At 37.3% G+C, this 288,358-nt stretch overlaps 1 protein-coding gene, 1 long non-coding RNA gene and 1 pseudogene across 4 annotated transcripts; 2 read left to right on the top strand and 1 right to left on the bottom strand.

The window, feature by feature from the left end:
- Positions 1-71,757: 71,757 nt before the first annotated feature.
- On the bottom strand, positions 71,758-218,530 carry LOC119511112 (GPI ethanolamine phosphate transferase 1). Of its 3 annotated transcripts, XM_037805541.1 has the most exons (28): positions 217,986-218,206; positions 215,416-215,537; positions 214,882-214,980; positions 212,960-213,066; positions 205,443-205,567; positions 204,251-204,381; positions 202,172-202,288; positions 197,745-197,785; positions 194,151-194,210; positions 190,294-190,386; positions 189,509-189,564; positions 147,496-147,574; positions 146,322-146,504; positions 142,757-142,896; positions 140,516-140,615; positions 140,318-140,410; positions 139,089-139,180; positions 137,262-137,370; positions 134,514-134,622; positions 124,923-125,025; positions 118,482-118,584; positions 116,178-116,264; positions 113,322-113,377; positions 112,923-112,998; positions 110,654-110,727; positions 94,548-94,590; positions 92,364-92,416; positions 71,758-72,075 (listed from the first exon to the last, which is right to left on the bottom strand). In XM_037805541.1, the coding sequence occupies exons 1-28, from the start codon at positions 218,204-218,206 to the stop codon at positions 71,952-71,954; spliced, it is 2,796 nt and encodes a 931-aa protein (XP_037661469.1). In that variant the 3' UTR covers positions 71,758-71,951. The 3 variants fall into 3 exon arrangements, with proteins under 3 accessions (XP_037661469.1, XP_037661470.1, XP_037661471.1); XM_037805542.1 differs by lacking the exon at positions 113,322-113,377 and having other exon boundaries at positions 112,923-112,991; positions 217,986-218,530; XM_037805543.1 differs by lacking the exon at positions 146,322-146,504 and having other exon boundaries at positions 71,952-72,075; positions 217,986-218,529.
- Positions 218,531-245,168: 26,638 nt separating this feature from the next.
- Positions 245,169-280,840, top strand: LOC119511116. The gene is made up of 3 exons (XR_005212154.1): positions 245,169-246,210; positions 278,886-279,026; positions 279,394-280,840. It is a non-coding gene; the product is annotated as an uncharacterized LOC119511116 (long non-coding RNA).
- On the top strand, positions 248,578-254,384 carry LOC119511114 (annotated as a pseudogene).
- Positions 280,841-288,358: the final 7,518 nt, after the last annotated feature.

Here is a 288,358-nt window from a genome sequence, read left to right as displayed (position 1 = left end):
AATGGCATTGATAAGAGATTTAAAATAATTACTTACTTCACCTCTATAGCTCATGCCATTTTGGAAATTTAAAAGGGCATTTACAAATGTTCATCCCAGAGTAATCAAAATCAAGTTGATTTTATCGGTGCAGTTTTGAGTTAATTTACTCACTGGGATCAATCTAATTTCCAAAGATTCCCTGGGCCTGCCCAGGGCACTGAACGTAACTGACACTTGTGCAAATAGCAGCAAAAGTGCTGTGACCATGTTTAGTTTGGTGCTGTCTGGATTTCAAAGTCACCCAGAGTTTTGGCGTCAGTCCCAAAAGTAATTTTCCCAAACACAGACCAAGGAACTTCCCCCAAAAGACTGAACTGTAAATGGAGGAATAAATATGGAAAATAAGAAGGAGAAACAAGTGTAGCCCTACCCCCAAAAACATTTATAAAAATCAATGCTAAGTATTCAATGAAAACCCAGCAAAAGAAAATGTTCGGAAAAGATATAGAAGAAAGTTATAAAGATTCTAGAAATTTAGTTAGACACCTGAAAGGGTCTCTGGTAGATATGTTTGCACAACTACTTTGCTAACATTTCTTTCAGATTTTACTAATTAAAATGCATGAAAATTGGAAGTGAGGTGCAGGCAAACTCGTCCTTCTTTGGTGCACGTTTGCGACGTGACAGGTAGGAGTAGGCAGCCCACAGAGCAAGCTGAAGTGTCCTGTGGGAACTGCTGAGAACTCCAAGAAAATCTTCCCTGACTGGCACTCCACAACCGACATTAATTGGACCATCTGACATGGGTAACACCATGTGTTCCTGAGAAGGGGGCTCCCATAGGTACATGGTATTAACAAACAACTTGGAGACGGGATATGTTTCCTTGAAACTGGATAATAATTCGTGCTTCTGAAGTTGCAAAAAGAGGTTGAGCCAACAAATTGAGGGGCCCAAACTGGATTATTTGCAAGCACAGTGTTTAGAAACAGGCCTGGTTTTTTCTGGTGATAGTTTTAGCTCCCCATCATCTTTTGACCTGGATAAGCTGGGAAAATGTGGGTCCATGTTATTATAGGTGGACACCATACTGTGTGAGGAGTAGAATATAGAAATGACTCATAACCCCCCTGAGGGTAAACTGTTTTTGAATTAAAGTGGATGTAATCCAAAGTACACCACTGAGTCAACTGTTCTCTTTGATCCCTTTGGGTGTAGAAACCCAGCATTTGGCCTCTGGGCAAAGCTAAAGCTAGAATCATAACCACTTTTGTGCACTTATAATTTTCTATAATTCTATTTAAAGTCAGTTTACTTGCTGGGCTACTGTGGCTGTATTTCATTATTTCTCTTTGGTACCTAGACTTCAAATACACTTGACAGTGATCGGAGCTGGAGAATTATTCCTACAGTTCCCCAAATGGAGTCCAGATCCTGTGAACACCCAGCAACCCTGATAAAATGTCCATGGCCAGTATCAAAGTGGAGATTCTGCTTCTCTGGGAAGGAGGAAAGGTGACAATGTTAGTTGGGGATACTTACGCAAAGTTCACACTCAGGGAATAAATGATGTTAACTCCTTTTCTAAATACTGGTGTAGACGGAAGAATAAGAAAGGGGGGGAAGGGAGAACTCTCCCTTGCTGCCTAACGGACAGAGGGGAGGGTCCCAGAGAAGGTCAAAGCATATAGAAAGGAGTGGGCTAAGAGCAACTCAGACAAATTTTATTTTGCCTCAAAATCTTGCCAAGTGCAAATTTCAATCTCAATACAGCGGCCTCCAGAGGACATGGCTATCTGTAACTTATATTCAAGGCTCCCTCTGCTGTTTCTCCTGGTTGTGTGGGATGACATCATTGACAAGTCATCTTCAATTATGTCAGGAGTTTCTGGGACATGGAGAGATATCAACAGAATTTAGAAGAGACTAAAAGGTAATGCTCCCTGGGACCCATTCCCAGTTTTATCACTGACTCATAGGATGACTTTATCATTCCCATTGTTATTAGGTCTATTTTACTGAATATTGATACAATACTTAATAAGATTTGGAGGTCAACATAGGACCTTTCCTTAGGGCCTAGTATCTAAATTAAATGCAAAACTTTCTCTGGGATACAATCAAAGAGAAAGGCAGATGTGAAGGTTATAAAATTGAAAAGCAGTGGAGTTGAAAAAATTTTATGAATCCTCCCCCCTCCTGTTTTTTCTAATTAAAAAAAACATTATTGTTGTTCTTTTTTCTAATGTTTAAAACATGTATCGAGGTAAAATTCACATAACATAAAATTAAGCATTTTAGAGTGAACAACTCAGTGGCATAAACTACATCATAATTGTGTGCAGCCACCTCCTCTATCTAGTTCTAAATCATTTCCACCACTCTAAAATCAAACCTTGTATTGTACCCAGTAGCCAGTTACTCCCCATTCTCCCCTTCCCCCACCCCTGGTAACCACCAATCCGCTTTTTGTTTCTTTGGATTTTCCTATTCTGAATAATTAATATAAATGCAATCATGCAATAGTGACTTTTTTGTGTCTGGCTTCTTTCACTTAGCATCATGTTTTCAAGAGTAGCATGGGTTATATTCCATTCCTTTTCATGGCTGAATATACTACTGCATCATACGGACATACCTCATTTTGCTTATCCATTCATCCATTAATGGACATCCGGGGGGCTCCCACTTTTTGGTTATTGTGCTTCCCCCTTTTTAGAGTTCTTTCTCCCACCCCACATACACTCCATACCTTGTCATATATCCTTTCTTTTGGAAGACAAGATTATTGTCAGTTTATCTCCAAGGAGTTTCTGGAGGGGTAAAAACAGAAGAGAGGGTTGTGGGTCAGAAGACAAAGAGAGGGAAGTTTGCAAAAGAAGAACAAGGACAGATGGGATGATAGAGAAGAGCAATTAGCAGGCACGCCTAGGGGGAGCAGAAAGGCAGGAAACAGATTGAAAAGAGGGGTTTTTTGTAAGTAATCACTCCGTCCACAGGGCCCCAGCAGAAGTTTCCACAAGGAGTCTCCGAAGGCTTAGGCTATGTCTTCTGCTCCCTTAAGAGAGTATCACTCAAAAGGTTTGGGTTTTAAACCGGGAGTTCCCCCCCCCCCCGCCCCAAGATTTCTCTATTATTAGTCAAGATAACTTACATGAAAGAACACCAGTTGAAATCCACCTGAATCCTAAGACAGTCTTTTAGGAGAACTAAACATCAGAAAAGGATTTCAATAATAATGAATGGAAGAAAATATTGGTATCTATTTTCTTTGCGGTAATTATTTCCCTATTAAAGAAACTGTCCAGTTAGTTAGACTGATGACAAGGTATTCCTGCCAAAGAAATGATGGCTGTAATTCATCTTCTAAAAAAGGAAACGGAGGAAAATGACTTTAAAAGAGGTAGCCTACTCCCTGGCAACGTGGAATATGACTCCCGGGGAGGAATGTAGACCCGGCATCGTGGGATGGAGAACATCTTCTTGACCAAAAGGGGGATGTGAAAGGAAATGAAATAAGCTTCAGTGGCAGAGAGATTCCAAACCGAGCCGAGAGATCACTCTGGTGAGCACTCTTACGCACACTTTAGACAACCTTTTTTAGGTTCTAAAGAATTGGGGTAGCTGGTGGTGGATACCTGAAACTATTAAACTACAACCCAGAACCCATGAATCTCGAAGACAGTTGTATAAAAATGTAGCTTATGAGGGGTGACAGTGGGATTGGGAATGCCATAAGGACCAAACTCCACTTTGTCTAGTTTATGGATGGATGTGTAGAAAAGTAGGGGAAGCAAACAAACAGACAAAGGTACCCAGTGTTCTTTTTTACTTCAATTGCTCTTTTTCACTCTAATTATTATTCTTGTTATTTTTGTGTGTGTGCTAATGAAGGTGTCAGGGATTGATTTAGGTGATGAATGTACAACTATGTAATGGTACTGTAAACAATCGAAAGTACAATTTGTTTTGTATGACTGTGTGGTATGTGAATATATCTCAATAAAATGATGATTAAAAAAAAAAAAAAAAAAAAAAAAGAGGTAGCCTAAACAATCATCTCATAAAGAAATAAGAGACTTACCTGTGCATGTGATACCCGTGTTTTCTTTAGTTAATAGAGAAAGAGAAGAATTGCAGGGAAAAAAGGGTGTATGTGTGTGCATGCTTTTCTTTCTTTCTACTAGCATATGTACTCCTGAACCCAGTCCTGCCTCTCCAAATGGTTTAAACCTAAATATTTAATAAAAATTAAATACTACTTTGGTGGTATAAGGTCAGGAAATCCAATGCGGTTAAGCAACTCAATTTATCAGGCTATTTGGAAGAGAAGTTTACGTAGGTACCCTTCCTGAAGCCTGTCATTACTTCTCTCATTAAATTTACTCTTTTTCCCTCTAACACCATGAGTGCTTGAAAAGCAAGCAGTGGACTAAGCTGCTCACCAAGTGGAGAAGGACACCAGAAATGGAAGAGTTTAAATAGGTGAACCCATTTGATGGGGCAAAGTCCAAAATACAAGTCAGAACTAAAATCAAAGTAATCAGGGGGCATAACAAGGTAAGGACTGGAAGCCCCCTCTAGCCCCGAGCAGTGTTTTCTATTGTCTGAGTGTGCGCATGCATGTGTGTGTGTATAATTTCTGTATAATTTAAAAAATTACCTTTACACATATCCACATGAGGAGCCCAAATTCTTTACTGCAGATCAGAAAAGAAGATACAGTAGCAATCTTTGAGATTTTCCTTGGTAACTATATCTCAACCATCTGACACAAAAATCCTATGGACGCATTTTCCAACATCCAGTTGGAAGGTGGCAAGTGACAAAAGGGGTCCCTATGGACACTATTAGATCATTCTTCAGCCTAAAATCATCAGTTAAATTCCATAAGGATGAAATAAGAGGGCATAAAATAAGACACCTAAATCACAGCTAAAGTCTATCAAGTGGCTAACTGTCAACAAGATTTGAAACAGTGGTTTTCCTTGTGGTCCCGCTACCAGCTACTTCTGCATAAATCTCACGTGGGAACCTGATAAAGACGCAAATTCTTAGACCCGACCCCAGAACCACTGACTCAGAATTCTGGGGATGGGACCCAGTTAAAACTGGATTTTAAAAAGCCCTCCAGCTGATTCTGATGCACACTAAAGTCTGAGAATCACTGATCTAAAAAATTAGTAGAATGCTTTTGATTTGATACCCTTGTTCTTAAAATCATGATTTGTGTACTTGTTTAACTAAGGGATGCTCTTTTCATAAATAGTTTTTTTTTGGGGGGGGGTGGTAGGAGTTTTATTGAGATATATCCACATACCATATAATCCATCCAAGGTATATAATCAGTGGCTTTCAGTATAATCGCAGAGTTGTATATTCATTATTGGGAGTATTTGAATTTTAAATGTAAGTCTATAGAACCTGGCAAAATGATCAACTGTGTTGACTTTTTTGCTACTAAGATTAAGAGTGTTTTTATAAGGATTTTTGGAAGCTCAAAAGTAATCCACACATAGTGAGAAGAAAAGGAGCCAAAAAATTTAATGGGGCTAGAAAGGGCTTTTCTGCTGGGCCGGCTGCCATTGGAATAGCGGCCCGCAGCAGTTGCGTATTAAATATGGCCACTTTGTCCTCAGACCAGCAGTGGTGGAAGAAGAAAGTATGGAGGGAAAGCTCCTGAGCCAGAAAAAGGAGCTCATTGCTCCTAGCAGAGCAAGTTTTTATAGCAGCACTTTGGCTATAAGCAATTGCTTTCTGCCTAAAACAATAGAGGCAGAATAAATACCCCATTCCAGCCTGTGCAGAACAAACACCAAAGCATAAAACACAACAAATTTTTAAAAAGCCAGAAAAGAACTGAGAAATATGATTCCAAAGGTGGACAGGAAAAATCCAGAGAGTAGCTGTGATGATGTCTCCGATCTGGCGGCCAAGAGGTCAAGGTTGCGTTCCTTAGGGAGCTGTGGGAACCCCGGGCACAGGGCATTCACCAAGGGCCTTGAAGACTGCACAGCAGCTTGTGTGACCTAGGTCAGTTAAGGTTTGACCTACTTTCCCTGAGACACTATTATCTACAGGATAATCTATAATCCTCCCCTCCTCCCTGTTGATTACAATCCCTCCCTATGTTGCATGACCCCAATCCCCCCACCCCCTGCCTGCCCCCCACCTTATGCTCATACCCATTGGAATGTCGAGCCCTTATAACCAGCTTATTCAGCCCCCACAAAGTGCAGACTATTTCCACGTTGAGCTATGGACTCGCCGCCATTCAAAGCAGCTCTTGAATCCATCCAGAGAAGCTCCTGAATTCAGGGCAATGTGACCGACTTCCATTTTTTCCTTGTAAGTAAGCCCTGAATAAAAAGTTCATGCCTCCGAACATGCCAGGTGTCTTCTTTAGCCTCTCGCAGCAAAGGCCCACTTGGGCTGTGACAGGAGCCATAAAGCCTGGGTCTTATCCTTAGGGCACAGTTAGACAATTTAGAGGGGCAGAACTTAAGAACAGTATAATACAGGACCTCAGTTTAAACTCAGCCTAGTGGAATATTAAATAAAGGCAAGCTGAGATACAGGGAAACATGCAATTTAAAAAAAAATTATTTTTCCAGCTGGGCAATGCACAGAGATAGGAGGACAAAAACAAATGAACTAGAAAGCATAAACAGCCATCAGTAGTGGTTCTTAATGGGGGAATGGGGGGTGGGAGGTGGAGGTTGCAGATTTTGTCCTTCCTCCACCCCAGGGCATTTGACAACGTCTGGAGACATTTTCAGTTGTCACAACAGGGGATGGGAGTTGGAGGGTGGGGCAACTGGCACCTGATACTGCTAAAAACCCCACAAAGCACAGGATAGCCCCCCACATCAAAGAATTATCTGGCTCCAAATGACAATAGTGCCAAGGCTGAGAAACCCTCAGTTAAAGTACTGGAAAAATCTTTCCACGTGCAAATATGGTAAAAACCAGGACCCTTTTGTTCATTCTTCAAGAATCCCAGCTCCCAGAGCACCTGGCTCCCACTGTTCTTACAGTGGTTAATACAGTGATTTGTGTGTATTCCTTCCTTTAGTGTTCACACGACTATGAGCTCCCCCAAATTAGGGACCTTGTCTTATTCTTCTTTGTATTCTTTATAATGTTGTAAATGTTTAGTAATTGTGGCTTGAATGACTGAGTAAATGAATGGGTGATGTATAACTGGATACAGATGTTTATCTTGGTAAGTACCTTAATTTAACATCCATCCATGACCAATACCTAATAAGACTGTGTTTAGTTTGTAAGGCAAGCTCTGTGAAGCAGCAAAATCAGAATGAAATGGCCCCGCTCAGTCTAGGATTTTCCATTCTAATCACACCTAAATGGAATTTCTGGACACTTTAACTCCAAGCTTTGGAATCAAAGGAATTAATTTAAAAAGACCAAAAGAACATGATGAGCTAAATACAAATTTGCCAAATTACATATGCAAATAACATCCATCATTTCAACATGCATTTTTAATTAATTACAAAATTTCTCTTCACACAAAATTTCACAGTGGAAGAAATCTCTAGCCACCAGGGAAACAGCAATCTTGAACCTGGTCGTGTTCTGAGTGCGATCACCTTGGTTTCAACGCCTCCTGGGATTCTGTGTTGACAGAACCCCCTATCCACCCTTTTCTGGTGTGGGGTTGCTCTCTTCTGGCAATAATTTCATGGAAGTCATGCAGGGGTTTCTCATACAGCATCCACATTTGTACATCTCCAGGCTCATTTCTTTATGAGTAAAGCTGCTGTGGTCATTTTCTAATCCTTGTGTCCTGTGCACAAGTCGGAGAGTTCTCTGGAAGTGAATCATGGGCTGTGCTCATTTTCAGTTTTACTAGATATTCTCAAATTGTTCTCAAAAGTAGTTGTGACAATTTATGCTCCTACTAGTAACACATGAGAGTTCCTATGCTTCAGAGTCTCACTAATGCTTGGCATTATTAAACTTTTAAATCTTTGTTTCTCTCTGATATGTGTGAAATGATGTCACAACGTTGCTTTCATTTTCCTGGTAGCAGGTTGGGGAAAGCATCTTTACATGTTTGTCAGGCATTCTGATTTCTTTTTTCTATATTGCCAGTTCATAGTCTTTTTTTTTCATTGGATTTGCTTCCTCGTTGATTTTCAGGACTGATCTACAAATTTTAGTTACTAATCCTTTACAAATATCTTCCTCTATTCTGGACTTGTTCTTTAACTTTACGGAATCTTTTATTAAAAACATATTTTAACATTGGAAATCTCATTGATCTTTTCCTTTAAAGTTTGTGCTTTTAATGTGCTTTTAATGTCTCAACAAATTCTCTTCTAGAGTGAGAACAGAAATATACTTCCCTATATTTCCTTTCAGATGTTTTACTTTTCACATTTATGGAATTAATCATACTAGAATTTATTTTTCTGAATGGTGTAGATTGGGATCTGATTTTTATATACAAAGATTTTCTTGCTTTCTTGGGTTTCTTTAAGCATTCTGCTTCCCGACATTTTTCTTTGCCTCTTCTTTTCTTCTTTCCCACTTTTTGTTGGATTTTGTTTGCTCATGTGGAAGGCCATGCCCAGGTCTGCCCATGAAAAGCCTCTAAATTGACAAGCATGAAAATACCTGGATCCTGCCTCATAGGAGCTGATACTGCAGTGTTTATTTAAAAAAAAAAGATTGCATAAGTACAGCTAGGCAAGAATTTTGGTGCCCAGAATCTTTGTATCAAGCCTGAATGATGGGCTTGCTGAAGAGCAGAATTATGTTGATCTAGGCCTACCTGCCAGAGAAAAACAAATAAATAAAACCTGGGATTTACTTTGCCCAAACACTTTCAGGCTTGGTGAATCCCTCACTTCACAGGACTGCAGATCATCACCATCACTCTCAAAGCTTCTCTGCTGGGAAGAAATGGGGACACTGGGGAGCTATGTTCATCAGATGGAGCCTAACTCTATGCTCTCTAACATACATCTCACAAAACTTGGATTTCATCTTTGAACCCAGTCCTAGAGCTCCTGGACCTGGGTCTAAGGCATCTTTATTTTATGAAAGTTGGAGTTTATATTTCAATTTTCAAAAATTCTTAAATATACACATTTAAACACATAATTTTCTAACATAGTGAAAATTTAGTCAATATTTCCATCATTCTCTCAAGTACAATAAGAAACAGCATACTTTTTAGAACACCACTTCATATCATGTAATTGTTTTCTAGATATATAGTTCTACCTATTTTTAAACTTTTTAAAGTTAATTTTTAAGCAATATTTAAATTTTCTGACATTTTAATTTCTGGACCCCCACTATTTATTTTATACTCTGCTTTCCTGGTGAGCTTTCTTTTCTTCTTGATGACTATTTATTTTCATTTTAATCATTATTTTATGGAGGAATTATAGGTAGGAAATTGTCAAAAACTTAAAAAAATTAATATTTATTTTTTAGAAAAGTTTTAGATTTATAGAAAAAAAAGGAACAAAGTTCTCTTATATTCCCTTTGCCCCAGCACAGTTTCCCCTGTTACTAACATCTTGCATTAGTGGCACATTTGTTACAATTGATGAGCCAATATTGATACATTATTATTAACTAAAGTCCGTAGTTTACATTAGGGTTCACTCTATGTGTTGTACAGTACTACGGGTTTTGATGAGTGCATAGTGCCCTGTATCCACCACTCCAATATCACACACAAGGGTTTCACTGCCCTAAAAATGCCCTGGGCTCTACCTATTCCTCCCTCCTTCCCTCCCCCAGAACGCCAGGTAACCAATGATCTTTTACTGTCTCTAAAATTTTGTCTTTTCCAGAATGTAATAAAGTTGAAATTATACAGTATGTAATCTTTTCAGGATGGCTTCTTTCACTTAGCAATATATATTTAAGGTCTTCCATGTCTTTTCATAGCTTGAAAGCTCATTTCTTTTCATTGCTGAATAAAATTTCATTATATGAATGTACCACTGTTTGTTTATTCATTCGTCTATTGTAGGACATCTTTGTTGCTACCAGATTTTGGCAATTATGCATAAAGCTATTGTAAACACTCTTGTGCAGTTTTGTGTGCAGACATAAGTTTTCAATTCATTTGAGTAAATATCTAGGGGTGTGATTGCTGGATTGTATGGTAAGACTATGTTTAGCTTTGTAGGAAACTTCCAAAGTGGCTGTACTATTTTGCATTCCCACCAGCAATAGTTACTGTTGCTCCAATCTGCACATTTGGTGTTGCTAGTGTTCTGGATTTTAGCCATTCTAATAGGCATGTGTACTATCTCATTGTTTTAATTTGTAATTCTTTAATTACATTATCTTGAGCATCTTCTCACATGCTTATTTTCCATCTGCATTTCCTCTTTGGGGAGTGTCTGTTCAGATCTTTCACCCATTGTTTAATTGGGTTGTTTGTTTTCTTATTGTTGAGTTTTAAAGGTTATTTGTATATTTTAGATATTAGTCCTTTAAAGGATACGTGTTGTGTAAAGATATTTTTCCAGTCTGTGACTTGCCTTTTCATTCATTTATGCAGAACAGAAGTTTTTAATTTTAATGAAGTCTAACATATCAATTTTTTCTTTTATGGATTGTGGTTTTAGTGTTGTCAAACCTAAGGTCACCCAGATTTTCTCCTATGCTATCTCCTAGCAGTTGTATGTTTTGTATTTTACATTTAGGTCTATAATCCATTTTGAATTAGCTTTTGTGAAAGGTGTAAGCCTTGCTTGTAAGTAAATTCATTTTTTTTTTTTTTTGCATGTGGATGTCCAGTAATTCCAGCACCATTTTTTTGTAAAGACTATCCTTTCTCCGTTGATTTGCCTTTGCTCCTTTGTCAAAGATCAGTTGACTATACTTGCATGGGTCTAGTTCTGGGCTCTCTATTCTGCTCATTGATCTACTGTCTATTCTTTCAGTAATACCACACTGTCTTGATTATTGTAGCTTTATAATAAGTCTTGAAGTTGGGTAGTGTCAGTCCTCTAACTTTGTTTTGTTTTTCTTTGTCAATATTTTATTGGCTATTGCCTTTCTATATAAACTTTAGGATCCATTTATTCATATCCACAAAATAACTTGCTGGGATCTTGATTAAGATTTTGTTGAAATATAGATCAATTTGGGAAGAACTGACCCCTTAAAATATTGAATCTTTTTATCCATGAACATGGAATGTCTCTTTCATTTAGATCTTTGATGTCTTTCATCAGAATTTTGTAGTTTTCCTCATTTATATTTTGTACATATTTTATTAGTTATATCTAAGTATTTTATTTTTTAGTGCTAAGGCAAATGGTGTTATAGTTATAATTTTAAATTCCAGTTGTTCATTGCTGGTGTAAAGGAAATAAATAGACTTCTGTATATTAACCTGTGTACCCTTCAACCTTGCTATAATCACTTATGAGTTCCAGGAGTGTTTTTGTTGATTCTTTGGGATTTTCTACGTAGACAATCATGTCATCTCTGAACAAAGACCATTTTATATTTTCCTTTCCAATTTGTATCCCTTTTATTTCCTTTATGTGTTTTACTGCTTTAATTAAGGCTTCCAATACATTATTGAGTAGGAGTGGTCAGAGGGTACATCCTTCCCTTGTGTCCAATTTAGGGGTTAAGCATCTATTTTCTCACCACTAAATAGGATGTCATAAACTTTTAATGTTAGAAAATGTCTTTATTTGACCCTTACTCTTTGAAGATAATTTAGCTGGCATAAAATTCCAAGCTGACAACAATTTTTCCTCAACACTTTGCTTTTGGAGTCTATTTGGTTAATGAAAAGTCTGTCATTAGTCTGAAAGTCATTTCTTCTTAGACATTCAGTCTTTTTGCTGATAACTTTTAAGATTTCCCCTAACCCTTGATCCTTCATAGTTTCACTGGATGAACATTTATCATTATTCTTCTGGCTACGTGCAGGAGGGCACTTTTAATTATCCCTATTTTTATTTAGAGTCCTAGTATTATTTGTTCCTTGTCCCCCTAAAAAAAGGTATTCTGTGAACTTATTTGTAAAGACATAGTAGTAAATATTTAGGCTTTGCAGGCCACATATCGTCTCTGTCACATCTTCTTCTTCTTGTTTTATTTTTACAACCTTTTAAAAATGTAAAAACCATTTTAGCTCACAGGTTGTACAAAGAGTTTGCTGACCCCCACCCTAGAATCCCAGTCATAAATTCCCTCTCTTCCAGCATACATTGTTCCTCTCTCAATCTCCTTCCCTGTCAACCCAGCTTCTCGCCCAAGAGCTACAAACACACACAGGGGTGCTTACACCCAGCTAGAAACAATGTCCCACTTACCAGGAGGTCGTTCAAATAGCTTAAATCCCAGGGTATCTGGAGAAATATAATCCTGATACTTAGGGTTGCTATTATGAAAGACTCCTAACAAGGAGACATTTAATTTGGTAGTAATTATCTTGGCCTGTTACAGTGTTTTCCCAACTTTTTTTGAACCAGTCCCGCAATAAGAAATACATTTTGCTTCGTTACCCAGGTCACACTTATGCACATACACACACATCTGAAACAGAAATTCCACAAAACTGCACTTACCTTTACTTCATACAATGCACTCTGCTATTTTTCTCTTCCATTCTATTCTATTTCATTATTTTTAAAACGCTGACACTAAATTGCTTTCATAAACCACTAATCAGTTGTGACCTTCAGTTTGAAAAACACTGTTCTATGACATTCTCTTTAGAACATGGGGAGTTAACGTTTTGTGTGCTGGCCTGAGACTTCAACCATCATTTATAACATTGCCTCATTGGGATATGTATTCTTATTTCCAAACAACTGGATTAGAATCCTATTTGGGGAATTCAATCCGTTTGTAAATTGGTAGCTGCCAAGGTCTAAATCAGGAACATTTTTACATTCAGAGTACATTTAGACCAAAACAAGGAAAAGCTGACAACCAGTCTTCCTAAAGTAATTCCAATGCACTTATCTGCTTGGGAATAGAGTTTATCAGGAAGTAGTCAACCTTAGCATTTATGCATCTTCTTTCCCCTTTGAAAACAGAAAGACTTAATTTGAATTTCCAAAGACAGCACAGAGGCAATTCATTTTCCCTGTAACACATGGATTGGGAGCTACTTTAATATGTTTGTTACAAAATGTAATTCTGCAGTTGCTTGAAGGGTTTTCTAAAATCTATCAGTTTTGTTCCTTTGTGTCTTAGGCAAGGCCTTTCCCATACTAAATCTTGATGGAAAGAAAGCTATGCAGTTTAGGTAAGTTCTCATGTACCCAAGCTCTTCACATTCCCATTCAGGAACTATCAGGATAACAGAAATGACAGAACCTGGCCATAATTTTAGGAGTTTCCAGTCTATTCTACGAAAATTTGAACAGCAGTCTAAACCAGTGAACTTTAAAAATGTATGTATCAGTAGTTATTCTCAGTATTCTTTAAGAGGCCTATAAATTAATCACTAAATGAAATTATTTCAGAAAATATTAGGGTTTTGAAGGCCATGGGTATATACTGCCAATTTCTATCATTTAAAAATGTATTCTACCATCACTTACTCATATCTATCCCTGTCTTAATTTCCTATCTGCTAAAGCAAATAGGTTAGCTTAACAATAGGATTTTATAGGCTCATGGTTTCAGAGGTTAGAAGGCTTGCTTCTTCTCGAGGTCAGTACCTTCTGGCTGGCCAGCAATCTCTGGGGTTTCTTGGCATTTCCATCACATGGTAATGCACATGATGGCATCTTCTGCTTTCTCCTCTGGGTTCTGGCTGCTCCCTGTGGCTTCTCTCTCCATCTGACTTTTGCTCTGCTTAGAAAGGACTCCAGTAATCTGGATTAAAGCCCAGCTTGATTCAGCTAGGCCACAGTTTAATTGAAGTCACATCTTGAAAAGCTCATATTTACCAAAAGCTCATATTTACTCACCAGAATGTGGACCAAGATCAAGAACATGTCCAAACTGGGGTACACAATTCAATCCACCACAACCTCTCAAAGATAAAAGCTAACTATCCCTCCAAAATCACAGACACGAGGACATGTATCTTCTGCTTGGGGTTGCAACACTAAGTAATGCAAGGTTACTGCTTGCCCACGAGCTGATAGATAATGCAGGAAGCTCTATGCAGAACATAAGGCCTGCCCTCAAGGAGTTCAGTTGCCTAAATGTGCACAAAGTATGTTTATTCTATATATTCTTCCCAAAATCACCCTTTTGAGAGAGCAGAAGGTCCCACATGCAACATGGATGGTATGAGGAAAAGGACCCAAGCACCTAAAACTCCCCTCTCATTCCATCATTAGATCTTCAGCCTTTTAGACTATGACCTTGGGTAAATTTCCTAACCTAAATAAGCTTCAGTTTTCTCACATACAAAATGGAAATCAAATCAATATATCCACATACAATGAGGGGACTGACAGGATTCAATTAGCTAGTGTGTGAAAAGTACTTCTTAGAGTTGCCTAGCACGTGGTAAACTGCTCAGTAATTGTTCACTGCTGTCCTCTCCAGTTCCCCCACCCCCTGCATTTCACTTTGTTCCAGATTCTTATTTTAAACTAAAAATTAAAAAAATATATTTGTTGGGGCTTTCAACTCAAAATGGGGGACTGAGCGCTGGCAGTTGCTGCCTCTCTCTGCCACACCTCTGATTACTCCTGATATCCAACTCGGTAGTGCAGGAATAAGTCCACAACAGCAAAGAGAGTGGGAGAGGGGCCCCCACTGGACACTGCACTGGAGGAGATATTATCTCTGACTGACTGAAGTCTTGAGAGGCTCAAGGATCAGAAAGCAGAGAGCTGGGCATAAACAAAGGGTGTTTAAAGGGAAGAGATGGCTAGCAACTTTCTCTTCTGATTGGCAAAACTGTCATGACTTTGGACCTACAAAGAGGAACAATATTAGCACACAGTGTGAAAGCAGACTATTGGTCTTCAAACTTAGAGAATCCACCCATGGAAGTCTTCAATATGGTTTTAGAACAAAATATAATGTTATCAACCTTGGCTTGAGGTTGTGTAGTACATTAACTAATAGCAGGGGCTGTGGAGCTAGACTGCCTGGATTTAAATCCCAGCTCTGTTTCACTGAGATGATTTTTAGGTAAAGACTGGAGAGAATGAGACAAGCATCTCTGGAGGAATAGCATTCCAGGTAGAGGGAACAGTAAATGCAAGGAACTTGAGGCAGGAGCAAGCCTGGTGTGCTTGGAGCTAGACATGTTCCTCAATGGGGGAGAGTAATAATATTTATGGTCAGAAAATGTGCAGTAAAGAATCTAACTTTGCTCCAAGGGAGGTCTGGCCTTTGTCCTTGGCTTTTGAGAGATCATCTCTAAGCCTCTGGACTCTCATGCCTGATATAAGTGTCTCTGCCTGCAGTTCTTGGGTCACTACATAGTTACAATGTGATTTAGGGTAGGGGCTTTGGGTTATACAGTAGAAGCTCAACTAGCTGATGGGCTAGAGACTGACATCAGCCATTTGAGTAGCCAACTGTGCCTATGTGAGGAAGACTCAGAAAAGCTGCTGGACACCAAGGCCCAGGTGAGCTTCCTTGGTTGGTAATATTCTGTGCATATTGTCACACATAGATACAGAGAAAGTAATGTGGTCCTGATTTCCATAAGGAGAAGACAAGGGGAAGCCCTGCATTGGTTCCCCTCCCTTCTGACCTCTGTCTTATGCTTTGGGTGATTATAATCTGTATCATTTCATAACCACTTTCAGTGACTTCTTTACTCCTGGTGAATTATCAAATCTGAGGGGAGAACCCCCTGAACTTTCAACTGGTTTCATAAATGAGGGTGGGCCCGTGTGGACTGTGCTCTGTCATTTTATGGTATAGGTGACAACTCTTGTAGAGAGGTAAAGAGGAATAAGATGTAGGGCCTTGTAAGTGATGGTGAAGATTTTGGCTATATTCTGAATGAGATGGTAAGCTACTAGAGGGATTTGGGAAGAGAAAAGACATGATATGACTTAGATTTTAGCAGGTCTGGCTGCTATATTGAGAATGGATTAAAGAGAATCAAGAACTGAAGCAGGAAGCCATTTAAGTGGCTAATGCAATGACCCCAGGGGAGAAATGATGGTGACCGGGACCCAGAGGTAGAAGTGGTATGCAGCAATCAAATGCTGGATATATTTTGAAGATAGACCCAAGAGGGTATAATGTTAGATAAAGGAGTCTCCAAGGTTTTTTTGCATAAGTAACTGGAAGGATGGTGTAGCCATTATACAAGATGGAGGAGACTGAGGAAGGAGCTGGTTTGAGGGGAATATCAAGTTGGGATGTGTTAAGTTTGAGATACTTATTATACACCCAAGTGGAGATGGCATGTAGGTAACAGAGCAATTGAGTATGGAATTCAGGAGAGAGGACCAGGCTTGATATATTAATTTGGAAGTCATCAGTCCCTAGATGATATTTAATGCCATGGAAATGGAAATCACCTTTGCAGTAAGTATAAATCAAGATGACAAGCGGTTCAAGGACCAAGCCCTCAACATATCAACTTCAGAGGTCATAAAGATGAGAAGAAACCAGCAAGGAAGCTGAGAAGGAGCAGCCAGAAAGACTCCAGGTGAGTGTGGTATCTTGGAATCCAAGGGAAGAAAAGATTTCAAGAGTGATTATTTGTGTCAAATAGTGCTAACAGGTCAAGTCAGGTGAGGACCCAGTTACCTGTCGAATTTTTGAAAGTAGAGGGCATTAATGACTGTATTAGTTAGGATTGGCTAACTGATGCAACAAACAATACCCAGATTTCAGTGGCTTAACAAAATAAAAATTTCTCATAGATGACACAGTCCAAGATGGGTCAGTTGGGGTGGGGGAGACTGCTTCATTAAATAATTCAGGGACCTCTTTCCATCCACTGGATCTTGCCATCTCTTAATGTCTTAGATACTCCTGCTGAGGGATGAGAAAGAATATGAAGGATCATGCAGTGATCTTCTGTAATCCCTTCCCCTTGAGTTTGCACTGGCCTAGTGGCTTGTTTCCAATCAGAATACAGCAAAGGTGTTGGGACATCACTTCTGTGGTTAGATTACAAAAGATTGTGGCTTCCATCTCGTTAGCAGGCCCTCTCTCTTGTTGGCTTTACTGAAGCAAGCTGCCATACAGAAGCCCACAAGACAAGGAACTGCTGTTGGCTTTATGTCAACATCCAGCAAGACACTGACGCTCTTAGTCCAAGAGCCCAAGAGGAACTGAATCCTGCCAACAACCAGTGAGTGAACTTGGAAGCAGATCCTGCCAGGTGAATCCTGTTTGGGGTCTTGTGAGAGACTCTGAGCAGATTCTAAATTAGAGGATCCTGTTAAGTTGTGCCCATATTCCTGACCCACAAAAACTGAGATAAAACAGAGACAATAATATATATTCACCAAACCAAACTTCCACTGGGCAGGGTAGGAAATGGAGTCTAGTTGTGTGTTCAAGAAGTGTGGTTTGGTTACTGCCTGTTTCAAGGTCAGAAAACGTGTAGTAAAGAATCCAACTTTGCTCAAAGAGAGATCTGGCCTTTGTCCTTGGCTTTTGAGAGGTAATCTCTAAACCTTTGGAATCTCATGCCTGAGGAGATACCAGTGGAAGAAAAGTCCAATAGGAGGATGTTCAGTGAATGGGAGAAGAAAAATAAGAGCCGGTGAGTTTAGAAAACTCTGTCAAGGAGTTTTGCTTTAAATAAAAGGAGAGAAAATAGGGAAGTGGCTAGAGGGGCAAACAGGGTAAGGAGAAGGCATTTTTATGATGACAGAACCTGCATCACCTACTCGCTAACGTTTATTTGTAACCTCAAAATCAACACTAGCAGCACTTTCACTGTTATTTGTGGTCATGAACAGAGCAGCAAAAACTTTGAGTTTTCTGAGGTGTGCATTCTCAGCTGAAATTGAACAAGGTGATGCTCTGCCTTCTCGTTTCAGCTTTCATACTGTAAACAAGTGTTCTTTTCACAGTATATTTCTGGCCATATTTTTTTTCTTTGCATTTTTGTGCTTTTCATTGTGATTTTGCTGTTTAAAATGGCCCCTGTCTAGTGTTCCTAAGTGCAAGAAGATTGTACTGTGCCTTAGAGAGGAGATATGTATGTTAGATGAGCTTTCTTCAGGCATGAGTTATTGGGCTGTTGGCTGTGAGTTCATTGTTAATGAATCAACAATGTATATTACAAAGGTGTCTTTAATCAGAAACACACATAAAGCAAGGTTATGTATTGATCACTTGATGAAAATGTGACCAGAGGGTTGCAGGAACCTAACCCTGTATTTCTCATAGGAGCAATGGTTCAGAATTCACTAATTCACAGTATTCAGGCAACCTTATAGAACATAATCAGCACAAACAATGAGAATTGACTGTATGTATGATGATGGGAACGATCCAGTAGAGAGGAAAAGTTGACAATGCAGGAGAGAAAAGGGAAAACTGTAATGTCTTTAAATAGTGGCAAGGGAATGGAATTGAACAGACTTGTGGAAGGACTGACCTTAGCTAGAACAGCTGGTTCATCCAGAAGAGAAGAGCATTGATACACCTGTCGCAGGTAGTTGACCACAAGGCTTTTGGCCTGAGCAACCAGAAGGATGGAGTCGCCATTATCCAAGGCAGGGATGACTGAGGGAAGAGCTGTAGTGGTGGCGAGAGCGTGGCGACATTCTGTGCTGAATGCTTTCATTCTCTCAGGGAAATAGGAAGAAATGCTGCCAGCTAAAAATGAGTATTGGGGAGAAGAGTTGAAATTTGAGGAGAGAGAGTCTCAAACAGTCACAGGTGGTGGTGGTGGTGGGGAGAGTGGGTGTGTGTGAATGGACTGAGAAATAAAGCAGGACTGATGAGCTGCACTAAGGGCCCACCAGAGGTTAGATGTCATGACTTTAGTGAAACCAGCAAGCAGCCCAGTTGTGTGACCTTGGACAACTCTCATGGTATCTCTGTGCTCAGTTTCCTCTCAGCAAAATAGGGACAACAATAATTCCTATTTGGCCCATTTATTATGAGAATCAAATCAGCTAATATATGTAAAGTGCTAATAACAGTGAGTCTCCAGCAAAGTTTAAGATCATCGTATTAGTATTCTATTGCTATATAACAAGTGACCACTAATTTAGCAGCTTAAAGCAACACCCATTTATTAGCACGCAGTTCTGTAGGTCAGAAGTCTGGCAGACTTCACTGGCTTCTATGCCCTGGGTCTCACAAGGCCAAAATCAACATGTTGGCTTAGCTGGGCTCTTTTCTGGAGACTCTGGGAAATAATTCACTTCCGAACTCATTCAGGGTGTTGGCAAAATTCAACCACGTGGTTATAGGACAGAGGTTCTCCTTGGCTTGGCAGCTGCCAACCCAGGGTCACATACTTGTAGCTCTTAGAGGCACCTGCATTACATCTCAAGTGACCCCCTTCATCTTCAAGGCCAGCAACCGCATGTTGAGTCCTTCTCATGCTTTGAATCTCTCTGACTTCTTCTGTCACCAGCAAGGAAAAACACTCCACTTTTAAAGGGCCCATGTGATTAGATTAGGCTCACCTGATAATCTTCGTATCTTCAGGTCAACTGTACCATATAACGTAGCACAATAACAGGAGGGATATTTCATCATATTCAGTCCTGGGGATTGGGGTGGTTATCTCTGGAGGACCATTTTTAGAAATTCTGCCTATCATAATCACCAACAAAGTATAAGTAAAGGAAGACTTCCCACATATGGTAAACAGAGATGGATGGAGGGTAGGAGCACAAATATATTCATCTAACATCGCAGGTGGTTGGGAGACATTGCCTAAAGTAGGATTTGATAAGAAACAAAGATAAAGTATGTTATACAAATTTGTTCTTATAACCATTAAAAAAATAATATCAAAATTGGGTGGGGAGAGGGAAAGAAGACAGTGGCATAGAGAGGAGTGGAAGTTAGTTAGTCCCCCTGGAACAACTAATAAACAGCCAGGAACAACTGGGAAATAATCTGGAATAAATGTGGGGGGACAAACATGACTGTCCACTCATCATACACCAACTTGAATTGGGAGGAATGCCTGAAATCACAGCATAAAGTCTGTAAGTAAAAACTGCAGACTTGACCTGGGAGCCCCCTCCCCACATGGCCCAAACTGCAAAGCCTCGTGGTGCTAGAGAGCAGCACTCTCCCAAACTGCAAAGCCTCACTGTGCTAGAGAGCAGCACTCTACGAGCAAGTGAATATAGCTCAGCTGAGCTCCAAGTGCGGTTTTAATTAGCACAGGCTCAATACAAGCTACGAATCCCCAACAAGTAGACAAAGGCTTGACAACTGACCTTGGAGAGCTGGAGGACCTCTCTGGGAGGGAGGGGGAGCCCAGAGGACCGGGTGCTGTCTCTGGCCAATGGGTGGAACTGAGGGGGGCTGCAGACTAACCCTGAAGGGGGGCTTTCTGTCCCTGTTTCAGTTCAGTGGAGGAAGCCTCAGCCATTTTCAATTCCCAGAGCTATGACCCAGACAAGGGTGGAGATAGCAGAGTCAGAGTCTATTCAAATGCTAATGACTTCTCCCCAGAGGGTATATTTTCCCTAAGAGGAAAGAGGCAGTGCCAAGCTCTACTACCCGCCTTCCATGCAGAACCAGACCCCAGAGCCTGGGGAGAAACAGCCATGGGCCACACTTCCTTACACCAGTCTGGAGTTACAGGTTGACAGGCACCACTTGCTGGTAAGAAAAGCACAGTGACTTGAGGCCTCACAGGCTGCATCAATCTTCTAAGACACCCTCAGGGAGACCTGAAACTATTTCCTCCTTCCAAGACCTGAGCCCATCCTGGTCTGGGAAAACCAGATTGGGATAACCAAGGAGGCCAGATGCCTAGACAACAGAAAACTACAGCCTACACTAGGAGGGTCAAAGTTATGGCCCTGTCAAAGGAAAAAACTTACACTGCAACTGAGATACAGGAATTTAAGCAACTAGTGCTGGATCAATTCAGAAAGTTTAGGGAAGATATGGCGAAAGAGATGAGGCATTTAATGAAAACACTGGGCGTACATAAGGTAGAAATTGAAAGTTCGAAAACCAACTGGCAGAATCTATGGAAATGAAAGGCACAATGCAAGAGGGGAAGGACACAATGGAAACATACAACAGCAGATCTCAAGAGGCAGAAGAAAACACTCAGGAACTGGAGAATGAGGCACCTGAAAGCCTACACACAAAATAACAGATAGAGAAAAGAATGGAAAAATAGGAACAATGTCTCTAGGAACTTAAGGACAAAATGAAATGCAGAATGTATGTGTCTCTGGTGTCCCACAAGGAGAAGAGAAGGGAAAAGGGGCAGAAGCAATAATAGAGGAAATAATCAATAAAAATTTCCCATCTCTTATGAAAGACATAAAATTACGGATCCAAGAAGTTCAGTGTACCACAAACAGAACAGATCTGAATAGGCCTACGCCAAGACACTTAATAATCAGATTATCAAACGTCAAAGATAAAGAGAGAATCCTGAAAGCAGCAAGAGAAAAGTGATCCATCACATACAAAGGCAGCTGGATAACACTGTGTGGATTTCTCAATAGAAACCATGGAGGCAAGAAGGAAATGGGGTGATATATTTAGAATACTGACAGAGAAAAACTTCCAGCCAAGAATCCTATGTTTGGCAAACTGTCCTTCAAATATGAGGGAGAGCTTAAAATATTCTATGACAAACAGACAATGACAGAGTTTGTGAACAAGATACCTGCTCTACCGGAAACACTTAAGAGAGCACTACAGACAGAAAGGAAAAGACAGGAGTGACAGGTTTGGAACACAATTTTGGGAGATAGTAGCACAGCAATGTAAGTACACTTAACAAAGATGACTGTGAGTATGGTTGAAAGAGGAAGGTTAGGAGCATGTGGGACACCAGAAGGAAAGAGGAAAGATGAAGACTGGGACTGTATAACTCAATGAAACCTAGGGTGCTCAACGATTGTGACAAAAGATACAACTATGTTTTTACAAGAGGTAGGACAAATGAATGTCAACACTGCAAGGTGTTAAAAATGGGGTGGGATTGGGGGAAAAATACAATCAATGCAAACTAGAGACTATAATTAACAGAAACATTGTATTATGCTTCCTTTAATATAACATAGCAATACACCAAAGCTAAATGCATATGGGGGGGACATAGGGAAAAGGTATGGGACTCGGCATTGGTGATGCTGTTTGAATTTTTATTCTGCTTTAGTTTAATGCTATCTTTCCTTTTGATGCTTCCTAGCTGTCATGTTTTGTTTTGTTTTTTCTTTCTTTTTTTCTTCTCTTTCTTCTTTTCCTTTTCTCCTCTCTCTCTACCTTCTTTGACTCTTCCTTCTCCTTTGTGGAAGAAATGGAGATGTCCTTATACAGATAGTGGTGATGGTGGTGAATACATAAATACGCGACTATACAGGGAACCATTGATTGTTTACTTAGGACTGAATGTATGGTGCGTGAACAAAACCATCTTAAAAAAAATGGGTTGATGAAGAAATCTTGAGGGCACTACACTGAGTGAAATCAGGCAGATCCATAAGGACAAATATTGCAGGGTCTCACTGATATGAACTAATTATAATATGTAAACTCATAGACATGAAATATAAGTTACCAGGATATAGAATGAGGCTAAAGAATGGGGAGTAGTTGCTTATTATGAGCAGAATGTTCAACCAGGGTGAACTTAAACATTTGGAAATGGACAGAGGTGATGGCAGAACATTGTGACAATGACTAACAGTGCTGAATGATGTGTGAAGGTGGTGGAAAGGGTAAGCTCAGAGTCATGTATGTCACCAGAAGGAAAGTTGCAGGTTAAAATATGGGAATGTATAAAACAGTGAATCTTGTGGTGGACAATGTCCATGATTAACTGTACAAATATTAGAAATATCTCTCATGAGCTGGAACAAATGTATGACACTATAACTAGAAGTTAATAATAGAGGGGCATATAGGAAAAAAATATATACGTATTGCAAACTATATACTATAGTTAGTAGTATTTTAACATCTTTCATCAACTGTAACAAATGTACTATACCAATACTACGAATCAATAATGGGAGGTGGGTGGTTAGGGTTACGGGAGGATTTGAGTTTCCTTTTTTTGTGTGTCTTTATTTCTTTTCTAGAGTAATGAAAATGTTCTAAAAATTGAAAAGAAAAAAAAAAAAACTAACTGTGGTGATGGATGCACAGCTATATGTTGGTACCATGGGCAAGTGATTGTATACTTTGGATTTTTGGATAATTGTATGGTATGTGAACAATCTCAATTTTAAAAAATGGAAAAAAATTGGGTGGGGATGCATGAATCCATGATGTTTTTGATAAATCAAGAAACAGCATATTATTTAAACATGTTCAAATAGACACTGGAACCGTTAAAAGTAGTTGACTCTAGAAAATCAGATCAGAGATGTGAAGGAGGTACCAATGCACTTTATTATGAAATATTCTGCAAAACAAAAAAGAAATCATGTGCATATAATTTTACTTTGATTAAAGTGAAATGAAATTAAAAGCGCTCCAGGTAGAAAAAAACGTATTCATCTGCAATGAAAGTGATCATTACAAAATTTGCATGATTTATATACCCCTGAAGGAATTCAACAGCAAATATGCCCCAAGTGGAATCTTCAACTTTGAGATTCTACAAATCCCTGAAGAAACCTTCCCATGCTTCTGGCGTTCTCTTGGGGAACAGATTATGCAAATTGCTTCACATACCTTTGCTGGTACAACTCCACAATTGCCACATTTTCTCTACTCTCCTGATTCCCAGAAGCCACAGATTCCAGTCTCAGTGCAGCTGACTCAGACATCCAAGCAGAAAAGCGTAAAGAGGTGCAATTTATGAGCAGGAGAAGAATGAAAAGAAGGGGATTCAAAGGTCTCTAGGCTCATAATGCCTGTAGAAAACTGTAAGATGGAAACCACTACATCTGGTTAACTATGAAGCATTATCACACAAACCCAGCAGCATTCAAGAAATCACTATTGCTTCTACATGCTGCTCATCATACAAGGGTCACACTTTTGTAGAATATACATGAAGCAGGTGCATCAATAAGCTAATAATAAACCAGAAAATTGCTTTAGAATTAACTAGAAGCCAAGCTAGATTTTTCCTTTTGATTCAAATCTGAAGACTAAGTTGCCTAATAAGAAAGGGAATGATAAATTCAAAACTCAGAATAGTAGTTAGAGAAAATCAGATATATTCTAGATAGAGTTAGAGAAGGGGAAGAAAATTGATGCAATGATATTGTCATCATTCCATTTCTGAAGTTAAGTGATGTGTTCACATGAGTTTATATTATTTTTATGCTTCATAATTTATATATATTATATAAATATATACGTTTCAGATATTATACAATAAAACATTTTAAGGAAAAATATCAACTTCCCTGAGAAAAAGAAACCTACTATATAATCCTACAATATCATTCCATTTCCTTAATAGCATTAAGCTATTTCTTCCTTTTTTACCCATCTTTCAAATCAGCTTAAGTTCAATATTTGTGGCCTTTAAAATTCTCAAGTCAAGTTTCAGCTGTTAATTTTTATTGCAATAGCTATTTCTTGCCCCTTTTCACTCATTCATATGCATGGACTTGATTGTGTCAAGACTTACTATCTTTCACAGAAAGGCTGCACCATCCTTTGAACTAAAGTTTGGAGAATGGTATGTTCCATGGTCAGAACCGTCTTCACAGAAGCAATAATTTTTTTCCATAGGAAAAAATATATTTCTTTTAGCCAGCTTCAGCCACTTCCACACTGAATCCTAAATCCTGGAACCCAGCATAGCTGCCCCCTGGACCCTCGTCTGAATAGCAGACAAGAAGAGGCTTGGGCTGGCTGACAACCAAAGATATACCTTGAAAGTTCAGAAGACCATCAATGAAAGAAGTCTCATCAAGCCTATATAGTGACCTGTGCTAACAGGTTCTATAATGTAATAAAATATTCATTCAAACTCAGGTAGCCATGGTCCTTGTGGCAGACAAACTCCAAAGATGGACACCAACAATTCCTCTCACCCCTGTGTGCACCTACCATTCCTTCATCAACAGGTGGGGTCTGTTTCCTCCTCTTAAACCTTGCCATGTCATTTGCTTTCACCCACACAGTGTGGCAGAAGTAACCTAGTCATGGCCCTGTACCTAACCCATAAGAGGACTTGCAGCTTCCACTTTCACTTTCTGGGAACCTTGACCCTCCATATAAAGAGGTCCTGCCACTCTGGTGGAGAAAGACGCCCAGTCAAGCTCCAGGTATCCCAGCCATCCCAGCTAGAGCGCTAGACATGTGAATGACACCATTTGGAATATTCCTGTCCCCATTAAGCCTCCAGACAATTGCAGCTGCCTGGGAAACTCTAGGGGAGATGAATAAAACTGTCCAACCAAGATCTACCCAAATTGCAAAACCACAAGCAAATCAATAGTTGTTGTTTTAAGCCACTAAGTTTGGGATGGTGTGTTAGGCAGTACAGATAACCGAAACAGTTCTTTTGAAACATTAGAGAGGTGATTTGATTATTCATCAATTTGAATTACTAATAAAATGGCATGAGAATACTAAGGTTTTTGCAAAAACTATTGTTTAACTTTCATGAGATTCCTACATATAATTTCATTAAATTGTTTTTCTTCACCCAAGGGTTTCTGAGAGGTGATTTCCTGTCTAAAATGAGAAAGAAATAAATGGAGTTTCTATGCCTCAAAATGACCATGCAATGCTGAATAACATGGAGGGAATGCGAAATTCCCTGAACCAGAGGAGAGAATTTTGTTTCTTGTGAAGGACAGTGGATTTTATTATGTTTGATAGTCTGGAAAAGAAAAGGAAGGGAATTGATTGTATTACAACTGATATCCTAGTTTGCAAAGATTTGAAGGTTAACAGACTTAAGAAGTTAAAAGACACACAGAGAGAGAGAGAGAGAGAGAGAGAGAGAGAGAGAGAGAGAGAGAGAGAGAGAGACCTGGCTTTGACCAGGTGTTCAATAATTCAGTCCTCAGCTCATTCAAGGCAGACAAGTCTCCATCTTCTGAAAGCCTTGGCTCAAACTGGATGAAGAAAGTAACATGTTGCCAATTTTCCTTAACAACATCCAAAAGCACACAGGATGCAAAATGGTTAATTTTAGTCTCTCAAGACCTTAGAAGCAACATGGTGCGTAAGAAAATATAAAATGGGGGAAAAATAGTCTCCAAAAAGGGGTAGATCACAACTATCTATCTACTGGAAAAATAATTACAAAACTTCATATAAGGACAAGAACATAGGAGACTCAAGTATAAATCAGAAGATAGGGGTCCTTTCTGCTTACCACCCATAAGCATTGGGTAAGCTATTTGGGGTTTTGGATTCCTCATTTGGAAAAAGGGGGTTAATAATACTTACCCTATGTTACAGATTGAATCATGTCTCCCACAGAGACAAGTTCTAATTCTAAACCTCAGTCCTATGGATTTGAGCGGGATCTTTGAAGATGTTATTAGTTAACATTGAGGCCAAACTGAATCAAGGTGGGTCTTAATCCAGTATGAATGGAGGGATAAAAAGCAGAGGGAATTTGGACACAGGAGCAGTAAGAGAAGAAGGAAACAGGTGGCCAGGTGACAGAGGCAGAAATTGAGTTACAGATTTTCACCAAGCCACAACCAGAACACTAGAGACTTGGAGAAAGCACAGCCTGCTGACACCTTGATTTTGGACTTCTAGCCTCCAACAGTGAGACAATAAATTCCTGTTAAGTCAACCTGTTTCTGATACTTTGTTACAGCAGCACTGGCAAACTAAAATTGTGAAAAACAAATGAAATTTAAAGTGTGGAAGCACTTCAAATATTCCCAAAGTACAACAAAGACATAGCTAAATTATTATCATTCAGCATATACTTAAGCACATTCATCAGAAAAATATTTTTTTTCAGTACCGATTTCAAATGGTTGATTAAAAGGAATTGCTAGAGAAGCTTGCCTGATGGAAGAGGTGATGGCAGCCACAGTCTCATCAACAGGACATTAAGCTATGGTGCTTTTGACCTCCCATTTTCAGCACTGCCCCAGTATTCCAGGAATTTCTTCTGCAAGACACTTCCTCTATCTGCTACCCTCATGCATTTACAACAGTGATAATTATTTGCAATGGGTGAGCTTCCAATTCAAGTCCTCTGGGAAAACCATTCTCTTTGAATCTCCATACCAGATTCAGCTGTCACCTCCTATTTACTGTCAAGTCAAATGCAGACCATTTCCAAGATGAAGCTGATGTCTGGAGCATATGTTTTCTCCTTAGGGTCTTGATTACCAGCCAGTTTGTCATCTTAAGTGATGACAGGAAGAGGGAAGACTGAATTTATTGTCTGTGCTACCATAATGTTTTGACATTTGATTTCCAAGCAAATCTAAAAGAAATTATTTATTAAGTCCTGCTAATTACATATCAGACAACTTGCAAAGATTTTTTAATCTCATCCTTACAAATATCTTCTAATATAGATATTATTATTCCTATTTTACAGAGAAGGAAATTAAAGGTCGAAGATCTTAAGTAACATGCCTAATACCACAGAACTAAAATGCAGTAAAGCCAGAACATGTAGTTAAGTCAGATGGTCTGACTCCAAAATTCAAGCTCTTCCATTGTTTGGAACCCTCATTTAAGTCTTGATGGTGAAGCTCAGATGTTCCTATCAAATTTGATTTGTTGGCAGATACTCCACTTAAGTGAGCATACAAACATTCACATGTCTCTGTTCTTTTGGTGGAAATTCAGTTGACCAATTTTTACTTTTGGCTGTGATATACATAGGTTCTTTTGTTTACCACATTCGTACTATTAACCCTCCTGTATTCAATCTAATGACTTCTTTAGTGGTGGTTACAAAAGCAAGTCCAAATTCCTAAACATGACATTCAAGACTCTCCTTGAGCTGGTTCTCTCATACTTTCCTACCTCATTTCCCTTTATGTTTTCCTCATTTGTACAAAGCACATAGCAAACCATACTAAGAATCACAACCATACTAAAAATCACAATCCTTATGGTACACTGTCCAGGTAGAATGATGGGTCCCACCTTGGGTTAATTATTATCAATATTTCAAAAATTCTAATAGAAATGAAACAGTTCTCTGGAATAATAACTTCATTGACTAACTAAAATATTATGTTTCTCAGCTTTGGGCCAAAAATACTAATTCAGTATGGGAAAACCAGTGACACCATCTGATTAGAAACTCTGATTAACAGCAATGTGTGACTTTTGCAATCAAATTGGAAGTAAAGGTCCTATTAATAAATGCAAAATTATTCATAATGATGAAATCTTTTAAAAACCAACAACATGGGATGGAGGAGAGTATAGGTAATAAAAGTGTTCCTTGGTGATAGAAATTTTAGAAATTTAGCCTGGAGTGGTCATATTCTAGTATCACCCTTTCTTGTTGAAATACTTCTTGGTTTTGGCATCTAATATAAATCCTTTTTACATAGTCTGTTCCAGTCTTTTGCTTATACCTATAGATCACTTCAGTCTATAAATTAAACAATAAGAAAAAACAAGTCATTTTAACAGACTTTCTACATATTAGTTAGAAATGAACTTGTAAAAACATTATTTGTTATATTTATGTTGGGCCTTTTATTCAGTAACTCAGAGTGCTGTATAAATAATTTCATGTTTACAACTCTTGAACAATTCACTTTTGAAAATTGGATCAAACAGGGAAGAGTATAGAATGGGGAAGAAAGAAGAGGAGGAAAAGTCAATTCAAAACTGAAGTCTCTTGTCTTTGTCCCTGGAAGGTATCATAGACTTAGTGAACCAATGGAAGGTTGATTGGCTGCATGGGTGGATGACTGGGTGGATGATATATCCATCAACCATTACTGTAATAATGCTGCACAGTGTCACACAACAGTGCACATATATTGAGTTCATGTGGTTTGGCTGCATGCTTTGCTGATATTGTCTGGACTTACCCATGTATCTGTAGGTCAGCTGGGAGTCAGCTGCCCTAACCTGGACTCACATGCCTCTCATCCTCTCCTGGGACCAGAGGCTTAGCATGCACATGTTCTTCTCATGGCACTTGGCAGAGCACATGAAAGCAAACAGAAACATACCAGAACTCTTTAAGGCCTAGGCTCAGAACTGCACATTCTCACTCTTGCCACATTCTATTGGCCAAAGCAAGTAACGTAGCTAAACTAAAGTCAAAAGATTGACAAACACACGCTCCCATGTTAGAAGATTTTCAAAGTCATATGACAAAGGACGTAGTTATAGGAAGGAGGGAAGAATTGGGGTCACTGATGCAAATCTATTATGTATGGAAATAACAGCATCCTATACATAAATATTGATTTATAGTTTACGAAGTACATTCACACGTATTTAATACCTACAACTCAATGGGAAGGGCAGAGTAGATACAATTGTTCCTATTCTATTAAGGAAAAAAAGAAAAATTTGGAGATCTTAAGTAACTTGTCCAAGAACATATACTATTAAATGATTGATATGGCATGCAAATCCATAATACAATTGTTCTCTTCAGATAACCGCATATAGTTCCACCATAGGCATAGGGTTGGTGTGTTTTCAGTAAAGGGCTAGGTCAATACAGTAGAAAAACTTCTAATATTGTGTTTTATCTTTGGGAACAAGCAACCACACCCAGTGTTCCTGGGAAGTCTGCTTTGGCTGGTTTCTAAGCTACATATATAAACAAGAGTTGCTGCTTGTTTTCAGATAAACACATTAATTTGTGGAGAGATTGGGCTGGGAGAACAAAAAATGAAAATTCAAATTGGTGGCAGCATTGAAATGCAAATAGCATCACACACTGATAAACTGTATATGGATTTTTTGTCTTCAACTGATTGAAAAAAAAAACTAGTTTGAGGAGAAGAACTGTAACATGTTGAAAATAATTGGTTTAGTAAGAAAAAGGGTGTTAATTCAGAAATATCAATACTACTACCTTCCTGGTGGATTAACATATAGACAGAAAAATAGGAGCATTCCAGTGATCCTAAAATTTATTGTATCATTTACCACCACATATGCCTGATGGACACAGCACTCAGAACAAGTGGGTTCTGCATTTCTGCCAGAAACACTGGCACCTTGCTGCCAGTCACTGCCATTTGTATAAAGAGAGAGAAAGCATGAAAGTCAAGGTCACCTAAGAAATAAGCATTAGGGGTAGAAAATAGAAGGCTCAATTGAAGTACCTAGTAACTTCCTAATATTTATACCAATACTCCCAGTTAACCTATGGACTCAGTGGAAACCTCCTCTGAAGCTCCCCCACCACTCTCACCCAAGGTTAGGACCCCTGCTATATGATCTCAGAGCATCCTACACTGTTCTTTTGTAGTGTTATGTCAGTTGCAGTTATGATTTATTTGTGCGACTAGCTCTATAAATACGTATTGCATCCTAGACCATAATCTTTATGGGGGGAGATCAATAAGTTTCTGATTCATCTTAGTATCTCAGCACATAGATCAGTGCTTGTCCCATAGTAGGCACTCTAAACATTTGTCAAATGGAAGAATGATTCAAAGTAGCAATTCTTACCAGTTCTACCTCCCTACAGCCCAGAACGGAGGGTTGCAGTAGAAAGCACAGGAGCTCTTGATTTAGCCGCCCCACTCCCCTTAACTGTGGCTTCTCATGGCCATTAAGGGAAACCCAAGATCCTTAAAAACTTTACAAGGCCTTGCATGGTCATGTCCTGTCCTGCCTCTTTTTCCTGTCTCTTGATACTCGACCTCATGTTCTATACTCCAGAGACGCTGCCCTTCTTTCAGTTCCTTCAGCACACTGTGAGCCCCCTACCCCAGGGCAGCCGTTGCATGCATCATCCTCTGCCCTGAACACTTTCTATGGCCCCCCTTTTCCCCGCTCATCTCCCAGCTGCAAGCCAGTCATCACCTCAGAGAAGCCTCCCCCGACTCCCCAGACTAGGTCAGGTTTCCCAGCATAGTCTCCCGTGTAATCATCTACTGCTCTCCTTGTTGCACAAACCATAGTTGTTATTTTTCATTTGTTTGTATGAACATTTGATTAATGACTATTTCTCCAGGAGGCGGTAAGCTCCATGAAGACAGGAACTGTGACTATTTTTGCTCATCATCTAATATCCAGAGCTTAGCACTATGTATGGAATTTGGCTGGAACTCAATACATATTAATTGGGTGAATGAACAAATCAATGAAATACACACACATATTTCTTCTACTCTTCCCTTAGAGATGAGTAGAGTCAATAGATCATTCTGCAAATAACTTTCTGTTGATATACCAAAACATTTAAATTCAAATCACCTAAGTTTTAACCAAGAAATAATTCCCAACCGTCCCTGGTTTCTTTACCTAATAAATGGCAAGAATTTTAACTTACCACAGGCTACTCCTTAGGGATCTTTTGATTAAAAAAAAAAAAAAAAAAAAAAAAAAAAAGATAGAAATACTTCACTTCCTTAGAGAGAGACTACATTCAAGGTATTCTTACTATCAAACTAGTCATTAGTGAGTTTTCTCTTATTACTAGGCATTTATTGCAGCTTATCACTTGCATTTAAAAAAAAAAAACTTCTACACCCACCCTGCCACACATGGTCACAGCTTGTTTGCAAAGACTGCTGACCAAGCTTTCAAACAAAACTGTTCCCATAGGCTCAAGATTAATTTTTCTCTTTCTGCATTTGCTCCATTTGCTTTAGAGTTGGAGTTTAATTTTGAATCCATTGCTCTGACACGAAGTGACTGGGGAGAGGAAGAAGTGCAAGAGAAGGACCACAGAACTAAGGGGGATGAATGTACTGGTCGGTTGTTTATTAAACCCACAAACAGAATCAAAGACTATTAGATAGGAAAAGCCCTTTAAAGGAATGCCAAAGTACCACTTGGCCCATTCCTTCAGTTCAAAGTCGGGAATGGGGAAAGCACAGAAATGAAGATAAGGCTTCCTGTTTCTGGAATGTCTGATAGTCCCATTCTCTGCATTACAACTGAACCCAATATACAGCTCTTCTGCAGGCCAGAGTGACATTTTGAAAAGTTGAAGCACATTATCTCCAGATAATATTAACAAAATAAAGGAATGAGTTGGGCTGTATTTTCTGCTGCTTATTACAGCTCAGTGCATGACCTTTAAAGTAGAGCAAAATATTTGCAATATAAAACTAACTTGGTATTCTTGGATAATTTATTTATTCAACAAATATTATTCAGCATCTATTATATGCCAAAGCCCCTTCTAGACATCGGGGATACAATAGTGAAAATCACAGACAAATATCCCTGCCCTCATGGAGCCTACATTCTAAAGGGGGAGGATAGACAATTAAACAACTGAGCAAGAATATGTGTGTCAGAATTCAATTATGTATCCCAGAATCTCTTTCCTTGTAAGATCCAGAGTAGTGTTGGCCAAAAAAGAAATGTGCATGATATTGCAGAAGTAAAGCAGCAGCCATTACTCTTGGAATGGTTTCTGAATTGATGCCCATGAGAGATGCAGAGATTCTGGTGGATAACAGCTTGTAACTCACTCTTCTCCACTCTCCACCTAGCTCTCCTTCCCAACTGCTGCCCTGTTGACCAACAGCAGGTCCAGGTCCACCTCCAGACTCAGAGGCAACAGCCTTTCATAGACCTCTCCCCCATCTCTCCCAATGATCCTATTTCAACAGCTGAATGTGCCTTCCCGAGCTTCAACATGTCCACCCACATCAGGGCCTCAGGATGGTTGGTGAGTGACTTCTCTGATCTCTTCAACTCACCTCTTCAGACCCTTTCTTCCCCAGCTTCCTCCACAACGAATCCCACATCTTCCTGTTTCTTAGCATGGCTTGTAATTTTTTGCTGATGTCTAGGTATCTCATTATCTTGATGAGGTAACATCGCGAAGAGGTCAGTTTCTCCCTCCTGTCTAGGGTTTTATTGCTGATTCGCTCTGTGTTAAGGCTCTTCTTTTTATACTTGGTCCAACTTATTCTGGACCTTTAGAATAGCCCAAATATAACTGATCAGATTTTTTCAGCCCTTCATCATCTGATTCTTGCCCTAGATATGTGATATAATTTTTAAGATTGGAATTTTTGTGTAATCGTTTCATTTCCAGGAGAAATCTTCCTTTCCTTTGTTCTTTCTCTGGGAATCTTGGATCTGTTTGCTTTTGTGCAGAATTTTCTCCCTAGATCCTAGATTTGTTTAAATTCTCTCCCGCACTCAATATGCTGATTTCCTTACATTTTTTTCTTTACACTTCCGGGACCCTCCTGTCTTACAGCAGCTCAGTTTAAACCCCCACCCATTTTTTTGTTTTGTTTTGTTTTGTTTTCTTCTGTGAAGCTTTTCTGCCTCTGGTTTCTTCCAGTAGGGTATCCTGTCCCGGGGGCCAGCTGGGGTCAATCCAGAAAGATGGGTCATTCCAGAAATGTCCATTTTGTGTTTAGGTGGTCCAGCCCATAGTAACTGGATTGGGTGAGTGCACCACTTGGCAGCCACCATTCTGTCATGGTCTTTCTCTCACTTCCTTGTCCCCACCCTGGAGGTCCTTTTGTAACACAGCACTCCTCAGTGGCTTGTGTTTCACCCTTGGTCTCTGTGGACTTGGGTGCCTGTGCCTGGATATGCATGGGGCTCTAACTCACTGCTATAAGCGGTTTTATAGTCTGCCTCACTGGTGGGAGGAAGGGATCTTGATCGCTGTCTCTGAGCAACTCCCAAGCTGCATGGGACCAAGTGGGGTGGGGAGAGGAATGGCGGGTGGGGATGGAAGTTTACTACCTGATACTTTTCTCTTTTTTTGGTTCAGCATTTGTGGAGTCCTTCTCCAGTCTCTACCATCCTCCAGATTCTAGGCAAGTAGGATTTGTCCTTTTAGTCACTGAATTGCTGAGGTTTTCTCAAGGGATGTCTTACATCGCCATGTTGATGATATCACTCTCCTGTATTGTTTTGAAGCAAATCCTAGATATCATATCACTTATCTACAAATATTTCAGTATGCATTTCTAAAATACAAGGCTTCTTAAAAAACAATAATCCATTTTCATACTTCAGAACAAGTCACAATAATTCCTTAATATCATCAGATATTTGGTGTTCAAATTTCTAATTATCTCATACAATCTCAAATTTCTTTTTATAGTTTGAATTAGAATTCAAATAAGGTTGTGATTAATCGCTACAACTTAAGTTTTTTAATATACAGATTTTCTATCTTTTTTCCTTTATAATTTGTTTGTTTAAGAAATAAAGTTATTTGTCCCTTAGTATCCCACAATCTGTATTTTTCTAATCACAGCTCTGTGGTGTCATATGTTTATCATGTTCTCCTGTCCTCTATATTTCCTCTGAATTTGTAGTGGGATATAGAAGCTTAGCAAGATTCAGGTTTGACATTTTTGGCACAAATACTTCATCAGTAGTGTTGGGGGCACTTTTGGTGATGTTAGCAGCTGCTGCTGATCAATGTTGTCTTAGACTGGAGTCACCAAAATAGATCCTGAGAAAAGGATCACCATGCGTGTGACTGTTTTGTAACTTGGAAGACTGGCAAGATTGTGCAGGAAGCAGAACAGGAAGAGGACTGAGCTAAGCAAGAGTGATCTCGGGCACAATGCCACAGAAGATGGTTTCTGCCTGATCCCACAGGAAAACTCAGGAGTGTAGGTCACACTTCAGAACTGCACTGACTTCAGGCAAGTGATCTGGGTTCCTATATACACCTATACTTTTCAGTGCTTGGTCAAGAGTTTCCAGCACAAGTAGGCACTACCCAGGCACTACCAGCTCTGTGTATGTCTAGAGAGGGCACACAAAAACAGTAAAAAGAGATCAGAGAGGACCAGGGTGGAGCATCAACATTGTCTGCTATATGAAGGGACATTTGATAAGGGGAAAGAGGAAGCACTCTTGCCAAGTTACAGTTAAAATATCTTACTTTGTAAATATTAACAATATATGACCATGTAAAACATTGCTATCGTCCCTTCCAAAGTCTTAAAAATGTCCCATACCAATGAGGAGCCACTGCTTTAGCTTCAAGGTAAATCTACTTCTGCCATGAGGAAGAAAGAAAACAAGGAGAGTATGGTGTCCTGGAATATAAGAAAAGAAACTCTCTGAATAAGAGTGATAAGCTGGGCTAAATGATGTTGATGGATCAACTAACATGAAGACCACTGGATTTAGCTACTTGGAGATCACTGGAGACCTCGACAAAAGCAGAAAATGGGGAGTACTAGGATCAAACACCTATCAGAGATTAAGGGAGGAAAGAAGTTAAGCATACTCTTTCAGGGAGTTTTGCTGTAGTGGATAGTAGAGCAATGAGGTGATTGCTAGACAGATTGTAGCATGAAAGGTTTTGCTTTGCTTTGTTTTTAAGATAGGAGAAAGAACAACATATTTGTATGCTGAAGGGAATGATTCCTTAGAAAGGGATACAGAGGGGAGAACTGGTAAACATATGTCCCTGACTAAATGACAACAGACAGGACCTATCAGACACGTGGAAAGGTTGACCCTAGCTAAGAACATATATGGTTTATCCCCTACAACAGAATGGACGTCAGGTGGAGGGACAGAGGTAGAAGGTTCTGGAACTGAAGCAAAAGGAAATTAAGTGATGTCTTCAACTGAAGGTGAAGAGGGGAAGGATACGTGGGAGACACGAGGAAAGAGAAGGTATAAAGCAGTTGTCTAGAAGAGTAAATCCATAGTGAATTGACCAAGGAAATGTAGTACGATTGCCAGGCAACTCTAAGGGCCCACTTGGGCTTCTTGGTCATGAATTTAGAGTGGAACCAATCAGCATGGTTGGCTGTTGCTTTACAGCCTTGATTGGCTGTGAGGTTGTAGGAGTGACTAGGTGTGAAGGTGGAGTTAAACAAAGATGAGGTTTATTGTGATAAATATTTTGAATGGAGACAGAGACAAAGAAGTTGAGAGTTTATACAAAGAAACGCTTATAATTCTGGGTCACGGAATCTAAGCTGGATAATGAGGGTTGTGAAGACATGAAGTAGGTAAAGGTCAATATGACCAAAAGATCTGGATGTCACAGGATTATTGAGTTTTCAGAGACAGTGTGCTGGAAGGTAGTCAGCAGTTAATACACTCATAATTGAGATTGTGCAGAGGGTGATGGTAATGGTGATGACAAGTCATGACCATGAGAGTGAGTGACTGAAGGAGGATGGGGAAGAGATCACTGGAGAAAAGAAGTGAAGAAGCTGAAAGGCCATGGTATTAGAAGGATCATCTATATGGCTATTTTAATCAAAAAGATTTCAATATTCTATGGCCTTGTACAAACATCAAGTGGCAACTGTTTTGCAGTAGTTTCAGTCAAAACAGGACTTCTAGGATGTTGCCATCCCCTATGAACAGAGTTTTCACAATCAACTTAAATAGCACCAAGTAGTAGGACACCAAGGCCCAGCACCAACACCTTGAGTTTTCTACTTCATCCATCTTAGAAATGAATGCTGGACTCTGAAAGGGGGAAAATATACTGACTCTCCAAATCAAGTCATACAAATCTTAGTTTTGCCATTTATCTCCTTAAATATTATCATCTGGAATATTGAGGACATCTCACTTTTTTTTGGTAAAAGAAATTCATCCGACTGGTGCCAAACTTTTCTCTATGTGGGCCAAAACTCTTGTAGTTATCTACCTGCATTTCTGCCCATCCACTGGAGCTTCTCTCCTCTAACTATGGATGAATCCTATGTACTCCCAACCAAGGTCAGAACTCAGTAAGAAGTGAAACCAGGTTGACTACATGGAGCTAACAAGGGCCCCAGAGGACTCACCTTCTCACAGGGAAACCTCAGATCATTTTCAATTCACTTTTCTTTTACCAAAGTCCTGGCTATTGCCAGATCCGATTTTCTCTTCACAGTTCTCAACTCTGCCCAATGTCTTCCCTTTCCTTTTTCAAAGCTAGAGTTATTACAAGCAAATGCAAATCAGGATTGAAACAAATATCCAGACAGACTTGAAGAAGAATAAGCACAGTCTCAAAGTGACCAGAGACTAGAAGGGGAGGAGATGGGGGAGAACAGAAAACAGGGTGAGTCTTGCCTTGGATTGGTAGTAGCAGGTGCTAAGGATGGGAAGAGTTTTGAGCTGATGGATGGATGCGTGCAACCTCATTGTTTTTTTCCCTTCCTTCTTACTTCTTCTCTTCCATCCTCCTTCCCTCTTTCCTCTCCTTGTGCATCAGGGCATCTCACTGCCAACATCACACTGGCAAGGGAAGGGAATATCTCCGGCACCTATGATTCCCTGTGCTGTCTACAACCACAGTTCACATCACAACACTTAGGACTACTGCAACCTTCTTTCTGGCCCCTGTAACTGGCTATCAGTTGCAGCTGAGTTAGTTTGAAATGTTGCAGCCAAGATAGCCTCTTAACCCATTCCCTGCCAGACTCTGCTTTAGAGTGGGTTTCTTTGGGGATAGGAACAGGAGCCTGATCATGCCCTTTCAGTTCCTTTATAGAGTATCCTGACATAAACTTGCTTCCCTTTAGTCTATCTAAACTCTTTCCCTTCCCTCAGAAAATTAGCTCTCCAGCATCACTCTACCATCTCGGAACATTTCTCTAAATTCCACCTTCTTGACAAGAACTGGCTGCCCACTTCAACCCCCCCCCCAACATGTCTCCTGTCATCAGTCTTAAACCCTAAATTAAAACAGGAAGTCATTTGCCCACTTATTGAAGAATGGCACTGATTTCCATTTCTCTCTGTCAGTCCTACCTGCCACCTAAGGAAAATGCTTACCTCTTTCTTTGGTGTGACCATTTCCATCTTGGCCTTTGTCTTCCCTAAAGGGTAACAAAGAGAAATGGTTTTGCTATTTCACCTTCTAGCAGATGAAGGATCAGATCTATGAAGTCTGTCCCAACATGAAGCTAAGGTTAAATAGGGAGATGACCCTGACATTCAAAAACAGAACTTTTACCCAAAAGCTTGTCTTTGAGGGACAGCTGAGTCAGTGAATGGGTCACAAAGACTCAGGAGGACTGAAGACAGCTGTCATTTTTGCTGTCTACCTAAACTGCAATATTCAATCAGCATTTGGAAATTATGGCAATGTACAATTTTTCTCTTAATATTTTTCTTATAATATTAACATTTATTGTTGAAAAATTGAAAAATATAGAAAAGTTTATAAAAAAATGAAACCACTTGTAATCCCTCCAAATGGAAATAACTACTATTATTATTTCAATGTATTGCCTGCCAATTTTTTTACTCATATGTTAATTTATATGCATATAAATTAATGTAATATAAATTACATTGTTAGTTAATTTATGGTGCAAACTAGAAATAAACAGAGGAAAGAATAGTGAAAAGCGTAAATATTTGGATAAATATTCAATTTTGGTAGGTATTTCTACTTTGACAGTTATTTTCTTTCAGAGTTTTAAAGATACCTTTCTATGTTGTCTGACTTAGATAGTTTCAAGCTTATTGTTGTTCACTTGAAGGTACTATGCTTTGTTTCCCTGGCTCCTTTTAATATTTCATTTTGTTTTTTCAACACTTTTACTATGCTGTACCAAGTACCAAGGAATAAGCTGGTTTTTTTTTTTTTTTTTTTTTTTTTTTTTTTTTTTTTTTCAGTTTTCCTAATTGGTGTTCACAGTGATTCTTGAATCTGTGGCTTAATGTGAATTTAAGGAAAGAATTATTCCCTTAAATCCATCTGTCAAATCCTTATTTTTCAGTAATTGTACTTTCCAGTTCTGGTGTTTTATTTGATTCTTATCATTTCAAGTACTCTGCTTTAATTTCCATATATTCATTTCATTTAATTAATATACTAATCATAGTTATTTTGAAGTGTGGGTCTGGAATAGCTCCAATAAGTGAGTATATTTTTATTGTCTGTTTTTCCTCTATTTTAAGAAAATAAATGGTCTTTTTGTATGTCATTTTTGATTGAGAACTGGATATTACATATGGAATTGTAATTTGAGGCTTTGGATGTTCTCTTCCTGCAGCGAGGATTTACTTTTGTGCTGACAGGATCTCTTCAATCCAATTATAATTTAAGCTGATGCAACACTGGACTTCAGTCTTTGTTGTGATTTGATCTATTTCTGGTTCACATTTACTCATAGGGTGTAGCTCTTCAGGTACCCACCTGTGCTGATTTGAATGTATTATGTCACCCAGAAAAAGCCATATTCTTTGATGCAATCTTGTGGGGCAGATATATTAGTGGGGATTAAGTTGGAACGTTTGGATTAGGTTGTATGCATGGAAATGCACCACAACCAACTGTAGGTGATAACTCTGATGAGATAATTTCCATGGAGGCATGGCCCCACCCATTCAGGGGGGGCCTTGATCAGTGGAGCCATATAAACGAGCTGACAAACAGAAGGAATGCAGTGCAGCTGTAAGTGACGTTTTGAAGAGGAGCTACAGCCAAGAGGGACACTTTGAAGAAAGCACAGGAGCTGCAGATGAGAGACAGTCTGAAGATGGCTGTTGAAAGCAGACTCTTGCTCCGGAGAAGCTAAGAGAGAATAAACATCCCAAGAGCAACTAAGAGTGACATTTTTGAGGAACTGCAGCCTAGAGGGGAATGTCCTGGGAGAAAGCTATTTTGAATCCAGAATTTTGGAGCAGACACCAGCCATGTGCCTTCCCAGCTAACAGAGGTTTTCCAGACACCTTTGGCCATCCTCCAGTGAATGTACTGGATTGCTGATGTGTTACCTTGGACACTTTATGGCCTTAAGACTGTAACTGTGTAACCAAATAAACCCCCTTTTATAAAAGCCAACCCATCTCTGGTGTTTTGCATTCCAGCAACATTAGCAAACTAGAACAGATTTTGGTACCAGGAGTGGGTGCTTTTGCTGCTAAGTTTGCAAATACCAAACATGTTGGAGCAGCTTTTTAAATGGATAAGGGGAAGATTCTGGAAGAAATTGTGAGGAGTTGATAGAAAAGGCCTAAACTGCTTTGAAGAGACTGTTTGTGGAACTATGGACTCTAAAGATACTTCTGACGAGGCCTCGAACAGAAATGATGAATGTGTTGTTGTGAACTGGAAGAAAGGCAATCTTTGTTTTAAAGTGGCAGAGAATTTGGCAAAATTGAGTCCTGGTGTGAGATGGAAGGAAGAATTTGAAAGCGACAACCTGGAATACTTAGCTAAGGAGATCTCCAGACTGCATGTGGAGGATATACCCTGGCTTCTCCTTGCAGCTTATAGTACAACGTGAGCGGAGAGAGATAAACTTAAAACTGAACTCTTGGGTTCAAAGAAACCAGAAGCTGATGGCTTGGAAAATTCCAGGCTCCCAGGGGGTGGAATCCCAGAAGCTACAGCCCAATGCGAGGATGTAACCAAACATGGAACCCAGTCACCATTTCAGTACAAGCCAAGACTGGAAAAGGAGTTAAGCAGAAAGGATTTGTGGAAAGTCCTATTGTCTGATGGCTTTGACTTGTGTGCTTCATGTGAAGCCAACAGGATTTTTGCAAGATCTTTATAGCCAGAGCTGAAACTGTGGGATTCCTATGCCTCACTTTGCCAGCCAAAATCTGGCTCGATGTGGGGTGCTACCTTTGGCAGAGGATTCCCTCAGCTGAGCCAGTACTCCAGCTGTCCCCCTGGCATGGAAAAAGCTGCCAACGGCTGCTTCCCTCAAGGATGGGGGAAGAGCTTTCTCACCCAGGGCTGGAAACACAGTCTCTGTCCATGTTTTCTCAGTCTCTTTGTCCATCAATGACTTGGGCCTTGAAGTCACCTCCCCTGTCCCCCAGGTCTTCAAATGGTAGGGGTATGTCTCACCACTCTGAGAGATTCTGTAGTCCATGCCCCTGGTGGGAGGGGTCCCTCTGATGATTCTGTGCCTTTCCCACACTGAGACTGAGTGAGGGAGAGGGGAGAGGACTGGCTGGTTCAGGATGAAAGATTCCTACCTGATATTTCTTTTCTTTCTTCAATTTGGCATTTGCAGTCTATATCCTTCTCCGGAGTTTCAAACAATGCAGAATTATCATTTTTTCTCACTGAATCTCTGGAAAGAAGTTTTCAGCCACTGTTTACAACACCATGTTGATGGCATCATTCCAAATAGTACAATTTTAATAGTCTTTCATCAGTTGTAAAAAGATACTACACTAATGCAAACTGTCAATAACCAGGGATATATTGGAATGTTGTAATTTTTATATGATTTTTCTATAAACCTATGACTTCTCTAATTTAAAAAATTGAATAAAAAATGCACCTGAAAATAAAAAAGAAGAAACTAAGATAAGTAAGTGTTCAATGTGCCATGTCTAATTAAAGTCCCACAAGGGTAGCCATGAAACAATCCATGTTTTAACTAAGGTGCACTTGACACACTGGATGAAAATTCTGTTGTGTTTCCTAAATGATGTATTTTTATAAGTTTTTTTCATCTTTATATATTTGAAAAATGTGGGAAACAAATTTGTCATACACATAGAATTGTATCTTCTTTAAGTGATAAAATCATTTTATTTTACAGTAAATAAGTTTTTATTTTACAGTAAAAGGAATTTTCTTTTACAGTAATTGGAATTTCACTTTGAGATCACCCATCACAAGCAACCTTATCTCAAATTATTTTCTTTTATAAATGAATATTTTGCTTTTCTGCTGGAGACAGAAAAAATATGTTTTAATTCCATTCCTTGAAAAATAACTCTGGGGAGTTGCAAAGGTAATCATAAAAGATTTTATCCACTAATTCATGACAGCTAGAAAGAAAATACCTTGACTTTTGTTTAACAAATTTTCCCATTCATTCTTTCTCCATATGAATGAACATTTAACAATCACCTTGGTTTAATTTTTTTTTTTATTTTGAGAAAATACATTTACTTAACTCTACTATTTACTATCATCATTCAATTGAAACTCCAGTGTCGAAAATTACAGTGCCTAAGTATTTGTGGACTCTGATTGAAAGTTCATGAGATCATGAACAAAAGGCAGATTTCATTACCTAATGAATAATGTTATGTTTTAGTTAAAGAACAGAATTATCATCATAGAGACCTCCTAAGCAGTGCAATGATTTTGCGAGTCCCACAAATATGAGTGCCAAAACACATTTCTACTATCATCTGAAATTCCGCCATTCATTCTTTCGTTTATGCTCTGCCCTCAAAAACTTGCAATTTGATAGAAAAAGTATAAGAGATCAATAACTTGAACTATCATGAGTCATCTCTCACTTGGCCTGAACAGAAGACAGCTGAATCTTGGAGAATGACTGGGGATTATAATTTAGTAATCCAGTCACGGCTATTCTCACTATGGATTTCCTTACTGGAGCAAGCCAACATGTTGCTATTGATCTGGTGAATTTTTTTCTCTGTATCTGTTAGTAAAGACTGCAAGAAGTAGTTTGATATGAGTTGGCGTATCTCAGGGTTACATAAGTTTTCCTAATGGACACACAGTGTGAGGAAATTTGTGTTCCATGTAAATGCTCACCAAAGAGCAACCTCAGCAAAACAGATTTTAATAATCAGGAGGACAAGATGACCTGTTTTGTGGATGACAGTCATTTTCTTTCCTAAGCCACTCTTCTCCTTGCCAAAAGGCTCATGAATAAAATGGCCATGATAGCAAGAATGTGAGTTATGCATGAGCTCAGCAATGTGGACTTCCATTCACCACAGCCAACCTGGCAATAGCCACTGCTGAGTTCCCAAATTGGCAACAAAAGCAATCAATACCCATTAATATGGCTTCCTTCCCCAGGGGGATCCACCAGCCACCTAGTGGCAGTTTGATTACAAAAACTGGAACACATCCATCATGGAAGTGACAATGCTTTGTTCTCACAGGAATAGACACTTTATTCTGGATATGGATTTGCTTTCTCTGCCTGCAATCCCTCTGCCAAAACCACCACCATCCTTGGACTTAGAAACTTTCTTCATATCATAATATTCTACCCAGTGTTGCTTCTGATTAGCGAACTCACATCATGGTAAATGAAGTACGGCAAGGGACTTATGTTCAAGGAATTCACCAATCTTACCATCTTTTCCATTACAATGCAATTGCCTTTTGAAGACTTGGTTACAATGCCAGCTGGGGAGAAATATTTTGCAGAGCTGGAGTAAGGTCCACCACAGTGCAGTATATGCCTGAAATCAGTAACCAATATACGGTGCTGTTTCTCCCATAACCAGGATTCATGCGCCCAGGAACCAAGGGGTGAGTAATGGGAGTGTTTTCTCTCCTTTAATGTTCCACTAGTGAAATGTTTGTTCCTGTCCCCACAACTTTGGCTTCTGTTGGTTTAGAGATCTTAGTTCCCAATGGACAAATGTGTCACCATGGGCAAACAATGATTAAACTGGAAGCTGTGACTGTCCACCTGGTCACTTTGGTCACCTCATGATGTTGTACTAACATGAAGAAGGGGATTATTTTATTGGCTGAGGAAACTGGATTGCTGCTACACAATGGGCAAGAAGGAATAAGACTGGAACACAGCAGAATCTCTGGGTTGCTTCTTACTACCGTCATGTCTTGTAGTAAATATTAATGGAAAACTACAGCAATCCAGCACAGGCAGAACTGGCAGTGGTACAAGCACTTCAAAACTAAAGGTGGGGTCACCCACCAGGCAAGGATATAGCTGAGGTGATGCTGAGGGTGAAGGGAATAAAGAATGGATGGGGAACCATGTCAGCTAAGATCACATGACCAATTGCACAACCAACGACACTCTTAGTTGTAAATCACTCACAATTCAGTCTCACAATTTAGCATCAAGGCACATTAGCCCATAATCCATTCCCAATCCTTTGTCCTGGGTTGGACAAAGATAATTCTGCTTCTGTTTTGATAAACTGTTCAGTACTGCTTCTCCCTATGACTGGGACCTTAACTTACTTTGGTTAGGATTCTCCTCCCTTCCCCCATCACATGAGGGAGGAGAATTCTAGCCTTGCCCTAGCTTGCCAGCCGAATCCTCCATCTTGCCTACAGGCTTCCTTGATTCCCAGTTTCTATCAGCTAACCTCCATATAACACTTGTTCCTGGAGTCCCCCTGCTTGGGAATCCTTCGGAAACCAATTATTCCATGTTTTGCCTAGCTTTCTGATAGGGTTATAGCAAGAAGTAAAAGCAAGAACTCTAGGGCCAGACTGCCTGGGTTTGAATGCTGGCTCTAATCACTTACTAGCTATGAGGCTTTAGTAAAGGTTGGAACCTCAGTTTCCTCATCTGTAAAGTGGGAGTAATACCCACTTGTTTCCCACATGGTTGTTAAGAATGAGATAATATATGTGAAGAGATACCTGCCATGTAATAAGTGCTCTAAGTTTCAGCTGCTGCTATTTTTATATGATCAGCCATTCATTTGTCATCTGCTGCCATCTTCTTCACACACCTTTCAAAGGGCCCGTGGGTGGGCATAGTTCAGTTCCAACCCTGCCTAACCCAGTCATCCTCTCCTGTTGTAGCTAGTTATGTTATCAACTTACAAACAGTTGAATACTAATACTAGACTTTTCTCACATTTGTATCGTGCTTTGTAGTTTACCACAAGTTTTATCTTTCGTGATTGAACTTACATATATTTCTTAAATACTTATTTTTCACTAGGAACATTTCCAGGCACTTTACACATATTGTTAAGTTTATTTCTCACAGTCACCCTATAAGGGAGACATTATCCTCCTACTCACTGGGGAGGTAACTGAACATCGGAGCTGTAAGTTGTTCGAGGTCACAACCTGAGTAAGCAGTTGATCCAGGATTCAACACGGTTTTGTTCGATTCAAAACCCCAGATATTTTCTCTTACCCATTCACTCACTTATTTTTTAATTTAGAATACCTGTGGAAACAGTGGACAAGAAAGGTGCCTCCTTCAATACAGACATGGCTGCCTGGCATATAGCAGGCACCTAACATTTATGGAATAATTGATAAGGGAATGCATTGTGCTCAGAAGCAGGAATGAGAATCCAAGTATTTCACAACCCAGTATGGCACAGCCACCAACCAGTCACACCACCACAGCCTAGATACTAATAAATCAGAACGGGCACAGGGCCCTGCCTAATTGATGCGGTCTTATGTACGCATCCCAGGACAAGAACCTTGCCTTCCCTCAAGCATTATTGCTGCTACCAAGGAATGGGTGGAGAGAGGTGAAATCAGCCCTCCCTTTCCCCAGCCTGCCTCAGCTAATCCTGATCAAAGCAGGCAGGAATTAGTAATGCCATTATTGTCAAAAGGTGGCAAATGGAACTGTTCTTGCCAATCAACTATTGCATATACTTGGGCATAATAAGCCTTGAGCTCCCATGTGCACTTTAGCCCCTAGTAATCTATATAATCAGTATTATGCCTTTGTATTCTTTTCAACATTTTAGTTCTTCCTACACCTTTCAGTAAATTAAATGATATATTATGGTACCATTGCAATATATACACTTTTTAAGGACCCAAAGAAATTTTACAATATACCATTCTAAAAACCCACATTAGTTTCCATAGAATCACAGACTGCTCAAGCTGGTAGGTATCTTGGGGTCATTTAACACTTTGCTACTCAAAGTGTGGTCAAGGATCAGCAGTCGGACCATTACTTGGAAGCTTGTTAGAAATGAAGGATCTCAGGCTCTGCCTCAGTCCTACTGAACAGAACCTTTTATCAAAGTCCCCAGATGATTTGCATGTGCCTTAAAGTGATTAAAATCAACTTAATTAAGAACTGATTAAGAGCAACTCGTTCATTTTAGAGATGACGATAAGAGACCCAGAGAGATTAAGTCCAGTGTACTTTTCATTATTGCAGGCTCCCACATTAGTTTAGAGTTGGGAGGAGTCAAATAAGCCAAGTTCAACACCTTTCCTAATCTAGCAATCCCCTTAAACATCCCTGCATAAAGACCATCTAACCATTACTTAAATACGACCCATACTGGTAGATTTATCCCTCATCCCCTGGACAGAAATAAACACTTATCTTTATTTCACACTTAAAGTAGCATCAGTTAGGTTTGCATTATACTGCAAATAACAGAAAAACCAACAAATAGTGGCTTACATAAAGCAAAGGTTTCACTATTTTCAAATAATAAGGCATCCAGAGTTGGTATGGCTCATCTAGGGCTAGCTTGGCAGTTCCATGTTGCCATCAGGAACTCACCCTACTTCTAGCCCTCTGCTCCATTCTTAGACTGCAGCTTTCAGTCCCACGTTCATATGAGGCTCCTGCACCACCAGGAAGTGCTTCCTCATTCCAGGCAAATGAAGGGAGAAAGAACAAAAAGCATGGCCCAATCATCTGCCCTTTAAAAAGAGCTTTCCCCAACCCCCACCCAGCAACTTCCTCTTACATCTCATTGGCCAGACTATCTCACTTGGCCAAGACTAGCCACAAGGGTGAAAGTCAAATGGTTTATCGGGTACACTGTCACTTGAACAAAATTGATGTTCTGTTAATACAAAAGACAAAGACCATGGATATTAGGTTGGCAATCAATAGTGCACACCATAATGGTTTACTCTGTTTTCCCATATTTATTCCTTCCCACATTGACAGTGCTGTCAGAGTCTTTGGCAATAGTTCAAAGTACCAATTCTGAACTGTCTATGAACTAAAGGGCACAGGGGATGAAGTCAAGGACAGGAATCACAGAGAACATATAAGAACATATGTTCCTTTCTTGGAAAAGAAGCTTTACAAAAGAATTCAGGAGGCTCTCCTGCTGGTTCAGTAGAGCTGGGGAGGCTGGGAATGGGACAGATTAAGATGAAGACCTAAAAAAGAGACAGCTGTTGGCCGCCTCTGCCAGCCCTGAGGGTATCACTTTTGCAGTTTGTGTGGAACAATTTCATTTGATCCATACACAAATAAAAGTCATTTGCCTACTGTAGTTTTTAAGTGCTTGGAATTATCTTTTTCCTATTTAAGATTTACATATTAAAGATTTCCTACTTAAGATTTGGACAACCCATGCTTATCAGTCTGAACTTGTAGAATCACCACACTCAGTACAGGCAAGGCATCTAAAGCTAACTTACCACCCACTGCTCTAGGCGTTTCACTTCTATAGCTTACCACATGCTTTTGTCTTCTACCAGGCCCTGGGATGAGTACATTATTATTTTTTTAATCCTCCTAATAACCTTAATATTATTCCAGTTTTAAAGATGGAAACCAAGGGCTCCAGAGGGAGCAATACTTTTTCCAAGGTCTCACAGGTTATGGGTGGCAGAGCCAAGGTTCAAATCTAGGTCTGCCTGACTAATTCTGAAACCATTTGCAAGTAGCAAAAGCCCTTTTCTTATTATGTTGAAGCTAAAAAGGAGCTAGTCTAACTTCCTCCTCATTTACAGATGAAAACACGCATGCACGTGCAGGTACACACATGCACAACCCACAGATATCAAGGAGATCTGCCCAACGTTCAAAGTTGTAAAAAGCATGGCAAAGATTTGAACACTGTCTCCAAAATTCCTTTATCTCACTTCTTTGACATAAATGTAGAGCCTAAGTAACTGAGGCATTTAATGCTTTGGAGGACCTAAGTTTCACATTTTGCCAGAGATAGACATTATTTGCCAAATCAAATGTTCCTTCAAGGCACTTTATTAACCATATTATGCGTTTTACTTTTTAAACTAACAAAACAAATAGCTTTAAAAAAAATAAATAAACATCTTGAATGTGTGATTAATTTGTAAAGAATTGGGGGAAATAACCAGGAATGAGATCTAGACATATTTTAGTTTTGCTAGTTTGTTTAAAACCAAAACCAAGACAAATTGTCTTTAAATCCATCCCAATAACTTTTTCCTCCATCTCAGAGAACTTGTCAGGAGATGAAAAGTGGTCATTTTAGGAGGCCAGTTGACCCACTTCTCCTCACTACTTTTCATCCCAATCATCATCAGGGCTCAGGGAGCCTTCTCTGAGCTACTTTCTAAATGAAATTCCCAAATAATAGCATATTTAGAATTCTGCTCTGGTCAGGACAGATTAACTGGTACTGGATTAGCACTCCTGCAGTAAACAGTGTAACATGGGATAAAATACATGAAATTAGTTTTCAGATTTGGACAATAGGCAGCACAGGACTATGATCCTTATGAAACAAATCCCATGACACCTCTTCTGACTGGAGGCATTTCCCTGATTGTGACACAGACAAGAAGCCAAACTTGGCATTAAGGCATTAAGAAATAAATGGCCTACAGGTTGGAACATGTAAAGTAAAACTGCTTTTATTTGCATGCAACATGATTATGTATATAGAAAATCTTAAGGAATCTACAAGAAAACTCTTATATAGTACATTTAGGAACAAACAATTTCAAAATAAAATAAAGTTACAAAATAATACCATTTATAATATCATCAAAACACAATATGCTTAGGATAAATTTAACAAAATATTTACAAGATCTTTTCACTGAAAATTATGAAATGTTGTCAAGAGAAATTAAAGAAATTTAAATAAATAGAGAGGACTGGTCAAGTTCATGGATTGAAAAATTCAATATTGATAAGATGATAATACTACCAATAAGGATCTTTAGATTCAGTACAAACTGAATCAAAATCCCATCAGACTTTCTGTAGAAATCAACAAGCTGATTCAAAAATGCCTATGGAAATGCAAAGGACTTAGAACAATCAAAGCAATTTTGAAAAACAAAGTCAGAGGACATAAACTATATGATTTCAAGATTTATTATAAAGCTACAGTAATTAACACTGTATGGTATCGGCATAAAATAGTCACAGAGATTTATGGACCAGATTAGAGTCCAGAAGTAGACTCATACTTTTACAGTCAGTTGATTTCCAGTCAAGGCTCTGAATGAATTCACTGGGGAGAGGAAAATCAACAAATGGTGCTGAAAAACCTGGGCATCTATATGCAAACAACAACAACAACAACAACAAAAACCCTTAACCCAACCTAACATCCTATACCAAAATGAAATCAATATGGATCATGGAACTAAACAAAAAACTATATTCCTGTACCTTTTAGAAGACAACATTTGGAGAAAAATCTCTGCAACCTTGGAGTAGACAGTAAAAGGAAAGTAGACTTTTTAGACAAGACCCAGAAAGCACTAATCACAAGAGAAATATTGATTAATTGTCCTTTATCAAAAATTTAAAACTTCTATTCATCTGTTATTTAGTATTGATTTTTGGACTGAAGAGTTAGCAGTGAAGTTTGTACTTTATACCACTACAATTAATATAGCATGATCACTGAAATTTGAACCATGATGTTGGGGGATTGGTGTTATTTAACTAAAGAGTGGTAATCGAAATTTGTGCATATCAGAAACTGCAAAGTGAGGACTGCCTATATGCTTCCAGATCACAGATGGCAGTGAAAAGTAGTTTTTTTCTAAGAAATTAGCATACAAAGGTTCAGCATCTAGGCAGCCCGAAATCACTTTAATAGGCTTATGCATGTTCATTAATTCCTTCTTTTTCACTTGTGCCCAGCATTAGTTCACATGAAGGACACATTGGATTTTTAAAACCCTTCAAACAGGTACATCAAACCTAAAAGCACTTACAGCCACCATGGAAGTACTCAGGGAAAGAAGGAGGTTGAACAAACAAACAACAAAATTTCCCTCACAAAGGAGAAAACCTCTGGGCTTCTGTACCTGCTAAGAGACATGGCAAAGAAACGTGGTTCTATGTCATGGTTCCCAGTCAAGCTTCTCTCCTAGCCACTTCACTGTGCTCACTCGAGGCTCCAATGATTTCCTGATGCAGTGGAAACTCCAGTCCACATATTCCTTGGCCTTTCTAAGACATCTGTTACTCTTTAATATACTCTTGTTGAACTTCTCTGCCCCCAGACTCTTGGGGCCACATTTCTTCTGGTTTTCTTCCTTCCTCTATAGCACATTTCAGTTTCTTCCGCTACTTTCTTGTCTTCTTGTCCTCCAGCCTTAACCCCCCAAATTTTGGTACTTGTCAGGGCTCCTTGTTTCTTACCGGCTTCATATGCATTCCTTAGAAGAATTCTTCAACTCCCATGGTTTCAACCATCATCACCCTTAAGCTCATCATCCAATACTGATTATGATCTGACTACATGCCAGCCCCTGGGTAAGTGTTGAAAACATCACAATTAATAAGACATAGTCCTTTAATTTTAAAGATGCCATGGGAGCACTGAGGAGGGGAACTCAACCACTCTTGTGGGTACAAGTGGGAGAAGCCTTTCCAGAGGAAGAAACATTGACCTGAGACTATGATGGATGAGTAGGAGGGAGATTGGGAATGGATGCTGGGATGACTTGGAGTCATGTACCCCAGAAAAATAATGTTCGATATCTTAATCCATTTACAATTGTAATACATTGTAAATAGGACATTTTCTAAAGTTAACTCACCTAACGAATCAGGATGGGTCTTAATCTTATTATTGGAGGCCATTTAAAGAAGACCACAGGGAGAGAAGCCAAAGGATAAACAATAAGCTGGAAGTTAACAGAACCTAGAAGAGAAAGGAGAAGATATCACATGTGCATTGCCATGTGTCTAGAAAAAAAGCAAGGAACGCCGAAGATTGCCAGTCTGGCAAAAGATACCAACCCTGTGAAGAAGCAAGCTTTCTAGCCTCTGAAACCATTAGCCAACAAATTCTTGTTGTTAAACCAACCCTTTGTATGGTACTTGTTTTAGCAGCCAAGAAACTAAAACAGTTACTACCAAAATTGCCCAATATTTCTGAGGAAAAATGTTATATCTCCATTTAAGGGCATAAAAATAGGCTTAAATAAATGGAAAGATACATCATATTTATGATGAGAAAGTACATTGTAAAGTTGTCAGTCCTTTTACTATATATGGCACATGATATAAAATGGTAGTATGCTTTAAATATCATAAAAATGGTAGTATGCTGTATGTATCTGGTTTCATTTAATTGTTTTCAGTGAACATTAGGTTTTTGTGGCTTATTCATGTTGATAAATGAGATCAAATCCACTCATTTTAACTATTAAATGGTATTCCACTATAAGAATAAACCAGAGTAAGTATTTATGTCCATATGGAGGGACAGTTAATTTGTTACCTTTTGTTTTTATTTCCAGTTACAGAGATAAGATGTTTCAGGTACAATGAAAGATATATGAAGGTAAAACTGCATGTAGCTGATTAAGTTGATTAAATATACTGAGAGAGATGAGTAGCAAGGAATAAAGCTGGAAACAGTCAGGAACTATTTCACAAAAGTTCTTAAAGGTAAGATGCTTAGGATATCATGCTTAGGACAACTCCCATATGTACCTATTCAGCCCTCTGCTGGACAATCCCCCAAGATTTGGACACCTCACATTCAGCATGTCCAGAATAAAATTCATTATCTTGCCCTTGAATGACCTCCCCCTCTTGGGTTTCTTACCTCAACCAAGATACCCCAAAGTTCAATCTCCAAGCAGATACATCCGCTATCTTTGACTCTTCCATCCCAGGTAGCCTCTACATCCAGTCAATTCGACAAGCCTGCAAAATATTTCACCGACACCTCCTGCTACTACCCCATCTTAATTCCGGTTCAATTAGTCTTTTACCTAGACAATTGCCATAGCCTCCTAAGTGGTCTCTATGTGTCCAGTCTTAAATCTCTCTAAGTTGATTAGTATCCTAACAAGGCCTACCTCAAATATCACATCTGGGAATTCTCTCTCTCCCATCCCTCTGCCTTGTTAGAAGTTCTCAGTTTCCTTACTGGGCTCCCAAAACACTTGTGCCATATATCTGTTATATTCCTTACCTCACGATAGCCCAAATGTCTGTTTACATATCGCTTTCATTCATTGGAATGTGAGTGGCACAAGTAGGAACTCAGAAAATCTTTGTTAAAGGAACCAACAAAAGAATTACACAAGGGGGCTACTTAGATAATAAGGAAGTATTCTAGGTTCCAGAAAAGTGAATACTGAAAGACAAGTGACAGTATAAAGTTAATGCTATTTATATCCCTTTTCATTAGATAATTTTAAAGTAGGTGGCAGGGGGTGGGGGGCTGTGGGTAGCCTGAGCAGACAATTGAACAAGAGGTTGGATCATAAATTCTAAAGAATTTCTTGAATTTCAAAAGCAGATGATATGTTTCATTAGGTCTGATTTCTCTGGACTCTATAACCCCAAGAATAACCAATGACAAATTATACTGATACTGGCACAAGAGCAAAGAAAAATCACAGCCTACGCCCTCTTAAAAAGCCAAATCTTTCAAGTTGGAGAGCAATTTAAAAATGTCTTGAGTAACAGTTATATAAAGTTTGATGTCTGTCATAACTTCAAAATGTAACAAGTATACTTTCCTCACATAGAGAATACCAACAGCCTTCACAGCTCTGGGTCTGCAACTGCTGTCCTGTCAAATGGCATTGTAATTAATCAGCTGTGGGATTTGACAGGCGTATCAGAAGTTGCCAGAGAAGTGGGAAGGAGTTGACACTTTTGTCATCACAGAACAATACAGGACCATAACTATTGCAAATGTACAAATCAGTGTGGCCTGAGAAGGATTTTCCCCCTATGGGATAAGATTTTTAAAAGACAGTAAGATGATAAATACTTATCTCTTTTCCAGTGTACCTTTTTCCATCGGCACATATTACATTTCAATATCATCACAAACTGCTCTCCTGCAGCAAGGTGTTGCTAGCAGTGGATTCCACAATCTACAGAGATATCCTACAGAATGGTTGGTAAATTCACCTCCAACTCATCCCCTGTGCTCCCAATAATAAGGATGGGAATGACAAGAATGTCTGAGAGTTGTAAGGTGCTTTATGCCTTTACATACCTGATCCTGGGGCAGTCACTCTTTGCCAGTTGTGACAACAGAAATCTGAGACAGCATTCGATAGCACAGGGATTCCACTGACTTTACTCAGTTGACCCATTCAGATGTTCACTCTGCCAATATGTCAGCTCCTCAAACCATCTTGGGATACGCTCAGGCCTTTTAGAGCATTTGCTCTAAAAAGAAATAGAAGAAATTAAACCAGGAAGGCCTTAAAATATTTTTGGTTGAGGAAATACCATTATTTGAGGACAATAACAGGCAAAATCACTCTATTTGACAAAGCTTCAGGAATATTCTGTTTAAAAATTTTAGAAGGCTATAATGCAAGTTTCTATGCCTTCTTGACCATATTATGATTTTAATTATTTAAACAAAAAGCAGCATTGTGCAGTTAAGGATAATAATTCTGAAGAAAGTGACAATTTGAAAGCAAAATGTAGATCAAAATCCCATGAGTTTTCCAAGTAAGAGAGTCACTCTTCTTTTTATTGAGACTGCCCGATTCTGTTTTCTTAGAGCCTTAGAATATGGAGATAACGAGTCCAAAGTTTAGGTTTTGTTTACCAGGTAAGAAAGTTACCATCAGGGGGACAAAGAAAAAAGTCTTCATTGATAGAGATAAGCAACACCACTGCAATTCCTAAAAAAGCAATTCAATGCACGTGGCTTTTGGATCAGTGCATTAGCAACATTATCTCTCCATATGAAAAATGGCACAGACATTGTACAGTTATAAAATGGTCTCCAGAGTCAAAAGCCATGGAGAGATCAAGTAAGACACAGCCAGGGGCAGGTCACTGGACTGGGTAACATGGAAGCTACTGCAGACTCCAGTGAACCACTTCCACCAGCCTACTACCTCTTTGTTCTCTCCCCAAGGTGTTCATTTGTGTGGTAATGAAATTTTAACTGAGGACAGGAAAGGGTTGGAGTAAGAAAATGTTGCAACAAGGGAAAGGACTATTCCTTCCTTCTGGTGGCTTTATACCACTTTGAGCTTTTTGTGCCCCTTTAGGGTAAATAAACAGATCCAAGGACTCCTCTAGATCATGCCTTCTCTTTTTCTCTTACTCCTTCTAGCCTTTCTCTCCACCTGCTTAGCCCAAAGAGAATGTGACTGTAGGGTCAGAGTTTGGGTCCCTAACCATTTCAAGTCCTTTATCCACCCAGAGCTGACACACAGGGTTCTAGTAAACTTTGAAGAGAAACAGGGAGATAGAGAAGAATGAAGAATGGCTGGGGAGATGGGTGTATGAAAGGAAGGGAAACACCTTTTCTTTGTTGGAGGAAAACACATTTGCTTTGTTGACAGCCAGCAGAACTGACTTACTGTGAAAGTTAAATTTAATGAATAGGAGAATGGGGTGTTTAAAGCAGGGGTGACTGTCACACCCAGGATATATATTCAGGAACAAGGCCAGAACGTCACACTGCCAGTCAATATAGCAACAATAAAAGCAGGATGAGATGGGGACTAGGAAGGGATGGCAGAGAGGAGAGCAGAGTCCTTAGCAGAAGGGAACCTTCTATTAAGCTTCATCTCATGCAGCAGCAGGAGTCACATGTATCTGCAGTTCACATCAAAGCATTGACTGCACTGGGTCATACTTCATCAAGTCAGATCTGGGACTTATTGACTCTGTTCTGAAAGTCAGTGCCTGCAGGAGGGGCAGGCCTACCAGATGTAATAAGAGGACTGGTGAACCTCTAGCCACACAGCCTCTGAAATGCAAAGAAATCCAAGGACAGGATCACAGGTCCTCACCTCATTATTCTCCTGTCCCATACTCGGTTGAGTTCAGCCAGCCCCAGAGGCCCTGGAAGCATTAAGAATAGCAGCTCCAGCCATCAGACTGACATGTGATAAGATCTTATAAACTGAAATGTCAGTTAACATTACACAAGACTTGTTCATGGTTCAACAAATGAAAAGCCACTTGGAGGCTTCACTCTTAGATTCAGGGATTGTTTCTGTGAAGGTGCCAGGGCCCATCACAGCGGCCGTGGCAGAATGTCTAATTTGTGCAGAATCTGGATCTCAACTAAGAGGACTCAGTGTAGCGCTCTCATGGGAAAATTCTCTCTTACATCTTGGATTAGGTCACGGATGCCAAGGCATCACTGAGGCTGAGGCACTTCCAAGTAAGCCCCCAATGGCGATGGTTTATAGGAGAACCAGGTTTATCACAAGTTTTTAACTTTCAGGTTCCAATTGGATCCAGACACAAAGGGAAAAGGAAAGTCTCACAATTTTTTTAGCAGTTCCAGAAAAATACTGCAGGAGTGTTCCCAAAAAGCTAAATCATCAGCAACCTTGACATTAAAGGGTAATTAACTCCACCTTCAGGTTTATGTGCTGATATTTTTATAGTCACAGTTCAGGGTGGCCTATACAATTCAAATTCTCAGTTCAATGAATGGCATGAGTTAGCCACTCAAATGCTATGATTCATTTTTTTCTTTGTTTGGTTCTGCATGTGCATTTGGAGATTTCTAAGAACTAACTATGTACTAAGTTAACGTGACTAACAAGAGTGGACACATGTTTATATATACCTCACTAGCCGGGACTGGGGAAACTTCATGGGACAAATTTGTTTGAAAATATTAATGGAAGCACTGGAATAGAAAGCAGGGATGCACCTCTGAGTTCACTGAAACACATTTCAGTGTTTTCTTTGAAAGGAATTGAAAAATTGAGTGATGCTTGGCTCAAGGAAGAAGTCTGGTTTTCCTAAAAGTCAGCAATTACTATCTTCCCTAGAGAACAAGGATATCTTCCCCCAAACCCACATTTTACCTCAAAATGAAGAGCAACAGAAATAGGGGAAATATAATTTCTCCTCCACTGTTTTATTTTTGTTTTCTTTCTACCAGTCACCTGCTTTGGTAAGGGCCTGAGTGATATGTGTCAAAGTACCAAGCAGTCAGAGGATTGGCTGATGATTCTGTAAAAATCACCTCCCCAGATGTCTTAGTTTCCTGTGGTCGCTGTAACAAAGTACCACAAACTTAGCAGCTCAAAACAACAGAAATGTATTCTCTCACAGAGCTGCAGGCCAGGAGTCCAAAATCAGGTGTCAGCCGGGCCATACTCCTTCTAAAGGCTCTGGGGAGAATCCATCCCAACCTCTTGCAGCTTCTGGTGGCCCCAGGTGTTCCTTGGCTTTTTGCTGTATCACTCCAACATCTGCCTCTGTCTTCACTTGCCCTTCTCCTCTTTTCTGTGCCTTCTCTTCTGTTTCTTTTAAGGACACTTGTCATTGGATTTAGGGCTACCTCAATAATCCAGGATGATCTGATCTCAAGATTCCTTAATGTAATTATTTCTGTAAAGACTCTTTTACCAAATAAGGTCATATTCACAGGTTCTGGGGGTTAGGATATAGAGATATGTTTTTTTTTTGGGGGGGGGGCACAATTCAACCCACTATACCAAGCATATTCTGGACTTCCTTCAATTGCTTGAAAATAGAAAAACAATATTTACTTCCATCGTTTAGTGATAATAGAAAAGCTAGGAAAACTCTTCACTTGTTTTTCTTGCTTCACATACTATTTGGAACACAATTGAGATATGCTTCAAAGACTACTCTTAAGAATTTGGTATAAGCCCACGCCAAGCAATCTGCACACATGTAAGCAACTTCAAAGGCATTTACTCTTGATTATGCATACACAGTTGAGAAAGTGTGGTTTCACACCACCTGGTTAGCTATAGTGACTGTATTTTCGGGGGTGAAAATTGGGAAATGGTATTTGGGGAAAATATCCATTTAAAATATTTATTAAAAAGTCTCATCATTTATTAGTTGTGGGACCTTGGACAAATTTATTTATAACCATGATGTGTTTCAGTTTCCCTATTTGTATAATGATATAATAATAACATTTACCTCCTGGGATTACTAAAAGGATTAAATAGGCTACTGTCTTAGTTTGCCAGTCTGCTATGACAAATACCACACAAATGGTTGGTTTACACTACGGAAATTTATTGTCTTCTGGTTTTGGAGGCTAGAAGACTAGCTTTCTCTTGGAGTAGATAGTGTTCTCGTGCTGGCTGTGGACGTTTAGTAATCCAGATTAAGACCCACTGTCATTCAACTGGACCATATCTTAACTAAAAATAGCATCTTCAAGAGATCCTATTTACAATAGCTTCACACCCACAGGGACCTGGATGAAGATCAAGAACATGTGTTGTTTGGTTACATAAGTCAAACTACCACAGCGACTATTTGTATGGCATTTAAAACAATGCCTGGCACATGGTAAAAACTATATAGGTGTTCAATAAATTTTTGTTTTAAAAGAGCCATAATTGGAAACTGCCCTAAACACTGAGGAGATACAGTTACAAAATCATTCCAAGTATGCATATCAGTTAAAGTTCTTGGTTGCAAGTAACAGAGATGAAGAAAAATTGTTTAGGGATCTTGAATGGCTCATAAAATTACTGGGAAGGCATAAGAAACAATTGGGAACCAAGGGAAGCTGGGTAGCAGGGGATCTAGTCAAAGGACCTTCAAAGCACATTAGCCCCCCACTTCCCTGCACTCTCTACTACCCCCTACACTTCCCACCCCTACCCACCACTCTCTGAATGCCTCAGAGGGTAATGCAGGGGACATCTAGTCCCCTTCATTTTCTGTCATCAGAGGCATAGCACTGCATCCTCCCCACCCAGGACTCCCATAATGGGGATCTGCCAAATAAGCAGGGGGTTTAAATGTACAACCGCATGACATCTTACAGTATGGCTTGTGTGCATAACATCACTTAATTTCTGAAGAGATGAATTGAGAGGTCAAAGAAGTGATTAAAAAGGCTGTCTCATATGGACTTAATGTTTAAAGTCAAAGGCTCCACCACTCCTTGGCTGTTTGAACTTGGTCCTGTTAACCCAAGTCTCAGTTTCCTCTTCTGCTAAATGTATCTAACAGTAAGTCCTGCTTTTTGGGCTGTTTTCAGGATTATGTCAGCTAATTCTTCTCAAGTGCTTAGCACATAGAAGAGCTCATTAAGCATGAACTCTTATAAATATTTGATGAGTGTAATTAAATCTTGTATTTCTGAATGTAAGTTGAGCCCCACAAATCCATTAGATGGTTTTCTGTGTTTTTCTCATTAGTCTGCAAGAATTCCATTGCAGGACTATGCTTATTTGAACTCTTTCCTCAAGGCCTCCCTCAATTGCCCTACTTCTCAGCATACCAGTTCTGAGTTTTCTCTCTATGGATTTCTAAGCTTTTATTGCATGTATCATTCATAGAGCAGATATATGCTGCCTTTATTCAACAATTACAATCTATGCACAACCTTGAAGTATGTGAAGCATGAAGGAGCTAATGTTCTTATTGGGTGGTAAAGCCTATACACACATAACTTCATCAATTTAATGATTCAATCTATATAATCTATATAATTTCAGTGAGACAACAACAAAAATGTCTCATGCAGCAGGCAGTATTATCATTGCTTTATAAATGAATCAATTGAGACTCAAAGGATAAGTGACTTGCCTGAAGTCAGACAACTAGGAAGAGGCAGAGCCCAGATATAGGCTGTGTGATTCTAGAGCACATGCTCTTAACCAATAACATATGAGCTCTGTCTCCCAATTTGGACTATAAGTCTCTTGCGGGCAAGAATCAGGCCTAATATCTCTTACGTTTCTCTCAGCAGACGGTAACATCTCAAGGAAGCAGGTTTGGGGACCAATGGGTGAAATGGCAAACATTTTAAAACTGTACAACCCATTAGTGAGTGGCTGGAAAGTTATGGAAATACAAAGTTGTTTTTTTTCCCTGAGTCTAATAATTTTTTGCCCCCATGAACATAAATGTCTAGTTTGGAAGTTGATCTATATTTAAAATGTGGTCAACTATTTGTATTAACTGGCCAGTCAGTTCACTAAAGAAAATAGTCAATACAGTATAGAAAAAAATCAATACTAAGTTACTTGCTTTTCCAATAAAGACAAGCAATGTCATTAACAGGTTTATATATTTTGTTATATTTTATGTATAAATATATCTGAAAATAAAACATGCCACCAAAATAAACAATTAGCAATTTCATCAGTTGATTTTGTAAAGTTCAACTAAAAATTTGAACCAACGCCTTGGCTATGGCCATCACTAAGCAGATTAATGTGGCTTAATGTCATAACATTTAAATTTCAGCATCCATGGATTTACCTTGGCAAACCAGGCTGTTCAATCATATATTTTCATGAGGTAACTCAAGCAATTGATGCAGATGGTCTTATTTAAGAAACCTAATTTATTGTTTGTAAATTAAGTACATATACTTCTAATTTCAACAAGTATGTCAGGAACTTAAGGATCACCCAATGTACAGTGCTCAAGAGGCTTTACTTTTCTCATGTATTACAAAGGTGGATGTGGTCTCTCTTGGGCTGGTGCAGTGAGTGGCCAAGTGATTCTATCATGGACCTGGCTTCCTTCCATCTTTCAATTAAGCTTTCCTTTCCATGAAGCTTTCATCTTCAGAAGTTATCCCAAAGTTGAAAAATAACTGCTGCACCACTAGCATCACTTCTACATTTCAGTCAGGAAAAAGGAGCAGGGAAAAGGATAAAAAGGAGCACATCAGCTAATTTAAGAGCTTCCCAGAAGCCCCATCCAGAGACTTCTGCTTACATCTCGTTGGCCAGAGCTGCTGTCACACTGGTGTCCCTCATTGCAAGGGAGGTTGGGGATACTTTTTAAAGCTGGGCACACTGCTGCTGTAAACAGTATCAGGGTTCTGACTGTAAAAAAGAAGAGGAGAATGGGTGTTGGGTAGGTGTTCTAGTTTGCTAATGCTGCTAGAAAGCAAAACACCAGAGAAGGATTGGCTTTTATAAAAGGGGGTTTATTTGGCTACACAGTTACAGTCTTAAGGCCATAAAGTGCCCATCAGTAATCGGGTACCTTCACTGCAGGATGGCCAATGGCATCCGGAAAACCTCTGTTAGCCGGGAAGGCACGTGGCTGGCATCTGCTCCAAAGTTCTGGTTTCAAAATGGCTTTCTCCCAGGATGTTCCTCTCTAGCAGGCTCACTCCTCTTCAAAACATCACTCACAGCTGCACTGAGTTCCTTCTCTTTGAGTCAGCCCATTTATATGGCTCCACTGATCAAGGCCTCCCCTGAATGGGTGGGGCCATATCTCCATGGAAATATCCCATCAGTTATCATCTACAGTTGGGTGGGGCACATCTCCATGCAAACAACCTAATCCAAACGTTCCAACTTAATCCCCACTATTACGTCTGCCCCACAAGATTGCATCAAAGAATATGGCTTTTTCTGGGGGACATAATACATTCAAACCGGCACATTCCACCCCCTGGACCCCAGAAAAACATATTCTTTCCAAATACAAAATACATTCATCCCACAATACCACAGAAACTTAAATCATTTCAGTAACAATAGTTAAGTACAAGATCCCATCAAAATCAAATATAGGCGTGGTCAGTCCTAAGGCATACTTTTCCTTTAGCTTTGGATCTGTGGACTTAGAACAAGTTATATGCTTCCAATATACAAAGGAGGGACATTCATAGGATAAACATTCCCATTGTCATAAGGAGAAAGAGTAAGGAAAACAGGGTTAACAGGACCAAAACAGTTTCTAAAACCCACAGGACAAACTCCATTAGATTTCAAAGTCTGAGAGTCATTTACAGAATGACGTTGCATCCTTGGGGCTTGAGAGAGCAGGAGTCTAACCCTTCCTAAGGGCCTTTATGGCAGCCCTTTCCTCTCCAAATGCTTACGTGAGTGCTCCAACATATCCACACATTGGGGAGACCACCTTCTCGGCCCCACCCTCCTCAAACATCGGGGCAGCTCCCGGATTCCCTTCCATCTCCGGGGCACATGCTCAACCCCTTCAGAACAGTATGGTGGCAGCCAGGCTCTCCCCAATTCCCTGGAAATGTGTTCCACCCTCTTTGGGGCTTGTGGTGGCAGGACATTTCCTGAGCATCGAGGCGGAAGGCCCGACCTCAACCTCCAGGGCAAACTCACCCTTTCCATGCATGTGGGCCACTCCACTCTCCCAGCCCGAGACCTCTTGACTCCAGACCTCAACCTCCATGGCTCTGTCTTTGAAGAAATTTTTCCTTCAGTTTGTTCCTTGTCTGTCTTCTCCAGTCCAGACTGGCAATGGCTCTGTCTGTAAAGATCTCGCAAAAATTCTGTCGGCTTCACATGAAGCATGCAGGGGTCAAAGCCACCAGACAATAGGACTTTCCACAAATCCTTTCTGGATAATTCCATCTCCAATCTTGGCTTGTACTGAAATGGCAGCTGGGTTCCATGTTTGCTTACATCCTCATTGTGCCGGTTTGAATGTATTGTGTCCCCCAAATGCCATTATCTTTGTGGTCTTGTGTGGGGCAGAAGTTTTTGTGCTGGTTGGATTTGCTTGGAATGTGCCCCACCCAGCTGTAGGTAATAATTCTGATGAGATGTTCCCATGGAGGCATGGCCCCGCCCATTCGGGGTGGGCCTTGATCAGTGGAGCTATATAAATGAGCTGACTCGGGGGGGAGGAAAACGGAGTGCAGCTGTGAGTGACGTTTTGAAGAGGAGCAAGCTTGCTAGAGAGGAACGTCCTGGGAGAAAGCCATTTTGAAACCAGAACTTTGGAGCAGACACCAGCCACATGCCTTCCCATTGGTTTTCTGGACGTCATTGGCCATCCTCCAGTGAAGGTACCCGATTGCTGATGTGTTACCTTGGACATTTTATAGCCTTAAGACTGTAACTGTGTAGTGAAATAAACCCCCATTTTATAAAAGCCTACCCATCTCTGGTGTTTTGCATTCCGCAGCATTAGCAAACTAGAACACTCATGTTGGGCTGTAGCTTCTGGGATTCCACCCCCTGGAAACTTGTAATTTTCCAAGCCATCAGCTTCTGGTTTCTTTGAACCCAAGAGTTCAGTTCTAAGTTTATCTCTCTCCACTCGCATTTTACTATAAGCTGCAAGAAGAAGCCAGGGTACCTCCTCCACCTGTAGTCTGGAGATCTCCTCAGCTAAGTATTCCAGGTTGTCACTTTCAAATTCTTCCTTCCATCTGACACCAAGACTCAATTTTGCCAAATTCTCTGCCACTTTAAAACAAGGATCACCTTTCTTCCAGTTTGCAACAACACATTCATCATTTCTGTTCAAGTCCTCATCAGAAGTATCTTTAGAGTCCATATTTCCATAAACAGTCTCTTCAAAGCGGTTTTGGCCTTTTCTATCAAGCTCCTTACAATTCTTCCAGAATCTTCCCTTTATCCATTTGAAAAGCCGTTCCAACATGTTTGGTATTTGCAGACTCAGCAGCAAAAGCACCCCACTTCCCTGGTACCAAAATCTGTTCTAGTTTACTAATACTGCAGAATGCAAAACACCAGAGAAGGATTGGCTTTTATAAAAGGGGGTTTATTTGGCTACACAGTTAAGTCCATAAAGCGTCCAAGGTAACACATCAGTAATTGGGTACCTTCACTGGAGGATGGCCAATGGCATCCAGAAAACCTCTGTTAGCCGGGAAGGCACGTGGCTGGCATCTGCTCCAAAGTTCTGGTTTCAAAATGGCTTTCTCCCAGGACGTTCCTCTCTAGCAAGCTCACTCCTCTTCAAAACATCACTCACAGCTGCACTGAGTTCCTTCTCTTTGAGTCAGCTCATTTATATGGCTCCACTGATCAAGGCCCACCCTGAATGGGTGGGGCCACGCCTCCATGGAAATATCCTATCAGTTATCATCTACAGTTGGGTGGGGTGCATCTCCATGCAAACAACCTAATCCAAACGTTCCAACTTAATCCCCACTATTATGTCTGCCCCACAAGATTGCATCAAAGAATATGGCATTTTCTGGGGGACATAATACATTCAAACCAGCACAGTAGGTAAACCAGCGATGCTTGCCACAACCAAGTTACAAGTGTAAAGTTGAATAATGGATAAATTGTTCTTCCTTCCTCTGGACATTTCAGTGCTTGATCTTCTTACATAACATATGGCTATGGGGGTGAGAAACAGTATTGAGATCTAAATGAAGGGCCACAAAGCTGGCCACAGAAGGTCCAGTTTCATTCTAATTCTCAATGACCATATTGTGTCTTTCTCCTACTTCACCTGCTAGTTATGAAACTGGCATTTCAGGTGACGCATATTGTTGCCACATACCCTTAAAGAATCCCAATCTTAGCTGATGTTAATTGGTATGTTAATACTTTACTGACAGTGCTTTTTGTCTGTTTTCTAATGACTTAGTATTAAACTGCCCATATCTTACTTATATTGCTAGTCTACTTTGAGGTGGAACAGGTAAAGGAGTTGAGAACAAGAAGCTGGAGCAGAGAAACACTAAGTAATTGTTATTGGCCTGTATAATGCGCATTATTATTGTCTCCTAAACTATAACACAAGCTCTGCAAGGGCAGGCTGAAGTCTTATACTTTGTATCCCTACTCTGCCTATCAAAGAGGCAATATTGGATATTTGCTGGTTAATGCAATGACATTTTAACTCATGCCACTGACCTAGAGTAAGACCCCTAACATCATCTATTTAATTCCATTCATCTTACCTGGGTGAAGGATGAATGTATTTAGAGTGTCAAATTGCCATCCTCTGTGTAGACTATTTTTTCTCCCATCTCCAAGGAAGCAGACTGCATAGCCCTAATGGAGTCAGCAGGTGTTAACAGTTAAACATCTGGGCTTTCAACTCCGCAGGTAAATTCACCGCCCTTCCCCCTACGTGAGACATGACTCCTGAGGATGAGCCTGGCCCTGGCAAGGTGGGATTGAGAAAGGCTTTTTGGACAAAAAGGGGGAAGAGAAATGAAACAAAGTTTCAGTGGCTGAGAGATTTCAAATGTAGTCGAGAGGTCATTCTGGAGTTATTCTTATGCATTATATAAATATCCCTTTTTAGTTTTTGGTTTATTAGAATAGTTAGAAGGAGATACCTGAAACTCTTGAACTGTAATCCATAGCTTTGATTCTTGAAGATGATTGTATAACTATGTAGCTTTAATGGTGTGACTATGCAATTATGAAAACCTTCGACTGACAATCCCTTTATCCACTGCATGGACAGATGAGTAAGAAAATAAGGTCAAAAAATAAATGAATAATACGGAGGATAAGGGGTATGGGATGTTTTGGGTGTTCTTTTTTACTTTTTTTTTTGAGTAATGAAAATATTCCAAAATTGATTGTGGTGATGAAAGCATAACTATATGATGACATCATGAAACACTGATTGTACACTTTGGATGTTTATCTGGTATGTGAATCTATCTCAATAAAATTGCATTAAAAAAAAAGTCTGGGTTTTAGGGTTGAACTGAAATAGGTTCAGGTCCTAGCTCTATCACTTGCTAATTGGGAGGCTCTGGGAAGTTAACTTGATCTCTTTGAATTTTAGTTTCCTTATCTGGCAAATAAGGCTAATGTCTACCTTGCCAGATATTGTATGGGCCGTGGCCAGAAAGCCCCTGAATGAATGTCAGTGGAACAGTCTTGGGCCCTTCAGTGCATGCACAAATGAATGGAGCATACCTTGTGTAGGACCAGCAGAACGTAAAGGCCTGGGTAAGCTGGCCTTCTTGAGTGGTGCAATGAATGTTGCTCGTGGTAATATAAGCTGTGTTTGAATGCTGCGTGGCTGGGAGTAGAGAAGGAAGTGAGCCTGAGTTCTGAGCTCTTCTGCCTTCACTCTGCTTGGGCTTCAAGAGCCCAATCTTTAGGGAAGTCAAGGCGAACTAAGGGACATCACAGAGGGGCTAAAACACCCATACATTTTTTTCTTGCTATTATATTTCCACTGCTTATTTGTTGCTTTTTATTTAAGTAAAGCGAACTTGAGCAGAATCTAAGATGTTCTTCTTGCCAACCTAGAACCTAGACCAGGTTCTCTGAGATGTGGCCTAGCACAAGTGGTTGCAATGACTCACTTAAATGAGAAAATGAATGTAAAACATCTAACAGAGGGCTTGGTGTCACCACAAATAAGTGATTATTGGTGGTATTTTTTTTCTCCAGTAGCATCAATGAGGAATTTTTGTTTTGTTATGGAGGGATGAATACGTAAGAACTCTGCATTTCTTGGTGATGGATGCTACATAAAGCTAAGGTTTTAAATTATTCTTTCACTACATAACACCAAAATAGGGCACTTAAACATTTTGTAATATTAGGCATGAAAGTATTGCTATGATTCAGGGTTATGAAGTCTGAACTAGCTTTCATTGAAACATTCTACCTCATCAAGTCCAATTTAGAGAGCTTAAGGCAAATAAAACATATACTAAAATAAACATTTTAGGTGGAACTTTGGACTTGTCTACTAAAGGTCTCAGAAATTCCAGTAAAATCAATTCCTCTTTTTATTGGATTGGGTAAGTATGTGATAAGTATGGTCTCTGTTACTCTAGTAAGGAACACACATCTGACATGCATATCAATGGTCTTGGAGGGCTTATGCTCCCACTAACATGCACACATTCCCTGAAATGTGATTTAAGAACACTTCAGTAGAAGAGTGTTCTGGTTTGCTAATGCTGCTGGGAATGCAAAACACCATAAACGGATTGGCTTTTATAACGGGGGTTTATTTGGTTACACAGTTACAGTCTTAAGGCCATAAAGTGTCCATCAACAAAGGGTACCTTCACTAGAGGATGGCCAATGGCGTCCGGAAACCCTCTGTTATCTAGGAAGGCACATGGCTGGTGTCTGCTTGCTCCCAGGTTGTATTTCAAAATGGCATTCTCCAAAATGTCTGCGTCAGCTTCCAATGGCTGTCTTCAAAAATGTCTGTCTCAGCTACAGCTCCTGTGCCTTCTTCAAAGTGTTCCTTTTGGCTGAAGTAAGCTCACTCCTTCTGTCTGAGCTTATATAGTAAACTAATCTAGTAAACTAATCAAGGCCCACACTGAATGGGCAGGGCCACACCTCCATAGAAATTATTCAATCAGAGTTATCATCCACAGTTGGGTGGGGTGCATCTCCATGGAAGCAACCTAATCCAAAGGTTCCAACTCAATCAACACTGATAAGTCTGCCCCCACAAGACTGCACCAAAGAACATGGCTTTTTCTGGGGGACATAATACATTCAAATCAGTACAAAGAGTATCTCAAACTCAGACATAAAAATCTGCCTTCCTCTTCATTCCTTGCCTTCCCTACTCCCCCTGTCTAGAAGACACACTTCACAACACTGGAAATTATGAAGACCAAGAAATTTCCCAGGGGGTAAATAAGCCCATGTGCATTTTCTATTACCAAGAACTTTGGTTGTAAGTGATAGAAACCCAACATGAACTAGCTTATGAAAAAGAGGAATTATTGAAAGTTTACTGGTATATCTCACTTAACTAAAGGAAAAAATAAACAACCAAACTATAGGAAAGTCACAGGAACAAGTGAAGCCAGGGACTCCAGGCCCACCAGGAGCCATCTCTGCTTTCTCTGCATACTGGCTTCTCTCTCTCTGGCCTTGCTTCCTGCACATGACAGAGAACGTGGGCACCAACAGCTCCTGAATCTTGCATCTTAGAAATTTTCTCTCCATTTTAGCTTTAAAATTTTGCTAAGAATTCAGATTGCCCTGGCCTGAGTCAGATGCACTCTTAAGTTGGTCAACTGTGTTGAGAAAAGAGTCATAAAAAACATGCTAGCTCCTGCTGGAGACACAAGATTGGAATGGAGGCAGTTACCTCAGAAGAGAGAAGTGCTAAGTGGACAATGGCACAGCTGACCACCACATGGTCACATTATATTTACATGGAACACAACAATTTATGGAAATTAATTCATGAAGAAAAATACATTAATATACATACTGGATTGCTGACATGGCTGAGAGAGGGGAGTGATGTGAGCAAACAAAGAAAAGTGAGAGAGAGAAGTAAAATAGAAAAACCAAGGAATGTATGAACCACCTCCTCAATCCCCCAACTGATCTGATATAATACCACTTATGAATTTATATAAAATATTTGTGTATATAGCATAAATTTTAAAAATATAAAATTATAATTTTGATTAATTTTTTAAAACTCTTTTATTTTTAGAATGGCTGTAGATTTATAGAAAAATTGTGAAGACGGTATAGAAGAGAGTTCCTATATATCCCTATATATCAGATTTCCTTAATTTTTACCTAATGAATTTTTCTGTTTCATGGTCCCATCCGGGATACCACATTACATTTATTTGTCATGTCTCCTTAGGTTTCTCTTGGTTGTAACAGTTTCTCAGACTTTTCTTATTTTTGATGACCTTGACAGCTTTGAGGAGTACTCATTTGGTATTCTGAAGAACATCCCTCAATTGGGATGTGCCGATGTTTATCTTATGATTAGTTTGGGGGAGGAAGACTACAGAGATAAAGTGCCATTTTCATCACGGCATATATCAACGGTGCATACTATCAATATAACATCTCTGATCACTTGGCTGGGGTAATGCAATTAATTTTTTATAAATGTAAAACCTATCACAATAACCTGTGAGATAGGACAAGGCAAATAAAGGTATACTGAGCACACTGGGCTATGAATGAATGGTTTTTAACTTTAAGGAAATTAGTGCTCATCAGCAAGTAAGGCAGTAGGGACTTTTAAAACACTATTCCTAAATGTTCTAGGAATATCTAGATATTCTAGTTAAAAGTTAATGTCTGTAAGATTGACAATTATTTTAGTTGGTTCCTCTGGCAATCAAACCCACTGAATACTACTACTATTATTTTAAGTAAAAATATTTAAAAATTCATGTAACAGTTGATATTTGATACAAGTATTATTTGATATGAGACAAGATAATTAAATTAAGTGGGTTGAAGATAGTTTATCTTTTCATGAATGTACCCAAGAATAGAAGTAATTCTGGATATTAGCCCTTTGAGGTCAATTTAAGGAAACCTTAAAAACTGATATATTCCATTCAAATTCCTTTGTAACAAACATCATTTAAAAAAATTAAGCTAGTAATCACCATCAATAGGTGGCAAATCACAAGAAAACACAACAATATTATAAATTTGTTTTTCAGGTAAAGGATATAAAATAAATGGTATTTAGACTTACTCTAAACTCTGACAGGGCTGTACAATGAATTGTGAAGAACAGGATGTCCACCTGGTGGTATGAAGGTTCCTACACAAAAGACTAAATGAGAAAAGACATAATTGATACAGAAGCAGGTAAAAGTGCTAGTATATTTTAACGTTTTCCCACATTAAGGATTAAACTGAAAATGATTCTCCACTTCTCAGGAAAACAAAAAATTCAATTAAAAACACAACACCCTATTTTCAAAATAGTGTGATAAATTGAGGTGCTAATGCAAAAGTATATGGGGACATTTCTAAATTATGTTTGCCAATCTGGAATGAGCCCCTAAGACAGGGTCTGTAGTCAAGCAAGTGGGAATTTTTTACATACTGTTATCTCCTTCCCTCCACAATGCACATATCAAATTGAATTCTCTAAATACTAAAATAAGTACACCTATTTAACTTTGTGTAACCAAGTGTTTCTCAAATATATTTCATTATGGAACCCTTTTTTATTACAGCATCTATCTGCATCCTAAGGAACCAACGTTCTAAGGAGCACACTTTGAAAATAGCTGCTATGTGGCAAATAATGACTATCACCCCAAGGGTGGTGGGTAGAGAGTAACAACTGTGTTCCATTTTAATGTATCTAAGGAAATTAATAAGTGATACATTACTTCTCAAATGGTCTTTTTATAATTCTCTGTGGAACAAATATTAAGTGCAGAAATCCATGTGCCCTCCCTCCCTTTTAATGAACCGCACTGATACAGAAATGGGAAAATGCTAAAAAGGTACCACCGTAAGTACTGAAAGACAGACCATAACAATCCCACTTGAAAGCATTTTCAGAAAGGATGAGGGGAATGCCAACATAAAATGAACATCTCTGAAAAGGTGAGAAATTATTAGTTATTTCTGGTCTCTTAAAGGAATTCTCAGAATTAGCTGAAGGAAGCCCTCTCCAAATGATGAACTGATTTAGCTTCGTTCTCTCCTGACCAGATGTGTCTAATGTAAACACAGGAGCTCATCTGGTTCCCCAAGGACAGACGGAACATCAACCTATCAGAAACTGCAGTAGCTACTACCCATCTCTAGAGACAATACCCATGCAAAATCCTCATTCCCTCTAGGTCAGCTCCATCAGAAATATACCAAAAGTTAGGGGGCAAAGGAGCCCCCAGTCTACTAAAAACAGTGTTAAAGGTGGGGGTGAGGAGCTGACATATATGTTCCTAATGTTTGAGGTAGCTGAAACTTGGAATGAGTTTCCCATGAGAAATAATATCAAAGATATTGAATAGATTTCCTAGGTATGTAGTTCAGGCTCCATCACTGATAATTATTTTGCGGTGATTACTGTGAAAATATAACTATCATTTACAAGGTTATTTCCCTAAAAACATAAAAAAGTATTTTGTGTTCAAAATATTGCACATAAAATATAACAATACAGAGTGTCAACACATTGGTAAATTATGAACAGGCTGCAGTTAGTCTCCTGCTGCTCTAAGATTTATTCATTTGACATAATGTTGCCAATATATATTTTTTGTTGTTTGATATTTTCTCAACTTTATATGCACACTTTTATTCCTACAGAAATTCCTAATATAAACAACGTTAATCAGCAAATGTCTTAAGTACTAATTTGGAAATCTAGTATGGCACAGTTAGAATGAAAAATATATATGCCTTAAATAGAAATACATTTTACTTAAATATGACTTATTTTTCTCTATTTATTATTCAATATAAAAAATATATATTTACAAACATTTTAAGATAACTAATAAACCATTCAATAGAAAAGGTCCATCTAGGAAACTGTTTTCAGGTGCGTTAGAGAGGTAGGGTTATGGTGTAGTAATGCAAGCCTGTAGCTGCAGGTACTTTCCACATTTGTAAACCACTTTGACTCTAAATAATAATACTAAGAAAAAGACACTCTTTGAAGAGCAAAGTAAAAATAAAGCACTGAGTACCTTTTACAATGTTGTAATAAAATATTCATTACTTCTTCTGTGTGAAAATCTCACAAAAGATGAAAGGCAACACTAGATATAAAAGGAGTTAAACAAGTGTTTATAAAATCAGTCCCTGGTTGTAGTAGGAACAAGTTCACTGAAATGTTGCTATATTATGTAACTTTCTTGGGGTAAAGTAGGAACATGTTGGAAGTTAAGCAGTTATCTTAGGTTAGTTGTCTTTTTCTTACTCCCTTGCTATGGTCTCTTTGAAATGCTCTTTTATTGTATGTTTGTTTTCTTTTTAACTTTTTTTTTCATACAGGTGATTTGAAAAAAGAAGGGAAAGTTAAAAAAAAAAAAAAAAAAAAAAAAACAGTCCCTAACTTGTGAAAAAATTAAAAAAAAACCTTGCAGGCAATATAAAAGCTCATGGATTCTCTATCTGCAAATGTCACTGCTTGGTACAGTAGCTTCTTAATTGTCCTCCTAGATTTATAGTACAGTCTGATGCATAAGATCTTACATTAACATCAATACTTCTTCTGTGTGTGCTACAATGCTTTTGTTGCTGTACCATGAAGTATTATCCAAATAATTTATAACTAAACCTCAGCATAAGTAGAAATTAAGAAAGCACATTTTACCAAAATGATCGAGTCTTCTAAATTATATATGTTCACTCACCCATCATTTGAAAAATCTAGTAATTTGTAGGGGGCTTCCTAGTCATTAATGTGAATTAGTAATGCTATAATTTAATTCAAAAGCAATTGTATTTTTAAAATGATGCTAAGCCAGTGAAGCTTAGCATCAGCCAAAAGCTATTAGCACATCATATGAGTAGTACCAAAAACTAAAAATAAAATAAATGTCCAGAGTAACAGGTCATGTCTGCAGTGGTATGTAAAGGTTACTTTATGGAAAATCCAAATAAAAATTGCTCTCACTATATTTTTTCCATTAGAATTGGTTTACAAATGGAATCTCAATTTAGTGAGAGGCTTTGTACTGGAATCTCATAATCAGAAGGAACAGCAATTTTAATACAAGTTCTTATGATATTGTAGGAATCTTTAACCATTGATTTAAAGAATCCTGTTGAAACAATGCATGAAAAAAGCTATAGGTAACAGATATTGAGTCAACAATTAAAAACTACTCCTTTTCAATTTTTTTCCCAGGGGCAAGATACAAATACCAAGCATCTTCTACTTTTTATCATCAGAAATTCCAAGAAAAGCCAGAAATGAAAAAAGAAATTTGAAGGTCAAACCTGCATTTAGCTGGTTGAATACAGAAGCCCTATCAACTTAAACAGCACTAAGAAGCATACGATAGTATTACTGGATACTGAATAAAAATGACAACACTTGCACTTTTTCTACTGAAGCTTTACTAAATGTGAGATACTACATCCTGGTTGTCTTTCTAGTGATACCGTTTAGTAGTTACAACTACTTGGACAACCAGTGCTAAGAGCTGATAAATATTTATGGTGCCACCTGTGATTTCCTTCAAGTCATAGCACTGATTTTGGATGCAGTCAGCACTGTGCTCCCTCCCCGCCTCTCCCCGCTCAGGGAGCACATTCTCCTTTGGGTAAAATGGGAAGCTGTTTATGTTTTGGGGCCAAATAGTTGCAGGTGCTATGAAACATCAGTAAGAAGAGCTGCTAGCTAAAGGGAAAAAACGAAAATGGAGAATGCTTTACTATGCTTTTCCACAGGCTTAATCACTCAATCATGCATGCAAAACATAAAAGGAAAAGGAAACTCTTTTATTCCAGATAATCTGTAAATCCAGAAGTCCAAATATAATTTCCTTTACAGGAGTTGAATATGCTATACATCAATATCCATCTTTTTATTGAATTCTTGATGGGATTTAGGGCATGCCAGTGTTTAAAAGAATAAGAAACTGGATCCAGATGCTGAATGGTGGCTTCAGCAATATCACATGAGATGGCTTTTTGGTTTGCCACAGAGTTTGAGCTTCTTTGTCGTGAGCAGCTGTGCCAGGCCACTGAGAAACACCAGAAAGATGGTCATGGACATGACAATCACATAGTGACTGATGCTGCAAAAGGGATAAAAAGAAATGTTACAGTAAGACAGAACACGTATAAGTAAAAGCATAATATAATCATTAATCCATTAACAAAGGATTATATTTGAATAACATCTTTTTAAGTTCTGACAGACAGTATATTAATAACTATGAGAGGCCACATAGAGCAGGGGTTCTTAACCTTTGTTGTGTCATGGAATTTTGGAAGTATGGTGAAATCTATAGATTTCTATAAATAATATTTTAAAATGCATAATATAAAACACACAGGATTACAAAAGCCACCAAAATGTTTAAAAAAGACAAATTTGAGATGTAGTAGTACATGAAAATTACTTAAAATTACTTAATAATGAAAATTACTATTATCCTGAAGTAGCGATGAACATAAACAATATTTTGAGATAACGGCAACAACTATGTTATGAAAATGCCTGTGATTTCTACTGGTATTAGCAGCACCTGTTTCTTTGCCACCAATAGAAACTAAATTTAAAAGGCTAGCTTGTAGAACAATAAAGACAACCCCCTCCCCCATTTTTGCACCCTCTGAATTCTATCCACAGACTAAGAGGACCCCAGATTGTTTTCTGATTCTTTAGAGCACGTCATCCTATGCTTTGAAATAAATTCTATGTACCTAACAAAGCTACCAGACCCAAAGAAAGAAAAATGTTACCTAACCTCAAATTCAGTGAAGTGAAAATTTTATTCAAGGAATGTAAACAAAGGAAAAAGGACACACCCCTTTATTATACAGTCAAAGCTACTGTCTCCCATATTTTGGGAAAAGAGAGAAATAATGAATAGTATTAAAATTACTAAGTCCCAGTTCTTGTTTATCACCAATAGTACATAATCAGGTTTTCTTTTTAAGCATTGCAATTACACTGTCTACAAAGAACATAGCTTGAGGAAAAACTGAAAAGACACTGGAAAGAAATTTAGGATATGGATCTGACAAACATACAATAAAGTCAAGGCTTCATTAGGTGATGCTAGCATAGAATTGCCCAAGAGAAGCTATGGGGCATACTATCAAATTATCGATTTATGATGCCTATTAGTTACATTTAACCATCTAACTTTAGAATAGATTTGTACTTTTTACACACTTCAACAAAGTGGGAGGGGATGTTTTAGCAGGCTTATATGCAGGCTAACTTGATGGGAAGAGGTCATATTTTCTCCCCCTTCCTCTCTTCTTTCCCTAGAAAACAAGAGGGGAGTCACGGTCAGAGAGCCCCTACATAGGAATGGCCCATGGCCAAGCTCCAGGATACAAGGCCTCAGGATGACAAGGAAGGTGACTGTTGCATGCAAGTAGAGAGATGTGGAGACAATGAGGAAAGGTACAAGAGGCCCTGCAGGTACCCTCCCACTGTCCTACATCAACCTGTGGGCTAACTCCTACCCAACAGGTGGGGAGCCCCCAAAATGTCAAATTGCTGACTCTAAGCCAAGCCTCTTGCTTGCTGTTGAGTATTTGCTCATAGGCCAGTCCCCAAAGGGCCAGGAAAAAAGGGCCCTCTATTTTTTTCCTTTTCTCTTTCCCTTTCCCTTCCTTCCTTCCTTCCTTCTTTCTTAAAATAATTTTATAGCATTTAAGTAAGACCCTCTAATTATAAAGAATTTTGGTTTGAAAAGATTTTCTCAGGAAAGGCACTGGTTGGGAAATTCTTATTTGGAACCTGTTTCTATGTTCATCTTACAAAGAAAATGTACAATAGAAAAAGGACAGTTGCCTAATTAAAAAGCAAACTTTAGAACTAGTTATGTTAGAAACTTGGTTCTGATCTAAGATAGGCTCCTGAACTAAAAAGAAAACAATAAAATCAGATCCTTAATGGATAAGTACCAGTACTAAAGTAAGAGTCCTGAAGTTTTCTTTTGTTTTCAATGCAAAAATAATATAATGGGATATTGGATCTGAATTCTTTCCTAGTTATATGTGTGTGTGTGTGTGTGTGTGTGTGTATTGTTTGTTTATCCTGGATGAAAATTATATAGCTTTTACCTACAATTTAAGAATTAAGAGATTAATGGTTACTAGGGGTTAAGGAGGAGTGGAGGTGGGAGGGAAGTGGATGTGGCTATAAAAGGCCAACATGAAGGATCTTTACGGTGATAAAAATATTCTGTATCTTGACAATGTCAACGACATAACTCCTGGTTGTACTATATATTGCACCAGAGTTTTGCAAGAAGTTACCATTAGAGGAAACTGGGTAAAGGGTACACAGGATCCCTCAATATTATTTCTTATTTCATGTGAATCTATAATTATCTTTAAAAGTTCAATTAAAAAATATTCCTAGTTCACAGGCTGTACAAAAACAGGAGGTGGCCTGGATTTGGCCGTAGGTCAGTAGATTGCTGACCTCTGCCTGGAACCGTAAGCTCCATAGAGGTCGGCACCATGACCCACCTCTTTTCCCAGTGCATCTCCAATGTCCAGCACAAGGTCTTGTGGGCATTCGATCAATATTTGTTAAATGAATTACTAAAGAGACTGATATGTAATTCAAAGAAATAATAAAATCTCCTTTTGTTTTATATCATCCTGGAAGATTTCATCTGGACTAAAATCAGACTCCCCTAAAACATAAGTCATAAACCTAAAATCAAAATTAAGAGCTTAAAAAGAACACATAAATTTTTAATGAAACAAAGAGTCTATCAAAACGAAGAAAAACTTCCTACAAGCCATTAAAACAAAAGGTGAGTATAATAATGGCATTAGAATCAATAGTCAGAACAATGGAGAGAACAGATGGCCTTGCTACACAATCTGTACAAGACCCTTGCATAAGATAAAAGAATCATCCCAAAAAACTCATGACTGTTCTGGCTGGAGTCACTTTAAATTTATGACCACAAATGAGATTTGGTTCTCATCAATGCCTCAATCCTGACTGCAAATTTGTGAATTATTTTCTCAATCTTCAAGTCAAACCACTTCATGTCCTCTCTCCTTAAAGCTCTGTCATCTTCCTCCCTTCTCAGCAAATGACGTTGTTTACTTTATTGAGTAAATATTGGTAGATGCAATCGTAAAAGAAGTTCCTCTTTTCTTTTGGCCCCAAACCTATCAACCCACCCACATTTGTATCCATATTTCCATCTGTCCCTGATCCTGTCTAAAACAAACCCTATCACTTCAATTTTGGATCCCATCCCTCCTTTCCTACTAAAGGACTTTACTTTGTAGCTATCCCCTCCCTCTCTTGTATCATCAATTTTTCCCCTTCTACTAGTGTGTATTTATCAGCAAACAGAAGTATAATTTCACTCATTCTAAAAACAAAACAAAAACTCTCTCAAGATCCCATGTATCATCTTTTAAGGCATCTTAAATTTGATGTGTCCAAAACCCAAATTCCCCACCTCCCTTTACCAAACTCACTCTTAGAACCACATCCATCTCAGGAAACAGCTTTACCAGTTACCTTGTTACTCAAGATAAAAAAAAACTCAGGAGTCACCCATGATGTTTATCTTTTCTTCTCACAGCACATCTAATCCATCAACAAATTTTATCAACTGCTCTTTCTAAATATTTTCTAAATCCAGCCTCTTGTCATCATTTTGAATTGTTATTCTTGTCCAAGACGCCATCGTTTTCTAGTCTGGAATACTGTGTGGCCTCTCAACCAAACTTCTTGCTCCCTCTCCTGATCTCTATAATATATTCTCCACACTGTGGCCAGAGTGTTGTTTCAAAAATGTAAAGCAAATTGAATCACTTCTCTACTCAACAGTCTAATGCTTTACCTTATACTTGGAATAAATTTCTAACTTGAAGACAACTGGAAAACACACACACAACAAAATCCCCAAACAAAAACAACTCTCTATATATGTTTGCACAAAAATTAAGGCTGGCTGTGGAGGACAGTTTGGTAGTTCCTCGGGAAGCTAAGCATAGAGTTGTCTTACAACTTGGCAATCCCACTACTCGCGATGTACCCAAAAGATCTGACAGCAGGGACACGAACAGACATTTGCATACCAATGTTCATAATGGTATTATTCACAATTGCCAAAAGATGGAAACAACCCAGGTGTCCCTCAACAGATGAACAGATAAACAAAATGTGGTAAATTGTTATGATGGAATATTATTTGGCAGAAAGAAGGAATGAAGTCCTGAAGTACACAACAACATGGATGAACCTTGAGAACATTATGTTAAGTGAAATAAATCAGACACAAAAGGACAAAAACTGTGTGATCTCACCGACATAGACAATTATAATATGTAAACTCATAGACATAAAATATAGAATACAGGTTACCAAGATGTAGAATGAAGCTAAAGAATGGGAAGCGGTTGCTTAATATGTGCATAAAGTTTTAATGTTGAATTTAAACATCTGGAAATGGATAGAGGTGACAGTAGCATGTTACTGTGAGAATAATTAATAGTGCTGAATGGCGTGTGAATGTGGTAGAAAGGGGAAGTTTAGAATCATGTATGACACCAGAAGAAAAGTTGAAGGTTAAACCATGGAAATGCATAACACAGTAAATCTTGTGGTGGACTATGACTGTGATTAAATGTACAAATATAAAAATATATTTAAAAGTTCTTTCATGAACTAGAACAAATGCATGGCATTACTACAAGGAGTTAATAATAGAGGGGTATATGGGAAAAAATGTACCTACTGCTAACTATGGACTAGAGTTAACAGTAATATTTTAATATTCTTTCATCAACAGTAGCAAATGTACCACACCCATACTACGGGTCAACAATAGGGGGGGATAAAGGGTATAGGAAGATTTGGGTTTTCTTTTTCTTTTTATTTCTTTTCTGGAATAATGCAAATGTTCTAAAATTGATCTTGGGGATGTATTATATACTTTGAATGGTTTGTATAGTGTGTGAATATATCTCAATAAAATTGCAAAAAATAATTAAGACTGAAAGGATATATATCAACATGCTGAACAGTGGTTATCTCTGAATTAAGGATGACTTCTTATTTTTTCTTAATGCTTTCAGTATTTTTTATAAGAAGCTTGTGACACATTTCTATTTATATGATGTTTAAACACGATGCTAGGGTTAGCCAGAGAACTCTAAGGGCTGAATTCACAATTAAAGCAGAAATCTTAACTCAGAAGTGAGATGAGTGAGCACAAACTGCGCAACATAGAGGCCTAAGGATCAAATCTGGGAATGCTCAATCTGACCTCAGTTCCAAGGGGAGACCAAGGCAAGGAGGTCAGGAGCCAGGTAGATGAAAGCAAACCATGATGTCTGTAAAAGAGTACACTATAGAATGATAAACTAATTGTGGTATATCCATACAATGGAATAAGATTGAGCAATGAAAAGAAAGGAAAGAGCTACTGATACATGCTTTAGTATAGATGAATCCTTTAAACATTAACTTTCTGTTAGATTAGTGGTTGAAAGCAGATTAGTGGTTGCCTGGGGCTAAGTATGAAATGGGGACAGACTGTAAGCAAGCATGGGATATTTTTTTGAGTGACAGAAATGTTCAAAAACTAGATTGTGCTGGTGGCTGCACAACTCCATAAATTGCCACAAATCATTGAATTGTACTTTTAAAATGGAAGCATTTTATGCTATGTAAATTACACCTCAACAAAGCTATAAAAAACCAAAAGAGTACATTCTTGTTAAATTTTGCAATCACTTTTAGGACAAATATCACATCTGACTTGATCTCTCAACAAAAAATAAGAGTTGTAAAAACAGTAGGTGACCTATCCACAAATTTAATGAAAAGTCTATTTATATAAGGTATTCCACAGATCACTTATCTTCTTACAATGGCCTGAAATTACTGACTCTTGGCTCATTTAAGCTAATATTATTGGCAGGAAACAACTGCGAAGCTCATCATCTTCAAAAGAGCCATAAGGCATTCAGCTTGCAACATTTTCCATCAATCACGCCTTGGTGTCATCTCAGCATGCCAGAGTTAAAGGACCATCAAATTTCAACCTGAAATGAGTTCAGCTGTTCCTACTCTCTTCCCATGATTATTCTGATATCATTTAAATCAGTGATTCTCAGGGTGTTGCATGTATGATGGTAAAGAGGGGTGGTATGTATGCATGTGAATCACCAGGCAGGCCTTTTCAACGTGTACAAGGAGTGATAAAGGGCAGAACGTACCTCTCCTCAGTTAGGGTAATAGTAGAAGCGGTCATCTCATACGTACCAGGGCAGAAAAAAAGATTAAGAATCATCGATTTTAATGAAGCTTGGTATTCACTGTAAGAGTAGAGATATTTTATGGCCCTTATTAATTACTTTTAGGAGGATATTCAAATTATTGAACAGAATCAGGCATTTTCATTATATCTAAAGAGAAATGCTAAATACTTCTGTTGTCATTTGTATTTTAATAAGGTATAACAACAGTGCATGTAGGAAAAAAGTCCAGATAAGCGCAATCAAATCAAATGAAGCTGCAGCTCAATCAAACTGATGATGCTGACTCTATTCAGCTTGCCACACATGCATTTCGAACATAAATTTAATGAAATACGTGTTTTTATACTTATGAAAATTACCCTAAAGGAATTTTTCTCTAGTTTTAAAATGTACACTTCTTTCAACATGCCGTATTGTAAAGAAGTTAAAGTGTAAAAGATCAAAAGAAGAAAATACTAAAGTAGCTCTGTCAGCCCAGCACAGCTTTCTGGCCTGAGCAGGATATTTTTCATACAGCTGTTACAAGAACACCTGGGGTTCCAGGGTCTCAAGAGAACCAGTGAACTTACACTTTTACAGTTTCAGGTGACTCTACTCATTTCAGTGTTTCCCTTTAAGAGTTTTAATTTAATTTTGGTAAAATCTGCTCAGAAGATGCATTTTAAACATACAGTACTATACTCCTAAAAAGATATACTGTCTCACATCCTAGTAATGCAATTTTTCTTTCTTAAGAAACTGTTATTTATTTATTAACCTGTAATTGATAGCTGAAGAATCTCCTAAAACTATTTTGAAAAACACTGCAATCACCACAAGGACACTATAAATATTACAGAGATATGTTCAGCTACATTCATGAGGTTAGGTAGCTCTCAAATCCTCTCTAAAATTCTAGGATAGACTGTCACCATTTCAGGATTCATAAAGCAATAAAACAGCCAGGACAAAGAGCAATATTCTAGTACTATGTATAAGAATCATGGAATGGCTGAAGTTATTAACTATGTTACTATTACAAAGGAGTTTAAAAATAAAATTCATCACAAAGGGAAACCACTACAGGAGCACAATTCAAATAAACCTGGTTCCCATTAATATTAACACATCACAAGACACATCTTCGCTTTTCAAATATACTTCTATACAGGAATAATTAAAAATCCAAAACTTAAAAGCAACATTCTCACAAACAGAAGGCAGAAAAAATGTATAATAATGAAGTGTTAAAATGTGAAATATATTATTTGGTGTTTAAGCTTTTAATCCTGATGTATCCTGCCCCCTACCCCCTCAATTATCCCAGCCTTAATAGATTAGAGGCTTGTGAAGATGCAGGAACCATTCCTGCTATACAGGACACAAAGAGAAGAATTTAGAATTCTCACTTACCAAGAAGAGTAGCAGCAACAAAAACCTCACATTACAGCATCAATCAGGGGCAACTCCATATTGAAAGCCCAATTGACTAATTCGAATTTCTATTAGTTTCTCCACCCTACTCCCTGGTTTCCTCTCCCCAAACATTTCCCTTTCTTAAAGTGGGCATCTTTCGGATGATACAATACGAAACAAAGAAGAAAAACAGAGCAAGAAGACATTTCAGCAGGAATGACTAGGAGAGTATGTGAGAAATTCAGGTAGGGTAGTCCAAAGCCCTCAGCCTAACAGAACTGAGCTCCATGGGCCCCTATTATATCTGCTTTCTAGGAGTCTCTCTGAGCAAGCACTCCATTTAACCCACAGGAATTAGACCCCTGAAAATGAAGCATTGGAAATGAGATAAACTAAGGTTTAACATAAATTATTAACTGGTTATGCCTTCAACATCTTCCCATCCCCTTTTGATTTTTAATATTATATAGGTGGGGATATGTATTAGTTAGGGTTCTCCTTGGAAACAGAATCAATGAGAGATGTCTCTTATTATCAAATTGTAAAAGTGACTCACGCAACTGCGGGAGCGCACGAGTCCAAATTCTGCAGAGCCGTCAACAAGCTGTCAACTCCAAGGAAGACGTCCGACGAACTCCTCGGGAAACGAACCGACAACTTTGACGAACTCCTCAGGAAACGAACCGGCAACTTTGAAGAACTCCTCAGGAAACGAACCGACAACTTTGACGAACTCCTCAGGAAACGAACTGGCAACTTCGACGAGCTCCCCAGGAAAAGCTTCACTGAGCAGCTGAAGAAGAAGTGAAGGTTCTCTAACCGTCCGGCTTATAAGCCTCCAACTGATCACCCGGACCAAATCCAGCCAATTGCATTCTCTCACTGTGGAAGCACACCCCTTGATGAGTCATCAGTCAGCTGCAGTCAATTGACTGATGATCCGACAAACCAACCAGCCTCAAATAGCCTCACAGGAATCGTCAGGCCAGTGCCCGCTTGACCAGACAGCTAGGCCACCTAACCAAGTTGACACATGAACCCAACCATCACAGTCCACCCCTTGTCAACTTGGCAGTCATACACATCACCTAAAATCATATCTTCAAAATGAACGTTACAGCTTATGCCATATGATAAGGGGATAAGACAGAGAAGAAAGCAAAAATATTTTCTTCACAGACAAATACAAACATAATCATCACAAAACGAGGAGGAAATATTCATATCATCATAGTCCTCGTTTCTGTAACTGGTCACATGGCCGTAGTTCATATTTATCATGACCTTCTTCCACTACCCATTCCATGTTCCCTTTACCCTCAGCAAGCACTTCAGCTGGCCGTGGTTCTTTGCCTGGTGGGGTGACCCAAACCTTCATTCCTGAAGTTTCTTGGCCATTGGTAGTCCTGCCTGGATTGGGTTGTTGCAGTTTTCCATTGACTTGAATCACGGGGCATGGTAGTACTAAGAGACGCCCTAGGGGATCTCCTGTATTCCAGGAAAACTCTTCTTTACTTCCATTGTGTAGTTGCAGTGCTATTTCCCCTTGATAGTCAGGATCAATCACCCCAGCCAGTATAGTAATCCCCTTACTTGCCTGTTGATTCAGAGGCATAAGAAGCCCAAAGTGGCCAGGTGGCAGCCTTAACTTCCAGTTCAATGGGATTATTGTTGTGTTTCCTGGTGGAAGCACTCCTCCTTTTGGAACCAAGACTTGTAGACCAGCAGAGCTTAAACTTGCAGGGACAGGAAGCAAAAATTTCCCTAGTGGATCACTAGGAGTGATAGTGAGTGGTGCTACTCCTGTTTCCACCCCTTGATTCCTGGACCCATGAATCCTGGCTATGGGAGAAACAGCACCATAGAGTGGACGCTGATTCAGAGCATACACAGCCTCCTGGAGAACACTGCCCCAGCCCTGCAAGGTATTGCCACCTAGTTGGCACCGTAATTGAGTCTTCAATAGGCCATTCCACCGTTCTATCAACCCAGCTGCTTCTGGATGATGGGGAACATGGTAAGACCACAGAATTCCATGAGCATGTGCCCATCCCCTCACTTCATTTGCTGTGAAGTGGGTTCCTTGGTCCGAAGCAATGCTATGTGGAATACCATGACGGTGGATGAGGCATTCTGTAAGTCCATGTGTTGTAGTTTTGGCAGAAGCATGTCATGCAGGGAAGGCAAACCCATATCCGGAGTATGTGTCTATTCCAGTAAGAACAAATCGCTGCCCTTTCCATGATGGAAGTGGTCTGATGTAATCAACCTGCCACCAGGTAGCAGGCTGATCACCCCGAGGAATGGTGCCATATCGGGGACTGAGTGTGGGTCTCTGCTGCTGGCAAATTGGACACTCAGCAGTGGCTGTGGCCAGGTCAGCCTTGGTGAGTGGAAGTCCATGTTGCTGAGCCCATGCATAACCTCCATCCCTACCACCATGACCACTTTGTTCATGAGCCCATTGGGCAATGACAGGAGTTGCTGGGGAAAGAGGCTGACTGGTATCCACCAAACGGGTCATTTTATCCACTTGGTTATTAAAACCTTCTTCTGCTGAAGTCACCCTCTGGTGAGCATTCACATGGGACACAAATATCTTCATGTTGTTTGCTCACTCAGAAAGGTCTATCCACATACCCCTTCCCCAGACTTCTTTGTCACTAATCTTCCAATCATGTTCCTTCCAAGTCCCTGACCATCCAGCCAAACCATTAGCAACAGCCCAGGAATCAGTATACAGACGCATCTCTGGCCAGTTCTCCTTCCAAGCAAAGTGAACAACCAGGTGCACTGCTCGAAGTTCTGCCCACTGGGAGGATTTCCCCTCACCACTGTCCTTCAGGGATATCCCAGAAAGGGGCTGCAGTGCTGCAGCTGTCCACTTTCAGGTGGTACCTGCATATCGTGCAGAACCATCTGTAAACCAGGCCTGAGTCTTCTCTTCCTCAGTCAACTGACTGTAAGGAACTCCCCAAGATGCCATAGCTGTGGGCTGGGCAAGAGAAGGTAAGGTGGAAGGAGTGGGGGCCATGGGCATTTGGGCCACTTCCTCATGTAACTTACTTGTACCTTCAGGACCTGCTCGAGCTCTATCTCGTATATACCATTTCCATTTTATGATGGAGTGCTGCTGTGCACACCCAACTTTATGGCTTGGTGGATCAGATAACACCCAGCTCATGATAGGTAACTCAGGTCTCATGGTAACTTGGTGGCCCTTGGTTAAGCGTTCTGTCTCTACTAAGGCCCAGTAGCAGGCCAACAGTTGTTTCTCAAATGGAGAGTAGTTATCTGCAGAAGATGGTAAAGCTTTACTCCAAAATCCTAAGGGCCTGCGTTGTGATTCTCCTATAGGAGCCTGCCAAAGGCTCCAAACAGCATCTCTATTTGCCACTGACACTTCCAGCACCATTGGATCAGCTGGATCATATGGTCCAAGCGGCAGAGCAGCTTGCACAGCAGCCTGGACCTGTTGCAGAGCCTCATCTTGCTCCGGTCCCCACACAAAACTAGAAGCTTTTCTAGTCACTCGGTAAATGGGCCGGAGTAGCACACCTAAATGAGGAATATGTTGTCTCCAAAACCCAAAGAGGCCAACTAAACGTTGTGCCTCTTTTTTGGTTGTAGGAGGGGCCAGATGCAGCAGCTTATCCTTCACCTTAGAAGGAATATCTCGACAGGCCCCACACCACTGAACACCTAGAAATTTTACTGAGGTGGAAGGGCCTTGTATTTTTGTTGGATTTATCTCCCATCCTCTGCCACGCAAATACCTTACCAACAAATCTAGAGTAGTTGCTACTTCTTGCTCACTAGGTCCAATCAACATGATATCATCAATATAATGGACCAGTGTGATGTCTTGTGGGAGGGAGAAATGATCAAGATCCCTGCGGACAATATTATGACATAGGGCTGGAGAGTTGATATAACCCTGAGGTAGCACGGTGAATGTAAACTGCTGGCCTTGCCAGCTAAATGCAAACTGTTTCTGGTGGTCCTTGCTGACAGCAATTGAGAAAAAAGCATTTGCCAGATCAATAGCTGCATACCAGGTACCAGGGGATGTGCTGATTTGCTCAAGCAATGATACCACATCTGGGACAGCAGCTGCAATTGGAGTCACCACCTGGTTAAGCTTACGATAATCCACAGTCATCCTCCAAGACCCATCTGTTTTCTGCACAGGCCAAATAGGAGAGTTGAATGGGGATGTGGTGGGAATCACCACCCCTGCATCCTTCAAGTCCTTAAGAGTGGCATTAATCTCTGCAATCCCTCCAGGAATCCAGTATTGCTTCTGGTTCACTACTTTGCTAGGCAGAGGCAGCTCTAGTGGCTTCCACTTGGCCTTTCCCACCATAACAGCCCTCACTCCAGGAGTCAGGGAACCAATGTGAGGATTCTGCCAGTTGCTGAGTATGTCTATTCCAATTATGCATTCCGGCACTGGGGAAATAACCACAAAATGGGTCCGGGGACCCACTGGACCCACTGTGAGACGGACCTGGGCTAAAACTCCATCAATCATCTGACTCCATAAGCCCCAACTCTGACTGGTGGACCAGAGTGACGTTTCGGGTCTCCGGGAATTAATGTCACTTCTGATCCAGTGTCTAATAATCCACGAAATATCTGATCATTTCCTTTTCCCCAATGCACAGTCACCCCGGTAAAAGGCCGTAGGTCCCCCTGGGGAAGGCTGGGAGGAAGATTAACAGTGTAAATTTTTGGCAGTGTGACAGGGTCCTTCCCCAAGGGTACCCGGCCTTCCCTTCATTCAAGAGGCTCTGGATCTGTAAACTGTCTCAAGTCTGGGAATTGATTAAGGGGCCGTGACTCTCTGTTTTTGTAATTCAAGGGAGATTTTTGTTCACGTGGCCTAGAATTCTTCTGCTTATATAGTTCAAACAAGAATTTAGTTGATTGCCCATCTATTTTACTACTTGGTACTCCATGATCCACTAGCCAACGCCATAAGTCTCTGCGAGTCATATTATTTTGATTGCTGCTTTGAGCCTGTTTTCCATTATGGTAGCCCTGTCCACCTTGTCTGTGGCGTTAACTGCAGCCACTTGGCTTCTGCTGACTCGGGACCCGATTATCCCCATTGTGTTTAAGGATTCCAGTTCAGTGACAGCAGTTCCTACAGTAATATCTGACCTACAGAGAAGGGCGACTACAGAGCTCTTCAGGGATGATGGAGCTAGTTTCACAAATTTATTCCTTACAGTCCTGGTAAAAGGTGTGTCCTCTGGACATTCCAGGGCTGTGTGAGCAGGTTTTCCATGATAAATCCACTCTAACATTCCAATCTCTCTAAGCCTTTGAAACCCCTCCTCCACATTATACCAGGGCAGTTCTGGCATTTCAACTTCTGGTAATGCCGGCCACCTTTTGATCCATGTTTCAGCCAGCCACCCAAACAAACTGTTAACACCCTTTCTAACCCCTCGAGCTACAACATTGAATGCAGAATCTCTGCTTAGTGGGCCCATATCAGTAAATTCAGCCTGATCCAACCTTATATTCCTTCCACCATTATCCCACACTCTCAATATCCATTCCCACACATATTCCCCTGGTTTCTGTCTGTATAAGTTGGAAAACTCATACAGTTCTTTTGGAGTATAGCGTACTTCCTCATGGGTCACACTTTGTACCTCACCCTTTGGGGCTTGTTGGGACTTGAGCCTAGTTATAGGTCTTGAAGCAAAAACTGGTGGTGGGGGTGGGTCATGAAAAGAGTTAGAATTATCTCTCAAGCCATTCACCTCAGGGCACTCTGTTGCATTTTCATCTCTTAAAACAGGATTAGTCTCTCCAGACAAAAGAGTGAGGGCTGCTTCCTCAGGGGAGGTGATTACAAGATTAGCAGGCATTGAAGGGTCAATCTCCTTAGGTGGGAGTTGCGTGGCAGGCTCCTTAGGGCAGACTGGAGGCAGAGAAGCTGTTTCCCCAGGACAGCCCTCTACAGGTAAATCTAACAATGACCCAGCAGAATCCAGGGTTCCAATGTCCTCACTGTCATTATTATCAATCCATATGTCTCCATCCCAAGTTTCTGGGTCCCATTCTTTTCCAATCAATGCCTTTACTTTAACAGCAGACACCCTGAGAGGTTGAGATTTTAGTTTACGCTATAAATGTGCTACTCGCACAATAAGAGACTGCGTCTGATTTTCAGAAACCTCCAGTCTGCGGGCACAGGAAATAAGATTTTCTTTCAGGGCACAGATGGAACTCTTTACATCTGTCATACGGCATTCAAGTTTTGAATTTGAAGCCTTTAGCTCATCCCTTTCTCTTACAACTGTATCCAAAGTATCTAAGAGCAGCCAGCCAACATCATTATACTTCTTAATACTGCAAAACTCTATGAAAGTGTCAAAAACGCTGTCACCCAGAGCCTCGCTTCGTACTAGAGCACAATTAGGAGAATCAAATGGTGCTATTTTGCGTATTTCCTTTGCCAACTCCTGCCATGGACTTTTAGTACCCTCTTGATTATTGGAAATAGAGTCATTAGTGCCTCTGAATCTAATCAGAGTAGAAAACAAGTTGTAAAAGCCCATTTTAAGATTCCGTTTCTCAAGAACCACTCTTGGTACCAAGTTGTATTAGTTAGGGTTCTCCGTGGAAACAGAATCAATGAGAGATGTCTCTTATTATCAAATTGTAAAAGTGACTCACGCAACTGTGGGAGCGCACGAGTCCAAATTCTGCAGAGCCGTCAACAAGCTGTCAACTCCAAGGAAGACGTCCGACGAACTCCTCGGGAAACGAACCGACAACTTTGACGAACTCCTCAGGAAACGAACCGGCAACTTTGAAGAACTCCTCAGGAAACGAACCGACAACTTTGACGAACTCCTCAGGAAACGAACTGGCAACTTCGACGAGCTCCCCAGGAAAAGCTTCACTGAGCAGCTGAAGAAGAAGTGAAGGTTCTCTAACCGTCCGGCTTATAAGCCTCCAACTGATCACCCGGACCAAATCCAGCCAATTGCATTCTCTCACTGTGGAAGCACACCCCTTGATGAGTCATCAGTCAGCTGTAGTCAATTGACTGATGATCCGACAAACCAACCAGCCTCAAATAGCCTCACAGGAATCGTCAGGCCAGTGCCCGCTTGACCAGACAGCTAGGCCACCTAACCAAGTTGACACATGAACCCAACCATCACAGGATATAATGATTACACCTGGACAACAGGCATAGACTGGGACAAACATCATCAGGAAATATGTTACCAACATATAAACAAGGACATATGTTACCAAATATATAGGGCAGCTCCCATTATTTAAAAACAAAACAAAACAAAAAACCAACTATTATCACAACATATTTCTATAGCATACTTTATTTACCCCATATAATGCGAATGATTATATAATATTTTAATAAGTATACATAAATCAATTATAGACAGGGCAATGGAGTTAACATACATTTCTCATGGCTAGTAGCTAGTACTGCAGACTGGGGGTTATCAAAGCATTTTTAGCAGAGTGCTAAGGCACCATTCTGTTTCCCCTGGTTTGAATGATGTTCACTAATATATTTGTTTTATGCCTTGTTAGCCTATCATTTTACTATTATTTTGTGCTGTGATGAGCAATTTATTCCTACGGTGGCTGTGTAAAGGCATGCAAGGAGTAGGGCTGTAGATATCACACAAGTGCCAAGAAATATGTCATGCTGAATGTTAAATGTAAGTTTTGCAATGGCTCAAAGCATCTGTTAAAAACCGTCAAAGAAAGAGGGTAAAGCTGGCAATTTAGGTTTGGTGCAAAGTCCTATGGCATTGTGAAGAGCACTTTCAACCTCACACAGCCTGGGAGGACTGATCTTGAAAGAGGCAAGAAAAAACTGTGGCTAGAGGCACATAATGACTTCAATGAATCAAAAAAGAATTGAAAACTGATTGCCAAGGTATGATGCCAGGAACATATAAAGGCAATGCTGTAATGACCCTGACAGTGCTGATTCAGTTAGTGCTTCCATTTCCAGCCATACATCCCACTTGCCTTCTCACTCTGTGGAATAAATTTGTATTAAAAAGGCAATCAAGATTCCTAAATTCTTGGCAATGATCACATACAGAAGTAACATTCACTATACTAAAGATCAAGTAGAAGCAAAGATTATGCCTCCTCAATCACATGCCAGTAGAATACACACTGTAACTTTGTATTTGAGGTCCTCCAAGTTAAGGTTCCCAAAACACTACTTTCCAGAAATTTCTCTATCCAAAACCCATGGTTTCTGAAACCCAAGTTATTTATCACATTCTATCTATGTATGCATATGGCCTTCTCATCTCTTTAGCTTTCCTTGTGTCCAGTCCCTCTGCCTGAAATACCCTCGCCAAACCACTAAGTCCCCTATCTGAAATTATACCCTTCATTCAAGGCTGTGTAATCATCACCATAATCAAGATATAAAATATTTCTATTACTCCCAAATTTCTGATGTGCCCTTTTGCAATCAATCCTATTTTAATCCTCAAGAAATGCCTGTTCAGTTTTCTGTAACTATAAATTAGCTTTGTTCTAAAATTGTTTTCCAAATGAGATAATCTTATATTATATGAACTTTTTTTACCTGGTTTCTTTCGCTGAGTATATAGTTTTTGACATACATGTAGATGAGTTCATAAATTGTTCATTTCTTTTTATTGGTAGGTAGCATTCCATTGTATAATACACCACAATTTAGGGTAAATACCTAGGAATAGGTCAACATTTAGATGTATAATTATTATAAGAATTCTCTTCTCTGTTTAGGTCTCACCCACAAAGGAGTCGGCTTCCTAGAAGCTCCATGTATGTGTTAGGGCTTGCCACCTCTACGTTTCAGGGTAAGCAGGATGGACTCCTGCCCCTGCCCCTTAGTCCAGGGGTGGAGGGAGGCTACAAATGTTAGACTGAAGGGTGGCTTTATTCTGAGGTGGAAGCACATACCATAACAGTGAGATTCTCCCCGGATACTTTTCCTGTCTCTTAGAGGTATTCTCTTGTTTTCCCCTGGTTGTAAAATGCCTGCAGCCCTTTCTGCAGAGGGATGAAAGGAGGAAGAGAGAGGCTGTGGAGAGCCTCCATTCAGTTAATTCCATCTGGCTCCCCCTTCTTCACTCCTGCCCTCCATGGTACTGTCTGATTGGCTTTGACATGCTACTGTCTGTCTGGTATTCTGCTTGTCATATCAGTTTTCCCTTTCCCTTTGGCAGTATCTGCTCATAGATTTTGGGCTCTGCTTTCTCTCTCTGATGCTGATGGTCCCACTTCCATTCTCTTCACTTCCATTGGGTTTGTTTATTTTACTGGAGTCTTGGGAAAGGGGAGACAAACGATTATCTTGGGTCTCCAGTCCTGACCTGGAAAGCAGTGCAGCAATCTAGTACTGGATCCTACCATGCAACTGAAACTTCCCTAGCCCAGCTCATCAATGGCCACTGGTGCTTAATCCAATGGACACTTTAACATCTTTTATTAATCTCTGTGTAAAAACTGATACTGTATGACCTCCCTCCTTCCTGAGATGTTCATTTGATTTCCACAATACTGCTCTCTTTTGGTCTTCCCCTGCCTTTCAATGGCCATTTCTTTCAGTCTCACTTCCACACTGCTTATCCTCTGTCTTAAATGTTAGTGGTTCCTAAGGTTCCATCTCAGATCTTCCTTTCTCACTCGACACGTTCTCCTTAAGTTTTGAGACCCAACACATTCTTCTAAACCTCAAACCTGCAGTGTTAGATGCCCCCTCCCCTGAGAAGCCTTCTCTTAACCTGCAAGGCTGAGGTAGGTGTCCCAAGGGCTCCCATAGCACCTAAGAGGCTACTGCAGAACTTGCAACACTGTACCATATTTCCTGCTCAAGTATCTGTCTCTTCCTCCAGCCTTAGACTCCCTGAGGGTCCAGGAGTGTGTCTTTCATCTCCAGCAACTTCCCTGGCATACAGATGGTGCTCAATAAATATCTGCTGGATTGAATTGAGGTCATGGATATGAAAAGATATTTTGTGTTTAATACATGTTATTACTGGTAATTACAATAAAAATTTGTACTTTGAAGGAAAAATAGGCCATGTAAAGATAAGCCTCAAGCTATCTACAGAAAATATGAAATTCTTAATTAGCACAATATAAACTAATGATGCTGTGTACAAATTAATGATGTACATTTCATATGAACATTATATCCTCTTCATTCCATGCCACCTCTTGAAGGCCAAAACCAAAATAGATTCTCCCATCAAAAAAGTCTCACACACTAAAAGGTTGTATTTTCTCAGACTATATTCCAAAAAAATAAAATTCTGACCTATGCCTAAAATGAAAATAAATTAATCAAATTATGGCAAGAGTAAGGAGAAATATGTCAACTCTAAGAAATGCTAAGTTCTACTTTATAAAAAATAGAACTACAGACTAACAGCAACAAAAATAATAGCTGACATTTATTGGATGTTTTTCAGATGTCAGGCCCCATGCTAAATACTTAACATGGATTAATTCATTCAAAACAACTGCAAGAGAAAGGGGGACTTAGAGTGATTAAGTCACTTGCCCGTGATCTCACAGCTAAAAAGTGGGAGAACTGGGATTCAAACACAGGTGATCTAGTCTAAAGCCGACACCCTGACCCATATCTCCCTGGACACTTTTGCAATGGGAGGGCTGGTAAGAAGATGTCAAAACTTTCTCTGAGCCTTCAAACTTAAGAGACTAAAGAAAATAAAAGCTATCATCTACAGACTACCTTTTGTGTATCTAGAAGGTAGGAGATTCAAACTAGATCCCAAGTCTCAAGGAACTCGTGGTGTCTTGGGGAGGAAGATTACGCATAAATAACAAGGCAGTACAAGCTATGCGCTGCCTAAGACATATGACAACAGGAGCATGTCTAACTCAAAAAGCCTCACCCAATCTAATACCATTCATGGCAACAGAAAGTGCTGAACAAATATTGACCAAACGAAATTAATACTGGTCTATAAAAATGCATCCTGTCTCAGAATATATTTGAAAAACTCTACCTGCTTTCTCCTCCTCAAAGAAAAGAAACTTAACAGATTATGACATTCACATCACAATTGTGCTGGTATGAATATACTATGTCCCCCAGAAAAAGCCATATTCTTTGATGCAACCTTGTGGGGCAGACATATTAGTGGGGATTAAGTTGGAATGTTTGGATTAGGTTGTTTATATGGAAATAAGCCCCACCCAACTGTGGGTGATGACTCTAATTGGATAACTTCCATGGAAGCATTACCCCATCCATTCAGGGTGGGTCTAAATTAAATCACTGGAGCCATATAAATGAGCTGACAAACAGAAGGAACTAAGTGCAGCTGAGAGTGACATTTTGAAGAGGAGCTACAGCCAAGAGGGACACTGAAGAATGCACAGAAGACGAAAGAGTAGCTGCAGATGAAAGACATTTTGAAGATGGCTGTTGAAAGCAGACTCTTGCTCTGGAGAAGCTAAGAGAGGCAAATACTCCAAGTGCAACTAAGAGTGACATTTTTGAGGAACTGCAGCCTAGAGAGGAACATCCTGGGAGAAAGCCATTTTGAAACCAGAACTTTGGAGCAGACGCCAGCCACGTGCCTTCCCACCTAACGGGTTTTCTGGACACCATTGGCCATCCTCCAGTGAAGGTACCTGATTGCTGATGTGTTACCTTGGACACCTAGTGGCCTTAAGACTGTAACATTGCAACCAAATACACCCCTTTTATAAAAGCCAATCCATCTCTGGTGTTTTGCATTCTGGCAGCAGATGTCAAAACTTTCTCTGAGCCTTCAAACTTAAGAGACTAAAGAAAATAAAAGCAATCACCTATAGACTACCTTTTATGTATCTAGAAGGTAGGAGATTCAAACTAGATCCCAAGTCTCAAGGAACTCGTGGTGTCTTGGGGAGGAAGATTACGCATAAATAAGGCAGTACAAGCTACGCGCTGCCTAAGACATATGACAACAGGAGCATGTCTAACTCAAAAAGCCTCGCCCAATCTAATACCATTCATGGCAACAGAAAGTGCTGAATAAATATTGACCAAATGAAATAATACTGGTCTATAAAAATGCATCCTGTCTCAGAACATATTTGAAAAACTCTACCTGCTTTCTCCTCCTCAAAGAAAAGAAACTTAACAGATTATGACATTCGCATCACAATAAAGAGGAAACCAACTGTTTTCAGATCACACTTTGAAATAACAATTTTACAGGTATCACAGTTAAAATGTTCCACGTTAAAGATTCTAAGAGGTAGATAATGATAATGAGTACATGAAATTTAAGCCACCACATAAATTTCACATTGCAACTTCATTAATCTCACCTTTTTAGACAGCAACAGTGAAACAGAGACCGAGAGATTGAGAAGAGAACACATAAGGACACTGGAGTGAGCTACTCTGAAACCCCAGATTCAAGCATTCCTCTTGGACCCACCTTCCCAGTCTCCTCTGGTTCTCTATAGACTTAACATCCATCCTCCTCTCCACATCATCCCAAGAAAACATTCGCTAATGTGTTAATGCCAAGAAGAATCGGAGAGATGTGTCTCACTTTCAGACTACTGGATAACTGCTTACCTCAAAATCAGACTGGCACCTTCTATACCAAGTTACTTTATTTCACTGCTTTCTTAGGAACTTCCGTGTAAGTATATACTATACCTTGTTCCAATATCAAGCCAGCTGCCATAATCCTTGACCAAGAAGAAAAAATGCTGTAAAAAAAAAAACAAACATTAAAAACAAAGTTATTTTAAGATTATGTATTTCAGATTTCTGATCCTTTAAAACCACTATCTGCCTGGACTCAGTAAGAATATGTGCTTTACCGAAATTTCTGCCTGACTAAAATGAGCAATGGTCTAAAAGTCAGAAATAGCATTACCATTCAATCAAACAAACGCAAAAGTTAAATTTGTGAATAACCAGAAATAAAGAAGAGTCAGCTAACTTTAACAAAAGACACTAAACAATACCAAAGAATCAGTGAAAAAGAATCTGTATCATCCATTCAACAAATATTTACTGACTGTGTAACATATGCTAATACTGTGTTAGTTCCTGAAGAGAAACCCGCTTTCATGAGGCATATAGTCTAGTGAATGATTCATTCAAATTATCAGGCAATTATATACGTGGTGTGATGAGGGTTATTAATGGAAAACACAGGAAATTATGGAAGCACAGAGGAAGGGGGGTATGTACTTCTGTTTTATTAGGGAAGGCTGCTCATGGGAAGTGGCCCCTAAACTGAGATTTAAATGAAAAGCAGGAATCAAGTGAAAGGGGAGGCTAGGGAGATAGAAGGAGAAACATCTTTCTGACAGAGGGAGTAGCCTGTATAAATACTTAGTCCAGACAGACTTGATAGGTTCCAGGTGAGGCTGCTGTAGGCAATGCAGGGAGGGAAGAGTTGAGACATGAGGCCAGCCAAGTAAACAGAAGCCAGAGCATAAGTAGCTTTGTAAGTTAAATTAAGCAATCTAACTCTTTATATAAAATTAACCACTGAAGATTTTAATTCTCTTCTATCACTATGTCTCACCTATTTGCCATTTAGTGAGGAACACTCATAGCTGATATGCTCTAACATTAAGTATGGTCAATTTCAGAAATACAAAAATATATTAGATATACATTACAATACAACACAAAAATGCTCACATCTAAATCAAGTGACTGGGATCTAATTTGAGAAATCACCCTAATCAGTGTCTCTAATCACTTCTAGCATAGGATGCTATGCGACCCAAAGAAAGGTCTGGGCTTTTGCCCTGAAGTATGGGGGTGCAATCCCTAGGCCCTTGAAATATCATGCCTGATAGGAGTGTTTTTGCCTGGGACCCTGGCTACGGGACAGTCTAACAAAGTTATTTATGATGGGGCCTGGGGCCATGTGGTATCAGCTCTACCGCTGGAGGAGCTGGAGACTAAAGGTCAGTATGTGATTGAGCCCCAGTAAAACCTCTGGACACCAAAGTTCAGGTGAGCTTCCCTGGCTGGCAAAACTGTGTGTGTACTATCACACACAGATACAGAGACAGCAGTGCTGTCCTGATGCCAGAGGGAAAGGGCAATTGGAAGTTGCACATTTGGTACCCTCGTAGACACTGCCCTCTGTGCTTCTTCCTTTGGCTGTATCTTTTAGCTGTAATAAACTGTAACCATAAATATAACAACTTTCAGTGAGTTTTGTAAGTCCTTCTAGTGAATTATCATCAAACCTGAGGGTGGTTTTGGGAAACCCTCGAAAATGCATATGTAAAATAGGTTCCTTCTTTTGATAATGCACTGCATACAAGAGGCCTACCTACATGCTTCTCACTCAGAACCCATTTATTATAGCTAGTATCTTGATAGCATCTTCCCATTTGAAAAGCTGTACTTCTTTTCTTCCTTCCTTTCCTTCCTCCTTTCTTTTTCTTTCTCCCTCTCTCCCTTCCTTCTTTCCTTTTTGTTTTTTAATCTGAAAGAAGAGTTAATAATCAGCACTTCAAGTTAGAAAATGAATGTATTACCTAAATGTAATTTTTTCTACTGATTTCCAATGGAAGCTTCATTTTAGATATAATGCAACATGGAATATGGGTATAAAATCACAAATTACAGTAAATTAAGTAATAAGACTTTTGAGATGTTAAGAAGAACATCTATTGTATAAGTGACATAAAAGGGAAGTATTTTATGTGTAAATTATGACAACACATAACTCAATAATTAAAGATTTCATGTATAGAAATGCATTCATATTTCTCTTGATTAAATTAACCAAGCACTTAGTTTAATTTATTATGTTATATATTTAATTTAGCACTTAGTTATAGTAAATATCAAATAATGCCTTACCAGAGCCATTATATCCGATATGACGAGAACAATGAGAAAAAGGCTGAAAACAAAATAAAATAAAAATTAGACATAATACAACAGGCACATTATTCAAGCACGTTAAAATCCAAGTGAGAGGGAGGCGGGGCAAGATGGCAGAGTGGTGAGGAGCAGAATTTCGTCTCTCCCCTAGAGCAGCTGGCAGTTACCCAAGAACTATATGAAACAGCGTTTTCGGGGTCTCCAGTAACCAGTCACACATTGGACTCAAGTTTGGAATTGGAGGAAAAGCTGAGATCACAGCGAACATTGTAAGTTCCCCGGACCAGGGGTCTGGCGCCCCTCCCCACCCAGACCTCACAGACTGTCTTGCTGCCGGCTTCCTGAAAGGGGTGGGGGGGGGGAAGAACCAAAAAACAGCAATCTGCTGAGGGCAAGAAGGGAGGCTCAACCCAGCCTCAACTGCAGAATTAATTAACAAATTAATTAACTAACTTTGGGAGCTGGGGTGCTAAAGAAGGGCTGGGCTCCAAGAAGTGGGGGCACGTAAAAGCGGGCACCCATTCCCAGACTCCAAAAAAGCCATTTTTTTTTCCCTTACATTTTGTCCCTTCTGGCTTCTCACTGATCCCTTATCTCTTTGCATTTCAATAGCCCCTGGCAGGGGTGGAACTGAAGTGGTTGGAGAGTAATTATCAGACAATAGCCCAAAGCGTATCTTTAAATGCTCTATTCTGACACTGACAAAACTTCCAGGCTGGGGAAAGACATTTAAAAGAGACTCTTTTTTTTTTTCCCTTTTTTCTTTTTCTTGATTTCTTTTCTACTTTTTTTTTTTTTTTTTTTATCTAAAAGTAATATATGTGGTTATTTTCTATCGGAAAGCCCAGGTTGAGGGACTAGGCTGGGCTTGAGGGGAGACAAGAGTACCCACAGTGTCTTTGAATTCCGTATTCACTACTGAAGGCCTCCAGCCCCATCTTTAATTGGTAACTCAGGCTGACCAAGGAATCTACCTTGAGAGGCCCCAAAGAGGAGAGAGGAGAAGGGAATAGTGTCCCTGAGAGACAACTGGAGGTCTGAGGATTGGGAGAGTGGAGGGAGGCCCAGCTCAACTGGCAGTCCTCCTTCTGGGAATTCAGACCCCAGGGGCTGGAATTCAGATTCCAGCTTCAGTCAGCCACGCCCCTGACAGGCTCAGAGTCACCAGGAGAACTAAAGGCTCCATACCTCCTTACACTGGTGGGGGAGCTGCGGGCTGTCCAGCGCCACCTGCTGGACAGGAGAGGAAAAGCACCAATTCTAAAGGCCTCATAGGAGGGTCTCATTCTCAGGAAAACTCCATACCCTCCCAATGAGACCTGGGCCTCACTAGACTGGGAAAATCTGACTAGGGTCGACCATAACCAAGGAGACCCACTCACAAAAAGGTTACATAGAGGCAGAGCAAGAAACAGAAAAAACAAGAGGGGAAAAATTGTGATCAACTAAATAGAACCTAAGTTAGAGGTCTAGAATAAGTTGAACTGAATAACAGAGGCCAGAGAACAAAGCCAACCAACAAGAAAACCACTAGGTAAAAGACAGAAAACAAGCTCCAAAATAAACTAATCAAGAGAATCAGATGCCTAGACAACTTAAGATAACAAGCCATACCAGGAAACACGAAAACATGGACCAGCCAAAGGAACAAACTAATAGCTCAGCTGAGACACAGGAGTGGAGGCAACTAATGCTAAATAAATTTGATGAAATGAAGGAAGATATAGCAAAAGAGCTGAAGGATATAAAGAAGACACTGGCTGACCATAAAGAAGAATTCATAAACTTAAAAAAACAAATGGCAGAACTCATGGGAATGAAGGCCACAATGGAGGAGATGAAAAACACAATGGAGGGACACAACAGTAGATTTGAACAGGCAGAAGAAAGGATCAGTGAACTGGAAGACAGGTCATTCGAATTCATACACACAAAAGAACAGCTGGTGAAAAAAATGGAAAAATATGAGCAGGGTCTTAGGGAGCTGAGGGACAACATGAAACGCACAAATATACGTGTTATGGGTATCCCAGAAGGAGAAGAGAAGGGAAAAGGGGCAGAAAGAGTAATAGAAGATATATTCACTGAAAATTTCCCAACTCTTATAAAAGACAGAAAATTAGAGATTCAAGAAGTACAACGTACCCCAAATAGAATAGATCCCAATAGACCTACTCCAAGACACTTACTGGTCAGATTGTCCAATGTCAAAGACAAAGAGAGGATTCTGAAAGCAGCAAGAGAAAAGCAATCCATCACATACAAGGGAAAGTCAATAAGACTATGTACAGATTTCTCTGCAGAAACCATGGAGGCAAGAAGACAGTGGCATGATATATTTAAGATACTGAAAGAGAAAAACTGCCAACCAAGAATTCTATATCCAGCAAAACTTTCCTTCAAAAATGAGGGAGAGATTAAAACATTTTCAGACAAACAGACACTGACAGAGTTTGTGAATAAGAGACCAGCACTACAAGAAATACTAAAGGGAGTGCTACAGGCTGATAGGAAAAGACAGGAGAGAGAGAGTTGGAGAAGAGTGCAGAAATGAAGATTATCAGGAAAGGTAAAAAGAGAGGAAAAAATAAGATATGACATATAAATTCCAAAAAACAAAATGGTAGTAGAAAGTACTGCCCTTACAGTAATAACACTAAATGTAAATGGATTAAACTCCCCAATAAAAAGACACAGACTGGCAGAATGGATTAAAAAACAGGACCCATCTATATGCTGTCTACAAGAAACTCACTTTAGACACAAGGACAAACATAGACTGAAAGTGAAAGGTTGGAAAAAGATATTTCATGCAAACAACAACCAGAAAAAAGCGGGAGTAGCTATATTAATATCAGACAAGTTAGACTTCAAAAGTGAAACAATTAAAAGAGACAAAGAAGGACACTATATATTAATAAAAGGGTCAATTCATCAAGAAAACATAACAGTCATAAATATTTATGCACCAAACCAGAATGCCCCAAAATTCATGAGGCAAACACTGCGATCACTGAAAGGAGAAATAGATACCTCTACAATAATAGTTGGAGACTTCAATACACCACTCTCATCAATGGATAGAACATCTAGACAGAGGATCACTAAAGAAACAGAGATGTTGAATTGTATGATAAATGAACTAGACTTGACAGACATTTATAGAACACTACACCCAACAACAGCAGGATACACTTTTTTCTCAAGTGCTCATGGAACATTCTCTAGGATAGACCACATGTTGGGTCACAAAGCAAGTCTCAACAAATTTAAAAATATTGATATTATACAAAACACTTTCTCAGACCACAATGGAATGAAGTTGGAAATAAATAAAAGGCAGAAGGTCATAAAATTCACAAACATATGGAGGCTAAACAACACCCTCTTAGAAAACCAGTGGGTAAAGGAAGAAATTACAAGAGAAATTAGTAAATACCTCGAGGCAAATGACAATGAAAACACAACTTATCAAAACTTATGGGATGCAGCAAAGGCAGTGCTGAGAGGGAAATTTATTGCCCTAAATGCCTATATTAAAAGAGAAGAGAGAGCAAAAATTGAAGAGTTAACTGCTCACCTGGAGGAATTAGAGAAAGAACAGCAAACTAACCCCAAAGCAAGCAGAAGGGAAGAAATAACAAAGATTAGAGCAGAAATAAATGCAATTGAGAACAGGAAAACAATAGAGAGAATCAACAAAACCAGAAGTTGGTTCTTTGAGAAAATCAATAAAATCGATGGACCACTGGCTAGGCTAACAAAAAAAAAGAGAGAGCAGATGCAAATAAATGCAATCAGAAATGGTAAAGGAAATATAACTACCGACCCTGCAGAAATTAAGGAGATAATGAGAAGATAAGGAGATAATGAGAAGATACTATGAGCAACTATATGCTAATAAACTAGACAACTTAGATGAAATGGACAACTTCCTAGAAAAGCATAAACAACCAACATTAACTCAAGAAGAAATAGATGACCTCAACAAACCAATCACAAGTAAAGAGATTGAGTCAGTCATCAAAAAGCTCCCAAAAAGGAAAAGCCCAGGACCAGATGGTTTCACATGTGAATTCTACCAAGCATTCAAGAACGAATTAGTACCAATCCTGCTCAATCTCTTCAAAAAAATTGAAGAAGAGGGAAAGCTACCTAACTCTTTCTATGAAGCCAACATCACCCTAATACCAAAACCAGGCAAAGATACTACAAAAAAAGAAAATTATAGACCAATTTCTTTAATGAATATAGATGCAAAAATCCTCAACAAAATACTCGCAAATCGAATCCAGCAGCACATTAAAAGAATTATACACCACGACCAGGTGGGATTTATTCCAGGTATGCAAGGCTGGTTCAACACAAGAAAATCAATTAATGTAATACACCACATCAATAAATCAAAGCAGAAGAACCACATGATCATCTCGATTGATGCAGAAAAGGCATTTGACAAAATTCAACATCCTTTCCTGATGAAAACACTTCAAAGGATAGGAATAGAAGGGAACTTTTTCAACATGATAAAGGCAATATATGAAAAACCCACAGCTGACATCACACTCAATGGGGAGAGACTGAAAGCTTTTCCTCTAAGAACAGGAACAAGACAGGGATGCCCACTATCACCATTGCTATTCAACATTGTGCTGGAAGTTCTAGCTAGAGCAATTAGGCAAGAAAAAGAAATAAAAGGCATCCAAATTGGAGAGGAAGAAGTAAAACTTTCACTATTTGCAGATGACATGATTCTATATGTAGGAAATCCGGAAAAATCTACAGCAAAGCTACTACAACTAGTCAATGAATACAGCAAAGTAGCAGGCTACAAGATCAACACGCAAAAATCTGTAGTGTTCCTATACACAAGTAATGTGCAACAAGAGGAGGAAATCAAGAAAAAAATCCCATTTACAATAGCAACCAAAAGAATCAAGTATTTAGGAATAAACTTAACCAAGGACACAAAAGACCTTTACATCGAAAACTATAAGAAACTGCTAAAAGAAATTGAACAAGACCTGAAAAAATGGAAGAACATACCATGTTCATGGATTGGAAGACTAAATATAGTTAAGATGGCAATTTTATCTAAACTGATTTACAGATTCAATGCAATACCAATTCAAATCCCAACAACTTACTTTAAAGAAATAGAAAAACCAATAACTAAATTTATTTGGAAGGGTAAGGTGCCCCGAATAGCCAAAAATGTCTTGAGAAAGACGAATGAAGTGGGAGGTCTCACACTACCTGACTTTGAAGCATATTACAAAGCTACAGTGCTCAAAACAGCATGGTACTGGCATAAGGACAGATATACTGATCAATGGAATCAAATTGAGTGTTCAGAAGTAGACCCTCACATCTATGGACAACTGATCTTTGATAAGGCAGTGAAGCCAAAGCAACTGGGAAAGAGCAGCCTGTTCAATAAATGGTGTTTGGAGAACTGGATATCCATTTCCAAAAGAATGAAAGAGGATGTCCATCTCACACCTTATTCCAAAATTAACTCAAAGTGGATCAAAGACCTAAACATTAGCACCAAGACCATAAAACTCTTAGAAGAAAACGTAGGACAGTATCTTAGAGATCTTGTGAAAGGAGGTGGTTTCTTAGACCTCACACCCAAGGCACGAGCAACCAAAGAACAAATAGACAAATGGGATCTCCTCAAAATTAAACACTTTTGTACATCAAAGGACTTTGTCAGAAAAGTCAAAAGGCAACCTACACAATGGGAGATGATATTTGGAAACCACATATCAGATAAGGGTTTAATATCCCGAATATATAAAGCAATCCTGCATCTCAATAACAGAAAGACAAACAATCCAATTAAAAAATGGGCAAAAGACATGAACAGACATTTTTCTGAAGAGGAAATACAAATGGCTCAAAAGCATATGAAAAAATGCTCAACTTCACTGGCTATTAAGGAAATGCAAATCAAAACCACAATGAGATATCATCTCACACCTACCAGAATGGCCATTATCCAAAAAACAGAAAATGACAAGTGCTGGAGAGGATGTGGAGAAAGAGGCACACTTATTCATTGTTGGTGGGAATGTAGAATGGTGCAACCACTCTGGAAGACAGTATGGAGGTTCCTCAGGAAGCTAAATATAGATTTGCCATATGACCCAGCTATTCCATTGCTGGGTATATACTCAGAGGAACTGAAACTTAAGACACAGACAGACATTTGTAGACCAATGTTTATTGCAGCATTATTCACAATTGCCAAGAGATGGAAACAGCCCAAATGTCCATCAAAGGACGAGTGGATAAACAAACTGTGGTATATACACATGATGGAATATTATGCAGCTGTAAGACAGAACAAAGACATGGATCATGTAATAATGTGGCTGAACCTTGAGGACATTATGTTGAGTGAAGTTAGCCAGAAACAAAAGGACAGATTCTGTATGGTCTCACTAATATGAACAGATATTAATGAACAAACTTTGGGAGTTAAAAGCTGACAAACAGGCGACCAGGAGATAGAAAGAGGGCAGAGATCAGCCATTTGATGCTGAAGGACTACAGAATGTTTAGGATTGATCGCATAGATCCAGAAATAGATAGCATAATGCTGTGTGATGGTAGCACGGTATTGTAAGTACACTGAACAAAGATGTCTGTGAGTAAAGCTGAAAGAGGTGGGATAGGAGAATGTATGACACCAGAGGTAAAGATAGATGATAAAGACTGGGACTGTATAACGTGGCAAAAACTGGAGTGGCCAATGACTGTTACTAAATATACAAATATAAAAATGTTTTTGCATGTGGGAAAGCAAATGAATGTCAACCATGTAGAAATTTGAAAAAGGGATGGTATTCAGGAAAAAACATAATCAAAGCAAACTGGAGTCTATGGTCAACAGTAACAATGTAATATACCTCCATTAAATGTAACAAAGGCAATATGCCATTGCTAAATGTATATGAGAAAGGGATATAGGGGAGTAATATGGGATTCTTGGTAGTGGTGTTATTTGCTGTCCTTAGTAGTATTGTATTGTATGACATGTTATTTTTCTTTTTAACATTTTTTCTTATTGCTTAAAAAAAAAAAAAACAAAAAACAAAAAAACCAATTTTTCTTGTAGTAATCAATATGTTCAAATGCTGATTGTAGTGATAAATGTACAACTTTATGATGATACCATGAACAACTGATTGTACACTGTGGATAAATGTATGGTATGTGAATATAAGTCTATAAAATTGTAGGAAAATATATATATAGGAGTAAAAGTGTTGGAGAAAACATGGTGAGAGCAATGATGCCTCACCAATATGGACTAACTACAATGTGTAAACTCAGAATTGAATCTTAGAACATAGCCTAACGTGGACACAATAATTGTAATAGTACCTAGATTGTAAGCTCTTACAGCAGTTAACTCTATCCCTGAATTGTAAGGCCTATCTCTAAACTTTGAGATGCTGATCCCCTAGTGTATGTTGTCACAAACATTGAGACTGGTGGTTTGATGTGCTGAGCCCTTGAGCATGGGACCTTGCCCTTATGAAGCTCATTACCACAAAGGAGAGTCTAAAGTTGTATGTAATGGTGCCTAAGAGTCTCCCCCTGAGTACCTCTTTGTTGCTCAGATGTGGCCCTCTCTCTCTCTAACTGAGCCATCTCGACAGGTGAACTCGCTGCCCTCCCCCCTACGTGGGACCCAACTCCCAGGGGTGTAAATCTCCCTGGCAACGCAGAGTATGACTCCCGGGGATGAATGTAGACCCGGCATCGTGGGACTGAGAGTATCTTCTTGACCAAAAGGGGGATGCAAAATGAGACAAAATGGTTTCAGTGGCTGAGAGATTCCAAATGAAGTCGAGAGGTCACTCTGGTGGATATTCTTATGCACTATATAGATAACACCTCTTAGGCTTTAATGTATTGGAATAGCTAGAAGTAAATACCTGACACTACCAAACTCCAACCCAGCAGCCTGGACTCCTGAAGACAATTATATAATAATGTAGATTACAAGGGGTGACAGTGTGATTTTGAAGACCTTGTGGATCACACCCCCTTTATCTAGTGTATGGATGAGTGGAGGAATGGGGATAAAAACTAAAGGACAAATGGGGTGGGATGGGGGGATGATTTGGGTGTTTTTTTTTTCACTTTTATTTTTTATTCTTGTTCTGGTTCTTTCTGATGTAAGGAAAATGTTCAGAGATAGATTGTGGTGATGAACGCATAACTATGTTATCATACTGTGGACAGTGGATTGCATATCATGGATGATTATATGATGTGTGAATGTATTTCAATAAAACTGAATTAAAAAAAAAAAAAATCCAAGTGAGAATAATCAAATAACCCAATATGCTATTAGTATTTTTGTTTCTGAAAATACTACTTTCAAAAGAGTTCTTTTCAGATTATCATGGATGACCATCCCCATAGTTACAGGTTGTACTTCAAAAATGTTAATGAACACTTTGAATATTGATTTCAGTGGCATAAAAGGGGTAAGGATAATTATTTTTTACACAAACATTTTCTTTTGAGATGATTATACATTCACATGCAATTTTAAGGGGGGAAAAAAAACAGAGAGAAATTCTGTGTATCCTTTACCCAGTTTTCTCCAATGGCAACATGTGGCAAAACTACAGCACAACATCACGACCAGGATATTTACATTGATAGAGTAAAGATATAGAACATTTCTATCATCACAAGTATCCCTCAAGACGCCCTTTCATAGCCCCTTCCACCCTACTCCCATCATCCCCTCTCCTAATCCCTAACCTCTGGCAACCACTACTCTGTTCTCCATTTCTACAGTTTTTGTCATTTCAAGAATTTTATGTAGTTTGAATCATATAGTATGTGACCTTTTGCAACTGGCTTTTTCACTCAGCATAATTCTCTCTAGATTCATCCAGGTTGTCATGTATGTCAATAGTTCATCCTTTTTTATTGCTGAGGAGTACTCCATGGTATGAATGTACCATAGTTTATTTAACCATTCAACCACCAAAGGACATCAGGGTTGTTTCCAGTTTGTGGCTACTACAAATAAAGCTACTGTAAACATTCATGTACAGGTGTTTGTGTAAACCTAAGTCTTCATTTCTCTAGGAACAATGCCTAAGAGTAACAACTGCCAGAGCATAAGGCAGTTGCATGTTTAGTTTCAATAAGAAACTGCCAAACTCATGCAAAGTGGTTGTACCACTTTACATTTCCACCATCAGTGTGTGAATGATCCAGTTTCTCTGCTTTTTTTTTTAAATCTTCATTTTATTGAGATATATTCACATACCACGCAGTCATACAAAACAAATCGTACTTTCGATTGTTTACAGTACCATTACATAGTTGTACATTCATCACCTAAATCAATCCCTGACACCTTCATTAGCACACACACAAAAATAACAAGAATAATAATTAAAATGAAAAAGAACAATTAAAGTAAAAAAGAACACTGGGTACCTATGTCTGTTTGTTTGTTTCCTTCCCCTATTTTTCTACTCATCCATCCATAAACTAGACAAAGTGGAGTGTGGTCCTTATGGCTTTCCCAATCCAATTGTCACCCCTCATAAGCTACATTTTTATACAATTGTCTTCAAGATTCATGAGTTCTGGGTTGTAGTTTGATAGTTTCAGGTATCCACCACCAGCTACCCCAATTCTTTAGAACCTAAAAAGGGTTGTCTAAATTGTGCATAAGAGTGCCCACCAGAGTGACCTCTCGGCTCCTTTAGGAATCTCTCTGTCACTGAAGCTTATTTCATTTCCTTTCACATCCCCCCTTTGGTCAAGATGTTCTCCATCCCACGATGCCAGGTCTACATTCCTCCCCGGGAGTCGTATTCCACGTTGCCAGGGAGATTCACTCCCCTGGGTGTCTGATCCCACGTAGGGGGGAGGGCAGTGATTTCACCTTTCAAGTTGGCTTAGCTAGAGAGAGAGGGCCACATCTGAGCAACAAAGAGGCATTTGGGAGGAGGCTCTTAGGCACAAATATAGGGAGGCCTAGCCTTTCCTTTACAGCAACCGTCTTCCCAAGGGTAAAACCTATGGTAGAGGGCTCAACCCATCAAACCACCAGTCCCCTATGTCTGTGGTCATGTTAGCAACCATCGAGGTGGGGTAGGCCAATACCCTTGCATTCTCCACAGGCTCCTCAAGGGGGCACTACATATTTTTTTTCCCTTTTTTTTTTCCCCCTTTTTTTTTTCTTTTTTAAATCAACTGTATGAAAAAAAAAATACAATAAAAGAACATTTCAGAGAATTACCAGCATTTGGTGATGTCTGTTTTGTTTTGTTTAGTTTTTAATCATTACAATTGATGTGCAGTATCTTGTTGTAATTTTAATATGCATTTCCTTAATGGCTAAGGAATCTGATAGTCTTTTCATCAGCTTAATTGTCCTTTTCAGGTCTTTTGTTCATTTTCTAATTGTTTGTTTTTACTGTTGAGTTTTGAAACTTCAAATCTTTATATTATTTGAACTATTTTATAGAAACTGAGGAATACAAGATCAAGTTGTCCAAGGTCACATAGCTAATAAGAGGGCAGACATCTAACGTATCAAGTCTGGGCCCAGAGACTGTGCTGCTAACCATCATTCCCACTCGTTTCCTCAGCTATACTGACTCTCAGGAGGCTTAAGAATCTTCATCACTTTCCTTGAATGTGACCCCTGTTTATTAATATGTTGTGCATATTGTTCAAATGAGGAGATATTAATATAACACACTGTTCAATATAATGGTCTAACACAAAGTAGGATGAGATTATCACTCCCCTTGCTCTGGATACATTTCTATTAAAAGTAGGTTGACTTTATGAAGTAATTTGATCTTTAGGTTGTTTTGAAGCTTCTGAGCCTATGAATTTGCCCAGGAATACTCTTTGATTCAAGAAATAAATGCAGGCTATCAGGTTTTTATCCAATTGATACTGAACACTTCTTACCACCTCTGCTAAGCCACTATGGTGCAATGGTCTCTTAACTGATCTCCCTGCTTTTACTTTTTTTTAAAATTGAGATTGTTTACATACCATACAATTATCCAAAGATCCGAAGTACACAATCAATTGCCCACGGTACCATCATACACCTGTGCATCCATCACCACAATTAATTTTTTTTCAATTTTTAGAACATTTTCATTAATCCAGAATAGAAATAAAGACACAAAAAAAGGAAACTCAAATCCTCCCATACCCCTAACCAACCCCCCTCCATTGCTGACTCATAGTATTGGTATAGTACATTTGTTACTGTTGATGAAAGAATGTAAAAAAAACTACTAACTGTAGCATATAGTTTGTAATAGGTATATTTTTTCCTTATATGCCCCTCTATTATTAACTTCTAGTTATAGCATCATATATTTGTTCTGGTTCATGAAAGAGATTTCTAATATTTGTACAGTTAATCACAGACATTGTCCACCAGAAGGTTCACTGTTTTATACATTACCATATTTTAACCTCCAACTCTCCTGGTGACATACGTGACTTTGAGCTTCCCCTTTCCACCACATTCACACACCATTCAGCACTGTTAGTTATTCTCACAATGTTTTACTGTCACCTCTGTTCATTTCCAAACATTTAAGTTCAACCTAGTTGAACATTCTGCTCATAATAAGCAACCGCTCCCCATTCTTTAGCTTTGTTCTATATCCTGGTAACTTATTTTTCATGTCTATGAGTTTACATATTATGATTAGTTCATATCAGTGAGCCCTGCAATATTTGTCCTTGTGCCAGTCTGAATGTATCATGTCCCCCAAAATGCCATTATCTTTGATGTAATCTCGTGTGGGCAGATGTAGCAGTGTTGATTAGATTGTAATTTTTTGAGTGTTTCCATGGAAATGCGCCCCACTCAACTGTGGGTGATGACTTTGGTTGGATGATTTCCATGGAGGTATTGCCCCACCCATTCAGGGTGGGTCTGAATTAAATTACTGGAGCACTATATAAGCTCAGACAGAAGGAGCAAGCTTGCTACAGCCAAGAGGGACACTTGGAAGAACGCACAGAAGCTACAGATGAGAGACAGTTTGAAAGATGGCCACTGAAAGCAGACTCTTGCTCCAGAGAAGCAAAGAGAGGATAAATGCCCCAAGAGCAACTGAGATTAATATTTTGAAGAAGAGCTGCAGCCTAGAGAGGAATGCCCTGGGAAAAAGCTGTTTTGAAACCAGAACTTGGAGCAGACGCCAGCCATGTGCCTTCCCAGCTAACAGAGGTTTTCCGGACGCCATTGGCCATACTCCCGTGAAGGTACCTGTTTGTTGATGATTTACCTTGGACACTTTATGGCCTTAAGACTGTAACTGTGTAACCAGATAAACCCCCTTTATAAAAGCCGATCCATTTCTGGTGTTTTGCATTCCGGCAGCATTGGCAAACTAGAATGATGTCTGACTTATTTCACTCAATATAGTGCCCTCAAGGTTTCTTCATCTACCCATTTTTTTTAAGACAGTTTTGTTCACACACCATACATTCCCTCTTAAATAAACAACCGATGGTTCCCTGTATAGTCACGTATTTCTGTATTCACCACCATCACCACTATCTATATAAGGATACCTCCACTCCTTCCACAGCCTGCGGAACCAGGACAAAGGTCAAGAAAGAGAACAATCTCTCCAGAGGAAGAAGAATGTAATCACGGATATAAAACAGCACTGCTTGTATCTTAGTAAAACATCAGGTCTTAAGCCCCTTTAATAATTATACTAGAGGCCTAATGTCCTCATACGATACAGAATGTCTTTGTTCTAAAATCATATACATATTGCCCCTTCCCTCCTGCCCCTTTCTGGAGTGCTACCCCTCCAGACGGCTGCCCCGGAGACTCTCTCCTGTTCATAAGTCCTAACAACCAACAAATCCATGTCTACTTCTGTGCCTGGTGTCTTTTTTGGTCTTGTGATAGCACCGGCTCGTGCTCTTCATGAACTTGGTCTGGGCCGAAACAGCTAATATTATACACTGTGAAATTTGTTTTAGACAGAAGACCACCTAAGAACCTCTTCCTTTGGTATCACGGAATATTAAATCTTCTTGACAAGAATCAGATCTGTAATATCTGTCCTAGGTAAAGCAGACCTGGTGGAAATAATAACCATTTTTTTTTAAGTGGCAGGAGCTAAAATCTATAGCCTTTAAGATAGAAGAAAAATAGATAAATGAAAATAATTTCCTTGTAAAAATTAAATAAAGATAATTGACCTCAATAAAAACAATTTTAATAAAGTAAAAATGAAAATGGAAATACTTGGAAATAGTTCAGTTTCACTTCATATAAAATTAATTTAAAAATTAAGCTGGCTTAAGAGGGTTTCCACTGGAAAATGCTCTCTCAATAAAAGTTACTAGATATTAAGGTAATTCTGATTCAAATTTGGATCCTTAAACATAGCTCTATAGATCAAACCATCCATGAGAACAAAATTGTACAAATTCACCTTATATTCACCTCAATTAGTACAGGGCACAAAGAAAACAGTTTTTTTGATTGCTAGATCACATCATGACCTCCCAAGTTTGTTTTTTATTCATTCACTGCTGTTTAGCCATGGCTTTCTGGTATAGCTGAGCATTTAATAAAATATAAAACTGAAAAATCATCCCTTTTAGGTGTCTTTATTTGGTTGGTTGGAGAATACTTTTGGGGTCCTAAAACTTTCTTCTCTTTCTACATTCAACTACTTCCAATAGAGTGTTATGCTTTGTTACATTCTCAAGGTGATCTAGATTTCCATGGACCCATGTCACCTCATGCTATGAAATGGACTGGTCACAAAATATCTTTTCTCAACTGTTTGTTGGCTGTTCCTCCACCCCTCCTCAATCCACAACTTCCTTTTCCCTAGCTGCCTTACAGTTTAGAGTGAATGGGTAACATATAGGGTTCTGGCCAGTAAGACTTAATCAGAAATCTGCTGGATTGGGCAATTGAGAAAGACACTGCTTCCCTGATGAAAAGGGAGAATCTGCTGATGCACCTCTTTGACCCTTTCCCCTTTAGTCCCTTCTTCCTGTTTGGATGGCAGATGTGATGCATGGAAGCCTGAAGAGACAAGCATGGGGATAAAAGCCTAAGAATTGCAGAGCAGACAGAAGTTCTGTTGGCATCAAAACACCTCGGAGGGCCAACCTCTAGACTCCATGTTATGTGAGACACATAAATGATTTCTCTCAGCTAATGCTGATTAGATTTTCATTACTTACAGCCAAAGCCACTTCTAACAGATCAAACATTAGGCAATCTTCATGCCCAGATAACTCCTTTCTAGGGGGTTTCATCCAAAATACACGAGGCTTTGTTGACGAGACACATCATAAAGCGTGAAAAACTATAAATTATTAACATTTAGAAAAGTTAATTTCAAGTCATGCAAAATAAAATAATGTTAATACAGCTTTTCAACTTCACTTTTGTTGAATATATATTTAAGGAATGAATCTGAAGAAGAGCAGTTAAAATCATCTCACTGGTCTGTCAAATTGAACTCATCCTTGGTGTTAGCAGGTCCAACAAGCAAGTCATTAGTATAAACCCCATTCCCAATTTAATCCCTTTCAAGAGCTGTGCTGTAAGAAAATGGTTAGCAACATAAATAATGAAGCCGTAGCAATATGAATAGAAAGGAGAGATGAGATCAGTGATATTTAGCAAGGGGATCCAGCAGTGGGGGATGGATGGACTTAGGTTTGCATGATAGATTAAAGAAAACAGGATGAGAAGCTAATTTTCAATAGAAAGAAAGGAACTCCCTGGGTTCAGTGGGCGACATTAAATGTGAGGAGTCAGTGTGACATCCAGGGGGAAATGTGTGACTTAAAAGGACTTAGAGGTCAGAAGAGAAGCTTTTTTTTTAAAGCTTTAACTTTGCCACCTTGGTACCTCAGTTCTCTCTCTGTTTTTAGTTTTTGCTTGTGTGTGTGTGTGTGTGTGTGTGTGTGTGTGTGTGTTATCACTAGTTTCAGGATAGTATTACAGTTCTTCTTATTTAAACTTTAATTAAAATCCCTTCTAGAAAATATATCCACTAACAGAGATGTGGCAAATTGCATGTCATTCACCAGTTTTTTATTGAACCTAAGTAAGTAAGAGGAAGGAAGATACCTTTCACATGATGTGGACAAGGCCTAAATGCTTTAATGTTAAATTCATGTAAATATTCTGCAAAATACACGAACTTAAACTAGAAATGAGATTTCTACTATTCTTAAACAGTAGAAGGAAAACAATTTTTTATTATGCACATGCATAACAATATGCTGGATCCAGTTCTAGCTTAAACTCATCAAGAAGAATATGCAAATTTATGCTAATATTAGTATTTTCTTTCAGCATTGAATATGCTGGTTTGATTCAAGAAAAACAAAACTGCTAAGAAGCTTCATATTTATCTTAAGTGTCTTTCTGGCAGGCTGATCAGTCCTGTGCTGATGAGGCAATTTCACTGGTTAAAAAAAGCAAGTAGTTGAGTTGACAGCTTCTCTTCCAGAGTCCTGATTATTCTAGAAATTCTTCAAAACTCAGAAAGAATACTTCCAACTCTACTTGTCATATGTGTAGAAACTAAGACTGACATACTATGTTAAATAAACTTTAGAAAAGTAGTTTCAAACCATGTAAAATAGAACAATGTTAGCACATATGTTTAATACATATTTAAGAAATAAGCCAAAAGAAACTAGAATGCTATCCCTTGTTTTTGTAGGCACAGTTATAACTAAATCAAACAAGTCATTAACCATAATGATTTAAAATTTACGTTTGACTGTTTTCTAGGGTAGCTCTCCACTAGCTTGAATAACATTCTAATAACATTTTATTGCTGAGAAAGCAAACTATTCTGCTAGAGGTCCTAATCAGCTAATTTCACCTAATGACAACTGAACTCTAAGAGAGTGAAACATTTTTTCATTTTGTAATAAACAATCTGTTACAATGACTTAATAGCAATCACATGAAATACCTAAAAATATTTACTCCCATTTCATAAAAATGGGCAAATCAGAGGCTTCTTAAACATTCATCTTACCTTTTTGAGGATAACTGGGTAGTTAACTGAACTGCTTCAAAAGCACACATCACAAGAACAAATGGGATTAAAATCTGTTTAAAAGAATGACAGATGATGCCATGGGCAATAGAAGCATTTGAAACACTTTTTGAAACAAATACTATTTCTGCTTATAGAAATACTTTCAATTTCACAAATGACTTTTATATATACTAGTGAAGAGAAAATCCTGAAGTAAAAGCATTATAGCAATGACATACAGAAGAGTGAAGAAACTGATTTAAAAAATCCACACTAACAACATATGCAGGATAAAGGATAGCAAACACACATTCTAAATAAAAGCTGATTACAAATTTTTGTTCTATTTAACTCATTCTAATAATTAATGAAAATGTTCAAATGATTCCAAAAGGGTGTAAAAGGCACAGAATATCCAAATTATGTAGACTGATAATTTGATTCACAAAACCCTGAACCCATCTGGTTATTGATATTGTAACACTATAAACACGATTCAATTGCTTTATTACTGGTTTTTTTTTAAATACTAATTTACTTCTAATTATAAAATTCAAACTCACTAAAAAATTTCAAAAAAATAGAGGAAGGAATAATAAAATTTAAATTGGCTGAAAATCCATAATCCAGAATATTTTAATATTTTGAAGTACTGCTTTCCAATGACCAATTAAAACACACACACACACACACACACACACACACATACTTGATGTTTCAAAAAAGGAGGCAGGGGAGATGTGGAAAAGAATTGATATTCAAGGCTGCATGATAATCTTTTTTCAAGTTAAAGATACATAAATAAAATAAAGTTCTGGGGGACCTTTACTTGCGGACATTTCAGTGAACAAAAGCCATCAAGCACATTATGTCACTAAAGCTCAATGAACTCTGCTGGAGATTAAAGATCTAGTATTCTAATTTTTTTAAAATTTAATAACTTTTAATTGTGGTAACATATATATTTATATACAAATATGAAAATTTTCCATTCAACCATTTTTAAGTGTACAATTCAATGGCACGACTACATCTACGATGTTGTGTGACCATCACCATCATCCATTAACAAAACTTTTTCATCACCCCAAAAAGAAACTCTGTACTCTTTAAACAATAATTCCCCATTCTCCTTCCCCCCAGCCCCTGATAACCTCTAGTCTACTTCCTCTCTCCATTAATTTGCTTCTTGTGGATAGTTCTTATAAGTGGAATCCTACAATATTTGTCCTTTTGTGTCTGGCTCTAGTATTCCAATTAAAGCTTTTGTTTTTCTTTCATTTTTTTTCCCTTCTGGTATTTATATGTCTTTATAGACTGAAATGAACTAATACTACTTAAAACTGTGAATTAAAATTATGGAATCAATAACATGTTTTAAAATAATTCAATAAAGAATGGGACAGGAGAAAATGTTGAACATCTTTTTTAACATTTCTTAAACTTATATTAAATCAGTAACAAAAAGTAGATATAAACCTTATAAGAGAAGATATACTCTAACAATAATTACTTGTGTGATCTGAACAGGTTATCAGATTTTAAGGCAGGAATTAGTTACTTTATTTAACAAATATATACTAACTACATTAAATGTGCCAGGCCTGATGGTGGACCTTATTTCTCTATGGGGTGAAACAGGTGGGAGGAATAAGATCAATGATGACCAGGGAAGAAGGGGAAGAATATGAATTACATTCCACCAAAGTCTGAGCAGGTGGAAAGAAGAGAAAGTGTCATTATCACAGTCGTATCCCCAATACCCAGCAGGGTGCCTGGCATATAACTGAATGCACGCCCTCAATAACATATGCTGAATGAATGAATCTATTCTAGGCAGGTAGATTATGAGAAGAGATGTGAGCTTATCACAGGTTGGCAGCCTGGTGGGTGGGCACCCAGGTTCAGGGAGCCTTAGAATCCTTAGGAGCACTACAGTGTTGACCACAGTTTCCCCACAGGCTTTAAATCACCTTCTATGGGACATTCCAGGATGAACATGAATCCTTACTCTTTTGCACTCAAATGGGCTTAAGAGCAGAGCAAAAGGATTAAGTATATTTTGGAGTAAGAGCTAGAGGGTGCTAACTCCAGTCCAGCAGAGGTATCTATGCCAAGTCTGAGGAGGTATCTTCTTTTCCAATGCTATTTAATTCTGTCACAATGAGTTTATAATCTCAAGTCACATAATGCTACATAATGTTAACATTATGAGTCCATAGTCTTAATCACTCAATAGCTTAATAAAAATAGTAAGAAAACTAACCTTCCACATCATGAGAGCTCCCATCATAAAAGGACTGAACACAGTCAGAAAGCAAGAGACAGAGGTAGGCTCAAAGCTAAGGAATCATAACAAAAAGAAAAAGGATTTAGAATTCACTTTAGCTTTAAAAGAATGTTGTGCTAAAAACGATGTTACACTAATTTTCTGAAATCTAATCTTACTAAAACATAAGCATACATTTTATCAAGGAATATTATGAACCACCAAAAGAATGAAGTAGATCTGTATGTGCCAATACATAATCTCCAAAATATATTTTTCACCGTACAAAACAAGGTACAGAAGAAAAGGTATTGAGATTTAATTTGCATTATTTTTTGGCTATACACACACACACACACACACACACACATACACACTGTTCTCATTTAAAATTACCTGTTAATAGAAGCTATATTTCCAGTTCCAAAAAATGCTGTCACTAAGAAGAAAACCTAAATGGAGTTAAGGAAATGCCAAAATGTGCAAAAATTCATTAATAAATTTCTTTCTCATTTAAAAAAGATATGCCAATTCCACCATGAGGATAATTTGATTTTTTATCTTTACTTTTGATCTTAAATTTGTTTTAAATGAATGTTCCATTGTATCTCCTTGTGGATGCACTTTGAAAGAACCAGCATGAAGAAGCAATGTACTGGAACAATGAGGCATGGGAGGCCAATCCTTATATAGTTAATATTAATCTTGGGAAGGTTACTATTTTTCTCTTCTCTAACTTGGGGGAGTTAGACTACTGTAATAGGAGTGAATCAGACTACTGCAGAGTACAGTTAGAATACTGTAGCTGGCTGCTAGAGATCTTTTCAAAAGGAGAATGTGGCCCTATTGCATGTGATAGTTTTTAGCTGAAAAATAAGTTCAGTTCATATAAGCTTACTCTGTACCCACTACATGTAAACCACGTATTAGGCTCTTTGGAAGGTTCAGAAAGAAATCAGATAGAGAATGAGACATGAGAAAATGAATATTTTTGGACATTTCTTAAACTTACATTTGTGCAGTAACAAAAAGTAGATACTAATCCTATTGGTGTCGAAGAATTTACTGCTAGTAAAGTACTTAAAATAGTGTCCCACCCATTGAAAGGGCTCAATAAATGTTAGCTATTTCATTATTATAGACATGCAAAAGAGTAGAATAGAAACAACAAAGAAGTATGACTCATGAAAACTTTCAGTGAAAAAGTGGCATTTGAGTTGATAGCTGGGTCTTAAATGTATTCGTAGATCCATACATTCAACCAATCCACTAACTAACCAACATTTATTGTCTAGTATATGTCAGAGACAGAAGTCAGCACTAACAACATAAATACAAATAAATGTCTCAAAGTGCTCACATGGTGACAAAGATTATGACATAGAGAAGTAGATGAGAAGCATTTAAACCAAGGATACCAGGAAAAACAAATAATATAGCCAAGGAAGTGTAAATAGGTGTGACTGAAGATCAGGGTTTAGAGAAGTATACAGGGAAAGATAAAGCAAGAAATATAGATTGGTGGCATATTAATAAAAAGCCTCAGACTGTATTGTGCAGACAATGAAGAACTGGCAAACATTTTAGGTGAGTGACATAGTAAGTAAATAGCAGTGAAGGTGTGATATTTGGATCAGGGAGACAAATAATTGGAGGCAGGAAATCTAATTATGAAGCTATTTCAGTCATCCATGTTAAAAGTAAGGGAAGTCTGAACTGGTGCAGTGGGAGTAGAAGTGGAAAATAAGGGGAGACAGGGACTTTAGAACTGGACAAGGATCAGTTAAATATGACAAGTTTGGATGGCCTGGGTGGTTAAGACTATGGTGATACCATTAAATGAGGTGAGGCCTGCTAGAGAAAATAAATTCGGAGGGGGGCGGGAAGTTCTTAGTCAATTTGGGACATACATTTGGTGATGCCCAAAAGAAAATGGACATCTGGCTCTTGAGGTCAGGAGAGGGATCAAGACTGGAGAAGTACATTTCAGAGTTGTCAGCATGGCGGTATCAGTCAAAGCTATAGGAAAGGATGAGATTACCCAGGCCCAAGAAGAGGAGAAGGTTAAGGACAGAGCTTAGAGAAAAACATATGGTTCAAGACTAGGCAAAAGAAGAGGTTTTAGTGAAAGAGAATAGAGGTGATATAAAAGCTATGAAGAGAACCCGTACAGTGCCCCAGAAGTCAAGGGAGAAGCAAGAGGGAAATTAAGAGTCAAATGCTACAAAGCAATCAAGTAAACTGAATAGATTAGACTGTGTTATCAGGAAGCCCCCAGAGACCACTGAGAAAGAAGCTTCATCAGAGACATTCAAATAAATATTCATAGAGCACTACTATGTGCCAAGCATTGTTCTAGGCTTGTGGAGAGAGTAGAAAAACCAGGAAGAAATAGTGGCAGCAACTGTAGACTCTTCTTTCAAGAAGCTTGGTAGTAAACAGAAAGGATGAGATGAAATTACAATTTAGGGGGATGTGGATCCAAACGGAGAAGTGTTTGAGGAGAAGGAGCCTGTAAAGAGAGAAGGAGAATTCAAAATTGAGAGTGGAAGCAGGAGGTTGAGAAGTGAGAATGAGAACATTTATTTTCTAACCTGAAAGGCCCAGACCCCTATATCATGGTAAATTCAAGGAAATGCCTTCCTCTGAGCTTCTTGAAGCCAGTCAGCCAGCCTTCCCAAGGTGAGACTTGATTCTGACATGTTGTTGTTCAAGCTTTTAATAATAAAAATCCTAACAATAGCAACATCAATATCATCCCAAAACTTTGCGAGATAGATATTATATAACATGTGTATAGTATTTAAAAAACAGATAAGAAGATAAAAACTAAACTCATAATAGTGGCTGCTTCGGGGTGGAGGAGAAATTATTTTGAAATTGGGACTGAGAGGAGACTTTAGCTTTAGTTGTAATATTTTAATTTTTAAAATGTATGCATTTGTGATAAAATGTTACTGTTGATATCCTGGATGGTAGGAATACACACACACACACACACACACACACACACACACACACACACACACACATACACATACACACATTTGTTATATCATTCTTTATATTTTTATACAGTTTAAAAATTTTTTTAAAATGTGAATATATAGGAAAACTAGGGTTGATAGAGGTTAAATGACCTCTGAGGTAATGTCACTATTAAGGGACAGGTAGAAAAAACCTTCCACATCTTCTTACTCTATTAAATGGGATGTTACAGCTCCTTAAAACAAAAGTCCAAACAAAGGATACAAAGAAAAAGGCCCTTCGGATGTCATCCAGATAGAGCTGTCGAAATTGTGTTATATCAGAATTACAGGAAAATGTGATACTGGTGAGCTGGAGAAGAAAAGAAAAATATTAACACAAAACAGTTGGCTTACTTCTACATGCAAAGGAAAACTTACAGTTGAAGTTACAATAGCTAGAAACATAGTCCACGCTGACAAATGAATCAACAACAAATCTTTTCCTATGGCTTAACTGCACCTTAATAAAATCAGCAGAAAGGTAAAATACACTGTTAATGATATACTGAATATAGTTGTTGGAGCATTGCCATATGTGAAATAAAAGTGAGAATTGGGCTTTTTCTTTTTCTATATAAAGGCTTCTCTTTTAAACCCCTATATAATTCTTCCCTTTTCAAAGACTATGTTTTCTCAGTGTTGTGATCTTCTCAAAACCAGGTACGGTATGGTATTAAAAGGCATAGTAAAATAAAAAAGCAAAGTAAAATAAAATATTTCTCTGTTTCGCTGTTCTTCTATTAATCCTATTTACAAGAAAATTATTTTCTTGCTACAAAAAAGGAAAATATTTCTGTCTTTGGTAAAATGGAAAGTCACTCAATCCAAACAAGACGGGTGCACTGTTTGCGTAACTCTCCCACCAAAAAAGAGAAAAATCATAGATGAGTTTAAAGGAAGACTTTCCCCATTCCCTACCTCCTAAGTAATTGTCCAGAAAGCTGTTGGGATGCTTCACTGCTTTTTATACCCAAAGTTAGATTTGCTATCAATTAAGATATAGAATTTAAAAAGTAATACAATGAACCTCAGTTAACCTGCTACCTGACCATTTACTTGAATCTGATCAACCCTGCTTTTCACATATTGTTTCAATATTTTAGGGCTCAAAGTTAAAAAAAAAAAAAATACAGTAATTATTCAATACACCTCAATAAAATTTATTGAAATTAAATTTTCTAAATTGTCAATTACTCTGTGAACTCAACTTGAATCAGTTAAGGACAGATCAACTATGACAGTTATTCATGTTATCTCACTTCAGTAAAACTATAAATATTCTATCACCAATTACCTAAAATTATCTAGAGTTAAAAAAAAATGGCAAAAGACATCAATTTAACTTCCTAGCTCAGCATGATGCAGTTATCCTTAAATTTTGGCTGCTTTATAACCAATTCAGAGTACACTGTGTTGAAAAGACAGTCTATAATGTGGTCCAAGGCCACAATCCCTAGAGTGACAGAATAAGCATTTTGGATTAGGATGACTAGAAAGAGAAAAACATCACTGGAAAATTATATGTTACCTTAAGATCAAATTCATAAATTGATTTATGGCAACATGACTATCTTTCTGTCTAAAATAAATGGAAGGAAGGTGTGATGGTTGGGTTCATGTGTCAACTTGGCTAGGTGACCCAGACGTCTGGTCAAGCAGGCACTGGCCTGATGATTGCTGTGAAGATATTTGAGGCTGGTTAATAAACCAACGGGCTGGTTTATTGGATCATCAGTCAATTGACTGCGGCTGACTGATGACTCATCAAGGGGTGTGCCTTCCACAACAAGAGAATGCAATTGGCTGGATTTGGTCCAGGTGATCAATTGAAGGCTTATAAGCTGGAGAGTTAGAGAACTTTCACTTCTTCTTCGGCTGCCCAGTGAAGCATTTCCTGGGGAGCTCGTCGAAGTTGCCGGTTCGTTTCCTGAGGAGTTCATCGAGCACGTTCCTCGAAGATCCCAGTTCATTTCCTGAGGAGTTTGTCGAAGTTGTCGATTCGTTTCCCAAGGAGTTCATCGGACATCTTCCTTGGAGTTGACAGTTTGTTGACGGCTCTGCAGAATTCGGACTCGTGCATACCCACAGTTGCGTGAGTCACTTTTACAATTTGATAATCAGAGACATCTCTCATTGATTCTGTTTCCCAAGAGAACCCTAACTAATACAGAAGGCAAAATTCGATGTGAAAATACAGGAAAATAAGATAAAGAGCAGGCCTTCACTATTCCTTCTCTTATATTGACGAACATTGGCTCTCTCAAGTGATTACTAAGAAAAGCTCAACCTATATATTGCCTATAAAACAATAAAATAGTGCTTTTCTGTTGTAAGTGAAAATTTTCCTTACAAATCAATTTTCTAGCTTAATTTTATCTATATCAAATAAAATTTACTAAAATTCTTTGGACACTATAAAATTTTAAGTAGAAACAATTTCTGATGAAAAAAACATTATAAGTTCCTTACAGAATAGAGAAAATTGTAATATTCTTAAGCAAATGAGAAAATGATTTTGACACACTACCTTCTGTTTAAAGGAAATGTTAGATTGTTGTAGGATTTCTTGTTCCATGTGTATCCAGGCAAACATCAAGCATGACAGTACTAATGGAAAGAGAGCTTCATACCTAAGGAGGGATGGGGGAAAATGAAAAGAAAACAATATTAAATGAATAAAACTGGAAATTTATAGTAAGACATCTTTTTCAAAATTATAATAACCTTGATAACTTATACATCACAATATCACAAAATTTAAATTTTCTTTATGCTTTCCAGAAGAAAAAAGTAGACAAGGAAATTAACATCTAAATTTCAACTTCAATATGATCATTTGAAACTTAATAAATCTTGAGATCATTTCATATTTAAAACAGTAGGACTACAAATCACTCATAAAATAAATGTCATATATGCACAAAGAATAAAGAAAACATTAAAACAAGGTAAAAAAGACAATCCATGAGTTAAAATTGTTAATATAAGTGGAAGAAGAGCAAGGTGAACATCTAAGATTTTAAAAAATTGCTAGAATACAGGAACACAAACCTCTTAAAAGGAAAAAAAAGGTCAATAAACATATGAGAATAAATTTGACCTTATTGATAATTGAGATGGAAATTAAAACAATAGTGAGAGATGCCGTATTCACTTACCATATTTGCCAATACAGAAAAAATACTCGTTGACAAGAATGAGATGAAAAAGACACATTCATACTCTCTATACAAGATTATACACTTTCTGAAAAGCAATCCAATACTATGTATCAAGTATCTTAAAAAATATTCCTATACTATGAAACAATAATGCCATTTCTAGGAATTTACACTGAGAAGATAATCAGACACATGCACTATGATTCTACACTAAGATGTTTATTGCAATATTGTTTACAGAAAGAAGAAACAGGAAACAACCTACATATGTACAGGGAAGTGATTAGATAATGTATGGTAGATATACTTATAGGCTGACTGAAGTTTAATATGGACATAAAAGCAAAGGAGGAATGCTCATGAGGTAACAGTGGCAAGCCTTTTTCTAATCCCTTTCCACATCAGTTTGGGATAAGCGTTCCACCTTTGTAATCTCTAAATACTCCACTACAGTACTTATCACACTATGTTTTAATCATGTTTACTTATGTGCATTCCCCACTAGTTTGTAAAATCTTTGACAATAGTCTGTGTCTGTCTTGTCACTACTGCATGCCCAGATCAAAATAATTATTTGTTGAATGAATTACTAGCTGGAAATTACAAAACAAAACAAACAAAAAGGTACTGCTCTTTTAACTTTATCAACTATTGAACTCTACACCATACGACATGTTTCCTAAACATGAGAACATAAAAGAAACAAAATGCTTTAAACTCTACCTCAGATCATAACACTAAAACAGAAAGCAGAAGGAAACATTTGGTTGAAGAAAGCATACACAAACCATTCTGTAAGATTTAGAATGCCCAAAGATATAGTCAACACATACATGAGAAAATATCATTAGTAAATCAAGCATGGAAAACTGTACAAAGTAGTACCATTTTTGATCTGTTAAAAGAGTATTTGATATTCTTATTTAAAAATGAAATACCATACTGTTAAGGATATGATGAAATAGGACCAATCTGCTAGATACTCTAAATCGGCACTGTTCTTCAGAAAAATAAATGTAAAATAAAATGTTCATACCCTTTAGCCCATTTATACTACATCTGAGAAGTAAACAAAGGAAAAAATCTAAACCATGCAAAAAGCTTATGCATGAAAATACAAATCAAAATACAATTTATGTTATTAAAAAGTGGAAGTAAATTAAATCATCAAATATAGAGGAAGAACTAAGTAAATCAGGGTGCATCCACATCATGAAATATTAAGTATCAATTACAATGATGGTTAAGAGGCCTATAAGCCACCTAGAAAATGCTTCTGAAACTATGTTAAGCAGAAAAAAAGATATAAAATAGTGCATGCACTATGATTAATACTATTTAAAAAAAAAAAAAAAAAAAGCTAAGACTGAGGAAATATACCAGAACATCAACAGGAGGGGTAGATTAATATCTGATTTTTCCCCCTTGTACAACTTTTCAAAATGCATTTCTATTATTTTTACAATGATAAAAAAATTGAAAAATAAAGATTTAGAATGTCTATATCCTCATCATTCTTTAAAACTTTGTTCCAGTTCTATGCATGTCCTTGATGGCACCAAGCCAGCTCCCCTACTCAGTTCTCTACTCATTCTTTATATCATATAATTCACAACTTAATTAACTCACAATAACTAAATTATTCCATTTTGTAATTGTCTAACATTGTAAAATATAATCCTTATTTTACAGCAACTTACAACTCCATTACACATCTGTAGTACTATCTGGATGCCTGCGTGGTGCTTAGGACATTGCAGGTGTTAAAGGAAAAACAATTGTTGATTAATTGAATCAAGAAAGTATACTCTGAGCAAAATGGGATCATGATTTATAAAATATTTGCAATCACAAATGAACTTATCCTAAAAACACAAATTCCATAGCACTACAAATAATGCTATAGATTTATTCCCTTTCAAAAATCTATAAACTGTGGTCACTTTCTTTTGTAAAATGTAGACAAACAGATCTTTGGGACTTTATTTTTTAAGACAATAAATACGTTGTATAAAGTGTGCATATTTGAATTAATAAACTGAAATACAGTCAATTCTCTTTATTAGGAGAAATTATGCTCTAGAATGTCACCACAAACACTGAATTAGCAAATGCTGAACCACTGCTTCTAGGGGAAATACTGGGTTGGGTCCCTGTGAGACTCTGGCCACAACATTTTCATCAACCCATCAATAAATAATCTTGTTTTAGGTGTGTTTTGTTTATAGATACCTCATTTAATATGTATTGTTGATTCATGAACATTGAACTCACAGCTAACAACACTATTACTCAGGCCTGAACAGAGCTTATCTAACAGACTTATTTTCTCTGTAAAGCACATCACAACCTTCTCGAGTTTAGAACACTAGATAGCACTTCAGCACTACACTTAGGGACCATTTAAACAGTAAATCACTATCAAAAAGCAGAAAAATACAAAAAAGTGGCACTAAATATAACATCAATATACCAATTTGTTATGGTAATATAATGGTAATATACCATTTGTTAATAGTATTCCTACTGAAACAAGAAGGCACAGCACAGCTTTGTTTGACCTCAGCTAGGAATGTGCATGTTGAGTGACTCAAATGTTTTTTCTATCAATCTTCACATGTCCACAGATGACTGCAAAAGTGCTACGAGTATTGATTTTGGAGTTACAAATAAATTTCAGCAAGTAGGAGAATTCACAAACATAGAATCTGTCAATATTGAAGATCATCTGTATCAAACAGAATGCCATAATGGGCTCTGAGAACCTTGCTAAATTAGGATCTGCTAATTTGGTCTCTGTGTAAATTGAATAAAGACAAAAAAGTGTTTAGCTTTGTATTAAAGTTTGTTAAGCAAATGGATAATGTAAACAAAATTTCAGAGGAAAATGTCTAACCAACTTAAGAGAACAAACTATTTTCAAGTATTATAATAGCTTCAATTTGCATAAAAATAATTAAGTGCTGCCTAAAAAAACGAATCTTCTTTATTCATTAAATCAAGGATGCATTGATAGAATTTAGGATTATTGTTACTGTATTTCTATAAAATAATAAAACTGCATATTCCCTAATTTACATAGACATCTTTCCAGGTCATCCAACATAGTGATGCTGAACCAAAAGAGGTGGACTATGGTTTGCAAAACTGATATGACACTGAAAGAATATACTAAATGAAATAATTTGACTATGCTATTTAAAGTTACCCTGTTGAATTTTTTTGTGAAGCTAAATATACTTTCTGATGTTGAATAATATACCTCTTAATGCATTCATTAATAAGGTCATATTCAGGATTAATATTCTGACTTTAGGCCTGAATTTTCACCTTGTCAATTTTCTTAATATAAGGTAAAAATGTTTATGGCAATTTGTATTTATATCTCTCATGTATATTAAGTTGATGGATTAAAATATTTTAATACTTATCCCCAGTGAAAGTTACATGATTAACTCCCTCTACATTAGGAAATACTTTTTTTCACTCAAAATTGAACGTTATTTCTCCTTCCTTTCTTCCTTCCTGCCTTCCTCACTCCATCCCTCTGCCCTTCCCTTCCTTTCTTTCTTTCTAATCCAGGGAACCAGATCCATCTCTAGGTTTCTTTATATTTCGAATCTATTACACTTTCATTTGAATCTTTGTATTGCTTCAGTGACTGTATAGAAGTTAGAACATATTTCTGGAACTTCTCAAACACTTATTTCTTTAAGCCATTCTCTGGGTATGATCTCTTAATGAAACTCATGTGTCACCCTGGGTCAGAAGAGAAATGATCTTATCTTCTGCTTTCTTATCTAGACTAAAAACTTTTGCATATTCTAATTCATACATATTTTGATGAATTCTGATATAACGAAATGATTTATCCGAAATTTCATCAACAAAGGGGAAAACAATGAGGTTTTTTAGGATCTCATGATGTTAAGGTCTCTTACTCACTCTTGAGTAAGAACAGCTGGAGGCTCAAAGACTTCAAGTTTTATTTGAAAGTTCAAAATTCTAAATCTCAAAATAAGCTCATCTTAAGATCTTATTAGGTAACTGGTGAAAATTTCCATGCTGTTTATGTCACATTATGCCACTTTGGATGTATTATATCCCCCAAAACACCATGTTCTTTAATGAAATCTTGTGGGGGCAGGCGTATTAGTGCTGATTAGGTTGGAAACTTTGGATTCAGTGTTTCCATGGAGATGTGACTCATTCAACTGTGGGCTAGATCTTTGATTGGATAATTTCCATGGAGATGTAACACCACCCATTCAGGGTGGGTCTTAATTAAATCACTGGAGCCATATAAAAGAGCCGACAAACAGAAGGAACTCAGTGCTACAGCCAAGAGAGACAATTTGGAGACAGCCATTGAAGGCAGATTTTGCTGACACTTTGCTCTGGAGAAGCTAAGAGAGGACAAAATACCCCAAGAGCAACACTTTGAAGAATGCACAGGAGCTGAGAGGGAAATGGAACACAACCCGGGATCAGCAGATGCCAGTCACGTGCCTTTCAAGCTAACAGAGGTTTTCCAGATGCCATTGGCCTTCCTTCAATGAAAGTATACTTGTGTTGATGCCTTAATTTGGACATTTTCATGGACTTCAGACTGTACATTTGTAACCAAATAAACCAAAATCCATTTCTGGCATTTTGCATAACAGCAGCATTAGTAAACTGGAATACACATCTTCACTGGTGTGGCCCAGATCTGGTATGCAAGGAGAAATGGAAAAGTCAGGAGGTATGGGGCACTTTGGTGAAGGAGGGAGGTTTAGTGTTCCTCTGGATCATTTTCTATCTGGGGACTAGAAGCCTGGGTTCTAGGTCACTTAGGATGTTATGGTCTACTATGAGATTTTGAGAATCTCTCTCTAATCTTGAATTAGGACAAAAAGTCAACCTGTCTTGGACCTAAAATTTGCACCTAAAATTTGCTTTACAACATCAGCTGGGAATAATCTGATGACAGCACAATTGTGAATTCCTTAGGTTTAGTCTATTTTGGACCAAGATTCTGTATTTGGGCCAAAATCCTGTCTGCGAGTGGTGTTTGTTCAATTTGTCTGTTCTATTCAGTGTTTGCTATAATGTGCATATTTCTAACCCTTATACAAATTTAAGCAGGGATGAAACAAAACTCAAAAGCAAGTGAATAATTATATTCATCACAGTAAATGGGGGGAGTATATCACCATTTTCACTGAATTCTAGAGAATTCTTCCACATCAGCCCTAAATCAAGTCAATGGTTGTTTTCATTGTTGTTGTTTGTTTTGGTAAGGAAATTTCAATCCAAAATAAAAATGGATTCTTTAACTTCTAAGAAAACATTCTGAAAGTTCCCCAAATCATATAAAAATTTTGATTATGATACATGTAAGAGTAGAAGTAAAAACAAAATATTATAGTAAAAGAAGAATGAACAAGTCAAAGCCATGAATTAGAACTGTGGAAGAAATACAACAAAAACTAAAACTTACCTTCTAAGTCACTTTTTGAGGCTTAAAATTCCTGCATAATCAATCACAATTTTCTAACACTATAGAAGAAAATAGTTTAGCAACTTCAGGAAATAAATGGAAAGACAAAGACAATAAGCAATACCATGAAAATGATAAGAAAACTAAAATTTAGAAGATTATGGACCAAGTTTTATCCAGTTTCTACGAAGCAGAAAATATTTACAATTTATTCCTCAAGATTTACTAAGCATTTTTCATTTCTAGAGGTTAAATACTGAGAGAAAATGTCAACATATCATTAAAACTTGCTACTATAAAATTAAATTTTAAAACAAGTTTATACCCTGTGCTTAGAAGTAGGTAGGTTGACATCAAAGAAAGAAGTATGCTAAACAATCGCTGAAAGAGAATCATGGGACTCAGCAGTGGCACAACGAAGGAAGATGCTGCAATAAAACAGAACAGGTCACATGTCAGTACAACAGACATGACATATGTTCATTTAGAAGCACTAGATAATTTACTAGTATTTATGGCATTTACTCTTTTAAAGTAAAGTGATCTTTTAAAATGAAGCTATATTTGCCCTAATCATTTTTGTACGAAATCTGAAACTTTACATTTTTAATTAAAATCACATTTCATTACTTTAACTATATTTTAGTTTAAATAACTTGGATTTCCTCAATTTATATTCAGCTTGGTTTAATGTAAAATTAACTCCTAAATGAATAATTCACTATTTTCTAATGAAAAAAGATTACTCAAGATTCAGCAACTCTTTTCTTAATTAGGCATTTAAATCTTAGTTCAAAGACAACTTAATACCTAGAAATAGACTTTTCCTAGGTTTCCCCCTGTCCCCCTCCCCACAAAATGTTTTCCCATGCAAAGCATGTGTTGACAGTTGCAGTGTGCCACCTGGAAAATTAGAGGCAGGAAAAAATGAATCACCACACATGAGAGTTGTAGTAAGAATATTTTTATCTTTAACCACAGAATAAGAAAATCAACTTCTTCAGTGAGGGAAGGGGAGATGAAAGGGAGGCAGCAAAACATAAACTCCTCCCATTTCTGTTTTGTAAATGAAATGTGCATAATTTACAAACCCCACTAGTTAGGGTGGCAATGTGTGTAGTGGTTAAGTTCCCCGAGTATGGAGACAGATGATTCTGGATGGAATTCTGGCTCAATCACTTGTTAACCATGTAATTGTAGGGTAAGTCTCTTAACCCACCTAAGAAATTTTCCTGTCAAGTAGAGATAACAATAAAAAGTTGTTGTAAGGTTTAAGTACAATTTCACCTACAAAATGCTTCTTGAATATAATGCATGGTACATAGTAGGTGCTTAATAACAATTAGCTGCTATTATTATTACTAGTCAACATCTAATAACTTAAATGTAAAGACAATCTCATTCAAAGTCCAATCACAGTAAGATGTAAGACTTACGCAAGTTATATTAAGACTAAGTCATCTAAGACTTAGATGAGTAGCTTCTAATTTTTTTTCAGATGTGCAGCTCCAATAATGTTATCACAACCTGATACATATTTAACTGGAAGAAATAATGTTTCAATATTTCTTATTTAAAAAGTCAGTACAAATGAGACCTCTTCTGTAAAACTGTAAAATATTTTCTGTCCTTGTTTTACTTTTGTCTAAAGGATTGATGAGGTACTAACAAGGAAATAAGAATCCCCAATCTGAGCCATGTAAGATAGAACCAGTTTCACAACATTATTCACTTGGTGACCACAGCTTGTTAGCAAAATATGCTTGTTGGAGCTAGACTATGGTGTATCAGTGCCTGGAAGAGATCTCTCGAGATTTTGATGGCCCACCTATGAATCAACTATTTCATGCCTCATACCATTTGCTGGCATCCTTTAGTACACTGTTCTCCCAATCCCAAAAAGAAAATACCTTGTTTAAAATATATGTACCGAGGGATATTTTTGTGTTTAGAGAACAATAGCAGTAGACTGATGCTGAATCTCCTCCTTACTCTTCCAAATAAATGATAGAATCAATGAGGAGAATATAAGATGATATAGAACATTCCAAATAGGGAAAGAAACAGTAAATATAATATTATATACACAGAAACAACATCAGAAGATAAGACAGAATTGAGACCAATCTTAAGAATCATATTAATAAATATGAATGGGCTTAAACTAAAAAAAATAATCAGAAGCCTAAGAATAAGAAAGGGGGAAATAAAGCTATCTGTATTTGTAAATGACTTGATATTTTGTACATGACATGATTATTTTGCAAATGATCTGGAAAATCCTGGAGAGCCAATGATAAAACTAACTTGAAAAGTAATTCAGCAAAGTAGTAGAATATAAAATTAACCTGCAAATCAATAGCAGAATCAAATAATAACCAATTAGAAAACACAATGAATGAGAAAAACCCATTTATGACAGCAACAGAAAAATATACAATATACGGGAATATACTTAACAAGAAATGTTCAAAGTCTATATGGAGAAAACTATAAAACACTATTTTTGGAGGTACAAAGGTAGATCTATAGTGGCAAGATATCTCTTATTCTTAGGATGTCTCAACATGATCAAAATATATTTTCTCTAAGTTAATTTATTAATTTAATGTGATCTCAATAAAAATTCCCATGAGCTTTTTTTTTCCTGCAGTTTGAAAAGCTGAACTTAAAGTTCATATTCCAAAAGGAACACAAAATAATAACAAGGAAAATACTGAAAAGGGAAAGCTCTTATGGGGGAGACTAGACCTACGAAATATTAAAATATACTACAAAGTGGCTATAAACAAAACAGTGCATTGCTGGCACAGATGGACCAATCAATGGAATAGAACAGAAAAGCCCAAAAGTAGACTCAATGCATCTAGTAAATGATAAAAGTGGTATTTCAAATCACTAGGGCAAATACAGTCTTTATGAACAAATAATACTGGTATAATTGGATAATCATTTAGAAAAAAATGAAATTATATCTGTTCTTCAAACCACACATAAGAATAAATTCTAAAGAGCTCATCGATCTATATGCAAAAATTAAAACTATACAAATAGGTAATAGAAGAAAATACTGGTGAAACTCTCTATAACCTAAGGATCAGGAAAGGCTTTCTAACTGACTGAAAATCCAGATACATTTAAAAAACCGATTACATAAAAAACTAAAAATCTTTTGTACCATAAGCATGGTTAAAACACAGATGACAAACTGGGAAAAAAAATGTGAAATATATATCATAAAGGATTAATATTCCCAATTTACAAAGAACTTTTAAAAATGGAGACAAAAGGACCAAAAATTCTATAGAAAAATGGGAAAAGACATGAATAGACAATTCCCCAAAAGACATAATTATGGCCCTTAAGCATATGAAAAGATGTTCAACTTAACTTATAATAAGAAAAATGCAAATTAAAAACACATAAGACATCATTCTTCAAACTTAAGACTGGCATAAATTCAAAAGCTTTTGGTGAGGCAGTGGAGAAACAGGCACTTTGATATTTTGCTGGAAGGAATGAAAAGTGGTAGAACACCTCTGGAGGGGAATCTGGCAATATCTGAGTCAGCAATCTAACTTCAGGAATTTGTCCAGAAAATACACCTCCAACAATACAAATATACATATGCTCAGTGCTATTCACTGCAGCATTATTTGTAATTTCAAAAACTCATGACTTATATAAAGAACAAAGCATTGGTTAAATAGGAGATTGGTTAAATAAGCAACAGAATATACATATAATGGAAACATACAGAGCTGTGTAAAAGAACAAATTGGTGCAGAATGATTACCAGGAGATTTTATTAAGTGAAAGAAGCAAAGAACAAAAAAGGTATAAAATATGCTACTTTTTGTGTATGAAACAAGGAAAAAAAAAGAAAACATACCCTTATCTTTTTATCAGTAAAAAGAGAAAGACATGAAGGATTAATCAGAAAGTAATGAAGTTTATTACCTACAAGGGGTATGTGGTGGAGGAGAAAGCAATGGAAGTAATAGGTGTGATGCTTCTTTGAGTATGCTTTTTTATATAGTTTCTATGTTTGAAAGCATATGAATAGTCTGCATATTAAGAAGTTAGATTCAGGGGAAAAAGGCCCCAGAGAAGCTAAGAGAGACAGAAGCTAAAAAAGAGGACACACAGAAAACAGAGAGGAAGCCACTGAAGCCAGAAGCTGGAAGCAACAAAACCCAGGAGAGAAGGGAGAAACCAGCAGACATCACCATGTGACAGATGAGCTGAGGATCGCTGGTAGCCAGTCTTTTGAGAGGAGGCCTGAACGACATATGTCCTCATTACTAGCTCTTTGGGAAAAGAGTCTTAGAAAGTCAGCCTGTTTCACCAAGCATCACTTCTCCCAATAGACGTGAAATAACTCAATCCAAAAGATAGTGGCACAGGGAGGAGTAGAAGCTAGTTAGTCTCCCGGAACAACTAATAAACAACCAGGAACAACTAGTAAATAATCTGGAATGACTGTGGGGGGGGGAGGGGCAAATGTGACTGCCCACTCATCATACACCAACCTGAATTAGGAGGAATGCCAGACATTGCAGCATAAAATCTAACCAGACCACAGAGCCTTGAGGACAATAGCCACAGGCCATACCTCCTTAAACCAGTCTGGAGCTACACGCTGACAGGAGTCACCTGCTGGTTGACCTGAGGCCTCACAGGATGTGTCAATCTAAGAGACCCTCAGGGAAACCAGATTGCCTCCTTCTAGACTTGAGCCCGTTCTGATCTGGGAAAACCTGATTGGGGTAACCAAGGAAACCAGAAGCCTAGGTAACAGAAAACTACAGCCTACACTAAGAAAAACAGAGTTATGGCCCAGTCAAAGGAAAAACTTACACTTCAACTGAGATACAGGAATTTAAAAAACTAATGATAAATCAATTCAAAAAGTTTAGGGAAGATATGGCAAAAGAGATGAAGTGTATAATGCAAACAGTGGGCGTACATAAGGTAGAAATTGAAAGTTTGAAAAAACAACTGGCAGAATCTATGGAAATGAAAGGCACAACACAAGAGATGAAAGACACAATGGAGACATACAACAACAGATCTCAAGAGGCAGAAGAAAACACTCAGGAACTGGAGAACAAGACACCTGAAAGCCTACACACAAAAGAACAGATAGAGAAAAGAATGGAAAAATATGAGCAACGGCTCCAGGAACTGAATGACTACATGAAATGCAGGAATGTACATGTCATGGATGTCTCAGAAGGAGAAGAGAAGGGAAAAGGGGCAGAAGCAATAAGAGAGGAAATAATCAATGAAAATTTCCCAAATCTTATGAAAGACATAAAATTACAGATCCAAGAAGCACAGCGTACCCCAAACAGAATAGATCTGAATAGGCCTACACCAAGACACTTAATAATCAGATTATCAAACATCAAACATAAAGAGAGAATCCTGAAAGCAGCAAGAGAAAAGCGAACCATCACATACAAAGCAAGCTTGCTAAGACTATATGTGGATTTCTCAGTAGAAACCATGGAGGCAAGAAGGAAGTTGGGTGATATATTTAAGATAATGAAAGAGAAAAATCACCAAGACTCCTATATCTGGAAAAACTGTCCTTCAAATATGAGGGAGAGCTTAACATATTCTCTGACAAACAGACAATGACAGAGTTTGTGAACAAGATATCTGCTCTATAGGAAACACTAAAGGGAGCACTACAGACAGAAAGGAAAAGACAGGAGTGAGAGGTTTGGAAAACAATTTTGGGAGATAGTAGCACAGCAATATGGGTACATTGAACAAAGATGACTGTGAGTATGGTTGAAGGAGGAAGGTTAGGAGCATGTGGGACACCAGAATGAAAGAGGAAAGACAGAGACTGGGACTGTATAACTCAGTGAAACCTAGGGTGCTCAACGATTTTGATAAAAGGTACAAGTATGTTTTTACATGAGGTAGAACAAATGAATGTCAACATTGCAAGGTGTTATAAATAGGGTGGGATGGGGGAAAATACAGTCAATGCAAACTAGAGACTATAATTAACAGAAACATAGTATTATGTTTCCTTTAATATAACAAAGGCAATATACCAAAGCTAAATACATATGGGGTGGGGGGGACATGGGGAAAGGATATGGGACTCTTGGCATTGGTGATGTTGTCTGACTCCTTATTCTACTTTAGTTTAGTGCTATCTTTCCTTTTAGTGCTTTCTAGCTGTTATTTTTTGTTTGTTTGTTTTTCTCTCTTTTTTCTTCCTCTTTTGTCTCTCTACCTTTTTTGACTCTTCCTTCTTTGTGGAAGAAATGGAGATGTCCTTATATAGATAGTGGCGATGGTGCTGAATACATAAATATGTGACTATACAGGGAACCATCGATTGTTTACTTAGGATGGAATGCATGGTATGTGAACAAAACCATCTTAAAAAAAATGGGTTGATGAAGAAACCTTGAGGGCACAATATTGAGTGAAATAAGTCAGACACATAAGGACAAATATTGCAGGGTCTCACTGACATGAGCTAATTATAATAGGTAAACACATAGACATGAAATATAAGTTACCAGGATATAGAACCAGACTAAAGAATGGGGAGTGGATGCTTATTATCAGCAGAATGTTCAACTAGGGTGAAATTAAATATTTGGAAATGAACAGAGGAGATGGTAGTACATTGTGAGAATAACTAACAATGCTGAATGGTGTATGAATGTGGTAGAAAGGTTAAGTTCAGAGTCACATATATCACCAGAAGGAATGTTGGAGATTAAAAGATGGGAATGTATAAAACAGTGAATCTTGTGGTGGACAATGTCCATGATTAACTGTACAAATATCTGAAATCTCTCTCATGAACTAGAACAAATGTATGACACTATAGCTAGAAGCTAATAATAGACGGGCATATAGGGAAAAAAACATACCTGTTGCAAACTATGTACTACAGTTAACAGTATCTTAACATTCTTTCATCAACAGTAACAAATGTACTATGAGTCAATAATGGAGGGGTTAATAACAGAGGGGTATACAGAAAAAATATATATATCTATGGCAAACTAATGGAGGGGGGTGGTTAGAGGTATGGGAGGATTTGAGTTTCCTTTTTTTGTCTTTATTTCTTTTCTGGAGTAATGAAAATGTTCTAAAAATTGAAAAAAAAATTGAATGTGGTGATGGATGCACAACTGTATGATGGTACCATGGGCAACTGATTGTACACTTTGGATCTTTGGATAATTGTATGGTATATGAACAACCTCAATAAAAGAAAAAAAGTTAGATTCAGTGAAAAAGTATGGGAAAGAAAAAAAAACCTAGAAGAGAAATCATATGGAGATAAACAAACCTAGCTGAATATACAAACATATATCCACATATTTCCTAGCTCTGTCTGCTGAAAGGGCCAAAAGCAAAGGTACCACAGATATGGCAAGTACACCTAGTGCCCAGATCTTGGTCTTTAATACCATTTCCCACTTAAAAGAACCATGGCTCCTCAGGGTAGATACAAGGTAAGCCTAGAACGTTGTCTTGATGCCAGAAAGTAAGAAAATGCTCAAAAAAAGAAAAGACAAGAAAAGAAAAATGATGGGGGGGAGATCTGTTACAATGACATGGAAGCCAGCTTTAAGGGGCAGTCATTGGCCAAATCTGGGACAATCTGAGCACCAAATAATTACTTAGAGTAATGAATTATAAACTATTGAAGAAAATAAGAATTTATGAGCCCATACCAATAGTAAATAGATAAGTGAACTAATTAATTAATTAATTGCAAGGAAGTGAAAATTCTTGTTTACAGTAAAATGCCAAGAGCCTCCTGATAAATGCAGAAGGAATGTTGGAGCTGGAAAATCACTTTTTTGAGCCATCATAGTAAGACTGGATCAGGCAAGAATTATGAATCGATGTTCTGATAAGAAGGATATCTGATGGTATTAAAGTGTCTCTCCAGATGACTTATTAACAGCAAGGGAGGGAAAAAAATCTAGTAACTTATACTAGGGAAGTTGGGCAACATCACCAATGAGGGTCAGGTAGGGATTATGCATGTGCCTTCAGATGTGACTCTAAGAAGCACATGACATCACTTTGTAGTAATCTGGCTAATAATACATTAGCTCAATTTAATTACAAGGAAACAGGCAAAAACAAATTGAGCAACTGTCTGTGGAGGGGGGGGGGGGGTAGCTATATTCTTAAAAAATGCCAGTGTCATAAAAGACCAAAGGGGGAGGGAGGCCATAAAGGACCTTAGTAGATCAAATGATAAAATTAGAATAAGGACAGCAGAATAGATAAAAATCTTGAATCAAGTTAGTATGTAAAAATTTTTACTCATACACACACAAACACACATATACACACAAAGAAGGGACAAGCACAAGAAGTGGAGGATGACCTGTAATTCTGGCAATTTTATGTAACAGATATATGTTTTATCAATTTTATACAATATTAACAATTTTTATAAGTTTAAATTGAGACATAATGTTAGATGTACAAATCCTATTTTCTTTGTTTCTCTTTTTCATTGGAGTTTATTTCTAGGTAGATAAGAAAACTAAAGAGTTGAGCCAGCCTACACCATGAAGAAATTAGGTTACATGATGGGCAAGAACTAGGCTGCTACTTATGCACAACTGTGCTGGCGTGTGTTGAATATAATCACATACTTATGAAGTCATGCAGTATAATGGAAAGAGCTCCCTTTAATATTATATTTCTCCTTCATAATTTTTGGTTTTTCTGAAGATCTGAAAACTAACATGTCATATGAGTGATCATTACATGTCCCTGCAGAATACAAACTCCAGGAGGGCAGAGACTAGGTTTATCTTTATTATTCCCGGGGCACAGAACAGTGCCAGAACATAGTACACACAGCTCACACTTTTTTAAAATGAAGGAGTGATCATTAATAATGTTCATGTGGATTGAATATAAATTGTAACATATTTAAAAGAGAAGACGTACAGAACGCCCACAATGAAAATGAAGGTTACAGCATGAAAATGAAGCTATTTATATAATGATAGCAGTTACTGTTCAAGCATAACTTTCAGTTAAACACTGACCACGGTACTTAGAAAATGAGAAAACCAAAATTTTAGGAGACATGTCTGCTTCCTGTTGTTACATTTCTGAGCCTCTGCTTGGCCTTTCAAATCACTCTAAGGAAACACATTGCCTTCTCTGATGCCTCTTTTTAAGGTGAAGTTTCCATTCAAAGATCTTTTTCTCTTTTAATGAACAAAAAAAATTAAAAATACACAAAGGTTAAATTGTATATCAAATCATTCACAAACATTATAAAGTGTCTTTTTAAAATGAAACACTTTGACTTAAAAGTCTGCTCTTGTCTTGCAGTTGGGAAGGGAAAGCCTAGGTCCTTAAATTACATATGTTTGCTTCATACACACATTCCAACATTCTTAGATAATAGTATTATATATAGAAACATATTTGAAACATGTAACAGGTTTTATAAAATCTGTAATGTTTTGGGAGGTGACTAATCAATGTTATTTACAGAAAAATAAATATGCATAAAATTTAACTGTCACCTGGTCCCTGTGTAAGAAGAACTGAGAATTCACGAATTAACACAAAATATAAGAATAAGAACCTCTTCACAAAATCCTCTTCTCTTCTGGAATCACTCAGTTGATTTTTATCAGATGTTAAGTAAGCAATCTATTATCAGGTCATAAATATTTTGTCAAGTAATTCTTATTACCACACACATGTTCACAAGAATTCTACTTTTCTTTGTCAAATTCTAGCAAGAGATAGACATAATAGCTCGTTATTTTTATTTTCTTGCAACAAAATTATTTCTTCCAATAATACAGATATGAATGGATGACTTTAAGACAACTGACTTGATGTAAAGTCATCTCATTTGGTTTGAGAGATCTCTTACCTAGTATTGTCCAGCTAACAATCTGATTCATAAGAGGCAGTCCTTGTTTCCTGAGCAGACTGCGATGGGTGCTATATACAACATACATGGAGAGCACTATGCTCAGCAGCTGAAAACAAATACAAAACAGGCAAATAAAATACAGGATGGTGAGAGAAAATTTTACATACTAGAAAGAATTCTTGGGAAAGTGATGTGAAGAAATAGAACTTGGTCAAAATGCTGTTGAAATTGGACCAGCTCACATTTTTGGGGCCAGAGCGTTAGTACTTCTTTCTGTACCAAATGTCCTCCTTTACAACATGAAATTATGGTGCATTTTACACTTTCAAGAGTATTCTGGCATACATTATCACACTGCTTCTATTTGGAAGTAGTCTTTATTAACATTAAAGGTTTCTTACATCACGGAAACAAAGAAGGTGAAATATATATAGTTTAGTGTATTTGGTTTAGTACCTTCCACCGCTGGCCTTCCTCCACTGAAAAATTCATTTATTCATTCAACATATATATGTGGCCTGAGTTTGTATCTGGCTCTGGGAAATCAAACAATATAAATACTCTTCAGGAAATATTTAAAACTAGTTCAGGAGCTGACAAATTATGGCTTGTATTCTGGTGGCCTTTTTGAAAAAATACTGTTTTCTGGAATGCCATCAGTTCCATTCATTTACATATTGTCCATAGCTCCCTTTGACTACAAGTGTAAAGTAAATTTGCAACAGACACCATATGACTCACAAGCCTAAAATATTTACTATTTGGTTCTTTTGAAAAAAGTTTGCTGAACACTGAACTAGTGAATGTATTTTCATTTTAAAGAAAAGAGTTAAGCTATGGCTGCAAACAAAGAAAGCTCTTAGAGATCAGATTAGGAGTCTCATCATCAAATCCTATAGAGATCTAGTTAATGTACTGTCATTTTCAGTGCCTTAAGAAGGAAAAAAATGCTATTAGTAAAGCTATGACACAATATTAGGACCCTTTCAATTAAAAGACAAATTCTTATTTCAGAGATGTTAAAATGTGAAAAAAAATGAGTATCCTGGAAAAGATGAAATATGGTATGCAGTTTGGTTAGACTATTCTGGAGAACAGTCCAGAGGAAGGAAAAGTTTCCTCATGCAGTATTTGGTAAATAAGGTATGTATGCATTTCAGTAAAAAAAAAAATCTATGCCATTCAGAAAATGGATAAGTTAAAAGATTATAAACAAAAATACCTTTAAAAGTTGAATAGTGTAGTGTCTAGCTACAGCAGTTCATATTTGAATAATTCTGTAGCTTAAAAGCTATGGTTCTGAACATAGTAACCATGCAGTAAATATTTATTGAATGACTACATAATGATAGGATACAAGAATGGATGGGGTTTAAAGTTAGGATAATAGAAAAATATGATAAAAATTCACTGTGGTTGGGCCTAGAGGGGTTAGTGGAAATAACCTTGAATATTACTTTAATATTGTTCAAAGTAACAGAAGTTTTCACCGTGTTGAGAATCATTAACTGTGAAAGTAAATTGCTTAATTTTGGAACATGGAAATCTAAGAACATTTACTGTATTTAGGGTTTTTTGTTTTTTGGAGGAAAAACTAAGACATGAAGAAGCAAAAGATTGTCAATAACAGGAATAAAATGCAAATTAATAAAGTTAATGCAAAAAGGAATTTTTTAACAGATTTACCTTATACTCAAGAGTATTTCTAACAAAGCATGTAAGAATGTTAACATGATATTCTTTGCACCTATAGAGTAAGATTCAGAAATATTCACTCCTGTCAAAGTACTCATTATTATTGGTGAATTCTATTCTAAAGCTTTACAAGTTTTAGTGTAAAGACAGTTCGTATACCATGTATTATGAAATATTTGTTCCAATAGCTTAACAGGATATTTGACAAAATATTTCTTCTCCTTTTATAAGTTCTCTGTTCTTCTCTAAGAACAAATTTAACTTTATATCAACATTTAGATGCTGTATTTTTTTAGAGTGTTATTGGAAACATTTTTGATTATCCCAACTTTGCCCGGAAGTAATTTTTTGAGAAGACACATGTATTTTCTTTCAGTGTTCTAATTGTAATTTTTTGTTTATTTACTGTTTAAAAGAAGAAAATCAAGTTGCCTCCACCTTTATATACCAAAAAAAAAAAGCTATAAATGTAAAGAATATTACATCATATAATCTCTAATTCTCATATCCCTTTCAGATACTGTCTCTGCTTTACAGAGTCAAAAACCACACTGAAGTTAAAATACTGAAAATCACCCAGCTGGTATGCAGCATAGCTGGGAGTGACTCAAATCTGAAACATCAAGTTCAAAGTACTTTTCATCACACCAAAGTCACCAACCAAGCTGCAGTTTGTTTTCTCCTAGGATAGCATCTGAAGTCATAAACTGGCTATTCTTCATGTAAACAAGCCCAGAGGATTCTTTCACTTCAAAGAAGTTTGACTTTTTCCTGACTCATATGAGGACAATATAGGATCTCAGTCCAGAGGACCTCTGGAGCTCAACTCTGGATTTGATACAGATGCCTCTTAGGGCTCCTCAACCTCTACTCTCTAGGCCTCCTTGGGCTTCCTCCTGTTTACCTTTTTTTTGCTATTTCATACCTTTTAGAGAACACTAAACAGAAAACTTACTTCTCAATGTCTTAAGAACAATGTAATAAAATACAACTATAAGATACATTTGGCATATTGTTAGTATAGCATGGTATTGAAAATCTGTAACTGACCTGAAATAGATGTATCAATAGCTCTTCATTCATAAAACTTTCTTTTCTTTTTATGAGAGATTTTATGACAAACAGGGATAGCAGAAGAACCAGCGAGCCTGCTCCCATTCTGTTTTGAAATACAAGTCACAATTTCAAATTTTCTTTAAGATATTTACTGAAAATATACTATATGAAAACAAGGCATCTTACTGTAATGTAGAATCTCTTGGTCATTTGATTGAATCAAGATGAAGTAACCAAATGGATACACAAATGGAAGATATATCTGTCTTTGTAATTTTCTACAAGAGGGAGATGCTGTGAGATATCAAATAGAGAGTAGGAAATTTCTCTATGAATTAGGGATCAAAATAAAGAAGATTCAAGTACAGCTATTAGCAAATCAATAGAAACTTAAATCACTTAGGTATTTAAACTATACATAAAGGGAAACAACATAGTTTTTAAAAATAAAAATTAGATTTCTCATTTTTTAGCAAGTCTGATTATTACATTCATGTTTAGATTGTGCATGTGAAAAATTTGTATAGGGACTGTTTATACTATTTTTTTTTTACCTTTAGGACATGATAAATTCTGCTCAACTATATCAATATTGCTTGAACAGGACTGATAAACACAGAGAATGATGAAAGGAAGGAAAGGGACTTTATACAGACAACAGAAGAACTCACAGAGCAACTGAAGCAAGAAATAAATGAAAATGTTTGAATCCATTTTTTCCACAAAGTATTTATAGTTTATGACAGCAGCAACATGTATTGGATTACTAATACTAATAAAAGTATGGTTTAGAAAGTACAGTTTTAGAAATCAATACAAATATTTTTGGCTCTGCTAATAAAGTAGACTTCATGAAATAAATCCTGATCTATTCAACGCTGGTATTATAGTACAAATGAGATAAAATGTATGGAATCACATAAATTAGTACATACTTCAATAAAAAATTATATACTCTCATTTATTAAAGATTAGGTTGAAATGTTAAAAAAATTTTGTATGGAGTTCTGAAGAAAGTAACAAAGATGATTACATGACTTAAAAATGAGAGGAAATGTTAAATGAAATAGACGTTCGGCTTCCAAACACATACACAAACACACACATACACACACAGGACCAGTAGGTTACCTGATATTAATTTAAAAGCTAAAAGCAAAGAAAGGTAGTCAACTATTTTACAGATTCATTTCTGTCATATTGAGAAGAAAGAAATGTAACAGCCGCATGGGAATTTAAGTCAGTTACGTAGAAAAATTGTGAACAATAACACATGGGAATATTTTCAAGGTAAAAAGAGTTTCCTACCATGTAGATCTTTGGTACATGGTACCACAGAGTGGTATTATTCTCAGATGAGAATAGTAGAAAATTTCATTTTTCTAAGACATTTAAATTATGGACATACTCGAAGGCAAAGGTAGGGACAACATCAACAGCTTTTAGACCTTTGTTTTGGCAACAACAATTTTTCATATGAAACCTTTTACAGATTTCCCAGTATACAAAAGAAATAAAATATTCTAGTTTTTGTGTGGGGTTTTTTTGTGGGTTTTATTTGTTTGTTTGTTTTGCATTTTAAGTTATCACTGTTTGGCACAATTTTATTGTTTGCAAAGGTCTAGAAGCATCTCCAGGGAGCTGTAATACCTCTCTGAGCCTAGGACAAAATCATGATTAAGTGGTTTGATAGTAGTATTTTAACTGCAAGCTGCTATAAGTGATTTTAAACTCACGACCAAGATTAAGTTCATATTTCATAGAGTTGATGGAGAAAAACAATCACAGTAAAAACAAAATAAGTTAAAACATTGTTCATACACTAGAGATATATCTGGCTTTCGTCCTATAACAGGCATCAGTGGGAAAACTGCCAGAAGCAAACAGAAGAAGATCCAACTCACTGAGGTGACCTAAAACAAAGAAAAAAGTTATCTTGAGACAAATATGGTACAGAAAACGTGCTTCAGTAATTCATAGACTACATGCCTGTGAAACTAAAAGGAAAATGTAAAACCTTACAACTCTTTACTTTGAATGTAGTTAAAAGGGGAAATCTGGGGTTGTATATATGTTACTAGAATTAAAAAAAAAAAAAAAAAAAAAAGATGTAACTGTTACTACTTGTGAAGGACCCTGATGTGGTAGGTACTATATTAGGTATAATAGGAGCAAAATGTTATTTAATTCTCACAACAACCTTAACAGGTAGATTTTATTATTCATAATATTTCAGATGAGAAAACTGAATTTAGAGAAGTCAATGTATAGGTACGAGGCCTATGATCAGTAAGTAAAACAGCTAGGGTATAAACTTGGGTCTAATATTCCAAAGCATGGACTCCATTCAATTTATGTGATTCAACATTCTGACTATATCCATCAGAAAACTGGCCTGCAATATTAATAAAATAATTGACCCAGAAGGAAAATAAGTAAAAATACTTATATAATTAGGTTAAGATAAAAAATTATCAATAACACCATTAATTGGAGAACTTTATAAATTCTCATAGGGAGGTACTTCTATTACCAAAAAGCATCGAAGTGAAAATATGATAGTCTTCTTTATGGGAACACAATGTAATTTCCTACCTAGCTGAAGGAACAAATCAAGATTGATATTTTAAAATAATTTATCATGAATATATACTTCTGTAGAAAGACACTGAGTTGTTAAAGGGCTAGTGGAGGTGGCCCAGGGCCAGGAGGGCTGACTCCTCTGCCTCAAGTTCAGAACCTGTAGCTATGTAACTACACTCTTCTGGGCAGTTCTTCAGCTGCTCCTTCATCCACATACTTGAGGTTAAAGGAGTCCTGGAAATGTTCCAGAGAAGGACACAGCTCTGCTACCATTGTATTTCCATCATCACGTAACTGGAATCATTTTACCCTTAAAGAAAGCCTCAGTCCTCCTGTCAAAAGAACCAAGCTCTTTATGTAAAGTGACATTCTACCCTTTTCTTAAAATGTGAATGTTTCAACATGTTAAATACATGTCAAAACAAAGTAGCTACTAATGTGTCCTGTGTCAAAATTAATAATCATACCCTTGCTCGAGTCCACAGCTGAGTGAAAAATGGCCAACCCGCAAATGCAACAAGTCCAGCTGTAAGCATATAGCGGTAGGAAAAACTGAGAACCTAGTAATACATTTCAAAGAAGAAAGGAAAAATGAGGTCATTTAATACTAGTTACGTGTGCATGACAGAAATATGAAAATGTTGTAATTCTGGTAAATTACCTACCAATACTTCAATTCCCAGAGCAAAGACCAACAGGTAGCTAGCAAAATGACTCAGAGGAAAGGTCAACAGTGATGTGACAAGATCTTGAATAACTTGAAATCTGTTTTAAAAGATTATAGACAGACTGTTTGTATTCTATATTGAATAAAAAATTTAGGCTGCATATAGAGAAAATTAAAAACTTTGAACAAAACTAGAAATCAAGGAATTTTCAATTCATAGATCATTCAAAAACGAAGATGAAGTTTAAACCAATTTGTTTTGATGGCTTTACATAACTAAATCTTATTTTGGAAACTTGGAAGAATTTTAGGAAAAATGCAATTTCTGAATTAATTTAATAATGATTAGAAAGGTCTGCGTAGTTTTCATAAACATTATTGACAATAAATTGATCTTAGTTTAAAAATGGTTATATACGATTAAAGATACAATATAGAAAAGAAATACAATGAACCCAGATGTTTACAAATTGAAAAAATAATAATTCACCAAAGTTAATGTTATCTTGAAATTTCAACTGTCTTCAATGAAATAATGGTAGATTTTCCAAATCTGAGTATGGGAAATCTTAATTGCACTTTTTACTGAGCTAAATAACCTTTCCCAAACCCAATCTAAGATGTCATTAATTGCACACTAATTGTAATTAAATGTGAGTTCTTAATCATTAAAAATATATTATATACTTGAGCACTTTCATCATTTCATTACTGGAAAAAAAAACTTTAACATTTATAGGACATGATTAAACAGGTAATTATAAGAGGTATCATTTGGTTTATGATCTTTTTCTGATTGAAGACAATGGTTCTGTTATCAAAACTATTAAGGTGTCACATAGGGAAAAATGTAACACAAAGTCAAAAACAATGTTTCTTTTATTCTCAACAGTGAATAAGCACAGAGGAAAAGATGATCTTGTAAAATCATAGAAGATTATTTTTCTAGAAGAAAAGCTAATTTTTATGTTTTATTTTCTGTATAATCTAGCAAAAGATAAGACAGAACACAGCATACTTTCAAAATTGTGTTTTCCCTTGAGATATATATATATATATGCGCACACAAGCACATACACACACACATGCTATCTTCATAATTAGGACATTTTAAAATTCAAGAGGAGTTCTTTAGAGGCATAGAATTTTCTTTCATTCTAAAAATTTTTAATCAGAGTACTAACATCCAAAAAAAATCTTACTTATATATGTATATCAAGCAGCCTTATTCCTTTTAAATGGAGAAGGAGCAGTATGTTATTTTGTCAGTGTCTTTTTGCTTTATATTTAAAATACTTAATATTATAAACAGTATATATTAAGTTCTATTTTTTACATTTTTAACATTTTAATATTTTTAATACTTAATGTTCTTAAAGGACAAAGGATGTAGCCAAAGCTGGAGTTAACAAAAATCAGAATAAAAAATACACCTAGTGTCATGATGCCCATACTAGCCAACCTGAAAGTACCCTTATTCTGGCCCTTCATTCCCTGGTCTGCTTTAGGGGTCTGTTTTTTTCAGAGGACACTTTGATATTCAAGACTAAGTTTGAATTCTACATTGCAGATGCAAATACAGAAATCAACAAGATCTCCGATAAGACCCTGTTTCCCCTGTGAACATGAACCAGTACCAGGCTTTAATGGTGTCATTTAAAAGTGCTTGATACTTACGTGGGAGCCTCACTTCTGACACTTTCTAAAATGGCAAGAATCTATGTCAGTCCAGCTGGTAAGGAAGCTCTTAAAGGTAGAGTTATACCACATGTGACTAATACCAATTAATCTCTGTATGTACACATTACTATATTAGATACAATCATAAAGGTTTCCTTTCTCTGGGTTTACATGACAACCAAGAAAGCAGGGGCAAAAGTGTATAGAAGGAAAATATGGAAATCTTTCAGTGAAGCACTAAGATAAACTGAAATCTGGGACGATGAGACAAATTTCAAATGTAAATTACTACAGGCATAGTGCAATTGATATTATTTTGTTTATCCCAGAATTTTCTTATAGAAGATACACAAACAAGGGAACAAGGTCACAGCTACCTCAGGGCAATAAAGATGAAATCAAAAGGGAAAAGTAAAACAAACATTTATGCAGCTATAAATGAAGTGAGAGGGCTTGAAGATTTGAGAGTATTACAAACATGTCTTTGATGATCATGCTACAAAGATCAAATATAATTTAAATACAGACTTAAAATGAGGCAGCAAGATGTGTTACTTACTCTCTTAGAACTGCATACCATATTGGCACTGGCAACAAACAATATACATAATAAGTCCAGGGGCAGGCTTGAATCAGCAGGAAAAATGCTACCAAAATGCCAATAGCTACAAAACTACATGGCATGAGATGGCTTGGTTTCTGAAAATCAAACAAAACATTGAAACACTTTCAAATTCAAGCTAATTGACATTTTTAAAAGAGATTATATAAAGGGAAGAAAATGTATTAGCTTCTTCCAATGGCTCTACAATTAGATGATTAAGCAAAGATTCGCATTAGAAAAACTAAAAAATAAATCTAAGTGTCTGTCATTTGAGAGGCATATTAGAGAAGAAGAAACTGGATAGCCCGGAATTTTTGCAATTAAGCAATTCTCAACTTGACAGTGCACTCTGTTTCTAAAGTTTGTTTGCAAGTACTTGTTTGACCCTCTCACTTAACACATTCTCCTCAGAAACAATTTTATAAATGTTGATCAAGTTCTCCAGCTGGCTCACAAAAGCCTAGTTAATCCATACCAAACTGTGAGACCTAATCTTCATTTCAAATAATGTTTCTATCTGTAGGAGCTTTAACTTGACATGCTACCCATCTTATATCTTCTTTGCCCAAACACAGTAAGTTTCAGTCATAGCTACTCTTCCAAAGCACCTGCCAAACAAAGAAGGGAGCTCCTTCGATGTAAGTCACTAGTGATGTGTTCCATAGGCAGGACAGACCCATGAACCTCCTGGGCCAGATATAATAATGCCAGTATTAGGGATAGAAATTCCAATCACTGGGGAAAGGATACACTTATGGTGATGTTGTGATGCTAAGAATATGAGTTCTAGAGTCTGGAATAGAACAGGAGTTAGAAAGGGGTACAAAGTATATTGGGCACTCTGGAAAAGGTAGGCATACTTGGAAAGAGAAACAGGTTAAAAATAGTAGTATAGGGTAACATGCCACACTCTTGGCTCCATCCTTGTTTTCTCTCCATTTGCTCCTTGCTTTGCTAGCCAAAATTAAACAAAATGAGAATTAAGAACTACATCCTGGGATTAGAAGAATTTAGGTAGGAAAAGCAAGAGATTTTTTTTTTTCTTTCTAATTCCTCCTTATTAGCAGAAAATGTCACCAATAAGTAAGAAATGAGGCTAAATTAGAGTAGAGTTGTAACAAGGGGAGTGAAACAACATTATGCCTAAGAGTTTGGAGCTGAACAGATCAGTATTCAAATCCTGGCTCCTCACTTGCTCAGTGTGACCATGAGCAAAGTACATAGCCTTTCTGTGGCTGAGTTTTCCTATCTGTAAAAATGAGAATAATAATTCCATATCTATTTATCAAGGTTGGTAATATTTAAAGGAGATTATGTAAAGACTGAACAAAATGCCTGGAACATTACTACTGCTTAATAAATGACAGCTATTATTACTATTATTTCAATTGTCCCTTCCCCGACTTCTTTGCATTAGTCTCTGCAGTCACTACAAAAACCTACCAACGGATTGCACTGGAAAAGGAGATGTAAGAGACAGCATTGAAGGTCCCATAGCAAGAGGATGAGAGAAGAGGGGGCAGGGCTCAAACTGATGTGACAGATGGAGTCTCTGAAGCTGAAACAGAATACCTGAGGCAATTATTCATTGTAAGGGTTGAGGACCAGTTTTATGTCACTTTGAGAATAGTCAAATCATAAGAAAAGAAGCTTATCAGAGTACCTGGGAAGAGAAACAAAACATATCCAAACTTCAGGGATTTTCTAGAATCAGTAAAATATGGTAAAATTATATAATTCTTTAATATGTATAGTGGTAGACATAGGAATAACATCTACTTGTAGGGAAGTACAGCATAAAGACTAAATTTCATTAGGTTCAGCTGTTCCTAAGTGAGGAAAATGAAGTAAAAATCTGAATAATTTTAAATAAAAACATCTGGAGACATTTTCTACTAAATCCTAAACTGACTTCTCTACTGCTGCCCTCCCAAAACACAATTGAATGTAACCTAACATGCCATATGCATTGTGATTCCTTCTTCACCCAGCAAACAATTATTAAGTCTCATACTCCATGCTACGCTTTGTACTAGGTGCTGGCTTCAAGGTGCTTAAAGCAAACAGGTGTAGACAGAATGACGGAACTTGATTTGAAGGGCTACTATTTTGAGAATTTACTAGGTAATAAGAGAACAAGGGAAAGCAATAGAGAAGAATAAAAGATGAAGAACCACCTGCTATGGAATCTCTTGTTTACATGTCAATCTAAAGACATCACATCCTTTCTCAATAATCTGAACATCAAGATATAGATGAAAAGGTAGTCTTTAGCATAAGACTAATCTGGGTTCAATTCTCAGTTCCCCTACATCCTCCTCACTGTATGATCTTGAGCAAGTTACTTAATCCCCCTTACCTTCAATTTCCTCTTTTGTAAACAGAAATTACAATGCCTACTTCAACCACAGTTGTGAGTAAAGTGGTAAAATATATGTCAAATAATCAGTAGAATATATAGATGTGTGTGTATGTGTTATAATTACATTACTCAAAACATAGTAGTTTCTGTCCCTTCTCCTACATGTAAGAAACAACTCTTGTTATAGTCAATTTCACATATATTCAAATAATTAAAATTACTTGGGGGAAATTATTTAAGATGTGTCAAAACATTATTAAAAAACTGCAGGAAACAATAAAATAAAATTCTTCCCTCCAATATAGTAAAAAATATATAAAATTGGAAAAAAGTTACCACCAGAAATGCTTTCATTCTACTATTATTAACATGCCATCAAGATATATTACTTTTTAGAAGAATTGGATAGAGTAATAATCATCAGAGAGAACAAAGCAAAAGAGGTGGAATTGCTACATTCTCCCTAATATATGGTAGTTAGCAATATATTATAAAAGAGTAAAGTGTTTTAATGTATTAAAACCATTTATGTACTGCTGCTTACATTTTCTCTGTAAGATGAAATACTATTAAAGAGGTTTTTTTTTCTTTTTTCCATTAAAAGTACAGTAAATTAGGGACTAATTCTAAAAATAAGGAAAAATAGAAAGTTCTGGAAATTTGTACATAAGAATTGCAGAAAGTTGAAAGAAGGTGAAAATAATTCCAGCAAAATATATACATTATCTAAAAAAGAAAATTTTGAGCAGGTGATATTATTGCTTTATAGCTCCTAAAGTTTTAAATCAGATAAAGCTAAGTACATTGCTGTGAAGTAGTTTTCTGACCACTTGTACCAGAAAGATACCAGAAAGATATAGAATACCTACATATGCAGTTATAGGAAAGAATAAAAGATTTTAAATTATTTATACAGCTCTCTTTATAGCCTTCTTAAAGGGCAATTATTATTAATACATCTTTTTCTCAAATGAAGAAACAGAGATTACTGATAAAAAAATTAAGCCAATACAACAAAGACAAATGAGAGATAAATAAGAGTCAGTTTGGTACAATGACCACATTGTATGAAACCATTAAAGCTGATTTAAATTTCCTTCCTCAATCCTAGTGATTTTCTACCATCACTTGAGTCTTCATTATGTTCTTTGAACCTACCTTTAGTTCTTTACTAACACCTCTCGTAAGGTGAAAATGAGACTTGATGATCAATAAAGAAGCATAAGATGTCCATCCCACAAAACCAAGAACAACACTGACGCCCAAAAAGAGTCTGTCGTAAGTGTGATAATAGGACAATCCTTTCAATGCAAGGCGAATCAGCTCCTTGCAAATGGAGACCTACGAAGAAAGGAAAATACTACTCGCCACATGGAAAGAATAAGAAAAACTAAATTTTACAGAAAGGAAAAATGTAAAGTTCCTAACAGTCAAACCATTGTATTAAAATTAGAGTGAGTAGTTGTAGACGACAGATCAAGAAGAGATTTTAATTGTTGGAGGGTCTTCTTGCAAAGTACAAAAAAATTTCCTGAATAAAATTAACTAACTTTTTAATGTTGATAAGAAGAGGCATTTCAAATGTATATAACCTATGATATGTGTAAAGTTTTAAAATTATTCACTTTTGTGGAAATAATCTTCAGGTGACACATGAAAGAAATGAAGACTCTCTAATACAGAGATGCCAAAATATATCATTTTCAATTTTCTCTTATCAAATTATCAAAATCAGTTATGAAACATTACTAAATAGCTTAATGTTTTAGGGGGAGAAGAATGGCTTACCATTTAAAAACTGCAACAAAAATAAATATTAGAAATACATGGTATTACTTGGGCAACTTTGAAAACTGAAAATAGAAATCTTTCCTGCTTTAAAATTGTAAGATGATTTAACAAAGAGTAAACAATTCAAGAAACTCATAGTGGGGAAGAGACAGGAAGAGTCAAACTTTCCATGTGAATTGTTAGAATTCTGGTAGTGGGTAGATAATTCCAAATGTACAAAAATGTGTTCTAAAATATTATATATAAGTAGGGTTACAGAAACTTGGAATATATTGGAATATATTTTCTCATTATAAAAATTGGCATAATAGTTGTCCATTTCCAATGCTAAAGTAGAAAAATTTACTCATAGTATTATCTGAAATAAGAGAAGTATATCCAAGGTAATGAAAGCCCTCAGGAAATTCAACCCTTTATTGAAGGCTCAGGAAAGCTCCCTGGCCTCCCCACTTTGCTTTCCATCTTCAGTCCTTGCCCCTCTCCATTTCCAGAACGATGATCATCAATTTATATATGCAAGACCTGTGTACTTTATACTTACTACTTCATCATACTTTCTCTGTTTTACAAAAGATCTTGCTTTCCTTAAAATGTTGAGCTGCTTAGAATCAGTAAGTAACCTACAAAAGAAAACAACAAGATAGTTTAAAATGTTTCCTCATTTTGGTTATATTTTTTGTTTCATTTCTTAAATGAAAAGAAAGGATGGTGAAAATTGAGAAAACAAAAAATAACAAGAGAAATAAACCTCAAACTAAATTTTATTGTTGCTGTTTATCTGAACTCTTCCAAGGAAGAGCTTACAGTTGAATTTGGTTTTCTTGACCCTAAGTTTGAACTGCCAAACTAGACTTATGAAAGTCATATAACACATCATTTTGAAGAAATTTAATACTTTGATTAAAAAAGAAATTCTGATTAAATCAAAGTAACTAATGGAACAACCAACACATGGTATGAGTCCTGCCATCCAGCCCTCCTGTGTCCATGGCAGATATGACAATCATGAAAGACGGGCACTTTTTATTCCTAAGCCTGGACAGGGCCTAAGAATTCTTATCATCAAAGAGCTCCAGGCGAGACTAACCAACAATTGAAGTTACTGTGCAATCTGAACTTACTCACCATTCCTATGCTACACCGTATGCCTTTTTGGCTCCCTTACCTTTCATTTGTTTTTTTCTTCATTTCCCTGTGTTTGTTTTACCACAGCAGAAATCTTAAATACACAAAGGAAATACTCTTGAGAAACACTTCGTAACCTGAAACTATATATATCTAAAGGTGTTAAGTTTACAGATGCTGAAACTGAAGAAATATAACTAAACTCAATTATCTTATTGAAATAAATATGTACATTTAAACACAAACTTGAATATACACTGTTTAATTAAAACCTACATTCCTAAAGTGAATACCTTTACATTTAAAAAGTGTGTATAAAGTCATTTAAGGATATATTAAGCATGGAGCACATGAAATTGACGATTTTGTATGTCAAAAACTACTAAATCAAATGTTGGTAATTTCATGTAGCTCAACTTGATATAAACACCTTTTTCTTCTACTTTGTTCCATCAGTCTCTGAAGCAGTAGACTGAGACTTGAAGAAAGTAAATCTTTAAAGCAATGGTTATTAATTTGGAGGGGGAGGTGTTACAGACATCTTTCAGAATCTGAAACTCTAGAAAATGCATTAACCCCAAAATTTAAATGTAAATTTCAGAAAATTCATGAACCCTAGACATCCTTGCATGGACTCATAGAGTTCTATGGGAGCACCTAATTAAGAACTTGTGCCTACTCTAAGGGCTCCCAGATCTTTCAACCAGGGGAACTCAATTACTGAGTTCTCACAGTTTCGGAATGCAGGAAAGTTCTCCACTATTGGTCTCACTGCTATCTAGAGTAAAAGGGTGCCAGGAGACAGGAACACATGAAAGAAAAACAAGTCACTTCAAAATGTTGCCTTGATCCAGTTTTATGTCCTTTCAGATACCACACATTTTAGAATATTTTCCTAGAAAAAGTCTTGGAAACGAAATATATAGGCCAAAGTGTATGGAGATTTTTTTAAAACTAAAAGACAATATCTAAATTGGGTTTTCTAAATTTCCATAAAAGCCTTCTAGTTGATTTCCCTCCTCTTACTCTGATCCACTGAGTTTTCCAAAATATTGATTGCATCTTCTTACTTACTTGCAGGTCATATGGGTATCTTATTGTCTACTTCATCTATTCTAAACTTCAGGGACTGCTGATGAGTCTGTCTTCCATTCTACTTAATTTGCCTTCATCCCAAATGTATAACCTTAGAAATACAATGGTTAAACTCTTCATTCTTCACCTATCTTGTATTCACATATGAGTTCTTACTGGTAAAGATCTTCCCCTATTCCTATTCCAAAATCAAATCTTCTTCATTCTTTACAGTCCACTGACAATCTGACCTCATATTAACAGCATTTGATTGTGGTCTAATGATCAGTTTATTTCTCTTCTGTTAAATTTTAACCTTCATGTAGGCCAAGATAATGTCTTATATTTCCATTATATCCATAATAATACTTAGCAAGTACTAAGCACATAAGCACATAAAATGAATCAATAAATCTTGACTGATTAAAATGCTATCAAAATATTACAGACCTAAAAAAGGAAGAAAAATAAGAGAATTACACACTTTCATTCTAACAGTACCTAAGTATTTGCCAAATTAAATAAAAAGATGAAAAGAAAGTCTTTCTGGAACTAAATTACTTAATTTACTATGCTATCTAAGGTGAAGTCTTAAGAAGAATGAAAGAAGGAACATTTTTCAGAAGGAATATTTATATTACATTGTACTATACTGTTATACTGTACTATATCATTACTATATTTATTATTTTATATTGTATGATAGCATATAATATTACATTACATATGATGTACTCAGATAATGAAACGGGTCAGGCTATTATAATTTTTCTTAAATAGAATATTTATAAATCTTGGGGTACATCAAAGATGTACAATATGCCTGGAAATCATCAAAATGTTGTGGACAAACCTCACTGTAAGGACCTATGACATTAAAGACTGTAATAAACTTGTCCCTCAATATAAGAATTTTTGTTTTAGTTTTCCATCAAGTTGAGATGGGTACAAAATAAATCTTCTTAGTATCACATGTTTTAAACATAAAGAGGTTTTGTAACATAAAGATGTTTTGTAAACAAAACTAAACAAACAAAAACAACAACAACAAAAAAAACAGGGTTGGCAGGGTAGTAATTAAAGGAATATTGAAGACGGCGGCATAGGCAGGTTTGGAATTCAGTTAGTCTTCTTGAAAAACTAGTATATAGCCAGGAACAACTAGTAAATAGTCTGGAACAACTATTGGGGGACATCTGTGACCAGACAAACATTGTACACCACTCTGGAATGGGTGGAATGGCTGAGATTGCAGCATAAGAACTTGAAACCTGATACTGATTACACCCTCTTCCTGAGAACTGGGCCTGTCTGGTCTGGGAAAAGCTGATTGAGGTAATCAAGGAAACTAGATGCCTAGACAACCAAAAATTATAAACCACACTAGAAAAAAATGAAGACATGGCCCAATCAAAGGAACAGACTTACACTTCAAATGAGATACAAGAGTTGAAACAACTAATTAAAGATCTTCAAAAAATATGCTAAATCAATTCAAAAATCAAATCAAAGAGTTGAGAGAAGATACAACAAAAGAGGTGAAGGTTATAAAGAAGACAGTGGGCAAACGTAAGGAAGAACTTGAAAGTTTGAACAAAACAATTGGCAGAACTTCTGGGAATGAAAGGTACAATAAAAGAGATGAAAACCACAATGGAGACATACAACAGCAGATTTGAAGAGGCAGAAGAAAGGATTCAGGAACTAGAGGACCAGACATCTGAAATACTACACACAAAAGAACAGATAGGGAAAAGAATGGAAAAATATGAGCAGAGTCTCAGGGAATTGAATGACAACATGAAGCGCATAAATATACGTGTCATGGGTGTCCAGAAGTAGAAAGGAAAGGGGGCAGAAAGAATAATGGATGAAATAATAAACTGAAAATTTCCCATCTCTTATGAAAGACTTAAAATTACAGATCCAAGAAGTACAGCATAGCCCAAACAGAACAGATCCAAACAGACCTACTCCAAAACACATAATAACCAGATTACCAAATGTGCTGGTTTGAATGCATTATGTCCCCCAGAAAAAGCCACATTCTTTGATGCACTCTTGTGGGGCAGACATTTTAGTGCTGATTAGATTGGAATCCTTTGAGTGTTTCCGTGGAGATGTGCCCCACCCAACTGTAGGTGATGGCTCTGACTGGATAATTTCCATGGAGGTGTTACCCCACCCATTCAGGGTGTGTCTAAATTAAATCACTGGAGCCATATAAATGAGCTGACAAACAGAAGGAACTCAGTGCAGCTGAGAGTGACATTTCGAAGAGGAGCTACAGCCAAGAGGGACACTTTGAAGAATGCACAGGAGCTGAGAAGAAAGAGTAGCTACAGATGAGAGACAGCTTGAAGACAGCCGTTGAAAGCAGACTTTTGCTCAGGAGAAGCTAAGAGAGAACAAACGCCCCAAGAGCAACTAAGAGTGACATTTTTGAGGAGCTAAAGCCTAGAGAGGAACATCCTGGGAGAAAGCCGTCTTGAAATCAGAACTTGGAGCAGACGCTGGCCACGTGCCTTCCTGGCTAACAGATGTTTTCTGGACACCATTGCCCATCTTCCAGTGAAGGTACCCAATAGTTGATGTGTTACCTTAGACACTTTATGGCCCTAAGACTGTAACTGTGTAATCAAATAAACCCCCTTTTATGAAAGCCAATCCATCTCTGGTATTTTGCATTCCAACAGCATTAGCAAACTAGAACACCAAATGTCAAAGACAAGGAAAGAATCCTGAAAGCAGCAAAAGAAAAGCGATCCATCACATACAAAGGAAGCTTGGCAAGACTGTGTTTGGATTTCTCAGCAGAAACCATGGAGGCAAGAAGGCAGTGGCATGATACGTTCAAGATACTGAGAGAGAAAATCTGCCAACGAAGAATTCAATATCTGGCAAAACTGTCCTTCAAAAATGAGGGAGAGTTTAAAATATTTTCAGACAGACAATGAGAGAGTTTGTGACCAAGAGGTCTGCTCTACAAGAAAAAGTAAAGGGAGCACTACAGGCAGACAGGAAAAGACAGGAGAGAGAGGTTTGAAGAAGAGAATAGAAATGAAGACTATCAGTGAGAGTAAAGAGAGAGAGACAGGGAAAATAAAATAAAATAAAATAAAATAAGGTACGAAATGTAAATTCAAAAGTCAAAATGGTAGACAGTAGACATTACTTTGAGTGAAATTAGCCAGAAACAAAAGGAGTACCTCTATGGACTAATATGAACTAACATTGATGAGCAAAATCTGAGAGTTAAAGTTGAAAACACAGGTTATCAGGAGATAGAAAGAGGTTAGAAATTAAGCATCTGATGCTGGAGTAGTACAGAAGGTTCAATGTGATTGATTGTATAGATCTAGAAATGGATAGCATAATACTGTGTGATGATAGCACAGTATTGTAAATACTCAGAACAAAGATAAGTGTGAGTACGGTTGAAAGAGGAAAGCTAGGGGCATGTATGACACCAGAAGGAAAGACAGAAGATTAAAGACTGGGATTGTATAACTTAGTGAAAACTAGAGTGGTCAATGGTGGTGATTAAATGTACAAATATAAGAATGTTTTTAAAAGAGGGAGAAAAATGAATGTCAACATTGCAAGGTGTTGAAAATTGGATGGTACCAGGGAAAAAATACAATCAATGCAAACTCGAGTCTATAGTTAATTGTAACACTGTAAGGTGCTTTTATTAATTATAATAAAGGCAATCTACCAAAGCTAAATGTCTATAAGAGGGGGTTATAAGTAAGTGATATGGGATTCTTGGTGGTGGTGATATTGTCTGAGCTTTTCATTGTATTTTACTTTATTCGTCTTTTTCTTCCATCTTTTATATTTTTATTCTTCATTTTTTCCTTCCTTTTTCTCTTTCTTTGTGGAAGAAATGGAAACGTCCTCTTATAGGTTGTGGAAGTGAATGCATAACTTTGTGACTGTACCAGGAATCACTGATTATTTACTTAGAATGACTGTATGGTGTATGAATAAAACTGTTTAGAAAATAAACAGAGGGATACAAGTGCTGGAGAAAATGTGGAAAGAGGGATGTACCTATTTACTGTTGGTAGGGAAGTAGGAAAAAAAAGTAATATCATATATAAATTAAAATGAATAAAGGGGATCTGTATGTATCAACATGGCTATAACTTGAAAGTAAGACTGAAGTAAAAAAGAGAATTGCAAAAAACTGAGTAGTGTGATACATTTATACAACATTAAAAACACACAAAAAAATTTTTTAAAAATTAAAAAATAAAAACACAGAAAACAATAATATGTATATTGCTTAAACATGGGCAAGAAGGATAGACACCTACTTTATGAAAGTAGTTATCTGTGAATGATGACAGAGGAGAATACGATAGAGGAAGCGTTATAGGGATTCAATTATATTATGTCATTTTATTTGTTTTTTTAAAAAGAGGATCTAAAGAAATATGGGAAAACATTAACATTTCTTAAACATGCATGGTTGATACAAAGGTTCTGTCACATGTTCTACTCTATTGGCATGTTTGAAATATTTCATAATTAAAAATGTTTTAATGTTAATAGGAAGTATATATTCATACATGTACTTACATATGCACATGATAATATGTAGACACACATATAAGAAACTACTGTGTTTGCCTCTAGGGGAAAAGACCATAAGCCTGGAATACAGGAGAAAAGGTGGCTTTTTATTATTGTTTTTGTAACTTTTATTGTGTGCATTTATTACTTTTTCATTAATATTTTACAAACTAGTTTTTAAAGATAAAACATCAAAAAATTTAATCATTGTTCTGGATATGATGGAGAAGTATTGCACACCAATGTATCCATCAAGAGCAAACAGAAAAATCTGATAAAACAAAAGTTCAAATTGAGGTACTGGAAAGCTGCTGAGACAATCAAGAACTGAAAGGCTAAGATCCTAGAGAAAAGGAAACCACAAAGAATCTAACATTCTGAACACTGTAAACACTAGGGTATTTGCAATTCTTACTCTAGGCACAAGGCAAAGGCTGAAATTTGGGCATTTAGCTGCTGCTAGGAGTAAATAATCCAATAGAGCCTTTGGCAATATAACAACACTGGAGAGATAAAAATTAAAGTTTGGGGCTGCCAATGCAACTAGGACTTGAAGACCTAAAAAGGAAGAAAAATAAGAGAACATTATATATTGTCATTCTGAATTTAAAAAAAGTAAACACACAAAAAGAAGGTTCACCTGGAATTAAATTACTTTAATTTAATACAGATTCTCAAGTGAAGTATTAAAAAGAATGAGAGAAGGAGCTTTAATAAGAAATAAATTTATATTATATTATATAGAGAGTGCTCAAGTAAAGAAAGGGCACAAGTTCTGGGAAGAAGGGATGTGAAGAGAGAAGTAAGCCTGACACTCAGGTGAACTCTTCAGCTGTGTAGGAAAAAGTTCTAGAGCTAAGAAGAAAGTCCTTAAAAGCAGAACAGAGGTTTTGGCAGTATTAAAATGTTTAAGAGACAAAAATTGGCATTCAGGAACCACCAGAGAGAAAGCGCTCTAGGTAACATCCCAAGCTCTAAACTGGGATCCCTGAAAGGCTACACTTTAAGAGCAAAGACAAATCAGACATAGAAAGAGAAAAAACTTCAACATAGCCTCAAGTCAGCTACTGGTGTGTCTGCAGAGAAACTGCCAAACTGTTTTCCAAAGTGGCTGCATCATTTTACATTCTTACCAGCAATGTATGAGAGTTCCAATTTCTCCATATCCTCACTAACACTCGCTATTGTCTGTGGTTTTGATTTGCATTTCCCAAATGCCTACTATGTTGAACATTTTTATGTACTTATTGGCTATTTGCATACATTCTTTGGAGATACGTCTATTCAAATTCTTTGACCATTTTTTTTTAAATTGGGTTGTCTTTTTATTGTTAAGTTGTAAGAATCTGTTATATATTCTGAATACAAGGCCCCTGTCAGATATTTTACTTGGAAATATTTTCTCCTATTTCCACTTTCTTTTTTTTTTTAAGTAATTTTAATGAGATATATTCACATACTATACAATCTATCCAAGTTGTACAATCAATGGCTTTTAGTATAATCACAGAGGTGTACATTCATCAGCACAATTTTAGAACACTTTCATTACTTCAAAAAGAAAAGCCCCATACCCCTTAGCAGTCACCTCTCAATCCCTCTATCCTTCCCCAGCCCTACATAGCCATTTGTTCCAGTTTGCTAATGCTGCCATTATGCAAAAATATCAGAAATGGATTGGCTTTTATGAAGGGGGTTATTTGGTTACAAAGTTACAGTCTTATGGCCATGCAAATGTCCAAACAAAGGCATCAACAGTAGGGCACCTTCACTGAAGGAAAGCCATTGGCATCCGGAAAACCTCTGTTAACTGGAAAGGCATGTGGCTGGCGTCTGCTTGCTCCCAGCTTGCGTTTCACAATGGCGTTCTCCAAAACGTCTGCATCAGCTTCCAACGGCCATCTTCAAAACGTCTGTCTCAGTTGCAGCACTGAGGTCCTTCTATTTGTGAGCTTTTATAAGACACTAGTGAACTAATTAAGACTCACCCTGAATGGGTGAGGTAACACCTCTATGGAAATTATCCAATCAAGAGGTCACGCCCTAATCAAAAAGATTAATCAATCTGCCCCAAAAGACTGCATCAAAGAACATGGCTTTTTCTGGGGGACATAATATATACAAACTGGCACACCATTAATCTAATTCTTTCTCTATAGATTTATTTATATTTAAAGAATATAAAATTTACTGTTAACTATATTTCACAGTTTGCGTTAGTGTATTTTTATGCATCTACCACCCTATTATTAACACTTTGTAATAGAGACATACATTTGTTATACTTCATGAAAGAATATTCTTATATTTGTACCATTCACCAAAGCATTCATTATATTTTATCCTCTAGCCTAGCTTTCCTTCTAGTACATACATGTCCTAAAACTACCCTTTTCATCCACATTTAGCACTGTGAATTATACTCACAGTAATGTGCTACCATCACCTCTTTCTATTTCCAAACATTTACTATCAACCTAAAGAGAAATTCTATACAAATTAAGCATCAGCTCCTCATTCTCTACCCCCATTCCATTTCCTGGTAACCTATATTCTAGATTCTAACTTTATGAGTTTGCTTATTATACTTAGTTCAGATTAGTGAGATCATATTATATTTCCGCTTTCCTGAAAGTATCTGTGGTTTGGATCTGTTATGTACCCCAGAAAAGGCCATGTTTTTTTAATCCATTCTTGTGGGTACAAACTTATTGTGGGTGGGACCCAGCCCAGAGAACTGAGAAAGAAAAGCCCAGAGACATTTGGAGACAGCCACTGCAACCAGAACCAAGGGAGAAGGACAAGCAGATGTCGTCATGTGCCTTCCCATGTGAAGAACAACCCTGGATCCCTGGATACCAGCAACCTTTCCTCAGAGAAGATATCTTCCTCTTGATGCCTTAACTTGGACATTTTCATGGCCTTAGAACTATAAGTTTGTAACCTAATAAAACACCATTGAAAAAGCCAACCCATTTCTGGTATACTGCATTCCAGCAGCTTGAGCAAACTGAAACAGTTTCCCTTGATGCACGGAAGTGTTTTACCTTTTTTTGTCACTTGCACTTTTGGTGTCATGGCTAAGAATGCCTAACCCAATGTCACAAAAATTTACTTAAATGCTTTCTTCTAAGAGTTTCATGGCTTTAGTTCATACTCTCATTCCTATGGTATGAGGTAGGGGTTCAATTTCATTCTTTTGCATATGGATATTTAGTTGTTCCAGCATCATTTCTTGAATAATATCTCTTCTGACAGCCCATTAACTTAGCATTAAGGAATCTCACAAGGATAAGCTCAGTTATGATACTGCACCACACTCAAGGCCATGGATTCCCATCAGGCATTTATAATTTATTCACAGCCCTCCCAGTTCAGAAGCTGTTTATAAATCATGGATCATTTGTACCTTAAGCATATATTCTACTTTTATCAGGTTTCTACAGAACTGGAACTAAATACTGAACCCAAGGTTAATTTCCTGTGTAGAAGGAGAAAGACTTTTGTTTACCTTTTACTCACATTCTGTATCTACTAAAACAACAACAACAACAACAAAAACTGAATTAAAGCCTACAATAAAAACCTTTCCACAAAGAAATCACTAGTCCCAGTTGGCTTTCATTGGAAATTATTCCATACATCTAAGGAAGAAAGAGCACCAATATTAATTACACAAATTCTTCAGAAAACAGAAAAAAAAGGAAGCAATATCCCAACCCTTTTTATGATGTCCACATAACTGTGGTACAAAACCGAATGAGGACATTACAAGAAAGGAAAATGACAGGCCAATACCTCTCATGAACAAAGATGCAAAAATCCAAAACAAAATATTATCAAGTCCAACCTAGTGATATAGAAAAAGGATAATGTATCACAACCAACACTTGGCTTAATTACAGAGGTGTGAGATTGGTTTAAAATTCAAAATATCAATGTGATTTACCACATTAACAAGATATGGGAGCAAACACACATGATTATCTCAATAATTCATTAAAGAACAGTTGATAGATTTAAAACTCAGTCACAATTTAAAAAAATCATTCTCAGCAAAACAGGTATTAAATGGAATTTCTTGCCCTAGAAACAGAGTATCTGAAACAACAAAGAAAATAAATAGTAATCATCATTCTTAACGTGAAATATGGAAAGCATTTCAGTTTGTTAAAGAAACAATAATTCATACTATCACCACATTCAATCAGCCTTATATTAAAGGTCTTAGCCAGTGAGATAAGGCACTAAAAACAAAGTCATAACAATTAGAAATTAAGAAATTAAACTTCATTTTCCAGAAGAGGTGTGATAGTATAATAGAAAACCCAAAAGAATCCACAGAAAAACTATAATAAATAATACCAAGATTGTGGAATACAAGATCAACAAAAAAATTAATGTTATTTATGCCTACCAGAAAAAATCAAAAATATTTTAAATTTTCTAATGTTATTTTCAATAACATTAGGGGAAAAATCATATACCTAAGAATAAACCTAGCAAAGACTACAAGCCCTTTAAACTGAAAATAACAAAATATTGAGAGAAATTAAAGAAGACCTAAATAAAGAGAAGCATAGGCCATATTTATGAATAGGAAAAAACAATATTTTTAAAACATTGGTTCATTAAACTGATATAAAGCTTCAGTGCAATCCCAATCAATATCCCAATAAACGTTTGTATGTCTGTGAGAGAGAGAAAGTAAAAAATAAATCCTAAAATTAAGACGGAAATGTAAAGTGTCATAAAAAGTCAAGACAATTTTAAAGAACAAAAAGTGGAAGACATACAGCTATAAAGACGTCTTATAAAACTATAGTAATTTAGAGAATGTTGTGCTTGCCCAAAGATAGACAAATAGTTTAAAGGAACAGAATAGTGAGTGCAGAAACAGATTCTTAACATACAGTAATTTGATTAACAGCAGAGCACACCGACTACCCTGCAGAGGTGAAAGCAAGGCCTTTTCAAGAAGAGGTGATGGGTTAACTGGACATGTAAACAGAAAAACAACGAATCTTGACGCTGACCTCTACAAAAGTCAATTTCATTGGATTGTAGATCAAAATGTATACGGTAAAACGATAAATTTTCTAGAATAAAACATAGGATAATATCTTTACCTTATTTTGGAAGGCAATAAATTCTTAAACAGAGCACAAAAGCATTAACCATAAAGGAAAAAAAAAATTGGTAATTAGACAACATTAAATTTAGGAACTTCTGTTTCATTAAGAGAGAAAAGGAAGAATCCAATAGTTGAGAGAAAATATTTGCAATGCATATATCCAACAAAGAACCTGTATTCAGAATGTATGAAGAACAAATTATTTAGACACTGACAACCAAACAGAAAAATGGGCATAAGTGAACATATACGTCACACAAATGGGTAGTCAACAAATGAAGTAAACGTGTTTTCAGTGAAATACAAATTAAAACCAGAATGTGATATCTCTCAACACATACCAAAGTAGCTAAAATAATAAAGACAAACAATATCAAGTGTTGGTAATGATGTGGAAGCACTGGAATTCTCATACACCATAGGTAGGAGTGTAAATTGGGTCAGCCACTTGGAAAACTGGCAGTATGTACTCAAGGTGAACATACACATAGTCAGCAAATCCTTGTTATATAACCAACAGAAATGTGTATGTATTTTCACCAAAATACATACATAATAACGTTCATACAGCACTATCCATAATAGTCCCAAACTGGAAAATACTCAAATGTCTATCAACAGTAGAATGGGTATATTCACCTAATTGAATACTACAGAGCTATGAGAATAAACAAACATAGCAACATAGAACAACATGGTTGAATCACATAAACATAATATCAAGCAAAAGAAGCCAGAACAAAAAAGCACTTACTATATAGTAATCCATTTACAGAATATTAAAGCAAGAAAAATAATCTACACGCTTAGAGGTCAGGATAACAGTTACCCTTTTGGCGGAGATGATGAACAGAAAGGGTCAAAAGAAAGCTTTGGGACACTGGTTACACAGATGTGTTTAGTTTTCAAAAATTCGTCAAGCAGTAAGTCTTATTCTTTGACCCCTTTTCTAAATGGATGTCAAAGACTTCATAGCATTTTTAAAAAGCCACAAAGAAATACTACTAAACCACCACCAGAATAGCTAAAGTAAACAATATCAAGTATGGATGAGGATAGGAAGCAACAGGAAGTCAAATATTACTGGTGGGAGCAGATACTGGCATAAGCATTTTCAAAACCATTTGACAGTATCCAATAAAGCTAAACATATACATAAACTATGACCTAACAATATCATTCTTAAGCATATATCCCCCAAAATATGTACATATATATGCACCAAAAGATAAAAGATATGCACAAGAAAGATCACAGCAACTGTGCTGGATTTAATTGTGTAACCCCAGTTTTGGACATGTTCTTGGTTTTGGTCTGCATTCTGCTGGGTGCAGACACATTGTAAACAGGATCTCTTCAAGATGTTACTTCAGTTAAAATATGGCCTAACTGAATCAGGTTGGGCTTTAATCTGGATTTCTGGAGTCCTTTATAAGCAGAATGAAAGTCAGATGGAGAGAGAAGCCATGGGGAGCCCTCAATCTTGAGGCTTGCCCTTACAAAACTTCTCTCTCTAATGATAAAGTTAAGCCTACATATAATTAATGCCTAAGAGTCATCCGCAGAGAACCTCTTTTGTTGCCAAACTCCACAAATAAACTCACTATCTTTACTCCTATGTGGGCTTTCAGGGGTAAAAGTCTCCCTAGCAACATGCGACATGACTCCCAAGGATGAGCCTGGCCCTTGAATTGTAAAATTAACCAAAAAAGGGAAATTTCAGTGGCTCAAATGGAGTTAGGAGGTCGTTCAAGAAGTTATTCTTAGGCAAAATTCAGCCAGATAATTGCAAACTGCTACAATATGCCAAACGACCCAACCAACAGTTTTCCTAAAACCTCTAAAGAATACCCTGAGCTCCATCTTGCTCCTGCTGCTGTTCACCCCATGTATATAATTTCTAACCCAGTTTGTTTCTTCCAGATTAGAAGCCCTTCACAACAAACTTCTCCTCACCAGACGCTACACTCCTGTTCCCCATGCTCAACCAGCCATCCTCAATAGCATAGCCAGAAACTTTTATGATCCCACAGGTAGAGCCTGAGACCCACTGACAGCTTGAAGCAGCTACAGAAGAGGGACCATCCCCCCAAATTCCCTTAAGATTAGGGGAGCTAGAAATTTCTCAGGCGGGAAATTGAGGCAGGGTTAGAATTAGGGCAGTGGCTAGCTGTTGATCAAAGGGCAACTTCCAGAGAGCAGTCAGGCTGCAAAGAGAAAAATATCTCTGAGAAAGACAGCAATAAAAGCACTGGGAGGCAACTGACCCCACCTGAGTGAGTCATCTATGCTAAAGCATCACAAAGAAAGGAGAAAGGTGGAGCCAACTGACCACACCTGAGTGAGTCATCTACGGTCAAGCGTCACCTAAAGAGGAAAAAAGGGAAGAAAATAAAATAGTTAATAAGAATTACAAAAGGAACAAAAATCTATAAAAGCAGATCGCTCCATGCCAGGGCCTCTCACCTCTCTTGTGAGAGTGTCCCCCGCCACCACATGTCCTCTCACACATGTTTTTTTATTTGTTTGTTTTGTATTTTTGAGAAGAAAGAAATTTTTCTTGAGGCAAAATTTTCACTTAACATAAAATTTACTATTTTAACAATTTTAAAGTATATAATTCAGTGACTTCCAGCACATTCTCAATGTTGCGCAACCATCATTATTAGAGAACATTTTTATCACCCCAAAAAGGAACCCCATATCCATGAAGCAGTCACACTGCCCCATTACCCCTTTCCCCAACCCCTGACAACTACTAATCTGCTTTAAGTGACTGGATTTGCCTATTCTGGACAGGTCAGGTAAGTGGAATCCTACAAAGTGTGGACTTTTGTAACTAGTTTTTTTTCACATAATATGTTTCCAAGGTACCAAGTTGTAGCACATATCACACAATATGTTTCCAAGGTACCAAGTTGTAGCATATATCAGTAAATCATTCCTATTTATGGCAGAATAATATCCCTTTGTATGGATATGTCATATTTTGTTTATCCATTCATTAGTTAATGGACATCTTGGTTGTTTCCACTTTCTGGCTATTGTGAAAACTGCTGCTATAAATATTTCTGCATAACTTTGTTTTCAATTCTCCTGGGTATATATTTCAGATTGGAATTACTTGGTCATGGTGTATAATAATCCTTTTAATATGCTGCTGAATTGAGTTTCCTGGCATTTTGATAAGGATTTTTGAATGTGTACTTGTTAGGGACACTGGTCTGTAGTTGTCCTTTCTGGTGTTATTGTTGGTATCAGGGTAACATGGGCCTTACAGAACAAGTTAGGAAGCATATCTTTATTTTTTTAGCAGAGTTTGAGAAAGACTGATATTTTTTATGACAGATTCACCAGGGAAACCATCTGGTCCTGGACCTTTTTGTTGTTGGAAGGATTTGATTATTTATTAAAGACCTTTTCAAATTTTCTAATTCTTCTTGAGTCAGTTTTAGCAGTTTGTTTCCAGGATTTTATTCATTTCATCTAGGTTATGTAATTTGATAGCAGAAATTGCTCATAGTATTCTCTTATATTCCTTCTTTATTCTTGTCAGTGTCAGTAGTAATGTTCCTACATTATTGCTGATTTTAGAAATTTGGGTGTTCTTTTGTTCTTGGTCAGCATAGCTAACAGTTTGCTAATTTTGTTGATCTTTTCAAAGAACCAATTTTTGGTTTCATTGATTCTGTTTCCCTATTTCACTTATCTCCACTGTAAACTTTATTTCCTTCCTTCTGCAGCCTTTGGGTTTGCTCTTCTTTTTCTAGTTCATCAAGGTGGAAGGTCAGGTTATTGATTTGAGATTAGCATGCATTCTTAATAAAACTTTCTAACTGCTTTCTCAAAAAAAAAGTACACTGACTTACTTAAGAATCTTTGATGAGAGAAAAAATTCAAAGAAAGAAGTTTAAACATTGGCATCTAACAGGTTAGACACTGATATAGACTAATTCAAGCTCCCTCTATATTTCTACTTTTACCAGAATAATACAAGTTTCAGATATAAAGTGAAGAATACAGTATAATAATGATAAATTATTCACTGAATCTTTAAAGTCCTTGTAATAATTGCAGCATTAATTCTCTTGTTCTTATAAAAATTAAGACAGCAATAGAATGCACAACACTGATGAATATTGAAGACTATAGCAGAAAAAATTCTTAAAACTTTAATAATTGCTGAAAAGTTACATGAGTGGTTAAATGTGCACTAAAAACAAGCCCAAAAGATGAAAGAAACAGGGATGACAAAAATACATTGTTAGAAAAAGGCATGTTGTGGTATAGATGAGAGAAAACAAGTATGTCTTGGGAGAATAACAAGGCACATTAAGAACTAACTAGATGAAATGTCTATCATGACACTAATATATTGATATGGACTTTCAAAGATTATTACCATCTATTCCATAAATCTTGTGAATTTTCTAAAGTCAGGAGGAAGAAAGCTGAATAATTTAAGAAATTCCTGTTGTACAATGAATGCCCAATTCTATTTCAGTTTTTCATTAAGATAATGAAAGTTTGATAGCAAGAAATGAACAAAGAAACTAACTTATACAAATCTGTTCAATTTTTGAGTTTTAGTTATTTAAGAAGAGAGAATTTGGATAGTGAGAGATACCTAAAACATTTTTTAACTGATTGGTCTCTAACTTAGGTTAACTAGTTGGGACAGTGAGATTCAATAGGAAAGGATACTTGAATTTAGAGTAGGAAACTTGGAAGGAAAGAGAAAAAGGAGGTCTCCTGTTTTTGCTGCATGTTAAAACTCATCACATCTTTTGTGACTATAAAAAGGAAAAAAATAGGACAAAACCATAAAAATGCTTTATAAAAATTCTATTTTTGTGAACAAATTATGAACTCTGACACATGGAATGGTGTAGAGAGGGATTTAAGCATCCAAATAAAAATAAATTCACATAGTTGTTATAACAAAACTTGTTTGCTTACCTAATTGGCAACCCCATATATAGAAATGGAAAACCTTCTAGAGAGTGAAAACTTAGTATGAACTGCCATTAAGATTAGACTTGGAGGAGGGAGATGTCATCAACATGGTGACATAAACAGCCACTGAAAACTCCTCTCCAGAGTTTCAATGAAAAAAAAAGACAATTCTGAATTGTTTGAAACTTTGAAGGACACAGACTGGAGAAAGACCCTGCAGATGCCAAATAGAAGTAAGAGAAGAGATATCAGGAAGGAATTTCCATCCCAGACCAGACAGTCCTCTCTCCTCCCCCTCACTTGGGCTCAGTATGGGAAAGGCACAGAATCAGCAGAAGGCACCCTCCCACCATGGACACTGATTTTAAAATCTCTCACAGCAGTGAGACATACTCCCACTGTTTGAAGACCCAGGGTACAGGGGAGGACAATTCAAGGCTCAGATCATTGAGGGGCAAAGAGAATGAAAAAATCTGGAGAGAGATTGTGTTTCCAGCTCTGGGTCTGAAAGCCTTCCCTTACCCTAGAGGGAAGTAGCAGGTGGCAGCGGTTTCCTTACCTTGAGGGTAGCTGGAGTACTGAGTCAGGCAAGGGAGCACTCTGTCAAGGTGCAGCCCCACAGTGAGACAGGTTTTGGCAGACAAAGTGAGGGCATAGGAAATCTACAGTTTCAGCTCACCTGTGTAGACACAGCCTATGCTCAGAGGCAAATCATCTGAGGATGATTAAGTTACTGAAGAGCACCATCTGCTGGACAGTCAGGAAAGTGCAGTGGAATACAAACACTTTAAAAGATGCTTCAGACCCTTTATTAGGACTACAGGAACTTGTCTACATGCCCTGCGCAGAAACCCAGCCTGGTTTTGGCTGAGAAATTTAGACAACCCAACTGTCAAAGCATGGTTCTAAAACAAACCCAGATCTTGCTGACTGGTAGAAAACAGAGTCCCACTGGAAGCCAGCAGATTTATATTACTATACACAATGAACTTGCTGGAGCACCCAGAGCCTACCTACCATTCCTGTGGCAGGCCATGGTGGGTGCCTGATTTGGGGAGAAGACTGGAGGCAGAGCCCATCTAACAACTGGCCAGCAAGAGAAACAAAGAAATATACAGATCAAAGAAAACTAACAAAAACTCCCAAGCAAAAGAGAGAAAACAACCTCCAAAATAAACAAATCAGGAAAATCAGATGTCTAGACAGCAAAAAATCATGAGCCATACCAGAAACTCAAAGATACGGCCCAGTCAAAGGAAAAAACTAACACCTCATCTGAGATTCAAGAGTTGAAATAACTCATTAAAGATGTTCAAACAAATCTACTAAATCAAATCAGTGAGTTGAAAGAAAATGTGACAAAAGAGATGAAGGATACAAAAAAATCACTGGGTGACCATAAGGAAGAACATGTAAGCTTGAAAAAATAAATAGTAGAACTTATGGGAATGAAAGGCACAACAGAAGAGATGAAAACCATAATGGGGACATACAACAGCAGACTTGGAGAGGCAGAAGAAAGGATTACTGAACTAGAGGACAAGACATCTGAAATCCTACACACAAAAGAAGAGACAGGGAAAAGAATGGAAAAATATGAGCAGGGCCTCAGGGAACTGAAGGACAACATGAAGCACACAAATATACATGCTATAGGGGTCCCAGAAGGAGAAGGGAAAAGGGGCATAAAGAATAATAGAGGAAATAATCAATGAAAATTTCCCAACTCTTATGGAATACACAAAATTACAAGTCCAAGAAGCAAAGCACCCCCAAACAGAATTGATCCAAAGAGACCTACTCCAAGACACTTACTAATCAGATTTCCAATGTCAAAGACAAAGAGAGAATTACGAAAGCAGCAAGAGAAAAGCAATCCATCATATACAAGGAAGCTTGATAAGACTAAATGTGGCTCTCTCAGCAGAAACTATGGAGGCAGGAAGGCAATGGTATAATATATTCAAGATACTGAAAGAGAAAAACTGCCAACCAAGATTCCTACATCCAGCAAAACTGTCCTCCAAAAATGAGGGAGAGTTTAAAATATTTACAGATAAACAGACAGAGAGAGTTCATGAACAGGAGACCTCCTCTGCAAGAAATACAAAAGGGAGTGCTACAGAGAGATAGGAAAAGACAGGAGAGAGAGGTTTGGAGAAGAGTGTAGAAATGAAGACACCAGGAGATAAAAAAGAGGGTAATGGTCAGGCATTTGATGCTAAGGAGTATAGAATGTTCAACAAGATTGATTATACAGATCCAGAAATGGATAGCACAATACTGGGTGATGGTAGTACAATATTTTAAGTACCTTGAACAAACATGACAGAGAGTACAGTTTAAAGAGGAAGGTTAGGGGCATGTATGACACAAGAAGGAAAGATAGAAGATAAAGACTGAGACAGCATAACTTAGTGAAACCTAGAGTGGTCAATGATTGTGATTAAATGTACAAATATAAGAATGTTTTTACATGAGGGAGAACAAAGAATGCCAACTTTGCACAGTGTTAAAAATGGGGTGATATTGGGGAAAAAATACAATCAATGCAAACTAGACCCTAAAGTTAACAGTAACATGGTAATATGCTTCCATTAATTGTGGCAAAGGCAATCTACCAAAGCTAAATGTCTATAAGAGGGGGATATAACAGAGAGGTATTGGATTCTTGTCATTGGTTTTGTTGTCTGACTTTTCTTTGTATTTTATTTTTTCTTTTGTTGTTTTTTAGTGGTCATTTTTTTCCTTTCTTTTTCCTATTTCCTTTTTTCACCTCTTCCTCTTTGTGGAAGAAATAGAAATGTCCTCATATAGATAGTAGTTGTGAATGCATAATTATGTGATTATACAGCGAACTATTGATTGTTTATTTGGGATGGAATGTAAGGTATGTGACTAAAACTGTCTTAAAAATAAACAGAGGGATACAAGTGCTGGAGAAAATTTGGAGACAAGGATGTACCTAATCACCATTGGCAGGGAAGTAGAATGGTGCAGCCCATCTGGAGGGCAGTATGGTGGTTCCACAGGAAGCTAAGCATGGGGTTGCCATATGGTCCTGCAACTGTTATAAGGTATATACTTGGAAGAACTGAAAAGAGGGACATGAATGGACATTTGCCCAGTGAGGCTTATGGTGGCAGCATTCATGATAAACAATGGATGGAGGTGGCCTAAGGGTACATCGACTGATGAATGGAATGGCAAACTCTGGTGCATATATACAATGGAATATTGAGCTGTTACAAGAAGGAATGAAGCTGTGAGGTGAATGGACATTGAGGACAGTATGTTGAGTGAAATAAACCAGGAACGAAAGACAGACATGATAATGTTTCACTAATATAGACTAACTATAATGTGCAGGCTCTGAGAATGAATCTGAGAGCATAGACTATCAAGGGAAGGCTCATTGTAATGGTTCTTAGCTTTAAGGTCTTACAGCAGTTACATCTATTCCAGAGTTTTAACAACCATTTCTAAATTCTGAGATGCTGAGCTCTTTGTGCATAATCTGGTCAGTCCCTGGAATTTTGGGTATCTGTGTGATGTCTGAGACTCAGAGCCAGAGTCCAGCAGCTATGAATGTCAGCATTACCCCACACAGCAAATGTTAAAGAGTCTGAAAAAAGAGATCAGACTTCAATTAGAGATCTGAACAAAATGGACTTGGTTAGGACTAAGGTAAATCAGACTAAAAGGTAAAAGATAATATTGACAGTGTTTTAAAACTTGAACTTCTGTGTGAGACCAAAGGAAGATATGTTTATTAGGTGCAAAATCTGTATTTTTGTAGCACACTATATAATTTAACTTGTATGGTCAGCTTATTCAAACAACATCATTACAAGGAATGTTGAATAGGGAGCGAGACCTGGTTGGTTTGTACAGGTTAGTGTGAAGCCTCAACATATCCCAGAGTAATTTGGGCATAAAATATAAATGCATTTGCAAAGCCCCCTTCAGGGACTGGGGACAATATGGAAATAATAAATTTCCCCACTTGGGGAATTAATGATATTCTCACAAGCATAGGGGGCTACCAATTTTGAAGGCTGAGTCCTCAATCTTGGGACTTGCCCTTATGAAGTTTGTTACTGAAGTTTGTTACTGCAAAGGAGAGGCTAAGCCTACTTATAATTGTGCCTAAGAGTCACCCCAGAGAATCTCTTTAACAAATGTGGCCTCAGATGTGGCCTCTCTCCATAAACCAACTATGCAGGTAAACTCACTGCCCCACCACCCATGTGGACATGATTCCCAGAGGTGCAAATCTCCCTGGCAATGTGGGACATGACTCGTGGCGATGAGCTTGGCCCTGGCATTGTGGGAATGAGAAAGCCTTCTTGGACTGAAAGAGGGAAGAGAAATGAAACAAAATAAAGTTTCAGTGGCTGAGAGATCTCAAATAGATTTGAGGGGTCATTCTGAAGGTTACTCCTATGCATTGTACAGATATCCTTTTTTAGTTTTTAGTGTACTGAAATAACTAGAAGGAAATACTTGGAACTGTTGAACTGCAACCCAGTAGACTTTATTTTTGAAGACAACTGTATAACTAAATAGCTGTGTGACCATGTGATTGTGAAAACTCTGTGGCTCCTACTCCCTTTATCCAGTGTATGGACAGGTAAGTAGAAAAATGAGGACAAAAAGTAAATTAATAGGGAGGAATGGGGGGATATGGGATGTTTGGGGTGTTCTTTTTTACTTTAACTTTTATTCTTATTCTTTCATGTGTGTGGTAATGAAAATGTTCAAAAATTGTGGTGATGAATGCACAACCATATAATGGTACCATGAATGACTGTATACTGTGGATGATTCTATGGCTTGTGAATTTATCTCAATAAAATTGAATTTAAAAAAAAGATTAGACTTGGAGAAAAATGATTAAATAAACCACAGCCACATCAGTGTTTGTGCTAGGTTGGATGTATTATGTCCCCCAAAATGCCATGTTCTTTAATGTAATTTTGTGGGGGCAGACATATTAGTGCTGATTAGATCGGAATCTTTGGATTAGGTTGTTTCCATGGAGATGTGACCCACCCAACTGTGGGCAATATCTTTGATTAGGTTATTCCCATGGAGATGTGGCCCTGCCTATTCAGGGTGGATCATGATTTAACCACTGAAGTCCTATAAAAAAGCTCACAAACAGAAGGACCTCAGAGCAGCTGAGAACAGCATTTTGCAGAGCAGCTAAGAGAAGACAAAATGCCCCAAAAGCAACATTTTGAAGAATGCACAGGAGCTGAGAGAGGAGCTAGAACACAACCTGGGATCAGCAGACACCAGCCACATGCCTTCCTAGCTAAAAGAGCTTTTCCGGATGCCATTGGCCTTCCTTCAGTGAAGGTATACTTGTGTTGATGCCTTAATTTGGACATTTCATGGCCTTCAGACTGTAAACTTGCAACCAAATAAACCCTCTTTATAAAAGCCAATCTATTTCTGTTATTTTGTGAAAAGGCAGCATTAGCAAACTGGAACAGATTTTGGTACCAGGAGTGGGGTGCTGCTGAGTTTGCAAATACCAAACATGTTGGAATGGTTTTTTAAATGGCTAAAGGGAAGATTGTGGAAGGATTGTGAGGAGCTTGAGGGAAAAGGCCTACACTGCTTTGAAGAGAGTGTTGGTAGAAATATGGACTCTAAAGATATTCTGATGAGTCTTTTAGCAGAAATTATGAATGTGTTGTTCAAAACTGGAAGGAAGGTAATCCTTGTTTTAAAGTGGCATAGAATTTGGCAAAATTGTGTCCTGGTGTTGGATGGAGGGCAGAATTTGAAAGCAACAAGCTGGGATACCTAGCTAAGGAGATCTTTAGACTACGTGTGGAGGATGTTGCCTGGCTTCTCCTTGCAGCTTATAATAAAATGCAACAGGACAGAGATAAGCTGAGAACTGAACTCTTGGGTACAAAGAAACCAGAAACCAATGGTCTGGAAACTCTGGGCTTCCAAAAAGTGAGATCCCAGAAGCTACAGCCCCACATGAGGATTTAACCAAACATGGAATCCGACCACTATTTCAGTACAAGCCAGGACTGGAGATGAAGTTATCCAGAAAGGATTTGTGGAAAGTCTTATTGTCTGATGGTTTTGACCCCTGTAAACTGCATGCCAAGTCTACAGAATTTTTATAGAAATGGCCTTTATAAAAGCCAATCTATTTCTGGTATTTTGCATAATGGCAGCATTAGCAAACCGGAAAATGTTAGATTGGCATTTTGAAGATCAAGCAATCCACAAAACTAAAACTATTTTATTTACTTCATTACTGACCTGTATGAGCCCTAGGTCTGCTTAAAAGAATATTTACTAAATTTTTCTAGATTTGTTAACATACAAAAAAATCTGACAGCACTCCCTATAAAAGAAAATAAAGGTATTAAATTACAATGCCTTTGAGGTAGAAAGAGTGATTATAAAGATCAGGAGTCAGAATATCTGGATTCAACTTCTAACTCTATGTCTTGCTAGTAGCAGTGTGGTTGTGGACATGAAGTCTGAGTTTCCTTCTCTATAATATTAAGGAAAAACTATTTCACCTGTTCCAGTTTGCTAAAGCTGCCAGAAATGCAATATACCAGAAATGGATTGGTTTTACAATGTGGGTTTATTAGTTCACAAATTAACAGTTCTAAGGCCATGAAAGTGTCCTAATTAAGGCATCAAGAGGTAGACACCTTTTCTGAGGAAAAGGCCAATGGCATCTGGAACACCTCTGTCAGCTGGGAAGTAATGTGGCTGGTGTCTCCTGGCCCTTGAACCCAGATTGCATTGCTTTCAGCTTCTGATTCCAGTGGCTTTCTCCTTAAGCATCTGTACGTTCTCACTTATCTTCTCTGGGGCAAACTCTGGCCTTCATCTCTTAGCTTAGCATCTCTAAACATCTGGGTCTGTGTTGGCTTGGCTCTGGGCATTTTTTTCTCTAAGTGTCTTTAAGGACTCCAATAAACTAATTAAGACCCGCCTTGAATGGGCTGGGTCACATCTCCATGAAAATAATCTAATCAAAATGTCCCACCCACAGTGGGCCTGCCCCCACAAGAATGGATTAAAAGAACATGGCTTTTTCTGGGGTACATAATAGATTCAAACCAGCACATCACCCAACTTGCAGGTTGCTGTGAATGATATTTGTAAAATGCAAATCTGACCATGCCTTAAAATCCTTTTCTTGCACAAATCCTTAACCTTCCTAGAAAATCAGATCTGACCCCTGACTATTGCTCTGTTTTGATCCTCCTATACTTTTTCAAGTGCCAGAAACCATCATCCTTTCTTAGGATTTTCTTCAATAGTTTTGAAAATTTTGTGGTATTTCCTTTCAGTCTCGTGTCTCATGCACAAGTCTTTGTTCAAAACAGGCACAATTATATTTATTTATTCAATATTTTGTCTATTTTTCATTGCTAATAAACTTTACTTCTCATATATAGGATCTATTTCAGAAAATTATAAACTGCAGAAAAGAGTCTCATCTAAAAGACCTTTTTCTCATTAAAATCCATGTAATTTTAAAAAACTGGTGAATATAGAAAAGTGGAAATAATAAAAAATAAAAATCACAGACTACAAATCTTACTACAGTTAGCACTTTTAGTTAAATTTTCTTTTGATATATATACATATATGAATGCATTTTAATGTAGTTGTAAGTATACAACTTCATAACCTGCATTTTGTTTGTGATATTACAAACATTATTCTAAGACATAATAGTCTCTCTAAACAGGATGTTTAATGGTTATTTTATATATATTATTGTTCATTTACATGATTTTCCATATTTTTTTAGTTATAAATTAACACTGTGATAAGCATCTTGGGGCAAAGACTTTCCCATTTTAGTTTCATGAAGACATATCCTACAATGGAATCGTTTGTTTAAAGACTCAAAACACCTTAGGTTGTCGATAATGTGGAATTTACTCTCCAAAAGGGTTATTATACAAATTCATACTGTCAATAGCAATTCATTCAAGTGTCCATTTAGCTACATTGTTATAAAATTTCATTTTGCTAATTTCAAAAGTGTAAAAGAGCATTTCCAGTTTTAATAAGTTTTTCTTCAATGACTAGTGAAGTTATGAATTTCTTCTGTTGTGAAATACTTTTTCAAGCTCTTTAAAACAGAATGTGTAACAAAGCTTAGAATTAAAATCTCTTAAAACATTTTAAAATAGTATAAATTCATCCTTCTGGGATAGTTTTAAATGTTATAACCTAGATTAATCACGGTATAATGACATATTTGTAAAACTCTACAATGCTGAAATTATTGTTTATAATAAAAACTTATCCTTATCTCCATAAATTGAAGATGATAAAATTTCATCTCTATATAAACATAGTTATAAAACATAATAGTGGACTAGTAGTGCTTAACTATGGTCCCTAGTGAGATATTAATTTGTCTTCTATATACCTGAATAAGTAATGCTTTCATCACATAATATAAAACTTAGAAAGAATCATTTGGAACACCTTAAAAATTCTGAAATATACTGAATTTACAAAACTTTTATGTCTTACCAGTTGGTGATTACTAAAAACCATGAAGGGCTACATTTGATAATAATTTGCAATTAAAATAGTATGAAACAAAAATCTCAAAACAAAAATCTCTCTACAAGCAATATGTCATATACAAGGTAGCCTCAATTAGAGTAAGTGCATATTTCTCATCAGAAACCATGGAGGCAAGAAGGCAAAGGGATGACATATTTAAAGTGCTGAAGGGAAAAAACAGCCAACCAAAAATTCTTTATCCAGCAAAACTATCCTTCAAAAATGAGGGAGGAATTAAGACATTCCAGATAAACAAAAGCTGGGGAAGTTCATCACGAGACCTGTGCTACAAGAAATGCTAAAAGGAGTACTTCAGGTAGACAGGCAATGACACTAGAGAGTAGACTGAAGTCATATGAAGAAATAAAGATCTCCAGGTATACATAAATGTCAGTATTATTGCATTTTTTGTTTGTAACTCCACTTTTTACTTCTTACAGGAACTAAAATGCAAATACATAAAAAGTAATAAATCTATGGTTTCTGAATACAAAATGTATAAAGATGTAATTTGTGACATGAACAACATAAAGAGGGAGGAGAGACTCAAGTATAAAAACATTGTGTCAGCTATTGAAGTTAAGTTATCAAATTAAAACAATATTGTTACAGATTTAGGAATGTTAAATTTAAGCCTCATGGTAACTACAAAGAAAATACATGAAAAATATACACAGAAGGAAATTAGAAGGGATTCTCAGAGGTTCACTATGAAAGGTAAGCTAAATAAAAAAGTAAGCAGTAATGGAAGATTTGAGGGATCAAAAAAATGTGTAATAACAAAATGGCAGAAGTCCCACATTATCAATGGCTACCTTAAATGTAAATGGTAAACTTAAATTCTCCAGTCAAAAAGCAGAGATTGACAGAATGGCTAACAAAGCATGATCCAACTATATACTGTTTACAAGACAGTCACCTTAGATCCAAACACACAAACAGGTTGAATGTGAAAGGATAGGAAAAAATATATTACATACAAATAGCTACTAAAAGAAATCTGGGGACGCTCTACCACTATCAGACAAAATAGACCCGAAATCAAAAAATGATAGGGAAAAAAACTGTTAGGGACAAAGGACAAAGAAAGACATCATATATTGATAAAAGGACCAATTCATCAAGAATATATAACAATTATAAACATATATGCACCTAAAAAGAAAGCCCAAAAATATATGAAATAAACAATGACAGATTTGAGGGGAGAAATGGATGGTGCTACATTAATAGCTGGAGACCTCAATGCAACATTTTCAATAATGGATAGAACATCTAGACATAAAGACCAATAACAAATTAGACAACTTGAAAATATTACAAACCAACTAGACCTAGTATATATATAGAACACTCCACCCAATACAAGAGAATACACATTCTTCCCAAGTGCATGTGGATCTATCTCTAAGGTAGACAATAGATTAAGTCACAAAATAAGTCTCAACATATTTAAAATGATTGAAATATTACAAAGTATATTCTTTGACCACAGTGGAACGAACCTAGAAATCAGTAACAGAGGAAGAATTGGAAAATTCACAATTATATGGAAAATAAACAACATATTTGTAAACTACCAATGGATCAAAGAAGAAATCACAGGGAAACTGGGATATACATATTGAAGCAAATAAAAATGAAAACACAACATTTCAAAACTTATGGGATTTTGCAAAGGTAGTGCTCACAGGGAAATTTATTACTATGAATGCTTACATTTTAAAGAAGAAAGACATCAAATTGGTAATCTAATCTCACACCTGGAGGAACTAGAAAAAGAAGACCAAAAGAAGCAAAAGGAAGTAAATAACAAAAATTAGAGCATATATCAAAGAAATAGAGAATAGGAAAAAAAAAAATAACTCAACAAAACCAAAAGTTGGTTCTTTGAAAAGATCAAGAAAATTAACAAACCTTTAGCTAGACTGACAAAGAAAATAAGAGAAAGAATATAAATGATTAAATTAGAAATGAAAGGAGAGGCATTAACACCTACATGACAAAAACAAAAAGGATTATAAGAAGATACTAAAAACTGTATACCAACAAACTAGATGATCTAGATGAAATGTTCAAATTCCTAAAAACAAACTACCTAAATTGACTCAAGAAATAGAGACCTCAACAGACCAATAACAAATAAAGATTGGATCAGTAATCAAAAATAATCCAACAAAGAAAAGTCCTGAACCATATTTATTCACCAGTGAATTTTACCAAGCATTCCAAGAATTAACATCAATCCTGCTCAAACTCTCAAAAATTGAAAAGTAGTAGACACTTCCCAACCCATTCTATGAGGCCTCAATACCCTAATAGTAAAGCCAGATAAAGAAATCATGAGAAAAGAAAATTAAAGATTATTATCCCTCACAAACATAGATGAAAAATCCTAGACAAAATACTAGCAAACCAATCCAAAAGTGCACTAAGAAGATCATAAACTATGATCAAATGGGATTTATTCCAAGAATATAAGGGTGTTCAACATAAAATCAATTCATGTAATACACTGCATTAATAGAACAAAAGAGAAAAAACACATGATCATCTCAACTGAAATGTCATTTGACAAAATCCAGTACCCCTTCTTGATTAAAACACTCAGAAAACTAGGAATAGAAGGGAACTTCCTCTACACAATAAGGGCATAAATGAAAAGCCCACAGCTAATATCATACTCAATGGTGAAAGACTGAAAAGTTTCCTTCTAAGATCAGGAACAAGACAAGGATGTCTGCTTTCACCATTGCTATTCAACATTGTACTGGAAGTCTAGCCAGAGCAAATAGGCAAGACAGGTAAATGAAAAGCATCCAAACTGGGAAAAAAAAAGAGAGAGAGAGAGAGAAAACTATCTCTGTTAACAGATGACATGATTCCAACTATAGAGAAAATCCCAAAGAATCGACAAGAAAGCTACTAGAGCTAATACGTGAATTTGGCAAAGTGCTAGGGTACAAAATCAACACTCAAAAATCAGTTGGGTTTCTATACACCAGCAGCGAACAATTCAAGAAAAGGAATTCAAGAAAACAATTTCATTCACAATAACAACTAAAACAATTTCATTCAAGGAATTCAAGAAAACAATTTCATTCACAATAATAACTAAATAAAATATTCAGAAATACATTTAATCCAGAATTTAAAGGACTTGTACATGGAAAACTACGAAACATTGTTGAAAGAAATTAAAAAGAACTAAACAAATGGAAAGACATCCTGTCTTCATGCATTGGGGGACTTAATATTGTCAAGATATCAACACTTCTCAAAGCGACTCAATGCAATCCCAATCAAAATTCCAACAGCCTTCTTTGTAGAATGAAAAAAGCCAACCACCACATTCACAAAGGAGAGTAAGGGGCCCCAAATAGTCAAAAACATCTTGAAAAAGAAGAACAAGGTTGGAGGACTCATACCTCCCAATTTCAAAACTTATTACAAAGGTACAGTAATCAAGACAGTGTGGTACTAGCATAAGGACTAATATACAGACTAATGGAGTCAAATTGAGAATTCAGAAATTAATCCACATTTATGGTCAACTGATTTTGACAAGGATGCCAAGTCCACTCAAAGGGAAAAGAACAGTCTCTTCAATAAATGGTGCTGGGAAAACTGAATATCCACGTGAAAAGAAAGAAAGTGAACTCCTACCTTGCACTGAATACAAAAATTAACTCAAAATGGATCAATGAACTAAATCTAGGACCTAAAACTATAAAACTCTTAGAAGAAAACATGGGGCAATATTTTTGTGACCTGGGGTTTGGCAATAGATTCTTAGATTTTTATACCAAAAGCACAAGCAACACAAGAAAAAATATAAATTTTACTTCATGAAGATTAAAAACTTGTGCATCAAAGGACATTTTCAAGAAAGTGAAAAGACAGCCTATAGAATAGGAGAAAATATTTGGAAACCATATAGCTGATAATAGTTTAATATCAAGAATATAAAGAACTCCTACTACTTGACAACAAAAAGATAAACAAACCAATTAAAAAATGGGCAAAGGAGTTGAATAGACATTGTTTTGGTTTGCTAATGCTGCCATTAGGCAAAACACCAGAAATCGATTGGCTTTTATAAAAGGGGTTTATCTGGTTACAAATTTATAGTTCTACAGCCATAAAAGTATCCAAATTAAGGCATCAATATGAGTATACCTTCACCGAAGGAAGACTAATGGCGTCCAGAAAACCTCTGTTAGCTGGGATGACATGTGGCTGGCATCTGTTGATCCCAGGTTGTGTTCCAGCTCCTCTCTCAGCTCCTGTGTGTCTTCAAAATGTTGCTCTTGGGGCATTTGTCCTGTCTTAGCTTCTCTGGAGCGAACACTGGGCTAGCATCTCCAAAGTATCAGCAAAAGTCTGCTTTCAGCAGCCATCTCCAAAAAGTCTCTCAGATTCTCTCCAAAATGCCCCTCAGCTGCTCTTAGCTCCTTCTGTTTGTAAGCTCTTTTATAGGACTCCAATGATTAAATCAAGACCCACACTGAATAGGCGGGGCCACACCTCCATGGAAATAATCTAATCCAAGGTATTACCCACAGTTGGGTGGGTCACATCTCCATGGAAACAACATAATCCAAAGAGTCCAACCTAATCAACACTAATACGTCCGACCCCACAAGACTGCATTAAAGAACATGGCATTTTGAGGGACATAACAAACCCAAACCGACTCAGATATTTCTCCAACGATGATAAACAAATGGCCAATACGTACATGAAAGATGCTCAGCATTATTAGCCAGTAGGGAAATACAAATCAAAACTACAATGAGATGCCACCTCACATCCAATAGGATGGTTATTATTTTTAAAATGGAAAATAAAAAGTGCTAGCAAGGATAAAAAGAAATAGGAACCCTTGTACATTGTTGGTGGGAATGTAAATTGGTACAGCTACTGTGGAACACAGGTTAGCAGTTCCTCAGAAAGTAAAATACAGAATTGCCACATGATCTGGCAATCCCACTTCTAGGTATATATCCAAAAGAATTGAATATATATACAAATTGAATACATATACCAAAAGAATTGAATAGATATTTTTACACCAATGTTCATAGCAGCATTATGCACAATGTCCAAAAGCAACCCAAGTACCACATGAATGGAAGAACAAAATGTGGTATATCCATACAATGAAATATTATTCAGCCATAAAAAGAAGTGATGTGTGCCCCGTTGTTCAGGGAGTGTCACCACCCCAGTAGTGGCAGAGATGTTGACTTCCGCAGAAAGCTCACCCACCATCCCAGTGTTCAGGGAGGGTGAGGTCTGTGCCCCTGCATGCATGGATAGCCTGGCCAGCATCCTGATGCTTAAAGACGGTAGAGCCTCCACCCCAGTTTTGGGTAAAGCGTGGCCACAGTACTCTCGCAGACTCAGAGGACAAAACATCAATCCACAGATGATTCTGAGACCTTGAAATCTAATGAAATTTGCCCTGCTGGGTTTCAGACTTGTTTTGGGATCCTGACCCCTATTTTCCTCCTAATTTCTCCCTTCTGGAAAGGGAATGTCTAGCCTATTCCTGTACTACCGCCATATATTGGAAGCAGATAACTTGTTTTCTAGAGTTCATAGGTCCATTATTCAGAGGAATTCTGCCCCAGGACAGACCACACCCATAAATGATTTTGATGAGACTTTGTACTTAGCATTGTTACTGAAAAGACTTCAGGTTCTGGGGATGTCATGATGGAACCAATGCATTTTGCATATGGGATGCTTTTGGGGGTCCAGCAGGAGGAATGTTGGGGATTGAATCATACCCCCCAGAAAAGATATGTTCAGGTCCCAACCCTGGTTTCCTGTTGGCGTGAACCCATTTGTAAATAGGACTTTTGAATATGTCATTGGTTATTATGAGGTTATAACCCTGAATATGTGAACAAAGTGAATGAGGGTGGCCCTTAATCCAATATGATTGAAGTCCTTATAAGCAAAGGAAATTGAACACACAGAGAGAAATGCCATGGGAGAAACAAGAAGCTTAAGTCAACGGAACCCAGAAGAGAAAGGAGAAGATGTCACCATGTGCACTGCCATGTGATGGAAAAGCCAAGGACCCCGAAGATTGCTGGCCACCCAAAAGATACTGACTCAGGGAGGAAGAAAGCTGTCTAGCCTCTGAAACCAAGAGCCAATAAATTCCCATTAACTAAGCCAACACACTGTACAGTATTTGTTTTAACGGTCAGGAAACTAAGACACTAACTCTAAAGGTTGTTGTGAAGATAACTTCAAAGCATTTCAAAAACAGTTCCCATAAAGTAAGGTTTTAGATATAATCACTAATTGAAGAGCCAATCTAAATTTCCAATCAGAGAATAATCTCACTCTGAGAACCTTATTTTTTTAAATTGTCCATAAGATATGGGAACTGCTTCTTGAATACTGTATTACTATCTAAAGGTTAATCTTTTTCTTTGTCTACTTCCTGCCAGACTGCCCATCATGCAAATATTGCATAACTTTTTGTGTGTCCCACACTCTGTGGCATTTTGCTCACAACACTTGCCCAAGCTGTAACAAATATCACAAGTGAACTTTTGTTTTAATGGTGAAACGAGAAGACAGGAATGGCTGGCAATTTAAAATACACATATAAATACTAATTCTAAAAGCTTCCTTCCCTATGTTGGGCTGTGGTGACCCAACTCACCTCTGTGCTATAAAGCAGATTCTTATTTAGGACAAGAAGTTTTCAGAAAATCTGTTTAGCAATTTAAATCTTTTTAATTACCAAAAAAAAAAAAAAAAAAAAAAAAAAAAGAACAGGAATGCACATGGAAAACATATCAATAAATATGTAAATATCCTTATTTAACTTTCTAACTCTAGGTTTAGAAGATTTCCCTTCTGAAATATTTTAATCAAATTTTTTTAATGTCAAAAACATTTCATATTTCTTTTAAAATAACTCCTATAAGAATTGTCTCTGAATTTTTTTTTAAATCACACATAAAAACCAAAATACCATCCATGACATTTCAGCAAAAGAGTAAAATTTCTGAATTTCAAAATTAAGGGTGGGGAAAATTACCTATATTCTTCCCTTTCTATCAGAAACTTGTCAATATTGTGGCAAATTGAAGACTTTTAGAGAAACTATCTTTGGAGATGATGAGATTTGCTTGTGGCAAAAGAGTATAAACAAAGAAACGGATGGAGGCCAGGCAGGAGGAATGCCAAAGAAACTCCTAAGTGACCAGATCACAGAGCTAGCACATAGTTAAAACCACTGGGCCACAAGAGGTATTTTACATTTAAACAAGGAACTTAGAACAGATGGGGTCCATGAGAGATCAGTAGAGAGAAAAGTACCCTACTCAAAAATCAGGACACAATCCTTAGAGAATACACCTTATTATAGCTCAGGATACAGCTGGAAGATCACATGTGGCAATTGAGACTGAGGAGAAAGAAAAGAAAGGTAGAAGAGTTCATTTAAGCAGATATAGGGGAAAATTTCTCCTTTGTTCTTGCATTACCAAGGTGTATTTCTGAGTCATTAAAATAAAATATTCTAATAAAATGTTTAAAATATTCACTACATTTTCTAAGCCTCATCATTTCTAAAAGGCTATATTTCATTATCACATCTAGACTTACTGTCCCTTTTGCCAGTCCACTTTCTTTAATGTATCTAACATGAAAAAACATAAGGCAAAAAAAAAAACTATTAAATTTCTTATATTTGGCTTATAAATAGGAAGTCATTCATAAAGAAACATTATTAAAACAAAGATCTTTTTCCAAATTCCCTGCAATATTACTCTCAAGGGGCAATCCAAAACCAATATTGAAAAGCATTTCTATTAACTCTCTATCCTATGCATGCTCTCCCTGTATCTCAACTCCTTACATCATTCTGACCCTCCATCAGTAGTGCTCCAAAGCCTACTCAGTGGCTCCCAAGAGCTGATTGTGCAGAAACCTTCCCAATTCCAAGAGGCATCAACTTGTTAGCCTGAAATTGGCCATAGTGAGAGTATTTACACCACAGAAAATGGCAAATGTAACTTATCAGGTCTTTCCCATTCAGCCCCCTCAAAAACCCGAGCCACAGCTAAACACATACCAGCACATCGCACATGCCAGCACATCACTGCCATGCGTTCCTACTTCGTGTCTCACGTTCTTTTCCTACTTCAGGATTCATGAGAGTCCACAGTGTTTTGTTTCAAGTTAAAGAGAGGAGCTACAGTGGCTGTTACTACCTCAGAAGTGTGCTGAGCTTAAAGGCTTCTGGAATCTCTATTTCACAATATTCTCTGAGGCAGCACCAACAAATACAAAATTCTCTTCCCGATGCCCTCTTCACTGGAGCTGTCTTGCTTAACTTCTCCGATTCCTATAAATTTTTCTCTCTCATCAACGGGTTTTGTGCTCCTGCTATATGTTCTCATAAAAATAAACTGCCCCTCATGCCACATTGAACTATCCCTTATCACACACATTGCAATTATTGCTACATCCTCTGTATGTTCCCAACAGTCTTTGAGAACCACAAAGGCAGGCACTATGTCCACTGCATTTTCCAACATCCAGCAGAGGGCCTGGATCACAGTAGGAATACAGTAAACATTGGTTAAGTGAATGACTGAAGCATTGTTGATGATTTCCACACAATGGCTAAAATGACAACAAATGTGAATTGTTATGGGTTGAAATGTGTCCCTCAAAAAGAGATGTTGAGTCGTACTCCCTTGTACCTGTGATATGACCCTTAATAGGGTCTTTGCAGATATAATCAGGTCAAGATGAGGTCATACTGGATTAGGGTGGACCCTAAATCAATGACTGGTGTCCTTATCAGGAGAGGGAGATGTAGAGACAGACACACAGAGACCAAGATCAAGAGATATCAGAGACAGAGACTGGAATGAGGCAGCTACAAGCCAAGGAATGCAAGGGACTGGGCAGCTACCAGAAGCCAGGAAGAAGCAAGGAAGGATTCTTCTCTACAGCCTTCAGAAGGAGCACAGCCTTGACAGCATCTTGATCTCAGACTTCTAGCCTCTAGAACGGGGAGACAATAAATTTCTGTTGTTTCAGGCCACCCAGTTTATAATAATTTGTTATGGCAGCTCTAAGAAACAAATACACCTTCCTATCACCTGCCAAAATTCACTCTGCCCAAAAAGAAGAGTCAAGGTTTTTCCATTATTAGTTTTCCCCTTAATCACTGTGGGGTTACAAATATGAATAAACAAATAGATAACTGATTTGAAAGGCAATACACTTGATACACAACATTTCTATGTATTAGTCTGTGAGAAGAAATGTCCTTTATTGGCTAAATCTCGTATCAAAATCATCAAGTTTCAAAAGAATCTATAATCAACATGTTATGCTTAAACAAAAAGAAAAGGGGAAATGGGCATTGTCCTAGCCGTGCACATTTCTTTGATGTGATTGATATTATTCCATTTTCTTTTGGTTACTTAACATTGTAGAAGAAAGTAAACCTTGTTTTAGGATTATCAAGAATTTTTATCATCAATTCTTCAGGGTGAATTAGTATTTAGAGGACAAGACCTCCTTAAAACACTGCTCTAATGGAAGTCTTGTATCTTACTTATTCTGAGTTTTGTTACAAAGAACATTTCACGTGCATCTACATGTGGCTTACTATTTTAGTGATGATACAAACCTTTTCATATTTAGAATGTCTATTTAGATTAAAGGGAAAAATATTTCAAGGAGCTATAAGACAGAGAAAGCAGGCTAAAAATTATTTCTAGAATAATTTGCATTCCTCTAGCCTGATCAATGATATTGAATCTTACAGGACTATCATCTTTCTTGTCAAGCTGAACAAATGAATGTTATTTTCCTATGTATATAGGTGATCTATAATGTTCTTTTTTAAAAAATGAATTTCAGTATTGAAGCAGAAAATTACATTTCTTGTAAACTATTAGTAAATCGGAGAAGTGGTATAAAGGTTCACATTAAAACTAGTATCAAAACTTGGTCTAAGGTGGATGATTGTATGGTGTGTGAATGTATTTCAATAAAACTGAATTTAATAAAAACAAAAAAACAAAAAAACAAAAAAAAACAAACAAAAAAAAACTTGGTCTAAGGAAGGAACTTTATATCAGCCTAAAAAAGACAAATATATTAAAAGGACTAAAATTATCTTTTGCAATTTTAGTAAAAAAATATATTTGAGAATTTTTTTAATTTCTCTGAGTTTCCTGAGTTTACATAATGATTTTCAAATAAAAGTTTATAACAGATATTTTTACTTAAATTGGCAAGGTTCAGTACCTCCTTCCTGTTACCATTTTTTCTAAAAGAACTCTTAAAAGATCTCTTTTGTTTTTTCTCAATACATGAATTTTTTTTTTCTTCTAAAATTTTTATTATCCCACTTTGGTCTCTATGGTGTACATTTCCCAATACAAAGTGTTTTTTCCTCCTTTTCAAGGTTCTCCAAATATAGTCAAATTTTATGTCTCCTAGTCATGTAGCTCCACCTGCTGGTCATATCTTAGCATATCATCAAGGTCGACCCAATTTTAACTTTTAATTTCTTTTTTGAGCAATTTTAACTATTTGTCAGAATGGGTATTTCATACCTTTTATTCTTTCTTAGAGGTCTTCAAAACATCAAACAAAAACTTTACTTATTTTTTTAAAAATAGGATAGATAAAATAGGATATACAATTACCATAAAAATCCATTGGACCCTTTTACAAATCTGATACATTATAGGATCTTAGAGATCTTATTTTTCCCATATCTTGAAATGTTTGCTATTTCATCATCCATATAAATTATTACATTATTAATGATTATTAGTTATTAATTATATTAAGTATTAATTGTATCATATATTGTATTATATATTATATATAATACATTGTTAACAATTAATAATTATTATATTATTCATTAATTACTCAAACTGTGAGAGAAATAACTAAATAAGGCAATGAAAGAATAACAGAGAATGTATTAACTGAAAATCTAGTGATGATGGTGAAAATGATCATGCAGGTAAAATCTCAGACTATGAATCTTCAGATGTCAGTCTCCTAGATGGATTTTCTCAAACATAGGAAGTGGTATGTTAACAATATAATTCTGAGAACAAAAAGGAAATAGTGTATTCTTATTCAGTTACTCATTCAAGAGGAGAGGATTTCATCGCACAATACTTTGGAACAAAAACCAGACCATTTTGCTAAAAGGATGTGTTGACAGCATCCTTTCAACTTTTATGATATTTATATTACAGAATTTACTTGATGCAGTTTGTAAGTGGACAATGCTAACATTGAATATGTATATAAAAGTAATTAGATAATGTAGAGAAGGAAAAAATTCATTGTGTTGGAGAACTATAAGAGTCATCCATTAAAGCAAATGAAGTAATTATGTTAGAGTTATTAGATATATATATCATATATATATATATATATATAATATATATATACACATAAATTTTTTTCCCTTTTCCTATGTCCCTATCTTACTTCATATATGTCCAGCACCTGTTAGAAATGCTCTAGTAAGTATTTTCTTCCTCACTAGACTTTCAAGTAAATGACGTCAGTTGGGGTGTTTGCTTTATTTCCTCTGTATCTCATCTGCAAAAGTTATCTAACATATAGATATCTTCAATAAACATTTGTTGAATAAATGACAAAAATAAAAATTTTAGTTTTGAATCCTAAAAAAAACAAAAAAAGAGTCATCCATGGTATTCAGATGGTAAATGGTGATAACTGTTTTACCTGGTATACTGAAGATTAAAGAGTTGTAATGCAGAATGAACATTAGTTGATGCTCCCCAAAATATGTCAAAAGAGGAATATCATTGTTTTAGGTAAAAATAAATACCTTTCTAAAAAAACTGAACACAACTTAAGCCACTCATTTTCAATGTAGTATCCCACTTGGCTCTAGCATTCTTTTCCTATTTAATACACAATCAATTAATAAATTCTTATTATAATGCTAGCTAGTATCCTCACCAAAGTTCTCTATCAGTTAGGCACATGGCCCTTCAGACCTCTTCCATGCAGTCACACAGTGCACCAGCAGTAGTATAATGTATTTTTAAGATTATTGATATCACACTGTTTATGCAGTTAGGTGCTTTTTTCATTCAATCCATCTTACAAACTTTCCCATGTAAATATGTATAGATCTACCTAATTCTTCTCAAACTGCCACATGCTAGTTCAAAATAAGGATGTTACCATTGTTAATTTAACAGCTCCCCCTACTGATGGGCTTTTAAGTAGTTTCCAGCTATCTCTTTAATAAACAATACTACACACATAAAAGTATTTTTCCAAGAACAGAATTTAAGGAGTGGATTTCCATAAGCACACAACTCTGGAGCCAGATCACCCGGTTTCGAGTTCTGGCTCTGCTACTTACAGGCTCTAACTGCAGCAAAATTATTTAACTTCTTTGTGCTTTAGTTTCCTTTTCTGAAAATGGGGGTCACAACAGTAGCCACCTCACAGCTCACATAAAACAGTGCCATGCAAACAGTAAAGGCAATAAATGTTAGTTATTATTGTGAGGTAGATCGTCTACTAATAATTTTATGGACCATTTGTTTTTTCTCCTTTGTGAATTTTCAGTTACTATTTGCCTGTTTTCAATAAGGTCATTTATTTTTTTCTTATTGATATATACGATTTTCTATATATTCTATTAAATTACAAAACCTGCTATATATTTTGCATATATTTTTTCCAAATCTGACACATGTTTAACTTTTTTATGGTCCATTTTATAAAATAAAATAATTTAATTTTGATGTAATCATATTATTCATCTTTTCGAAATGAGTTTTGCATTTTTCTGTTTTATTTAAAGGTCTAATACTTTCAAATATTTTCTTTAATCAATGTGGAATTTAGCTTTGTGAATGAAGTGAAGTGGGGGGGGGCTAGTCTTATTTTTTTCCTAATGAATAGCTATTTTTCCCAATACAATTCTTCCCTCCTCTGATTTGAAATACGACCTTTAATCATAACCAAATTCCATAGAGACACTAGTCTCTTTATGTACTCTCTAATCTGTTCCACTAATCTATGTTTATCCTGCACCATGCCACATTGTTCTATTACCTTTGGAATGTGTTTTGCTATCCAGTAAAGCAAATCTCTTATCTTGTTTTTCTTTTTCAATACTAGTTAAGTCATTCTTATGTATTTATTCTTCCATATAAATTTTAGAACATCTTGAAGAATTCTTTTGTGACTATATTGTATTTTTAAGTAATTTGGAAAAGACTGACGTTTTTATAATATTGAGCATTGATACCCATCATTTATTTACTTATATCTTCTGTTATGTCCTAACTTAAGTAAAATTTCATTATTTTCTCCACAATATACACTTTTTATATTTTATTCCTGGGTAATTTATTTCTAGTATGAATAGAATCTTTTTTACCTATTAGTTATTCTACTTGATTCATGCCAATAATCAGAATAGCTATTCATTTTTTGTTTCCTCTTTTTAAATGTTTTAAGTTTTATCAAAGAAATGCATGTATATATTTTTAAAAAAGTCAAATATTACAGAAAGGCATATAATGACAATTAATAAATCCCTGCCCTGTTCTCATTTCTCAGTTCCCCAACTTAGAGACAAAAATCTTTTATACATGTCAGTTTTTAGTTACTGTGGCCGTTACCTCCATTTTCTTAAGTTTTTATTACCATTTCTTGTTTGATAACATAAGGTGATTTTTGTTGACTCCCTTGCTGTCTCTTTGGCTCTCTTTCCCCACGATATGGTTATATCACTATTTTTAACTCCTTTGTTGGCTACCTTGGTCCCTTTAATACTTTGATACCTAATCCTCTGTTTTATTCTCACAACTACAGACAGAATCTCTGCATCCTATTTCATGTGGATAATAGCACCACTACGATTCCATTTACACTTCCTCCCCACTCTGCCCTACAATCTGTTAACTACACTTATATATTGTCAAGTTTGGTAACATTTGCATTCTAATCTGTAATCACTATTAAGTCTTCCCTGCTTTGTTGAGAGATTGACTCTAAAAACTGAAAAAATCAATATTTACATTATTATGACTATTTAAATACTGTTCACTGAAAAGCAAAGCTTTATGCTCTGATTGGATTTTCCTATCTATGTCTTCAAAGCCTTGATCATGTGCCAATTTTAAATGAATTGCCTCTCTCACACTCCCAGTAACTGTTGTTAATCACGCCACATCTGAGGTTGCTTCATACTTGAAAGCACACTTTTCTTGCACAATATGATATGTTTGCTTTTCCTTGAAGCTTCTGATCATCATTGCTTTTTTAGGGGGAAGAAGAAATGTATGCCTCCTACATCTTGTTCTTAATTTTCTCCAACTTCTTAATCCATCTATTGCTTAAAATTCATTTCATTTTACTCTGTATTCTAACTTGGAAGATCTGTCTCTGATTTTAACCATTCTTGTATGATTATCTCCCCATAAGTTTTAGTTGCCCTTCCTTTCCATTTAAAAAAAAAAAAATGCACTGCGTGTCCTTTAACATTTCCTAAAGTCCATTCTGCTTTTTGTTTTACAGACACGTCGTTTCTCAAAAATTTCTGAGGGTTTTGATAGTTTTAAGTTCTTTTCTGTTCCTGAATTATCTATTTCCTCAGGAGTCTATTTTTTTTTTTCACTTAAGCTTTTTCAATCATACTGCAGGCTTTCAGGAAATGGTGATTTTTAGTGAGACAAGTCTGGGAGCAGGGCTGATCCCTTTGCTCAAGGGTGGGTGAGCCAGTGGGTAGGAATCAGCCATCCTGCTGGGCCCCTGGATGACACAAAGTTAGCAGAGGCTCTAGATACATTCCTTCAGGTGGACAAGGAGCATCACAGTAAGGGAAGTTCATGGTCTGCCACCAGGCCAAGTGGAAGAAAGTGGGCAGTGGGAGCATGAGCCCCTTGCTGAAGGTGCCAAAGGAGAACCACACCACCTATCCTGATGGAACTGCTGCAGCGGGCAAGGGCCTAGTGTTCTCCAACCAGTGCCCAGAGCCCAGGGCCGCAGCAGGCCCCAAGGACCTATCGACCAGACGCACAGACCAACAGATGAAAAGTCGCTGGAACAAATTTAGTTTGTAACTATGATCCTTCACATCTTTAACTATAACCAAGAATAATCTTTTCCCCTCATTTTTATGTGGAACTAATACTGCAAAGCTAAATTATCCTGTTTTTAAATTCTTTCATTTCTTCTTTGTTTGTATCGATTGACTGTTCCAACATTTTTTGCTAACACATACCCCTTCCCTCAAAGTGATCTCAACTTATAATAATTAAAATCCCTGCATGATTTGGCTCATGCATATCATGGACCTCAAGTCTCATTACCACCCCTCCCCACATGACTCCAGCCAGTCTGGCCTCATCTCCTTTCAGGTTCTCAAAAACCAAGTCCTTTTCCCACCTTGGAGCTTTGGTACCTGCTGCTCTCTCTTCCTAAAATGTACTACGTTTGTTTTACTCACAGTTGTTTCATTCTCTCGCTTGTTTCTCAACTCAGTGTACCTCCTCAAGGAGTCCCTCCCTAATCAGTTTTTCCAAAGTGGCTAGTCTAAAGTTACTGGTTTTTCTCACTCTCAACATCCTATATATTTTCTGTATACTACATATTGATAATGTATTTTCTGGATTATTTGTTTATAGTCAGTCTACACCACTACAGTATAAAACAACTGCAAAGACTAACTATTCTATTTACTGCTATACCCACAATACACAGAATAGTCAATCAACAAAAATTTCTTGAATAAAGGATGAACACACACTACAAGCAGATGCTGAATCAGAAATATCTAAACATTTTTTGTAAACAGGTTTAATATTCTCAATGGTAGAATGAATACATCCTCAGAACCAGTTCCAATGGCAAATCCCAGGTTTACTAAACTATAAGAAAAGGAAATTATAATTAGTATAACAGCTGTATATGATATAATATCCTAATGATATATTTAGGAAAATTTATTTAGTATGATCATAACTTACAAAGTCCTAGTTTTACTCTCCTACACACACACCTACACTCACACTCACACCCACCAAACACCCAGGTATATAACAATACTGAGAAGGCAATGCACACTTAAGCCTCTCTAGTTTATAATTACCACACTAGTGCTACATAAGATGTCAAAAATAATTACAATGAAATAATTTAGTCACATCCTTAAGATATATATCATCAAGACTCATAGTTCAAACAATTTCTATTCATTCCCGTCAAAAGCAAAATCCTTCCTAACTGAACATGACTAGTATCAAGGAGGTTGTGTAAACCTGCCCAAGGCCACATACAAGGCTTTTAGTGGCAGACAAGTCTATGACTCAAATCTCCCCTTTCCTGATTCAAGGAAAACCCATCTTCCTGGGATCTGGGAAGCGAACACTGCTGCCCACCAAAGTCCACTCTTCTTTTTGCCCATCCGGCAGGTATAAATGCCTCCCAGAATTCTATCTTTGTCCTTCTCTTCTCTATTTCCACATTCCCACTAGAGACCTCCTACTTTACCTAAAGATGTGTTAACACCATCCTTGTGCTAATGGCTCCAAAATCTTCATAACCAACCCACATTTCTATCCTGACATCCAGCCTCTTATTTACAATTAATTAATTGATACCTTAAAATGCAAATTGAACTCAGTAGCTTCATTCTTGCCTCTCAAACCAGCTCTTCTTTCTATAATCCATAATAGTAACAATATATTCCTAATCAGTCAAGACAAGAGCCAGGGAATCATACTCTTTTCCTCTTCCTTACTGCCCCCACACCTTCCAGCCAACCAGTCAAACCCTGCTGAATTTATCTCCCTAATGTTCCTCAAGTCTCTCTCGACCCCTCAATCCCCTTTACCAGCTATTCAGAGGTATCTAATATCTGGCTAATTTTAAACAAAAGTAATAAAAGAGATTTCCAATTTGGAGTATGCACTAAAATACACAAAAAGACTTTCTAAGCAAACCAACCTATCTTATTAACATCAACCTCAATGAAAAATTCTTCAAGTTAAATTTAAAAATGTAGGAGACTTACTTAAAAGGTGTAAACAAAAATGGTAGAGTAACTTCTTTTTTCTGAGCCATTTTCACCTGGGAACCAAATATGAAAACATTCTATTTTATTATAAACAAGAAAAACATTAATCAGTTACATTTTGAAATAGAAACATCAATTAAAATGATTCTTCAGAGATGATTAAGGACTTTGAAAGTAAACAGAATTTTGTTATTATATTATTTCATAACTATTTAAAGAGAACTTTAATATTAAGCTGAGACTTAAGCATGCCAAGCCTGCAAAATAGTATACTGTAATGCAATTAAAACTGTACTAAATATAATTCTTAAAAAAAAAATGTCAACCTGTATTAACAGTGTTAAGAATAACCAAATTTTCAGTTAAAGGCCCATGCCTTTAAGTTCTTAATGTATACGATAATGTAAATGGAATAACAAGAAATATTGCAATCTTTATTTCTACTTCTATGGGACAAATCGCATTCTCATACAGACTTAGCAGCTAGTCTTCATAAGCATATGTGGTGATCTTCAGATTAGGGACATGCCTTAAAGGTAATTCTACACTCTCAAATTGACTTATGGAAACTGCACCTCAGAAATGTGAATCTTTATGACACTAGTCAAATACACAAAACTTAAAGATAATTCATTATAGGAAATCATTTATTAAAAGTAAAATTAAATTATTTCACTTAATATATTTGACTTTTAAATTGCAGTTTTTCTTTACCACAATTAAAAATTCATTAATTATATAAAAAATTGCACTGTTTTCTGCTTTTATGTGTCTTTTTTTACCTTAAACTGTTCAAGAATCTGCCCTGCATTTGCAAACATGCTCTCTGCTTTGAAGAGATCAGTGTTGTTAAGATAATCCACAGGTAGGGTTCCCTGCAATAATAAAGAATGACTTAATATTAGTATCAACAAAGCTCAGGCTATTCATATAAAACAAAAGAGACTCACAAAGGAAGCAATAAAGATAAGACATAAGAATCAATAAATCACTAGAATTAAGAAAAATCTTTTTTAAAACCATAACTGAAAGATGTTCTATGATTTTCTCACAAAGTGCACGTGATACTGACACACAGAAAAGATTAGGTACTTTTCCAGAGGACATAATAATAGCAAATGGTGGAGCTGGGATATAAATACAGGCAGTTTGAATCCAGAACACAAATTAGTACACTGTAATGCTACACTATAAATTTTATTACCATTACCAATCAAAATATAATACTAGAATACAAAAGAAGGGATAATATCAAAACCTCCTTTGTTATTAACATATAAATATACCAAATACATTTTAAAAGCACTTTGAACAAAATAAGGATCGGAGTATGCTAGATATCCTGCTCTAGGGAAAAAAAGGTAACTACGATGATAGCATAATCATTTCTGGAGATAACATAATCATCATGATGAAGGCAGGTAGAAGTTTGCCTCACCTGGCCGAATGCACAATGTAATGACAGTTTTGTTGTTTATTTTAAAATTACTGACTCCTTACAAAAGACCTTTCCTCAACCAGAGTTCAAGTCTCTTGAGGCAGGTGCACATTCTGTAGCACTTGGGCTGCTCTCCCATTTACATAATTTACCACCTTTGTGTGTCTGTTTCTTCTTCCAGAAAATGGAAAGCACAGGGTTGTTGTGAAAATTAAATGAGCTCATATATGTAAGGTGTCTAGCCAAATACTCAAAGATAAATTGTTTCTCTGCCTTTCCCCCTATTATCCCTGTTCTAGTTTGCTAATGCTGCAGAATGCAAAACACCAGAGATGGATAGGCTTTTATAAAACGGGGGTTTATTTCACTACACAGTTACAGTCTTAAGGCCACAAAGCGTCCAAGGTAACACCTCAGCAATCAGGTACCTTCACCAGAGGATGGCCAATGGCATCCGGAAAACCTCTGTTAGCTAGGAAGGCAGCTAGCGCCTGCTCCAAAGCTCCGGCCTCAAAATGGCTTTCTCCCAGGACGTTCCTCTCTAGCAAGCTTGCTCCTCTTCAAAACATCACTCCCAGATGCACTCCATGAGTTCTCTCTCTCTGAGTCAGCTCATTTATATAGCTCCACTGATCAAGGCCCACCCTGAATGGGCGAGGCCACACCTCCATGGGAACATCTCATCAAAATCATCTCCCACAGCTGGGTGGGGAACATTCCAACAAATCTAACCAGCACCAAAATTTCTGCCCCACACAAGACCACAAAGATAATGGCATTTGGGGGACACAATACACTCAAACTGGCACAATCCCTAAACATCATCTCCTTCAAACCTTTTCTGATTCACAGCACAAGGCACCATATCTTACCAGAATACATTTGTTCATTAAATTATAATTTAAGGTTTTTTGATTGCAAAGAACAAGGTCTTAACCACCAGCTCTATGAAACATTTGCACTCTAGGCAATGTATTGTGTATCATATTTTTTCCAAACAAAAACCAGTGAGGTAAGTTAGATTTATTATTCCCACTTAATAGTTGAAGAGTCCAAGACCCAGAGAAGGGTTTTGCGTAAGGTCACTGTGCCAGTTTGAATGTATTATGTCCCCCCAAACGCCATTATCTTTGATGCAATCTTGTGTGGGCAGACCTATCAGTGTTAATTAGATTGTAACTCTTTGAGTGTTTCCATGGAGATGTGTCCCACCCAACTGTGGGTGATGACTGATTGGATAATTTCCATGGAGGTGCTGGCCCGCCCATTCAGGGTGGGAGCACTAGATAAGATCAGAAAGAAGGAGCACGCTGCTACACCCCAGAGGGACACTTTGACGAATGCACTGGAACTGAGGAGCTTCAGCTTACAGAGACATTTTGGAGACGGCTTTTGAAAGCAGACTCTTGCTCTGGAGAAGCTAAGAGAGGACAAACACCCCAAGAGCAATGAAGACTGACATTTTTGAGGAACTGCAGACTAGAGAGGAGTGTCCTGGGAGAAAGCCATTTTGAAACCAGAACATTGGAGCAGATGCCAGCCACGTGCCTTCCCAGCTAACAGAGGTTTTCCAGACACCATTGGCCATCCTCCAGTGAAGGTACTGGATTGCTGATGTGTTACCTTGGACACTTTATGGCCTTAAGACTGTAACAGTGTAGCCAAATAAATCCCCTTTATAAAAGCTGATCCATTTCTGGTGTTTTGCATTCCAGCAGCATTAGCAAACTAGAACAGCAGGCATCCTTGTCTTGTTCCTGACCACTACAATAGGAACTAGGCTTAAGTATAAAAAAAAAATATGGTCCTTGGTAGAACTATTGAATTGCTGTATCTACCAAGATTGAAGTTCACCTAAGTCTGGATTTCCTCTTATGTGAGCTAATTTATAACTTAATTTTAAAGCCAGATTTAAATAGAGTTTTCTGGGACGTGCAGTTGAAAACTATCATGCTCTTGAGCCTCAGTAAAAGATATCTAACAGATGAGTATCAAAATTTACACTCCCGTAAATTAAGAGTTTATTTAAAATGAGCAGTTCAGAAAGTGTATGGAAGAGACACAGATTGGAGCAGAAGCAGACAGCATGGCAAGTAATGAAAAAATAAATAAAAAGTAGAAATCTAAAAGTGGTAAGGTAAGTATAATTAATCCAAGAAAGAAATGAATAATCATAGCCAAGAATAAAGGAGAAAATAGATAATATTCAAAAAGGCGAAAACCAAAGTGCTGATTAAAGCCAGACAAGGAGCATATTACTAGCTGGTGTAATAACTATGGTGGGTCACACTCAGCATTCTTTAAAAAAAAAAAAAAGATATAATTATAAATATGAGAGTATATTGCACAGTGAGAGTAAGGAACTTTTGGTGAAACTTGTTTCAGTTATACTGACACACAAATGACTACTGGAGTAATATTTACTTGTCAGAGTTTCTGAAAAAGATGACTATTTTTCAAAAGTCAGTTTGATTTTGAAGAGCAAATAAAAAGGGTCTGGTTGAAATGGATAGCTTTTGTTTTTTGGCATTTAGGTATCCAGTTCCCATTTTTAACAGCACTGACATGTCCTGTTGAGAAACTTCCCCACTGCTTATAGCAGAGTAGATCTGTAATAAAGGGTCCTGCCCTCCCTTATTGAAGAGTAGACAGATAACCCGGCCTAGCCAGCCAAATGGTCATCACTTAGAATTTGACTCTTAAGGGTCAAGGACCAAAACTAAGCGTGATGCTACTCTCTCCTGGTGTCGGTGTCCTGAGCAAACCAGCCCTGACACAAGACCATGACTGTGGTTCCTTCTTCCTGATCTCCAGAGCTCTCTTGGTTCCTGCCCATTTCCAAGCCTGGTTTTTTGGTATGCCTTTGATTCTGCAAACCTTCAGTATCTGTTCAATAAATTCCTTTTAACTACTTGCGATCAAAAGTTATTTATACATTCTCATCACATAACTAAAATATAAAGATATAAGTTTATAGAGACTTTTAGAAAATAAAAATAAATAAAAGCTACTAGGCTAGCCCTCCATGTTTTAAATGACACATTCACAATCAAGAAGCATTACGTGTAGAAAGGAATATACAGGAAAACACAGTTTTAAATGCAATCAAAGATTATACAGAAACAAATACATATAAAAGTGTAAATTTTACTGTGCAATTTTTTCTATACTGAGAATTGATAATAAAATTTTACTCCTTACCACTGAATTAAGGGGAAAGGGAACTCCAATAAGAGAAGCCATCAATGGTGCAATATCAGCCTACAAACAGAAAAAGTTCAATACTATGAAGTCTACAGGTATCAACAAGGAAATCAGATTAATCCAACTATACTTTGGGATATAACCATGATATTTTCTATAACCCATTAACTTCAAAACATTTATTTAACACATACAGATTTTGAACTCTAAAACTGTTATTATCGAAAGGTACATGAACCAACGAAAAATAATTTTGAAAGAAACCATTAAAGGTCCCAAATGTAAAACATCCTATTACAAAGAATCAATTACTTATTCTATTAGCTAAGAACTTGGCCATTTTATATAACAGTTTTTCAGTATTATGCAAAAGGATGCCTTAACTGGACAAAAGATGAATAGCAACAGTGGACTTTAACTGGAGAAAATGCATACATTAACTAAAGAAAGAATCTCTCAGAAGGAGGTTTTGTCAACAGTGAAGTCTAGGAAAGAGATAAGCCAGCAAAGAGGTTCTTTAGGCAAAAGATTCCAAATACCATTTTATTATCTCCCGTTATAGTCCAATTTCTCAGAAGAATTGTTCATGCTTTCTGCCTCCATTTCCTCATCTCCCCACCACTCCTCAGCCCATTGTAACTTGCTCTGACCCCGTCATACCATAGACTACCCTCCCTAAGAGAACAACCTCCACTTTCTAAATAAAATTGATTGTTTTTTTATTAGTCCTTATAATTTCTCAGGTAGTAAAGGGCTTGGGAGTCAGAATACCCAGTTTCAAATCCTTGCTTATAATCTATAAAACCTTCGGCAGGTTATTTAACCACTCCAATGTCTCAGATTCCTTAACAGTTAAAAATAACAATAAAAGTTTCTCCCTTAAAGAGTTATGACACAATTAAATGAGATATAACTTATAAGGTTTCAGCCACATAGTAAGCATGCAATTAATGGTGGCTACTGTTGTTGACATTGTAGTTATTATTTTACTACTAAACCTCTCAGCAGCACTATGTACAACATTCTTTTTTGAAACTCCCTCTTCTCTTGCCCTTGTCACCCCACCCTGCTCTGCTGAGTTCTTCAATCTCACTAGCTGCTCCTTTACAGACAGCTTGTCTAGTCAGTCCCCCATTTAAAGTTGGAGTTCATCCAGTTTGGTCCCAGGCTCTCAATCCTTCTTACTTTTTACCACCAGGACTGTGTTTACAGGACTGTGTTTACTAAGTACCATCCCCCAGAAACCAAAAGCCTCCTAAACAGTTTCTCCTTTCCCCAGAATCTGCTTCTGGCCTCCTCCAATCTGTTCTCCACACTGCAGCCAGAGGAATCTTTTCACAAAAAATCAGAGCATGTCACTCTCCAGGCTTCACAAACTTCAAAGACTTCCCCCAAGCTCTTAGGATAAAGTCTGTAAGATCCATAAGGCCCTGTGTGGTCTGGTGCCTACCTTCTTCTGCCTCACATTGTACCAGTCTTGATTGCTTTGTACATCAGCTGTCTTTAAGATCCTTTACTATATCACGTACTGTCTGACCACAGCTCTGTGCACGTGCCATTCCCTCTGCCTAGAAAGCCCTCCTCCTACCACCTTGGTCTGGTCAACTTCTGCTTATTCTTCAGTCAGCTTATCCTCAATTTCTCAGGAAGCCTTTTCTGATAATACCATTACCAGCTACATCCACTCTACAGTCTCATGGCTTCACAGGCCTCTTGTAGTACTTATAATAGCTGTAATTTTACATTTATTTGTACGAGTATTCGATCAGTGTCTGTCTCACCCCTAAACTGTAAGCTCCCAGGGCAGGAACTATGTCTGCTTTTATGCCCTTACACTTAGCACAGTGTTTAAATACACTGCAGATGCACAACCATGTTGGTGGAAAAAAAAAAAGAATGAATAAAGAAATTCTCATCTCCTAATGCAGATCTGAATGCAGGAGTATAAGCTAACAGATTTCGTGTATTCAGATAGCAATAGCCAAATTCACATTCAATTTCTGGTTATGATCCACTCTGTTTGTGAGTAAAAGATTTCTTGTTATGTGGTCTTCAGTTATTCCTGTCCCTTTGATAGTGATTTCCCACTGTAAATTAATAAATTAGCATTCTGATTTTATACATTTTCACAATTACTTGTATAATATGCATCAACCAGGGAGAAGAAACTGTTCATGTTATGTCGAGAAAAATCAAGCTTCTGCAATAGCAGAACTTAGACCCTTAGACCCTAGACCTTGGTGTATCCACCACACTAAAAATGTCAGTTGTGAGGTGACTTAGAAAAGGCAAGATACTCCTGCCACTTTGGATGCCATATCCCAACAATGCCAATAATGCCATCTCCAAACAGTGAAGTGATTTAAGTAGTCATTCAACAATGACAATTCTGTGCTTCATATTTACAGATATGACCACGCATTTTCCTGCAATAGAGGGTTTCTAGTTGAGTAATCTACACTCTTGATCTGTGCTGAAAGTAACTAAGCAAGGCAACCATGATAAGAAATCACAGAAATTTAAGAGGCATGCAAATTTCAATTTACACAACAATTCTTTAATTATCCAGTGTCATGTAGACGGAGTCTTCTTTTAGTTTCACTTGAGGCTCTTTTATTTTGCCACAAGAAAGACTTCTTGTGCTAACATTTTTTAATTAAAAGTATTCCCTTTGTGAAGACTGCTGCTGCAAAGGAGGGGCTAGGTCTCCCTATAATTGTGCCTAAGAGCCTCCTCCCAAATACCTCTTTGTTGCTCAGATGCGGCCCTCTCTCTCTAGCTAAGACAACTTGGCAGGCGAAATCACTGCCCTCCCCACTACTTGGGATCAGACATCCAGGGGAGTGAATCTCCCTAGCAACGTGGAATATGACTCCCAGGGAGGAATGTAGACCCAGCATTGTGGGATGGAGAACATCTTCTTGACCAAAAGGGGGATGTGAAAGGAAATGAAATAAGCTTCAGTGGCAGAGAGATTCCAGAAGGAGCCTATAGGTCACTCTGGTGGGCACTCTTACACACAATATAGACAACACTTTTCAGGTTCTAGTGAACTGGAGTAGCTAGCAGTTAATACCCGAAACTATCAAACTACAACCCAGAACCCATGAATCTTGAAGACTACTGTATAAAAATGTAGCTTATGAGGGGTGACAATGTGATTGGGAAAGCCATACGGACCACACCCTTTTTGTCTAGTTTATGGATGGATGAGTAGGAAAACGGGGGAAGGAAAAAAACAAACAAACAAAGGCACCCAGTGTTCTTTTTTACTGTAATTGCTCTTTTTCACTTTAATTATTATTCTTGTTATTTTTGTGTGTGTGGTAATGAAGGTGTCAGGGATTGATTTTGGTGATGAATGCACAACTATGTAATGGTACTGTGAACAATCAAATGTACGCTTTGTTTTGTATTACTGCATGGTATGTGAATATATCTCAATAAAATGAATTAAAAAAAGTATTTCCTTTGGTAACTGAAATGTTTAGAAAATCTATATTATTATTATTAATACATCTATTTTCTCAGATTTGTCTAAACTTCTTATAGAGATAAAATTAAATTTTTGATTAAGTTGGAAATGTATACCTGATTGACATCTTGTCTCTTCCAGTTCTCCAATTTCCATTCTGAAAGGCAAAATCAGACATAGGATCTGATGATGGAGTTTTTAAAAAACATTTGATTATTATAAATGGGCAACGCTTGAGGGAAAAACATAAGTACTAAAAACATTTCTATCTTTTAAGCCAAGTTTGAATTAAAATGGTACTCAAGAAAGCAGAAGTGCATATTTTTAAGGAAGAAATTTAAAATAATATCCAGAAAGCAAATATTTCATGTTTTTTGCGGTGATACATTAAAACTCTTAAATTCTCTTTTGGAGATAACTGTTTCAAACATCAAAAAGTTAGAAAAGGGAAGATGAAGGTAAAGGGCACAATTAACAACTGTCAGCATGATCACAACTAATTACAATTGTCTTCAGAGAGTTATTAAGGCAAATGATAGTCCTTTAAGACAATCCAAAAAGTTTTTTTTTTAATGGAAGCTGCTTGCAAACTATTTGAAACTGTACCTCCAATACCCCAACAGTCATTAACACAACAGTGTTAAAATAGTATATCACTATTAAAGCTGCCTTCAGAGATAACTTCATTTACCTATCTCTCTACAAAGTCGGATATTTCAGTAAACAGTAATCAAAACTGGTGACTATGACCATGTCTTCAGGATATACTACGGCTTTAGGATATATTACCAAAGTCTTCTAACTTATTTTTACAATAGAATTTCCTTTAATAATCTAAAAAATTTAAAAATATGTTCCTGCTTCTACTGGGATTTTCTATGATTTCTAGTCAGTTACAAAAAATTCACAATAATCACCAGAGGAAGAAAAGTATGTTTATCCCCTTTCTCTATAACTTATGACAATCAAAATTCACATGAGAAAAAAAATACATTCCTTCTGTGATGATTCTTAAAGTCATGTGACTCTAAATCATTAATTCACTGACAAATCAGATGCCTAAATAAAGTTATATCTCCCAAGTATAAACATACTCTTTAACCTAGCTTCTAGTTAGACGTAATCTAATCCACTTGCCACAGAGCAGCCAGAAAGTCAGCTACCTACAACAAACTGGAATCCTGGCAGTGCTCTACTTACTACCCTTTAAGGACATAGCAATGTACTGGGAATTCATTTGTTCCTTACCACAGCCCCTGATATCCCCGGCTGAACCTCTCCAGCCTCTCAACATGGTTTCCTCCTACCTACAGTGCTCAAGCCACATTAGCTTCTGTTCCTCGAACAAGCTAAGCTCTTTCCATTTTATGCCTCTGCATTTGCTATTCCCTCTGCCTGTAACACTCTTTTGCTGTCTTTCATATGACTGGCTCATTGTGAATATTGTAAACAGAGGTACTATTAGCCCACCCTACAAAATGTAACCGACTCCACGAGGGAGACTTCTGGGGTACTGCAAATCTTGTATATGTGGATCTGCGTGGTGTCTATGCAGGGTATACACATGTAAAATTCCTCAAGCTGTATGTACGTTTAAGATGAGTGCACTTTACCTACTTTACTGAATATCTCAATAGAAAAGTGGGGAAAATAAGAAGCCCACTCCTACCTCCTCTAAGCTGTTTTATCATTATCACCCTAATTTCCTTCAGAACAGTTACCATAATCTATAACTTTTGTTTATAATTTTATTGTCTCTACTAGTATGGTAAGCTCTGTGAAAGCAAGAACTATACCAAATAGATAAAGTAGATGAAAAGAAAGTACTCTAGATTCTTTTCATTTTATGCTTAAATAAATCCGGAAATATCTGGCCCTTTGTCAAATGTCCCTTGGGGACCTGCAATTTGGCATGATGCACTCAACAACTACTGACAATTTTATAAGAAAAGCCCTATTAAAAATGTACCACTATTTGTTGAAAATATGTTTTTGAGCATATTACTGATTGTGCTCTTCTGCATTCATGCGGGTCCAGAGTATAAATATCTCAGAACCATATCTAGCACTTTATCTAATGGATATATCTTGTGGATACTGTGAATTTTGTAACTGTTATAGTATGTTCTCTGTTAGGTTGGAAAATCGCAAAAAAAATTTATGACTTATCTCTAAGAAACCTTACTTTTCTTATTTATCTTATCATTATTTACTTTACCTCCCATTTTAATTAATTAATTAATTTTTAAATGTCTTGATAAATGATTACCAGCAATGATGTGGTGGTAAATGTTTAACAGCTGGCTCCCCGAGAAGAGAAAAAACCAGACAAACCAACAACAAAAAAAATCCCTTGATTTTATCATTTTCCCATTTCTGTGGCACAAAAACTCTTACCATTGTCAGTTTACTGAATATTTGCCAATTCGCTCATGTGAGCCAAAATAAGTTAGCTCCAGCATACTGCTATTACCCACTTTTGAGAAAATAAGCAAAATGCATAGGAGTCACTATTCTACCATAAAAAAGAAAATCAACTTATTTTCAACATTAGAGAACATAAAAAATAAACAAGGTATTAAAAACACAGCATTACGCTAAAAAAAAAAAAAATACTGTGATGTCATAATGATATCAGTGAGTACCCTACATGGTTCTTTACAAAGATCATGAATATATTTCAATGTCTCCATGAATAAAAACAGTTATAATAAACCTATCAAAGGAAATAAGAATAAAAAGAAAAGCATTTTGTGGTCCTTTACCGACTTTTAAAAAAGAATCTTTTGGGAGTCCAGAAATAAACCCATACATTTATGGTCAACAATTTTCAACAAGGAATCCAAGATAATTCAATGGGGGAAAGAATAGTCTTTCCAACAAATGGTGCTGGGACAACTGGATATCCACCTGCAAAACAATTAAGATGAACCCCTATACCTCCCTTGACATATAAAATTAACTCAAAATGGATCAAAGACTTAAATATGAGCTAAAATTGTAAAACTCTAACAAGAAAATATAGGTGTAAATGATCATAACCTTGGATTAGGCAATGCTGTCCTATATATGACACCAAAAGCACAAGTATCCAAAATAAAAATTGAAAAATCGTACTTACACAAAGCTAAAAACTTTTGTGCTTCAAAGAACAGTATAAAGAAATTGAAAAGACTGCACTAAATGAGAGAAAATATTTGCAAATCATACCTATGTAAGGGCCTAGTATCCAGGAATATATAAAGAACTCTAATAATGAAACAATAAAAAGACAAATAGGATTTGAATTAGACATTTCTCCAAAGATATACAAATGGCCAATACCCAAATGAAGTTATTAGCCATTAAGGAAATGCAAATCAAAACCAAAAGGAGATGCTATTTCACATCCACTAGAATTAATATAACCAAAAAAGACTGACTATAACACATATTGGTGAGAATATGTAGAAACTGAAGGTGGGTAATATACATTGCAGATGGTAATATAAAACGGTGCAGCAGCTTTGGAAAAATTCTGTAAATATTAAACAGAGAGTTATCATATGACCTATCCATTCCACTCCACACCCAAAAGAAATGAAAACATATGTACATACAAAAATTTGTACACAAATGTTCAAAGCAGCACGTTTCATAATAGCCAAAAACTGGAAACAACCCAAATGTCCATCAAAAGATGAAAGGATAAACAAAATGTTGTATATACGTAATGGAATATTATTCACCCATAAAAAGGAGTGAAGTTCTGATACATTCTACAACATGGATGAACCTTGAAAACATTATGCCAACTCAAAGAAGCCAGATACAAAAAGCCACACAGTGTATGACTCCATTTATATGAAATGGCCAGAACAGGCAAATCCATAGGGACAGAAAATGGATTAACAGTTATCAGGATCTGGGGGAAAGGGGGAATAGATGGGGCTGCAATGGATAGGGGGTTTCTTTTGGAGATGAATGAAATTAGTGGTGATGGATGCACCATCTTGTGAATATACTAAAAAACCAATGGATTGTATACTTCAAAAATGTGAACTTTGTGGTATGTGAATTATCTCCAATAAAAAAAAATTTTTAATAGAAACAGATTCTAAGGAACTGTTATTATATAAATCAAAGAGTCCTCTATGGCACTGGCTGTGAGTCAGAATTCCTGGAGAAGGTTTTAGAAAGAAAATTTCTAGGCCCCACACAGCCTTATAGAATCAAATATCCAGTGGCAAGGTCTAGAAATCCGTATTTTTAACAAGTGCTTTGGATGATTTTGATGCAACTGCTCCAGAGAAAGGCATTTGAGAGGAATTTATTTTGTCTGATTGGAAAAAAAAACTTTGGAACTCTGAACAAAACTTACCTTACAAGACAAACAAAGTTCCAGAGAAAAGAACTTTTCTTCATGGACTGAGAGGCAACGGAAACTTAGGCAACACAGAGAGCCTACAAAAATACTAGAGACAGGACAAATCCTGATCTCCAGTTGCAAAATATCAATTGTGACACAATTCTTTTAAAAAACAATACAGATAAATGTTTATACCTTTCAAAAATGCATCATCGAACAGTTGAGCTGATACTTTCTGGGGATATTTGATTCCAGCTCCCCAAGTGACTAAAGGAGTTAAAGTCTCTGAAGGATGACCAGCCCCATGGGAACCTAGAGATAAGACACCAAGAGTAATACGAAAATTACATAAGAATTAACTTACAGCTAAATATTTCTTATTCATTTTTTAAATGTTGTTTTAAACAGCTGATCCATAAATAGCTAATTCTAGTCACCATACTCACAAATACTTACAGTATAACAATTAGTTTGAAAAAGATTTCCATAAAGCAAATCAAAACATCAAACAAACAGGCAAAAACACACACACACACAAAAACCACACACAACAAAAATGCTTGAGTGGAATAAAACAGAAGCCAAAAAAACAAAAAACAGAAAAAAACACACACACAAGAAAACAGAACAACTGCTGAGTGACTCTATCTGAAAGAAGAACCACCACCAAAACAGCATCATTATATAAATTTCACCTGATTTGTAACTGTAATTACATCTAACTTCCAAATAAACTTTATGAACAAAATACTAAAGTGAAAAAGAAAGTAGTAGTAATACATAGATACATCTACCACAAAGGCCTTTTCTCTCTGCTAATACATGGGGAAAGTCAATTACCGTTTCTTATGGCAAAAATCTTAAAACATTTTCAGAATATAGAGAACATGACAAAACTTTAATGAAGCATGTTTAAGAAGAGTGATTCCCTATTTCTAAATTAAAATATTTTATAATACAAAGATGTCACTTTTCTCAAATTAATTTAGAGTTTTTAAAATTCCAATTAAAACTTCCAGTTGGGAAATGCTGGGGAAGATATGGGGGGAAGGGGGTTGAGGAGTTAACAGTCATTATAAATTTATTCTGAACAAAGAAATAGCCAAAAATATCCAAGATTTTTTTCTTTAAAGATGGGGAGGGGCTTATTTTGTTACACCATAGATAATTTGGGGATGTCCATCACTAAAGCATAAATTATTCTATCTTAATATATACCATAATAAACAATAGGAAAAGATTTTTTAATTGTATAGAGTATGGATGCACTGTAATACAGACATTAAAATCACGCTTTCATGGTTATTGATAACATGGTTAAATAATCAAGATACAAATAGAAAAAAAACCTTATATACCAACTAACTTAATATTTAGACATATAAGGTTTTTAGGAAGTTTAAACCTGCACACTCGTTCCCTCACTCCAACACATGGATAGATGGATGTATAAATGGATGAAAGGATGAACAAACGGAGGATGAACAGATGGAGGATGGAAGAATGGAAGGGAGGGAGGGAGGAGGGAGGAAGGAAGGAAGGAAGAGAGGGAGACTAACTTATGCAGGATATATTCAGCAAGGTGGTGATACAAGAATCCAGAAGCTAGAATCCCTTGGCAGAGCTAGAACCCTGGTGACCTACCTGGCATGAGTGGGAGACATGAGTGGGAGCCAGAGCAGTGCCCAAATCAAAAAGAATAGGGGAGAGCTCCTTTGAGGAGTAACCACCCATGCTTGGGGCCAGCAGTCTAGGCCAGGTCTCTTCTGGAGAGGAGGACAAGGTTTCTGGATCCTTTTCTGCCAAGAAGCCCTTGAAAAAGGTAGAACCTTTCTCACAGGAGTTCTATATTGTTATCTGGGAATACAAACCTCACCTTTGCCTTAGGTTGTTCTCTGTACGTTCTCTTCCCTATCTAGGGTACAATTTCAAGTCTGAAGTTCCTCAATAACACTATCTGATTATTATCATTTCCTTTTGCCATCACATACAGTTAATTCTAGGTAGATAAGTGACAGGTACTTTTTTTTTTCTTTTCCACATTTTTTATACCTTCTCAATCTCTAAATAACGATATATTTCTTTTATAGTTAGGAAAAGGATTCTTAAAATAAGACAAGCCTTTTTTGAGTTAATGTTTTAAGCATATAATTATTATGTGCCAAATACTTTGTATATACTAATACATCTAATTATCCAGTATTATAAGACCTTTGCAAGATATATTTACCACTACTTTCATTGTAAGCTACATAGCATTTAAGACAGACTAACCCCAGTCGGTCATTCCATGATCAGAGGTAAAGATAAATGTTGTTTTCCCATCATTTCCATAAAAATGTTTAAATAGGAACACAATTTCTTTCACTCCGTTATCAACTTTTTTAATATTGTCCTTGTATTCCCTATTTTAAAAAGAAATAGGAGAGCAAATTAAATTACATTAATTTGGAGAAATCACATGTATTCACTGTGGACTCTCCGCATTCAGAGAGACTCTCTGCATTAACTCTTGAAATGCTTTAGATTCATCTTTAATATTTTTAAATCAGAGCTCCTTAGATTTTCAAAATAATTATTTTTCTCTTTAAAGAAGCAAAAAACTTAAGATAGCTTTCAGATGTGCTAAAAGGAGGGTATTAATTAGCAAATACATTTTGATGAATCTTTTTTAAATCCCAAATGCTATAATATGATGACTTTTAAGTTCACATCTCTCATAACACAAACTATATTTATATTGTTCTTGCCACATTAATAGGTAAGTATTACTGCTTTAAATATAGAATATTTTCATCCCTTAAGTTGTTGGTAATATAAAATATGATAATAGTTTGAACAACTGAGCTATTTGAATAATATATTTAAGTTTTCTTAGAGTTGAACAAAGTTGGCTAGGTATGAATCCATCAAATGAACCAGCGCATCATGTTAAGAAAGGGGAACAGGAGATATTAATTCTTAACACTGGCAGCTACCCCAAAAGACTTACAGTTACAGTTAGGTTGATCTAACCAAATTCAAAATAAAGAATAAGTGTATATCATGGATATTTCCCTTTATTTTATGGCCTGTAAAAGTGAGAAAAAATATTTCCTGTTGTATATAAGGAGTGCTACTGAAATAAAGTACACAAAAACTTTATATAAGTATTCGCTAGATACAATATCGATTAAGTGGAACATACACAGATTTTTTTCTGCCTTTATAAGTGAAAATTATGGAATATATATATATAGGATAAATTTTACTTATATTAATGTGCAGTCTCACTCAGGCACATGAGATTTTAACTACTATATCACATTATGTCTCATATAATTGAGAACCTATTTTACATTACAGCAGTTTTAAAATATTAGTTCTGCCACTATAATTACAAAACAAACATCATAAATACCCTAAAAATTCAAACAGAACAGCTGTTTTCTTCAAAAGATGGTATCAAACCCAGCATTAAAATTACCTTGATGATGGTCGGTGAGCATGTCCGTTTGTATCTATTCCTAATAAATGCAAGAAAAAAACTATCTTCTCTTCATTTATCTTAGAAAACAAAGACTGGTTGTTTCTGGCAGCATGAAAGAAGTCCTATATGTAATAAATCAGAAGAAATTTTAGTTCATGTATTTTGTTTAAAAAAATAATTCTAATGAGAACATTCAATTAAGTTTATACACATATATACTTAACTATAAAATTAAATTACCTCACAGTGTTTAAATTTGTCCTGAGGACCTACCAAACAAAAAGGCCTTATTTTCACTGCAGATATCTATGCTCAAATAATTATTGAGCTATTTTCTGTATTATAACTAGCACCTAAAAAAGTTATAGACAGGAGAGCTTGTTTTCACGAAGTTTCATACCATTGTAGATCACAAATCTAACAATAAAATGCAGCAGAATGAAAAAATATATTGTCAAGAGAAAAAATAAAACATTAATAGTGGTAACAAGTTAAAAACACTTTATTATTTTAAATATATTCAGAGTTGGACCACTTCTCATTGTCCAGTCTGCTACCGCCCTAATCCAAACATAATCTTTCATTTGGAATATTGTGAATAGCCTCCTACTACTTCCTTTGCCCCAACTAGAACCCTTTTTTCAAATTGTGTGGTAGAAAAATTTCCACTTAATGAAATATGGTTCAAAATATTAATTTCATAATGATAAATTAGACTCACCAGGCCCTTCTAAGACAAATGCTTCACCCTAATAATCACATGTACATGAACATGTAAGCAAGTACCTATAGAGAGGACTTTTAAATTAACATAAATTGAATCAAAAGGCTGTGCCAAGAGACTTCATTAAGGTTTACATGTCTCCCACTGTAAAAGATGTCAACTTTTAACAAAACATGTTAAATTTTTCAACAAAGTCTGAAGTATTTAAGAATTTTTCAAATAATACATCATTATTATAAATGTTTTTAAAATAAAAAGTATAAATAGTGCCATTAGAGAAGCTAGTTATTCAACAAAATAAATTTTTAAAAAGCAATATGTAACCTGCTATACCCTCAATAGCATAAAATTATCCTAAATTTCCTATATGCTCTACTCAGCCCCTAAGAAATTTTAATTCTAGATGCAAATGACAAATTCCTCAAAAGAAAATAGTTAAATTCTAAACATATAAATTAAAGCTACAAGACAAAACTGAGAGAATGAACTTGAGTGAAATTTATAATTTGTTTCATGATTAGTAAAAATATTCATCTACTTAAAACTGCTATTTATTCATATATACCCATATGGGAAGCTATGAAATACCAGTCTTGCAGATGTCAACCTCTCAATGTAAGATTCCTTTAAATGTAAAGATTCCTTTTGGACATAAAAGGTGAAATATACCCTTAGCTTCTTTTCCCTCAACAGTCGGTATAGTTATGCTCATAAGCCCCCCACTTTTTCTGTCTTCCTTGTGTTCAAATGCAATCATTCATTTCTGTACCCAATAAATATTTGCTATGCCTCATGGAAGACTGATAAATGACTACCCCAACATGAATTTTCCCTTCTCCCTGAATAAAAATCCCTGATTTTATGAGATACAGCAATGCTCCAAATTTAAAACCTATACATTTTCCATTCTCTCTTGCAGCCAGATGTGTCCTTATGGTTGTGGACAATCAGATTTAAGTCAAACATTTTAGTCAAAAGCCTACATGGGAGAAGAACCCAAGATGGTGGCTAGGTAAGACAGGGCAAAAAAAAACCTCCGTGAAAAATACTAGATAAAAGCCAGAAAGTGACCCAGAACACCAGTTCCAGTGATGCACCAGCCGGACAAGGTCGGCTAAATCCAAAGGGACTGTGCATTTGGTGAAACCGGGAGTCTGCATTCTGAAATGAGTGAGTGAGCCAGCTGAAAGTCCAGCAGCCACGCTGCGGTGTGGGGAAAAAGTGGGTTGGCGTTTGGAGACGGACTAGTTCTTTTTCAAAAAAAAAACCTGGGACTGACTGAGGATACAACAGTGAGAACCACGCAGTAAAGCATGGCAGGAGTGGGCTTTCCCAATGCCTCGGTGTCTAGAGTGGAGGACAGCCCTTCCCACACCTGCTGCTGATTGTCTCGGGGCCAGGGGGGCAGAGGGGAGCCAAAAGGGGAAAGAAACCACACCCCTTGCAAGCACCTCCCCGGCGGGCTGGGGATGCTCCTGCCTGGGGCTGGACCCATAGCCCAGAGACACGCCAAGAAACCCAGTGTGACAGGGAGTGTTTCCCGCAACACCACGCACATGCCAAAATATCGGCGGTGGACAGTGGCCTTTAGTGCACCCACAGCTAATTGTCCCAGAGCTAGGAAGGCAGAGCCATGCGAAGAGGGGGAAATTAACATGCCCCATTCAACCATCTTTACAGCAGGCTGGGAACGCCCCTGCATGGCCCGGTGGCCCAGGGCTTCCCTGGAGGGCCGGCGCGCACTTGTGACGTGGTGCAGCCTTCCCTCAGCCGTGGTCCTGGAAGAGCACAACTGAGAAGGGGGACCCACTCGGAAATCCCAGGGACCCTATGCCAGTGCCAGGGACTTATGGGTCAGCGGCAGAGATGATCTGTGGTGGGACTGAGGTAAAGGCTTGGACTCTTGCAACAGCCTTAAATCTCCAAGAACACCTAGGATGTTTGATTATTAAAGCTGCCCTGCCTCCCTAACCGTTCAGACACACACCCCACATTCAGGGCGGACAGCACCAACAACACACCCAAACTTAGTGCACCAATTGAACTCCACAAGAATCAGATCCCCACACACCACAAAGACAAAGTTGGGGAGAACTGACTTGAGGGGAATAGGTGACTCGTGGATGCCGCCTGCTCTTAGAGAAAGTGTACGCCACCAAGCTGTAGATCTGACAAATTAGAGATTGGTATTTTTTATAACCTGAAAGAACCCTATCAAGTAAAGCAAATGCCAAGAGGCCAAAAACAACAGAAAATCTTAAAGCATATGATAAAACCAGATGATATGGAGAACCCAAACCAAAACACCCAAATCAAAAGATCAGAGGAGACACAGTACTTGGCACAATTAATCAAAGAACTACAGACAAACAATGAGAGCATGACACAGGATATAAAGGACATGAAGAAGAGCATGGCACAGGATATAAAGGACATAAAGAAGACCCTAGAAGAGCATAAAGAAGAAATTGCAAGAGTAAATAAAAAAATAGAAGATCTTATGGAAATAAAAGAAACTGGTGGCCAAATTAAAAAGACACTGGATACTCATAATACAAGATTAGAGGAAGCTGAACAATGACTCAGTGTCCTTGAGGACCACAGAACAGAAAATAAAAGAACAAAAGAAAGAATGGGGAAAAAAATCAAAATGGATCTCAGGGATATGACAGATAAAATAAAACGCCCAAATTTAAGACTTATTATGCCCCAGAAGGGGAAGAGAAGGGTAAAAGTCTAGAAAGAGTATTCAAAGAAATTGTTGGGGAAAACTTCCCCAACCTTCTACACAATATAAATACACAAAGCATAAATGCCCAGCAAACTCCAAATAGAATAAATCCAAATAAACCCACTCCAAGACATATTCTGATCAGACTGTCAAATACTGAAGAGAAGGAACAAGTTCTGAAAGCAGCAAGAGAAAAGCAATTCACCCCATACAAAGGAAACAACATAAGACTAAGCAGTGACTACTCAGTGACCACCATGGATGCAAGAAGGCAGTGGCATGACATATTTAAAATTCTGAGAGAGAAAAATTTCCAACCAAGAATACTTTATCCAGCAAAACTCTCCTTCAAATTTGAGGGAGAGCTTAAATTTTTCACAGACAAACAAATGCTGAGAGAGTTTGCTAATAAAAGACCTGCCCTACTTCAGATACTAAAGGGAGCCCTACTGGCAGAGAAACAAAGAAAGGAGAAAGAGATACAGAGAAATTCAACATACATATATAGAACATTACATCCCAGATCACCAGGACAAACATTCTTCTCTAGTGATCATGGATCTTTCTCCAGAATAGACCATATGCTGGGACATAAAACAAGCCTCAATAAATTAAAAAAAAAAAAATTGAATATATTCAAAGTACATTCTCTGACCACAATGGAATACAAATAGAAGTCAATAACCATCAAAGACAGAAAATTCACAAACACCTGGAGGGTAAAAATGAGGGGGAGATGAAAGCATTCCCGGATAATCAAAAGCTGAGGGACTTCATCACCAGAAAATCAGTCCTATAAGAAATGCTAAAGGGAACTGAGCAGGCTGAAAGGAAGGAACACTAAACAATTGATTGAAACCACAAAGAAATAAAGATTTCCAGTAAAGATCACAGGGCAAATATAAATACCAATACTACTGTATTTTTGATTTGGAATACCACTATTTACTTCCCACAGGTTCTAAAATACATGAACTGTAATGATAAATCAGCAGTTTTGGACTCAGTGTAAAATAAGAAATTTTTGACAAGAACTACATAAAGGTGGGGGAATGGAAGAGTAAAGGAACATAGTTTATGTGTCCAATTGAAGTTAAGTTGGTATCAAAGAGAAACAAGATTGTTATGGACTTCAGAGGTTAAATTTAAGCCCCACAGTAAACACAAAGAAAGTATCAGAGAATATGACCATAGAGATGAAAAGTGGAGTATGGGTTATGAGAAGTGGGGGAAGGGGCAATGGGGAGTTAAGAAATGAGTATAGGGTTTCTGTTTGGGGTGAAGGGAAATTTCTAGTTATGGATGGTGGGAAGGTGATAGCATTGCAACATTCTAAATGTGATTAATCACACTAATGGAATGCTAGGGAGGGGTTGGAATGGGAAGCTTTAGGCTGTATATATGTCTCCACAAGTGGGACAAACAAAAAAAAAAGACAGTCTAAATAGATAATAACAATTAAATGTCAAGGATGATCCTGGATGGGATCTGAGGATGGAGGAGAGGAGGCTCAGAGAGACACAGTTGGGACGTAAGGAAAAAAAAAAAAGGAAATATAGAATGTAAGCTTTGCATCAATGTTGAATTTCTTGAACTTCTTAGCTGCCTTTAATGGGATTGCATAAAAGAATGTTCTTGTTCATGGGAAATATATATGTGAATTATATTGTTTGTTCAAGGATGTGTGCAGCTTGCTCTCATATGTTCAGAAGACAGAGAAATAGAGGATGGATGATAGGGAGGGAGGAAGGCAGGGAGAGAGGAAAAGAAAGAAATGGTGGTGTGACAGGATGTTAAAGTTGCTGGATCGGGGTATCGGGGGGGGTCGGGGTATGCTGGAGTTCTGTGTATGGGGTTTGTATTGTTTTTGCAACAGTTCCTACAAGTTTGAATTTATTTAAAAATAAAATTAAAAAAAAAAAAAAGGCTACATGGACATAAGGCTCTTCGAAATAAATGATTCAGGAAAAGGTGCTTTTGATTCCTCATTCATTGAAATAATCACTGGAATGTCAGTACTATCTTGGATCCTGAGACAACCTTGAAGATAAAATTCATGTTCAGAGGACAGAAAAGAAATTTAGAAGACTGGATCTGAATGTCACTATAGCAATCCCAGAATGCCTACTACTTCCATACTATTGGCATTATCTTTACTGAGACAGAAGTAAACTTTTAAGCCATATATTTTTTTCTATTACACAGAACTGAACCTAAGCTAAATTAATACATTTTCTATGCATCAGACAATTCCTTGATAGGAGTTTAGAGTTAACAATGTGAAAAAGTCAATATCCATGCCAATAAGATGTATATAGGTTTGAAGAGGGATATGCCAATGTGTCAACAATTTTAGTATAGTATAATAAAGTACTATGTAAGAGGTATTAATGGAATACAGAGGAGGGTTATCTAAGTCAAAGTGGGAGTGGGGTGAAGTCAAAGGGAAGTCACAGAAGACCTAAGAGAGGAGATGATGTAGGAACTGGGTTTTAAAAAGCATGTACACTCTGTGTGGGTTTTGTATTATTTTTGAAACTATCCTGTAATTTTGAAATTATTTCAAAATTAAAAGTTTAAGAAAAAAATAGAAATAAAAAAAGAAGAAAGAAAAGAGAAGAAATCACAACAACCAAAAAGCAAGTAAAAATTTGCATAGTTTGCAAACTGTCTGGCTTGGATTAAGCATAATTCTCTGGTCAGAGCACAAAGGGAAGGTAAGGCTCCCCATTCCCTCTCTAGCCTCATATCTCAGACCTCACTTCCTGTCTGTGTTCTAGCCACATTAACATCCCCGCTTCCTGTCTTTCCATTCCTCAAATCTACTATGCTGGCTGTTGACTTGAGGCCTAAGACTTACATACTTCATTGGCCTGATACATTCTTCTCCATACTCAATCCATCCCCATCCTCCTCTTTGCCTCTTATACTTTCTTCAGATACTGTGCCAGTTTGGATGCACTGTGTCCCCCAAAATGCCAAGTCCTTTGATGCAATCTTGTGGCAGAAGTATTAGTGTTGATTAGGTCGGAATCTTTGGATTAAGTGTTTCCTTGGAGATGTGAAATCAACTGTGGATAAAATGTTTGATTAAATTATTTCCATGGAGATATGGACCCTGTCCATTCAGGGTGGGTTTTGATTTAATCACTGGAGTCCTATAGAAGAACTCACAAACAGAAGCCCCCAGAGCAGCTAAGAGTAACATTCTGGAGAGCAGCTGAGAGAGACATTTTGGAGATGGCTGTTGAAAGCAGACTTCTGCTGACACTTTGGAAACGCTAGCCCAGAGTTTGCTCCAGAGAAGCTAAGAGAGGACAAAATGCCCCAAGAGCAACAGTTTGAACAATGCAAAAGAGCTGAAAGAGGAACTGGAACACAACCTGAGATCCGCAGATACCAGCCACATGCTTTCCAAGCTAACAGGTTTTCTGGACACAACTGGCCATCCTTTGGTGAAGTACTAGCAAACCGGAACAGATACCATTTCAAGTATCTCAGGAAAGCCTTTCTTAAACTGTCCAGTTTACATCAAAATCTCCTAAAGATATCTTCTTGGTCCCTATCTCTTTCCTCCACAGCACTTATGATGTTGGAGATTTCATATTTTTATTATTATTTGATTAGTATATATTTCTACCATATTTTATGAAGTCACAGGAAAATCTTTTTTTCTGTTCACTATTGTATACCTAACACCAGTAATGTTGAAATAAAGAAAGGGAAAAGAGCATGAAAATCAGGCCATTCCTCAAAAAGTAAACACAGAATTATTATATGACCCAGCAATTCCACTCCCAGGTAATATACCCGAAGGAACTGAAAACAGAAACTCAAGCAGATACTTGCACATCGATGTTCAAGAACATTATTTACAATAGCCCAAAGGTGCAAACAACATGTGCCCATCAACAGATGAATGGAAAAACAAAAACAAAAGTGGTATCTATATACAACGGAATATTATTCAGCTGTCAAAAAGGAATGAAGTTCTGATATATGTTTCTGTTACTTTGGATACAAATATGTATTATAGATTAACCACACAACAGCACTCACCTTAACATTATCAAAAACCCAGGTATCCAGTTTTGTTGCATCATGGGAACCAAAATCCTCTATTTCAGCACCATAACTATATGTATAAACATGGTCCCCACTAGCACCTGAAAAGGAAATTTGGGTAAAACAACTTTTAAAAAAGTATTTTAAACTGTCATAAAATATGAGATAGTCTAATATTTAAAGATTTTTGTGAATAATGAGAATTTTTTACAAAGCACTTCATTTTATGATGGGAAAGAAAAAGATGAGAAAAGTAATTAACATTTATTTAGGGCCAATTGTATGCCATGGACCATGCTATGTTCTTTAACATATGCTGTTGCTTTTTATCTACAAAATAAGATGCCTAATTTTAAAGATAAAGTACATGTAAGTTAATTAATTTGGCAATGTCACAATGCTAATCAGTGACAGAAAACTCCCAAGAGGTTTGTTTCCTTCTAAGAATTAACTAATCAAAAAATCTGTACCTCTTAGGATATAGCAACTTAAAACATACAGTTACTTGGTTTATAAAACTTCCTAAAGCAAAAAGAAAATTCAAATATGCCACTTCCCTTATTCAGAGTATGTATATTATTCTGTATACAAAGGAATAAATATTGCTTATTGCCATAAGCAATAAATTTAGTGAATTTCTGGGTTAGGTAGGATTTTGCAGGTCATAAGAGAAAGAGATATGAGAAAGTAATGACAATGGCTTAAACATCAGCTTAGCTTTAATGATCCTAATTCTATGCTCAGCCATTCCACTTCCCACAAATCTAGCAAAGTCAATCTGAGTGAGTTTGTTGATTACCATAAGAAATGCAGCATTCCTATTGAACTTTCTCTGAATCAGGCATTCATCCTGTCCCATCAATTATAACCAGAAGAAGGAATAAAGGCATAGCAACTTTAAACCACCCTTTTGCCACCAGCCCCACCAAAAATTGAACTGCTTTCTAAAGAAGAGGGTATTCCAATGACCAGTAGTTTGAGAGTTTTTTCTGGCCTGCCAGTATATGTTTTTTTGGCCTACCAGTACGTTCTATGAATATCAGACATATAATTCCAAATATATATTTTGCTTTCAGGACATATAATAATTGGGTGAATAAGCTACAATTCACCAATAATTCCAATTGTTATAAATATTATACCTGTGACTAAGTACTATATTACAAAACCTTTCCTCTAAGTGAAATGATCAATCATTCTGCTTCCAGTAAAAGAGCATTTAATGACATAAAATTGAAATGGAATCCAACTGATTTTATACAATAATATGAATGACTTTTCTAATCAAGAGATGTTCTAATACACATTGCAGATTTCTGCATATAAACAGGCACAACAAATCCAAATGACATGGCCTCCCATATATTAAGACAGGGATTATAAATACAAATTTTAACTTTTACATCTTTAGGTGAATACCTACTAACTTCTTAAATAACTAATCAAAGTATAATGAACCAGACAGCAATATCATCATAGTGAATATTTATGTGGGAAGCACTTTTCTAAATATTTTACATATATTATCTAATTTAATCCTCAAAACCAACCTATGAGATTAAAAGTAATATTACAACCTATTTTACAAAAAAGAAAACTGAAGCTCAGAAAGGTTATCTAAGTTGCCCAAGATTATAGAGCGATCAAGTAGTACAGTCATATAACATTTTATCAAATCTAAGACATTGTCAACTATATGATGTGCCAATATTTCAATTGCAACTAAGAAAGAAAACACATTGCATTAAACTGACATGACTATCGACTGTAATATACATTCCTATTTCAGAGATGTTAAAATGTAAAAACATGTCTCAAAATCAATAAAATACAGTAATAAGCTCATGTATAAAAAAATTACCATATTAATATATTGCCTATTTACTGTGTGAGGAAATACAATAAATGACTCTTACCTTTGGAAAACATAGGTAAGATATCTGGGCTTCCCCAGCTCCATGTATACTTGCTTTCGTTAAAAAGAGAATCAAACTCTACAGGATTTTCCTTCCATCCTTCAGGTTAATGGGAAAAATAAGCACACAATAACAACAGGAATATACCTGATAAAGTAAGCCCCTACAGAAGTATTCTTCAAAGAATAACAAAAATATTAGCTCCAAAACTAACAATAAATCTGTTACGTGTGTTATACCACAATTTCAAAAACTTCTAATAGTTCATTTACTTCTTAGAAAAATATAGAATTACTTTTGAGGGTAACAACTTGGAAAACCAAGGATGCTTGGATTAGACCAACCATATTCCTTCAATAGCACAGGACGTTAAGACTAAAGCTTAATTCTGGGATTAATACCAATGTGTGTTCATGTAAAAATTCTTGCCACAAATATCTCAAAATTCACTTTATCTTTGTGACATGATTCAGTATGAAAGAAGCAATATTTATATAATTTTCCATTTGATAAACTTGTCTAAACAGGCAATACCTTTGGCAACTGCACTGACATCTTCATAAAACCCCGCTATCAGGGCTACATGACCTGTCCTAGATTCCGTTGGCACGTGTGTATGAGATATCCCCCAGCTGCCTTCATGCATTATGATATTCCTAAAAGATATTACAGATAAATAGTTAACATAGATTAAGATTAAATACTCTCACAGGAATTCAGAAAAGTAAGATTATTACACAAGGAATCAAAGCAAAAAAAGTGTGTCAAAATTTAAGAAGGAAATCAATCTTTCAAATCCCAGTTGAGCCTAGTCCTAGCCTTCCCACCAGCTAGTGCATTAACAGGAATGAGCCTGCCAGGCTACAAAACCATGAGATGAAGTACACCATTGTTGTATTAAGCCACGAAATATTAAGATGGTTTTTTACAGAGATAACTGATATACGCAATATTATTATATGAATGTTAAATTTATCAGGTGTGATGACAGTTATCTGGTCACATAGAAAAACATCCTTGTTCTTAGGAGATACATACTGAAATGTTTAGGGATGAAGTATCATAGTGTCCTGCTTTCAAATTGTTCAGCAAAAAATAAAGTAATTAAAAGTTGATGTATGTGTAGAGACAGAGAGCAGATGCAAATACGGAAAAAGTTAAAAATTGGTAAATCTAGTTTAAGGGTATACTGATATTCTTAAATAATCCTTTCAAGTTATGTATAACTGGAAAATTATCCAAAAAGATGGGGGGACGGGAATTGGGTATTCTCCTAACTAAGAGTTAAATTATATTCTTATATTAGAGTTTAATAGAGTAAAAAGTTTATGCTGCTAAAATGAATCAATATCCTTTTAGTTGTATCACAGTGATTTACAGACTTTTGGGAAGAAAGCAAAACACCAGTAATGTTATTACAGGTAAAAAGCTGGTAGGTGATAAGTTAGAAAACAATGAATGCATCAATTACATTTTTTTAAGATTAGTCCTTGACTCAATATATTCTGCAGAAAAATATCATATGCATGGGTCTAGATACTTTTAATATTGACTACTCATAATAAAACAAATTTTGCTAAAAGACATGCATACTAAGTAAATGGTCTAAAAACCATTTGACCAGACATTAAGGGAGAAATATTATTTAATTTCGTCAATTACATAATGAAAACTGGATTTAAACAGAAAGAGGGAGGTATAAAGAAATTTGGATTCTAATGGATAAAATCATTTTAATCACTTTAGATCATATTTTTAGAAACCAAGGCAAGGAACAAACAAATCTTTTCAAAAACAGATTTAGAAGAAGCTGAGAGATTCTTGAATTTATAAATATATAATGGCATGCAACACAAAGCAAATCAACTGGTTAAGCCCTCAGTTCACTACATACCAGCATTCCCTTTCGTAAGATTCAATGAGAAACCACTGTAGGTACCAAAAAAGTCTGGCTTTTCCATAACAACAAGGATATTTTTATCTTATAAATTTTGCAGTGAACTACATTTCTCTCCTTTTTAGGCCACATCCAAATGTATGACCCAAATATTCTATATATTTTTAGGACTTTACAGGTTGAGTTTATTTTCCTATACGTATATCTACTAATTGCCCTGATTTGCTCATTTATTTATTTTTACTCTTTGGTATATTACTCAGTTCTTTAAGCCATTATAATCTACCTCTGATAACTCAATCTAGCATTAAAGTTATTCATTCATTCATTTTTCCATCAGTCAACAAATATTTATTAAATGCTTATTATGTTCTAGAAGCTGGGGGTAAAGTGGTACATAAAAAAAACAAAGTGCCAGCCCTAATGGAATTTACACACATTTGAAAAAAATACATCATATAATGTCATAAAGTAGTAAGTACCATAAAGAAAAATAAAATAGGATAAAGGAATAGAAAGTAGTGGTGAAGGTGGGAATAGGGTCAAGAGTAAGCTGTCCTAGAATGTTTTAGATAAATTTCCATATAAATTTAAGTTTAATCTCCTCCTAACAGCATTAAGAGAGGTAAATGGAGAAATAAAGTTAAATACAGGTTTGGGGGCACTTGCCTCTAATTAGAAAGAAGAACAGTACTGGTAGGGGCATCATAAACCTAAAAATAATCAACATTTTCTTTTATAAGTTACTCAAAATCAGAGTTTTCTAAGTTACTCAACAGAGGCAAAATGACACTAAAAAGTGATGCAGACCTAGTAAAGGCTGTTTGTTATTTTATAAAAGGTTGCATTTCAAGTTAACTTCTATCTTTTCTGGCTAAATAACCATTGGTAATTAGTGATTCATTAATTTTATGCTTCTCATTATTTAAAAGATTTAACAGGTTTATCTTTAAAGAAAAACCTAATAACTTGAGTTCTGAGCCAATATGAGGAATTTTCTACCAAAATTGTAGAAATAATGCCTAGGAGGAAATGAACTGGCATTATAGTGCTAATCCATAAAACAATGGCAAATGTATATGTGCCCTATTCACTTTCTCATCATATCCTTGTGCCCAACATGAGAAAAACAGTAAGATATTTGCTGTTTACTTGAACACAGGGTAACATTTTCAAGAGATATCTTTGCTCCAGTTGGCATGCTTACCTAATAAATGGTGCTCTTGAATTTCCATTTTCATCTAATTCATAAAGTGTATCTGCTCGCAGGCCATCAGCAACAAATAGCACTAATCTTTTTGCAGGAGGAGGCAATGGTGTAAACTGAGGAGTCATCCCATGAACCAAAGGAGACGTAAAATAAACGTCAAAGATAGAGGTGAAGAACACAAAATGTACGAACAATCCCAAAATAAAGAACAGCAGCATATCCAGTGTTACTAACTAATCTTCAAGAAAATAGAAAAGGAGAGAGCAAAATTACATTTGGGTAAATTTTAATGCAATCATTAAAATTTTCATGACATGCAGATTGACCTTATATTTTAAAATACGCTTGACTCACAACTTCACTTTCATGTATTATGGTCACAATAAATACAATTTTATAAAGAGACAACATTGAAAAAATACACCCAAGTGCTTAAAAGAGAAAAAAAATTCAAGTATATGTAAGCAATTAGGAAAAATAAACAGTTCATGATAAATGTAAATGCATACTGGCGATTCTGGGAAGATGGCAGCATAGAAAGAAGTGGAAGACTTAGTCTCCCCCAGAACAATTCATAAATGAACAAAAAACCAGTAAATAACCTGGAATGGTAGCGGGGAGACAAATGTGATTGCACTCAACACCCACCGACATGAATTGGGAGGAATGCCCAAGATCACAGCATAAAATCTGTAAGTAAAATTGCGGACCCGCGCTGAGAGCCAAGAACCTAGAGCCGGGAGCCCCTCCCTCATGGAAGCTGCGCCGTGCACTTTCTCAGCCCAGCTCCAAGTGAAGTTTTAATAATAACTGCTCAATACAGACAGCGAATCCTCAACAAGCAGACAGAGGCTTTTAGTGACAACTGACCTTGGGAGAATTGGGGGAAATATTCTGTCTCTCGCTCTCTCTCTGTGGAGAAAACCTCAACTGCTCTCAGCCCACAAGGCGTTGCAGTAAAGACAGCCCCACACATTCTGAATTCTGAAACGAGCTAAGAGCCCCGTGGCACAGCCAAGCAGCCCAGGGCTTCGCTAGAGGGATGGCACACACTGATGACGTAGCACGGCACCCCTTTGGCTGAGGGTGGATCGCGGCTGGGAGGGGGGATCTGCTCGGAGAACCCAGGGGCGCTACGCCAAGTCTGGTGGTTTATGGGACACCAAGAGAGAGCTGCCCTTCCTCCCTGGCCACCCATGCGCGCGCCCCACATTCAGGGCGGGTGACTCCAGCGGCACACCCAGGCTGAGTTCTCCAACTGAACACACAAGAATCATTTCCCCACACTACATGGGAAAAAAGTTTGAGAACTGACTGGAGGCATATAGGTGGCTCACAGACGCCATCTGCTGGTTACTTAGAGAAAGTGTACATCACCAAACTGTGTCTCTGAAAAATTAGATCGATATCCTTTTTTTTTTTGATACAACTTGAAAGAACCCTATCAAGCAAAACAAATGCCAAGAGGCCAAAAAGAACAGAAAATCTTAATGCATATGATAAAACCAGATGATATGGAGAATCCAGCTCCAAACACACAAATCAAGATTTCAGAAGAAACGTTATACCTCACAAAATTAATTAAAGAACTACAGTCAAAGAATGAAAACATGGCAAAGGATTTAAAGGACATCAAGAGGACCATGGCCCAGGATATAAGCACCATAAAAAAGACCCTAGAAGAGCATAAAGAAGACATTGCAAGAGTAAATAAAAAATAGAAGATCTTATGGAAATAAAAGAAACTGTTGGCCAAATTAAAAAGACTCTGGATATTCACAATACAAGACTAGAGGAAGCTGAACAATATCTCAGTGTCCTAGAAATCCACAGAACAGAAAATGAAAGAACAAAAGAAAGAATGGGGGAAAAAATTGAAAAAATCGCAATGGATCTCAGGGATACGATAGATAAAATAAAACGTCCGAATTTAAGACTCATTGGTGTCCCAGAAGGGGAAGAGAAGGGTAAATGTCTAGAAAGAGTATTCAAAGAAATTGTTGGGGAAAACTTCCCCAACCTTCTACACAATATAAACACACAAAGCATAAATGCCCAGCGAACTCCGAATAGAATAAATCCAAATAAACCCACCCCAAGACATATTCTGATCAGACTCTCAAATACTGAAGAGAAGGAGCAAGTTCTGAAAGCAGCAAGAGAAAAGCAATTCACCACATACAAAGGAAACAACATAAAACTAAGTAGTGACTACTCAGTGGCCACTATGGAGGTGAGAAGGCAGTGGCATGACGTATTTAAAATTCTGAGAGAGAAAAATTTCCAGCCAAGAATACTTTATCCAGCAAAACTCTCCTTCAAATTTGAGGGAGAGCTTAAATTTTTCACAAACAAATGCTGAGAGACTTTGACAATAAAAGACCTGCCCTACTTCAGATTCTAAAGGAAGCCCTACCAACAGAGAGACAAAGAAAGGAGAAAGAGATATAGAGAATTTTAACAGACATATATAGTACCTTACATCCCAAATCACCAGGACACTCATTTTTCTCTAGTGAGCACAGAGCTTTCTCCAGAAGGGACCATAAGCTGGGACATAAAACAAGCCTCAAGAAATTAAAAAAAAAAAAAATTGAATATACTCAAAGAACATTCTCCAAACACAATGGAATACCAATAGAAATCAATAATTTTTGAACTATAACTCCACTATTTACTTCCTACATGATAAAAAATACACAAACTCTAAGGGCAAATCAATGGTTTTGAACTCAATGTAAAATATGTAATTTTAGACAACTATATAAAGGTGGGGGAATGAAGGAGTATAGGAACATAGTTTATGTACCCTATTGAAGTGAAGGTGGTATCAAACAAAAACAAGATTGATAGGGATTTAAGAGGTTAATTTTAAGCCCCACAGTAAACACAAAGAAATTATCAGAGAATATAATCTTAGAGATGAAAAGTACAGTTTGGGTTAAGAGAAATGGGGGAAGGGGCAATGGGAAGCTAAGAAAGGAGTGTAGGGTTGCTGTTTGAGGTGAAGGGAAATTTCTAGTAATGGATGGTGGGAAAGAGCATAACATCATTCTAAATGTGATTAATCCCACTAATGGAAGGCTAGGAAAGGGGTGGAATGGGAAGATTTAGGCTGTATATATGTTTCCACAATTGAAAAAAGAAAAAAAAAAAAAAAAAGTCTAACTAGATGACAATTGAATGCTAAGGATGAACTTGGATGGGATTGGAGGGTGGAGGACAGGTGGCTCGAAGGGACACAGTTGAGACATAAGGAAAAGGAAATATAGAATGTAAGCATTGTATCATTGTTGAATCTCTTATACTTCTTAGCTGTGCTTAATGGAATTACATATAAGAATGTTCTTGTTCATGGGAAGTACATACATGAATTATAGTGTATGTTCAAGGATGTGTGCAGCTAACTCTCATATATTCAGAAGACAGAGAAATATATGATGGATGATAGATAGGGAGGGAAAGAAATAGTGATGTAACAGCATGTTAAAGTTGGTGGATTGAGCTATCGGGGGAGGGGGGTCAGGGTATGATGGAATTCCGTGTATGGGGCTAGTATTGTTTTTGCAACTATTCATGTAACTTTGAATTTATTTCAAAATAAAATTTAAAAAAAATGAAAATATATATATATATATATATGCATACTAAGCTCAAAAAATTAGCATAAGATAAAAAAATCAAGAAAGAATGAAGTCTGCCCTAAAATGAGTGAGAGTTCAGTCAAATCAAATCATACATAAAACAGAAAACATAACTTATGGTACTCTTGGTTGCCCATAGGGCAACCACTGTTAAGCTAAGGAGTTTAAAATTATTTAAATGTTCATGGATTGAATTTTTTTAACTCTTCATAATTAGCTTTGAGGAATTCTAGTAGCCCTGAGGGTTAGATATTTACTCAGTCTTCTCCTGACTATCCACTCCTTTAAGCAAGTAATGTGCATTCTGTCCACTGATTTAGGGGAATCATATGAAGGAAAAAGCAGTTAAACATCATCTGCACTTCAGAAAATTTGAAATCATAAAGGAAACGCTTATTTTTAGTTCTCTGAACTAATATAAAAAAGCACAAGATTATATTTATTTTTTTATATTTAAAAAATATTTATATTATATTTATTTATATTTATTTCCTCATTAATTTACTGTGTATATACAATGTGCATAATTTTGTTCTGGGGTAAAATAGAGAACACCAAAAAGTCAATCACAGATCTGATGAGGTTAAAAATACTTCAGAAAGAAAAACATTACATAATACTATTACACAGTGTGCAATTAACTGTCAAAAATAAACTATCCATGGGAATACTTTTCAAATCACAATAATTTGCTTTTGGTTGTGACATACAATTAGGGGGGGAAAAAATAAGGTACTCTAACTTGCCTTATTCACAGTATGACAGCATTAGTTATAAATCATGACCCTTGGCTGAAAACCATTGTAGATGAGGTAATATAATTACAGACACATCTTATTCTTATTGATCTGAAAAATCACATCATGGAAGGAAAGGATGGCAAAATGCCCTCCAAAAAAAAATGAAGCATTGGGAAAACCTCTTATCAAACACAAACACATCATATAAACAAAATTCAATAGAGTAAAAGGTCAAATTAAAGGACACATTTTTCCTGAGAGAACAGTATCAATTATTTATCAAATAAACTCCACAAAATTCCTTATACAGGAGACGCAATTCTACAATCTAAGCAACACTGTCATAGTAAATATTCTGCTTCTTTTGTAGCATATATGAGCTTCAACTACACATTAAACTGCATCTTATTAATGGTATTCTGACTATAAAAATAAAACAATCACTGTGGTAAAATTAGGAAATATAAAAGGCATAAAATAAACTACCCATGATTCTACCACCTAAAGATAATCTTTTAGTATTTTCTTATACTCTGTATCCTATCCACATTTTTAGAGGTTCACAATTTTGTATGTTGATTATTAAAATTTCCCTGCTATTAAAAAAATATAACTCCTATATGACACCAAAAGTATGAGCAACACAAGAAAAAATAAACTGGACTTTATCAAAATTTTTAAATTTGTGCAAAGGACATTATCAAGAAAGTGAAAAGACAACCCACTGAATGGGGAAAAGTATTTGGAAACCATATATCCGATAAGTGTGTAATATCCAGAATATATAAAGAACTCCTATGACAACAACAAAAAGACAACCCAATTTAAAAATGTGAAAAAAACTTGAATATGTTTCTCCAAAGAAGATATACAAATGGCCAGTAAGCACATGAAAATAAGTTCAACATCATTAGTCTTTAAGAAAATGCAAATCAAAACCTGAGATGCAACTTCATACCCACTAGGATGGCTATTATCAAAAAAGTGAAAAATAACAAGTGTTGGTGAGGATGTGAGGAAATTGGAACCCTTGAGCGTTGCTGGTGCGTATGTAAAATGGTACAGCCTCTGTGGAAAACAATTTGGCAGTTCCTCAAAAAGTTAAACATAGAACCATATTACCAGGAAATTCCACTTCTAGGTATATACCCAAAGGAAATGAAAGCAGACACTTAAACAGATATTTGTATACCAGTGTTGACAACAGCATTATTCACAATAGCCAAAAGGTAGAAAGAATTCAAGTGTCCATCAACAGATAATTGGATAAACAAAATGCGGTATATACATACAATGAAATATTATTCAGTTGTAAAAAGGAATGAGGTTCTGATGTACACTACAGCATGCATGAACCATGAAAACATTATGCTGAATGAAATAAGCCAGACAAAAAAGGACAAATATTATATGATTCCACTTGTACGAAGTATCTAGAATAAGCAAGTTCACAGAAGCAGAAAGTAGATGATTAGAGGTTACAGGAGGTTAGCAAAAGGGGAAATTGGTAAGTTATTGCTTAATGGGTATAGAATTTCTGTTTATGGAGTAATAAAAAAGTTTTTTAATGGATGGTGGTGATGGTTTCACATTTTAAATGTAATTAATGCCATGAATTATACACTTAAATATGGCAAAAATGGCAAATTTTAGGTTACATACAACACAATAATTTTTAAAAAAAAACCTTCACAAACATTGTTAATGGCTATATGGTAAACTATTCTATGGGAGATTCATAATTTTCCTAAGCACTTGCATGTTTTTAAGCATTAAGGTTGTTTCTAATTTTTCACCACTAAAAGTGCAATGTGATTAATTTACACAAAGTATGTTAACTTTTTAGACATTTCATATTATGTGTTTAAGATACTGCCAATTAGTGCAATCAACGAATCAAAGGCTATGAGAATCTTTATGGCTTCTGATACATATGGAAACAATATTTTTTGTCAGCTGAAACATATTCTTTTTCAGCTGAATATTTTTTCACCTAATGATAAACTAATTTAGTTAAGCAACTTGCCATAATGTTTCTCTTCTTCGCTTTTCTCATAAGGTATTCCCATCTCCCCAAACCTCTCAACTCTGCCCCCCCCAAAAAACCCATCAGGTAAAACACTTACCGTGTAACAAACTAATTTTGATGAATAAAAAAGAAGACTTTGAGTAATCTCCTAACAAGTACAAGATCTTAAACCTAGAAAGTATTTTTAATATTTTTATTTAATTAAGTAATTTAAAACTTCATAGCCCAAGCCACCTCAGCAGGTGATCTCACTGCCCTCTCCCCTAAGTGGGACCCAACTCCCAGGGGTGCAAATCTCTCTGGCAACATGGGATATGACTCTTGGGGATGAATCTGAACCCGGCATCATGGGATTGAGAACATCTTCTTGACCAAAATGGGGGTGTGAAATGAAATGAAACAAAGCTTCAGTGGCTGAGAAATTTCAAATGGACACTTTTTAGGTTTTAATGTATTGGAATAGCTAGAAGTAAATACCTGAAATTACCAAACTCCAACCCAGTAGCCTTGACTCTTGAAGACAATTGTGTAACAGTGAGTTTGCAAAGGGGTGACAGTGTGATTGTGAAAACCTTGTAGATCGCACTCCCTTTATTCAGTGTATGGATGGATGAGTAGAAGAATGGGGACAAAGACTAAATGAAAAATAGAGTGGAATGGGGGGGATGATTTGGGTATTCTTTTTACTTTTATTTCTTATTCTTATTCTGATCCTTTCTGGTGTAAGGAAAGTGGTCAAAAATAGATTGGGGTGATGAAGGCATAACTATATGATGGTACTGTGAACAGCTGATTGTATACCATAGAAGATTGTATGGTTTGTGAATATATCTCAATAAAATTGAATTTAAAAAAAAAGTAAATCAACAATGGGGGGAGGAGAGGAATGGAATGTTTTGGATGTTCTTTTTTATTTTAATTTTTATTTTATCTTTTGGAGTAATGAAAATGTTCAAAGATTGTGATGATGAATGCACAACTATATGATGATACTGTGAACAACTGATTGTACACTTTGAAGGACTGTATGTTATGTGAATATATCTCAATAAAATTGCATTTTTAAAAAAATTCATAGCCCTTATCAAATATACACTTGAGCTTTCAATTTTGCTTTTAAATATTTTAAGATATTGAAAACCTAGTCATTCTCTAGGGTTTATAGAGGTTCTGTATACAGAAAACACAGAACTCCCTGAGCTCCACTGAAGGAAGTTTATTTACTCCATTGCCATATGAGCCTTGCATACTCAGGCAGGGGGGCAGGCTAAGAGCCCTTTGGTATGTCCCCTAGGGATAATTATAAAAATCTGAAAGAATAATGCAAAAATGCCAACTACAACCATGTTTTATTTAAGAAATAAAAAAGGAAAAAAGACTCTTAGTTTTAAATGAATAAAATCCAATTTTACTGGTAAGCAAAATATTTCTAAAGAAAAAGTTAAATATATTCATAGGGGTAAAAACCTATTTGACTAGGCTTTGTTAGAATAAATGCATGATTTAAGAAAAAAACAAATTTTAAAAATGGCCCAATATCTTAGTCACAAGTGTTAAAATCAGACATGATTCCCACTGAAGCATAAAATATTGTCTAACATTAAAAAGACCTTCACATAAAATATTTCTAATGAGCATTATTGGTCTTGGTAAGAATTTTAAAAGGAAAACAAATTATCTGCAAATTTTAAGGAACAGCCTTCTGCTACGTATTATATATATAAAATTCCTTTCACCTGGCAAGAGTGGGCTATTCATTATATTCCATCATATACTTTTTAGATTTATATGGAAAAAATAAGGTATGAGTTTGCATTTAACAGCAAAGTAAACTTGAATTTTATTCACAACTGACACGAGAGAATTTTTACTTGTCATATAGCATATTCCTTTCCCTTTTTCATGTTACTACATATCAAAGTTCTATTCTTTGTTTGCTGACTAGTGAGGCTGTTGACTGATTTACTACAAATAGTTCTTCAAGACTAGCTGTTCTGTGTTGACAACTTTTCAAATTAAAATGCAGACATTGATATTCTATATTTTTGAATATCTCATGTGTAATTAACACTCCAGAGAGTACAAGGCATATCTGTTTTTGTTTTGTTCTCTCTGTTTTCAAAGAAGAACCCCTTTATGGGGGCAGGAGTTAAGTCAATGCAGAGAGAATGTATACAAGGCAAAAATAAGTACTGTAGAGTGGAGAGCCTTTGGACATAAGAGCTACTCAATTTCCTTATAATAGTCACATAGAAATGTAACTGCTGCTTCCTCTAATAAGAAACTTTGTCCAAATCTTTCCGTTTCTATTACATACTCTATCTTATTTTCAAAGCTATTACTTGCAGATTGTTCTGGCTCATGGAAAAACCTTGTTTATCTACCTTTGTAGTACAGAGCATGTATTATATTCAAACAATTTTTTTCAAAGTCCTTTTTGTTAGGTCAGTGATAAAAAAAGATTCTTCACAGAGTGTAACAGATGGAAGAAATGCAAAGGTCTTTATATTCTAAATGCTCCTCAAGCTTTACCATCAGGTGTTCAAATAGATACAGCTTTTGAGAAACAAATATTTCCATGCTCAAAGTTTAATGTCCCTTTCTCCTGGCACAGATCCCTCGCATCCTCACAAAGATTAACTCTTGCAGTTAACCAGCTTTACTCTGAATCATAATTTAAATCTATACTAAATCATTCTTACGAGCACACAAACATGTTCTCAGATCTCCTAGCTCAGAAAAGATCCTCTATTGATCTAATATTATTTCTCGTTTTCTGCTTTCCTTCAGAGTTAACATTCTTTTCAAAGAACTGTACTCACTTCACTGCATCCTCTCTCATGTCTCATTCATTCTTTTAACATGCTTAATACAGTTCACAAAGGACTCCAAGTGCCTAAATCACTTTGTTGTCCAACTTTTTTTAACGGATTTTTTATTGTGAACCTTAACATGTATACATAACAGTGATAACTTTCAAAGTGTAATTTAACAAGTAGTTAGAGAACAAATTTCAAAAGATATCATGGGTCACAGTTCCACAACTTCAGCTATTTCCATTATTGTAAAATATAACATGTGTCCAGAAAGGTGTTAACTTTCAATGTACAGCTCAACAAGAAGTTACATAGGTAATTTCAAAAATTGTTATGAGTCACAGTTCCACAGTTTCAGTTCTTTCCTTATTATGCAATATAGGGTATATACAGAAAAGTGAAGACTTTCAAAGCACAATTCAACAAATAGCTACAGAACAAATTTCAAAGGATGTTATAGGTTACAGTTCCACCACGTCATTTACCTCCTTCCAGCTATTCCAATACCCTGGCATCTAAAAATTGATATATATATATTTACATAAAGTTTCAGTATTCATAGAACTTCATTAAATCTTATCTTGTTTGTTGCTACCACTTCCTCTCATTTAATCTCTTCCTACATTTTCAGGGGTGTCTAGACAGTGAGCACCCTAAATTGTTCATATTGAAAAGGGGTGTCGATAGTATGGGGAAGGGGGCTGCATCTCATTGTTTTTAAAGAGGCTGTTGCCTATGGGTTTTAGAACTTGTCTAGCATAGGAACACTCTGGTGGATTTAAGTTTCTGAGAGAGAAAATTTAGCAAGTGACTATTTTACAGAATCTCAGGCAGGGATCTGAGAAGTTTTGGGGAACTACTTTTGGTAAGGGCATGGCACACAGTGGCCATTTGGGATTTCTAGCTGGAACATGCATAAGAGAAACCTCTAAGATAGCCTCTCAACTCTATTTGGGATCTCTCTGCCACTGACCTCAGATTGTGACCTTTCTTTTCTTTTCTCCCCTTTTGGTCAAGTAGGCAATTTCAATCCCTTGCTGCCAAGGCCCGGCTCATTTCTGGGAGTCATGTCCCACATTGCCACGGAGATTCATTCCCCTGGGAGTCATGTCCCTCTGAGGGGGAAGTTAATGAATTTATTGCTGAGTTGGGCTTAGAGAGAGCAAGGCTACATCTGAGCAACAAAAGAGGTTCCCTGGAGGTGCCTCTTAGGCATAATTATAGGAGGGCTCAGCCTCCCATTTACAACCCTAAGTTTCACAACAGCAAGCCTCAAGTTGTGGCCTCGATTTATCAAGTAGTGGGTTCCTGCTTTTACTTAATATATATTCTATCCCAAGATAAATGGTCAGTATCTTACATTATCTTCACTCAGTTGTACAATCCTCATCACTCTCAACTTTAAACAATTATCATAACATAATACATCCCAGAGCTCTTATCAGCTGCTAATTATTCATCCCTAGTATTAGTGTAGTATTGGTAAGATACTTCTATTAAACATAGTCTTTAATATGTAATGGGGACAGGCGGTGCAAGATGGTGAACTAGTGAGCTGTATGTTTTAGTTACTCCTCCAGGAAAGTAGGTAGAAAGCCAGGAACTGCGTGGACTGGACACCACAGAGCAATCTGACTTTGGGCATACTTCATACAACACTCATGAAAACGTCGAACTGCTGAGATCAGCGAAATCTGTAAGTTTTTGCGGCCAGGGGACCCGCGCCCCTCCCTGCCAGGCTCAGTCCCGTGGGAGGAGGGGCTGTCAGCTCCAGGAAGGAGAAGGGAGAACTACAGTGGCAGCCCTTATCGGAAACTCAATCTACTGATCCAAACTCCAACCATAGATAGACTGAGACCAGACACCAGAGAATCTGAGAGCAGCCAGCCCAGCAGAGAGGAGACAGGCATAGAAAAAAACAACACGAAAAACTCCAAAATAAAAGCAGAGGATTTTTGGAGTTCTGGTGAACATAGAAAGGGGAAGGGGAGAGCTCAGGCTCTCGGGCTCATATGCAAATCCCAAAGAAAAGCTGATCTCTCTGCCCTGTGGAACTTTCCTTAATGGCCCTAATTGCTTTGTCTCTTAGCATTTCAATAACCCATTAGATCTGTGAGGAGGGCCTTTTTTTTTTTTTTTTTTTTTAATCCTTTTTTCTTTTTGTAAAACAATTACTCTAAGCCCAATACAGAAAGCTTCAAAGACTTGCAATTTCGGCAGGTCAAGACAAGAGCAGAACTAAGAGAGCTCTGAGACAAAAGGCAATAATCCAGTGGCTCAGAAATTTCACTAAACACCACAACTTCCCAAGAAAAGGGGGGTGTCCGCTCACAGCCATCATCCTGGTGGACAGGAAAAACACTCCTGCCCATCGCCAGCCCCATAGCCCAGAGCTGCCCCACACAACCCAGTGTGACGGAAGTGCTTCAAATAACAGGCACACACCACAAAACTGGGCGTGGACATTAGACTTCCCTGCAACCTCAGCTGATTGTCCCAGAGTTAGGAAGGTGGAGCAGTGTGAATTAACAAAGCCCCATTCAGCCATCATTACAGCAGACTGGGAGCCTCCCTACACAGCCCAGCAGCCCAGAACCGCCCTGGGGGGACGGCACTCACCTGTGACATAGCACAGTCATCCCTCAACAGAGGACAAGGGGGTGCATGGCCTGGAAGAGGGACCAACTTACAAGTCTCAGGAGCCATACGCCAATACCAAGGACTTGTGGGTCAGTGGCAGAGACAAACTGGGGCAGGACTGAACTGAAGGATTAGACTATTGCAGCAGCTTTAAAACTCCAGGATCACCAGGGAGATTTGATTGTTAGAGCCACCCCCCCTCCCTGACTGCCCAGAAACACGCCCCATATACAGGGCGGGCAACACCAACTACATGCGCAAGCTTGGTACACCAATTGGACCCCACAAGACTCACTCCCCCACTCACCACAAAGGCAAAGCAGGCGAGAACTGGCTTGTGGAGAACAGGTGGCTCATGGACGCCACCTGCTGGTTAGTTAGAGAAAGTGTACTCCACGAAGCTGTAGATCTGATAAATTAGAGATAAGGACTTCAATTGGTCTACACATCCTAAAAGAACCCTATCAACTATAGCAAATGCCAAGAGGCCAAAAACAACAGAAAATTATAAAGCATATGAAAAAACCAGACGATATGGATAACCCAAGCCCAAGCACCCAAATCAAAATATCAGAAGAGACACAGCACCTGGAGCAGCTACTCAAAGAACTAAAGATGAACAATGAGACCATAGTACAGAATACTAAGGATATCAAGAAGACTTTAGAAGAGCATAAAGAAGACACTGCAAGACTAAATAAAAAAATAGATGATCTTATGGAAATTAAAGAAACTGTTGACCAAATTAAAAAGATTCTGGACACTCATAGTACAAGACTAGAGGAAGTTGAACAACAAATAAGTGACCTGGAAGATGACAGAATGGAAAATGAAAGCATAAAAGAAAGAATGGGGAAAAAAATTGAAAAAATCGAAACGGACCTCAGGGATATGATAGATAATATGAAACGTCCGAATATAAGACTCATTGGTGTCCCAGAAGGGGAAGAAAAGGGTAAAGGTCTAGGAAGAGTATTCAAAGAAATTGTTGGGGAAAACTTCCCAAATCTTCTAAACAACATAAATACACAAATCATAAATGCTCAGCGAACTCCAGATAGAATAAATCCAAAAAAACCCACTCCGAGACATACACTGATCACACTGTCAAACATAGAAGAGAAGGAGCAAGTTCTGAAAGCAGCAAGAGAAAAGCAATTCACCACATACAAAGGAAACAGCATAAGACTAAGTAGTGACTACTCAGCAGCCACCATGGAGGCAAGAAGGCAGTGGCACAATATATTTAAAATTCTGAGTGAGAGGAATTTCCAGCCAAGAATACTTTATCCAGCAAAGCTCTCCTTCAAATTTGAGGGAGAGCTTAAATTTTTCACAGACAAAGAAATGCTGAGAGAATTTGCTAACAAGAGACCTGCCCTACTGGAGATACTAAAGGCAGCCCTACAGACAGAGAAACAAAGACAGGACAGAGAGACCTGGAGAAAGGTTCAGTACTAAAGAGATTCGGTATGGATACAATAAAGGATATTAATAGAGAGAGGGAAAAATATGGCAAACATAATCCAAAGGATAAGATGGCCGATTCAAGAAATGCCTTCACGGTTTTAACGTTGAATGTAAATGGATTAAACTCCCCAATTAAAAGATATAGATTCGCAGAATGGATCAAAAAAAATGAACCATCAATATGTTGCATACAAGAGACTCATCTTAGACACAGGGACACAAAGAAACTGAAAGTGAAAGGATGGAAAAAAATATTTCATGCAAGCTACAGCCAAAAGAAAGCAGGTGTAGCAATATTAATCTCAGATAAAATAGACTTCAAATGCAGGGATGTTTTGAGAGACAAAGAAGGCCACTACATACTAATAAAAGGGGCAATTCAGCAAGAAGAAATAACAATCGTAAATGTCTATGCACCCAATCAAGGTGCCACAAAATACATGAGAGAAACATTGGCAAAACTAAAGGAAGCAATTGATGTTTCCACAATAATTGTGGGAGACTTCAACACATCACTCTCTCCTATAGATAGATCAACCAGACAGAAGAACAATAAGGAAATTGAAAACCTAAACAATCTGATAAATGAATTAGATTTAACAGACATCTACAGGACATTACATCCCAAATCACCAGGATACACATACTTTTCTAGTGCTCACGGAACTTTCTCCAGAATAGATCATATGCTGGGACATAAAACAAGCCTCAATAAATTTCAAAAGATTGAAATTATTCAAAGCACATTCTCTGACCACAATGGAATACAATTAGAAGTCAATAACCATCAGAGACTTAGAAAATTCACAAATACCTGGAGGTTAAACAACACACTCCTAAACAATCAGTGGGTTAAAGAAGAAATAGCAAGAGAAATTGCTAAATATATAGAGACGAATGAAAATGAGAACACAACATACCAAAACCTATGGGATGCAGCAAAAGCAGTGCTAAGGGGGAAATTTATAGCACTAAACGCATATATTAAAAAGGAAGAAAGAGCCAAAATCAAAGAACTAATGGATCAACTGAAGAAGCTAGAAAATGAACAGCAAACCAATCCTAAACCAAGTACAAGAAAAGAAATAACAAGGATTAAAGCAGAAATAAATGACATAGAGAACAAAAAAAACAATAGAAAGGATAAATATCACCAAAAGTTGGTTCTTTGAGAAGATCAACAAGATTGACAAGCCCCTAGCTAGACTGACAAAAACAAAAAGAGAGAAGACCCATAGGAACAAAATAATGAATGAAAAAGGTGACATAACTGCAGATCCTGAAGAAATTAAAAAAATTATAAGAGGATATTATGAACAACTGTATGGCAACAAACTGGATAATGTAGAAGAAATGGACAATTTCCTGGAAACATATGAACAACCTAGACTGACCAGAGAAGAAACAGAAGACCTCAACCAACCCATCACAAGCAAAGAGATCCAATCAGTCATCAAAAATCTTCCCACAAATAAATGCCCAGGGCCAGATGGCTTCACAGGGGAATTCTACCAAACTTTCCAGAAAGAACTGACACCAATCTTACTCAAACTCTTTCAAAACATTGAAAAAAATGGAACACTACCTAACTCATTTTATGAAGCTAACATCAATCTAATACCAAAACCAGGCAAAGATGCTACAAAAAAGGAAAACTACCGGCCAATCTCCCTAATGAATATAGATGCAACAATCCTCAACAAAATACTTGCAAATCGAATCCAAAGACACATTAAAAAAATCATACACCATGACCAAGTGGGGTTCATTCCAGGCATGCAAGGATGGTTCAACATAAGAAAAAAAATCAATGTATTACAACACATTAAAAACTCGAAAGGGAAAAATCAATTGATCATCTCAATAGATGCTGAAAAAGCATTTGACAAAATCCAACATCCCTTTTTGATAAAAACACTTCAAAAGGTAGGAATTGAAGGAAACTTCCTCAACATGATAAAGAGCATATATGAAAAACCCACAGCCAGCATAGTACTCAATGGTGAGAGACTGAAAGCCTTCCCTCTAACATCAGGAACAAGACAAGGATGCCCGCTGTCACCACTGCTATTCAACATTGTGCTGGAAGTGCTAGCCAGGGCAATCCGGCAAGACAAAGAAATAAAAGGCATCCAAATTGGAAAAGAAGAAGTAAAACTGTCATTGTTTGCAGATGATATGATCTTATATCTAGAAAACCCTGAGAAATCAACGATACACCTACTAGAGCTAATAAACAAATTTAGCAAAGTAGCGGGATACAAGATTAATGCACATAAGTCAGTAATGTTTCTATATGCTAGAAATGAACAAACTGAAGAGACACTCAAGAAAAAGATACCATTTTCAATAGCAACTAAAAAAATCAAGTACCTAGGAATAAACTTAACCAAAGATGTAAAAGACCTATACAAAGAAAACTACATAACTCTACTAAAAGAAATAGAAGGGGACCTTAAAAGATGGAAAAATATTCCATGTTCATGGATAGGAAGGCTAAATGTCATTAAGATGTCAATTCTACCCAAACTCATCTACAGATTCAATGCAATCCCAATCAAAATTCCAACAACCTACTTTGCAGACTTGGAAAAGCTAGTTATCAAATTTATTTGGAAAGGGAAGATGCCTCGAATTGCTAAAGACACTCTAAAAAAGAAAAACGAAGTGGGAGGACTTACACTCCCTGACTTTGAAGCTTATTATAAAGCCACAGTTGCCAAAACAGCATGGTACTGGCACAAAGATAGACATATAGATCAATGGAATCGAACTGAGAATTCAGAGATAGACCCTCAGATCTATGGCCGACTGATCTTTGATAAGGCCCCCAAAGTCACCGAACTGAGCCATAATGGTCTTTTCAACAAATGGGGCTGGGAGAGTTGGATATCCATATCCAAAAGAATGAAAGAGGACCCCTACCTCACCCCCTACACAAAAATTAACTCAAAATGGACCAAAGATCTCAATATAAAAGAAAGTACCATAAAACTCCTAGAAGATAATGTAGGAAAACATCTTCAAGACCTTGTATTAGGAGGCCACTTCCTAGACTTTACACCCAAAGCACAAGCAACAAAAGAGAAAATAGATAAATGGGAACTCCTCAAGCTTAGAAGTTTCTGCACCTCAAAGGAATTTCTCAAAAAGGTAAAGAGGCAGCCAACTCAATGGGAAAACATTTTTGGAAACCATGTATCTGACAAAAGACTGATATCTTGCATATACAGAGAAATCCTACAACTCAATGACAATAGTACAGACAGCCCAATTATAAAATGGGCAAAAGATATGAAAAGACAGTTCTCTGAAGAGGAAATACAAATGGCCAAGAAACACATGAAAAAATGTTCAGCTTCACTAGCTATTAGAGAGATGCAAATTAAGACCACAATGAGATACCATCTAACACCGGTTAGAATGGCTGCCATTAAACAAACAGGAAACTACAAATGCTGGAGGGGATGTGGAGAAATTGGAACTCTTATTGATTGTTGGTGGGACTGTATAATGGTTCAGCCACTCTGGAAGTCAGTCTGGCAGTTCCTTAGAAAACTAGATATAGAGCTACCATTCGATCCAGCGATTGCACTTCTCGGTATATACCCGGAAGATCGGAAAGCAGTGACACGAACAGATATCTGCACGCCAATGTTCATAGCAGCATTATTCACAATTGCCAAGAGATGGAAACAACCCAAATGTCCTTCAACAGATGAGTGGATAAATAAAATGTGGTATATACACACGATGGAATACTACGCGGCAGTAAGAAGGAACGATCTGGTGAAACATATGACAACATGGATGAACCTTGAAGACATAATGCTGAGCGAAATAAGCCAGGCACAAAAAGAGAAATATTATATGCTACCACTAATGTGAACTTTGAAAAATGTAAAACAAATGGTTTATAATGTAGAATGTAGGGGAACTAGTAATAGAGAGCAATTAAGACAGGGGGAACAGTAATCCAAGAAGAACAGATATGCTATTTAACGTTCTGGGGATGCCCAGGAATGACTATGGTCTGTTAATTTCTGATGGATATAGTAGGAGCAAGTTCACAGAAATGTTGCTATATTATGTAACTTCCTTGGGGTAAAGTAGGAACAGGTTGGAAGTAAAGCAGTTATCTTAGGTTAGTTGTCTTTTTCTTACTCCCTTGTTATGGTCTCTTTGAAATGTTCTTTTATTGTATGTTTTTCTTTTTTTTGTTTGTTTGTTTGTTTTTAATTTTTTTTTTCCATACAGTTGATTTAAAAAGGAAGAACAGGTTAAAAAACGGACAAACAAAAAAAAAAACCAGGAAAAAAAGATGTAGTGCCCCCTTGAGGAGCCTGTGGAGAATGCAGGGGTATTGGCCTACCCCACCTCAATGGCTGCTAACATGACCACAGACATAGGGGACTGGTGGTTTGATGGGTTGAGCCCTCTACCGTAGGTTTTACCTTTGGGAAGACGGTTGCTGCAAAGGAGAGGCTAGGCCTCCCTATAATTGTGCCTAAGAGCCTCCTCCCGAATGCCTCTTTGTTGCTCAGATGTGGCCCTCTCTCTCTAGCTAAGCCAACTTGAAAGGTGAAATCACTGCCCTCCCCGCTACGTGGGATCAGACACCCAGGGGACTGAATCTCCCTGGCAATGTGGAATATGACTCCCGGGGAGGAATGTAGACCTGGCATCGTGGGACGGAGAACATCTTCTTGACCAAAAGGGGGATGTGAAAGGAAATGAAATAAGCTTCAGCGGCAGAGAGATTCCAAAAGGAGCCGAGAGGTCACTCTGGTGGGCACTCTTATGCACACTTTAGACAACCCTTTTTAGGTTCTAAAGAATTGGGGTAGCTGGTGGTGGATACCTGAAACTATCAAACTACAAGCCAAGAACCCATGAATCTCGAAGACAGTTGTATAAAAATGTAGCTTATGAGGGGTGACAATGGGATTGGGAAAGCCATAAGGACCACACTCCACTTTGTCTAGTTTATGGATGGATGAGTAGAAAAATAGGGGAAGGAAACAAACAGACAAAGGTACCCAGTGTTCTTTTTTACTTCAATTGCTCTTTTTCACTCTAATTATTATTCTTGTTATTTTTGTGTGTGTGCTAATGAAGGTGTCAGGGATTGATTTGGGTGATGAATGTACCACTATGTAATGGTACTGTAAACAATTGAAAGTAAAAAAAAAAAAATATATATATATATATATATATATATATATAAAATAAAAGGTACAGAGAGTAAACAGCTTTAACTTGGGAAACTGTACATTATGTATGGACTTATAAAGAACACCCCTAGCACTATACTGTGGTACTAAAATACCCTTTCCCACTAAAATGAACCTGGGTTCTCTGGTAAAATGGCTGACTCCATGTCTGGGCAGGCAATGTACCAAATAAGCCTAGAATAATTACCAATTATCATAGCAAAAATCAAGGATATTTTTAGACTATTATAGTTGTGTCACAAAAAGAATCAGGAGACAACTTGAAGATACTTCCCATTAAGGACAGTAACTGCAATGGATAGAAACACATCATAAATGTTTAAATTCATGAATTGATAACGAGACAAAAAAATACTAACTGGTCACAAACAGAAGAACTCCTTTTGAAAACTGGTAAATTAAGGGAAGAATCAAGTGTTTATCCTGCCTCTGCTTACATGAATTACACCACAGGGTAACCAGGTACAAGCGGAAATATGTCAGCTATTAAATGAAGAAGAAGTAATAGAATTAGAGTACCATCATTCTGCAGTCCCTGTTGAACTAACTGTTGGAAACAGGCAATGGGGTAAATGGCAGCTAACGTTACAAGAAAAGAGACAGCCAGAACTTGTGTGCCTCTTGACACATCAGACTACAAAAGCTGAACTTCAAAAACAGTGAATCTATGAGGGGCAGAGGAGGGGTATGGGATGTTTTGAGTGTTCTCTTTTACTTTTATTTTTATTACTATTTTAGTTTTTATTTTTTGGAGTGATGAAAATGTTCAAAAATTGATTGTGGTGGTGAATGCACAACTACATGATGAAACTGTGAACTGTACACTTTGGATGATTGTATGGTATGTGAATATATTTCAATAAAATTACATTAAAAAAGTGAAAAAAAAAAATGTAGCTTATGAGGGGTGACAATGGGATTGGGAAAGCCATAAGGACCACACTCCACTTTGTCTAGTTTATGGATGGATGAGTAGAAAAATAGGGGAAGGAAACAAACAAACAGACAGACAAAGGTACCCAGTGTTCTTCTTTACTTCAATTGCTCTTTTTCACTTTAATTATTATTCTTATTATTTTTGTGTGTGTGCTAATGAAGGTGTCAGGGATTGATTTAGGTGATGAATGTACAACTATGTAATGGTACTGTGAACAATCGAATGTACGATTTGTTTTGTATGACTGCGTGGTATGTGAATACATCTCAATAAAATGAAGATTAAAAAAAATAAAAATAAAAAAAATAAAAAAAATAAAATATGTAATGGGCAGTTTTTCCATATACCACTGTTGTTAACCTTCTGCACCAGTGTCATACCTTATAAGGATATCGTGCTAACATTACTGTCCAACATTTACTTCAACCTCTCAGTAGTATACGACAAAGTTGACCACCTCCACCATTCTGGAAACACTGTTCCCTTGGTTTACCTAACAACTTCTTCTGGTGCTTTGTCTACATTTCCCAGGTGATTCTTGCAGCCCAGACCTCCTTTCTGGGGTTCATAGTAGCTGTACCCTACTAAGACATCTTTTGAAAAGTTCAGTTGTAAATATCAAAAATGAAATGTTCAAGTCCTTCCCAAATACATATCTCCATATCCTCTCAGGGTAATCTGTTTCTTCCATACCCCAAGGAACGATACCACCCAGGTGCTAAAGCCAGATATCTGTTTCAAATTTTAAGAAACTGTAAAATTGCTTTACAAAGTGACTGCACCATTGTCTATTCAGATCAGCAATATACTAGAGTTCTAACTACTCCGCAACCTTGACAAATACCTGGTACCATTGGTCCTTTTAATTTTACATATATGCAATGATAGCTCATGGCAGTTTTAATTTGCATTTCCATAAAGACCAATGTTGTTGCAGACCTTTCATGTGCTTAATGACCATCATATGCCTTCTTTGGTGATGTGTCTATTCAAATATTTTACCCATTTTTTAAAAATTGGGTTGTCTATGTAATATTGAGTTTAAGACTCCTTGATAAAATCTATATAATGTACTTTTCAGGTATGTTTTGAAAATATCTACAACTAGTTAGTGTCTTGCCTTTTCATTTTTGTAACAGTGTCTTTTGAAGAGCACAAGTTTTTAATTAAGATGTAGACCAATGTATTTATTTTTAAAAAACAAAACAGTAATTCTTCTATAGTTGTTTCAGCAAAATTCTTGCAAAGATGATCTCTTTCTCACTGAACTGCCATGGCATCTTGCTCAAAAATCAGTTAACCAAAAACTGGAAATTTCCAAACACAATGAAAGCATGAGATACTCAAGAGTTCGGTTCCCCCACAAAATCTTTGAACAACTAGCAAAAACTGGTAGAGCCATCTTCCTCAGAGACCATAAAGACAGTTAGAGGGTTCCAGTAACATGGCAAGCACCATTTCAAGAAAACACAGTTTAAAAATGGTAGGAGAGGAAGATGGCAGAGTGGGTGAGGCAGAACAGGCTTTTCCTCCATGAAGGAAACTAGAAAGAGGATGGAGAAAGCCCGGGACCACAGTTTTGGGGTGTGAGCAGCCATTGAGGGACCCCTATAGCATGTGGTAGGGATGTGGATGGAAAGGCAGAGGCACTGCACCTTGAGGGACAGGGTGAGTAGTTCCGCCAGGAGCGCCTCCAGGGCCAGCAGCAGCAAGATGGCCTCTAGGCAAGGAAGTGAGCAGTAGCTCTCCACTTAACAATTAGCTGGGGAGAAAATACTCCACAGCCACACAGCCAGGAGCGCCCACGAGGGAGCCCAGGAAGCAGCAGATGACCACTGATGATATTTACTCTTCCCCCATGGAAGTCCGGGGTATGCATGGGCAAGAAGTGGGGATAGGAGAAGGTGTCACACGGAAGCACCAGGAGCCCATCCCATACCCGCAGAGGCATATGGGCTCATGGTAGGCAGGGAGTGGGACAAGTTGGAGCTGGAAGGTGCCCTTGAGCAAATTCCCTGCCAAACTGCAGGGCCCACATCGCATCCAGGGCACGGAGACCCCAGAGCACACAGAGAACTGGTGTACTGATTGGTTTCCCACCTGGTTTGGACCCCACCCAGCACACAGGTGAAGTTGGAGGAAAGTTGGCTTGAGAGTAAGAGGTGGCTCAAGATCATCACCTGCTAGTAGGACACGGAAAGTTCACTCCAGCAGGCTGTAGCTCTGCCAAATTATATATAAATGCTCAAATAATCCTGAACTTCACAAAATAATCCCTTTGGAAGGGAAAGGAGCCTCGAATTGCCAAAAACAACCTAAAACAGAAGAACTTAGTGGGAGGACTTACCCTTCCAGACTTTGAAGCCTACTATAAAGCCACACTGGTCAAAACAGCATGGTTATTGGCACAAAGATAGACATATTGATCAACGGAATCAAATTAAGAGTTCAGAAATAGATCCCCAGATCTATGGTCAACTGATTTTTGATAGGGCCCCCAAATCCAGTGAACTAGTGCACATCAGTCTTTTCAACAAATGAGGCTGGGAGAACTGGATATTCATAAACAAAAGAATGAAGGAGGATCCCTGCTTCACACCCTATATAACAATTAACTCAAAGTGGATCAAAGACTTCAATATAAGAGCCAGCACAATAAAATTCTTAGAAGATAATACGAGGAAACATCTTCAAGACTTAGTAATAGGAGGTAGCTTCTTACACCTTACACCAAAGCAAAAGCAACAAAAGAAAAAAAAATAGATAAACGGGAATTCCTCAAAATCAAAAGCTTCTGTGCCCAAAAGACTTTGTCAAAAAGGTGAAGAGACAACCAACCCATTGGGAGAAAATAGTGGGAACCATATATTTGTTAAGAGACTGATCTCCTGAATATAAAAAGAAACCCTACAACTCAACAATAGTACAAACAGCCCAACTATAAAACGGACAAAAGATATGAAATCGCATGTTTCTGAAGAGGAAATACAAATGGCTAAAAAGCACACAAAAAAATGCTCATCTTCACTGGCTGATTATCATGGACAGAACATATACTATGTGAAATTAGGAACCCCCCTACTTTATAAGTCAAGCCCTGTATCTTGAGGCGTGCTCTTGTGAAACTTACAGTTGTAAAGGGGAAGCTAAGCCCACTTATAATTATGCCTAGGAGTCACCTCCAGAGAACCTCTTTTGTTGCTCAAACGTGGACTTTCCCTCTCTCTAAGCCCAACTCTGTAAATAAATTCATCACCCTCCCCCTCAATGTGAGACAGGACCCACCAGGGGAGTGAATCTCCCTGGTGATGTGGGACATGGATTGCAGGAATGAGCCTGACCCTGGCATCAAGGGGTGAAGAGTGGCTTTTTGACCAAAAGGGAGAAAAGACAGGCAATAAAATAAGGTTTCAGTGGCTAAGAGGTTTCAAACAGATTCAAGAGGCTGTCCTGGAGGTTACTCCTAAGCAAGCTTATGCTAGATAAGCCAAATGGCTAAGTATGACAAGCCCAAGTCAACAGTAGTCCTGAAAACCCTAAAGTCCCCATCTGAGACTCTATAAAAAGTTTCACTCACCAAGTTTAGTCTTCAGAAACTTAAATCCTCCAGAGAGCTCCTATGTCAGCTAAGTCCCCAAACCCAGAGGCAACAGCCTTTTCAAGAACATCAACCAGATGCATCCCCTTTTCCCATAATGTCAACACCCTTTTTCAACATTAACAAGTTAGAATGGTCACTGCCTAGACATCCCTGAAAATCTGGAAAGTGATTAAACTAGACGAAGGAGTAGCAACAGACAGGACAGAATTTAACAAATGATTATGAATACTGAATCTCATGTAATTTTCTTTTTCTTAGTTGCTGGGTATTAGAATAGCTAGAAGGAAAAAACTGAAATTGTCAAAGTGTAACAATTTGTTAAATTGTAATTTTAAAGTTATCACCTTTTCGTATATGTTATATTTCACAATAGGGAAACAACTGAAACTATGGTACCATAACGCCTAACATTCCTTGAAATTTCCTATATAACTACTTGTTAAATTGTACTTTGAAAGTTACCACATTTTTTGCATATGTTATATTTCACAATAAGGAATTACCTGAAACTGTGGAACTGTAAACCATAACATTCTTTGAAATTTGCTCTCTAACTACTTGTTAAATTGCACTTGGAAAGTTATCACTTCTATGTATATATGTTATATTCCACAATTAAAACAAATGATTTTTAAAAAAAAGGGGGGGTAGGAGAATGTCCTTCCCCATCCCCACCCCAGTGCAGTGTGGAGCCTGCCTGCATTCACACCCCAATCCTGAGGGAGCAGCGTAACCCTATGTGCATACTGGGATGCCTGTATATCGGTGCCAATCTATCCGGTAGCAGTCTGAAAGACGGAACCAGGACACTTGTCCTTGGCTCACCTTCCCAGAACCTGCTATAGGAAGAAGGAGCCTGCAGATGGCTAAAGTTTAAGTATAAACACATCGAAGTAGCCTGGGCAGAGGATTATCAGCTTCAAGACATACAATACAGCACCAGAGAGAGAAGGAACATTTCAAAAGGAGTAGAGGAGACATTCCCAGTTCTGTAAACAGGAGAATTCCTAAGGCCATAAGCTCATGCCAAAGAATGAGGAGTCATTCTCTTTCCCACTCTCTTACCTCCATACTGCATCGAACAACCTTGTCTACTTATGTTTCTTGAATCCATCCATCCAAGATTCAAGTCTAAGGTACCATCTAGTCTAAGGTACCATCATCTCTCACCTGAATGACTGCAATATACTAATATCCACATATCTCCTCTGGCCCCTCTCTGATCTATTTCCAGCATTGTAGTAAGAGTATTGCTTTTTTTTTTATGTTGTTGTGTTTGCTTTTTCTAAAAATGTAAATCTAATCATCTCACCGCAACCCTTGTATAAAACTTCAATGGCTCTCCCTCTGACCCAATATCCCATCTCAATCAAGACCAAAATCCTTAATACGACTAACAAGGTCTTGCATGGACTGGCCTCTGCCCACCTTCCCAGCCTTTTCTTAAAGCATTCCCCTTGCTTGATGGCATCTTGCCACATCGGCTTTCTTTCATTTCTTAAAGTATCCCACACCCCTCCTGCTACAAGAACTTCATAGGTACAATTCCTCTCTGTAGATGCTCTCCCAAACTATACTCCACTCTCTCTCACACTACTGACTCCTAACATCTCCTTGAGCTTTCAACCATCACTTCCTCAGGTTGTGGAAGCTAGAAACCAAAACTTCAGTTTGTAATTACATAGGTATGTCTTTGACAATTTGGATTAATGCCTGTCTCTGTTGCTTCACCATAATTCCAGTCAGGATTTGTATCCTTTTTCTCCTGTCATTACCTCTCCAGCATCTATCAGTCCTAAACACTCATTAAAGACAAATGTTTGCTGAATAAAAACTATTTAAAACCATCATTTCTAAGGCACATGCAATAAGTACCTATAGCCACTAGAGGCTGCCTTGCCCTTTCTTTTTTGTTTCTCTAACATGAAAGATCTGTGAAGATTCAGGATACTTCACGGTAAAAAACTTTTATGATTAAGTGATTATAGTCATTTAGTATACATAAAATTGCAGTGATTCCCAAATATCAACATTCACATACTACTTATTATTACGAAGCACATGTATATTAAGCAATACTATTTCTTAATATTTTTCTTTAAAGATAATGACATTTTAATTCAGATTTAACAGGAAAACTTTGATTATTTACAATCAACAACAAAAAAAAAAACTCCAAAATAAAAGTACAACCATTAAAATTTTAAAAGACACAATATATGCAACAATAAAAATTATCTCACATAAACCTGTGGAATGTATACCTCACACTGAGAAACACTAAAATATTAGATACTTATTAAAACTTAAAGTCAATCAAAAACATACATCTGAAATATTACTTGTGGTTATTTTAGGAGTATTAAAGTCAAAAATATTTTTTTCAATCAATGAAATATTGGGAATACTTGACAATATTCAAGCCATCTTTTAAGTTTTCATCACTATATAAATTTAAATCACTGTACATATTATTCAACTAAAACCTTAACTGTAAAAGCCTAGCTATTGCAAATCTTCCTAAATGGAAAGAAAAATTTCCAACAATATTAACAATAAATTATAAGTAGAGATCAGCAATTAGTAATTCCAGAGGTGATACTTTTTAAGTATTTTTGGTTGATAACCCTTTATGCGTTGTGTAAAACAAAGGTACTTTAATGGAAAGACTGGCTAGTTGATTCGTTGTAGACTGGGAAGGTCACATAGGCTTCTAGCAAAATAAAAAGCTTCATTCAAATTTAAATTTTATTTTTGAGTCTGGATAAACTGAAAACATACTCAACCCTTAGCGTACTTTTACATGTAAATCAATAACCTGACTTAAAGCTATATGAATGTTAGTTTTTAGTTTTATTTCTCCACAGAGTTAAAGGAGATACTTAACTGCTACAATATAATATGTAACTTAATTGATATTCGGGACTAAAGCTACCTATTTATTTTGGTGCTTATCGGCAAATGCAAATAAGAGAGGAAAACTAAAATCTGCAAAAGCGGCAATTCCATGTGTGTGCGTGAAGAAAATAGAAGCTATCAAGAAAAGCAACCAAATACTTTTGACTAGCATCCTCTTAACCACCCCGGGTTGTAACTGAGGGATAAACCCTTAACTTCCAAGGAGGATAACGCTTGAGAAAGGAAACCAAAACTCTCTCTAAAGCATCCAACTACTAAAATAATTAAATCTGATAATTAGTATCTGCTTATTTTACAAATATTATATCATATTATATATATATTACATATATATATATATTATATATATATAATATATATATATATATAAAATAATCTGATAAACCTTGGTTCCAGCCTAAATCAATTCGTCAGAAAAGGTGCAGGGATTCGTAGGAAAAGAATGTCTTTGGACCTAAGGACAGATGACTTTAGTTCCTCTCATGAAATACTTATTGCTGGGGTTGACTTGCCCAGGTCGTCCAAAGTCTCTAGGCTGCAGCTGACTTTCCTCTCTAGTGATAGGCTGCATTCGATATTTTCAAGGGCCCCTGTTGTGCGAATTGTGTATTAAATCCTAAGTGTTTATGGAGCACCTAATAGTTTGCAGGCCAAGTCGAGGCTACCCGGGTATTCACAGACCAAGGACAAGCCAAACCTCAGGGCTCCATTTTCCTCGCTGTGCCCCCGCCAGCTCCCATCCCCACCTTATTACAGGGCTGACCCCGGGGCGGCAAGGCCTCTAGGGCGTCAGCCACATGGCTGAGAAAGGAAGGAAGAGGAAGACAGCCAGGTTCTGTGTACTACGCCGGGCACTTGCTCCACGGGCGGAGAAAATGTCATCAGAACACAGTGAACAGCGAGAAAAAGCGAAGCGCCGGAGAGCAGCAGCGCGCCCGCGAGGTCAGTTTCGCACCGCCTCACCTCAGCGCACCGCTCCTTGGACGCTACTTGGGGCTTATCCGGGCCAGGCCCGATCTCGGAAATAAGACTTTCTGAGCGCGGGAAGGGGGGACACAGCGTCTCTAAAGCTCTGGGTAAAGGCTCCCCAATGCCCCCAAAACGAACGCCAAGGGGGTATCCCGAAGCGACCACAACCACCGAACGCCCTCAAACACCTACCGCGTCTGCCAGAGTTCTCGCGATAACTCTAGGGCCACACCCTCCTCATCTCCACGTCCCTCTCCCCTCCACCGGCCAATCCTTGAAGAGTTGCGGCGGAGCTTTGCCTTTGAGCCTGGAGCGGGGCTTTCAATCCTGGTTCTCTAGCGCTGGGAACCTGCGGGGCGGAGGAGCCACTCGGACGGCGGTGGGCGAGGCTGGGGTTAGACACGTGCTATCTGTCGCAAGACCCCGGAGACGGCAGAGGTTTCGGGTGCTGCTGTTTCAGAACCTTCTACCTCCCGAGCCCACGCCTGGTCTCCGGGTGAGGGGCGGGATGGGCCCGAGTGGGCCTGTGGAGGCGCGCAGGGTCCTCTGTGGTGAAAGAGGGATTCGAGTTGCGGCCTGTCGGGCCCAATTAGGGAGGCGCCCACACTCCTGAGAGGATAAGATGGCAGCTGGAGATAGTGGCTTTACTGGCGGCGGCATGAATCTTTTCCTCAGCGATTCCGACGAGGACCACGAAGAGGTAGCGAGGAGCGGCGGTCAGGACTTCGGCCGGGTCTCGGGGGTGGCCTAGATCCCGGCTCCGCGGGTTCGCTCTCGCCGGCGGATCCCGTGGTCCTGGGGAGCGGTGCGCGGCCGGGCTCCCTGGGGAGACAGCGGCGCCGAGAAACAGCGGGGACACCCGGCCCGATGGTCAGTTGATGCGGTCAGCGCTTGCTGACCGCCCTGGAGCTGCACACCGAGCTGCTGGGGAGCCGCCGCGAACTGCCTCGGCTGCGCGACTACTTCACCAACCCAGGCAACCTCGAGAGGCAGAGCTGGAACCCGCCTAGGATGGGAGCGCGGGGGGTCCTGCAGCAGTTATGCACTTCAGCCTGAAGAATGTTATAGTTAGAAATTGTGTCTAATCCTCCAGATCGTTGATTTCATACTTTAAACATTCAGCTCCTTGAAATTGACCTAGGATTATGGAATCAACACTGGCCTGGACCTGAAAGACTGGCTCCTAGTCCAAGCTCTGCCACTACCTACCCGGGAAAACTTGGGTAAGTCACCTCACATCTCCCGACCTCAGCTGCAGAAGCAATGGGTTGGACTGTATGATATCTTTGGCCCCTTTCAACCCTCCTGGGCTCTTAGTCAAATACCTCAAGCAGGTGTGTTTTCGGTACTATGGCTAGGCAATATTTTAAAACACCTACAAACATTTATCTACTGAAGCTTTAGCTAATTTTAAGTATCACTTTGGGTGACTTTCTAGTGATGTGGTTTAGTAGTTACAACTACTCCCAAAACTAGTACTAAGACTTGATAAATATTTATGGTGTCACATGTGATTTCTTTCAAGATAAGTCATAACTTTGGTTTAGGGTGCCGTCATTGCCCTCCCGCCCCCCCCCAACCCCTCGGGGGGCACATGTACCTTTGGGTATAATGGGAAGCTGTATGAATGGGGGCCACATGGTTGCAGGTGCTATGAAACATCGGTGAGAAGAGCTGCCAGCTAAAGGGAAAAAATAAAAGTGGAGAATGCTTTACTAATGTTTTTCCACAAACAATTACTTTCATGTTTGAAAAACATAAGCAAAAGGAAATGCCTTAATTCCAGAAAACTTGTAAATTCAGAATTCCAAATAGGATTTTCCTTATACAGGAGCAGAAATGCTATACATTAATATCTTTCTTTTTAAAACAAAATTTTTTGACTGTATGGCATAATCATCCATTTCAATTAGAGTCTAAAAGGAGAATGAGAAATGGGACACATAGGTTGAATGACAGTCTCAGCAACATCACATGAGATAAATTTGGGGTTTTTCCCATAGTTTGAGTTTGTTTGTCGTAAGCAGCTGTGTCAGGCCATTGAGTAGTCCCAGGATGATGATCATAAACATGACCGTCGCATAGTTGTTGATGCTGCAAAAAGAGAAAAACATGTTAAAGGCAGAGAGAACACATAAGATGGAAAGTATAAGATATTACACCATTAGCAAATTATTATATTTCAATAATTTTTTTTAGGTCTAAAAGACAGTTTTTGTTAACTAAGCATATTACATAGAACAGAAGTTGTTAACCCTTTCTGTGCTATGACCTCTTTAGCAGTTTGGTGAAACCTACAGACTCCTGCTCTAAATAATATTTGTAAATACATAATATAAAATACACAGGATTATAAAGGCCAAAAATGATATTGAAATAGATATCAAAATGTTGGAAAAACAAATTTCTGATAAAGTAATAGATGTACTTCCTTAATAATGCATTAATCCACAAGATCTAGAAGTGGGTCTGAAAAAAAATGTTATTCTCAAGCCAAGATATGATGCCAGGAACACACTCTTTAAGGGCAATGCTATAATGATCCTATAAAGCACTGACTTGAGTTAGGGCTTCCATTTCTAGGCACATATCCCATCCCAACCCTTACCCCATGTATAAATCATACATAAAATCAAAACTCTTGAATTCTAGGCAGTGATCCACTTGTGAGAACAATATTTGATTTATTAAAGGTCCAGGAGTATCAAAGAATATGGATCCTCACTTACATGTCAATAGAATTTCTACTGTAGCTTTGAATTCAAGGTTCTCCAAGTCAAGGTTCCCTAAAGGATATATTTCTAGGAATGTCTTTATGTGAAACATAGTTCCTCAAATCTAAGATATTTATCATATTCCGTATACATACGCATTGTGCTTTCTTACCTCCATTACTTTGCTCATGCCCATTCCCTCTCCTACTCAGGAAGTTCCCTAATTAAAATTATACCCTTGATTTAAGACCCAGCTCAAATGCCAGACTTTGTAAAATGTTGTCTCAGTCACTGAAACCTGAGGTGAAGCCACCTCGCTTCTGTATTTATATAACCCTTAACCACAGGCTGCTGTGTATTATAGTTGTTACTATGTCTTACAACCTGTGGTAATCTCTCTGAATGCAGGGGCCATGTGTCAGAGTCATAAGCATTGAAATATCCCTTACAGGTTATATATCAGAACCTTCTATTCAGTGCTTAAATTACCTACGCAATCCGGATTGCTGATGAAGTAGTTATTTATCTCCAGATGGAGCATCAGGCAGTTCCATTCATCTTTGAGTAATTTACAATGTCTGAGAATACTTTATGTATGGTGAATGCTCAGTACTCAGTATTATTTCCTGAAGAAATGATTAAACGCATGTGCAATGCAAAAAAATAATCTATGCAAAATTGTGTAACCTTAGTCTCTTGTAGCCAGTTTCCTTTTCTATTAATGGAAATAATGACATTGTCTAGACATAATTGTCATGAGAATTAATGAAATAACATATGCACAACTCCTAATACACTGCATGCAGTAAATTTAACATTTTTCTGCAGAAGGCATAGGCTACAACCAGAAGCTGGAAGTCAGTGGAACTCAAAAGACAAAGTAAAAGGTGCTACCATATGCATTGCCACTTTATAGAAAAGCCAAGGAACCCCAAAGATTGCCAGCTAGTCAGAAGATACCAACCTGGAGAAGAAGCAAGCTTTCTAGCCTCTGAAACCTTCACATTACAAAGAGTAGAGTAAAACCACCATTTTCACCTTTCAAAGGGACCCAGCATTTAATGCAGTCTCCACAGAAAGCTGCTGTTACTGCCAACACAGCCAATCAAGAAATCAGATTGGACTAAACCACCTGGACATACTTCAGTCCTCAAAATGCCCACAGTGAAGAAAAAAGGCCTAAACTCAGGAAAAACGTCTTCCTGCTTTATATTCTACATTTCTTGCTTCTATAAATTTGCCAGCTAGAGACCATGGCATTCCATATGATAAAGATTCCTGGGACATCTAAAATAGTGGTATATACAGTTGTGTCTATGTAAACAAGCATGGAAACTCTGGCCTTCACCTCGATCAGAAGAGAATCAAGCAGCTACCTGACCACTTTGGCCTGGGACCCATGAATGTGATGCTCCAGCAGACTGTGCAGGCCTGTGTGGTTTGTGCCCTTCAAACTAAGAACTGTTTTTGGAGAAGTGATAACTATCTCCTTGGATGGGGAATATCATTCCATCGATCTCCCTTCAGTGAGTAGCACATAATTTTCTCTTCACTTTCTCAAGACCTTCTGCCACAGCCTAAAGTATGATAGCCTTTAGTAGCCAGCATTTTAGCTCTTTTTAGAGCCATCTCCTATCAGAAGTTGTTTTCTATCTCACTGTCTTTTGGTATTTTCTCTATGAAGACATGACTTTGCTTTACATTTAACAAAAGCCTCTGGCCAGACACAGTACTTTTCTGACTTGAGACCCTCACTCTTGGCTCATTCCTTCCTAATCAAGATTTCTCTCTCCTTTAAATCCAAATTTATATTTCTCAAAACTTTGCACTGATTGGTTCCTTTGCAACAATCACAAACGGGATTAGATACAAAGCCATTTGTTTTTTTAAAGAGTTTATTAGAGTTGCAAAACAAAGACTTTGGGAAATTCTGTTTAAATAGAGGCAGTGAGGGGCAATGGTAGTATTAGAGCCTTAATTTCAGAAATGCTGACTTCAAAACTTGGCTCACCCATTTACAGGCTCTATAACATGAGCAAGTTCTATCTCTTTGGGCTACAGTGTCCTCATCTGTAAAATGGAGATAATAAAAAATGTTGAACATCTTTTTTGACATGTCTTCAACTTACATTTTTATTTTGTGCAGAAACAAAAGGCAAATATGGATACGATTAAGAGAAAACATGTTCTTTAACAATAATTACCTATGTGATCTGAACAGAAGATAATCAGATTTTAGGGAGGAATTAATTACCATATTTAAATATATACTAACTAAACGTTATGTGCCAGGCCCGATGGTGAACCTAATTTCTCTATGGGGTGAAGGAGGTGGGAGGAATAAGATCAATAATGACCCCAGAGAAGAAGGGGAAGAATATGAATTACATTTCACCAAAGAGTCTGAGCTGGTGGAAAGCAAACGTGTCATTAGTATCTTTGTATCCCCAACACCCAGCACGGTGCCTGGCACATAACTGAATGCACGCCCTCAATGACATATGCTGAATGAATGAATCAATTCTAGGCAGGTGGATTATAAGAGATGTGAGCTTAACACAGGTTGGCAGCCTGGTGGGTGGACACCCAGGTTCAGGGAGCCTTAGAATCCTTAGGAGCACTACAGTGTTGACCACAGCTTCCCCACAGGCTTTAATCACCTTTGATAGGACATTCTAGGATGAACATGAAATCCTTACTCTTTTGGAGTCAAATGGGCTTGAGAGGAGAGAAAAGGATTAACCATATTTTACGGTGAGAGCTAGAGAATCTCACCTCCAGTTTAGCAATGCTATCAATGCCAGACCTGAGGAGGTATCTTCTTTCCATTTCCCCTTAACTCTGGATTATGTCATATGAGCTCATAATCTTATAAATCAATAGATTAATAAAAATAATAAAATAAAACTTAACTTCCACATTATCAAGACTCCCAAAATAAAAGGCTTAAACTTGGTCAGAAAGTAATAGACAGAAGCAAGATCAAAGCTAAGAAATTATGACATAAAGAAAGGATTTTAGAAATCATGTTGTAACTTCAAAAGAATGTTGAGTTAAAAAAGGTATTTAATATAATTTTCCCAATTCAAATGACAAAATTTTCACTTAAGAAGTTGTAATTTCTCTTCTGTAACCTCAGCATTTGGTAGCTTGGTTTAGATAGGTTAAAAAAAATCTCCCTTAATAAACAGTGCAAAACAAAAGGCTCAAATGTTTATGGACATTTAATATTTGATAGAAGTAATATTTTAAAAGAATGTAGTAGAAAAGATGAATTATTCCAAAGGTCCAAAAGTAGTGATGGAACAACTAGCAAGATATTTGGTAACAAAAATAAAAACTAGATTCCCACATCATTTTTTATGCCAAAATTAATTCCAAATACATAATAAATGGAAACATAAAAATGAAACTATCAATGTACAGGAAGAAAATATACGTATTTATACATATATAAAACACTCATGGATAGAGGAATGCCCTCAAGATAGACACATAATTCAAAGGCAAAAAAGGAAGATTGATAAATATGATTACCTTAAAAAAATTCCTTGTGGCAAAATTCTGTATAAAGTTAAAGTGGCAAACTGGGAGAAAATGTTTGTAATACCAATGAGAAAAGCTAATTTTCTTAATATGTAGAAGTTCTCATGAATCAGCATGTAAAAGATAAACAGTGGCTATTTATATAAAACAAAAGCAATTCATATAAAATTAAAAAATATGGCCTATAAATATAAGTAAATATCAGTTTCACAGATGAGAAAAGTCATATTAAAATAAGAAGTTATATTTTAGCAACCAAATTGGGAAAGATTACAAAGTTTAGATAGCCACAGTATTGGACAAGGGCAGTATACTTTGATACAATCTCTTTCAGGGAAAATATCTGTCAAAAACTGAAATGCAATTTTAAAGTATTAGAAGAAGCAATTGCATTTCTAAGAATTTATCCTACAAATCCTAGCAAAAATGTGCAAGCATATATGAAAAGGAAAGTTCACTGCACAATTGTTTGTAATACCAAAAAACTAAACAATGTAAATATCCATCAGTAAAGTCTAAATTATGGTACATTCATATGAAGGAATATTATTAAGCTAATAAAAAGGAAGTTGACCTGTTTAAAATTTATCAGTCAATAAAAACAGGTAAAAAAGTATAGAGTACTCTTGTTTGTATTATTTTACAAATTTACAGTATATTCATGCATCTGAAATTTCTGGTAGGATATACAAAAACTTATTAACAATATATATTTATTTTTGGATTGTGGGATAGAAAGGGAGGATTGAGAAGAAAAGTCACTGTTCATTGATATGTTACTGTGTACATTTTTTTTTATCTTAAACATATGCTACATTCATTTAAACTTACCTGTTAATAGACACTATATTTCCATTTCCAAAAAAATGCTGTCACTAGGAAGAAAACCTAAATAGAATTAAGGATATGCCAAAACAATTCAGAATTCATGACAAATTATAATTTGCTTGTTTATCTTTCCATTTGATCATGATTGTTTTAAATGACTGTTCCATTGCAGCTCCTTAGGTCTGCTTTTGAAAGAACCAGACAATATGGCTGAAGAAGCAATGTACTGAGAAAAATGAGGCCTGGGAGATTACCCTCACTTAGCCACCTAGTAATCTGGGGCAAGCCTTTCTATGGATCCCATTTTCCTCTTTAGCATGAGGGAGTTGGACTACTGTATTTGTAGTTGTCTGCTGGGAACTTTTCATAAGGAGGATGTGGCCCTATTGCATGGGACAGACATTTTTAGCTGAAATATGTGTCTGGTTCATATATCCTTGCTATGAGGCCACAACCTATGAACCATTTGCTAGGCCCTTTGGAAGGGTCAGAAAGAAATAAAATGAGGCTTTATTGGTGTCCAAGAACTTACTGCTAGTCAAGTACTTAAAATAGTGACTGGCACATAGGAAGGACTCAATAAATGTTAGGTATTCTATTATAAAGACACAAAAGTGATACGCAAACATTGAAGAGAAAATATGAATTATAAAAACTTTCAGTGAGGAGCCCTTTATAAATAGAAGAAATTCAGACCCAGTCAGTCACAGAAGGAGATTGAAGACAGAAGTCAGTGGAAACTGGAAGACAGGCTCAAGGAGAGAGAAGTCACTGTGTGATAGGAGGTGGAGATGCAAGCCAAGGAACCCCAAAGATTATGGCAAGCCAGCATCAGAAGGGTACACTTTGAGGCCTTGCTGAAGCCTTGATTTTGGAATGCTAGCCTTCCAAACCATGAGTCAATAAATTCCAGTGTTAAACAAAAAAACAAAACAACTTTCAGTGAAAAAGCTTTCAGTGTCATTTGAGTTGGTAAGTTGGACCTTAATGTATTCATGGATCCATCCATTCAGCCAACCACCATCTATTGTCTTGTATTTGTCACGAATAGGGCTAAGAATTAAGAATATAAATACAAATAAACAGTTTCAAAATGCTCATATGCTGACTAAGACTATGACAATATATAGAAGTGGACAAGAGGCATCTTAAAGCTAGAAATCAGTGAGAAAATAAAAGATATTCAAGGAACAGTAAATAGGTGTGATTAAAGCTTAGGGTTTATTGAACACAGTGAAAGATGACTGAAATGTAAATTGGCACATAGTGATAAAAAGTCTTCAACTATTGTGGAGACAATGAAGAACTAGCAAACATTTTAGGTGAGTGACATAATCAGGAAATAGCAGCAACAGTGTGCTATTCAGATCAGGGAGACAAATAATTGGAGACAGGAAATCCAATTAGGAAGCTATTTCAGTTGTCCATGTTAGAGGTAAGGGAAGTCTAAACTGGTGCAGTGGGAGTAGAAGTGGAGAATGAGGGGGACAGTGAGACTTTAGAACTGGACAAAGACCAGTTAAAAAAGACAACAAAATACAAGCCCTGCTAGAGAGAGTGATTTTCAAGTGAGGGAAACTTCAGTTTGGGACATACATTTAGTGACATCCAGAAGAATGTTGGACTTAAAGTTTTTTATGTCAGGAGAGGGGTCAATTCTGGAGAAGTAGATTTCAAAGTTGTCTGCATGGAGCTGTCAGTCAAAGCTATAGGAAAGGATGAGATTACCAAGGCCCAAGAAGGGGAGAAGGTAAGGACAGAGCTTGAGGAAAAACACAGGATTCAATATCAGGCAAAGGAAAAGGTTTTAGTGAATGGGAACAGAAGTGATATAAAAGCTGGGAAGAGAACCTGGATAGTGTCCTGGAAATCAAGGGAGAAGAAAGAAGGAAATCAATATAGTCAAATGCTATGTGGCGGTCAAACAGAATGAATAGATTAGACTGTGTAATCATGAAGCCCCCACAGACCATTGAGAGAGGAACTTTAGCAGAGACATTCAACAAATATTCATGAGATCTGCTACATACCAAGCACTGCTCTAGGCTTATGGAGATAGTAGTAAAAATGGGGAGGAAATAGTGGCAGCAACTGTAGATCGTTCTTTCAAGAAGCTTGGTAGTAACCAGAAAAGATGAGGTGAAATTATAGTTTAGGAGGAAGCAGGATTTAAGGTGTTTTAGATTCTCAGCTGCTAAAACAAATACCACACAATCAGTTGACTTTACAACAGGAATTTATTGGCTCAGTTTCAGGACTAGAAGGCTTGCTTCCTTCCTAGGTCAATACCTTCTAGCTGCTGGCAATCTTTGGGGTTCCTTGGCTTTTCTGTCGCATAACAATGCACATGGTGGTGTCTTCTCATTTCTCTTCCAGATTCTGTTGACTTACAGCTTCTTGTTTCTCTCAGGTGGCTTCTTTCTCTCTGTGTGTCCCATTTCCTTTGCTTATAAGAACTTCAGCCAAATGGGATATAGGCCTACTCTCCTTCAGTTTGGTCTCACCTTAACCAATGATGTCTTCAAAGGTCCTGTTTAAAATAGGTTCACCCCCAAAGAACCAGAGTTGGGACCGAACATGCCTTTTGTGGGGGACATGATTCAGTTTCCAACACAAGGGAAGAAGTATTTTTTATCAGTATAGGCTGCAAGGAAGGAGCCTGTGAAGAGAGAGAGAGAGAGAAAGCAAAATTGAGAGTAAAATCTAGAGGTAGAGAGGAGAGAAAGAGAACATTTATTTTCTGGATCTGTAAATTTCAGACCCTGAACCATAGTAAATTCAAGGGAAGTACCTCCCTATGATCATCTTGAAGCCAGTTAACCAGCCTTTCAAAGGTGGGACTTTATTCTGACATACTGTTCTTCAGACTTCTAGTACTCATAACAAGTATTTCCACTTTCACAGTAATTTCTCTGATCTGATCCAATAATCTTGTACAATAGATGTAAAAGTGTGTTGAGTATAAAACTGTATTTTATAGATATATAAAGGGTGTTGAGTCAAAACAAAGGATACAAAGAAAAAGGCCAGGCAGAGTTGTCAAAATGGAGTTATGTCATTATTATAGGAAAATTGAATACTGGTGAGCTGTGAGACAATATGAAAATATTAATACACAGTAATATTTTACTTCTACAATCAAAGCAAAATTTATGGTACACATTAAAGTGGCTAAAAAGATATCCTGTGCTGACAAATCAATAAATCTTTTCATATTGCTCAAATATAGCTTAATAAAATCTGCTGAAATGTACAATATAGTGCTAATAATACATTGAACACAGTTGTTGTGTAGTGCTAATGTATTTGCAATAAAGGTGAGAATTGATTTCTTTCTTATATTTCCTCTCTTATACTCTTGATTTCTCAAGAAAGTGTCCTGATCTACTCAAACCCAGATATGATATGGTATTTAAAAGTATGCTAATAATAAAGATTTCTCTGTTTCTTCATTCTTTGGTTAATTCTACCTGCAGGTAAATTATTTTCTTCCAATAAAGAAGTAAAATATTCCTTTCTTTGGTAAAAGAAAACACTACTCAATTCCAAAGAGATGGGCACACTGTTTGTTTAAACACCCCATTTACCCCCCAAAAAAGAACAATCATGGGTAGGCATAAAAGAAAACATGCCCCTCGCCCAGGTAACTGTTCATGTAAGTTCTTGGGATGCTTTACTACTTTTTTTCTGGGAAAAGTTAGATTGGCTATCAGTTACAAAATTGAATTTAAAAAGTAATGAAATAAGAAGGTGGAAATATGTGCCTATATTTGAATTACTTTTTTTAAGTTATGAGGCTGTTTTTGAAATTAGGCTATAATATAACATATTAGAGTAATACAGCATTAAATGATATAATGACCTCAGTCAGCCTGCTGAAATATTTAATGTAAATGACTGTCTTTGACCATTTACTTGAAACTGATCAAAATTTTTTCATATATGGCTTCAATATTGCAATGCTTAAAGTTAATTAAAGAAATTATTTAATATACTTCGATAAAGTTTGTTCATTTCTTTTCATTTCTCTTAATTATCAAGTATTCTCTATGAACTCCACAGGAATCAGTTAAGGATGGGCCAATTATTTAAGTTTTTCTGCAATATTCATTGTATCTGACCTCAGTAAAATTGTAAATATTCTATCATCAATTCCTTATAATTACCTAAAGTTCAAGGAAAAAAAGCAAGAGACATCAATCTAACTTTCTAGTTCAGCATGAAGGTAACTTTAACATTTGGTTGACATAAGCAATGTAACATGTGGACAAAGCCATAACCACTGAGGTGACTGAATAAGTATTTTGTATTAGGATAAACAGAAAGAGAAAAGCAACACTGGGAAATTATATGTTACCTTATGATCCAACTTATAAATTTACTTGTGACAACATGAGTATCCTTCTGACTAAAATAAAATGAAGGAAAGAAAAATGTTTGTAAAAATAAAATAAAAGAAAATTTCTTCTCCTCTATTTGTCTACTCATATTGATGTTTTCTTATATTACTAACTTTCTCACATATTATATAAGAGAAGTCCAAATTATAAATTGCCCATAAAACAATAAATTTAGCTTTTATATGCATGAGTGAAAATCTCCTTACAAATTATTTATTTAAATTATTAATATTTGTTACATTACATTTCCTAAAGATTCTTTAAGCACTGTAAAAATTTAAATAGAATGAGTTTTTTATGAAATAACTTTGCAACTTTTTTATATAATAGAGAAAATTTAATAATTCTAACAAGCTAGATAACAATTTTGACAAGCTACTTTATATTTAAAGAAAACACCAGGCTGCTTTAGGGTTTCTTGTTCCATGTGTATCCATATGACCATCAAGCATGACAGTATTAAAGGAAAGAGAACTTCATGACTAGGTCAGGGGGAAAATATGTGAAAATAAAAGAAACATCAAACAAATAATAAAGCAAATGTATACAGAGAAGTCTTTCTCAAAATTCAAATAATCTTGATAATACCTCTAAGTCACAAAATCACAAAATTTAAATTTTCTTTAGGCCTTCCAGAATTTAAAAAAAAAATAGAAAAGCAAATTAACTCTAAAAATTAGCAATAGAAGGGAACTTCCACAACTTGAAGAAGAGCACTTAGGAAATCCCTAGTTAACAATATTTAATGGTGAAAGGCTGAATGCTTTTCACATACGACGGGGCTCCGGCAAGCATGTCATTTTCAGTCAGCATTGTTCTGGAGGCTTTGGACAGTGTGTTCCTAAGGAGTGAAGCCAAGTCCTGAACCCAAAAATGACTTTGAAAGATCATCCATTGCCAGCACAATGACGAATTCCGTATGTTTAACCTAATGTAGACCCCGATCTTACAGTTGAGTCAAAGTTTGAACAGTGGGTAGTGTTTATTCACTTTGTCTACTCTGTTTACAGTTTGTTATAATATGTATATTTCTCATCCTCATAAGGAAATAAATAGGACAGAAAGAAAATTCATAAGCAAATGAAGAAATTCTTCTCGTTAAATCAGGAGAGTACATCCTTGTCATTGCTGAATTCTAGCGAATGCTTCAGAATCAGTTCCCAGTGAAGGTACTGGTTTATTTGTTTGTTTTGTTTTGTTTTGTTTTGTTTGCATAAGAAAATTTCAATCTTAGATAAAAATGGATTCCTTAGCTGTTAAAAAAACATTCTGAAACCTCCTTGTAGCAAAGGAAAATGCAGACTATTGGATATGTAACAATAAAAATAAGAAGAATAAAATGCTATACTCAATAAACATGAAAGCAATAATTTCAGGTGTATAAAGGTACACAACAAAAAACAAGATCTTTCTAAGTTTAAAGCTTAAGATTCCTTGCACAACAAATCACAATTTTCTAACATTGCAGTAAAATGACAGTTAGCAACTTTAGTAAATAAATAGAAAGCCAAAGACAACAAGCAATACTATGAAAATAAGAAAGAGAAAACCAGAAAATTACAGACCAAGTCATGTACAGTTCTTACAAAGCAGGAAAATATTTATAATTTATCCCTGAAGATTTACTAAAACTTGTCACTTCTAAAGATTCAATACTAAGAGGAAAAAGATCAAATATCATTTAAAATGTTGTAGAAAACATTAAAAACATAATTTGTACCTTAGGCTTAGAAGTAGATGGGTTGACATCAGAGAAAAAAGTGTGCTAAACAATCACTGAAAGAGAATTGTGGGATTCAGCAATGGCACAACCAAGGAAGAAGCTGCAATCAAACAAAGCAGTAACATGGCAGTACAAGGGACACAAAATATGTAACTTCAAACACACTGAATAATTTATTATCATTTATGGCATTTATTATTTGTGTAACCTTAAACATGATACTCTATTTGTCCTAATTATTTTTGTGAGAAATCTGAAGCAGTTCACATTTTTAATTAAAATTACAATTCATTATTTTAACTATATTTTGGTATAAATAGCTCAGATTCTTTAGTTTACATTTAGCCTAGTTGACTATAACATTAATTCCTAAGTACATAATTCATTATTTTCTAATAAATATTCAAAATTCAGGAACTCTTCTCTTAATTAGGCATATATATCTTCTATCACAGACAACTTATTCTCCAGAAATTGATTTACCCAACCTAAAACAAAACAGAAAAACCAAAGCCTTTTCCATTACAGATGGACAGATGGAAAGGGACAACAAATCATAATCTCTGCCTACCCTTATTTTTGCAAAGGAAATGTGCATAACCTCCTAACCCCCTTAATTATGTTCTAAGAGTACATTATGTGTGGTGGTGAAGTGCCCAGAGTACGGGAGCAGACAACTTGGGATGGAACCTTGGTTCAGTCATTTATTAACTGCGTAGCTGTAGGGCAACTTTATTAATCCACTGAGGCAGAAGTCTTCCTATTTGTCAAGTGGAGATAATGGTAAAAAAGTTGTTGTGCATGAGGTTTAAATACAATTTCACCTATAAAGTGTCTCCTGAATACATAGTAGATGCATAATAAATGTTAGCTACTGTAATTATTACAGGTATAGTAATAATAATTGCTAGTCAATACCTAATAAATAGGATAAGTCTAATAAATTAAGTTAAATGTAAAGAAAACTTTATTCAAGAGTCAAGTCATGGCAGATAAAAGACTACAAATTATATTTATATGAGCAGCTTCTGATTATTCTAGGTATGTAGTTTTAATAATGATATCATAACCTGTCATATATTTTAACTAGAAGAAATAACACAAAGTTTAAATGAGACCTCTTCTGAAAACTATAAAATCTTTTTTGTCCTTGCTTCACTTTTGACTAAAGGGCTGTGAGGTGCTAATGGGGAAAAAAAGATAAAGTCCTCTCTTCAGTCACATAAGTAAAATGAGTTTCAGAATATATTCATAATGTATCATAGCATGTTAACAAAAAATGCCTGTTGGACGTATATAACAGTGTTTCAGTGCCCATAAGTCAACTATTCATCCCCAGCACAATCCGGTAGACCTATAACAAGTAAAGGGATTAAATTAGTAATAAAAAAGCCCAGGCCCCATACTAGAAATCATGCCTGTTCCAGTTTGCTAATGCTGCTGGAATGCAAAACACCAGAAATGGATTGGCTGGTTTATTTGGTTGTGAACTTACAGTCTTATGGCCATAAAATGTCCAATGTAAGTCATCAACAATAAGGTACCTTCACTGGAGGATGGCCAATGGTGTCTGGAAAACCTCTGTTAGCTGGTGGCATCTGCTCCAAAGTTCTGGTTTCAAAATGGCTTTCTCCCAGGACATTCCTCTCTAGGCTGCAGTTCCTCAAAAATGTCACTCTTAGTTGCTCTTGGAGTATTTGTCCTCTCTTAACTTTTCCAGAGCACAAGTCTGCTTTCAACGGCCATCTTCAAAATATCTCTCATCTGCAGCTCCTGTGCTTTCTTCAAAGTGTCCCTCTTGGCTGTAGCAGCTTGCTCCTTCTGTCTGATTTTATATAGTGCTCCAGTAATTTAATTCAGACCCACCCTGAATAGGCAGGCCAACACCTCCATGGAAATTATCCAGTCATCACCCACAGTTGGGTGGGGCACATCTCCATGGAAACACTCAAAGAATTACAATCTAATTAACACTAATGGGTCTGCCCACACAAGATTACATCAAAGATAATGGCATTTGGGGGACATAATACATTCAAACTGGCACAATGCCCATCATATTAAGGTCACCATTTTCTTACAGATATTCTGAGACTAAGCATGTAATCAGTCTGCACATGCTCAATAATTAGGTCACCTCTAATACATCATTTGGAGCCATTGTATTCATTATCCTAAAACCTGCTTATCTTTTGATACCATAAAACTATCAGTTACTGAAGTTCAGGGAAACAGATTTTTAGGACAATAAGCCATCTGGTACTCTGCTTCACCCCTAGCAATTAACTTTCTTTGGAAAAAAAAAAAAGTCCAGGGCCCAATAGCTCCCCTGCTGAATTCTACCACACATTTAAAGAGGAATTAATTCTAATTCTTCATAGATTCATTAAAAAAATAGAAGAGGAGGGAACAGTTCCCAAGTCATCCAACGAGGCCAGTTTTACTCTGATATCAACACCAGATAAATAAATGACATAAAAGGAAAAGTACAGATCAATATTTCTTAAGAATACAGTTACAAAAATCCTCAAAAAAAAAAAAAAAAATACTAGAAATCTGGATCCAGCAAAAGAGAATTTTAAAAAGAATTATACAGTAAGACCAAGTAGGATTTATCCTGGGAATGCAAAGTTGGTTTACCATCTGTTCTAGTTTGCTAATGCTGCAGAATGCAAAACACCAGAGATGGATTGGCTTTTGTAAAAAGGGGGTTTATTTGGCTACACAGTTACAGTCTTAAGGCCATAAAGTGTCCAAGGTAACACATCAGTAATCGGGTACCTTCACTGGAGGATGGCCAATGGTGTCCAGAAAACCTCTGTTAGCTGGGAAGGCACTTGGCTGGCATCTGCTCTAAAGTTCTGGTTTCAAAATGGCTTTCTCCCAGGACATTCCTCTCTAGCAAGCTTGCTCCTCTTCAAAACGTCACTCACAGCTGCACTGAATTCCTTCTCTTTGAGTCAGCTCATTTATATGGCTCCACTGATCAAGGCCCACCCTGAATGGGTGGGGCCATGTCTTCATGAGAATATCTCATCAGAGTCATCACCCACAGCTGGGTGGGGCAAATTCCAAGCAAATCTAATCAGCACCAAAATGTCTGCCCCACAAGACTACATCAAAGAATATGGCTTTTTCTGGGGGACATAATACATTCAAACCGGCACACCATCCAAAAATCAATTAATTTCATATACAATATCAATAGAATTAGAAACAAAACCAGATGGTCATCTCCATAAATGCAGAAAAAGCACTTGAAAAAATCCAGCATCCTTTCATCGTAAAAAAAAAAAAAAAAAAAAAAACACTCAACAAACTAGTAATAGAAAGGCATTTCCTCAACGTGATAAAAGGCATCTTCAAGAACCCACACTAACATCATGCTTAGTCATGCAAGACTGGATGCCTTATCCCTAAGGTCAGGAACAAGACAAAAATGTCCACTCTTGCTACTTCTATTCAACATTATATTGAAGGTTACAACTACAACAATTAAGCAAGAAAAAGAAATAAATGCATCCAAACTAGAAAGGAAGAAGCAAAACTATCTCTAGTCACAAATAACATGATCTTGCATATAGCAAATCCTCAGGAATCCACTAAAAAACTATTGTAATTAATAAATGAGTTCAACAAAGTTGTAGGATGCAAGAGCAATATATGACAATCAATTGTATTTTTAAACACCTGCAATGAATAATCTGAAAATGAAATTAAGAAAACAATTCCATTTACAAGAGCATCAAAAATAATAAAATACTTAGGAATAAATTTCACAAAAGTAGTGTAAAACTTATACTTGGAAAACTATCCAACTAGGTTAGAAAAAATTAAAGAAGATCTTAATACAAGGAAAACATTCCATGATCATGAGTCATAAGACTCAATATTAAGATGGCAACACTCCTCAAATCATTCTACAGATTGAACACAATCCCCAGTAGAATCCAAGATGACTTCTTTGTAGAATTTAACAAACAAAAGTCACATGGAATTGCAAGGGAAGCAGAAGAGCCAAAACAATCCTGAAAAGATACAACAGATAGAAGGACTCATAATTCCTTATTTCGAAACTTATTACAAAGCAATGGTAATCAAGACAATGTGGTACTAGCACAAGAATAAACATATAGATCAGTGCAATAAGATTGAGAGTCCAAAAATAAACCCATGTGTCTATGGCCAATTAATTTTTGATAATGATGCCAAGATTATATGGGGAAAGAAGAGTCTTTTCAACAAATGGTGCTGGGAAAACTGGATAGCCACATACAAAAGAATGATGTTGAAACCTTATTTCACACAATATACAAAAATTAACTCAAAATAAATCAAAGACCTAAGTGTAAAAGATCAAACTATAGAGTTTTCAGAAGAAAACATAGGGGTAAATCTTCATGATTTCAGATTTGGCAATGGATTCTTAAAGATGAAACCAAAAGAACAACCAACAACAACAAAAAATAGACAAATTGAACTTCATCAAAATTAAACAATTTCGTGCTTCAGCAGACACCAACCAAGAAAGTGAAAAGACAATGCACAGATAGGAGAAAATATTTATATTACATATCTAATAAGGGACTTCTGTCTGGAATAAAAACATTTGCAACTCAATGATGAAAAGACAAATAACCTAATTGAAAAATTGGCAACTGATCTAAGTAGACATTTCTCCAAAGACAATATATAAATGGTCAATAAACATATGAAAAGATGTTCAACATCATTAGTCATCAGAAAAATGCACATATAGTCAGGAATGAAAGAAAGGATGTCACTACTGCTTTACAAAATTTAAAGGGATTATAAGGAAATATTGTGAACAACTTATACCAACAAATCAGATAATGAACATCTTTGATTTCTTGAATCAGGATTTTGTAGCTTTCTGAATGCATATCCTGTCCATTTTGTTAGATTTATACATAAGTATTTCTGTTTTTTACGGAGTGATTGTATGTTGTATTGTGTTTTACATTTTATCTTCCAATATGTCATAGCAAGTATAAAAAAATATGAATGATTTTTATGGTTGACCTGGTATCCTGAGACCTTGCTAAACTCATTAAGTTTAAGAGGTGTTTTTTTTGTTTGTTTTTTTTTTTCTGTAGATTCTTTGTGTTTTGCACATAGACAAATCATTTCATCTGTGAATAAGGAACAATTTATGTCTTCCTTTTCAATCTGTATCCTTTCATTTCTTTTGAGCCAGACTATACTGTAAAGAAATGAAGTTATATGGTAAGCAAGAACTGGCAGCACCCCAATCTCCTATTTAGTTATTTGCCATCTATCCACTGGTAGGGTTGTCTATGACTGTATATTTGCCATCTTATTCAGTATAATAAAAATATTTCCCTTTAATATTATATTTATAATTTTTGTTGTTTTGCAGTGGATTTGAAAACTAACACAACATATGATTAACCATTACATACAGCCATCTCACTAGAATAGAAGCTCCCCCTTCCCTCTCTAGAATATAAGCCTTATGCAGGGAGAGACTTGGTCTGTCTTTATTATTCTCAGGGCACAGAACAGTGCCAAAACTTAGTACACACTGAATACAATTTTTAAAGATGGATTAGTCATTGGTAATGTTCACAGAGAATTAATGTAGATAGTAATTTACTAATCAAGATAACTTAAAAGGGAAGGACTTCAGTGGGCCCATGGTGAAACTGAAGTTTACATAGTGAAAATGAAGCTATATATATATAATGTTAGCAGTACTGTGCAAGAATAACTTCCAATGATCAAGGCACACAGCAAATGAGCAAATCAGAATTTTAGAGGATACAAGTCTGCTTCCCATTGTTACATTTCAGAGCCTCTGCTTGGGTGTTTGAAGTAATCCAAGGAAAAGCACCCTTATCTCTTGACTTCTCTTTATAAGGTAAAATTTCCATTCAAAGATCTTTTTCTCTTTTACTGATGATCTTAGGACAACAAAAATCTTTTTAAAAAAAGGTTAAATTGGTAGAGAAATGAAATAAAATAAGAAACTAATGGCTGAGAGATTTCAAATGGAGTCAGGAGGTAACTCTTACACATTATATAGATATCCCTTTTTAATTTTTAGTTGATTAGAATAGTTAGAAGGAAGTATCTGAAACTGTTGAACTGCAATCCAGTATCCTTGATTCTTGAAGATGATTGTATAACTGAATAGCTTATATGGTGTCACCATGTGATTGTGAAAACCTTGTGGCTCACACTCCCTTTATCCCATGTATGGACAAATGAGTAGAAAAATGGAGACAAAAAGTAAATGAATAACTGTGGGGAGGAAGGGTATGGGATGTTTTTGGTGTTCTTTACTTTTATTTTTATTCTTATTTTTATTTTTTGGAGTTATGAAAATGTTCAAAAATTAATTGTGGTGATGAATGCACAACCAGATGATACTGTGAATAATTCTGGATGATTGCAGGATATATGAACATATTTCAATAAAACTGCATTAAAAATTCAGTGAAACAGAAATGTTAATACAAGAATGGAAAAATACAAGAATTTTCTATGTAGCATTATTTAAGGTAGAAAAATATATAAATAATTTAAATTTTTAAAAAAAGGTTAAATTGTGTATCAAATCACACACTGGCATTATAAAGTGAATTTAAAAAAAAAAAAAACCTGACTCAAGCCCTCCTGTTGTCTTCTGGCTGGAAGGGAAAAACCTAAGTCTTTTAATCACATATGCCTGCTTCACATATACTTTCCTACATTTTTAAATAAGGGTACTACAAATAAGACTATGTTCTAAAAGGCATAATTGGCTTTATAAGATGTCTAATGTATTGTGAGGTAACTAATCGACATATTCAGCAAGAGAAAGACAAAATTTAACTGTTTCTTACATCTCATATAGGAAGAACTGAGAATTTATGAATTAATATGAAAATCAAGCAGAAACATCTTCATGAAATCCTCTTTTCTTATAGATTCACTTAGTAGATTTTATCAGATATTAAATATGAAGCCTTATTATCAGGTCTTAAACATGTTATCAAGTAATTCTAATTGACACATACATGCTCATAAGAATTACAATTTTCTTTGCCAAATTCCAGCAAGGGATAGATTAATAGCTGGTTATTATTATTTTTCTTCCACAGAATTATTTCTTTCAATAACAATAACAAAGTCATAAATTAACAAAAACAACTGACTCTGTGAAGAAGTGTTTCTCAACTTTTTCTTCTTTATTGAGAACCCCCCCTACACACACACACACAGAGCCTTTTTAGACATTTTATTTCTTAAATACACATCCTTCCAAGGAAATTTTAATGCCTCAGATATACGGTATATACTGTGTATCTATTTATGTACTATACATATATCTGTGCTTTATATACAAAAACAGTTTGTAATCTCCCCAAAACCAACTTGCCCACTTAGAGCGTTATCACTCTCCTCGAAAATGCACTTTGTAGCTGTCTCATTTGGTTTGAGAGACCTCTCACCTAGTATTGTCCAGCTAACAATGTAGATTCATAAGAGGCAGTCCTTGTTTCTTGAGTTTATCACTGTGGGTACTATACACAACATACATGGAAAGCACTGTGCTCAGTACCTGAAAACAAACACAAAACAGGCAAATAAAATACAGGGTGGAGAAAGGCTAATTTATATCTAGAAACAATGCTTAGAAAAGTGCTGTGAACGAGTGGAATCTTGCCAAACTGTTACTGAAATTGGACCAATCTTAAAAGGCAACCACCTTCTTGTGGTCAAGACAAGCAAATGCTTTTGTACCAAGCAAAAGCCCTGTTTTACAAACAGTAAATGACACATTTTATAGTTTTCAGAGTATTTTAGTATACAGTATCATGGTTTCTATTTAGAAGTATTTGTTATCAATATTGAACGTTTCTTAAAATCATGGAAATGAAGAGGATGAAATGAATGCAGAAACACCTTGGGACCCAAGAAGTTAGGGAGCCCTGACACTGATGTAGTGCCTCTGGCTTTCCTGGCCGTAAACCCCATCTATTCCTTCCACAGATCTTCGTGACCAGAGCATGAACCTAGTACTGGGAATAAAAGGAGTATAATATTTATAAACTAGTCTGCAATGAATTTCCAAAATTTTAAAGAAATGAGCTGAACTATGCCTATGAACGAAGGAAGCTCTTTTGGAGATCAAATTAGAAGTCTCAGCCCAAAATTTTAGACAAATATTTAATGTATTCACATCTTTTCATTTAATGAAGAAAAAATAAAATGTTGAGAACAAATTTATGAAACATTTCTAATGTATTGTGAGGAGACTAATTTAATTGTTAACACTTTGTTAAAATATAGCCTCACTTCAAAGATGTTGACATATTTAAAAATGTGTATCTTGGAATCAGTGAAATACAGTAGGCAGTTTGGTTAGTTTATGTTGGAGAACAGCCTGGGAGAAGGAAAACTGTTCCTCACATATTTGGTAAAAACAAAAACAAAAACAAACAAACAAAAAAACAGGATTTGTGTTAGTTAAACAAAATAAATAACATTTATGTTATTCAGAAAGTAAATAAGGACAAAAATAGAAGCCAACTAAACAGAAACACCTTTAAAAATTTAATAGTGCATTGTCTAGGCAGTTAATATGTGAGAAGATTTGTAGCTTAAAAGCTAGCATTTTGAACAAAGGAAGCAAAAATATTTGTTGAATGACTTTATAATGATAGGATGCAAGAATGTTCCTGCAAGGAAGATACAGCAATGGCCAATAATCTCTTGAAAAGATCATTAATTATCATTAGTATTGTCAAAAATGATATAAATTTACACAGCTTTGCTCAACATTAATTATGAAGATACAACATTTAATTTTGGTACATGGAAACAAGAATATTTAATATACTGGGGTTTATTTTTGCTTGAAAAAATGATAATTTAATAAAGAGGTAAAATTTTTGCAATGACAGGAGTTAACTGTAAATTAAATACAACAAAGGAGTTTTTAACTCCTCAAGGATATTTTTAACAAAACATGTAACAATTTTAACATCTTTGCTCCTTAAAGTGAGATTTCTCCTCATTTGATAGGTTCTCAGTGAATAAACAAGTTCTCTTTTTGTAAGTTCTTCATGAAGTAAGTTAACTTAAGAAATCACCTTAAGAATACTCTTGTCAGAGTATTCTCTTGGAAATACTTTCTGTTTCCAGCTTTGTCCTAAAGGAATATTTTTTGAGAAAATGTACATGGACTTTTGCTTTTTTTTAGATTTCTAGACATGTTTTTTGTTTGTTTTCTTTGTCTTTGAGAGTAAACATAAGTGTCTACCACTCCATCTATTAAAAAAAAATTCATGGAATGTTACATTATATTGTCTATTTAGTTCTCAAAACCTTACTAGATATATTGACTTTGCAGTTTCTTTTTAAAAAGTTAAATTACTTAAAATACACATTTGTATGCAGCCTGCTAGGAATTGACTCAGTTTTGAAAAGTCAAGTTCAAACCCCTTTCCGGTACATCAAAGGCACCACCCAAGCTGAAGTTTATTTTCTCCTAGGACATCATCTGACGTCTTGAACTGGCTATTCTTCATATAAACACACCCAGAGGCTGCTTTCATTTCCAAGAGCCTTGACCTCTTCCTGACTCAGATGAGGACAGTTACAGGATCTCAGGCCCACAAGAGGCCCTCCGCAGCTCAACTTTTGGGTTCAGTACAGATGCCTCTCAGGTCTCCTGCACCCCTGCTCTCCAAGCATCTTTGGTTTCCTCCTGTTGATCTTTTTACTATTCTATCCCTTTTCAAAGAACATTTTCCCACATAGTATCTTAAACTGAGAACTTTCTTCTCAGCTGACAAGAATTGAGTGACAAATACAATGAAATCTTGTACCATAAGATACATTTGGCAAATCATTAGTGTTAGATAGTGTTGAAAATCTGTAACTGACCTGTATTAGATGTACCAACAGTTCTTCATTTACCAAACTATTTTTACAAGATGTTATGACAAACAGGGATAGCAGAAGAAACGGCAAGCCTGCTCCCATTCTGTTTCGAAATACAATTCCCAATTTAAAATTTTCTTAAGCTATTTACTCAACACATACCATATGAAAATATAACACATTTTACTGTAGTGTAGAATATCTAGTCATTTCATTTAATCAAGATGAACTAGTAAAACGGATACACGTGTATAATGGGTATAAGTATCTTACAACAGACTGTCGGGATGGGGTTATTCATAGCCTCTCCTCACAATTTTAAAAAATCTTCAGACTTTTTTCTGTAATGTGATTTTTAATAAAGTGTTATACATGCCAGCTACCATAACTCTTTGTCCAACTTGAACAAATTTCCAAAAACATTTAAGACGGCTAAACAAACATATCATCAATATCTAAACATACATTTTGTGATTGTGAGCACTTACACATTCACCTATGTTTATAATCTGCATTATTTGTAGCAGGACAAACAGCTCCTATCTTTGACCTTGGTGCTTTCCTTGCCTGCCCTTGGCTAAAGCAGGGTAGGAAGGCAGTCAGTGCTCAACTATCAGCTTCTTCTCACAAGGAAAGCCTGCAGATGAGGTTTGGGTTCCATAAAGGGATAACAAATTACACTCTAAAGAACACCAGGCACACTATGGTTCCTGAAGTCCAAAGTGATTGATTTTAGGTAACAGTGTACTATTGTTTGAATTCTATTTCTCATCACCTGAAAATCTGAATATTGGACCATTCAAAGTACGGTGAACAGAACTAGGAGAAAAGGAGTTGGTTACGTAGGAAAGACAAATAAGAAAGAGCCAAGTTTGGGCCGGAGAATGCAAAGGAATGCTAAGGAGAATACAAAGCCAAGAGTCCTGAGGAAAATGCTTGTCTTCTTTGGAGTCTTCAAATACTCTTTGAGAATAATAGGAGGGCAAAGAGTAGTTACATGTTCAAAATGGCTTATCATTAAAACTTGGGAAAAATAACGATGTATGATCAAGGTTCTCTTCTTTGCCATTTTTCCCTCCTTCATTCTACCCCTCTCGCCTTCCCTCCCTCTCTTCCTCTCATCCACCCTTCCTCCCTCAAAATTTGGGGGGGGAGGGAGGAGGGAATCTATTTTCTTCCCCTTCTACCAGACACTTATTTATGTTAAAAAATACATTTTAACATCTCTTCCGGTGATAAACTGCAGGCTTCCAGGAAACCTTTTATAGAGATGATGAAATTTGCTTTTGGTAAAGAGTACAAAGAAACTGCAGGAGGAACGCCAAAGAAATTTAAGTGTTCTGATCAGAGATCTAGAAACCATAGCACCACATGGGGTATTTTACTTTTAACAAGGAACTTTAGAACAGATGGGGTCGTAAGAGATCAGTAGGAGGGGAAAGTACCCAACTCTGGAATAAGTGCATCCTTGGAGATCCAATCAGTCTATCCTTAGAGAATACAGCTTCATCTCTGGGTACAGCTGGAAGCTCATATGGGACAGCTGAGAATAGGGAGAAAAGAAAAGAAAGGGTAAAGAGTTCATGAAAATTGATATGGGGGGGAAATTCTCCTTTGTTCTTGCCTTACCAAGGTGAGTTTTGAGTCATTAAAATAAAATATATTAATAAAATATTTAAAGCACACACAAAATTATAGAAGCTCCATTATTTCTAGAAGGCTATAATATTTTATTATTGCATCTGGACCTACTATCACCTTTACTATAATTCACTTTCTTTAATACAGTTAACAAAAAAAAAGACAAATTCTATTAAGTTTCTTCTATTTAGCTTAAAAATAGATCATAAAAAAATATTAAAATATAAGTATTCAAAGATGTTTCCTTTGAAAACCAGATCTCCCCCCTCCTTGCAATATTACTGTCAATGGGCAATCCAAAATGAATGCTGAACTGCATTTTCTACTAACTTTCTACTCCATGTGTTCTCTCCCTGGGCTTCAACAACTTACTTCCCTCTGCCACTCCATCAGCGGTGCACTGAAGCTGCTCACACTGGATCCCAAGAACCAATTTTGCACAAGTCTGCCCAATCCTAGTTGCATCACCTTGGTAATTTAAAGTTAGCCACAGTGATAGTATTTACACCACGGAAATTGGCAAATGTGATTACCAACACACCATAGCCATATTTTCCTACTTTATGTCCCACATTCTAACTTACCTCAGATCTGCTACAGTCTCCAATGACTAGTGTTGATTTAAAAGAAAGCAGGCATATTGGCTGTTGCTACTTCAGAAGTGTGCAGACTTCTTGAATCTCCATCTCACAATGTTCTCTGAGGCAGCAACAACAAATACAAGAGCCCTCTTGCTGACACTGTCTTCACTGGAGTTAACTTCTCCAGTTCCTACAAAATTGTGCTTCTCGGCAGTGGGGTTGGTGCTCCTGTTATATGTTCCTATACAAACAAATTGTCCTTCATGCCACATTGAACTATTCCGTATCATACAGTATTGTTATTATTGCTACATTCTCTGTATGTTCCCATCAGTTTTTGATGGGCAGGCACTATGTCCAACATGTAATTATGAATACTAATTTGAAAAACAATGTGTTTGCAATACAATATTTCTAAATTGTAATGGGTGGGTAAATTTTTTCTTTATTTCCAAATCTTCCTTATTGAAAGTATTAAGTTGTAAAAGAATCAACACATGCATAAGTATAAAAAAGGAAATGGGTATTTTCTTACTTGTGCACATTTCTTTGATGTGGTTACTATGGTCTTTTTTTTCTTTCATGACTACTTGAACATTGAAGAGAGATGAAAGCACTTTTTAGAATTATCAAGATTTTTTAATCATCAGTCCTTCAAGGTGAAATTGTGTTTTGAGGCAATCACCTTAAATATTGCATTAATAGAACCATAATATCTTCCTTATTTTGATTTTTTTATTAAAAGAATAATTCTCTTAGATCTACACATGATTTTCTAATCAAGTGATGATATTTGTCCATTCCTTTTTTTAAATTGCTTTATTTAGATTAAAAGGAGAAAAACATTTCAAAGAAATCAGGAAAGAGAAAGCAGGATAAAAAATTACAGAACAGGTTACTCTGACCTGATCGATAACATAGGATATTACAGGATTATCATCTTCTGGATGATCTAAATGAAATAAATCAGTAATACTGTTTTTCATATGTGTGTGATCTAGAAAAGTTCTTTGACCAAAAAAAAAATATTTAGTTTTGAAGCAGAAAATTATCCTTCTTGTAAGCAATTTGTAAATCTGATGGGTGAAGTGGTAGAAAGGATCACGTTACAAGCAGTATTTTTATTTCGGTCTAATAAAAAGCAACTTTAATTCAGATCAGCCTAAAAGAAACAAATATATTAGAAAACAACCAAAATATCTTTTGCCATTTTAGTAAAAGAAACATTAAAATTCTGCCTTACAGATAATAAAAAATATATTTACAGCCTCCCCCTCCCCAGCCCCGAGGATCTGGGGGAAGGTGCGGATGTGTTGGACATCCTCACCTGGACTGGTGTTGATGTTGTCACAAACATTGGGACTGGCGGTTTGATGTGCTGAGCCCTCGAGCATGGGACTTGCCCTTATGAAGCTCATTACCACAAAGGGGAGTCTAAACTTGTATGTAATGGTGCCTAAAAGTCTCCCCCTGAGTACCTCTTTGTTGCTCAGATGTGGCCCTCTCTCTCTCTAACTGAGCCATCTCGACAGGTGAACTCGCTGCCCTCCCCTCTACGTGGGACCCGACTCCCAGGGGTGTAAATCTCCCTGGCAACGCAGAGTATGACTCCCGGGGATGAATGTGGACCCTGCGGGACACTGATTACGTGCTTCAACTTGGCGGGCCTGGGCCAGGGGACCGGATCCGCCCCTGGGGAGGGTGGTGGGCACGGGCGACAGCGCCCTCCACAGCCCCCCAGGCCTGGGAAAGTGAGGCCGGAGGCAGGCCCCATTTCCTCACCCAAAATACCACCGTTAGGGGAGGCTTGCCGGAGGGAACCGCCTTTTCCCCACCCCCTTATCTTGCTCGCACACCCCCCATTGCCAGAGCAACTCCCGCCACCACCAGTGCGCATACACTGTTGCCAGACACCGTTGCCAGAGCAACCCCCGCCCCTTTTCAAACTACCTCCGCGCCCTCTTAGAACCAATCCTAACCTCCGCACCCTCTCAGAACCAATCCTACCCTTTATCCCCTCAGCATTGGCTTGTAACAACCCCCGCCCTCTATGCCAGCCTATATAACCTGTGCTCACCCCTGAATAAAGTGCCTTTTGTCCTTTTGTTCTACCCCTACTGGAGGAAGAGTGTCTTGTCTTTCCCTTCTCGCCGCCCTCCACACCTTGCACGCCACCGCCGGGGACCTGGCCAAGTCCCCCGCCTCGCCCTCGCCTCCGGGAAAGAGCCCCAGCCGCCGGTACCCTCCGAGCAACGCCGAGAGCCGAGGGTTCAGCAACCGGCCGCCCCCCCCCGAAGCAGTAGACGCGACCGCAACTGGGGCCCCGTGTGAGGATGGTCCTCTCCACACAGCGGTCCAGTAAACCACCCGCTCGCCCGGATGCCTCTCCAACTCCCCTTCTCCTCGCCTGCAAGGTAAGGGCCGCCTCTCCCTCGCTGCCCTGCGGAGCCGCCTCTCCCTCGCCGCTCCGCGTCCGGGCCGCTCCTCCTTTCCCGTATTAACCCAGCTATTGCCCCCGACTACCTTTCGTCCTCTCTTCCTATGTCCCCCATTCCTCCTGACACTCTTCCTCCAGTAGCTCTCCCTCTTCCCCTCCATTACTTTGCTGTAGTCCTTTGTGTCTTTGTTTCTTTGTTTGGCGCCGTGTGCCTCTTTGCAACCGCCCCCCCAGACTGCTCCAAAATGGCGAACTTCCTCCTTCTTCTTCTACTGAGGGGAGGAAGTGCTCTAGTGATGACGTCAGCCCTAAGCCGGGCCAGAAACCGCATGCACTTTACCCCGCCCTTTCACAGGGCGGAGCTAGTCCGCCATCTTATGCCTTAGGCCCCGCCCTTTCACAGGGTGGATCTAGTCCGCCATCTTATGCCTTAGGCCCCGCCCTTTCACAGGGCGGAGCTAGTCCGCCATCTTATGCCTTAGGCCCCGCCCTTTCACAGGGCGGAGCTAGTCCGCCATCTTATGCCTTAGCCACGCCCACCGCGCCGCCATCTTGCGACGCTTGGGGCCTCCCACTTCCGCCTCCCCCTTCGACAAGCTCCCCCTTGGAGCCGCTACCGGCAGTTGCCGCTACTCCTCCCACCCTGCCGACTAACAACCCCTGGCTGCCTTCTACACCTCAAGGCAACCCTTAGGACAGCGCTGCCCCTACCCCCACTCCCGTGCAAGGCCCTCTACTTTGAGTGCACCCTGCTAAAAGCCGGCTTAGGAAAATTTGCCCCGCAGTGTGGCTCTAAATCAGCCTAGCTTCAGATCTAGTCACCCTGGCTGTTCATGTATTTGGAGCGCCGCCGGAAAAAATTGTTTGGCCCCTGGACGCAGGCCAAACCCGCCTGCTTATACGTGATAACCCGGGCATGCAAATCCTCTTAGAAGGATTTCAGAGGGAATTCAGCTGCCACTATCCTAGCCATCGACTGTTACAGGGGCTCGCCAAGCTTCCCTTCCGCAGCCCCTTCCATCCTTTCCCCTCCTCTGCACCCATCCCGGGTGCCACTACCATCTTCACTGACGCCTCCAAAACCCGTTTCGCCTTCCTCTCTTATTCTCAGGACCACCCAAAACCCCGCCTATTCAGCTATGTCAACCTTCATTCAGTCCAAGTGGGGGAAATTCTGGCGGTATCATACGCGTTAAACGCCCACTGCAACCACCCAGTAAACCTTTTCACAGACAGCCTCTACACGTATCAGGTCTGCCAAGTCCTCGCGTTTTCCACCTTTTTCCCGGGAGACTCGGCCATTGATAAAGCACTTTCTAACCTCAGAAGCATCCTGGAGCATCGACAGGATCCTTGGTTCATTAGCCACATTCGTAGTCACTCAGGCCTTCCGGGGCCCTTGGCTAATGGCAATAGTATAGTAGACCAAGCGGTCTCAGCTCAGAATACCCAAGCTATGCTAACCCACACGGCAGCCCCTCCGGGGGACGCTGTTAACCAGGCCAAGTTATTGCATTCCAGGTTTCACTTTTCGGCTACGTCATTGCATCATTTATGTGGCCTCCCCCTAGACACCTGTAAACATCTTGTCCGCAATTGTGCAACTTGTGCGCCCTTTGCGCCGCTTGGCCCCCTGCAACCTCAGGGAGTCAACCCACGAGGCCTAAAACCCAATTCTAGATGGCAAATGGATGTAACTCACGTTCCGTCCTTTGGACGCCTCAAATATGTGCATGTAATAATTGACACCTTCTCGGCAATGTGTTATGCAGTCCCCCTTGCCGGGGAAACGGCCAAACACTGTATCAAGGCCCTAAGACAAGGAATTCTCTTCATGGGAGTCCCCTGGGACCTAAAAACGGACAATGGGCCTGCCTATCGCAGTGCCTCCTTTGCGGCCTTTCTTCAGTTATATAACATCACCCATCATTTGGCATCCCCTATAATCCACAGGGGCAAGCCATTGTGGAAGCAGTCCATCGCCGCTTAAAAACACAAATTGAAAAAGAAAGGGCAATGCTCCCCCAGGCAACTCCAGGGGACCTTATCATAGCAGCCCTTATTCACCTTAATCTACTCACATTCAATAAAGAAGGGCTTTCGCCCCTACATAAACATTGGGGGCCCTCGTATAGGCCCACCCAGGCCCCGATGGTTTACTGGAAGGACCCAGAGAATAATGCCTGGAAGGGTCCCTCCCCACTCCTCGCCCAGGGGCGCGGGTTTGCTTGTGTTTTCCCAGATGATGCAGCACAACCAATCTGGATCCCAGGAAGGGCAATCCGGCCCGCCACCAGCAACCACGCGTCTAACGAGACGAGAACGCCGTCGTCTCCGCAACCTGGTGCACCAGATGACAACAGTACACCTGGGCCTGGACCCCAGTCCGAGTGAACCCCCTTTTTCCACAGCCCTCCAGCCGCACCTCAGCTCCAACCAGCCGCACCTCAGCTGCAAACAATGCATCGCCAACCCCACCACCCCGACCTCCTCTACCCTCCTCTCGCTACTCCTCTCGCTACTCCTCTCCCCTCCTCGGCCTTATCCAAGCGGCCTTCACCTCAGTGAATTCCTCCAACCCCAATCTTACCTCCTCTTGTTGGCTTTGCCTCTCCACCTCCTTCCCCCTGTATGAGCCAGTTGCCTCCAACCTCTCCTTTTCAGAAAACACAGAGGACAGCCCCTCGAAATGCAATTGGAATACCTCTGCCGTCCCCCTAACCTTTCATTCAGTCTCCTTTACAGGAAAGTGCATCCACCCTCGCTCAAGTAACTCTCCCAACCTCACAGCTTGTGCCAACTACTCATCTCCCAGCAGCTCTGCCAAGTTTCTTATTCCCCACAACTCCTCCCAATGGCTCTGCTCCTCTACAGGACTTACCCCCTGCCTTAATGTGCAAACCCTCAATACAACTAATGAAACTTGCCTCCTAATTGTCCTTATCCCTAGGGTCCTATACCACAGCGAGGAAAACTTCTTCCTCCGCCTGGAAAGAACTGCAGCTCCTGCCCCTCTGCAAAAGCGAGAGCCCATCACCGCCCTCACGATTGCCTCCCTCCTAGGTCTTGCAGGCGCTGGCACCGGAATCGCTGCATTAGCCAGTCAAGGTTCCGCCCTAACTCACCTCCGGGCGGCCGTTGACGAGGACATTCGTCACCTACAAAACGCTATTTCCCATCTTAAAAATTCTGTTAACACTCTCTCTGAGGTCGTGCTCCAAAACCGCCGAGGTCTCGACCTTCTTCTCCTCAAAGAAGGAGGCCTTTGCGCCGCCCTAGGAGAAGAATGCTGTGTCTATGCCAATTCCACAGGTCTCGCTGAAGACAGCCTAAAGAAAGTCCGAGAGGGACTAGAACAGCGCAAAAGGGACCGTGAAGCTGCCAACTATTGGTCCCACATCTTTACCTCCCTCCTCCCTTACCTCCTCCCCCTCATAGGCCCCCTACTAATAATTATTCTAGCTCTCACCCTAGGACCCTGGGTTATCCGCAGACTTCGCCAACTTGCTAAAAGCCAGGCCAATACCAATGCTGTCCTCTCATCATTTGTGCAAGTCCAGTATCAACAACTTGCCTCCACTGAAAAAGCTGACCCTCCTCAGCGTCGCCACCCTCGTCCATCCCGCAAGCAGCAAGGCCCCTGTCGAGCGCCCGGGCGCCACACCAACGCCGAGCTCCAGCCTCGCTGAGCCACCGTCAACCCCTTTTCCTCTCCCCGGCCTCCCCCTTCCCTCATCCCTTAGCGGACCTCTCCGGTAAGCTTCTTCCTTCAATTTGAAAAGAAGGGGGAAATGCGGGACACTGATTACGTGCTTCAACTTGGCGGGCCTGGGCCAGGGGACCGGATCCGCCCCTGGGGAGGGTGGTGGGCACGGGCGACAGCGCCCTCCACAGCCCCCCAGGCCTGGGAAAGTGAGGCCGGAGGCAGGCCCCATTTCCTCACCCAAAATACCACCGTTAGGGGAGGCTTGCCGGAGGGAACCGCCTTTTCCCCACCCCCTTATCTTGCTCGCACACCCCCCATTGCCAGAGCAACTCCCGCCACCACCAGTGCGCATACACTGTTGCCAGACACCGTTGCCAGAGCAACCCCCGCCCCTTTTCAAACTACCTCCGCGCCCTCTTAGAACCAATCCTAACCTCCGCACCCTCTCAGAACCAATCCTACCCTTTATCCCCTCAGCATTGGCTTGTAACAACCCCCGCCCTCTATGCCAGCCTATATAACCTGTGCTCACCCCTGAATAAAGTGCCTTTTGTCCTTTTGTTCTACCCCTACTGGAGGAAGAGTGTCTTGTCTTTCCCTTCTCGCCGCCCTCCACACCTTGCACGCCACCGCCGGGGACCTGGCCAAGTCCCCCGCCTCGCCCTCGCCTCCGGGAAAGAGCCCCAGCCGCCGGTACCCTCCGAGCAACGCCGAGAGCCGAGGGTTCAGCAACCGGCCGCCCCCCCCCGAAGCAGTAGACGTGACCGCAGACCCGGCATCATGGGACTGAGAGTAACTTCTTGACCAAAAGGGGGATGCAAAATGAGATGAAATAGTTTCAGTGGTTGAGAGATTCCGAATGGAGTCGAGGGGTCACTCTGGTGGACATTCTTATGCACTATATAGATAACACCTCTTAGGCTTTAATGTATTGGAATAACTAGAAGTAAATACCTGAAACTACCAAACTCCAACCCAGCAGTCTGGACTCCTGAAGACAATTATATAATTATATATAATTATATAATTGTGGATTATAAGGGGTGACAGTGTGATTGTGAAGACCTTGTGGATCACACCCCCTTTATCTAGTGTATGGATGAATGGAGGAATGGGGATAAAAACTAAAGGACAAATGGGGTGGGATGGGGGGATGATTTGGGTGTTCTTTTTTCACTTTTATTTTTTATTCTTGTTCTGGTTCTTTCTGATATAAGGAAAATGTTCAGAGATAGATTGTGGTGATGAACGCATAACTATTTATCATACTGTGGACGGTGGATTGTATATCATGGATGATTGTATGGTGTGTGAATGTATTTCAATAAAACTGAATTTAATAAAAAAAAAATTCTGCCTTAAAATTTCTGTAAGTTTCCTGAATTTATAAAATGATTTTTAAATAGTTTGATAACCTGTTTTTGCTTTTATTGACCAAAAAAAGTACACTATCTCCTTCCCATTTCCAAGTTTTTTTCCTAAAATATCTAAGGGCCCTTTTTATTTTTTATTACATGAATTTTTTGTCTTTTAGATGTTTTTTTGTCCTACTTTAGCCTCTATAGTGCACACATTTCCAATATAAAGTGTTTTTCCTCCTTTTAAAGGTTCTTTGCTATGCAGAACTTTTCTCTTAGTTAAGCAGCTCCACCTGCTGGTCACACCTGACACAGTATTGTGGACCATTGGACCCAATTTTAGTACTGAGTTTGTCAAGCAGTTCTAAGAATTCGTCAGCACCGATATTTCATGACTTCTATTCTTTTTAGAGATCTTCAAAATATCAAAGAGAAAATTTAATACTTAAAAAAATAGGATTAAATAGGATATGCAATTACCATATGGATCCATTAGACCCTTTTACAAATATCTATAGCGATCTTATTTTTCCTGTAACTTAAAACTTTTGCTATGTCATTATCCTTGGAATTATTTCATTATTACTTTGAGGGTGGGGGTGGGTATCAAATTACTTTATATGAATAAATGGTACAAATGAAAGAACTTGGTGGATGTTGATACAACTTCTAGTAAAGGTAAACCCAATTTGCATGCACTGCTCTGGTGACCACGGGAGTCATCTCCGAGGCTCTGGGGAAGCCAGCCTAAGGCTGAGTTCTGTCATCACTGTTTTCCCAAGGTGTGCTTGTCAAAAGACAACTTGTTAAGCCAGATTGGGAGGGGTAGGGCATCTTGTGCAAGTTGGTTACCATAGTCAGCCAATTCTCTAATGGGCGTCCCCTGCTTCCAGGTGATGAGGCTCCATAAAATCAAGTGGAGGTGGTTTTGGTCAGTAGCCAGTCTGCATCTTTCCAGTACTGACTGATTCGTGTCTAGTGTCTAGCACACTGCAGTGCATTCAGCCTGCTCTCCCAGTCTTCAAGTCTGGTTTCTTGACATCCTACAGGAAGTTCCTGCCACCTCATTGATTCTTCAGCTTCCTAAGTTACTCAGCATGTTCCCTCTCCTCGTGAGATTGGTGAAGAAAATATTTGGCAAAGTTCTTCAAAGCCACAACATGGTGGTCAAAGTAGTAAGACATGGACAGGTAGGTAAGAGGGTAGAGCTCCAGTTTGATCTGGTGATTAGGATGGCACCTGCATGCTGGTGGTGGTTCTGGCGCACCTGTGAGGAGGTGAGGGTGGGGGTTGGGAGTGGGGCTCTAGGAGGGGAGAGGAGATGGGGAGGACTGGTTTCAAGCAGCCCCAAAGGGGCAAGCATGGGTTTAAGTCCAAGTGCTTTGAAGCACAAACTGCTTCACTGTGAAGAAGTGAAATGTCTGGTGGGAATTATTATTTCCAACCTTTCTAGGAAAGATAAATAACAACACAATGGAAGAATAATTGAATGGCCTAGAAGGATCATGCAATAGTGTATTGCATGATTCTTTATGTTTTTCTTCTTTTTTTCCAAAGCATTACATCATCTTCAAGAAGGTATAAAAGAAGACTGGACACACCATTTGCAATTTCCTTTTAGCTTTCACTAAACACCATAGAGAATTTAGAAGTTCTCACATCCTGCCCATAATGGAAGGAGAAGTATACAGATCAAGGAAGAAGATTCTTTATTATTAAAGGATGAATTAGAAGAGGAATGCAACGAGAGAGTAAAACTCTAAAATCCAGTGAAGGTGAAATTGATAGCATAAGTAACTTCTGACTACAAATCTTTGGATGTCAATATCCTAGATGCATTTTATCAAACATAAGAATTGATGAGTAGAATATATATTTCTAAGAACAAAAAGGAAATATGGTATTCTAATCCAGTTACTCATTCAAGAGGGAAGGACTTGATTACACAATAGTTTGTTGCAAAAACCTGGACTCTCTTGTTTTGCTAAGCAAATGTGACAGTATTCTTGCATCTTTTGTGATATTTGTGTGCCAACCCTGACTTATTATAGTTCATAAGTGGGCAATGCTTACATAAGGTGTGTATATAAAGGTGACTGGAATGAATCAAATGAAATAGAAATGAAAAAAAATATATTGGATTGGAAAAATAAAAAATAAAAGGGTCCATTGTACACAGATGGTAGATGGTGATGACTGTTTTACCTGATATATTGAAAATTAAAGAGTTGTAAGGCAGAGCTAACATTTAGTCAATGCCCTCAAAACAGTTCTATTTTAAAATATCTCAAAGTAGGAATAAAAGTTTTTTATGGATAAAAGTACATACTCTTTTAAAAATAATTTAACACAACATTTTCAGTCACTCACATCTCTCTAAATGATAGAAAAATAATTTTCAATTTATTATCCCATTTGGCTATGGTGTTCTTTTCCTATTTTAAATAATTTATTACATAATCAATTAAAATTCTTATTATAATGCTAGTTAGTATCCTCTCCAAAGCTATCAGTTCGGCATGTGGCCCTCCAGACAGACCATCTATACAGTCACACGTGTACCAGCAGAATTCTGTATTTTTAAGATTAATGATATTATACTGTATGTATAGTTCTGTACTTCCATTTTTCACTCTACAACCCATCTTTCAAACTTTCCCATATAAGTATGTATAGGTCTACCTTATTCTTCTTAAACTGCCACATGCTAGTTCAAAGTATGGATGTTACCACTATTAATTTAACCATCCCCCTACTGCTTTAAAAAGTTGTTTCCAGTTTTCTCTATAACTCAAAGTACTGCAGATGTACAAGTATTTCTTTGGGGCAGACTTTGACAAGTAGATTTCTTTAGGCACACAGTTTGGGCATTCTTTCTTTTAACAGATAAAGGAGTTGTACTAATTAAGAGTATACCAGAAATATGTATGAGAACCCATTTCACCTTACCATATGATGTTATCAAACAATAATGGTTAAAAACGGAGTCTTGATGTTGTTTCCAGTAGACACTAAATAAACATTTATTAAATAAATAAAAATATTTTTAAGTCAAAATGTCAATGATCTGACAAAAAATAAATATTTACTAGAAATTTTTTTATTTTAATACAATAATGTTTATGATTGATATATAGTTCTCCATTTCAAGTGTTTTTACTTTATTTTATTTACAAAGAATTATTGTATCATCCACAAAGGATTATTTTATTATGCACAAAAAAACAGCATCTGATTATTTGTTTTATTTGTGATTGGTAAACTTTACTTTTGTTTGATACATAATCCAAACAGGAGTTTTTATTTTGCATTCAATTCATAAATACTCTAAAAGGAAAAAGAACATTCCTGGAATAGAATAATTCCCAACTATACATTAATCTTTCAAATTAAACAAATGGGCCAAAGACTCAAGTCTTTATAATGGTGCCACTTTAGTTTTCTCCATTCTAAACATTTAAGATATCATCCTTAGTAAACATTAACAAAGCAAGTAACTCTATCATAAAATAAGAAGCTTAGGGGACATAGAGGTAAAATATATTAAATACATACATGGCCCTCCATCTTCTTTCTCTACAAGTACTTCAAACAATGAATGGAGTACCATTGGCTGATAGGGTGCATCCATGATGGAACATAATATGATGGTTCCTCAAAAAGTTAAATATAGGATTACCATATGACCTGGCAATTCCACTCCTAGGTATATACCTAAAGAAAGTGAAACAGATTCTCAAATAGACACTTATTTAGCAGTGTTTATGGCAGCATTATTCACAATAACCAAAAGGTGGAAACAACCCAAGTGTCCATCAACATATGAATGGATAAAGAAAATGTGGTACATACACACAATGGAATACTATTTGGTGATAAAGAATGAAATTCTGAAATATACTGTAACATGATTGAACCTTGAAAACATTATACTCAGTGAAATAAGCAAAGCACATAGGACAAATATTGTACAATTTCTCTTATATAAGAGATCTAGAATTAGCAAATTCACAGAGATAGAAAGTAAATTAGAGGTTACCAAGGGATAGGGTGAGGAGAGAAGGCAGTCACTTATGAAGCCAGTTCTGTGACACAAATATCCCCATTCCTAATACAAGGAAAACACATCTTCCTGGGATCTAGAAGAGTGAAATCTGCTGCTCTACTCTTCACCCAACCAGTAGGTGTCAATGTTTCCAGAATTCTATCTTTGGTCTCGTCTCACTTTCTACATTCTCCCTACATGTGTTACATTTTATGCTGTTGGCTTCAAAATCTTCATAACTAACCCACATCTCAATCCTGAGATCCAAGCCTCTATTTTGAACTAATTAATTGATACCTTCAAATGCATATTGAGAGGCAAGCATCATTCATCCTTGCCTCTCAAACCAGCTCTTCTTTCTATAATCCATAATTGGAACAGTATCTTCCCAATCAATCAAGCCAAGAGCCAGGATTATACTCTTCCCTCTTCCTTACCGCCCCATGCCTTCCAGCCAACCAGTCAAGCCCTGTTAAATTTATCACCCTAAAGATGTTTCTCATCTCTCTCTCTTTCCCTCAATCCCCTTTACCAGCTATTCAAAGGTACCTAATATCTGGCTCATTATTTGACAAAAGCAATTAAAGAAGGTTTCAATTTGGAGCCTGCAATAATGTACACAAATAGACAATGTTTCTAAGTAAAATGATCTACCCTATCAGCATCAAACTCAGTGAAAAATTATTTCCTTCAAATTACATTTTTTTTAATGTAAGAGACTTAGCAAAATGGTGTAAAGAAATATGGTAAAGCAATTTCTTTTTGCTGAGCCATTTTCACCTGTGAACCAAGTATGAACATACTTTATTATATTATAAATGAGAAGAAATAATTTCATTTTGAAAAAAACATTAAAATGGTTCTTTCTGTATGGTTAAGTACTTTGAAAATAAATGGAATTCTCTATTACTATTCTATTTCAAAAATAAAGAAAATATTTAATATTATCTATCACAATAAGCTGAGAATTAAGCAAGTCTGCAAAATAACATACTGTAATGTAGTTAAAAATGTATGTCTTAAAACTCTTAAAAAACATACCAACCCAATCTGCATTAACAATTTTAAGAATAACTGAGTTTTCAGTTAAAGGCCCATGTCTTTAAATTTCTTGATGTATACAATACAATAATGTATATGGAATGACAAGAAATGTTGCACTCTCTAATTCTACTCCTATGGGACAAATTCCAATTACATAGATAATTGGTTGCTAGTGTTCATTAGCACATGTGGAGATCTTCCAATTAAGGACCACCTGAAAGGTACTTCTACACCCCCAAATTTACTCAAAAATCTGCATCTCAGAAACATGACCTATATGTCACTAGTCAAAAACACAAAATTTAAAGATAACTCATTATAGAAAAATCATTTATTAAAAAAGAAAATTGAATATTTTCACTTAATATATTTGATTTCAAAATTGTAGTGTTTTCTGCTTTTCTGTGTGTCTTTTTTTTTTTTCACCTTGAACTGTTCAAGAATCTGTACTGCATTTGTAAACACGCTCTCTGCTTTGAACAGATCAGTGTAGTTAAGATAATCTACAGGCAGGGTTCTCTGCAATAATAAACAATGACTTCATATTAGTATCAACAAAGCCCAGGCTATTCATAGAAAACAAAAGAGTCTCACAAAGGAAGCAATAAAGATAAGACATATGGAACAATAAATCACTAGAATGATTAAGAAAAAAATCTTTTTTAAAACCTATATTTTTCTTACAAAGTGCACGCAGTACAATAAATAAAGCAAGAGATTAATTAAGTTCAATAAGACACATTTGTTGAGAGATTACTGCGTGCTAGGCAGTGAACTAAGCAGTTTACACACATTGCCTCATTTAATTCTATCAACCTCATGAAGTAAGACTATTATTATTCCTATGTAAAATGACAAAACTGACAAGCAGAAAGATTAAGTAATTTTCCTGAAGCCACAATTATAGTAAATAGTGGAGGGGGATACAAATGCAGGCAGGCTGAATTCAGAAAACAAAGTCTTAATTGCTGCAATATAATTTCTTATTATCTCTGTTGTCCAAAAATAAAATACAAATCTTTTAGTGAATAGTATTTAAAAATAGGCAGGAAGGGATACTGTAAAACCTCACTTCTTATTAGTGTAGAAATATACTGAATGCATTTTAAAAGCACTTTGAACAAAAAGGTCATAATATGTGTTCTAAGGAGAAAAGGTAACTACAATGTTAACATAATCATTTCGGGCAATAACAGGATCAACATGATGAAGGCAGATAGAAGTTTGCCTCACTTGGCCAAAGGCACAATGTAATGACAGATTTGTTGTTTATTTTTAAATTACTGATAACTTATAAAAGACCTTTCTTCAAACAGAGTTCAAGTCTCTTGATGCAGGAACCACATCTTGGAGCACTTGAGCTGCTCTCCCTTTTCCATAATTTGACACCTTTGTGTGTCTCAGTTTCCTCTTTCAGAAAATGGAAATAGCAAGGTTGTTGTGAAAATAAAATGAGCTTCCCACTCTGATCAAGATGGTGGAGGGAGATGCTTCAGGGCTCCGTCCCCCGACAGAAGCTTTAAACAACCAGCAAGAACTGGTAGAAACATCTTTCTCAAAGCTCAGAAAACAGTTAAAGGAAAGCAGTAGCAAGGCTAGTGCTTAATCAAGAATAAGACCACTTAAGCAGATTTTGTGGGGCCAGGCTGGCCCCTCCCCAATACCTTACTGCTCAGTGTGGGAGCAGCCCTGCTATCAGTGCAGATCTTTGGTCCCAGCTCCAGAGAAAAAGAGAAAGGAGCAGAGAATATACCAAGAAAACACAGCTGAAAACTGCCCATATGTAAAGAAAGACACATGAATATACACAGCCAAGATGCTCAATGAACTCCAAATAGGATAAACCCAAATAGACTCACATCATTTTGTGCTTCATATTTACACATAATGCTACTAGCTTAACTTTATTAGACTGGCCATACATTTTCCTGTAATAAATGGTTCCTAACTTAGCAATCTAAACTCTGATCACTTACTTCCCATTGTACTTGCAAGGCAAGACTGGAATTAACAGAACAAAATGTGTTAATAAAAAAGAACAATGGCAACTGACATACTACAGGGAAGAACTCCATAACAGGGATTATACCAGATCTGTGCTTCAAAGTACTAAGCAAGGTAGCCATATCAGAAATCACAGAAATGTAAGATGCATGCAAATTTCAATCTATATAAGAATTCTTTAATTAGTCAATATTATTTGAAGGCAGACTTCTTTTTGTTTTACTTGAGGCTTTTTAATTGTACTATAAGAAAGAATACTTGGTCTAAATTTTTGCATTGAAAATATTCCCCTTGACAAATGAAATGTTTAGAATATTCTTCATTATTGTTATTTTTACATCTACATTTTTTAGACTTCTTTTCTAAACCTTTTATAGGAGAGAAAATTAAATTTCAAAGGTATTAAATTGGAAATGGATACCTGACTGACATCTTGCCTCTTCCATTTCTCCAATTTCCATTCTGGAAGACACAATCAGATACAAGATCTGATAATAAGGAAATGTAAAAAGAAAAAAACTATTTGAGTGGTCAATACTTAATGGAAATATAAGTATTGGAAAGATTTCTGGCTTTTAAGCCAAATTTGAATATAAAGGGTATTTAAAAACACAAGTGTAAAAATTTTAAATGGAATTTTTAAAAATAGCTAGAAAATAAATGTTTTCTGATTTCTGTGGTGATTCATTAAATATTTAAAATACTCATTTAGAGTTTCAAAACATCAAAAAGTTTTGGAAGGGAAGATGGAAGAATACAGTAAAAGGCACAATAATACAACTGTCAGCCTAAGTGGAGATAACTGCAAGCCTCTTCCAGAGAGTTATTAAGGCAATGGATATCCTTTAAGTCAATCCAAATAGATTTTCTCTTTTTATCTAACAATAGTTGCTTGAGGAATACTTAAAATTGTAGCTGTAATGCTCCCACAGTCATTAACCCAGCTACAATTTAGGCTGGCTTCAAAGATAACATCATTCTCCCATCCCTTTCTTTTAATAAACAGTCACCAAGACATCTGGCAGTTTGATGTGCTGAGCCCTCGAGCATGGGACTTGCCCTTATGAAGCTCATTACCACAAAGGAGAGTCTAAACTTGCATATAATGGTGCCTAAGAGTCTCCCCGAGTGCCTCTTTGTTGCTCAGATGTGGCCCTCTCTCTCTCTGGCTGAGCCATCTCGACAGGTGAACTCGCTGCCCTCCCCCCTACGTAGGACCCAACTCCCAGGGTTGTAAATCTCCCTGGCAACGCAGAGTATGACTCCCGGGGATGAATGTGGACCCGGCATCATGGGACTGAGAGTAACTTCTTGACCAAAAGGGGGATGCAAAATGAGATGAAATAGTTTCAGTGGTTGAGAGATTCCGAATGGAGTCGAGGGGTCACTCTGGTGGACATTCTTATGCACTATATAGATAACACCTCTTAGGTTTTAATGTATTGGAATAACTAGAAGTAAATACCTGAAACTACCAAACTCCAACCCAGCAGTCTGGACTCCTGAAGACAATTATATAATAATGTAGATTACAAGGGGTGACAGTGTGATTGTGAAGACCTTGTGGATCACACCCCCTTTATCTAGTGTATGGATGAGTAGAAAAATGGGGATAAAAACTAAAGGGCAAGTGGGGTGGGATGGGGGGATGATTTGGGTGTTCTTTTTTCACTTTTATTTTTTGTTCTTGTTCTGGTTCTTTCTGATGTAAGGAAAATGTTCGGAGATAGATTGTGGTGATGAACGCATAACTATGTTATCATACTGTGGACAGTGGATTGTATACCATGGATGATTGTATGGTGTGTGAATGTATTTCAATAAAACTGAATTTAATAAAAAAAATAAAAATAAAAAAATAAACAGTCACCAAGACAAGCTATTATGTAAGACCATGTCTTGATTTCAAGGCTTTAGGATATAAAACTGTTTTAGTTTCTTGTGGCTGCGGTAATAAATTACCACAAACACGGTTGTTTAAAACAACAGAAGTTTATTCTCTCACAGTCTATAAGTCTGAAATCAAGGTGTGCGCAGGGCCACACTCTCTCTCGAGGCTCTAGGGGAGAGTCCTTCCTTGCCTCTTTCAGCTTCTGATGCCTGCTGGCCTTGCTTGGCTTCCTCAGATTGTGGCCACCTCACTTCACTCTCTCCCTCCTTCCTCACATGATCTTCTCCTGTGGATCTCTCTCTTCCCTGTGCCTCTTACAAGGACACTTTTCATTCTCTGGAGGGATTTAGCCACCCCACCCCATGATAATCCAGCATGATTTTATTTGGAGATCCTTAATTAAATCTGCAAAGACCCATTTTCTACGTAAAGCCACATTCACAAGTTCCAGGGATTTGACAAGACAATTACACCCTATAATTACCAAAAGGACTCTAAAACATTTTTAACAATGAGATTTCCTTTAATAAGCCAATAATGTTTAAATATATGTCCATGGTTCCACTGTAACCATAGATTCTAATAAAATAACTTTAAAATAAATTTTAAAGTGTATCTAAAACATACTCAGGTTTGGGACTTTGCATAATTTCCAGTCAGCTACCAAAAATTTACATTAGTCAACTGAGGAGGAAATGATACTCAATACTCATAAGAGAAAAAATAATTCCTTCTGTGATGATTCTTAAAGTCATGTGACTCTAAAACATTAACTCACTGGGAATTTAGATGCCAAAATAAACTGATATCTCGTAAACACAAACATTTACTTAAACCAGGTTCTATTTAGACCCACTCTAATCCATTTACCACAGAGCAGCCAGAAAGGTAGTTACCTACAACATGACTGAAACCCTTTAATGACAACGCACTGCATGCAGAATTCACTTCATGTTCCTTACCAGGGCCCTTGGAGTCTCAAGGGATCGACTTCCTGCTGAACCTTGCCACCATCTCAACTCCGTTTACTCCCCCCCTAGCTACAGTGTGCAAAGGCACATTAGCCTTCCTTCTGTTCCTCAAGCTAAGCTCTCTCCATTTTATTCCACTGCACTTGCTATTCCCGCTGCCTGGAACATCTAACTTGACCTTCATGTGTTAAACTCTGTGGAAGCAAGAACTAGTCCAAAGATATGAAGTAGATGAAAGATTCTTTACATTTTATCCTTGAATAAATGGAAAAGTCAAGGAACCCAAGGAACCCAAGGATTGCCGGCCTGCCTGAACTCTACCAACACTTTGGAAGGAAGCCAGCCTTCTAGCCTCTGAAATCGAGAGCCAATAAATTCCTGTTGTGAAGCCAACCCATTGTGTGGCATATGTCTTAGCAACATGGGAAACTAAGACACTCATGTTTTAGATACACGGTTTGAAACAATTGATCCATATTTAGCCAATCTTAGGCATCATACTTCCAAATGTTTTCAACTTTGTATAACAATTAGTTTGAAAAGATTCCCATAAAGAAGTCAAAGCAT

This window comes from Choloepus didactylus, chromosome 16, assembly GCF_015220235.1.
Source record: "Choloepus didactylus isolate mChoDid1 chromosome 16, mChoDid1.pri, whole genome shotgun sequence".
Classification (NCBI taxonomy): Eukaryota; Metazoa; Chordata; class Mammalia; order Pilosa; family Megalonychidae; genus Choloepus; species Choloepus didactylus.
Note: the sequence above shows the minus strand (reverse complement) of the source record. Positions and strands in the feature narration are given on the sequence as shown.

What these genes read in the sequence shown, in the direction of transcription:
- LOC119511112 (XM_037805541.1), bottom strand. Translation starts at nt 218,206, where the DNA reads ATGCTGCTGTTCTTTATTTTGGGATTGTTCGTACATTTTGTGTTCTTC. An exon ending in CTTACCTATGTTTTCCAAAG is followed by an intron (nt 213,067 to 214,881) that starts GTAAGAGTCATT and finishes TTTCCTTTTCAG; the next exon opens with GTGCTAGTGGGGACCATGTT. An exon ending in ACCCAGTTATCCTCAAAAAG is followed by an intron (nt 94,591 to 110,653) that starts GTAAGATGAATG and finishes TTTTGTTTTCAG; the next exon opens with CCTTTTTCTCATTGTTCTCG.